A 206,994-nucleotide genomic window follows, 5' to 3' on the forward strand; every position below is an offset into this window, starting at 1 on the left:
CTCACAGCAGATAAACAGTAATGAGTATTTTGGACCAAACCACTACAATACTGCACCTAGGTTGATGTCCCACTAAATTTAATCTTCAATTAAATGAAAAATGTAACTTTCTTTAAATGTATTTTAGTATGGGAAATGATATGTATGTGTTTTTGTAGCCTGACATACAAAAGGCTATGTTCTAAAATTTTAATTTAAATGTAGCAGAGAAAGAGGTGTTGGACAGCAATATCAATGCCGTTGAGATGTTACAATTTTTATTTATTGTAACATGTATTATCATCACAATTTTTCTTAAAAAGAAAAAGAATTCTTGGACAGAATTCATATTTAGATGGATCAGGTTTCATATAAACACAAAATAATAGGATCATCCTTCCCCTCCACCCCACCTTATAATTCACAGGATAATAGAGAGCATTGGGAAAGGGTGAAGTAGTTCACACACACGACAGTTGGCTAGATGTATCCAAATTTGTAGCATCGTGGCAGAGATGACCCTCAAACAGAGATTTTTGAGGAAAGGAGCACACAGACGATAACATGGTTGTGCATTCCTGAGTTTTTAACAAGCAGATAGTACCTATCATCCTGGGTAGGGTGGATGTGAGAGCTTGCGAGATGATATAGTGAGGATAAACTGTAAATGGACTTCAAAATGAAGACAGTGTATCCTGGTGCTGTAAAGAAGGAGGGAACAAAGAAAGGGTTTTAGGAGAGGAAGATTTAGAACTTGCCATCTCCCATAGTGATGATGAATTATTAAGGTAGTCCGTGGCAAGGGTAAGGAAACAGATGTTGCAGCAATAAATGTGTGGCATAACAAAAATTTGGATGAGTTTTAGGTGTGCATATAAATGCAAAAAGCCTTCTACTAGAAATGTTAGAAAAAAGTCTTGTTAGGGATTTCAGCATAATTTGGCTACGAAAAAAAGATGGAGGTGGAAAGTGCAGATAAGTGGCAGGCTAGATATGATTTGTCATGGTGACTGCAAAGAAGACATAACTGAAAGTGCTGTTTTAAGCACATCATTCTTGGGGTCATGTCCCTGAAGAACAAATCTGAGCCAAATTTTCTGAGGCTTTCCTTTCAATAAAAACAGTCAGATCTGCAGTGAAGAGATGAATATTCAAAATAATAACTAAATCATCATAGGGTCACATTGTCATAAATGCTGGAGGTGGGTCTTGAAAGAACACCAGATGACATGAAGTGGTAATGGGTAGATGCACAGAGGGAAAATAACAAAAAAAAAGACAAATCATGGAAACTTAAGGATGACTAGGTTTCAGTGATGGATTATTATTTTTCAACTTCAGTTCAAAACCAGTAACAGTCAAAGGTAAAAGCTTGTGTTTAAGGGGAGAAACCTAGTTTATGAAGGTTCTGGAATGAAACTGGAGAAGAGGTAAATGTAATGAGCTTGGAGATGGGAATGAGGAGCAGAGCAGTCTGTAGCTGGTGAGAAAAGGGGATCAGAAAAAGAATGTTTTTGGTGGGAGCGTGAGAACTGAAGGAGGAGTGAACAACAGTTTGCTCAGGATGGAAGAACTGAGGCAAATGGAGGAGTTGGGAAAGAGAAATTCTTAAGATGTGACATGGAAGAAGGAAAGGAGTTATAGAAAGGGAAGTGGTGGAAAGCAGATGTCTTCATGTAGAAGACATTGGTGAGATCCCAATGTGGAGAGTAAAGGAGATGCGGGAGCAGAGTAAAAGGGAGGATGATTCAGGGTAGCTAAAATCCTACTTGAGATGGCAGATGTTCCCCAACTGGGGAATGGAGACTTACTTAACTAGGAAACAGGAAGAAATACAGATGGATAAAAAAAGCTTGCAGTGGGGAAAAGGGGTGAAGTAAAGGAGGTAGAAAATTAACAGCAATCCTTGGGATAAAAAGAGAAAGGAGAGAAGAAATGTGGGAAAAAGAGAAGGGGGACAAATACTGAGAATTACTGATCTTCTGGAAATTGTGGAAAGATTGATTGACAAGGTTTGAAGGAAAAGATGACCTCAAATATGAGGGTGCAAGGTATATGATCATTGTTTAAAAGGGAGGAACACAGCATCAGAGATTCAAGAATATGGCTGATGAAAATCAGTGCAAGGTTGTAAGCCTTGGTATAGGCTGAACTGAAGGAGGAATGAACACAGAAGGGAGACATGGGACTCTTCACCCAAGGGCTCAGGTGAATTAGTAAAGACTTACATGGGATACAGTGAAAATAAAATAATGCCTTGAGCTGAAATCAAAGTACGAGATGGACAGAAGACTGAAAGAAAATGATAGAGGAAAGTGAGAGGGGTCATACTTAACGCTGCTAACAATGGAGAAAGAATAAAAGGTATGTAGCCAGGAAGGAGCATGGACAGGGAAAGAGCAGAAGTCCAATGTGACTGCCACGAAATGTATCTGGGGGTTAGAAATGAATGGAAAAGAGAAAATTCCGAAAGAAAGGGATGATAAAAAAAAAGGATCCAGGACTTGGTGAGGGTGAAAGGAATGACATATGAAAAAGTCATGGAAGACAGGGGGTTTTTACAGAGACAAAGGGAGTGGGAGGAAAGAAGGGTGTAGGTGTGAAATTTGAAGCTGAGAAACAAGACAGGTAGAAGCAGTAAGAAAGGAAGATGTAGCATAAAGACAAAATTTTCAAACTTGGATGGTAAAAATAGTGGTCCTAAATTCTGTTTAGCCATCATAGTAGGAAGTGACTTTAAAGCAGAGTCCCTCAAAATATTTTTCTTTCTTCTTTCCAGACATCATCTGCAAATAGTTACTCAGATGTGTGGGCTTTTCTCTGGAGAGAGCAGCAGGAAATGAACTATGGATTCCTACTCTCTCATCTTCAGTGTGTTCATTGGGTGGTGCTGGAAAGGCTGATAGAAACTATATTTAATAAAGGATCAGGTGATTCATTTAGCTGCGAGAAGAAATAGATGTTAATAGTGCCATTCCTTAACAAGTTTAGATCTTTCTGCTTCACCACATTTGGCAGGCCTGTTTGGATGATGCCTGTACTAATGCCTCATACAGACTTCAGCCTGAATGCAACCTCAATGCTGAGACCAGATTTATTTCAGCAGCCTGCACTGGAGGGCTCTGCTACTTGATAATAGTGTTGGTTTCTGTCTCAGGGACTTTCCTGTTTCTGCAGCTGCTTCTGCTTTGTTTGGAAGTGGATACCCTTTTTTTTTTTTTTTCTGGATATGGGCCTTGCTGTGCTTCTGTCACCTGGAGTTTGGGTTTCTGCAGAGAACAGTCCATAACACCATGCCCAGAGATCAAAGGGAGCTTCCCCACGTGAGCACAGAACACCCGCTGGCTGAGTGAGTTCCTCCTAGTGTTCCCAGCAGGCAGCTTTGGCTCCTGTGAAATTCAAAGTGTGTGTTTTTACATGCAAAGCATTGGGACAGGATCCATCTTGCTCGAATACTCTGCTCAGTCCTTGCAGTAACTCAGCAGCTGGGGCTCTTTGGGTGGGGGGGTTCTGCTCTCAGCTGTCCTGGGGAAAGGTCTGCTGGTCTCGTGTCTTGCAATGCTCACCATGGTGCTCTCCACCAGCATTAGTATTTCAGTCATAATGCCTACAAAAAAGCCTGTTTCCAAGAGAAGCATTCTTCTTCCTTTTTTTGAGAAGGGATTTGGTTGTTAGGCCTGGGGAGCTGCAGCAGACTGTGGTTCTGATTTGTTTTCTAGGAATGACTAAGAGAGGAGGAGTTTGTACGCTCTGACTAAATTCTGATGACTGCTAGCAACTGCATTTCTTTAACTGTACATGAGCTTGCTGAAAGTATGTTTTTAGTCTTGCAAAACCCTCCTCAGTTTCTGATGTCGCTTCTCACATACACTATGTTATTTTCCATTTTTAGCTTCAATCCTTCTGTGTTTGACATACAGGATTTTCCAGGAATATTTTCAAATGGGTTTTTTCAACTTAGTAAACCTATTACTTTCATATATTTTCATTGTTGGCTAATGTCTGAAGATTTTTTTGTTTTGAGTAAAACCCCTTGACCCTGGTTAAAACAAATGTTTTAGTATGTAAGCATCTTAAAAGTGAAATACATTAAAACAGAAAAATTAAGAAACAATATGGTAGAGATTTTGCTTTCAAGTTATAGCAAAGAATGCAGAGAAAAAAGTTCAAATCTTGACAAGAAAAATGGATATGTGGGATTAAGGACTTGGTTGGAAGCTGCATCACAAAAAAGGTGGTGATTTGAATCCTCAGAGCCAAAATGAATGAATCACACAGTAGCTGGTTGTGGTTCAGAATGATGGTTGTCCCAGATTAGCTTCCCTGATGTGATTTCAACAGTATCCAACCACGACAGCGAATAGTTTCTTGTATTTGGTCCCCAACAAGGAAAAAAGTATAGGAAAAAAATCTGAATGTGCAGCCTGATACTCACTGCTGAAAATCTGAAAACATAAGACTTCAGTTCTCCATTATGGACCACTCCCTGGTGAAACTAATATCCTTTTCTCCAAAACTGTGTTGGAACTAGTTATCCTGTACTGCAGTGACATCTACTGAAGGAAAGCAAAAAGTCTTTGGGAAAGCACTGTTTGCAGCTCTAAAACATAATACAAACATCAGAGATTTAATATATTTTTGAATACTGAGAGGTTTAATATTTTTCCCTTTGTCTATTTCAGAGCTATTATTATCTGTTTGTTATTAAGCACCCATCACCACTATGTTTCCAGACTTTAAACACATACCTAACTAATGTATTCTGTGACCTGTTCTGTATGCAAATATTTAATTCCTGAAAGAGTGTTGTTTAGTTCTAGTTCGTTCTCCATTTGAGAATGGAAGTGAAGGGATATTTTTCTCACTGAAGGAGGGGAGAGATTAGAATTTAGGTGGCTCACAAGCATAAATATTTTTCAGACAGAGCTGGCTGCAACCTCTGTGCCACAGCAGGTGGAAAGGACAAGAGAATCGCTTCTGCTACTAAGGTGAACTGCTTGTATTTTTTATTGCATTTAAGTAGAGCATATTAGAATATGCGCTTTCTTTATGCTCTCCTCTTGCCAGCAGGCACTGTTTTATACTGGAAATGAACAGACTAATGACTTGCAATATATACAGCTGCTTGTAGGGGAGATCTGCCTTATTTGCTGGCAAAGCTTTGTGATCTGTAGCTGCCTCATCCAGATACTTCCATCTCTTTCTTCCAGGGAACTGGATTATAGGATCTAATTTTTTTGCCATTGGCAACAGTGTATACAGGTCTCTGGATGAGGAGGAAAATGGGATTCATGCCTGCACTTCCATCCTTCAGAAGCAGACAACATCTTGTCCTTTTCGTTGCAAGGTCCTCCTTGAAGGGATACCTCCAAGCAGAAGAAATCCCATCATTGTATGCATGTGCCAAACTATCAATGAACTAGAAAAAATGAAAGCATAATGTAGCTGCAAAATATTATTAATTGAAATTAGTATTGTTTAAAAAAGACCTGAAAATACCAGTGGGAAGGGTTTATGGTTCTGCTCCTTTCTGCATTTTTTTCCTGGTCTTCCATCATGCTACACCTACAGCCTATAATTAAAACAGCTTACTGCTATTTGCATTTTCATGAAAGGAGCCTCTTCTACCTTATCACTCTTAAATCTCCTATTTGATATCGAGTGAAATTTAATTTCTTTGCAGATCATTTGACTCTTAATGGCTTTTTATCCTAAATCTATTTCCGCTTCTATCTGAGCATGTGTGTCTCCCTCCTCATCCCTCTGTCTCTCTTCCTCATTATTTGTTCACCTTTAAACCATTCCAAAGCTATTGGAAAGACAGATTGCAAAGACAGAAGCCTGAATTTTGCTATTATGCTCTACAACTCTGGCATGAGTTCCTACACATTCCTACCAGAAGTATTTCTGGAACTGAAAACCCGGCAAGGGAAAAAATGAGCTCTAGGCTGTTTATTAGTTAAATAGTTCTGTATGGCACTATTTGCACATGGGAGTCATATTTATGGATTTAGCTGAACAGTCAAAGAATAGTGCTTGGCACAATATTCTTGGAAGTGCTTAACTTAAGGACATACATAAAATTAAAATACAGTTTATATGCTCAGTTCTAGGTACTTTGTGTAAGGCATCCCTTAGAGAAGTAATAGCTAGCAGCAAAGCATGTCTAGCAAGTGGAATTTTCTGTTGATTCTCTCGTTCCCTTCCCTATCTTTCCTTTTCCTGACAGAAACAGATGGAATTTTATTTTGTCACAATTACTATGAACTGAGACTAACAGCTCCTAAATTGGCAGTGAGGGGGTGGAAAGGTGTGGAAAGCAATAAAAACATGCAAACCCTCTGTAACAGTCTGAACAGTGAAATGTGGAAATAAACCTTGTCAATCAATAAACTATAACTGCCCTGTGGCTTGTGGATTACACCCAATATATGTAATGATCCCTCAGTTCTTCATATAATTTGTGTATATTAAATAATAACAAAATTGTGTTGATTAGACCTTCCAAACATCTATGGAGAGGAGGAGGACTGACATTTTTTTTACCTACTGATAAAGTCTACAAAGGATTTTTTTCAGCTTTGAAGTTGTTGTTTAAGCATGGAAGCCTTTGACTTTCTGAGAACATTTCCTTTAGGTTCTTCTTTGCCCCATTTAGTCTCTTTTTTGCTCAGTTTCCTGTTTTCCAAAATTTGGTGTTTTCTTTTTACGAACATTATCTTATTTTTTTAAATTGTAGTATTTAATCACAAGAGCGGGAACAATGGTAATAACCTCAGTTTAAAACCTACTCCAGTTATCACATGGACATCTTCTGAGAAAGCAGCCACTTGACTTTCTTGTAGGCAAGTTCTGGAGTCGGTCTAGATATGCCTCAGGTACTGGCTACAATATGATTGTCTGACATGTGCCCCAGCAGTCACACAAGGACTTTCTGCGCTATGGCTATGTTTAATTTTGAGAAAGAAGACTTTCTAAATTGAACAGGTTAAATCACTTAACCTCTAAGCAAGCTATATGGAAAGATGAGGAAATTAACATTCAGAGAACTAGAAGCTGCTGAGACGCCGTTTTCTAAGCACTGACTGAGGTGCGCAGGAGGAGCTGATGCAACGCTCAGTTCAAAGGTGAGGATCTCGTGGTAGAAAATGCACATCACCTGAGCTGCAGTGAGGGTTCCCCTTCAGCACAAACAACGTGAGGATATCTTTTCAGGCAAAGAGAAGTAAAGGAAGAAATTCTCTATGAGGAAAAGAAAACAGCTGCAGGTGAGGTTTATTTCAAGCTCAGTTTTGTCTTTGCTAGAGAACCAAGATCATGCTGGTCCTGAGTACTGGCTGGCTGTGGGCTGCTCTAAGATCAGTGAATTCATTTGGATATGATGGCCTTTGCCATACTGATATTGCTGATAGTGACCTGTTAAAGAACTGGAGGTCACTGCATTCTTGGTAGTGTTTTTATTGATCATAACCCTTTCCAGAATTGATTATCAATGCCAAGTGATGAGGATTGCTGCCCCTTGTCTGACATATGTGTATCCCTTCTTTGCTTCCACACATGCACGATTGAGGCTATCTAACACTTAGCTTAGGCTGCTGTGTAAAACAATAGCCCAGAGGCTGTCAGTGATTCCTTCATACCACTGAGGAAGCTGAAATACAGAGGTTGCTCATGGTTACACACCTTCAGCTTAAGCAGAGCTTCCATGAAGATGACTGTGATGCATGGGATGAAAGATGCTCAGTATACTAAAATTATTCAGCTACATATTTTCTGCCAAGTAGACCCTGAAAGTTCTGGGAGAAATGCCAAAGCAATGCTGGTAGATGAATGCTTCTGAGCCACCATGTCCTTGACTGCAGGAAGACAGAAATGTTCGATCAGGATTTTTTTTAATGTTACCCTCTCTTTGTTTCGCTTTTCTTCATATGGAGTCGTGTTAAATACGGCTAAAAATTGTATACTCATTTGATGATGCCCTTCTCAGGGAAAACCATAAGTTAGATATAGCTTTTAGCTATGCAGTTTCCATAGATTCCACTTTATTTATTTTATAGTTACCTCCTACCAGTATCACATGCATTTTCCTGGGTTTGCATTGTTTTGCTGATTCACTGCATACAACACATTGAAAATTGTTAGTAATCTTGCAAACACAATCAGCCTGATTCACATTCCTTGTATTTTGTGCTCATTTCATGGAAGGTCCAACTTCACTCTCCCTCAATGTATACAGCTGGGAAAGATTTGACTTAAGCCAGATCTAAAGCCTCATTCTTGAGCGTTTGTTTAACAGGATTCTGCACTACATGTTGTCTTGTATTTTGGACTTTTTTACCTGTGCCTAAAGGCACTGGCTATTGACATTTCTGCCATAGTGGCTCATTCATACAGAACTTGCCTCTGAAATATGGCTTGTTTGGTTCACTCAACTACTTTTCTTTATCTAAAAAAATAAAATATTACTGCCACAGCTACATTATGGTTGTTTTAATTACATTCTTTGTTCCTGCTAATTTTCGTGAGGTTGAAGGGTTTCTAGATAACGATGTATGTTTAAGCCCTTTTCAGCACCTTAAGTCCCTAGTATTATTTTAACAATAAAATTATTACTACAGTTACAGGGCTTTCTTTTCTGTTTAGCACAATCAATATGGAGAAATTTTCATTTTATGTCTGATATTTTTTCTCACATTGTAACAGGAAGATATCCTTCTATTTTACTTCAATCATACACTGATAGATGTTTCCGATGCTCTCTTTCATGCCTTACTTTTAGAGATTGTGATTATGCCTTCAATGGAACATTCATTTCACATTACCTTCTTGTACGCTGGAGGGATTTTGTAGTGATGTAGAAAAATGGTCTAGAAGCCTTTAAAGAAAGATTGTGCAGAATTATTTTATTTTAGTTCATTTTTGAAGCATTTTCTAATTTTAGACTCCTGTGAGAACTAAAGTAGCCAAATCCAGTATATACTAAAATAATAAGCATTTTTATTCTGTAATATATTACTATGCGAACAGAGGGAAGAGAGGAGCTGAGCATGTGAGTGTTCAGGAGGTGCTGGATACATAAGAGTCAGTCGGCCTCTGGTAATAAACGTCCCATATAATCTGCACAATGCTGGATTTAAAGGCATGGTTAAGAATTCTGGATTACAAAGGATATTAACAGCTCTGAACAGGTACATCTTTGTCCAGGGTTTGCAGATTTATTTGATTATGCTGCATATGATCCCATGTTCAGAGCAACAGGGATGTGCAAAGAGCCTCTGTAAACCAGAAAAGACATAAATAAATGCTCCTGTAATCAATGACCGGCGTAATTAGCTTTCTTCCTAGCGGAAATAGCAAACAAAGTTCCAAGTTACATTGAAGTGTCTCAATAACTATAATAAAAATATAAATATGTACAAAAATCTACTGTGGCACATAAACTTCAAAGGCAGCTAAAGATTAAAAAAAAAAAAGCAAAACCACATATAAAGGTTATCTTTCTTTATGGGCTTAGACTGAAGGTAGGCTGAAGACGGTGTCATCAGGACCTGTAACATTATGCATGCCAGGGCTAATATTATGTGGAAGTTGTTCAGAGCAATGTAATTCAGATTCAGTGTTATTTCAGGCAATGTTAATAACACAGTCCCGACTCACAAGAGAGAGAAAATTAATTTGGTTTGGATCCCATTATTGTCCCTGAGAATATATCTTAGTTGAAATATATTTTTTGATCAAATTCAGTATCTGATTTTCAGTATCTGATCCTACTTTACAGTCAGATTTACAGATTTGCAGTCCTCATTTACCTCCTATTTTTAGCAAAACTAGGGCTTTGGAGGGGCTAAGCTAAAGCTTGGGGGCTTTCCAAAGGTGCAAAACAAAAACAAGAGTTCCTTTCGTTTATGTTCAGTCTGCTGCTTTTTCCATCTGCTGAAGCATATACCATCTCATAAGAGCTTGTGGCCCAATCTTTGGGTCTGGTGTTTACCTTCCTGTTTCCTGCATAACTACTTCGCATTTTTGGAGTAAGGCAGTTTTATGTCCTACTGCTATATTCTTTAGATCATTGTTTCCTAAAGTTACTGAAGCACTAAAAATGCCTAAAAGGACAGATTTCATTAAAGGGAAGTACATGGGTTTAATTGCAACTAAAAGAAGAGAAACTGACACTTCTTTTGTCATCTCTATGCAGTAGTCATTTCTCCAAATGCCTTGGGCATCCTGGAATGTCAGTTTATTAAACTTGACTCAACAAAGAATTCTGGGGCACTATTTGCAAAGGATGTTTTATTAGTGAGTTAGCATCAAGAATCATAAAATATAAAGGTTCCCAACTTTGTGTATTAAAATAAACTGAATTTACAGTCTCTTCAGTACTGAAAATTTCCTATCTTCAAAAGGAGTTTCCTATTACCAAGACTGGAGAGTGATACATGGATGGGGATAGTGAAATGGCATTTCTGTTTTCTCATCCCATGATCTCAGAAGCACTATTTGGGTGTTACAGCTCTCTCCTTGACCTTCAACATCCCTCCTTCAAGTATCTACACGGATCAGAAAAGTCAACCAGACAAGTCACAGCCATTTGCTATTCCATGGCAAGCACTTTTGAGCTGGAAGCATTACATATCCCAAAGTATTCATGGCTCAGGCCAACAAGAAAAATTGGTCGTAGTCCCCATGGTTTCTAGGGCTTAATGTCCTGGCACACTTCCAGCATGTGTGGGATTTTAAAAATGTGTTTAAGGAACAGCTTTCAGCCAAAGGTTATGAATTAAGAGGGTTCTGTAACTTCTCTTCTGCCCTGGTGTGTCTGAACAGAGCATCACCACAGCCAGCTGGCCATAGCCAAGAGAGGCAGATGGCATGAATATAGCAACACTGCCATGAGCTGCAGTGATGAACACAGGTCAGGGGCATAGAAGGCCCTATTCTGCACATGGAACCAGGCCACCTTGTAAATTAAAAACAAACAAAAAAGTGGGGATTTTCTAATCTTCACATTATTTAGGTGATCATATGCATTCACTAATTATCATGTGGCTGGTGGCAGGTGACTGGGATAAAGCAGAGAGTTTTTAAAGTAACAGTATTTTAAAATAATAATCTGTCTTTTAAATAATAAAAAATAATCTTTATGTTAAATAATAATCTTTTAAATATCAAAAATAACTAAGTTTTTAATCGTTGCTAAGTATTTGTAAGTAGGACATCAGTAACTTGCTATTTGTTTACAACAGTAGTTGATAAAAAGATAACTTTTAGCTCAACTAAGAGAAGACAAAAATATCCCTCAAAACAATCCTTAAATAAAGTCTATCCATACAATGGTATGACATTAGCTAAGTAATTCGTGTCCTGCCAGTGTATTACCTCAACCCGTTCTTCACTTGTCACAGGTAGTAAAAAAGGTCTTTGTCTTGTCCAAACAAAAAGACATTTGAGCATTTCTAAGTAAAACTTTGAGAGAAAAAATATTTGCTTAAGACAAACAACTGCTTCATGACAGACCTATTTCGGGTGAAAAGAATGTAAAAATCTAAGAAATGTGTCTCTGGCGTATAAATAAATGCCCTGTAATTGTCTTTGCTAAAAGTGGAGGTAATGGTGTTGAAACAATAGACTCCATTGAAAAAATGAAATCCTGTAAAGTGATAAATGTGTAAGGTCAGCTGAACTATTTGAAGGTAAATCACTTTTCTTTCCTTAGCTACTGACATCTTTAATCTGAGAAAGAAGACGTCCAGAAATTAACTCTGTGTGTTCCACAGAGGTAGGAAAAGACATATAGCAGGTATAGAATCACACCTGCCACTTCACTTAGCAGGAGCCCCTCCATTACCCTGCCTCTTCCCTGGATTAGACAATTCATAGCACAAAAATCTCCAAACTGTGTTCAGACATGCTCAATTCCTGCTAAGACTGTTTCACATAGATTGCTGGCAAGACTGATGAGGCCAATGCATTTCTGGCCAGCTTGTGGCCAAGGGGCTAATGCTTCACATTCCTTCTAAGAGGTTGGGGGGTCCTTTAAACAGGTAAGGGGCAAAACTCCACTTATATACACAAAGAATTGCCATATCAGTGGGCCCAGATCATACTTGGAGGTTCCATCTGGAGAGGACAGGGCTGAGCAGGATGTAGTTACAGTTTAGGTATGCTTTGACTACTCATACAGCTCATACAGATTTGCTGTAACAGGCAACAGTGGCCAGCAGCCTCCAATGGGCTGCACACACCAGGTAACATCACCAGCAGTGGAGCACAGATTTAGCACTGCAAAACCAGTATTGCATCTTATGTCAATTTACATGATGTACTCACGCCGTACTTTCTCCATTTCTCAGTTTCCATTGTACCTTCCAGCCATTCCTAATTCTGATCTCTCCTGGCTCTCTCCAATTTTATATGTACTTTACCTATATAAAATACTACATGTGTTATACTGTGTATATATTTTTGATACCTACATATTTATACAGCACTGCTGCTCTCCCAGGCACCAGCAGTATCCTGCTGTAAAGAATTCTCCTCTCAAGCACTTAAGTCAGCAGTGGAGCTCAAGGATCCTTATTGTATGTGTAGAAACAATGCACTTGTGATGGGAACATCAACCTCTGCACCAACAACTGGGTACAAGCATAGAGGGCTGAGTTTGAGAGGGCTTTGACTCTGTTCTCATATCCTCCTTCCTTTGAAGGCATGAGAATTTTTCCATTACAGCTTATTTTGTGAAGTTATTTTGGGAATAACTTCACAAGCAAATGAACAACAAGAAATATATAAACATTGAAAGAATAAAGAAAAAGCTGTTAATGCCAAGTGTGTAAGAACTTCCATCCCTGGCACAAAAAAAGAACTACTAGAAAGAAAAAACATTATGTTCTGATAATTGAGATATTTGATATCTCAGTTCCAATGCAACTCATTTTCTTTACATCTCTGGTGTTTCCATTAGAAATATGATTCTCCTTCCCTGCCTCCTGCTCAGCTGGTATTTTGGTCATGACAGTTTTTCATCTTAAGGAACAAAGGAATTTTTGTATTTTATAGGAGCAGAGATTTATGAAGTCCCATGACTTTCCTCTGAAAATTACAACATAAATGATTGTATAAAAAGTACAAGCAATTGTTACAGGCAAAAAAAGAATTTTCTTTCTTACCCTCAGCATCTGTCAGCTACAAAAGAAAAACCTGAAGGGATGCTTTCTATTTAAAATTATCTCTATTATTAGCATCATAAGACAGTCAGGACTACTTTAACCTTTACCCTTTGTGATATCCTGCTAGCTGTTGGTAACAGCAACATTATATTGTAAGGAGTTTCTCAGATTTTTCTATTTTAGCTCATCACATTTTCTGATATTAAAGTTCATTTTACATTCTTACGTTTGTCTGTGAGTTTACATTATTTGTATTTTTCTTTTTTAAAAAATATTTATTTCCTGCCCCTCACTCATCTCTTCATTAAACAGCCCCATGTAGATGGTGTCTCCTTGCATAAAAGTCTCAAGAGAATTTCTAATTTGTTTCATCATCTGTTTTTGAAATAATTTTGTTCGCATTTTTTTGAGATTAAGACAACAAAATAAAACACAATAGAAAATATACCTCTGATTTAAATGATGCTTGTATATCATCAGAGGTATTTTCAGTGTTGCTTATAGACACCTTTCTTGATAAAGATCCTTTTATGCAGACTCTTCCCAAGTGTAGCAGGATTTGCCTTAGGGACCATGAGCATCTTTGACCCTTTGTTGCGGTTCAGGCAAAGAAAGTATTCCTAACAAGTTCCTGAGAAGTATCTCTTTGTCTGCCTAAGACTGAGTGTGTATTATTTTAGCAGTTCTATGATTTATTTTAAAACTCTCTGAACGTACCGTTTAACCTGAGGACTTGTCCTTCACTTCATCCTGCTGTTTCAACAACTCTCCCTCTGATTCCTCAATCTTCAATCTGGAGGTGGAACAGAAATGGTGTATAGGGCTATTCTGGCATTTTCTTACTGTTTGTGTACCCTCCTTCACACCTAAACTTTTCTCATATCCTCATATTTTTAACAAAGAACATTTATGCAATTTTTTTTTAAAAGTACCACATGCAAAAATGTTGTTATAATTGAAAGCTAACAAATAGTTGAAATGCTTCATTTTTTTACCCAAAGACTGAAAGCCAAAGGTAGGGTGGTATTTCTATGGGAAAGGGAAAGTACATTATTTTCGTATCTTTGTAAAAAAAATACTTCAACTGCCATAGCATAATTTCTTAGACTAAAAACCTATGTATTTGTTCTAAGTATTTAATAGTAACACAGAGAAAATAAAATTCCATTACCTCTATTTACTGCTGATTTGGGGTTGTCTATTATTAGGATAGGGATGGGTGACAGGAGATGACCACTCTTTCCTCGCAGAAAGGGAAAGACAGAGGAGTCAGCAGCTGCTGCTTGTGCTTGTGGCCCTTGTCCTACCCCTTTCCCTGACCACCTGCCCTCTCTCTCTCCCTTCATGCTCTCCAGCAGCAAGGGTCCCCCTGGGGTCTTCTGCACTTGGTGGAAAGCTGAGAAAAGCTGTGCCTGGCAGAGACCTCTGCACACTACCAAGGCCCATGTTGCTCTGAAAGTGGGTGTTGAGGGGCAGAAGCACCTATTCTTAACAAAACCAAATAAACTAAACCAGAAATAAATCAATAAATAAATGACTGAGAAGCTGAATAAACAAAACAGCAATTTAAGTACCCTATTTAAACCAAGGTATTCTGTTCACAAGGAATAGTGCTTTAAGGAAAGCAGGAGTCTCTGGCATTTGTAAGCTTGCAAGCTGAGAGCTGCAAGCAAACTGCCTCTGTCATCATTTGAAAACATAATGCTGACAGATCTCTGACTTGGCAATAGCACTAAACAGGATTAACCACTCTGGCATCTCAGGTTTCATTGCACTGAAATGGAAATAAGTGCTGTTCACACAAAGAATGGCATTTGTCATATTATTCATGCCTGTGGTGGCCTCTCAGGGTGTACATGGTTGGTCACATCAAGCCAAACAATGCATGACTTAAAACTAAACTTTCAAGAGTGCTTTAATGCTGTTATTATCGGTTAATTCTTCTTTCGGTTTTAAGGTACTAATCGAAAGAGATAGCAACTGGCTCAAACATCCTGATACTCCTGGCTTCAGAGAAAGCACCTTTTTGGTTTTATTCTCATGCAGCATATTTAACTGCAGCACAGTTAGCCCTTCACCCACCCATGGCACTCCATATCACCTCCATTTCTCCCAGGCCACACTCAGCACAGGGTGTAGCCCAAGCAGGATTTACACAGCCATCACTCAGAGATCTGGTTCATTTGAAGGTGGATTTGAGAACCCGTTGCCAACCAGGGCAGTTCCTTTCTGTGGCTTCACCAGGTCACTGCTGCCACCCTGCCCCAAAGGCAGTCCAGGTGGTGGCCAGCCTGTGCTAAATCCAGCTGATGGCCCACTTCCTCCCCCCACTTGCCAGCCAGACACTTCCTTGCTACCTTGCTTGCTCCGGGTCTCCTTCTGCCTGCCCCACCACCAGCAGAGCCAAGGGGCCACAGGAAGCTGCCAGCATGTGCTGGCAGGGAACTATAGCTCATGTCAAATCCCATGGCAGAAGTGCTTGGTTCAGTTGCATCACAGAAACCGGACTGGATTTGGAATTTGTGAGACCATGGGGTCCAAGGCTACATCTGAGAGAAAATCAGCCCTTACGTGTATCTGTATGACTGTGCCAGATTGCCTAAAAATATTGGGAGACAACAATGCATTTGTTTAAATTGTTCATTTTCTTAAAGCTTTCCCACAGCCAGAAGAGCTGGAGTTTTTTTCAGCTGGGACTGAGTTGGGCAGTGATGCCCCCAGACAGCCAGATAAGCCCCAGCAGCAGGGAGATGGCAGACTTCGCACCAACTGCTAAATTCAAGCGTAGGGATTATTAGCACTTCATCTTGTTTGCTCTCTCTCTTAGTGATGAGGGTGCTCTATTTTAATTGAATTTCCTTTCCACTTTCAAAGAGCATCCAAAGGAGAAACGTAAGCACATTAAAGGAGACTTTGCTTTTGTTTGCCAAAATATGAACCTGGAGCCAGAATAGTTCCTCTCTGGTAATTATAAAAGCTCAAACATTTATTATTCTCCTGTTGGATGACACTTGTAGTACACCTTGGAGAAATTAAGTCTTACCTAGACATGCAGAGAAACCAACAGCATTAAGAGAAAATGGGTAAGTTATGCCACCTTCTATCCTGTTTTGTGGAGTGTGTCAACTAAATGAGAATAAGTAATCATCAATTTTAACTATTGCAAAATGAATTGGAATTTGGGTCAAGTGCATTGCTAAAATATTTGTTGACACATCAGGATTGGTGACAGGATGTTTATTAGAGCTTTTGCATTTGGATCTCTAATACAAATCACTGATCTGGATAATTATGACCCAGAAGTAACAGTTTTGTTTCCTGGTGCCGTTGCTTTATTTCAAATCCCATGCTTAAATCCATTTCATAAAATGTTTTCTCCATTTTATTCCATTCTTTTAGCCTAGCTGGAAAGATTCCTACTACATTTACACAAGTAGTTTGGATTCACTGGAATTGTCTCCAGCAGAGGGATGATTTTTCTGCCATTCCTGGATTAAAAAAAAAAAACAACTCAAAACAAGGTTGATATTTTAACTCTCAAAATGAGATAGAGCTAAAAGTTCTGAAAACATTTGATTCACATGATTTCAACTCAAACATAATGCAATTTATGTGAAAGCAAAGAAGATAAGAAAGAATCAAAATGAGGTATTTAGAAATACTGAAACAAATAATTTCCATATAAAAACCAGCTTTACTTGGTCAGTTTATGAACATGTTCAGGATTTTGATATTTCAGCTATAGAAAAAACTACTGCTTAAAATTTTATCATTTTTGGTATTACAAATGTTTAAAATTACATGATTTTGTCCTCAGGATTTTGGGAGTAAACATTTCTTTTCTTCTTGTTGTTTGTCATTGTGCAGGAAGCACTCACTTAAAATAATACAAAAAAAAAAATCTGTTTTCTCTTGGTGGGGCAATTTTAATCACTATTCATCCAATGGCAAAAGACTAGCCATAGCTTAAGTCTGTCTTACATGAAACTGGTTTCTCACTGCTTTTCCTTTAAAAATCAATTTTTAACTAAAGCGGCCACATATTTTAACAGGTTATGCGGTGAAAATTCTGCTCCCACTTATTTCTGTGAGTTTGCTGTACCTCAGAGAAGTTATTTTCAGGTTTGCATCTATGCAAATGAAAGTAACATAACTCCTTTTCTTTCAGGGCTACCAGTTCCTACATGCATGTCTAAACACTTTATGTATATACTGTAATATTATAGCATTAAATGAAACTGCTTTAGAATGCCTGAATGTTTTTACTTACTCTAGTCACTCTAGTGAGTGTTCTTTACACTTGTCATTTGAAATTATTCCTGCTCTTAATCTACACAGTTTAAAAATTTTGAAGGAGGTGATGGCATTTTCTATAAGCCAGCAGGAAAGGAAAAGAAACATTAAAGAGGATGTTATTAAAAGCATATGTCATTGTCACACTTCAGGCCCTGAAGGACTTCTAAGGTTGTTCTGGAAAAGGCAAACTTCATTCTTAAGAAAGAACAAAATGTTAACTTGCTGTCAGATAAAAATCTACAGTATCTGTTGAATTCACATAACTGAATGCTAAAGGCAGACCTCTTTATGTCTAAATTACAGCTTTCTTCAGGTAGTGAAACTGCGCATCCTCTCATATATCTGTGATATACTTAGTCACATAAGTGACAGCTTGAAAGGAGGAGGACTCAGAAAATATAAAAGCAGTTTAAAATTCTTATGAAAACAATTTATTTTTGGAAGAGAGTGGCATGCATTTTGCAGAAATAATAAAATCCTTTCCTTGAGGAAGCTGCTATTTTCCAACGGCCTTAAAGAAAGCTTACATTCATTGAATCATGTTCTTGGCAGGGACCATGGAAGGTGGCGGAGTCCACTCTCTGCCTGAAGGTCACTCTACCTGTGCTAGCTCTGACTGGTGGTGAGAGCTCTTCTTGTAGTCTGAGGTGGGAGACTGCCCAAACACCCAGCCAATCTTCTTCCTATCCTTATAAGTTTTGTTTTCTAATCTTCTTGCTTTGTTTTAAACCTTGATCCATCCACTATGGAACTGGAGAGAAAATTCATCCTTTTATCTTTACAGCACTTTCATATACCTGATATACATTAATATCAGTACTGCATAGATACATATGTTTCTCCTTCTTCTGCTTTCTCCCTTCAACCTAAATTCCCTGTTGTGAGGGATTTTAAAAAATTTTCTTCTAAGTCCTGTTTCATAGATACCTGATCATTCAGATTGTTCTTTTCTGCTGTCTCCATGGGCTACTTATTTACTGAAGCCAAACAGACCATGGCTACTAAGTTTTCCTAAGACCATGCAAATCAGGCTGTTTCACAATGAGTCCTTCCTTCTTTTTCCATATTGTTTTATGTGGTTTAATTTTCTCATTGCAGCTCTGTGACATTATCCCCTTTGTATAAATTGGGATTCACCTAACAACAGAACAACTTTTTTTTTTATTTTTGTCACATAATTTCAGCTTTTTTCCCTGCAGAACACCCAGTAGTCCCCCCTTTCCTGTTTGTATAGCTGATCACATCTGCCGCCGCCCAGTAGCAGGCACTTATCCCTGTTGAATAGAACCCTCCTTTTCCAAACCAAATCACTAGTGTGCGAAAAACCTTCTAAATCCAACATCTGTCTTCTGGCATGCTAAAGCCTCCCAGTTTGGTATAATCTCCAGTTATGTAAATATGTTTTCTGAACCATCGCTGAGTTCATTAACATCCTTCTGACAACGAGCTGCTTGTATCAGCTCCCTAAATAACTTCTTCTACAATGTTTTCCTTGTTTGCTGAAAGAATATCGTATGAAGCCATGTCAAAAATCTTACTAAAGTGACATCCCACATGACCTTCAATGTTTCTCCTCTGCTGATGATTCCTCTTACTTTGTTGCAGGAGAGATTAGATTAGACATCTTTTGTTCTTGACAAAGCTGTGTTGGCTGTTACTTGTTGTGTTACAACTGCTTAAAGATAGCTTGTTTACTTGCTCCAGTATCTTCTCTGTGTACTGAGGTCAAACAGATTGGTATATAATATCCTCTTTCCTTCTTTCCTTTTCAACAATACAGTTTGTCCCCCCTTTAATATTCCTTCACTGTAAATTATCAGTGATAACCATTGGAGTTTTCATCATCCAGTCCTTTAAATTCAGTTGATGGAAAAGCAGCAAATTGTGTTTGAATAATTTTTCACTTGGTCCTTTGATTGTCAAATCTGAAATCTGTCTGTTTTCCCAATTATCAATAATGCCTCAGATATATATAAATATGTATAAAACTAAAAATTAGATAAAAATATTAAAAAGCTTGACTTTCTCAGTGTTGTCTATTAAAAACTTACCTGTTCTGCTTGATACTGGCATAATCATGTGCTTGATTCTTTCCAATGTCTGGTAATGTACTTAAAATTATTTCGTCTTATCCCAAATATCCCTTGCTAGCTGTGTCTCATTTTCTGCTGCCTTTTCTGACTTTATCCCTGCATGATCAGGCTACACTTCCGTAGCTCCTCCAAGTAACCTGACCCAACTTCTCTTTTCTGGATACTTCATTCCTATCTGAGGCTCAGAAGGAGCTTGTGACAGCCAGGCTGATCTTTTACTCTGCCCATTGTATTTTCTGCATGGATAGTTCATTTACTTATACTTTTAGTGTTATTTCTTTGGGGAAGTGACAGTTCTTAAACGTTTTTTTTTGTCTGCATCAACCTAACAGAGCATCATGTTGACCACTTGTAGGAGTTCATGGGAGTCTACCTCCATAAAATGTATTTTTTTGTGTGTTTTGATGCTGTTGCTTCTTTCTAAAATCACTGAATCTTCCTGCAAAAAACTACGAAGCCATATATTTATGTATGTATACATATATTTGTATATGTATACATCCATACTTAACATATACATGCAGACGCACGTGTCTATCTCTCTCTTTGTGAAGAACACTGAGAACTTAAAAACATGCCTGGTTTTTCTGACCCAAATATTTCAGTTCAATACCTACAAAAGAAAATGAAAGGTGATGGGCAAGTCACCAGAAAACAAGCTCATTATTCTACTGGAAAATAGAAGCAGTCAGGATTTCTTCGTCCTTTTCTAATAATCCTGTAAAGAAATTTTTTGCTTTACATCAGCTATAGCTTGTAGGTGGAAGACATATGTGAAGGCATTATAGATCCATTTGACTCCTGGACTAGAAGAGTGTTAATAGTTTTCTTCTATTCCTCTCTTTTTACTGGTGATGTATTTTGTAGACATTTATTCTTATGACTATTGTTTATTCTGCTTCATCACATCAGGGGTCTAAGAAGCAGGATTATTGTTGGCTGGGCTTCCTGATTTCAGCCTTCTGGGAAAATTATGAGCAGGTATAGGACTGCACCAGTTCATGTTTGATGGCTCTGCAACAACAGCTGCAGAAACCAACGATACGGTGTCCCACTGGCTCCCAGGGAACAGATTCCTCAGATGTTGTATCTAGCACTGGCTTGGGTTTAAAGAATAGCTTTAAAATATGTTTTCATTTCCTCTGTGTCTCACAGGGACTTATTCTGTGACACTCGGCACATTTTTGTATCCATCATTACAATGAACATAATTTCTCATTTTCCTGCAAAAGTTCAATATTACAGGAAGGGGAAAATATTTCAAATTAAAAGCAGCATTCATCTGCATTGGTGATGAGCATAACACACTTCACTATAAAGGCTTTCTGTACATGTTTCAGTATTTCTTTCTCTTGTGTATTTTAATCACTTGGATTAGCATATTTTTACTTGTTTCTTTCATGTTGTCTAAATATTAAATATTTATAAATATGTCAAGGACCCATTTTCCTTGTTTCTAAAGGGCCATTTACTGCTTATGAGAGTGCTTAAAATAAATTGTTAGTAGTAACTTGCGGTATATGCAGGATACTAAAGTGGGCTGCTTTCATACAGAAGAGTGTGAGGGGGGTTGGGTATAAATTTGGGGTTTCTTTTCTGTGGTTTGGTTTTGGTTTTTTTCTTAATTAAAAAACCTCATAGAATCTCACTCTCATGGGTCTCATGACCTTGGCATAATTTTGAATTTAAAATTTCATTTCCAAGTGATGTTAGGTAGTGAAGATGAAACCTGGGCACAAACTCCTCCGAATGCTGGTAGCGTTTAAGGTATGATTTTTTACCATTTATGCTCATGCCTACACGCCTCTTGGGGTATGAATTAAAACACCCAAAGCTTACAAAATGGGAATGCACGCTCCCAAAAAGCCAAGGAAGAGCTTTTCCTATTCTACAGCACTTACAAGCGTGGGTGTCTGTAAAATAATTGTGTGATATTTCCCAAGTGGATATGCACCGATTATAACGTGCGTTATACCCGTTATAAGTGGTTATTTATAATTCTACACGTATACCGTGATCACTGGTGCACGTACAATGCAGGGCACTATTCACCACGTGTACACTGGTGGTGCCGGTACCACCGCGCTGCGGCTGCAGCGCACGGCACCGGCTGCCTCAGGTTTCCCCTCAGAATCCCCTGCCATCCATCCCCCACGCCTTTTCCAGGCGTTCACTGCTCACACCGAAGTCTCCTACACAAACACCTGCCAAGGGCTCATTTCCCCCCCCTCACAAGGCGGTCCCGGTCCCCGGGTGCAGCAGTTCCCCCCAACCCCGACCCTCCCGGCCGTCGGCGTCCCGCAAGTCCCGCTCCCTCCCGCCGCAGGTCCGGGTGCAGCGCGAGGATACTGACAGCGCAGGGATGCCGGCGGGGCGCGGGGATGTCGGGCGTGCGGGGATGGCGGAGGGCTGCGGGGATGGCGGCCGTGATAGGATGGAGGCAAGGCGTGGAGATGGCGGGGGTTGCGGGGATGCCGGCCGTGAGGGGATGCCGGTGGCGCGGGGATGCCGGCGGGTCGCGCAGCCCCGAGCGGTACCGCCCCAGCCGCGGCGGGCGGAAGGGGGACGGCGGGGGGGGGGGGAGGCCCCGCGCCCCCGGTGCCGCTGCCGGGCATGCGCGGTGCCCCCGGAACATGGCGGTGGCGTGAGGCGAGCGATGGCAGGAGCGGCTTGACAGGCGCCGCGGACCCGCGTCCCGCCCGCCCGGTGAGTGGCGGCGGCGGCGCTTCCCGCTCCCCGCGGTGGCGGGCAGGGGGAGGGAGATGCGGAGAGAGAAAGGGCGGGGAGGCGGGGGTCGCGCCCCCTCCCGGGGCTCGCACCGCAACCTCCGTCCGCCGTGGCCGCGCCGGGCGCCCCGGTCCCGGGTTCCCCTCCTCGGCAACACCACTGCGCTGCGGGCGGCACCGGGGCTGGCCGGGGCTGCCCCATGCTCCAGCGGTGCGTCCCGGTCTCTTGGCACTGGCCGCTCCCCTCCCCTGCAGGCTGAGCTCCCAGCGCGGCGGGTCCTGCCGACCCCGCCCGCGGGTACCCGCGGGTGGCCGAGTACGAGCGCAGCTGCGAGGGTGAGAGGAGCGGGCGGCTCTGTCTCCCGGCGCTAACAAAGTGCCTCTCTCTGTCCGGGAGTGGCCGCGACTCCCGGATAGCAGGAGCTCCGGGAAGCAAGGGCGGCTCGGGAGGTCCCTGAGCCGCCGGTGCCTCCGGGACGAGCGGCGGGGCCGGCAGCGTTTGACAGGAGCGCGGGCAGGACACGCCTCCCCTCGCTGGGGCGGCCCTGCTGCCTCCCCCGCGGCGGCGGCGGCGGTGGTTCCGCGCCCTCCCGGCCGGGGCTGCGCCTAATCGTCCTGCCCAGCGACCGCCGAGGCTGGCGAGGGGCTGGGGGAACGGGCGTCGAGCAGAAAAGCCGGATGCGCGTTAAAAATCATTTAATTCGGAGCGCTCGCTTGTGTTGGGTAAGGAGGCTGGGGGTGCCGCTTGAAGACAGCGCGGTGTCGGACGTGGCCTGTTGTGCGGCACATGTCGAGTTGCGATGCACTACGACACCGATCCCGTTTTCTTTACAGTTAAACTGCGTATGTGGCATGTACTGATTGCCGACTTAACGGGAATATCTTGCACGGGGAGTCATAATTTTGGCTGGTCCAAAGAAAGTAGTTCAAGTATGGAAAGTTCTGTTACAGCATTCTGCATCGTTGTTGTCTTTAGCTACCAGGCTGACCTACAAAACACATTGCAGTGCTGTAGTATGTATCAATATTCAAGTTAAATTTTATGTTCAGTTATTCTTTAGGAGTGAAGGCAGGCTTTAAGTGTTAATACAATTTAAAGTTGATGTATTTCCCTACAGTTATTTTCTGTTTCTCACTGATGAGTTAGACTATAAGAGATAGCAAAAAATAATTCTAAGACCTAAAAAGTTTAATGGAAATGGGAAATACTGATATTTTAGTGAGATCTGGTCATGTAAACTTTGCTTGTGACTCACACATATCCTAACTAATGTAGACAAGGTGACTAAAACTTAAAAAGCATAGACTGACTGTAGATATGAAAGTCAGTTTTCAGAGCATGCTGTGTCTGACTTGTAAACAGCTCTTCAAATTTGACTGGTTATGAATTTTTTATAATTCAGGTGATTTTTAAATCATTCGTACTGCATCTTCCTATTTGGAAGAGGCAGAGCAAAGTAGTTGGTGGGGCAGTCGCTCAGGGTTGGTAACAACTGCAGCACTGGTTCAGATGGAGCAGTATTTCAGGAAGGCGTTTGCTGTGTTACACTTGGGTTCTGGGCTGTCACGTTAATCTTACGGAATAAATAGGGGAGGGAATGCGTTGCACTGTACCAGCTCTCCCTGGGCCACCATCAAATGTTGCTCAGGCCACAGCAACCCACAGCCCACGCGAGTGGTCGCACTTACAGCATGTCCAGAGAAATTCCTTGTACAGCCAGGCTGTGTGTTTGGGAGCAGGGGGAGCTGATTTTCTCCCTTAGGGTACCATAAAATGTAAGTACTATTTAAGGATGATATTACTTGAATTGATGTAAAGAAAAAGCGCATTGGAGACACCTCTGTTAGTACTTTATTTATGGGAAGTTGCACAGTAATGCAAGCGGGAGGCTGCAGGAAACAGTGTATGGTGAAACTGAGGTTGAGACCGGGAAGTGTTTGTATGGCTTTTAACTTTAACATGGTCTAGTCTTGAATATGAAAGTAGAGTTTACTAATTCTGCTTGAAACACGGTTGATGGAGTTGATGCTTTAGTTTTCTATTTGGTGTAAATAGGTAACAATATTAGTGTGATATCTTTCAGGTTGCTTGGTATTTTATATTTTTGTAGTAATGTTCAGATTCAGCAAAAACAAATGTTGGCTTTTCATGCTGTGCTATAGCTGCAAGTATAAACTACTTCCACAGCAATTAGAAGCCACGTAGATATGAGAACATAACATAACTAGATTGTTCTTAACATTCACACATATGTAAGTATTGATCTTGATGCAGGAATTTTAGGAAACAAGCAATGGCAGTACTTTAAGATATTTTTCTTTTGACTTTGTGTGTTTCTACATTGAATGTACAGATGCTTTTTTTTCCTCCTTTGCTGTGACTGCTGTTGCTGTGTCCAGATAGTGTGCTCTCGTAAGGCAGAGGCATTGTTTTCTGGAATAACTGCTTGAGTTCAAAAGAGGCATTTCGTTAGTGTGAAATCTGTAGTACTGAGAAAGTATTAATTCCATTACCTGTCTAAAATTTGTGTGTATAAAATGCAGATTTACTTGAGAGAATGTGAAAAAACTTGAAGCAAACATAGGTAGCTGCTTCTGCCTGTTGTACATAGGTGTCTTTTGTTGTTTTCTTGATATTCCAGTGGAATCGTGAGCTGTGAGCGAGTCCTGTTTATTCCCTTTACTGAGTGAATGTACAGGGACAAATGAAGTCCTCACCAATTATCCGCTGCTACTAAATAGTGTCACTAACAGGAAACTACATTTGTCATTAACCGTTCAGGACACTGCAGCTGGCTTTCTTATTTATCTGGATACATCTACCTCAAACAAGGCTGAGTGAAATACATAGTTATTCTTTTCGTGTTTTAAGGAATTCTTTAGAAATACTAGTCTATACTAGATAGTCTACTGTGATATTTTCTAAGTGTAAAAATAGAACAAATTGCAGGTAGGGACCAGGACACTGTTTCAAGGAGTCTAGACAAGGGAGGTTGTTAAGCAACTTTGTGACCTCCACATCTGCAGGGCATTTAAAGTTCTGTTCATTCCCATTTGAAAGAAATAGCCTTAGGCATGCAGCCTTTGTGCCGATTGCTTCTTTCAGAGATTAAAATCTTAAATGTAAAGGACTATACCATTTGTATTCTTTAAAGTGTAAGACATGCAACTGTAAGTTGCCCAGAATGAGATTTTTCTAGCATGTGGGAAGAGCCAGAAAAGCCCATATAAAATTGTCAAGGCATAATAGAGCAGTGGGTAAAGAAGAAGCAATGAAAATGTTAAATTTAAAGTTCCAGAATATTTGTTAATATTGTAATACAATTTGATGAATAATTCTTTATTACTGTGATTTATGTTTATGGTATATGAGGGTGCTTTTCCTAGAAAATTTGTACAGCTTCTTTGGAGACTTCTTTTAAGGTCCAAGTGTTCTATAATTCAGTTTTGGGAAGCTTTTGGATTAGTTATTTGCAGATAAGTTTATTTTTGCATTGAAACGATGACTGGTAATAGTGTGTGTGAGCAACTTTCCTTATGATGACTAAGTGGAGAGGCAGTTAATTTGTTTGAGGTAAAGTCACTAAAAAGTGGGGCAGTTAAGTCCTTAAGTGAACTGTAGGGTTTTTTAAGAGTATGTTTCCGTGTAAATACTATTTTTGTACCTTCATGCACCTGCTGGCTGACTTGACGTGTGAGGGCTGAGGGTGTGCACCCAGCTCCTGCCGCAGTGCTGGCCACGGAGCAGCAGCAATGCTGCCTTGCTCCTGGGGGCAGCAGGGGATGATTTGGTGAGTCACCTGCTCAGTCCAGCTGTGTTTCTGTAAACTCATCACATTGCCTAAAACTCATATTCTGTATCTGTGATCTCTTCAAGTAGATTACCATCTTTTGGGATGGGAAGGGTGGCTTCAGGTACCTGAGCCAACAGTGAGCAGGCTCCCCTTTTATCTGCGGCAGATCTATACACAAAGAGTAACTGGTGCATAAATGGTGATGATGACTGTCAGAGGTACTTTTATTTCGTCCTTGTTAGTCTTTCCACTTGGTCAACAAGGGTGTAGATCTGGAGGATAGTCAGGAGCTGCCTCATAACCATTCAGAAAGCAGCAGCTGTCTCTATCAGCCAACTTACCACTTTTACTTATTTGGGCTTGCTCTGATAGTTTCTTTTGTATACAATGGACATTGGGCACAGGTACACACAACTAAACCGTTTGTAGTAGAGGGGATGTAATGTGTTAATACTCTTAGCACTGTGTGTATGCAGGGATATGCTGTGTGCGTGCCCTTACCAACTCTCCTCCCAAGATCCCTGTCAGAAAAACTAACAGCTTTACTTTCTATGTCTTTTGGATAGGACCAAAAATTCATTATTTTCTTATCTTGGGTCTAAATGAAGTATAGATTTCTTCTTTGTGATGTTCCATGTCTCTTCTATTTCAGCAATGTTGTTTCAAGACTGTTTCATAGTTCTGGACTCTAACTAAGGCTCTTGCTTTATGGGTAGCAGTTGATCAGTTTGGATCCAAGTTGGTGCAATACCAATGGGGTGCTTATTGTGATTCTTGCAAGCACTCTCTTCCTGCTTTTCTGAATTACTAGCAGAGCCTAATATCAAAGTCTCTCTGAAATACTACACCTTTAACAGAATTTTGGTGCCTTCTCATGTGTTTTAACAGGGTGATAGCCTTTCTACTTCACAGGTAAGACACTGTCTAGATATCTTATGTACAAGCTAATCCTGAAGTACATTTTCTTTTTTGGCTTTGTAAAAGTAATGCTGTATCCAGTTTATGCTTGAGCAGTGTTTTGGACTGATTACTCTTTTTTTTTTTTAACCCTTAAGTGGTTTATATTCTTCCTATTTGTATGTTGTCATCTAAACCCAAGTAAGACATTCTATTGAAAGGTAGATGCACTGTTCAGATAATTTGATTCTAGGCCTTAAACTTCACAAATCAGGTGAAATTCTATTTAAGATACCAAGGGGATTCTGTAATTTTCATTTCCATCAATTTTAGTAAAAGGGATGAATTTCTTTGATGGAAATCTAAGTCAGTTGTCTTCAGGTAATACGAGACTCATTTTACTGTGGGGCAAAGATGAGGTTGAGCTTTTCATCCTCTCTACCATACCTTAGTTCAGGGAGCAGCTGAAGTTTATAAAACCTATGAGAGTAGCACCATTTTAATGAGGTGCATACCTAAAATGAAGTGTGTACCATTATTTATGTACTGTGTGGAATCTATCAGAGATTAATGCAGGCAGGTTCAGTGGGAAGGAGTGCAGTTCTTGGGGCACTTCTAAAAGCCCACTTAAAAAGGACAGTTTGTAAAACTGAGTCTTGTGCATGGAGGAATGTGAAAGGGTATCAGAGCTGCTAAATTTGGTGGAACTCTTTATTGTCATTAGTGTGTGTCAGGGGCTCAAAGATTAAAAGGGCTGCCGCATGTTTGATGGCACTTCCCCTACCAAATCTCTTGTATGTGTACCCTGCACTGGAGGGCTGTAAAGAGGCAGACAGTGGTTTTCTGGAAAGGTCAGATGATACGAACTGTTTTCAATCTCAAAATAAGCAGTGTTGTAGTTAGGTTGAAAACTTTGAATATGTATGTATTTATTTTTCAGCTTGTTGTAGGAAAACACTACCTAGTCTGAATATTCCCTAATGCTCAATGGTGTAAGCACTGGGTGGATGAGAGAGGGGGGATTGCCTTCAGAAAGGCGATCTCCAGAAACAGCAGAAAGGGAGATACTCTGCCTCTGTCCTGGGCTGAAGCCACATCCAACTAATGAAAGGTGTGCAGTCATGCTGAAGAAGAGGTGGAGGAGATTGCCCTGTTACTGCTTGCTTCCCCTGTGGGTTGTTTTTTTTTAATATAATTGGAAAGTTTTCATAGAAGGAAGTGGGAAGAGAAATACAGATTTGCTGCAAATGTTCATGATGCTTTAAGTCTTTCGTCTTCTTCCATTTTTGAAGAGTGAAGCAAATAGTACAGCGGAGTATTTGCAGCTGTCTAGTCCTTTGAGCATTTAGGAGTTGTTATGTCTTTTATGACCTGTTAGTGCTTTGTTAGCTGCAGAAATGTCTAGCAGCACTGAATGGTCCTTTGGAATGGCACTTGGTGTGATTCTTGGGGTTGTCCTGTCCAGGGAGCCTTGTCCTGTCCTTGATGATCCTTGTGGGTCCCTTCCCACTCACAATATTCTGTGATTCAATGATAATGTTTGTCCAAATAGATCAAAAAATATTTTTGGTGGCATCTGCACGAAGATTCCTTGTGTAAGGGGACTTTTGGTGGAAACAGCACAGGTATCAGCACCAGCAACAGGTGAGTCTAGTGCATGTGCCTAGAAACTGCAAGGAGCTCCCTGGGGTTTTCTTCCCACAGAAACATTGTCTCAACAGGCGAGCTATCAGGAGATTGCTTAAGGGTTGTTTAGTTCTGGTTGGTTTGGTTTTGTTCTCTGACTGGACACCAGTACGTGGGATCAGTGTAGTTACTCCTTTATGTAAGACAGGCTACACCATGGAGTGTTGCAGCAGCAGAAAAATGTGTTGAGGCAAATTGTGTCTTTGTTAATATACAGTAGCAGGGAGTCCCAGTCAGCAATATGTTGTTTGGATTCTCAAGTGGGACAGAGAAACAGATATATTACATGCTGGAAGAGGATGGTAGCAGAAGTACGTTGCTGTTGGCATTGAGTACAAGGGAGGGGAGACAAGCATGTTGTTCTGAAACAAGGTAACTTCATCTGGGTTGCTGACTGCAGTCGGATCCTGTGCAGAAACGTCCCAAGGCTGTTCTCCACGCCTGCAATGAAAAAATAAATTGTGCATGCTATTTGACTTCTGCAGATTTCTTCATCAGAGTAAAAGTGCGTATGTTTCTGTGGATACTCTGTTGTGAATAAAAAATCTGGACCTTGGGGATGAATTTGCTGACTATGCACTGTGTGGATAGAGCTCTGTTGGATCATATCTGAACCAAGCTTTCACAGTCCTTTTCCAGTTTGAAGGCAGTGTAAGAAGGGAGGAAGGCAGAGTTGCCTAAAGGGTTAAAAATCCCCTTTCTGCCATTGGGCCTCTGTTTGTCTTTTCCCCCCTTGTTACCTTAGGCATACACACTCTTTCTGACTGCTGCTGGTGGTGTTGCTTCTTGTCTTCAGAAAACAAGTGCAGAAAAGCTGTATAGGGTTCTTTAGCATCTGGGCATCTCTTGCTATATTTGCAGCAGCAATTTCTTTTCTTCCTTACCTTCTGTGTTTACGCTGTGCTAAAAGTATGCTCAGTGCCTTGCAGAACAAATAGTTGGAGACCTCTCTTCTGTGTCAAGGGAGCCTGAGCTAGACAGAGGAGATGTATCTGAGTGTAGAGAGAATTTCCTGCAGGTATATAGCTCTTAGTGCTAATCATGCAAAAAAAAAAGATTTTCTTTTTTTTTTGCATCACTTAATTAGTTTACTGTAGGAAAAAAAATTGGGTTAGGTATTTGGACAAAGCCAGGTTGAATAACGATGATGAATGTTTTCAGGAAGAGTACTCCTTGCTTGAAGGGGGAAGTGGAAAACAGCACAGAGGTTTCAGTGTGCTGAATTCACCAAAATGTTTAAACAAATTGTCAAAGTCTTATGCTACTGTAAATATGTACTAGTAAACTACTAAAACTGGCAGTTTTGCTTAAGGTAGAAACATAAGACATATTTTTTTATTTATTTTAATATAACATTAAAATACCCTTTCATGTGGGAAGATTGGCATTTTAAGAATATTTAAAGCTGTTAATGGCCAGTCAGCTGCTTTGCTGAACTGCTGACTTCACACATACCATTTCCTTTTTCAGGTTTTTACAACCCCACATCTTTTGACTTTTAAAGCGGGATGGGGAGGGAGGGAAGGAGGAGAAAAGCTTTTTCATTTTTTGTTGGTAGCCATAGAGCAGCTCTAAACTGCAGTTTCAAAAATTACTGTCAATTTAGTAAATGTTAAATCTACATGACAAATTCTGCTGTGCGTTAATACAAGCTATGCTGTTTAATTTGGAGACCTTACTTCTCTAATGTTCTCATTTATAAGTATTATTTCTTGTTTCAGGATTTTTTGGGGCAAATCTTTGGTCTAAACCTTGGTAGTGTTTCTTTTTAAAATATACAATGCCTTACTCTGTACTGAATAACACACTTAATAGGGTTTGAGAGTTTAGAGAGAGTTTTGCAGTCTTGAAATGTATGAGTAACTGTAATTACAGTTGCTCATATTCTAAAGCAGGTCGTAAACTTACCTGGAGGGAGAGCAGAACATTTACAGGCAATATTTTACTGCTGACAGCTTAAAACTTTGTTTATGCTAATCACTTCATAAATAGTGAGCAGTACACCGCGGGTGACTTTCCGAGCATTTTTGATAGTGCAGAAAATTTCTGCTTGATGTTAAAGAAAATGACATTACAAAAATATATTTGTAAAGCACTAAGTACCCACTTGCTTTCTTTAACAACTTAAGAAATACTTGAGCTTAGTTGTTGTAATGATGTATATGGGTAGTTAATATTTGCTGGTTTGAAAGACTGTAAATTTGACAAAAGTCTGTCTGTCCTAGCTCTGCTTGTAGAGACTAGAGGAGGTGTTCAGATATATCAGTTTATTACAAGTTCAGTTGTATGAAAATGTGGAAGTTCGATTTCCTTTTCTTGAAAGAATTTAACTTTTTTGGGGTTTTTTTATACAAAGAATATGAACTAAAAGGGATTCCAACTCAGATCATATTTCTTGTCAGAATGCCAACTGATACATATTTGTGTGCATAAATGAAAGAAGACCTGATTTTTAATGTTTTGGTTTAAAGTCATATGTGTAATTCTAAATAATACTGAGTTTATAAATACAAAGCTTTTGTTACATTTTCTAAAGTTCTGATACATTCATGTAATTTTTCTTCCTTTAGCCTTTGAGATCTTACTTTTCCATAATGATGCCACAGTATGCACTAAGAGATAAACTGATTATCTCTATTACAGAAATAAGGAAGTATGCTGTTGTGTCTTCAAGTATAGATGAGTCTATATGCTGGGTAGTTTGCTAGAAAGTATTTTTAAGTATTGCAAATTTCATTTAATAAAATATTGTATTTTATTAAAAAACTCCTCTTATGTTCTTACCCTCTTTGTTTGCCTCTTTTCAGCCCCTTAAAGAGTTTTAAAAATGGTATGAAGTAGGGTTTTTATTTAAGAGACAACAGATGAATAGATGATTAGGTTTAAGGAAAAGGTATTCCAGATTCATGAAGGATAGCTTTGAAGTGATGCAGTTAAGTCACACTTGTTTGGGAAGCAACTAGTGCCTGTAGGTACATGTTCCCCGTGTGTGGAATTTGGAATGGGAGCTATGGCTGCTGGACTGTGTGTCCATGGAGGAGGCTGCACAGGTCCTTTCCTTGAATGGTTCTGCAGCACTGGCAGTGACAAACAGCAAGGAAGAGGAGAGGAGCGATGGGAGCATGGCCAGCAGTTGTGCCTGATGTCTCATGTGTTTCTAAATGTAATAGCGCATGAATGCTGGTGGTGAAAGCAAACTAAGACTTGTACAAATGAAAGAATTGGCAGGGGGAAATATTTCTTAGCTTACACTGTACCTCTTTTCTGTCTATAACTGGTTTTGCTGTTCAAACTATGCGTAATTCTTTTTCCCCATTGCATATGGAATTTTAATCTTGAAGGATTTGTAGAAGAAAAAAGGGACAAATAAAACTTCTTGTTCATATTAAACCTGAAAATGTCTGCCTTTATTTCAAACTAAAACGGAGAACTTAATTGATGCTTCAAAGTGGATGTTTTGTTAGATTCCTCCTCTGTGTAGTATATCTGTGTAAAAGAATAGCCTCAGTCCTTATCCAGCAGAGATTGCCCGTTGATGACTGTCCCACCCATGAGGTTGCCAATGGTGAGGTGTGAGTTACTGCATTTGTACCCCTGGTAGGGTCAAAAAAGCTAATGGGCTTTAAAATTGCTGTCTCTTGTCCTGCCTTAGATGCAGAATCATTGACAGAAAAACCTTAGTCTTTTTTGTGCAGACTGAACCCACCATTTCCTTTTTGCTTAGGCTTCTTTTAAATGTTACATTTGTCTCCATAATTCTGTTGTGTGTTTTTATGAGCAGGCATGCTGTCAAGATAAACTTGCACTGGGAAGCCCTAGGTATGCATAAATTTTTTTTTCAGGACATTTGGCTTACTTGAGTGCCTGGCTAACAGTGAAAAGGATAATGGAGATGCATGGCAGGCAAAACAGAGAGCAATTTTGACATTTTCTGTAGAATACCACCTTCTTTGAAATAAAGCAATGCATGCCCCTTCAGTAATTCTTTCAAAATAAAAAGAGCAAAGTTAGGCAGGAAAAATGTTTTCCATCCTGTTTTCTGACACCAGTATTATGTACTAGCAATGCAGTGAGGGTGAAGACTTAGGCTTGTCTACTAATATAATGGTTTCTGACAAAGGACTTGTACAGTGGAAGGTGGCTAGTAGAAGTGATTTGGGGATTAACAATAAAAACTTCAGTAAGGAATTAAAGGCACATAAATGGTTTCCATCTGATTTTTGGAAAGAAACTCATGTTTTTGAAAAAGGGACATTAATCAGAGAAAGACAAAAACTCAGTTTACAGAATGAATTGAGATGTAAGTGATATAAATAATACACTTCATGAGTGTGGATATCCTTTGAATGCTCTTTGGATTGAAGACATTTTGATGATTAATCCAATATTATCCTAGGTTTGAGGATTTTTTTCCCCCCCTTTTTCCTTAATTTAGTTTCTCACTGGATTCTGTACTGACAGTACAGAATGGTTTCTCAATGGTTTCTCACTGGATTCTGTACTGACAGTCTCTTAAATATTTGGGTCATCTTCTGTCTGTGACGGCAACCTGTGCGCTTACCTCAGTCTTTGTAACTTTGGTTTTCATTCTGCTGTTTTGTGCACTCTAACGCCATTGCACTTCAGCCTTGCCATTGCATTTCTTTGTTTGCTCATATATTCCTGACCTTGTTTTGTTTCATTTTTCCCTTCATTTTTAGAAGCTGCTCAATTAATTTCTTAACCCCATCTTTCTCACTCAGCTTGTTTGCCAAGGCACATGTACAAGAATGTGTTGAGTTCTGTCCTTGCTACATAATTTTGCCAGAATGTCCCCTGGAGGTGTTTTCCCTATATTTGCTGGTGGTTTTCTTCTCTTCTGTGACGGATGTTCTGTGGGTTGAGCCAAGCTGGTGATGGTGAGTGCGATGTAAGGGGCTGTTTTGGTTAGCAAAGGACATAACTGCATTACTTAAAGCTTGCCCCTAAGTATGTGAGGTGAGGGAGGGTAGTTCCTAGGTCTGCTCCTGCAGAAGAAGTTAAAACTTTGTTTCAGGTTGACCCTGCCCTGATTTGGAGGTAACCGGTTTTAATTTTACTGCGGTTCAGCAACATGTAGTGGTTGTTAGATAGAGGCTCAGAAGTTCTTGGATTTTTCTGTGACAAACAGTACAATCTATGAGCTAATTTAATAGCGGCTTTAAATTGAATGCTTAGGTGCAACTGAGTTTTAAGTAGCACCTCTTCGAAACAGTGATATATTGTGTTCCTGCGGTTGGGTTTGCCTCATTTCAAACAGCTCTTTCAGAACTTTCAGTTGTCTTATATTTTTAACAGGCTGGTGGGCATGCTGTAAAACAGCCTATCTGGTACAACACAAGCTAATGAAAAGCTGGAATCCTTTTTATGTTCTCACAGATGCTCCGGTTGTGCTAAACTTGATGACTATCACTGCAGGGTTGGAATCTTTATTACTGCACCAAGTGCAATCTGGTACTTGGAACAAAAAGATAAAAACCATTCGCTGTTCTAAAGTAATCTGTAAAAACAGTTACTTTGACTCTGCATCACCTTCTATGATTTATTACTTGCACTGGAAAAGCTTTGAATTTTTGGGGGAGTCTAAGAAAGTATAAAGTATTTCAAATTTATTTGATGGCTTAAAAGGATTTCTATTCTTAATCTTGATGATCACTTATGCTATGCATGCTGTTGTGTAGCAAAACCTGCTTATTTTATGGTAGTATTCAGTTTCATTTATGACTCCTTTCTCAGTCTGGAGTTTTTGTAGTAGCTGTCCAGCGTGTTCACAGACAACACACACATGAAATGAATTCATCGGTCACTGGCATTTAAAAAAAACCAAAAACATTTAATTAGCTTTAGCCGTGGTCTTGCACAGTATAAAATTTTCCTCATCCAGTCCATCATCATAGTGTGCAGGTTTCTTGAAGTTTCAGTGAAGTATCACAGTTTCAGGAAGATACTCAGCTGTATGATAATTCTCTTTTTATATGTAATATATATGTGTATTTTTTTTTTTTTTTTAGCATGTGAGTAGAAGAGTCAAGAAATTCCAAGTAGATAACCTGCTTTTCAACCATTACTGCTTTTATGTCACAGTGGAAGATGTAGCTTCTGAAAATGTTGCCTTTGACAAAATTAATCGTGGAAAAAGTATGCACATACTTAAATTTAAAAAATCCGTCAAGCTTTTGATGATGTCAGCTTTAAACCTCTTGGAAGTTCCTTGAAAGGAAATTATCCAAGAACATAATTCAGAAATTTGAATGTATTTACTCATTATACTTGGAAAGTTAATAGAGAAGGATAATAAACTTGCTGGCTTTGTTGCTTCAAGGCTAAATGCTTGAAATGAGTTTGATTTGAACGCAGTCAAAGTTCAAAATAATAGATGCTGGAATAGAAAATCACAGTAACACACATGAAAAAGAAAGTTTGTTTTTGCTGTTTTACACTAGTTTAACCAGTCTGTCCCTTCCAGTTTCTAAACCCTATGAGAATGTGGCTCATTGCTTTTATCTGCACTTAGCATTTCCCTAACAGTTCTCTGTGTGCAGTTACAAGTCTGTTACAAATCAGAGGGCAGGGATATCACTGAGCACTTGGGCCTTGTGCAGATTTTTTACATTAGTGTTTTGTTCCCTCTTCAGTTGTAGTTGTGCAAGATAATGTGTTTTACTCAAAGATATTCAAGTTGATGATTGTTTAACTCTGTGCAAGTGAGGCAGGGTGAGTACGTTGTGTATAAAGGTTTCCATTTTTCAGTAATGTTTCTTGGGGGGAAAAGGAATAAAGCACATTTTTTATCTTTCTTTATATTAGAAATCTGCAGAAAAAGCAAATCATTAGACCATTAACTGTTTAAAACAACAAAATGAAAGTTTGCATTTGGTACCCTTGCTACTTTTATATAACTGTTGTTTGCACACTACTCTCCTACAGATAGTTTGTTAAACATTTGTAATTTTAAACCAGCAAGATAATTATACACCAATACAAAAAAAAAATCATCCTTTCCAAAAAAAGAAAACCCAAACGCCAGCAACAACCTCCCCCCTAACTTGTTGTATTACTGCTCCACAGGAAACTGTTGTGCTGAAAGGAAGAATTAACTGGTCTTTCAACTTCAGCCTTTTTATTGTGAGAGGGGAGATCACAGAAGTGTTACCATGGGGAGAACAGCAGCTAAAGGTAAGGCCTGGTAGCTTTAATCCAAGAGGAAAGAAAGTGGGGAACCTGCTAAATTCTCTTTTTGAAGCTGATGGGATACAACTTGACAATTGCTATACTGTCAGATTAAGGAGGGACAGTTTGTGATATTTACTGAATACAGGTTAGTTTGAACTTCACATTGTTTTAGAATACATATGCTGAATTTGGCTGCCTTGAGTTGTACAAGTTCAGTGAAAAGAATTCTGTCCTGTGACAGCCTTGAAACCATTACTGTACTCTGAAATTGAGGAATGTGTCTAGATGTGCTGTTAAATGAAATGTAGGGCTTTATTCTGGAACTGCCTATAATTTAGCAGGATAATAACTAAGTAGGACAAAGAATCAAATTTTATCACAGTGAACGGTATTAGCAACTGTCTCTTGAAGATAAAATGAACATTTTAAAAGAAATTCATCCACAAGTACACTGTGTACCACAAAAGTATGATTTCTGCTCTGTCACGTCTGCAGATGTTAATTGTGAGTTGAGAGCTAAAACAGAGAGTGAGACTTCAGAAGAAACAAGAGCGTTTGGGCTGGTGAAACAAAAAAATATGAAGAGCAAAAGATCCACTGTCTGAAACCACGTTGCTGCTGCTTTGAAAGCTTCCAGATTGGTAGTCCTCCCCCATGAAAGGCTGATAGCACTTTTGTACTTTCCTTGAGCTTTCCATCTTCAGCCCAAGCTGCTTTATGTGCTTCTGTGTTCCCTTGGTAAATAATTGTCTTTTGCTAGAATAGATTTTCTGTAATGGCAGGAGTCATCCGTTTAATTGTTGCACCAAGAGTTTATGGAGGAAGTCTGTCCCCTTCTCTTGTAGGTTTTCTGCATGGCTGTTGTCTAAATATAGTCAAAGAGTCTCCCTGTTCCAAGCAGATAAGATAATCCCACTAAGGAAGCACAAAAAGAAGGGAAAGGAGAAATTTCATATTTGTTCTGTCTGGATAGCCTCAGCTGTATGCACTGAGGCTTGGTGAATGGTAGCTAAAAGGTGCTTACAACCCTGTGTAGTAGGGAGTGAGAAGTAGGCCCCTTCCTGAGCAATGGTAAGTCTGGGGCTTGTCTTAGTAAACTTCGTTTGAGGGTGAGTAACTGTGTGGCTTGGGAAGAGCAAAAGTTTTTGTCACTCAAAGGTATTTCACATGCATCAGGAAAAGACAAGGGGTTTGTTTGAGAAAAGTGGTGTCCTGCTATGTTTTGAACACCCAGAAGAGTTGAAGACTTCAGGGTGGTTAAGGCATAGCTGCAGAAGTCTCGAAAGCATGACTGTGAACTTCATTTTCCGCACATTGGACAATAAGCAAATAACAAGTCTTAGAAGACAGCACATATTTGCCTTCCCTTGTAGCACACCATTCCGGGATAAAAACTATTACTGTTAAAAAAGGTGGTGCTTGCCATCACTTAAACAAAATAATCATCTAGTTTGCTGGAAGGTTGACTCTTCTAGAAAGAAGTTGCAGAGTTTTAAAGCATCTCAGGCAAGAAACTGGAGTTCAGTATGGAAGCTTGTAAGAGGAAATACAAATTGGTCACGGGATTGTCTTTGCCCAGAGCTTTACCACTACCTTCTCTAACTATTTTTTTTTACTTGGTATTCATGAGTCAGTCAGGATAGCTTTGTCTTTTTTTTTTTTCTTTGTCTCTAATTTCTTAAGTGATAGATGTGGTTGCTCTTGCCTGTCTTCTGTTGAGTAATCTTATCAGCAGAATTCTGTGGTTACAGATAGGGTGGGAGTAATGTAAACACACGGAGTTTTGAATCAGTAAGTGGAAGAACTATGTTAAATAATCTTACTCTGATCTTGGCTTGTATCTAAAGCTTTAGCTTATGAAGTGCACTCTAGAAAAGAAGTAGTTGGTGAACAGTAGAATATGTTGCTTTTAAAATTTTAGTATATGCTGTACTCTAATCTTGCTACTGAGAAGAAAGAAATCTTTCATGGGTTATTTAGCCTGTACATGATATAGGCTAAATATGTATTGATACATAGCAAATATATAACTGCTGTGTACTTATATGTATTACTTTATTTTCAAAACTTTTTTTGAAATTGGTGTTTTCTTTGTTCTTTTAGAGAGCTGAGTAGCATTTGATTAAGTCCATTTGATTAAACAGCATTTCATTCTAACTCTTGTTTTGGCAAATGATCTAAAACATACTGTGTTTTACATTGAAAATAAACTGAAATTTGTCCCTTTAAAATTGGACAGAGGAAGATAGATGATGAATTAAGATGACCTTTTTTTTTTTTGTTATGATGAGCTTCAAGACTCTAGAACTAATAACTCTCTTCTGTCTCCAACATATAAATAGAGTTCTTATTTTCAAGTCAATTTTTCAGGTTTCAAGGAATTAGCCATTGAATGTGGTTAGGAGCTGAATGTGGAAGGGGACGAAAAGAAAACGCTCTTTGTACCTGTACAATTATTTACAGGTACATCTTATGTCTTTCATTACCTCATTTTTTGAGGTTTGACCTCAAAACTTGACCAAGGTATGAGCAGAGAGAGTCATTTTGTCCAGCCCAGTGATTTGAATAATAGCCTTCTGTCTTAATTTTTTTCAGTGATTTTTGAAAACTAAATTTATTAAAATTTAGACTATCAAAATTTCAAATGCAGATTGGCATGCATTAAAAAGCCTCATGTGTTTATTAAATAGGTTAATATTTATAAAATTTGATTTTAATAAAATCTTATTTTCTTAAATTTTTTATCCACCCTAACTGCCAACATTGGAAAAAGCACACCTGAACAAGGCTAGGAAGTACAGACTGTGAAGTAGTGACTGTGAAATACAGACTGGGGGAAGGTTTGCTGGGGTAGTAGTAGATACAGGGTGTCTCGTGTAGAGACAGGTTGGTACTTCTTCTTTTTGGTAGCTTTGCATCTGCTGAGACAAACCCTTCAGCTTTGTAATGGTATCCCCAACTTCCCACTGAAGAAGGCTGGAATATATAAAAGTAAGGGGATCCTTTGAAAGCAATCTTGGTTTTATTCAGACTTATTTTTGGATGCTTCTGCATGTGCTGGGTGAGATTTATTGGTGCATTTTAAAGAGCAGACTTCTGGCCATCAAAAACAGGTGATAGTGACAGTGCTTTGTGTTCACTGTGAATGAAAATGCCTCCACCTCAAATGAAGTAGTTGTTTAAAATGCTATTAAGAAATCCACTTCTCATTAATATAATCATCTTTTCCTGTAGTTTTCTAATTTCTGATAAGAAAAATATGTTGCCAAGAGTGTTATGTTTTAAGTTCCATATTTGCTGTGATATTTTTGAAATAGGCACTAAAGCTGGCTGGTACAGGGAATAAATAATTCATGTAGTGATTGTCAGCAAGTACACATGTGGTGTCCAGGCTGCAGTTTTTCACATTCTTTCACCTGTTCTTGATGTCTCTCATCATGAAAGGCTGTCATCTTGTTTTTAATCTAGCGCTGTTGGGTAGATATTCTTTCGTGACTCTGTCCTTTCAAGCTTTGAGTCTTTTTAGAAAGCAGTTATTAGTTCTCTTCTTTCAACAGAGTTCCACATAAGAGACTTACTGATTTCCTTTTTGGAAATAGTCATATTGGGAAGTTACTTGTTCTGAAAGCTGACAGCCTGATATCTGTGATAGATAGTATCATGACTGTTTTTGGAAAAACCTGACTGAGCTTATAGAACATGGCAAAAAGTTCTGCTGTTGATTGCTACCCCCCAGTAGAAAATTAGCTGGATTCAGCTAAATCCTAAAGAGGCTGGATGAAATATATTTTGACCTGTAGGATGAAGAAGGTGGATTTTAGCCTTGCATCTTGGCAGTGTTACTGAACTAGTCTTAACACTACCTCTTCTGAGATTCCCACAGGTAGTTGTAGGGTGTCCACTTGTGTAGGTTAAAGCCCTGCTGCTGAGGAGGTGCTGGGGTTAGAGCTCTGTGGGCACTGTCCCAAATAATGTCAGCAGTTCCATCTGAAGTTGACCTTCATAAGCCTTTTTTTTCAGGAACCTATATAATAGAAAATGTTCCAAAGCAAACTTTTTCCAAAAAAAAGAACAGGTAAGTCAAGAAAGAAGATAAAGTCAAGGAGTAAAGATCGCATCTTGTTTCCTTTTCAAAGGGCTTGCAGTTCTGCCCATGTCTGCTTTAGGAGAGAAAGATGGTATTTTTGCAGTGTATTTTGGGCAGTTACGTAGCTGTGTGGTGATTTCTAGGACTGTGGAGTCTGGGTTATTCCTGGAAGGTGTCTTGGTCCTGAGTACACTAATAGGCTTTAATGACCCTCACTCACCTGGGGCCTCCACCTGCCCTGCCCAGGACCCCATGTCAGCCCCTGCCCCAGTGATGCCGCAGCAGGGTCAGTCTCCAGATCACCACAGCCTGGGCCCCGTGTCCCATCCCAGCCCCAGCCTGTCTCCTGGGATGGTGCCCAGTGCTGGGGCTGCCCCCAGTGCCATCCTCATGGTAGCTCCTGGACAGAGTGATGGGGTGGCTCTGGTTGGTGAGGCCATGGCTGGCCATCCCTGAGGGCACCATGCCATTGCTGTGCTCTGGCCAAAGGAGCATCACATCCTGTCAAGCACAGGCCATGTGGATGGCTTATCCTGTCCTCACTGAGTGGTAGGGGAGGATTTTGGGACTGATGACAGAAGATTGTCATGACTCAGCTCTTGCCTTACATGGCAATTCCTTGATAATGAAAGATGTGAGATGGAAGTGCTGAACACCACATGTTGCTTGTCAGTACTCTGTTTCAAGAAATGCTTTACTTACAGAGAACAGAAGAGAAACACTGTTAGGGCTTAGTCGTTGCTGCAGAACAACTCATTTTATTTGAAGTGTTTCTGTCACCAAATGCTTCACATTCTAGGTCAGGAGTGTTTTTATTTCAAGAGCAAGCCAATCAGTAGCCAAAGACTTAAAAATGAGTGAATACAGCTACTATGATCGGCTACTAATAATCAGCTACTAACACAATCTTGCAGTAAAAGTGAGCCTTCCCTTCACCTGTACAAGTTCAGGCTAACTGGGATAACCCAAGCCTAGGCACAAGCCTAACTAGAGGAGCAGCCCCATTCCCAGTACTAAGACATTTTCAGACCAAGACAGTTAATCTCCTATGCAGATCTTGGTAAAAACAAAAAAGCTTTTTAAATTTAAAAATGTACTTGCATTTTTGTAGTCAGGTCAGTGTCATATTTGAATTGCACTTGAGCCCATGAGTGTCAAAAGTAGGTCACCAAACAACAATTTTAAAAGGAATGAGTGGAACTGTCTCTCTGTCTTCTCCATTATAGCTGCCCAGTTCTCCTGTGTCTCTCATACATGCTGAAATCCATCAAAAATGAAATATGGCAGGCCCCTTTCTGAGTGTGTGCCACGATTAATGATAGGGAAGGTAGATTCTCCTGAATCATTCTTCTAAATAACTGATGTGTGCACTGAGATAGCTGCTTTGAGTATTTGAGAATTTTGTATTGAAAATACTGAGTATTCAAGAATCTAAATATAGAATGAAATCTTTAACTCAGAAATACAGTTTTAGGGTGGGTTTGGTTTTTTCCTTGTTTCTCAGTTCACAGTGATCTAGACCAGATGTATAAAGATATCCAGTGATCTTTAGGATCTCAAATGGTGTGTAGGTTGAGTAAAACTGTTAAAAAATAGGGCAGGATTGCTGTCTGTAGAGCTGATACTATGTATTTTGAAACTGGATTTATTCTGATAATTGATATAAAGGAGTCAAAATCTCTGCTTTTTCATGCTGTACTTTTCAATATATTTTGGAGGCAAAATAGTCCGGTGATTAAATTTAGAGTATAGATACCTTTTTGATTATGCACTGAAATGAATAAAAGAAAGTCAGCAAGATATTCTGTATTGTTTGAAAGCATTCTGTGTTATGCTGGACATTGATAGAATGTGAATATTACATTTATTATGTAATGGAATCTTGTCTTTTAGATTCAAAGAATATTAGAAAAGAGAAAGATGGAAAGAATCAGCAGGCAAACAACCCGTCTTTAAAAAGTGGTAGGTATTGCAGCTGCCAGGTTATTAGTTAAGGTACTCTAAAAGAAAAAGTGTGTGTATGGATTTTACTGTTTTCTGAGCGTTTTTTGTCTTGTTGGAATCTCTTGGGTTATTACTGGTGGGTAGTTAAAAACACACCTTTGCTTTTGTCTAACTTAGGAAAGTATGTTTTGGTATAGAAAGTGATGGTAGTAACTGCTTGAGTTGAACCTGCTAGTTTTACTAGCCGAGATAAGTACTCTTTGTATGTATAACCAAAGATGCTGTGTAAAGATTATTATTTTTAGACCATTACTGATGTCTGTTCTTCTCATCATGTATTTCTCAGTTTCATGCCTTTTCTGCTGCAATTATCTTCTATTTCCTTAATGTGTTTCCTCGTGAAGAGAAGGATTTTCAGTTTAATAGTCTTGAGTTTTTAGGATTGCTAGCTGGATTAAATTGCATGTGATTCTAATTTTACTTTAAATAATTGATTTGAGAACCGAATTTGTGTTTTTCAGTAAACTGAGGAAAGTGCACACTTACCAGAAATTATCCACATTCTTAGCTAATTTAGCCTCTACTATCCTCTGCAGGTGCCATAAGGCAGTGTATACATGAGATTGCTGTCAGGATAGCTTCTGTGGGCTGCAGTGAGACAACAGCAACATCCTTAGATACCCTTTGCATGTTCATATTATTTGCTTGAATTTGGGATAGTAAGAAATGTCATGGGCAGTATTGATTAAAGTACAAAATCTCATCAGGAGTTCTTGAGAAAATGACACTGAATTATTTAAATTCTCACTCTGCTCACTTTTCTGTGCCTTCTGACTCCTGATAAATGGTCTGGTTCTTCTTAGGTACCAGAGGAGACAAGTAGCATAGTCACTGATCAAACATGCTGGGGTACTGACAGAGTAGCTGGGTAGTTGAGGTAATGACTTTGCATAAAAGATACAATACCAGCCATATTACAGCCTTCTGCTATTCTATTTACCAGAGCTAATTTTTTCATTTATTTGGATTCTGGCAATCACAGAATGGGTAAGGTTGGAAGGAACCACTGGAGGTCATTTTAGTCCAAGCTCCTGTTCAAGCAGGATCCCCTAGAGCATGTAACTCAGGATTGTGTCCTGAAAACTTATGAATATCTCCACAGAAGGAGACTCCACAGCCTCTGTGGGCAACCTGTCATCTTTGATATTTGTCCCTGTTACTTTGAGCCAGAAAAGGAAGTGTACTTGTCTCTTTTTCCATCTTCTGTGGTGTAAAAGGAGCTCCAGTCAAACTGGACTCAGCGTGTCTGTTTTAAATAATGTTGTCTGACATGACAGGCGGAGTGCTATAAGACATCCCCCCCACCAGCAAAGTGCTTTTCATGTGTGGATAAGATAACCATATTTCATGAGTCACTGGAAAATGTCCCTGCCTCCTCCTGCAGTTGAGAGCAAGGTGTTGAAAAAGCTTTGTGGAGAAGCAGTGCTAAGCATGCAAGCCTTATTCTGTCGTCTGTGTTCTTCCACTTGGTCTGTGCTGTTAACCTAGTGTCTGGGCACTGAACTTCCTAATGAAATCTCAAACGGAGAGGAGTTGTTTGCAAGATCTCTGGTTTTCTACAGATGAGATAATTTTTATCCTGTGTTGTTGCTTGTTGGTGGCAGAGGAGCAGAAAGAGCCTCTTGATGCTAGATGAAGAAAGATGCCATACAGTGTTTTGGGCTAGCAACTAGGAAGTTTGCAGAGTTTCCAGGGGAATGTGTGATAGGAAAAGTTGGAGAGGAGATACAGAGGTGTGAGAAGAATGGGTTAAAAAAATAGATTAAAGTGAGTAGAGAAAGACGTGAGGAGAAGAAAATTTCTAATTGAAGGATCTCAGCATATAGAAAGAGGTACAAGGTATAAAGCGGAGTATGAAATACCTTACACTTAAATGACTGTATCTGCAAGAGTGTGTGAACAAAAATTAAAAGGAAGTCTCATATTTGAAGGAGAGAGATTGTGGGATGAAGACTAGAAATGATCCATCTCCATGTCCAAAGTCTCAGATGGGTGCCAAGGGAACCTAGGGGTGATCTGAGAAGACAAGACGTGCTCCATCTGCCCAAACAGTGTTTAGGCTACAGTGATACTGTATTATATTAAGTCAGATAAACCAGGACCTTAAATTCTACCAATCTGCAAGTGACCATTCATATTTTAAATCTTCAGTTAAAACTTTGTAAAACTTTTGACTTGCACTTAACTGGAGAATTATGTATGGTAAAAGAAGATGGGGAGCACTTCAACAAACTCGGCATTCACTTATTAATGGCAGAAGATGTGGTGCCTCCAGGGGTGCTGAGGTAGGGGACTGATGTCACTATGAGGCTTCTTGCTCCTTTTGGAGAACTTAGAGTGATTGAGGAGGCTTCACAATGACTGGAAAAGGTCAAATAGTGTGCACTGTCAAGAAGGACAAGACAGGAGCACCCGGGGAATTACAGGCTGGCTTGCCTGATCTAAGTCTTCAGGAAGACTATGGAGAAAATCTTTCTAGAAATCATTTCCAAGCAAATAAAGGACAAAGATGAGGTTAGGAACAGTGGAGGTGGATTTGCCAAGTGTGAACCGTGCATGACTGATTGCCTTTTGTCGTAAGTTCTTCTGTAAACAGAGGAGAGCAGTGGATTTTGTTCATGTCTGCTTTAGCAAGGCTTTCTGTACTGTTTCTGTAGGGTCCTTTCAGCCACACTGGTGAGGTATGGTTTGGATAGGTGGATGAAAAACCAACTGGCTTGTCAGGCAGTGCAAGGTCCACCTGGCAGATGGTAGCTAGTGGCATTTCTTAGAGGTCAGTACTAGGGCTGATGCTGTTTTATGCCTTATTGTCAGGTGAGGACAATTGGACAGAACACGCTGCCAAACCAGTTTGTGGGCAGCATCTACTGGGGAGGAGTAGCCAGTAGGTTGGAAGTCAGGACTGCCCTTCAGGTGGACTTGCCAGTGCTGGGGGAATGGAATGGCAGGACACTGGTGAGACTCAGTGGCGAATGGAGAGCCCCTCCCGCCCCCGGGCAGACCGGAGCCCTGCAGCAGCCCAAGCGGGACGCTGGCCGCCTGGAAAGGAATTCGGCAGGAAAGGCCCTGGAGCCCGGCAGGCAGCAGCTGAGTGTGGACCAGCAGCGTGCTCTTGTGGCGGAAGACGTCAACTGCATGGGGATCCTGTGGGCAGGACTGCGGGCAGCAGGCCGGAGGGGAGGGGTTCACTGCTTTGGGGAATTCGGGAGGCTGCATCTGGAGAACTGTGTTTAGCTTTGAGCTGCACAGTACAAGGAAGGCACTGCTATACTGGAGCAGGCTGGCTGGAAGTCCAGCAAGGAAATGAAGGAGCCGAAATGCAAGATGTAAGCAGAAAAACTGGTACTGAAACCAGAAGAAATGTTTCCTTTTCAGCCAGAAGAAGAGAAAGCTTATGGGAGATGGTCATGATGTCTTCAGTTACCTGACAGGCAGATGAAAAGGGGACGGAGCTCCTCTCAGAGCTGCAGTGAAAGGAGAAGTGACAAATACTGGCTGGAGCATAAGAAATTCCTCCTTGATGGGAAAATCTTCACATTGAGTCTGATGGAACCCTGGAGGAGCAGGAGGCTGAACTAGATACCTCCTGGGGTCCCTTTTTGCTTGAGTTACTTTGGGATTGGCAGGTTTGACAAGAAGTGATAGGGTATTGATACAGCATTGCAGAGAGCATCAAGGGTCATTGACCCATGGGTCAGGGCCAGTAATGCAAGCAACTGTGACATAAACTCTGTCCTTCCATTTTTAAATTAGTCAGGCTTTTTTGCAATTGCTGCTTATTTTGAATCACTGTTTAAGAGCTTCATTCCTATGCTGGTTAAAAACTAATATTTTTTTCATTTACAAAAGACTCTAGTTACCTTCTGGTGTGGGTTTTGCGTTGTTCCCTCCCATTTCCAGTATATGCTGATTTGTTCTTCAGCATAAAATTTTCTTTTTCTGTCTAGTTTTCACTTTCCTGGTGGGTTATAAAGTTGTGCTTGTTGCATAATGGTCTTTTCTTAAGCTGTTTAATTCAGCCTGCAGAGTGTGAAGAGAAATGCACATTAAATTATTTAGTGTGAGCTAATTTTCTTCAGGATTTCTTGTTGTCAGAAGCTGAATATTTTCAGCGTCTTTAGAATTAGAAATATGTATAATACAGTTGCTTCTTTACCTGTGCACACTGAGAATACAGAGAAGCTTTCGTGTAGATACTTTTTCAAAGTGATTATCTTTCTAGAGATGCATCTTACATGTTGCACACATACATGTGTCTCCTCTTTCTGTGACTGCAGTAATTAAATGATAATTAGCACCATCTCTGAGAGCTTGGCTCTAATTTAATACAGTGTATCTTCACAGGTGGAGAGCTTCTAATTTAAACTCCAGGACATTTCAGCTTGATGCAAGAGCTTTTGATAGCTAGGATTTAAAACAAAGAGCTAGGCAATGTTGTTTTCATCTTGGCTTTTATCTGCTGCTGGCTGCTTGTGTTACCTTATGTGTCTTTCTAGTAAATGTTCTCTTGAAAAAAAAACCAACCAACTGTTTCTTTCCCTGTGTATTTTTGGTCATCCCACCAAATTTACTGTCCTGTTATTATAATTGAAATAATTTGGGAAATTACTGTGTTACTATATAATTTTTTTGGAGGAGATGAATGAGGGTTTCTCCTGGTAAATGCAATGTCACTGAAGTATCTATATTTGTACAGTCCTTAACACAATGAGGCTGTGATGCATGACTACAGCTTTTACATCATGGTAGATCTGAGACAGCTGGGACACAACTAATGTTTTAGTTTGACTAGTTTTAGTTTTGTTGAATTAGGTACTTTACTAAGGTAAACTCTGATTTAAAAAAAATTTTTTTTTTTTTTTTTTGTAAATCAGAAGGCAACTGAAGTGGCAACTTTATTGTTAGACTCTAAGAAGAATTTTTATGAGACAAAATCTTGCTATCAGTTCATAATATTTAATTTTTGAGCCCTCCTCGGCCTGTTAATGAAAAGAGCTACAAATCTGGAGGCCGCTTTCTGGAGAAAGCTCTGAAGAGCCATTTCTGCCTTCCTGAAATACAAATATCTAATATATGCTTAAGTTACTGTGTCCTGCCTTTTGTAAGTAATACAGAATCAGTGTTACTATATAAATGTGTGAATAAAATTTTCATTTCAAAATGGGCAGAATTCCAAAACGTTGTGTAGAAGTGTCTTTGTTACCAGCCTACACATACTCCAGACCACCAAATTAACAGCTTTTAAGATTTTACTGACTTGTTACTAGTTTCTCACATAGCTAACAAGCACATGGCTTCTGCAGTGCCAAGGACAAATGACTTGCACACTTTTGAGTCTGTTTCAACAAAACCCAGGATCTCAGTAGCCCAAGGGGATGGTTCCCTTTTGCTTGAGGCACTTGATATTGTCAGCTGAATGCTGTGCTACTGCAGGCGGTCTCTGGGTTTGAGACACCACACATCCTTCAGAGAAGCTGTGTGCGAGTGCTGGAAAATGCTGCCATTTTCTGATTGTTTCTTTGCTTCTCCTCTCTCCTGAAAACCGCAGAGATGTGTTTTAAGTGTCTGTATCCAGTGGTGTTTTTGGAAGAATTACTGGCACACCCGGAGCGAGCTCTCCATCATCCCCAAGGATTTTGCTGTAGGCCGTGTGAGTGGCTGTTGCTGAGCCGCTGGGTGGCATCACTGCATCATTTTGGGTTCATCAGTGCTTTATTCTTCAGGAACATCAGAAAGATGCCAGCTGCCCAAACAAAAAAATAAGCAAAAGAGCTCACTTAGATAATTTAGTAACAAAAATATCAGCTGTTCCATTGTAGTTTTTCTTTCACACTTTTTATTAAAATAATTAAAATGCTTGCTTATATCTTTGATGTTGGTACTTCATATTTTTCCATTCATGCAAAACTGGTAACACTAATTAAATCAAATGCAGAATCCACTTGCCCATACACATAAACAGTGCCACTATTAACACTGGAAAAAATACTATGATTTTGTTACTTAGCGTTGCCATAATATTTACCTATATATGCCATATTGACATGATATTCTACAAAAAGAAACCTATTTGTGACTTCAGATAAAAAGAGACAAAGATGCAGTTGGAAGGCTATGCTAATCATTTTGCTTTCTAGTGGCCTGAGGATAGTATTCATAACATATATTTCAACAGAATCCATGTGTCTGTGTTTTTCAATGTATATCATCTCAGTACTCATAAGGTTATCATATCAACCCTGCTGTTAGGGGAACTAAGATTTAGCAAGGCTAATGTGATTTATATAAGGATGCTTGGGAGATCTTATGCAGAGAATTGAATCTAGATATTCTGACTTGGATCATTTTGCATAGGGACCACAAAAAAAAAATTGAAGGAAGGTTTATATTTTTTTTGCCTATTATGTGTTCACCCCTGCAAATTAACAGTACTCTTGAAGCTCCTTCGAGATCTGTATGTGTTTCAAAGGCAGAGTTTCCATTTGAGAATAACTCTGTTCTTGAAAAAAATGTACTCTACAAGATAGTTTTCCTTTCTTTCCTCAACTCCTCATTTAAGTTCCCTTTTAAAAAATGGTGTATATGGTCTTTTTTTTTCCTTGTGTCTTCCAGAACAGTTTAATTGGGATGATTATCTGAAAGAGACTGAATCAGTAGCTGCCCCTCTGCATTGTTTCAGACAGGTATGACAGTTATTATTTTGCAAGTGTGTGTGTATGTATGCCTGTTACAGGGTGATCCTAGAAAAGCTTCCACGTTTAGACTGCTTGCAGACTTCCCATTTGACTTCTTTTGATCTGTAGTTATCAGTAGCTTACAGTTTTGGCAGTTGCTAGCTACGGAAGTTTTTTCATTCTTGGTTTCTGCCTCAAGCCAAATTTTGAGGGTTTCATTAAAGTTGTATCTTTGAACTCCATTTGCCTCTAAAAAAAAAAAAAAGACTAGTTAATGAAAACAGATAGCCTTGTCAGAGTTCAAAAATGTTTTCTACTTTTTTCAATAATCTTAGTGGTACCATGGTTTTAGTGAGAATTAAAAATTTGGCTGATTGTCAGAGGAGTCATTCCTCTGCCCCATTTTTGAAAGATTTCTTTCAGTTCTGTCTAGCTGTGAGATGTTTCTGTAGTAGAGTTTAGTGACCGCTTTTTTCCTGGATCTCTAATATGTTTAATTTTATCTCTTTCTGAACAGAGTGCTTTCTACTTAGGAGTAAAAGAAACTAAAGTTAAAAAAAATCAAGGGGAATATATGGGAAAACAGAGGAAATACTGGATTTATAATGGAGGTGTTTAATGTATTATTTTATATTACACTGTACCTTACAAGTTTGATCCCCCTCACCTGATGGTCTGGTATGTATTTGCAGATGAGGTTTAAATCTACCATCTTGTGTGAGCTAATGACCTCCAGTTATTCAGCCCTCTGGAGACTGAGTCGATCTCTTTAGGCATCTTTCTCTCTGTTTTCCCAAGCTGAGGTATCTCTTGTCTCCGTAAAGTTAAATAGGATTCATTTTGGTCTGTATGCCCTCACTGTGTTAGGAAGATAGTTGCTAAGGAATTGGATTGTTCAGGTTCATAGAAGTGTAATAGGTGTGACAAGCAGTGCATGTCTAGTCTAGTGGCTTGGGCATGTTCAGAAATTGTTTTCTAGGGCCTGTTGGTGGTCTGATTGTACTGTAAATGATACTGGCCTCCAGTGGGGGCCAAATAAGAAGCAGCACAAATTGAATAGTCTGAGAAGGAGAGGAACCATCACTCAGTGAGTCTGAAGCAGTTGCAGGAATGGAGAATAAGGAGAGAGCAACACAGATGGTAGCATTTCCTCATGCTAGATCTTGAATCTCAGCTTGCTCTTTGCAGATGAGGATAAAGGGCAAAGAGCCCCTCACATACTGCTTTCAATGAGAGGTGGCTAAAACCACTGGTGTCCATAGCTCTGAGTGGAGCTCCAGAAATTAATTTCACAGTATGTGTTTTTCACAAGGCAGACACCTCAAACTCCTCCTGGGTAGCGACAGAGAGTGGTAGGATGTCCCTGGATCATTCTGAGGTTAATGCCAGGCAGCAGCATATTCCTGGCTCTTTCTGGGTAAATGCCATACTCACAGACCATAAGCCACCATGAGCAGAGTATATGCTCCCAAGGAATGTAACTACTGCAGAAAGCTGCTCAAAAGCCTTTCCATGTGCCTTTCTTGTATCTTCCTCTTCCCTAGAAATGCTCAAGTCTGAACTGAGCAACCAGATAATGCCTTGAAGGGAGATGCTTAGGTGACATGCATTGACTGAGATAAATCCAAGTGACCTGAATTGCTTAAGGAGTGTGTGAGTTGGAAAGAAGAACTTTAATTTATGTGCATAGTAAATTCAAAACAAATTACATATGCAGATTTTCAGTTTTTCGAAGAGTCGACCTTTAAGTAGAAAGTGATATGCAATGATGATTAGTGTAGAGCTAGATCCTCTCACTACATAATGTTTGCAAATTTTAGAACCTAAAGTGCTTCTGCTTTTTGTAGGACTCATTTGACTTTTATTGGGTTACACATGAATTGTACGTGTCACTATTACTCTGTATAATGCAAAGAAATACGCTGCGCTGGCCAGCCAGAAAATAAAGAGTAGAGAGAAACTTAATTTGACAATTATACCCAGAACTGGTGACCTGTGGGAATTTTAAAAGTTTAAATTTTGTAGTAATTAAAAATTACTTGGGGAACAATAAATTAAAGCCTCTACCGTAAATTAAGACACAGACACAGACAGCTAATGGAAATTTATTAAAGGATTTGTCTTAATTTAGAAGGTATTTTATCTGTTGCTTTAAGTTGTTTTCAATAACTACTTAAAATTTCAATGCCCTAAAACTTTCTTCCAAGCAGTTGAAAATTTAAAATGTAAAAGCTCCGTCCCTTGTAGTTTGAGCAGAACTTAAAGCAAGGCTATTACTGAGCAAGGTTTTATTATTTTATTTAAGGAGGAGTTACCTTTTTAGTAGAATTCCTTGAGTTGTTGGTATTTAAACAAGCTCACCTTTTCCACAAACAAAGAAACAAACTCCTCAATTTCTCAATTTCAGTTGCTTTCCCTGGTTGTAGAAAATAACAGCCTGAGAAGCAATATCCTGAAATTGAATTGCCCTTTAAATTTAATATGCTCAGGCTCCCCTTTCAGCCAGCCTTCTGTCTGAGTGCAGCATTGGCAGATGCTCACTGAGTTTTGCTCGTCTCCTTGGCTTTTGGGCTCAGGCTCCTCCAGGGCTCCTGCTGTTGATCTAGGGTGTGTTGTAAATAGTGCACCTGCAAAATATAGCAAGTAGAGCAAGATGTATTTTAGACATATAAATGTGGTGGAGAAAAAATACCACTAACACTTGTTGCAGGAGCAGATTTCTTCAGTCTTTTCCTGTGTCCGCAGACAGGTAGGTGCACCTCGTCTGCCTGCTCTGGGATCCCCACTTGACCTGGTCAGGCAGGCACAAGGGGACATAGGAGTCCTGTGAGTGTGAATGTGCATGGTTTTGGGTATTCTAACCTGCCTCCTGTATTAGAAGTCAGACTGTTTTAGTCTGGATGGGGTAGCTACTGGGTTTAAATGTCATGGGGAAGGCTGCTTACAGTTCTGGGTGTCTGTATTCAAAAACAACTTTGTACTGAAGAGTTGCAGAAGAGAGTTTCCAGGGTGATAGGAGTCATCATCTCCTAAGAAAAATTTCACTGCTTAACTTATGTACATTGTTGAAAGAGTACTGAGAAAGGGTCAGCTGTAGGTTTTGGTTTTATTTGCCAAAGTGCAAAAATAAATTAAATGATACTGTTGGCCAAAAATTCCATTAATAAAATTTAGGCTGGAAACGAGGAGACAACTAAAGAGAATAGTGAGAGACATTCCATTTCAGTTAGTGTTAATACAAAGTTTTGAACATCATTAGTGAAGTCATTGCCTGCAATACCACAGAAGGCAAATAATCAGACTGCAATCCAGTCAATCTCTGTCTGTAGTGTGTTGATACATGAGTAAAAAATACTCTTTTGTTCATCTTTAGCATGTGACAAAAAGTTCTGCTCAAAGACCAAATTGCATTTGTCACATTTCATTTCCTTGTGCTAATTAAATGAAATTGACATTTCATTGTGTTTGTGATTATATTCAGTTCTCTATGAATAAGCACAAGCTACAGTTTTGTCTTAGCATAGAAGTTTTATATTACTTCAATACTGTTTTCTTTCTTTAAAATGTTAACACTAACTCCTTTTCTCTCTTCTTTCTTTGTAGTGTAAGCTCTTTTTTTGATGCAGAAACTCTTACTTGAGCTTTTGTAGAGCCTAGGGCAGTAGGGTCCAAATTTTGTTTAAATTTCCAAAACATTATTACAATGAGGATAGCTATTTCTTTTGAATTGAAAGCTAATAAACCTTGTGGTTGGGATTTTTCTTTTTTTTTTGGATGTGTGTGTTGGTTTGTGTTTTGGTTTTGGTTTTTTTGAGTTGAATGTCATGTTTCCTAATATCCTTGTATTCCATTCACTTCACTGCTCCCCATCTTTATGTTCGTATCTTCATAAAAATTACCTTGTTATCTTCTTAGCATCCTCATATTTTTAGAAATCAGTCAAGCTTACGCAGTTGGTAGGTTGTCCATCTGCCTTTTCTGACTTGCTGCTAAACACTCCAAGTTTAAAAGCTTCTTTGTATTTATCATTTTTATGATATGTTTAGGTGGAATAAAGCTGTATATTGAACTGTCTGGTAAATTTAGCAATATTAACAACAATAAGAAAAAGTCCTTTACCTTTTATTGTAGTCTAGAGTTCCACCTACGAATGATTTCAAAGTTGGTATGAAACTGGAAGCCCACGATCCTCGCAATGTTACCTCAGTTTGTATAGCTACAGTAATTGGAATCACTGGTGCCAGGCTAAGGTTGCGGCTGGATGGAAGTGACAATAAAAATGATTTCTGGAGGCTTGTGGATTCCTCGGACATACAGCCCATCGGGACCTGTGAAAAGAAAGGGGGCATGCTCCAGCCTCCACTTGGTAAGTAACAAAGCTTCTGAATAAGTGTGGGGGGGGGGTATCACTTTCAGGAAGTCAAATTTACCTTTTTGTCTTGGCAACTTCAGTGGTATTAACATTTCGCCAAACCATTGTTTAGTTGAAAAAGAGGTAAGTAAACTAGTTGTGGCTAAGCGAATTGTGGCTTTTCCTTATTTTTTCATTCTTCTGACGAAAGAGTGAGCAGGTTTTTTTGTTGTTTTTTTTTAATAGGCCCTTAATATTAAATGTGCCCATTCTGTAAGTGTTCCCTCACATACAGCCTGCCTTAAGAGTGTGTATACAGTGTTTTGTTGCATGATGCCATGCATGCTTCCGCTGGGAGCCCTTGGAAAGAGCTGGGGAAAGCCAGCTTGCCCCTTTACTCATCAGTGCATCCGAGCAGCTTACAAGAGGGCACTGGCTGCTACAGGCCTGGGAAGCCTCGGCAGGGCTGCTGGAGGCATGCCCCTGCAGGGCAGTCAGGATGTTTCCTTGGGCACTGAGCAAATTGGTTGTGTTCTGGGACAGGCAGCATAAGGTGGGTTAGTGCAGAGTTGCAGCATTCTGCTCTGAATTTTTACTCTGAGGTAGTAAAAAGCAGCACTCCAGAGCTCTAGCAAACTGCAGGCTTAGACTGCGTGACATTCTCATTGCCTCAAATCAGCATACATTCAGGAATGTCAGATCAGTTTGTCATGGTTGGTTTGTGAGCACAACGAATGCTCGTGAACAAGGTATAGCTTTCTTATGCTTAGAAATAGCATGCAGAATTTCTTTTGCCTTCCATGAGCAATATGAGTGACAACATTATGCCTCCCCAAACTGAGAAATAGTGCTTGGGTTTAGTCTTATTGAGGAAGTTTAATAAATAGGGAATTCTACAAAGCAATTCCTTGTTACCTCGTGAATGGTCAGAGGTGACTCTGACTAAACTGCTAGAGGTAGTAAAATGTGACATCGCCTTTCTTTGCTGTGATTCACCTGTATATTTAGATCTACATTCTTGTAGATCTTACATTCTTGAAAGCTATTTGTCAATAGCTTAAACTTCTACACATGAAAATATTTAAAGATTTCACAATGATTTGCACATAGTTTTGCTTTTAAAAAAGAGGAAAAATAATGACCAAAATTTATGTGAACACTCTTTCCCCTGTTATCTTGTGATCTTCTGTAATTTTTATAAGATGTGAGAAATAATGTTCTCAGTATAAAAAATTACCTGTGTACAGAAGTTGGTTGCTGCAGCTTTTCCATCTTATGGTTATGAACCTATTCTGGTTTGGTTTTATTGGTAATTCTCGGAGAATTCTCATTGGAGGTTTAGTGAGGATAGATATGCTTTCCTCTTAGTAGCCTCTCAAAAAACTTGTCATCCTGCTTTGGAATCAACTTTCAGTTTTTTTGTTTGAAAGGTGAAAAGTATCATTTCACTACAGTATGAGTCTTGATTTGCTTGTAGGGAGACAGACACAGGAACAGTTGACATAACCATTAAAACACTTCACATAGGTTATACGAGTAGATTTTTGTGCTGTTGTGCTCCTTCAGAAACACAAGAAAAGCAATGCAACTGGGGTGCCAGTCTAGAAAAATGTTGCTTACTTTAGATACAGTTTGAGCCCAGAAGGGCTTTTCTTCCCGTCTCTCCTTTGGATATATAGAGGTTTTGAATGAAAACACTGGGAATTCCTGACATCATGGAAAAAGTTTATTTATTTTTTCTTTCTTTCCAAGAAGTTTCTCAGTTTAACCTCTCTGAAGTTCTTGATATAACCTTGTATAATGAATGAAGTCATACCAGTATAAAAAATGGAAGAGTATACCAGCTCCTTCAGCTGCACACATGTACAGTGTTAAAAATACGGCTTCAGGAGCAAAACAGTTTTTAAAATGTGTCTCCAAACGAGAGTGATGAATAAAACAGCTCCGGGTATGTGTGATGGGGGCATTTGATTCGTTAAGAGGAGAAACTTTCCATGACCATCAGCAGAAAGGTTGATGCCTTCTCCTCAGATACTGTTTCTTATTCTTATTTGGTCAGGCTGCCTGCACTGCAGCACCTAAGAAGCAGCTATTTCTGTGCACCCGGGCATATAAGTTTACCTGCCCTCTGAACAATTGCTGGTTATTCAGAAGAGAATGTGAGTGCCACTCTTTTGGCCCTCCTGCCCTAGATTTTTCTAGAGATAGGCTAAATTCCAGCAATCAAACATTCTGGCATACCTAGATAAATTTTTGAAAAAGCCTTTTTGGCAGTTTTACAGCATCCTGTTCCTGGGCAAAGCTGGGAGATAATTGGGTGTATAATTACCTCCTGTTAGACATTTAACCAACAGCTTTTTTATTCCTTAGTAGTAAGGAACCTTCTGGATACTAATGTTCCACTTCTATCATAATAACTAGCTTAAAATAGTCCCTCCTACCTGATTTTTGCATGGGCTTAATTATGCATATTACATAAGGGTTTTGAGAAAGTGATTATTGCAGCAAAGTGTACCTGTTCCAGCCTCTGTTTTCCATAGGTGAGCTTTTTGTTGTTGAGAGCTTAATGTTCTGGGCAAATTACGTTGCAGATAGCATTTTCTCTGGTTTTACCAGGACAACTAAAGGCCAAATGAAGTTAATTGAAACTGTTGTTTAGTTGTCATTCCTCTGTCTTGCTTGTGTATCTTTTCTGGGCTATCTAGTTGGGAATATCATGTTTCAATAACGTGTTCAGGTTTTATAAAGACTCTGGTATGAAACTGGGCCTGACAATCAGCTCAGTGATCCCCAAATTATGACACCATTTATCAAATAGGAGCTTTGCATTCATTTAGGTGTTGCATAGGTAGTTCTGGCTTGAAAACTGTTTATTCAGCTGAAGATAGCTTAAAGCTATGAGCAAAAGAACCACTACAGCATATAATCAAATTTTAGATGAGTAAATTATTTAACTGATGAAGAATTGCAGCTATGTTTCACCTTTCTAGTTAGAGATTTTTAAGAGAATTGTTAAAGGTCAGTTATGAGGGAACTCATGAGCTCTTGGCAGATTATGGTACTATCTGCTTTGTGGAAAAAATTCCGATTTGCTGTATTATGTCTGTTTCTCTGCAGAACTGTTCCAGACATCTAACTGCTAAAGAAGCAGGAAAAAATGTCCACTATGTCTGTTATCTTACTCATTACTTTAAAACATTCATTTGGAAAGCAAAGAAAGCAAAAGAATTTTTTGTTCATTTTGTTTTATCTTTTAACTGGAAAGTGGTTGATTGTGAGGGAAGATTATCTGAAATAATGTTTTCAGCCAAACCTTCTGTTCTGTTGGAATAAGGTGGTTCATCTAAACAAATTTGATTGTTGTTTTTGATTTTTATTCACTTGTTAATGAAAAATAGAAAGACCTTGTGGTTTATGTTTTTCAATATGATACATGATTTATTAAATTTTTCTTTTTGTTCACTCTTAGGTATTCTTTGTTATTATGGCTATTTATGTATGTATTTTAATGAGGGAGGGAGAAAAAACAATTGCTGGTTTTTGTCAGTGGTTTGGTGAAAAAATAACAAGATTCTCAAAAATAAAAAAGTATCTTCTCAATAAATGAGCTAGAACCTGAAAAGAAAGCTAGGTGCTTGTGCCAGGGAAGTTCCACTGGACCAGGGAGTGTGTGGGACAACCTAATAGTCTTCTGTACTAGAACTTGCATGTCATTAAATCCTAGAAATTTATCTGTAATACTTGATGTTATGATGAGTGATTTTGCAGGCAAGTCACTCAGAATGGAAATGAAGCACAGCTTTCTGCACCTACAGTGACCATGTTAGTTTCTTCTTAGCTACTTCTATTCTGACCAGGTCTGAAATAAAGGGAATGAGACATTAGTGAAACAGACTGTGTCCTTTTCCTCCTATTGTATTTTACAAACTGAAAGTAGAGCCATTTGTTTGGTTTTTTTGTTTGTCCTCAGGGTTCCAGATGAATGCATCCTCTTGGCCAATGTTTCTCTTAAGAACTCTAAATGGAGCTGAAATGGCACCTGCAGCATTCTTTAAGAAGGTAAGAAGAAAAGCATTTCTAGTGAGCAACTTCCTATCAATTGGTCCATGGTGACATTTTTTAATGTGAACGCCAAGATATTACCCTGTTGTCTGCAGCACAGACAGGGAAGGCAAGACTATTACTTAAAATGACTTTCAACTGGATTGACAATCTATGGAACAAGACAAAAAGGAATCTGCTTCTAGTCTGTAGAGACGGCCATTTCTTTTCCTGAGCTGAGTCTTCAAAGTATGGTGTGTTATTTAGGAAAATTGTGTTTGCTCATTTTTTGTCTCATGGATTTTAGATAAAATACATACCACATTTCTTAACAGCACTGTACTCATGTGAATGTGCACAGGAGTAAAAAAAATTAATGGGGAGTGAGAGCCATTGGAATACAGTAGTTCTTGGAAGGGTTTTGTTAAACATTTTCATTGGGCACACACTTGTCATTTAAAATATAGTGAGAAAGTAGTTGAAAATAGCAGAAAAAGCCATTCTGTTTTTTAAACATGACTCTTGAGTAAGTTACTGTGAAATATGGAAAATTATATAAAAATAACAGTAGTATTAAAATGACTTGTTGGTTCAATTTTTTGTTGAGGTGATAAAACTCTGCTATCATATTGAGTGTCTTCTTTTTGGGTACTGAGAGTGATACTGACAAGTATGTCAGCAAATCAAACAGTTGGGTTCAGGCCTGCAATCACGTCACTTGGTGTTAACTTCATATAATTACAATTTTTTTTAGATAAGATAGTATAAATTTTCTGAGGCATGATGAGCCATGCTTATCTGTGCTAGCCTGCAGCACATCTGAGATGGGCTTGGATAATAAGGTTCTTAAGGCTGAGGTGGTAATTTGTGTTCTGTCAGATCACAGCTCCTGCTGTGGAGGTACGCTTATGCCAGTCACATTCACTTGATTTTTGTTTTTCTTTTGTCCACTTGGAATTGGTCTAAGGCCAACTGAGTTAACAGAGGCCTATAAATAATGTCCAATGCTATTGAATTTTTCATGGATTAATTGAGAGGTAAAGCTTTTACCAGACAGTTATCAGTCCCCAGGAATATCCATGCTCTGCAAACCTCTTCTTTATTAGCATGTAATAATTTCATTTTAGTGTCTTGGCTGTCTTGCTGCCCAGACATAATGTATTGGTTGCAACCTACTGCTTATGTAAATACTTTTATCAGGGTATTTCTGTCATGGAGAATTTTGCTAATTATCCCAGCTATGTTTGGGGGAATAGAGTGAAGATTTTTGTAGTGCAGAGGAGCAAACGCAAATTTGAAATACAAGTAAGTTTCCTTGAATGTGTTCTATAACTTTTTGAGAGTAGTGACTATAAGTAGTAAGAATGTTGAGGAAAAATAAAGGGCTGTTACTTTGTTTTGGTTTAGTTTTTTCTTTTTTAACAGGTCATAGAAATACAAATATTCTACCACGCTTATTTTTGTAGGAACCACCAAAACCTGTGCCAAACTGCTTTAAAGTTGGAATGAAACTTGAAGCTATAGATAGAAAGAACCCATACCTGATTTGCCCAGCAACCATTGGAGATGTTAAGGGAGATGAAGTTTTTGTTACATTTGATGGCTGGAGTGGAGCATTTGACTATTGGTGCAGGTGTGATTCTCGAGATATTTTCCCAGTCGGATGGTGTAGCTTGACAGGAGATACATTACAACCACCAGGGAACAATGGTAAGATGACTAATAATATTGCTTAATTATTTTTCTCCTCAATTACAGCAGAATTTTAAAATCCAGCTGGCTATATGCAGATAAGACTGAAGATTTGATTTGTGAGTAGCAGACGAGGATGAAATATTGTTGAATTTTATTTATGTAGCTTAAAGCTAATAGAAATCACTGGGAAACAATTTTTGCCTGTTCATAGTATCTCCAGGAATGTGTTTTATTTAATGCTGTTAGGAGGACTTCTGATGATCTCTAATTTTTGTGTGCTTGTAAAAATCTTGGAACTAGATTTGCTGTTTGTGTTATTGATAGATACATGCTCCTGTTTAGTGATACTAATATATTGGCTGCTGCAGCACTTCATGTTTAACTGCTAAGTAAAGTAGTCTTTGCTTCTGTGATGATTGTAGGTCTAAACTATGTATTTAGTGTTTCTTCTGTCATACTCACAAAATTCTGTCTTGCATGTGTGTATTCTGAATGCTTTGTCTTCCTCTTGCCTTTAGGGATGTTTGTTGATCAGATGATAGTGTCTCTTTAACTAATGGCCGCTGTGCTTTATAATGAACTACTATCTACCTTAGAAAGAAGGGAAATAGCATGAAGGGGGGTATCCCTCAGTGTAATCCCTTTGCTACTCTGGGGTCTGCTTGTCAGGATTCTGTAGTGTAAGGCTTTTCTGTCAAACTGTTTGAGCTTTTCTATTCTCATCCCATAAAAATTTGTCAGGAAGAGAGATTTTGAAGAAGAGGAGTCATATTTTAATTAATTTCTTTATTAACCAGAATAATTTTTTCTCAGTGAGAATTTTCACAGCTGGTGTTAGGTGAGTAAGGAACAAGGTGACTGGTGTCACAGAACTCTCAGTGGAAGTATGAAAGGAGCAGAAGCAAGAAGGCAAGAAATCAGTAATGTTTCCTGCCCTTTCCATCCCCATTGTTTTTCTCTGTCTTTTGGCAGCAGATCAAGAGCTGTATGGAAAATCTAACTGGAATTAGTTAAGGGTATCTCTTCATCCTTGCTCTCACCTGCCTGTCTGAAGTTACTGCCAGGGGTCATAGTACCTGGAATCGAATTCAGTCCATTTTGGCAGATTTCAGCAAAGGAGTAACTACATGTGTAGCTGTACTGTCCAAAATGATCTGCTGGTACAAACCTGCAGTGAGAGGGAAGGGCAAAGTCATGTGAGGAAAATGTACCTTCGATCAGAAGTCATCTAATAGGTGCCACGCTGACCTTAGTCTTAATGTTTCTGTGCTCCCAATCTCTAAAGTGTCTTTCTCAGCTTCTTCAGAAGGTTGACCTTGTCTTGAGAGGTCATGAATGAGATGTGTTATTACAGTTAAGTTAATTATTTCTTTACTGTGGGGGTGACTGTGCACTGGAACAGATTGCCCAGAGAAGTTGTGGAGTCTCCCCTACTGGAGATATTCCAAAATCATCTGGACACAATCTTGTACTCTGGGATGACCCTGCTTGAGCAGGAGGTTGGACCAGATGACCCACTGGTGGTCCCTTGCAACCTGACCCATTCTGTGATACACAAGAGGGGCTGTGTAAATAAGTGGCATAGAATTTTTTAAATGTATTTTTGTGACAGTTTAGATTGCTGAGTCCAATTTCATCTTCTGGAAGGAATATTATTAAATTGTTTAGTCTACTCCAATTTCACTGCTGGAAAGCCAGCAATATTTTGAGGTAATACATCCAGAATTTTTCTTGCCTGATTAGTGCTTGATACAGCTCAAAGTTGCTTGACAGTAAGTAAAGCTGGTTATGCAATCCAGTTCTTCAGGTAATAAACAAAATTCAGACTTGAAACCCCTATGCAGGTAGGATACTGCTGCTTTGTAATGAGAAACAAAAACACTTTAGGCATTAATAAAACCTGAAGCAAGGTTCTTACAGACTTGTAGTCAAAACTGAGAATTTTGGACATGTAGTAGAAACTGAGTGCAGAGAGGTGCAGGCTGGAGTGTTTTTTATTTTTGATTCTAAAAGTGGGCCAAAAGTTAACTGCAGTTTTATTGAAATTGTGTGTTCATTTTTCCCCATTCTGGGCATAAATAATTTGTTATTTCTAGTTTGCTTTGTGTTGTTATTTTTTATGTACTGTTTTTATGTGTTATACACACTTACTGAATTTACATAGCTGGATGAAATATTTTTTGCTCTCAGGTTAGGTTTTTTCCTGTTATTTGATCACTATTGAGCCATTAAAAAACTGCAGTGACAATCCTTTATTAAGATGTAAATAATAGCTTCAAGAAGAGTATAATCAAGTTGTTTCAATTCAGAAATATGATAATGTTGTCAGGATTCTTCATTACATCACACTAACATTGACTACTCCTGTTAAGGGAGAAGATATGACAATTACTACATTGCAGGGATCTGCTTGGAGTACTGAAGTGTTATTCTGGTCTGGACTTTTTTCCTGCTGGTTACTTCAGTTTTTCTGCCTTGAATTTCTGCAACAGAAAGTGAAAATAATTGACTGAGAGTGGCTTGAATCCCAGAGTGAATATGAAAAGTATTCTTGATTTTTGTAACTACCTTTCCTGAAATCATTTAAATGTGTTAAATCACTACTTAGAGGACTGGAAAAAAAAGCCTCAGATTTTAGTAAACATGCAAAGTCAATATCCTGCAATCTAAGTACAAAAGCGATAAAGGATGGTTTAAATTTCATTCACATCTAGGACAACAATTTCCTGCCATGAGATGTGTTTTGGGGTCTAATTTAGCCTTTTGAAAGAGAGATGACATGCAGTAGGAGAGACAGTATGAAAATTAGGGAAGATTTTATTTCAACTGTCTACTTTCTTAGCCTTTTAGGATGCCCAGAGAGATTGTAGGACCTCTGCTATGGGAGGTGTTTAAGAACAGTTTAAGTACAGGCTTCTAGGATGTGGGGAAGTTTTTTCAGACCAGATTACGTGTTATATTTACTCTTTATAACTGTATCTTCTGTACCTCTCATTGGTATTAGACCGCTCATGAACTAAGATAGAAGATAATACAGAGAAGTTAGGTGAAAAGTTGTTTTGGACCAACTGTTGATAGCCTTCAGGCCCTAATCTTTGTGTTTATGTTTTGTCTTTGGTTCTTATCAGAAGATGTGACTTCAGTGGACTTGGCTGGATGTCAGGACATGTGCACAGTGGTATGAAATGTACCATTCAATATTTATACTATCAGAAACTGTGCTAATATTGTAGTTTGTGTCATTAGAAATATCTCCTATAGTAGTAATTGGTTATGTATGGTTTGACTTCAGTGCTTGATGTTGGCTTGTCCTGCTGCCTCAAGGCTAATATTTTAAGAATGCATAGATTGTTTTCTCTGTGTCTCTTGGTCATTTAGATGCTTTTAGAGATGAGTTGTTATCCATAAACAGTGTTGTGAAAAGTACCTAATGAAAGAGGTTGACATGGTAATGTCTATGCTGGACCACTCTGAAGGACCATCTGCTCTTGAAGGCTCTCTACGGCCCTGGCTGAAAGCAGATGTCTGAAGAAGAGTATAAGACGCAGGAGACAGGTTTGCAGAAGTATTCCTAGTATCTGTCCATCTCCAGCCCAGCACCTTCCAAGCCCAGAATAATGCTTTTGTGCTGAGTACCTTCTCAGGTACTCAGCATAAAAGGGGAGGAACTTGATCTAACCTGTTCTATTATATATTGGAGCCATCTGAACTTTTAGCACCTGCAACATCCTTTTTAGCACCTACTACACAAGGTGTTCTCTACTTGAGTGTATTTTTGGTAGAAAAGAAGATATTCCTTTTCCTTGCTGATAGTTTCATTTGTTGTCCTTGGTTTCTTGTACTGAAACAGCTTCTTGTACTTCCAGTACTTTTACAGGAAGAGTTTGGTTTTGTTGTTCAGGGGTCAGTTTTATTCCTGTGGTCATCCTTGTTCTTCTGTACTGTTTCCTTTTCACTTAGGGCATTTTTGAGCCACTGGATCCAGAAGTGCACAATATATTGAAAGTTAGTGACGTAGTGGTGCCTGCTATTATGTCTTCTGTTCCTTCCATGATTTTTCATTAACTGGCATTTGGGATTTTTGGACTTCTACTAATCTTAGGTGCTTCCTTGGAGTGAGTATGAATGCAAAAAAAATCAGTCTTGTTGCTTTAGTGTTACCTTCTGCATTTGCTCATTCTGAAATTCGGTCATCTCTTGGGTCCACGTAACTTCTGCTTTTGATATACATTAAGAAGGCTTTTAAAGTTTTATATCTTCTGCATGTTTTTTATTCACTCTTTTTCTAGGCCAAATGTGTTGTACTTTCCTATTTAACCACAACAGACTGTAATTTTTACTTTACTCAGTTGAATAATAGAAAGCTGTTACTATGCCCAAGAATATTCTTGATATTCTTGTATTGCTCTATAGCTCGTTTTATCTGAGGGTTATGATTGAAGTAGGCAGCAGGTGACTGGAGATAGAACAATTTCTATTTGCTGTTTCTGTATAAATTCATTTTACTGTTTAATTATTACATCTAAATTGCAGTTACTTAGGCAACCCACCTTTTTATTTATAATAGAAGTAAAACCTTTTCCATAAAAGAGAGAAAACAAAAGAATGACTGGGGACAAGCCATGTGGGAAATGATAAGTAGTTTCACCTGCAAAGATTGATTTCAGTATTAAGTAGTAGCTATCATTTAGATGTGAACAGGATCTGGAGAAAGAGGGATCAGTTTCTATATATCCATGATTCCCACAGTTTTATGAAGCTGGATTTTTGAAGGATAAAGGTGATGCAAAGAACTCGAAAAGGTGGAACTGCTCTCTGTGCTCTAAAAATTTGGGAGGCCAAGGGGAAATGGTTAAGTAATTAAAAAAAACCAAACCCAAAAACATAATACACTGTAGCTTTTATCCTTAGTCATATTCCTTTTTTTCCTCTCATCTGTCTCCCCCTCTTCCCTATGTCCCCTCATTGCTTTTCTCCTGATTTAGTGCATTTATTGTCAGTGAGGGCAATCTTCTTTCATTACGCTAATCAGCGTGTTGATGTTAAAGGTCTCCTTCTAAAACTGTCTGCAGCAATAAGAGTAGTACAGGCTCAAGCAGAGATTTAAAAGTATCTTATTTGTCTATTTTATGATTTCTAAGTTTTATTTAATTTTCAGTCATGTTCTCAATATTTACTTTGTGCAGATTTTACCAAGCTATATACTGGAGATGTTCTTCTCTGTTGCTGATGAAATTCTGTGAAAATAGCTCTGTTTTCAGCTGAGTTGTACACAAATGTGCAACATCAGTACAAACCTAAGTACTGCTCTGTTTGCAGATGAAACAAAAGAAGTGTTGAAACTTTAGACAGCGCTACAGTTAGATCTGTGAAGACTCTGTGTCATTTAGAGTAGCCAAAAGAAAATCAGATAAGCATGGTAATTAAGTTTCATTAAAGAAAAAAAAAAGTTAAGTGCTACAATTTCATACTCCTGGAGGTTTTATTTTTCTGTCAGTGCAGCCAGCTTCTCGTCACAAGCAGATCACAGTAGTTAAATCAGGCACATACAGTAAGCAGATTTATGCTGTCTTCAGAATTGTACATGAAAAACTCCTCAGTGCTGCAGGCTAAAATCTGATTTGCCACATTCTCTCAAATGTTAAGCTTTTTTTATTTGGCATTAATGTTTCTTGACATCTCGCAGCAAGGCTTGGATAGTGCTGCTACAGGGCAGTAATCACTTAAGAAAAAATAAAGGTTTTGCCTTTCCCAAAGATGTGACCTTATTTTAAGTGTGGATTCCTCATCATCTTACCATGTTTATTTATAAGGTAATTGTAATTTTCTTGTAAATTGGAAGTACTCCAACACATGTATTTTTGATGGTTACATGGAAATTTTTTTTATTTGCTCTTATTCAGGTCTTATGGACACTGCAGTTATTTCAGTATACTCTAAACAGAAAGTTGTACTACTGTGCAGACCTCCTACCTGCAGCTTGAGTAGTAGAAGACCCTGCTCCTGTGGGGACTAAGCAGTAAAGAGTTACTAGCTTACTTGTGCCAAGCCACAGCAAGTGGTTGTGGTCCCTACTAGTGGATGGGATTGAGTGGATATTTTCCAAATCTGTGTTAATAGGGATAAGCTCTGTCCAGAGTATCAGTGCTGTCATTCGGATGCTGAGACAAAACAAATTGTGGCCTTGTGCTATCCATACTGTGTATGTCTTTTTTTCTTCCCTGGAAGCTTGTTGTATTCTGTTGTCTCATTTTGGGCCCACCTTTCATCCTGCTTATGCTGTTGAGGAAAAATAATGGCAAAACCAGGGCAGAAGCAGTAACGATGGGGTGAAAAGTCAGGTTGTTATATTTGTACCAGTGTGTAGGGTTGGGCTTTGCCAGACTTATTGACAGATTCATCATCAGCACATCTAAGATCACTTTAGGTAATTTAAGTTTATGCTGTTTTGATAGTTTGAGTTATTTACTTGCTTTCCTCCTTGTCTTCTTTCCTTCCAGATTATCAACAAAATACAGGGGTTTTTTTGCTGGAGTTTGTCTGGTTTGGGTTTTTTCCTGATGTGGTTGCAGTGGCAACACTTTTGGAAGGGTGAGACTAGAAGCTGGCTTTTCACAGTTCTTGGTTTCTGGGGACTAACTGAAAGATCTTCCAGAAGACTTTCTTTTGTGTTGCTTGTACCCCCCAAGTCCTGCATAACCCCCGCCCCAGCTTAGGTATTAAAAGTTGGGGTTTTTGGAAGTGATGTGTGTTAATTTGGTTAGCAATGGGTTTTGATGGATCTTAAATGGTATTTTCAGTGGTTGGTTCTGTAGAGGCTGGCTTGCCTACCTCTTGAAAATGTGGGAGACTGGGAGTGGGGGTGAAGGACTGAGGGATTGAAGGTGCTACAGTGCTGCCTGGGGAAGTCACTGGGAGATAAATGGTTTTTATTTCCTCCATTTTTGTCTTACATTGCTTGGAAGCCTCCATTTCGCCTTGCAGTCCTGTGTAAGGCAGGCTAAGAATTTTTTACAGAAGACAGAGACTTTTAATTTCTTTTATTATATTGGTAACAGAAACTGAAATCTAGAAAACTGCAAGCTGCAGTGTCATGTCTTGCCAGTATGGATGCTGAAGTTTCCAAGTGTGGTGTTGCTTTTTAGATAGCAAAATAACGACTTATAACTGATTTTGTATCATAGCAGCATATCAGTTAGTATCTCACAGCTACCTCATAACCAGAAGTGACCCAAACACAGATAGGAAGAGGTGAAATGTATTACAGACAGTTATGCTTTTGTATGGCTCTGTTGTTCAATTGAGACATAAGAACATAAATTTTTATAATCCTTGGCAGTAAGCTGTTTTGAAAAATTGCTAATCTTTCCCTCTTCCTTTGCCAGTTGTCAAAACTATCATGATAATAGCTTACTGTATTAAAGAAGGTTAATTTTATAGTTAAAACTCCAGGCTAGAACTCAGGAGATAGGTTTCCATTACTTCTCCTATGGAATGCTCACATGGCTTTAGGGTAAGTTGCTAAATCTCTTAGCCTCATTTTTTTAATCTGTGCATGAGAGAAGGACCAAATTTTTATACTCTCAGAAAAACATTGGGTTTATATATTGGGGGGGTGTAGGAACAATAATACAGTACAAATAGAATTTCTGTCTTGAAAGAAAATCTGGTTTTAAAAGTGAACTACTTTTTTTACTGGTCTAATTGGCACCTTCACCTCAGGTAGCAATGCTTTGTTCACAGAACATATGGCAAGGTGAGCCCCTACCTTGCTTTGTGTAATTTCCCTTCAGCTGTTTTCAGTCTTGTCTTGTAATTGCTGTTCTGTGACACTAACTGAATGGGAGATTTATAATGTTTAAATATTACAAATCTGAACCTTTTTTCCCCCCTGCTTTCCATAAAAACATGGAGTGAAACTGTCACTGCTGATTATTTGAGGGAATTTTACTAATTAGAATTGCATGAGAATTCAGGCTTTTGAGCTGTCATCTGTTCCATCCCCTTCCCAAGTACTGGAGGTTTCAGTAGCTTCAGATTTCACAGTTGTCTTAAAGATCTTACTTATTCTGGCAAGAGATCTTGGAGATAACATTCTGGGGTCAAATTTTGCAGTTCTGTATGTGTCTGGGTAGTATTTCTGCTTCTGCAAGCAGAATTTGGCCCTCATGTAAAGCGTAACCTTTTGGGTCCTTTCCATGCAAATGAGCTCAGTTGCCTGCAGTAGGTCTGCTTGTTTCAGCGAGGGACTGAGTTGTGGCTATGCATGGTTGTGAATTCCAAAATACAGAATTTGGGGTTTCTCTTACATGAAATGCAAAGTTTGCAGGTGTTGGGATTCTCACAGAACCGTCTGGGGGGGGAAGAAAGAATGTTTTGAAAGAGAAGTATTTGAAAGTACGAAAGCTGTTTATGAGTTGCATGAAGAGCTAGATACCTATAGCCCACACAAACCTGGCAGTATAACTAGAGCTCTGTGAACTTTGAAAGCGCTGCTTAGGTGCTAACATTTCTATGGTAAAGTATGTCTGTGTAGTGTGACCTCTGTTCTTCAGTTACTGAGGGTGCCTGTACAGGTTTTGGCTCTAAATACGGTATTTGGGAAGGAAAGCCGTGCAATGCATCCCCCTCCTGAAACTGGAGTGGTGGATATTTGTGTAGATGAGCAACATGACACAAATGCTTGATTTTGTTTGTGCAAATGAGAGGGCCTTTGTGATGCAAAGCAGCATCCTGAAAAGGCAAATGTGCTTTTTTGGTTGTAAATATCCCAGCTAAATACTGCAGTAATTGCAAGCAGAGCTTGGCATTTTTCCTCTCTATTCTCTTCATCGTTATATTTTAACAAGTTCTCATGAGACTATTAAAATGTCTTAGTTTTTGGAACATGTGGCCTAGTGGGGATAACTCTGTCTACAGATGCAGTGGGTTGGCAGCTTGATTTTGCATGTCTTTTCATTTCCCCCCAGATCCTGTGACCCAGTGTAACCTTTGGTCTCCCTCTGAAGGCCGGGGTGAGGGAAGTATGAGCAGGTGACTGATGATCACTGTCAATACAGCCTGCAGACAATATGGGAATTACTTTAGCAGTCTCCCACTCCCTTGTGCTCCCCCCATCCTCTCTTAAATCAACAAATGCAAATAGCAGCTTCCTCATTTGCTGCTATCTCCGGAGGCTGCTCAGGCTGCATGGGCTTTGTTGCCATCCTTCCTATTGAAAAAAGCAGCTTCAGCCCTAGGCAGAAGGAAAAATACCGAGTGGGACCTGATTCCCCCCGCCCCCTTAATGGTTAATGCTGCTCATATTTGGTTCTCTGGCGTATACAGGTAGGAAGATGCTGAGATAAGGTAGTGCTTGATGGTGTGGTTCAAGAGGGCAGCCTGAAGTGGCTGGAGCTGTTTGCATTGTTACTCTTTGTCCTGGAAGGGGATAGGGATTGCCTAGTGTCCAAAACTCATACCTGTGTTCCTAGAACCTGTTGATGTGAAAGTAGTGTGTATTTAGCAATAGCTGTGTCTTTACTGTGCAAGAATAGAAATGCATTTGCTAGATTTCAGCATAGGCAGAAGCACAAAGAATTTGTTAAACAACATTTTTTTACAAGGTTATGATTGTTTTGTTCAGTGCATAGTTGGGTGGCACAGATAAATAAATATAGCTGCATTTTATATTGTTGTAAGTATAATACAGGGCACAATATCTAGTATTGTATTGGGCAGCATACAGTTGATACTGTTTTGCTTTCCAGATATACAGCTTAACATGAGTTACTGTTCAGCAATTCAGGGACATGAGAGTAATGCTGTGCCAGCATTTGGTTAAAATTCTGCTCATCTTATTTTAAACTGTCATTGCATATGAAAATATGTTTTGGCACACATAAATAAAAGGAAAGTGATCACTATGTACATCCAGAAGGTGGTCCTTCTCAGATACCTAGGGATATCATGTCTGCATTTGATGTATTAGGATTGCAACCAGTCATAATGAAGATATTTCTTCTGAACTGCCATTTAGGAATATTAGATTAGTAACTGAATCAGGCAAATAGCAATGTATGTAAATGCTCCTACAGCTTTAGAAATGAGTGTCAGTAGTACTTGTATTTTATAAGAGGTCTGTGTACAGTGTGTATTTCATCTTACAGTGACATTTTCTATTGCAAATACTTAATAACAGTTAACTCCTGAATAAAGATACAGAGTTAAAGGAACAGTTGTAAAGCAAGGTGCTGGACTGTTAAGTTGAATATGATTCACAGAGCTAGGCATTGAAACTGTTACTCAATCTTTGAATATGTTATTTTCTCAGTTTCTCATTTTAAAAGTATCTTTGTGTTTTATTTTTTGTTTTACTTGTTTACCAGAAAGCTTCAACATACTAATATTTCAGGGAAGAAATATTCAAAATTCACAAAAATCTAGAATTAACAGCCCCCCATTTCATGCTCCTTTTCATGCAGCATGAATTAGTGCTTTGAATCAGGCACTGGTGACCGACACAGTCAAAGCCTGCTTGAACTCTAACTTGCAATACTTCTAAGTTATATCACATTAAGTTCATGGTATTTAAGGTTGGGGTGAATCACATGAGTTTCACAATCAGCAAGATGCAAAAGGCTGTGATAGGGGCAGTGTGACACTAGAAAGCTGTCTAATTTTAGTGTAAAGGTTTCAAATTATTTCAAATATGTTGTGTTTCTTTCCCGTACCTCTCAACAAAGGTGGTTTGATGTAAAAAAATTTCCTTTTTTTTACCTGTCCTGCAGCTTATGCATCTGTCTGCCTGCCAGTGGTCTGGGCCAACAGAATGGAGTATTTGTTTGCCTTTGGGAATTAGTATTTGCTTTTTGTTGGCCACAGGTGCTGCTGTAGCATGGTGCAGTACATCTTTTCATTGGGGATATGTCCTTATGTTCTGTTTGGCATCCTTTTGGTGTTCTAATCTGTCCATTGGAAGGGAATTGTTAAAATTAAACCATCATTATTTCAGAGAAGGGCAAGTTGGGTGGAAAAGACCTGTGCACTAGGAAGTTTAATTTAATGAAATCTGGTTACATCTTAGAGCCTCACACCAGATTATAATACAGTCACATCATATGCATATTGGAACATATCCAAGTGGATATCTGTTGGGATCCTATATTGGATTGGAATGGGAGATTAACCCATCTCATGGGAGAAAATCACTTCAGTGTTAAGAATGAATAAAAATGATACTTCATGTTTGATTTTTGGAATACCTTCTTCGAAATGGCACCAGGTAGAAAAATCTGGGTATGGTTATGTGACCTTAACTTTCTAAACCAGCATCTCAGACAAATACTCATTAATGACATTTTGCCTTTCATCAGTTTCTCCTTGTCACTGGGATGATTTTCTTTGCTTCTCTGAGTTGTTTTATAGCTCCCTAGAAGTAAGTTTGCATGTCTTGAAATTGTGGAAACTGCTCTTAGAGGAAAAGAGATGTATTATAGGCTGTATAATTTGTGTAGTATTTTTGAAGGCCTTCTTGATGAATGGCAGTTTATAAATATTGTAATTAAATTATGGGAAGCATTTATAAGGTGAGTGGATTAATTCTTGGGTTTTTTCCCCAATTTTTATTTGAATGTTTTTATCTTAGGAAAGTCCCTCTAAAAGAATGGGTACAAAGAGTTCTCTCTTTGGCTTCAATGAAGTTCTATAGTTTCATGCCAATCACTTAAGTTCAAAGTAAAAAATATATTCATTTTACAATGTAAATTGTGCAGTACACTTTTATTTTTTTAAGCCTTTGTTAGAAAAGTTGCTTTCCATTGTTCATTTTGAGGTTTTCCCTCCCTTCCCTTTTGTTTTTGTTTTTCCTCAGTTTCCATTACAAAGAGCAGTGCAAAAATCCAATCTTCCCCTTCCAAAGTGACCCGGCGTTCAATGCAGTCTCCACAGAAATCTGCTCCAGTACCGGCGCAGCGGGGCAGGAAACCAGGTCGGGGCAAACCCCCTGGACAGTCTGCAGTTCCCAAGAAGGGCAGGTCTCCTAAAAATATTCCCCTGACAAAAAGCACCTCTCATACTGAAAATCTTAAAACAAGGAAAAAAAGTTTAAAACCTGGAAAAAAGGTTAGTCCTTATCTACTACTTTACTTTGTATTGCAAAATTTTGTAGTGAGATTTTTTTATTATTATTATTACTTAATTTTCTCTCTTCAGCCTTCAGGGCTTTACTGTTTTCAGCAACTGATTGCAAGAAAAAATTTAGAATAGCTCTTCTGGAATATTTTAGTGTAAGATCCTGTGGATTATTTTATTCCCAAACAAGATTACTGTTTTATTTATGGGTGAGTAATTGGTGTTGAAAAATGCTATTCTGAAACAGAGAGCCAGGGAAGCCTTTAAGCTTCTTAGTTTGGGTTAGTTTGTTACTGAACCATATACATAGCTTGTGGTTTTTTGGGTTTTTTTTCAGGTTTAGAAACAAAGAATTAAAAACAGTGAGGGCTTTATTGCTAATTTAGGCATCTTAAGCATACAGCTGGATTTGCCAAATGAATCTCATGGATACCTCCTAATATGGAGGTGCTACTAGCATGAAGCAGGAAGCTTCTTTTTCTCTAGGTGTGGGCCTAATTCTGCCCTGGTCTGAAAGGCATGATCCTTTCTGCCTTTGTCTCCGCCAAGCTGAATCAGACCTGGAGTGTTGGCAGCTGCCTCCAGCTTCAGCTCTGGTGGAACTGTTCAGTCAGGTACACATTGGCACTGCTGTCCCCCCTTCCCGCTGCCACTGACACCAACATTGGTGGATGAACAGTCTCAGAGTGAGCCAGTTCAGGGAGCTTAACTGGTAGACAACTGGCACGGCAACCATCCCTCTTACTTCCTTCTTTGTGTGCTCCACCCCAAAAAAGCACAAATGCTACAGCTGCTGCAAGGAAGAATAGGATCACAGCAGGGCAGACTTAGGGCAGTTTGGATTGCCATGGAAGTACAGTCTATTTTCTGAGGCTCGCTCATGCACAGCAGGCTGTTCAGGAGGAGTAGCAATCCTGCAGTGTCTTTCCTCAGGCAATTTGTGTCTGTCCTTGTGCCCTTCCTCCTTTGCATTAGCCCTAGTGAGGAGGTGGGCGGCAGTGCTTTTTTCTGGCGTTTTTTGGGTTTTTTTTTTTTTGTGTTCATTCCCCTTTCTTCTCCACAAGAATCAAAAAGTAGAAGGTTGGGGGCTTTTCTCCTCCAGTCTGTATGAGTGTGGGCTGTGGGATCTGTTGCTAGTGATGCATGGGAAGAGGTGGAGTAATGGCAAGGTGGGAATTGTCCCTTCAGTGATCATGCTGATCAGTGTAAAGTGCTCGTGAAATAACATTATTAGAGCATAGCCAGAAGCTCTAGTATGAAACTGGAAGCAGCACTTCGTGGAAATGATGATCACAAGATAAATTATTTTGGGGACCATAAATTGAAAGCTGAGCACTCTTCTCTGCTGCCTGCCTCTTCCAGTCAGACATCCAAACTGGTAGGCCACAGATGGAATTGGTCTTCAGTTTTGTTTCTCTCTTACTTGGTGTATAAAAATGCACAGCAACACAGATTAAAGAGGAGAAAGGTGCTCCTATCCAGGGTTAGCTGGTGGGTGGGGTGTTCCTCATAACTCTGGAGGGGGCTTTAAAGGACAGCATTGAACACAGGACTGTCATATCTTAAGGTCTTACTCAGGTGTGGCAGGATGTGCACTTGCATGTAAGAATTTTGCCCTCTATCTCTCATTAAAAAGAAATTGAGAAGTTTTATCTATATTTTGAAACAGTAGTTGGAGGCACCTTGCCATTAAAAGAGGCTTCTGGGCCCTGGGTGTCTGAAAGTGTCTGCTTGGAGCACTACATTTGACACCTGGTTTGTGTGAGGTGCTTGGGGGGACTTTCTGGGGAATGGGTGTTACTGCTGACCTTCCCTGTCCTGAGGCAGCAAATCTGAGGTACCTCTGTGCACTCCTGATTTCCTTTGTGAGACCAGGCAACAGAGAGTTAGTTTTTGCAAAATCTAGGTTGATAGATCTAATTTGGAATTTTTACTTCATTAACTTTAGCATTAAAAACTTGAAAAATTAGCTCCTTTTGAGAATTCACAGAAGGCTGTTGTTGCTTTGGTAAGTGGTTAAATTGCGAAGATGTTATACATATGTGCAAACTTTTCTTTGGACTATTACACCTGCTAGCATAAGGGTAAAGAGAGGAAATGGGGCTTTGTGGGAGTTCTGCACAGACAGGGTGTGTCTGACATGAAGTACAGCTGTACAGCCTGTACACCTCGCAGTACATATACAAATATGCAAGTGGTGGGTGCCTAGAGGCTTGAAAGTGCTGGTTTTTTTCCACCCACCCCAAAGACTGATCAAAAAAAACCCACCCCTCCAAATTTTGCACTAAATAATTGTGCTTCAAGTGTGGTGGCTATGTGATGTATTTAGGGACACTGGTCTATGCCTGTTTCTCTACAGAGTTGTTTGAATTTCTTTGCCCCTTCAGGTTTGTTATGCTGCAATGTTTATCATTGTGTAGATATTAACTTTTATTATACAGCTAGAAATGTTGAGCTGTTGCATAATTTTTCTCCTTTATTTAAAATTTTTTCTAAGCTCTGTAAGTATGAGATGCATGTTGGATTTTGTTTTTCGTTTGTTTCTCACAGCTTGCACTGTATGTTTTTACTCTTTCGTAATAAAGAAGAAACCTCTGTACGTCTCTTTCAGTATATTTTAAAAGTACACTTTACATAACAGTGGAAAGAATTCCTTTCAGCATTTCTTGAGGAAACCCCTTGGTCTGAGTGTGGGTACCAGCCCTAAATTCAACCCCACAAAAAGTTTTTAAGCGTGAGGGTGAAGCTGGTGAAGTTGTCCTGGTGGTACAAGCTGTGAGCCCTGCTCTCTGCAGGCAGACACCCAGATGGCAGGGGCCAGCCAGCCACAGCCAGACCTGCTGGACAATCTAAGTACATTCCTTACACTGTGCCCAGCCCTGCTGGAAATGTGGCCTGTCTCGTGAAACAACATGGCTCTGAGCTTGCAGCTGGCTGCCAGTCACTGTGGGGTTGCAAATGAGAGCCTCAGCTGAGCCAGCATAACGTGCTATATTCCCTTCTGAGGGAGAAGGTAGGAAGCAGCCGGCTAGTCTCACCATGTGTGTGCATTGGTGTGGAAAATGGATGGTTCCTCTTAGTTTAGTGTTTGTATTTTGTTTTCATGCCTACATTTTTCCCCATTTCCTCATATTTTCCCTTAACCACCCATTTATGTCAGTGTTGTGAGAGAAAATTGCCCTCCCCACCGCAAGAATCCCGGCTACAGGGGGCCTTCAGGAATGTTGGACTTCAGATCAAAAGCTCAATCTTCCCAAGTGCATTTTTGTTCTCTATATTAAGGATGGAGACCTTTCTGTCACCCAGTGTTAAGATAAATGAGCAATTCCTGACAAGTAATACATCACTGCTTGGTTCTGTGTCTAACCTGTGCCACCTCATCTCATTCACAATGCAGTGCCAAGCCTTGGCAGTCTATTCCTTATGTTCATGGTGATCCCACACAGTGCCATATTGTCAAGTACTTTCTCCAGCCATATGTATATTCTTCAAACTGTAAGTGGCACAGAATTTTTCTTTAAAGTGCCCTGGATTTCAGAAGAAAGTTAATTTTTTCTTTCTAGGTGTTGTGAAGAAGTCAAGCACTGCTTCTTTTAGGAAGGTATATATTCAGATTCCTTTCTACATGGTTTTCAATACATTACTTGGAAAATAGGCTGCTTCTAAAAGTGTAAAGGATAAATACTGCTAAATGGAAGAGGGCTTAGCCTTCCTTAGCAAGTTGGCTGAATTTTTATTTCACTATATGTCAGTTTTAACAGTAAATCCTTACCACATGACCACAAGTCTTTGCTGCATTCAGCAGTGTCCAGACCTTGGGTAATCTCTTATATTCCTAATTTTTGCTAGGTAAAAGAGTCAGAATGTAATCTGTTCTCATGCAAAGAACAAGTGGTGAAGGGAAAAGTGATGAACTCCAATTTATTATTTCTTTTATTTTGGTGTATTTTCATAGTATGTCAAAACACATCACTGATCTCTGGTGACCAGTGACAGGACCCAAGGGAATGGCCTGAAGTTGTGTCAGAGAAGGTTTAGGTTGGGTATCAGGAAAAGATTCTTCACCCAGAGGTGAAGCACTGGAACAGGCTCGCCAGGGAAGTGATCACAGCATCAAGTCTGACAGAGCTTGAGAAGTGTTTGGACAATGCTCTCAGCCACATGGTGTGGCTCTTAGGGATGTCTGGTGCAGGGCCAGGAGCTGGACTCCATGATCCTTGTGCATCCCTTCCAGCTCAGCATATTCTGTGATTCTGTGAAATGTCTTCCATGTCCACATCTCTTTTCTAAACCCCAGTCCAAACCAAATTACAACAAAATTCTCTTTTCCTCAGGTGGAGAAGGTAATGCACGTGGACCAATTTCTAAATCGCTGTGGTCTGAACTCTGGTTATCTGTCATATGATAAGCTGCAAATAAGTTTGCTTTGGGAAAACAAAAGGTTTTGGCAACCAGCATGACTGGATTGTAACTACAGGCTTGTTTGATACCTTGCATGAAGCACCTGAAAATTCCCGGGAGTGGTTACTTGGGAATTTCAACTCCTTTGAAACAGGCTGAGGGAAAATACAGGTGCACTGTAATGCTGACACCTAGATGTGACTTAGGTTTTTTATGGCTATCCATACACAGCCCAACTAACTTATTTGAGTTGTGATAAACCTAGATGGAAGGGCATGAACAGGAAAATAATCCAAAACACCTCTTCCTAAGATTTTTAGAAGAGTCATGAATTAGTATATAAAGCTCTTTCTTTTCCCACTTTTTAGGTAAAGGTGGGTTCTTTTGTAAGTCATTTGTCTTCCACTGCATTACTAAAGTAGCTGTAACTGCAAACTGACAGTTTCTGGTCTTCCTTTCCTGAACTTTCCCTTCTCTGCTGTGTGTGGTGCTTTTCTAGTAAGGAACCACACACATTTGTTAAGGTGGTAACTGATAGCAGAAAGGTTGTGCAGACTCCTATAAAAACATTAAACATTTGACTCTGTTTTTATTTCTCTTAACAGAAAAAAGTCTTGCCAGAGCAACTGGCTCCTACATCTCCTTCTCCTCAGTCGTCTCCTGAGGGGGACAATGGCACTATGCAGATACTTAAAGATGGAACCAGTTTGTCTGGTGCAACTACAGCAGTTATATCCACAGGTAAAAGACAAAGCAAAAAAAGTGTGTGAAATGGCTTCCATGTCAAGCAGTTTCATTTTATGGAGAATGTGCTGCAAACTTATTACTGTAAATCATTATTCAAATGCCTTATTTTTTAAAGATATTTGTAGGAGCCAGAGTTACTTTTCAGAACTAGTATTTTGATGCCCGCATTATAGCAATAAGTTCTGGGGCACAGGGACTTTTGATAGATCTGCTAGACCTGGCAGTTTGTTCCTGTGTGAAGAAGGAAACTGTACAGTTCTTTTATGTCTGTCCCAGTCCTTAATGTATGAAATGGGAATAGATGTAGCTAAAAGCCCATGTAATATTCTGATATCATGCAAGCTGTACTGTAATATAAAAAAATGGAGATTTTATCTTTATATAGCCTTATATGAAAAACAACTCTTAAAACCCAGTAAAGGCAATCAGAGGGGATATATTCCTCTTTCCTCACATTTGCTTTTTTTTTTCCCCCTAAATATAATGAAATGTGTCTTGAAAATGGTTGGCAGAAAAGAAATAAGCTAGTAAATGAACTAACCCATTGAGGAACGCGTAACCCTGTAGTGAAACAATCGTATATTGTCAGCTGAAATCTCAGAACTTTCTGAAAGCTCCATAAATTACAGTAATTTTGCTCGGGGTGCTTTTTTACATTTAAAACCTGTTTTTACAACAGAAGTTGTCAGGCTCTTCCCATGCCCAGTTTCAGTCATGGACAAGGGGAAAACATGTACCTTTTTCCTTGGAAATTAAATGTTTTGCAAGGCAGTTGTTGTTGAGCCCAGACAGAAAATGCCATACTATTATTGTTGATTTGTAGCTTTGATCATTTGTACAAATAAGTTTCCTTCAATTTGCAGACATCAGAGAGTAAACAGATATGCACAGACATTACATCATTAAAATCTTGTAGAAATACTTCATATTTAAAGGTTCAGGGTTTTTATCTAAACCCAAATAAAACTACAGGTCAGAAAATATGTCAGTCTTTTGTGTAATAGAATGTTTAGATTGCTTAATCACCACAGAGGCACATTTTTTCATTAAGCTGTAATAATGTCTTGGGTGCATTCTTGGTCATGTGGCAGCCAGGATGAACAAGAAAAAAAAAATCATCAATTACACGTTTCCCGTGGTTTTCTGCCTTGGCATTTGTTATGGAAGACACTTTCACATTGTCTCTTTAAAAAGTAGTTACCAAAGTCCTATATGATTCTTTTGTGCTAAACTTTAAACCACCTTACGGTGTTTGTAAAGAAGTGTTTATTTAGCAGACAAGACCACATTGCAGTGTGGAAATCCTGTGTGAGGGGTTCGGGTCTTCTGAAGCCACAGGCCTACAGTAGCTGCTCTGTGTGTCATGATCTGTGTGATGAATATGTTAGTGCCATATGGGTGCTTCAGAATGAGCATCAGTGGCAGGTATATAACATAGGGTTCTCTTTGTTGCAGCTTCTCAAATAGGAAAAAGTTTAGGCAGTAACTTGGTAAGGCCAGCTTTGTAGAATTGTGACTTAGTAGTTTAGAGTACCTGACAGTAATTTGTACTTTGTTGGAACTAGTGTATGAGCAGAGATTAGTCAAAACACAAGCACAGATCATGTCAGCTTTGTTACATTAGTGAGGTAGAAGAGGGCTTCAGAAAGCAGAAAAAAAGTGAGTTTAGGATTCAGGCAGGAGAACCTTGGCAGAAGAGCACTTTCTGCATGCTCTGAAAGTATGTGTGCATGCTCAGCTTCTTGAGTTGACCAGTGTATCTTTTCTGCAGGATTAAAACTAAAATGGCAGTTTTGCAGTTCTAACTTGGAAACATGTCTTGGTTCCTTGGCAGTAAATATGGCTTGTACCTTTTCAGTGTGTGTTTATGTGAACAAACATGGAAATTCTGGGCCTCACCTGGATAAGAAGAAGGTTCAGCAGCTTCCAGACCATTTTGGACCAGGTCCTGTCAATGTGGTGCTTCAGCAGGCTGTACAGGCTTGTGTGGATTGTGCCTATCAAGCCAAAACAGTCTTTGGATTTCTGAAATCTGGCCATCATGGAGGGGAAATGATAACTGGTATGTGAAGATGCTCTGTTTCTTTTGTTTCTTTACTTGGTGGACTTGAGGTAGAGCAGAAGAACTGAAGTAGCTGCGATGAATTTGTATCACTTTCGTAGCTGTGTAAATGCAGGTGTGAACATTGATGATATATGATTTATCTTACTCTGAGTCCAGAGTGATTTGAACAATTCTTTAAATTAAAATTTAGCAATAGTAGTGTTTAAAACAAATGCACAATGCAGTTAGTTTCTTACACTAAGTAGAGCTTGTACACCTCATTTAGCAGCTGTAGCCAAACATTTGTCAAATAAACTCACTACAAGTGAAATATTCAAGTCATTCGCATAATCTTATCCATGCATGGTGTTTTTGTTCTTAAAGCATTAACCAAGTGGGTGACAAGTCTCAAACTAATCTGTTTAGCTTCCAGGCAAGTGATTCCACATGTTGATGTTGCTGCTGCTTCCCTTACCCCATTCCCCAGAACTGCAGCAGTATCTTAGTTCACTGCTCTTCCACCTATGTCACCTACTATGGAATGGATTTATTTCTACTAGACATTGGTGGCAGGTCTGTAGATAAATTATCTCTGTGTCTCAATCTGAATAGCTGCTGCTTGACATTTTTTTCCTTCTAGGCTAGGAAATACTCTATATGTAACAGTGAGCACATCAATTCGTAATTCCATCAGTGGCAGTAAAAGACTTGGCATTACTTTAATCTCTTTACATTAACACCAGATGTGAAAGATGATTACTGGAATAGAGGTTCAATTAAGTATGCATAAAGATGTTGCTAACTGCATTTAAAAAGCAACACCCCAACCTGGGTATGGCAGAACTACAGTAAGCCTTGCTTAGGCATCCCCCTGAGTTTGTGCACAAAATGGATGCTGCTTCTCTGCTGTGTAATGGCATCGTATATATGTGGTTTTGAAACTGGTACTGCTTTATTTTTACAATATATATGAACATTTGGTATATTATTAATGCCTTGCTTGTATTTCAGGTAAGTCAGTTTTCTAGAGCAAAATTCACTGAGATGTTCATTGCCAGTATTCTGTTTGTGACTGTTTATCATGAAGGGCTAAATCACAGGCCAGTGGCATCTCTGGGCTGTGACTGAGTAATTGAAAATAATAACTTCAAACAGGAGAGAGAAATTTAAGATTCCTTATGTAGCTGTGGCTTGTTTGTGTTCAAAAATTCTGTGCAATAAAGGAATTACTGTTCTGCACCTGGCTGCACCCCAAGGCCTGTATTCTGGAGTTGAGGAACCTGGCGATGTGGGCTGCTCCAGAAGCAGTGTCCTGGTCCTGCTGATAGTGAGCCACGAGGTCCCAGTGGGTTTCTAGTGTTCTTGAGCTCTTGCTTCTCCTTGGCTTGTCAAACAGGTAGCTGAAAAGTGGCTGAGCAAACACTCCCTGTCATTTTATCAAAAATTTGTATGTGATAAATCTTGTGAAGCATAAAATATGACTTAGATTAATGTAGCACATTACATCTAGCTGTGCACGTGAATAGTAAGGAAAAAGAGGGAAGCAACAAGAGAATAAAATAAGGAATTACAGAATTAAATTTTCTTGTAGCCTTCTTGTTTTAAAGTGGGTTTGGGAGGTGGCTTGTTCAGGTTTTGTTTGGATTTTTTTTAGACTGTCAAGAAAAAAAAATGTTGTGGCAGAGAATAGGCAAAGAAATCCAAGTCTTTTGTGAACTGATGCTTTTACAGAAAGTATTATACCTGCCATAGGAGGAAACTGTGTGCTGATGAAGACATGGATAAAATAATTTCACTAGAATACATGGAATATTTAGTGGGTTCTTTTGGTTCAGCTGCCAAAGAAAATAATTGTTTTGAATAAAATTAAATTTAGGATTTTTCCATCTTTTCTTTCTCAAACAAAGGCACAAACCATTTTATTTTTGCTTAATGGATAAGGTTTCAATTCAGTAAAATATAACTGAAAGGAAATTAAAGGCCTGATTAGCAAGCTCACTAGTGGTGGTGGTGCCAGCCCCTTTTTTCTCCTTGTAGCACAGAGACTGTGGTGTTTGGTGGGATGAAATAGATTGAGGCTCAGATAAATTTTCTCAAGCAGAGAATTAAAATCAGACTCTTGGGTGAGTTTTGTCACTATCAGAAAAATACATTTCTCTCATAGTTTAGTTCTCAGTCTTTCTCCCAGTTTGAACCTGGTATGTAAAACATACTTAAAGAATGGAAAGTGAAGAAATGAGTATGACTCTTCATCCTGAGGGCTGGGGTTGCACATGCAAGCTCCAGTCCCTGTTCATATATCGTTAAAGGTTGATGTTATGGCACCTTGGAGGTACTACTTTTTTTTTTTTCCCCTAGCATTTATCTGGGAAGATGCTTATGCTGTTCCCAAGCAGAGTAGACAGCTGAGCCTATGGATTGGCTGGAGTTTGTATGGTTGCTCTCAGGTGTTAACACAGGGGAGCTGTGTTTGCACTGAATCTTTATTTGTGGATTTTTCTCATGGAATGTTTTGCTGGGGCAGTCACAACACCTCAGCTGTTTCTTGCTTTATCCTCCTGACAATTCTTAAATAACATTGTTCTTTTCAATGGCTTTTCTAAATGAGAAATTAAGGGGTATAGAGTAAGTCATTTCCTCAAAGGCCATATAGGAAGATCCATAAGGCTATTATAAAGCATTTTAAATTTCTGCTGTAGCTGACTACTACCTTGCAGTAAATTTGTCAGGAGGTCAGGCTATGCTAGGTCTCACAGCCCATTTGCTCTCCAGAACTGGTTGAGTTCCAAGCAAAAATTTGCCTTTGGAGACCCCTTCCCCAAACAGGATGTAGAGGACCTTGTGTCTGAGCCACATGTGGGACTGTTAATCATTAGCATTTCATTTGGACATTGGAGCCTGGAAAAAACCTAATAGACCATGGAAGCACTTTGGTCCTTAAACACTTTGGACTCTTAAACTTCAAGCCCTTGCACTGGTCAGTCTGTCTTGAAAGCAGATGGGAGAGGCAGCACACTGTTGTTGATGCTGGCTGGTTAACTCACATTAACTCTAATCAGAAACTTCCTTACATCAACAGTGTAAGTAATTGACACTTCAGATTTCCTAAGGAAGCCTAAAATATGCTCAACTTAGGCATTTTCTTTGGTTTTGTGTATATTATCTGTCTCTTTTGTAACACAATATGGAAATATTCCTTAATTCAGATCTGTGAATAAAGGCTTTCTTGTCATTTCTGGCTGGTTTTTTTTTTTTTTTTTTAGCATCTGCTACCAACAAAATGTGATCCTTTAAAGCTCTGCTTATCATTTGAAAACTTATGTTAACAACATAAGTTAACAGAAAGCTGCATGACAGGCTGAAAACCAAAAAGACAAATTGATGCATAAACCTCGTGTTCATGCCACTTCTTTTCAGCCCTAAGCTTAAGTTACAAGTTTGTTCCTGCTTTGTTCTAAAGTCTTTCTAATCACAAGTAACTAAAAGTTTCAGCTGATGTAATGGTAATTATTTATCCAGGTATCTGTAGTATTGAATCTTTTCCAAACCTTACTAATTTTCACAAAAAAGAAAAATATCCTCAGCTGCCACACTGTTTGAGAGGCAAGGAAAGAGGTCAACAAGGAAAAGACATAGGCACATGTCCAGGCTCTTTGTAATCACTCAGTTTAAAAGACAACAGATCCATTTGTGGCTGCTGTGGTATCTCTGCCACCTAACTCCTGTTGAAATAAATGGGAGCTTGACCATTGTAGTGTTGACAGCAGGATAGATTTCTCTAGTGATAAAATAGCAAATGGCAAAACAGTTTCTGAGTCAGAATTTCAATGGTAATGGATGCCAGCACCTTACCACAAGTACTCTCCATTCAGTTAGAAACTGAGAAAAAAAATCCCTAAAATTGTTTGTTTTGTTTCTTCAGGTTTGGTTTTTTTTTTTTTTTTTTAAATAACTGTTTGGGCTTTTTGTTGATGGGGGGGGGCGTTTGTTTGGTTTTTTTTAGCAAGTATTGTAAAGGGTCTTTTTTGTTCTATCTCCTGCAAATAGGTGGTGGAGAGTTTGCTGCTTTATAAGCAATGGAAATTCCACATAAAGTTTTGGTGGTGAGGGAGTAGTTTTAAGTTTTGTTATACTGGTGTGAATCCAAAATTATTTTATTAAAACAAGTTCCTATAGAGCAAATTTAAACTGACATGGATCCAATGGAAGGTAAAGTCAGTCTTTTGGATATAAAGTTTTTAAACTATCAGAATGATTATTTACTCATCTCATGTCTTATATGGTTTAAATCAAGTCTGGATGTCTTCTCCTGTAAGTTAATGATGGTATTTTACTATACTTCATGATAGTATGCTTGGGTGTGTTTGACATACTCTTCTTATTCACAGCTTCCTTTGATGGGGAAAAGCATGCCATCAATCTTCCTTCTGTAAACAGTGCATCGTTTGTCCTACGCTTCTTGGAGAAAGTCTGCCACAGTCTGCAGTGTGATAATCTCTTCAGTAGCCAGCCTTTCAGCCCTTACATGGGATGTGCACATAGTCCTATGGAATACGATAGGAATAAGCCAGGTACTGTTAATCACTTGTTATTTTCAAGTGCTGATATTTTTGAGAAATGTGGCGGCTTTATGAAATGCAACTTTTTAGTCTGTCTTTCTGTGATGTGAATTGCTTGAAATTAATACACTTCAGTTCTTAGTGAATTGGTTCCAGTGTGGAAGTGCTTTGACAGTAATGGATAGGTCATACCACATGTGCAGAAATAATTTTGTTCAGTAAACTTCTCCCTGTAGGCAAGCCAGAAAATATATGTACTTTACCACTGTGATACCACTAAAAAGACAAGTTCAAAACTTCACATTTCATCTGTTAAATTTATGCTCAGCTCATAAATTAAACTTACCAAAAGATGCTTGCTGTCTGTGAGAAAGGACTTGCCCTGAAAGGGAATTCAGTCTAACCCATCCAACACAAGTAAAAGGTCTTTTCTTTCTCTTTTCACCTCATTTAGGGGTGGCCTGAAAAGTTTTGCATTCTACTATGTACAGTCCAGTTATCTAGTAGAAAGACTTGGGAAATTGGCTGGTTGTGAAATTTTTTATGAGTCCAATACTTTTGCTGCACCAGGAACATAGAGCGAAGGGGAGATGAAATTACTTGCCCAAGATCTTCCGACAGGTTGTTCGTAGGACCTGGTGTTACAAGTCCCAGGTCACGAGTCACCAGGAGTGACAGCTGAGATAGCCTTGTTGTCAAGACAATTCCAGGAGTTTTATACTGGGAATGAAGCTTCCTCACAACTGTTTGATAGCTGAGTCTGTTCTGGGTGCTGCTGTAGAAAATTTTTTTTTCCTCTTTCCAATGGAGAAATTTTGTTTATAATTCTAGCTATCATATGAAAGTTCTTAGTTTTAGCTATTCAGGAAAGTAGACAGGGTCAAGGTAATTCAACTTTGAAATTTTGTGTTGAAGTGACTGAGTCTGTGTGACACAAGAAATGGGACTCTAACCTGGTGAATGGCTGATGTCTGTCTTTGCTTCTGTCTCTGGACTTTGCCCATGAGCAGCTTTATGCTAGAATAATAGGCAGTGACTTCTCCTCTTCACAGCCAAAGAAGAAATACCTGAAAACAGGAGTGCTAAACGATACTCTCAGGACTCTCCATCATACACTGCTCCTCTTTCCCCTAAGCTTCCCAGAAACGATGCTCATCCATCTGAAGGTAATTACGTTATGTCAGAATTATATATGAGGATTATTTATGGTTTTAGTATTTCCAGTCAAAAAGGACTGAGTACAACATATATGTCTGGTTTGTCTCTAGCCTTTGACAGGTCAGGGTGGAAGTCTGTTAATTATTGATCACTGGCACAGATTTTGCACTTAAGGAAGATCTACTGCAAGTTCCAGCAGTGCTTCTCCTAAACCTGCAGCCTTTTCTGTGAAGGGGCTCAGGCACACAGGTGACAGATGAAGCCTCCTGCTTCGTGTAGGGCTACTGAGCCGAAAACCAATTGCCTTGAAATGGGTTAGGAGATAAATTGGAAGCGACTCTTAACTCTAGGCTGGGTTCATCAAGTGAGTAAGGGTGCAGCTTGATGATACAATTCAGCTGAGTTTATGGCTAGCTGCCAGTGGAAGTTGTGCATTCCTTGCCTCCTTGTCCCTGCAGTGAGTCCTAGCCCACCCCCTGCTCCCTTTCCATGGCTGGTTGGTGAGCTGAAGCAGTGAGCAAAAGCACAGAAAACATTCTGGTAAAGAGTCTTGGTTTACTTCTCTGGAGTGACTCTCTGTGGACTCGGATGAGCACAGGGAAGAGTTGAATGGAAGGTGGCTGTGGCCAGAGGAGCAGTGTGGACTCCCTGTGGCAGCTCGCTCTTAGGTTGCTGTATTTCACAGATAAATAACACTTTTTCCTGTGCTGCAGCTCAGCTGCAGTAACTGAGCACATCTAGTCTTTGTTTGCCTCAGATGTGAAGTAAAGCATCTAGGTTTAAATGTCAGTGAGAGAGACACAGCAAAATGGTTGAGTATTTTCTACTTAACTGGTTAAGACATGCTAAGTTGATGATATCAGTATCAGATGACTTATCCCATCTGATACATACTTTCTCTTGCAGCAAGGTGTTTGTACATAATTTCCAATGGCTTTTGTGAAGTATGATGGAGATAAGTTATTTTTTGCTTCTTTTTTCTTTCTTCTTTTTTGTGATCTTGAAATGATTTTATATCTATTACCATGAGTGGGGACAGGATATCTCCTCTGTGCATATTAAAAAGCTGTAAGACTACAGTTAAAGCGGAAAAGGATGTAAAATTAAAATGTTCCAAATGATAGCTTATTTAAAATTATGCATCTTATTATTTTGTGTATATATAACATATTCAAATCTTTATATTTCCTGTGGCTGTTATTATACACAGTTATTCATTGATTATTGACTTCTGTGTCTTCCCAAAAGAAGCACTGGCTTAATTCCAGAGATATATTGTACACCTAAGTCAGATTTCTGGTACTAACTTAATAAGTGTGGAGCACTTAATAACGCTCAGATGAAGTTGTTTCATTTGGAGCAAAACAAATGTTTAAGTAGATCTGCATTATCTTGCTTGTAAGAAATCCTACTCAAGTAAACATGAGTGCACATGCTGGTTTTTATTCCTTGTTTGCTACTGGATCTTTTACAGATGGACTCTGTGTACCCTTTAAAATACACTTTAAGATTTCCATGTAAAATGCAGTTACATGAATAATAAATAATTAAAATAAGTGTTTTTCCATGGTTTCAGAGGTTTGAATTTGTACTCTGTGCATTTTAAGAGGCAAAGTGTTCTCTAGTGTTGTGTGTTTCCCATTAGGGCAATGTCCTCTGCTGAAAATCTGGAGGCAGTTTTGTAGCGGTCAGTTTTGGGTTGGTTAACAAGAAAGATCTGCCCCCAAAAAGTTCTGCTTCCATTGAGACACAGTTGTCTTAAAATAGTTGTTTTGAAATATCATTTGAAGGCAAAATGGAGTAGTTGTGGGAAATGGTCTTTCAAACAGCTTGTTTTCCTTCTGATCTGCTCAGGAATATGCTTTGCAGATTCTGCTGCCTTTCTTGCTCACTAACAGTTTCTTCTTAAAGTTATGAAAGATAAAGGAGGAGGGAGTGGGAAATAACTCAGACTCCCTTCCCCTGGAAACAGAGTGTTCCTACTACTGTGTCCAATTACATCATTTTGTTATTGTATGAGACAGAACAACTGGCTTCTAATTCCCAGAAGAGCCTCAAGAAAACAAAACATCCAGTTCCTGCTAAGGCCTTGAGAGCCTAAACAGTCTGCTGTCATCCCTACATTTGAAACTTAAGGCCTCTTACTGGCCTTTCATTAATCTCCCCAGAGGTCAGGCATTCTGCAGTAGAATCTCCCATCTCTTTGCATACCTCTGTTATTCACAACTGCTCAGAATGCTGAGGTAGGCGAACTATGTCACTCCATGGATTGCAATGCTCCATTTTCTGGATGCCAATTTTGCTGCATTTTGTTTGTAGAGAAGCTGGATGGGTGGAATGGAAGGTGGACTGGATACTATAGCTGCTGAACAGAAAGCCTATCCTAAAACATGATGGGAAATATGCCAGCTTTTCCACCTTGTGTATATGAGTTTAGTTTACAGTAAGATAAATTCAAATGCTGATATCATGGGGGAAAAAAGTAGAGTTGATCTTTCCCAAACCTAGTGTTTACTGTAGGGTATATAACGTTTGTGATTCAGGTCTGACAAACTACCAAGTTTTGCAGTGGTTATTTTGAAAGTTATTTATATGAAAGAGAAGGACTTGTATCCATAAAAGCTTCTTTATTCTATGATTATCAAATTTAGTAAAAGATGTTACATCACCTTGCAGATAAGGAGTCCAGGAAGGCTGGACATTCTTCAAGAAGGAAATCTTAAATGTACCAGGAGCAGGCTGTCACATGCTGAAAGACAAGCTTGCAGGGAAGAAGACTGTCCTGGCTGAACAGAGAGGTTTGGTTGGAACTCAGGAAGAAAAAGGACCTTTTGAAGAAGGGGCAGGAAAATCAGAAGTAATACAAGGATGCCATTAGGTTATTCAAGGCAAAAACTAGAAGGGTTCGAGCTCAAATAGAACTTAACCTGGCTACTGCCATGAAAGACAAGAAAATTTTTGTTCCATTTTTCTCAGCAATCAGGGGAGGGCTAAGGAGAATCTCAAGCCTTTATTGGATGTGGGACGAAACAAAATGACAAAGTTTGAGGAAGGCTGTTCGAAGTACTTCATGTACTTCATTCCTCCTTTTCCTCCGTCTTTAGTCCTAAGATCAGTTGTTCTCCATGTACCTAGCCTCCTGAACTGGAAGGTAGGGATGGGAAGCAGATTTAAGGCCCCACAGTCAAAGGGAAAATGGTCAGCACTTAAGACATGCACAAGTCTCTGGGACCATATAGGATCTACCCTGGAGTACTGAGGGAGCTGGTGGAAGTGCTCACCTCCTTTCACCTTATTGCTCTCTACAGTTATGTGAAAGGAGGTTACTGGGAGGTGGGGATTCATATCTTCTCCCAAGTGATAGGACAAGAGGAAATGGCCTCAAGTTGCACATGGAAAAGTTTAAATTGGGTATTAGGAAAAATTTCTTCACTGAAAAGCTTGTCAAGCATTGGAACAGGCTGCCCAGGGTTGAGTCACCAGCCCTGGGGGTATGTAGATGTGGCTTAGTGGTGAACATGGTGGTGCTGGGTTAACAATGATCTTCATCGTCTTTTCCAGCTGAAATGATTCTGTGGTTCCATTCTGTGATTCTGTGGTCTTGCCTTACTGAATTCACTAAGTAGGGAGCTGGCTCTCTGAGTGCCTTTAATTCCCTTTCAGGATTATGCTGTTTGAAGGTCAAAATACGTGTAATAGTTGTTCACTGTGCTACACTTCAAACAGGATTCAGAAAGAGAACCTAAGACCTCATGAAGCAAGTTGAAAGTATGCTTGAGAAGCTCACTGGGTTTTTTAGGAAAATTCTCTTCCTTTGGTTTTAATTGGGCCTTTGCCCAAAAAATTCTTGAAAGTTTTCATATAAGAAGGGTAGTAAAAAGCTTATTTCAGGAACTTGTTTTGCAGAACATACCAGTTCTTATTCCAAAGAATATGCTGCATCACTAGCATATGTTTTATAACTTCACTAGAGTAATTTTCAAGATGGTAGTGTGGGGCTTACACTTCTGTGAACCTGTTAGCTATATTTTTCCAGCTCTTAACTCTCCTGCCAAAGCAGCATTTGTTTCATACAGATTTGTACATCATGCTTCCAACTTCTTTCTCATGCTAGATACTGGCCTGATGCAAATGGAGGGGAGTATCTATGATTGCTAGAGAATGAAGTGGTGTTCCTGTTGATTTGGGGGTTTTTTTTCCCCTCACATGGCATGCTTCTCCCAAACAGTCCTGAATTGGGTTGAACAGGAGTGGAATTTTCAGTAATCGAGCAAACCTGGCTCCTGTCTCATGGCACAGGGAAAGGGACACGCTGGACTCCACTCACGTGGCTTAGAATCAGCATTGACAGACTTTAAAAGTTCACAAGTCTTCTGAGTGGATGTTGTTTGTCTTTTGTAGAGTATAAATTAGCTGAAAAGGTGTAAGAACTAGAATATTGTTATACTCCCTCCCTGAGACTTCATATATTTATTTTTTTTACTCGCTCCATGGGTTCAGTAATTTACCTGTATCTTTAACTTTCCAGAGTCTGCACTTAGAGACCCTGAAACCCTGCCCTAGGCAAAGAATTGTGTGTAGATACAGCAGGGTGGTCAAAACGTGTTACATTAGTGTGCCATGTCAGGCACTCACAGCCTTCTGTGGCTTTGCCTGCAACCTCTTCCTTTTTTAATGTACCTCTGTCTGAACCTGTTGGGGTCCATAGATGATAATTGTCCACTTGTTTTGTTTATGAAGTTAGTGACTCCCTCTGCTGTTTAGAACATATTCAACAATTGTTAGTTAATATGAGTTTTTTATTTGTATTAAAAATATCTTGCAAAATAAATGTTACATAATATTAATGGTTAGCTTTTTAATTATATGTGTAAAAAACAATGAAAGTGCTTGACTAAAATTATTTGATGTATCAATATTTACAGCAGACAATATTATTTTTAAAAAAATTTCCTCCGTCATTTCTGTGCTCATAGCATTCAGTAAGTACAACTGAAATGATTTATGGAAGAATGTCTCAAACTTGACATATTAAATCTTTTGCTAAAAAAATAATGTTTTAAAATACGATAAGAGCCCAATGATTAGTTGAGGAAAAGGGACAAACATTCAGTCTCAGTGGTTGCCTCACAGGAGATTTGTTAACAGGATTACAATCTGTCAGTACTTTCAAGAGAATGCAGCATGGCCTTAAATAACAAAGGTCTAATGTCCATCACTTTGAACACATTGATGCTTGCTTTTTGTGTAGCAGAAACATTGCCTATAGAGGAAAACAGCACTTCCAAAGAACACCGATTTTCTGAGGACTCTATGGATTCTGCACTTAATTCTGTAAATCCGTCAAACCCAACCTGTCGTAATTCCACGGAGTACTGTACTTCAGGAAATGCTGCATATTACAGAAATTCCCACCAGCCAGCAACTGCTACCTCAAATTCAGCCCCAGTCCTGCGCAGGCTGTCCCTGAGCTCTGCTGGGAGCAGTGGTTACTATGAAGTCAGCAGGAATCGGATACAGAGGCGGATTGAAGGTATGCTGTTTTACAAAACCTTCCAGAAGATGTAACTGCTCGTATTAACACACAAAGTTATGAATAAAGAAGTTCCTTGCCGTTGGAAAGCTTGCATATGGAATGAAATGTGCTGTTGCCAAGCATATCAGGCTTGCTAATGTAACTGCAAATACAGAACTTAAGCCTGTTACTACTAATAGTGTAGTGTAAGCCAGGGAGGGTCTTTCCTGCTGCAGCTTCCTCTTGCTGTTGTGATGGACCCTGCAGCAAGCCAGACCAGACAGGGATAGATATATACATCTCACTTCCTGAGCATCTTATCAAATATTGCCATGTTGCTGAAATACAGGGATAGGGTTTCCTACTGTCTCTCCCTCTGTCTGCACAGCTTCACTTTGCCTCATTCCCACTTAATAGCATCTTGGGACTCAGGAGCCAAGTACAAGTCAAACTAATTCCTCTAGGTATGTCACAATGCTAATGTTTATGCTGCTGTAAGTATTGCAGTTATAGAAGGCATTTAAAGACAAAAGGAACAGTTCAGTATTATTAGAAGAAAAATAAACCATCTTTTAATACATTGCAAACAATGCATAATAAATGCCATAAACTAATATTGTCTTATGTGAAATGAAATGTGTTATCCCTGCACAAACTAGTGATACTTCTTCCTTTCACAATATTTTTATATTAAAAGCTGCAAGTTCCACAACTGGACCGGATTTGAATTCACTAAAAAGGGAACCTTCAAGAATATTGAATAAGGATCCTTCCACTTGGTCAATAGAGGAAGTAGTGCGTTTCGTGAAAGAAGCTGATCCACGGGCACTGGCTCCACATGCAGAACTCTTTAGGAGACATGTATGATGCATCTCCATTCTATTCTAGTAGATTGTGTCATGTTAATCTCTTAAAATACAACTTTCATGTCTATCAGTCTATTTGCAGCTGGGAGTAGGCTCTCCTCATATATTAGGGAGAGGCTGAAAATTACTTTTCCACCTGAAACCCCCTCCTGCAGTGTATTTTTTCTTTCAGTCTTGCTAGACTAAAGTAAATAGCCACCTCTTTACAGTGTATATGAAATAATGCCAGCCTGGAAGTGCCCAAGTTCTCATGGCCAACATCCTTAGTACCCCTGTCATCCCTGGTGACTCTAGAGAGGATGGCATTCTCATGTACAGTGCAGGGCATTTAGTCCCCCTGTTTTGGAGACTTAATGTCCTGAGGCACAGATGATGTTATCCATCGTTAGCTAGACACTTGGTCATTGATACTAAAATTCAGAGAAGCAGCTGAAATATTTAATTAATCTGTTTGGGAAAACAGTGTGTAGGGTTTCATAGGTCTGACTAGATGTTATCTTTGGAGACAGAAACTGTACCAGTTTGTGCTAGGTTTGATCTCCTCTACTCCTCCTTGCTGTGCTTTTCTATGGTAGGTTGCTCAGTAAAGAGCTGCTTTCTTATTTCACTGCATATATGGCCCTCCAAAAAGAGGCTTTCTCTTTAGTAGTATTTCTCCCGTGTTCTGCACCAGCTCCTCCTAACAGTTTAATCTCTGAGTAAACTGGATTAGAAGGAAAACTCAAAATAACTTTCAATGGAGATTCCTGTCTTCTATTTTATTCTTAGTTGTATAACAGCAGTAGATGTCACTTGTTTTGTCAGATTTTTGCTTAAAAAAATAAGGAAGACTGTTTCTCTTTATAATGCTTTATGGAACTAATTGCCTGTCTATGGTACGTAGTGGTACTAAGAGCTTAGGGCTGTCATATTTCAGCAGCTTCTCAGTCAGACAGTTGAAATCTGACAAAGTTGTCCTTGGTCTTGATCCTGACAATCTCTCTGGTTCAACATGGAAACAGATCTGTCTAATTTACCATATTTAGATGGTATCCAGCCCCTTTCTCCGTGTGACCGTTTGCACACGCATGCCAAAATCCTCCCACGGCTGTTTTCAAGGTTCAGTGCAAGGCCTCAGTGCTTGGATCATTTAATCTCTAACTGCACAGACCTTCCTTTGCAGCTTCTGGGTTTTTTTTCCCTTGACCCATTTAGGTTTTTCCTGGTTGGTTCTAATTCTGAGGGCTGGTTTGGTCAGTTTCTTTTATTTACTGTCATTTTCTTTCTCTAACATCTCAAATACTTAATCAAAAATTAAAAATACCAAAACAAATTAAATTTCAGTGGTCATCTGTAAATACAAAGTTACAGTTACTGTTTTATATATAGTAGATATGTTTTTACTACAGTATAAACAACTGTAATGTACTTTCCAGTTTTACCATGCAGCTTGTTAAAAGTAGTTGCCTGTTGTGTTTATACTCTTCCTTCTGCAGGAAATTGATGGGAAGGCACTACTCTTACTGAGGAGTGATATGATAATGAAATATATGGGACTGAAGCTGGGGCCTGCCCTGAAGTTGTGCTACCACATTGAACGACTTAAACAAGGAAAGTTCTAGCCAGTGGGGATACCACAAACACGTGTGCTCGGATCACACCAAGCTCTCAGGTTCACAGCCATCGCCTTGATTTGAAACTTTTGCTGATATAAACCTTTATTTTTTGAAAGTGCTCTTGAAATGTAAAAGAGACATTCAGGATGAAGGGGAGGGTAGGGATTTGTGTTACATTCTTGTATTTTTGCAAATTGTTTCACAGAAAGTTGGCGGTGAGGGACAATTGATCATACTGGGTGTGGGCAGGTGTGGTAACAACACTCTCCGAATCCTGAAAAGTGTGTTCTTTGTTACAGGCTTCAGCCAACGTGTTCATATCCAGAACCAAAACAGCTGAATCCCAAAGGGACATAATAAATTGAACCAGCATCAGGTGTTAATAATTTTTACAGGGATGGCTGTAAACTTTTATATTGCAAGAAAATCTTAAAATAGAATCATCTCTGTAATGAATACTCTGGTCTTTCAGAAGAGAGGAAGGGTTATGGAAGAGAGGGCTTAATACAAATATAAGCTTTTATAAAGTGTGATTATCAGTCCTTTGGGAAGTTATGAGGACAAATGTACCGTATATTGTCAATTTAGGCAGGCAGTAAATATTTCTGTTTCATGGAAGGTCATATTGGCTGTATAAACAGCCATTTCTGAGACAGACTGATTTCACTGGAACAATGCATCCACATATTAAGCATTCCATCTTTTTGCTAAGTTTGGCATAGATGTGTGTGTTCATGCTTTTTACATGTACACGTGTATGTGTCAGGGAAATACATACTATATAAATATAAAAATATACATACACATTGTACATATATATTCAGTTTTTTAATGTGTACTTTGCACTGTGCCAGAGAGAACTGTACAATTTCTTGTTGGTTTTTTTTACCAGTAAATGTAGTTGTGTTATTACTTTCATTAGCACCTGTTTAATTTGTTCTTGGAATCAGAAGGTGACAAACAATCAAAAGGTGTCTTTATTCATACAGGCGAGACCCTGTACTATGCAATATTCCTGGTTATTCATCCCTTAACTCTGAGCCATATATTCTGATATATTTTTGGAAAGACACGTTTGGTTCCAATGTTTTGGGTTTATATTTCCTGTGAGGAAGTGCTACTATGTAACTGATAAACCTTTTTTTGGGTAAAATTGGTGCTGTTTGTATAAGCTGCAAGAATGAGTGGTGATAATAAAACAGTTTGTTGTCACTGCCAGTTGTAAAATACATCAGGGACAAGAAAATACACTTTCTTTTTAGGAAACCGAATGTACTGTATGTAATAGTCAAGTGATAAAAACTGTTTGTTAGGGAAGGTGTAGTCCTAAAATGGTAGGATTTATTGTATTTCTTAATGCCTTTTTATATGAAAACATATAGTATAAATGTATTTTTTACAAATTACTTTTTTGAAAATGCCTTTCTTTACCCATAGACTGATACTCATCAGATTTCAGCAGAGATGCTGCTAGAAAACAGTGAATTTTGTGACTCACAAGTCCAAGTATTATGTTATTTTAAGTGACTGTAATGCAATTTCAATTCAGCAAGTCATTTGGGCCCTGAAAATTGTTTTTGTTATTACATCATTAGGCATTTGACACTAAAGTTTATCTGTATCGATTTGTTTTGCATATCTTTTTGTGGTGCATGTATGCTTAGATGAATAATACAGGCATGCTCTTTATAGTAAGAAAAGGTCAGAGCAGTGATTGAAGAAACAGAATATTTTCTCTTTTTGTTAGAAAAATACTGACTTAACTTTCATATGGTTACACCAAAAATTATATATTAAGGAAAACATCATGCCCCACATGTTGAGTATATTGTTTGTACATATATATAATTGTATACTACTTCTTCTATGCTTTATTATGCTGAATTTGGGTTCTTCAGCATAAAATGATCTCATACAATTTAAGTGGAAGTAATTGACTGAAAACAGTTTTCATTTTTTACATTGCCCTTGGCATAAGAAAAACAAAGATGTTTAAATTTTCTGTTTGGCCTTTATGGAATGACATTTTTGTACATGGCACTATTATGGGTATAAATATTTGTTCAAGGCTTTCTGTGCACCCATGTGCACAAAGATAACTGTGATGTTGCTGTACCAGAAATTCGCCGTGTGCTGTAGCGTGAGATTCAAGCACTCCGAGTGTTACAGCAGAATATATTTTTTATTCTTTATTTTCAGTGGGACGTTCTTATCTAGCAAGAAAAATAAAACAGTTTGTTCATTGTTGTAACTGTCCGTTCTGTTTGACGCCGTGTGGATGTGTGAGCGCTCTCTGCGTAGGCAAGGGTGGCTGTCTTACCTGGCATTTGGCAGTTCTTGACAGTTCATGGAAACATCTGATGTAAGGAGGTTTTAATGAAAAGGGTAAGATCATTCCAACATTGTTCATCTGAAGCAATTAGTGTTTGAACTTGGATTGTTCTGTGCTTTCAAAATAAAAACTTGTTTAGTTATTCAACTATTTCATTTTATATATCTCATTTTGCAACTTACAGCTTACAGAATTCTCATATAACCACTGAGGGGAAGAGACTGATAAAAACTGTTTGTGCTGTGTTCAGATAAAGACACAACATATTTTTTCAAAGCAGTTAATGGCAATTAAGTTTGAACTTCGTACACCTCAAGCTTTCTTAATTCTGTGATACAGAAGTCTCTTGTTCCAGTGGCTGTTTGCAGCAATCAACCTGTGCCTGAGAAGGAACTTGGATTGTGTTAATGGTAACCTCACAACTGTCACAGGCAGATAACGAAAATTGGAAGCCGGCAGTGACAATAGTCCAGAGGCATTTTGCATCTGATCTCTCTCAGAACATACTTAGTATTTTTTTGGTGTTTATTTGATATAGATGACAATATGATTTAGTCTCTTTGTTTCTCCAAGTTGCTTTTCTGTCAACATGTATTCATCTGTTTATCTGGTTCTGTAACTTTTGGTCATCTTGGAAGACAGTGCCATAACTCCTCAGTGCATCATAGGACTATTGGAAATTAAATACTGCTGCCTGGGAGGACTAGCAGCTCTAACAATTATTTTTGCAGAACACCTATGCAGTAGTGGAATTGAAGAAGTCTGGAGGAGGGTAGACTCTGGCAGTATACGTATTGTAGGACTTTTTCACACATATGTAGGAATGACGGTGAAAGACAGCAAATTATGTTATAAATGTTGGCTTGAAGGATGGAGCATCTTCCCCTTTTTGTTGCTTTGGATAAAGACACACTATTTTTTATTTCAGGTGGTAGACACAGGTGCAAATATGTTGATCTGATTACTCGTATTTGTAGAAACTCTTCTTCCTCTGCAGTCAGGGATATAATTTGCAAAAAGCAATGTTAGCCTTCTCTGTAGCTCTGACAGTTTTGTGTGAGTCTGTGAATGTGGTTATGTAAGCTCTGAACATGATACAAAAATCCTAAATTTGAGTATCTCAAGTATTTCTGTAGGGGAAAAGTGAAACCCTGGGTGGGGATGACTAAAATCTTGAACTTTTAACCTGATCAGATAAAAGTTTTATAAGTGTTTCTTTGTGCTTTTCTTTCCTGTAATTGAAGTTGAAATTCAGAGAATTGAAATACGGATACACTGAGGCAAACTTGTATTCAGTACTTCAGCCTTCTCCATGTTCTATGTAATGAGGTACCCCGTCTCATTCAGCAGTGGGCCCAAGTTTTCCCCAGTCTTCCTTTTGTCACCTATAGAGTGTTGTCTATTTTAATGCAGGATCATGGAGAGAAAAACATCTTAAAAGGGGATGATAGCAGTATTTTTTTCTTTGATTGGCTAGCTAGTTACATAATAGAGTAAAATGAATGAAGAAGTGTGAACCTCTTCTAAGTAATGAGCATCTTCATCCTTCTGTCACTCTTTCTGCCAAGTTGAAGCTGTGTAGAGTTACACTGGCTTGGCTTGAAGAGGAAAAAGGAAAAAAGAGAGACCTCGTTGAGATCAGTTTCAAAGGTCATATATTCCTCCTCTCTATTTTTGTTACATGTAAAACTGTGGGAGTGAGTAAAAAGTGCTCATTTGGAAGTGCCTAAGAGTGATGCAGGGAGGCAGAAGCTGATTTCATTCTCATTTTAGTGGTGAAATAATTGCTGCTTTTTTTTCGAGCCTTGATTATAATCTTTTGCTCTGTAAAGCTTACTAACTAGCCCATAATCCTGGGATTGTGTCCCCCAACTGTCAGTATTCCTGTTGTTTCAAAGGTCATGCAGAGCGATTTTGAGACTTGTTAAAATCTGAACAGTCTGTTGTAAACTCACTGTGTTGTGAGTCCGCAACTGTATCTATCTATAACATTTTATGTATCTTTTTTTTAGTGTGAAAGCTGCAGAGATAGGTTGGGTGGTTATTTAATAGCAAAGTATTTTGCTACTTTGTTCTCTGATGGTTTGTTCTAAATAAATCCTCATTATTGTGGCTGTGGTAATGACTGGAGTCCTGTGTGTACTTAAAATATGCCATTACAGTGATCCAGTGGGCTTTTAAATTCCTTCCGTACATAATCATCCATCCCTGTCCTAGCAGATAATTTTGATTAGCTGTAATTTGTCCCATTTGAATCAGAATTAGCTTCCATCAGCTCCAGAATCTCACAGTCCTGCTGTACACACTGAGGAGTCCTACACAAGCTGCTTCTCCTTATGGCTTTGTGGACCACTGCTAGTTTTATTTCAGCTTTCATTATCTGCAGGGGAACTGTTTAGCGCTGATAGCAAAGGCTACACATCTCTACTTCTTTTCTTTTTAAAATACACAAAGCCATTTTCATCCACAGTGATTCACTTTTTAGCATCCAAAATCAAAGCCCTTTCAAACAGATGCCAGCACAAGGGGAAGGGGGGATTGCATCCCATGTTGTCTGAACAGACAAGTGTGAACAGATGTACAGCTTGAAGCCTGCAGAAACCCTCTCTGCCAATGGTTCCTTTCCAGTTGTGACAGCTGGAAGAAAACGAATATGCCACAAAACCACCACAACAATTGCTATTACCCTGCGTTGGCTGTCCCAGCTCTGACGTCCAGAACTGGAAAGACAAAGACTCATCTACTCATCTACCCTTCCAGGTGGACACTGAGGCAATTGGCAAGGAAGTGGGAAAAAACAAAATGAATGGTGGCACACCTTAGAAAGTCTGGTGTTCAAATGCAAGAGGTCATGACTTGACTAAATTTTTCCCTTTCTCATATTTAGTTTTATTCAGTAGTTACGGAGACACTATCTTCCCAAGCAATTGCGCTAATGCTGTCTAGATTTCCAAGAGTGAGGTTTTCAAACAGGTGTGAACTCTTCCTCAACTGCCAACTCTCCAGACTACTGCTGTAGAACAGGTTTCCTCTTATTGAAGACCCTTTTGAAGGAAGGATCTTTCCACGGGTTTCCTACTCCTGCATGTTATGAAAAGTAAGGGAAGTACTCTGCAGCTTGCTTGCTTTATCTCTGATGTATGTACCAGCTATTGCTACTGATTTCAGCTCTTGCCTGGGCATGTATGTGGTACTGTTATGAACAGATGCCTCTCATCTGCACAGTGTTACTCAAGGTGTGATCTACAAAGTGCTTTTCTTCTTTTTGTTTTTTTTAATCCCTGTGCTTTTATGAGCAAAATAGTGGGGAGGGAGAAATTAATAAATAAATGCTCAGTTTTACTCTACCCTTGGTTTATGCTTGTACTTCAGGGATGAGGTAGTAGATAGGTAATTTTATTATATTGGAACGTAATTGTTTATTAGGTTCAATGGATAATGTGTATGGGGGGAAATTTTGTTGGTTAGTTGGTTTTAGTTTGGGGTTTTTTTCTTGGTTTGTGGTGGGGTTTTTTTGTTTGTCTTGGGTTTTTTTTTAACTGACTACTATCACCTGTTCATTTATTTTCAAGAGGCCAGCTCAGCAAAAGGGTGCATATTACTTTCATACCTCTTTGCATTCGCCATAATACAGTAATTGTAATTGCCTGGGTGGTGTTCAGCTACAGGAAATGAACAGGTTGGGGAAAGTTGAAATGTTTTGAAAGAAAACAGAAATGCAAGGCTGGGATGAGTGATAGGGTTTACATGCAATAAACATGGGAAGGAAAATACATGAAGTAATGGAAAATTAGGAAGGAGAAAACCAGGTGGATATATCAAGATAAACTGTTTCAGATTCACAGATGACTTGTGTCTTTGACTGTTCGTGTTGTGCTGGGATTTTTAAGGGGAAAGTTAGAAATAAACATTTTGAACCATGTCAGGGATGGGAAGTCTTTTATCTTGACATGATTTTATCTGAAGACAAGGGCTGAATCCTTGTAATTCCCAACCCAGTTTTTGGGACATGCACTCTCTGTCCTTAAGTTGTTTCTTAGCTGCTTCTAACAACTCACTCTTGGTATGATTTCTTTTAAAGTCAGAGCAGCTGAGGAGCCAAAACCTGGGAATACAGGCTTGGGCTTGGCTTCATGTGACTTCATCTCTTGATATCATAATTTTCTAGACTCTCAGTCCATGGGAGTTGAGGGTATGAGTGATCTGACCAGATACCAATATCTGCTTTACAGAGACTTCTTGACTATTGATTTTATTAGCCAGTTTTACCATGGGAGTCTCAATACCCATTTCAACTTTAGCACATGCGGTAATTCCCCACTTAAAGTGCTCTTTGTTGCAAATAAGCTGGAACAACCCTCTCACTTGAGTCCTTCATTGGAAGACCTAGTTGCCATTGAGAAGCAAAGGTTCAGGTGCACATTACAGGAACCAAGCAATGTTGGCCAGGTCCCATGCTCTACCACACAAGAGGTCTGACTTTAAAGTCCAGTTGTTCAGAATATCTAGCCAAAAGTGTATCCATAAAGAATATGTGTGCTTTCATAGATCTTTGTTGTTGCACAGAATACTGTGGCAAAAAGCAGACAACAAGCACTTAAATATTCTGTTGGTTTTTTTTTTAACCCCACTCCGACAAATATGGGTGGTTCTAGGTGAGTGTGGCATATGCATCATCAGGCTTTGAGTGTGGGGGCTTTGTGCCATCATGGCTGAGCTGTGGAGGGTCTCTGAAGGGCAGGTACATATTGTCTTATGCTGGATTGTGCTTTGTGGACCAAGCTTCCAAAGTACTTATTTTGAAACATTTGTTAAAAAAAAAATCCACTTGTTACCTTTGTAACTTTGAATGCAGGTAGGTTGGGTTTGGTTTTTTTTCCTCAAGAAGCAAGAAATTACTTGTGTATCAGAAACCTCAAAAATTAATAACTTTCCCATGCTTATTGATGGTACTTTTAGGGGTTTTCTTTGGGTACGTAAGCTGCACAAAGAAGGACCTCCTTGTTTTGTTTTTGGTCTGTGAGATGCCAGTCTAGGACAAAACATTGCCTATCTTTGTTCCTAAGCAAAGAAAGATGGGAACTCCGTTGATGAAGATGTGGTGGGAAGGATGATATTGAAACAATGCAAAAAATGTGACCGTTTTGAAACAGCTGTGGGCTAAGGAACATTAGTAATCCCAGGAGCAAGGGGGGAGAGACAGGCTGATGCAGGGATACAATGTGTCTGTTACCAGCGCTCCACTGGAAACACACTTCCAAACAGAGAAAAATTATGTTCTACTTGGAAAAAAGTAGAAATAGTCCTTCCTTCCAGATATTTGATTAGATTGTACCATGCTGTTTGCTCTTTTAATTTTCATGTCAGTTTGGAAGAATCCTAATAATTTCAGTACTGGGATATTATGGTATTATTCTAACAGAGCTTGGGGTATATGGGCACAAAGCAATGCTAAATATTTTAACGATTAGTAATATTTCTACTCAAACATGAAGAAATGTTTCAGATGGTTCAACAACAGAACAGATTTTCCTAACAGGATTGCAATTACCATGATTTTAACAACTGTGGAAAATATATTTTCTGCACTAAAATGAGATTTGCTTGTGTGTGTAGTACTGCCCCAGAGTACTCTGAACTGAAAACTTCAGCATCAAGGGTATGTAGTATAGTCTAAGAGAAATGCAACTTTAAGTAAGAGGAGGAGGAAGTGTTGGGAAAAAAGTGAAAGGTGAGTCAAAAAAGAAAATTGCACAAATTAACATCATTAATGTCACTGTGTCAGGCTGTCTGCCTTTGGGAAGGCAGGAACAGACCCCAGAGGAAAACAAGGTCCTTGACTGAGCCCTTCAACATGTTTTTATAAACTTGAGCACAAAAAGAAACGAAAACATCTGGCACCAGGATATTATGCAATGTTGTTTTATGCTGTTTTCATTGTCTAATATTCTTCATGAGAACTGTTAACGAGTCACTTACTGTTGTCAGATCATGATCCCAAGTTGCCTTTGTGCAAGTGAAGGGGCACAGACTTCTCTGATTTGCTCCCTTCCATGCTCAGTGGCCACTTCTGTGCCAAATGGTTTCCCCTGAAACCTTTCATGTGCAAGTGTGTGAAGCTGATCCTTGAGCCCCTATGGGTCAAACCTCTGCAGGGATGGGCAAGGTGGTGTAATCATCCCAGTGCTCTGGGAGGCCTGAGCAGAGAATGGGTAGAAGTTGTTAAAAAAGTGATCGCTGATTGTGAGACATCATGGCAGATCAATTTTATAGCAGACAGGAGCGTGGGTGGTAGGAGAGCATAGGTCACACACGTTACCTCAGGCCTGGGAAAGGCAAAACCAGCTAGCTACCTTTGCTCTTCTGCTCCCCTTCACCTTCCTGCTGGGATGGTTTTGCTGCCTCTTTTCCGTGTCCCCTGCTGTCAGGGCAGGGGCAGGAGCAGGAGCAGGAGCAGGAGCAGGAGCAGGAGCAGGAGCAGGAGCAGGAGCAGGAAGGTTGCCCTGCCATGCGTGCTTTGCATGTGTGGTTTGATGTATGGTCTCCCCCAGGCCTCACTTCTCGGCTGCCTTTAGCCCAAGAAAGCATTACTCTCCCTGAGCTCAGTGCTTGCCTTTCTCCTCGCTCTCACCGAGTGGCCCAAGCCTTGTCGTTGAGCTGACACCTTTCTTTTCTCTGTCTGTCATCGGCTCATGACCAAGGGCTGTCGCTTTGCTTCTCCCTTTCATTCTCTGTCTGGCTGCTTGCTAACTTCAATAAAGGTGCAATGCTAACAGGCCTGGGGATCTTGTCTCAGCTTCCATTGCCTGCTTTCTTGTCCCTATTCTACACCTTTTCCTTGCACTTACAGTCATCTGTGCCTTACCCGACTGCTTGGTGTTCTCCCAACCTAGAAACTGCCCAGTCCAGGTAAGTTCCCTGTCTGAGAAGCTGCTCATTCTTCTTTTGGATTAATTAATTCTGCTGACAACTAAGTCCAGAAGCCTTAGCTGTGCACCCCTGGTCCTGGAGCTGTGCCTTAGGCAGCACAGGGGAAGGGCTGTCCTGTGTAGGAAAGCTGGTACATCTGAGCACTCCTGCCCCCGAGGCTGCCCTGTCCCATGGCCTACATCTGAGATGTGCAGCCCTTCTACCTGCCTTGGATTCAGTTTCTGGATTCCTGCAAAGCCCCTGCCTGACAGGGGGAAGAGAGCAAAGGGAAAGGTAACACACCCCCACAACCCTCTACCCTCTCACTCACCCCCTAATAAGAGTCCCTGCCCGAAGTCCAAGTCACACGAAGCCTGGAGCCAACAAGGGGTGCCCCTGAGGGCACGGCTTCTCTCTCCCTCTCCTCTCTCTCTCCCCCTTGTATATACCCATCATCGTAAAATGTCTTCCTCCTACCATTACAGCTTAATGACTTTCCCTTCAACTTCACTAGAGGTATTAATGTCTCCATTAACAGCCACCAGAAATGGAAGCTCCATATATCATGAGTGCAGCTCCACGTCCTTCTTCTCGTACACAAGTTTCAGAAGCAGTTAAAATGTAGCCCTGTGGAAAATTAATGGCCCAATATACAAAAACTGCAATTGCTGCTAAAGGCGAGGAGGAGGAGGAGGAGGTGAAAGTGCTCAGTCTTGGTGTAATTAAGTAGTTTGTTCCATGGCTTCTTCTCCCCCATGCTGATGGGATGTAGGACTTGTGCTTCACACACGACGGATGGTGGGAGGCAAACGGTCCCTACTTAGCATCATTTGCCCAACAGAGTTCAGCAGCAGGAGAGGTGCTGGTGTGTGGCTCCTCTTCCCATGGCACAGCCTTGAAGGCTGGGATTGCATGAAATGGCAGCAGGGTAAGGGAGTGGGAGCTGCCCTAAGCCTTCTGGGAAGATGCTGCTGAGAATATCCCCCCTGTCCCTGCAGATTAAGCAAGGGAAAAGCCAGGCAGCGGCGTGGGTGAGCCCAGTCTGCTCTGCTTATCCATTCCTATGGGAGTGGCTCCAGCCTGTGTCGCAGGCTCTGGGCATGTTGGTGGCAACCAGCAGTGCCAGGGAGCTTGCTCATTCTGGCCCTGCAAAGCTGGGGAGGCTGTCCTGGAGTGGCAGAGAGGGATGCTAGGATAATTGGAGCCTGCTCTGGTTTTCCTCAGCCCTGCTTCAGAGGGAAGAGGTTGCAGTTACTCCTCTAAGGGACTGGGGCAAGATGCAGCCTCATGTCTGCTGGTCTGGTCTACTGTTACAACCAGTACCAGTTGGCTTTAAACTCAATTTGTTGTCCCCAGGCATTGGGTGTTTTGACAGTGCTTGTATGGGTTTATAATGTCATAAAGCTGATTTAGCCTAATTTGTTGTCAGGGTTTCTGGAGCCTGTGGTCTAAATTCAGTTAAACCAGACTGCTGTGTGCAGAGTGGGCTGGGAGGTACCCTCAGCATTGATGCTTCCAGTAAAGGCCTATGAAGGAGAGGAGGGAAAAGCTGAGCACCTGCAGCCAGTGCCACCAACAGGTGCTGCTCTGCCTGTCCCAGGTATCCTGTGGTCAGCAGGAGGGCAGCAGTGGATGGATGCCCTCTCTGCCTGATGAGGATGCTGTGGGGAATGACTCACACAAGGATGGCAAGGACTGGGGCAATTGGTGCAGCAGATGCAACCACCAGTGTGGAACACTTTAAAAAAAAAAAAATTAGACTTCTTTTGAACTTGCTTCTGTCAGCTGCAAAATAAAAATGACAGCAGCCAATGCTATGATTGCCTTGTTTTACTCTGGTATAGCCCCAGGAAAAATTCACATTTTCAGAAGGTTTTTTGACACTCTAGAATGGGCAGGCTGAAATAGATGGGACAGTGACAACTGGGGTGGCCATCCCAAGGGACGTTGAAATCTTTAGCCTCTGCACTACAATAACCACATGACATATTTCATTAGCAGTTTCTTGGAAGGAGAAAAACAAAGTAGCTGAGTATTTTCAATTAAGAAAAAAGATATTTTTTAAAAATGCAGTCAGATGACTAAACATTAACGAATCCATCAGCACTATGCTTTTCAGAATGTTGTCAGTCCTGCCACCTCAGGGAAAAATAAAAGGCTTTTAAAAAACTTAAAAAGCAAGAGTTTGACAGAAGTGGTGCTATGCTTATATGGAAGTCTTCCATTTTTGTCTTAAGCTAGAAGGCAGTGATCCTTCAGCCAAGGAAAAGAGAAACAACATGCCCTTCCTAACCTCCTAGTGCAAATTCATTTTCCAAATAGTGAATTGGTGTCTGCTGCTATCAAAAATTGCAAAAGATTTTGGCATGACACTGGTGCCTATGGGTGCGAGTAGACTTGAGACACTGAAGCTGCTCCTTTGAGGAACTTCTCATTGTATGAACAACTGCAAAAACCTTCCCAAAGATGTCCAAGAGGAGTCTTGGGAGTAAGTTGGCTGCAGCTAGGCAAAGGAAGGCACAGTTAGTGTGTGATGGTATCCAGCTAATGCCTTTTTTACTTAGCCAGTCCTGGAGCACTGCCAGGAACATTAATTTGAAATTGTAACAGAAGTTTTCTACAGGTATAGCCACAAAAAAGGCAGTGGCCACCACGAATTGTCCTCCTGCTCTCACATTTGTCCTTCTGTCAGGATCTGTTTTAACCAGTGAGCTGTGTGAACTTCGAAGCTGACAGACAATAATGCACCTGCAGCTCATTTCCATAGACAAGTGCAAAACCATAACCTAGCAGAACTTTTATTTTAATTGTATGCTCACATTTTTCCATTTATGTGGGTGGCTTTGTACACTGCCGAGTGATAAAGTTACACAGCTCTGCTTTTACGTGCATTGATTTCAGCCATCAAAGAAACTTAGAAAACTAACAATAAACAACTTTTCCATATAGCTGTAGTCAGGCTGGAAAAATATGTGATTCCTCCTCCCCTCCTGCCCCCTGGCAACTGAATTCCCCTGACTTTTAGGCTTTTCTCTTTTAAATGACTGATAACATTACTTAAGATGCTTTCCTGTGGGTCTCTCGCAGTGAACCTGTCCTGGGTGTGCACAGGCTGTACCGCTCGCTCTCACTCCTCCAGTAGCTCATTTGGGTGCATCGTTAGCTGCTGTTGTGATGTGCTCTTGACACTGCTGCAGGACAAGATAATTTTTCTTAGCCTGCTATTAACATTTTACGTTCATCGTAAGTCAGGTCCAGCGCTTTACAGTTTACAGATTTTTTGCATGACCTTCTCTGTAGACTGAAAGTGATTCGGAAATGAGAAAAGAATGCTGCAACCAATTAGCACGTACAAACATTTATTTTGAAATTTCCATTCTGACTGTTATGAAGAGTTACATCATCAAAGCACTTTATGGCAGTGAAAATAGCTCTTACCCCTCTGACTCATCCATTACTCCATTAAAGCTGCAAAATGTGCAATCTGCTTGAAAAATAGGTTGCTTTTTATTCAGTTTCCCATGAAAAGTCAAAATTTGATAACAAAAAAAAAAACAACCGAAAACAAGAGAAAAAAACCAAACCAACCCAGTTTATAGGGACTCTACATCTGATCCTCTCCCTCTTCCCCCAAAAATAACTTACAAAGATAGTTTAAAGTTTTAAATGAGTTTAAAACCAAGTGCATCTTTTTTATTATTTTTTCTTCTTCTTCTCATAATAATCTTAAAATTCTAAAAACCCATAATTTACTTTCTTGGAAAAAAGGCAGCCAGCCGTTGCTTCTTGATTGGAAGAATATGTATCTCCGGCGAGTTAATTTTCTTTAGCTTTACGCTCCTGTTTTTGACGGGTTTCCTGAGGGCCTCGGCGCTGTCCCGAGGCTCGGGCGGGCTCTTCACATCGTAGCACTGCAGCACCGAGTCCTGGGGCAGGTCCCTTTTGAAGGAAAAGTTTTTGGTGGAGACCCCCGACAGGCCCTTGATCTTGCCGCAGAAGATGGTGGGCACGGCATCCTTGACGGAAACGATGACTTTGGCTGTCTGCGAGGTGCTGACGATCTCGATGTTGTTGCCGGCCTTAGGCTCGCAGCCCGCCCTGCCCGCCTGTTCCACCAGCCACTTCTGCGGCTGCCGCAGCAGCTCAGCCGCGCCGCCGCCCGCGGCCCTGCCCTCCGCCTTGCCCACCGCCTCCTGGGGCTTGCAGGGGGCGAAGGGGCCGGCTGGCCCGGGGAGCTTGTCCGGCGCGGGGTGGGCACCGATCTCGGCGGTGGTGGCGGGGCCAGGGCCGGCCGCCTCCCCGTGCAGCCCCCCCGGCTTGCGACAGGAGGCGAGGGACAGGTCCAGGGCCCCGTCCTCGGGCGGCGGCGGCGGCAGCGGCAGCGCGGCCTCGCTGGCCCGAAGCGCGGGCGGCCCTCTCATGGAGAGGTCCAACGCCTCGTTCTCACCACCCATCTTGATGACAGTGTGACGGCTGAGCTGGGGAAACTCCCGCGGGTGGAGGAGTTCGAAGGGCTTCGTCTCCTCCTTCTCCAGGGGTGTCTGGGTGCCCTTGCAGGAGTGGGGGGTGAAGAGCGGCGGCTTGGGTGGGTCAGGGGCCGCCTTGGCCTCGGCGCCGTGGGGCACAGGGATGGGGACAGGGATGGGGATAGGGATGGGGACGGGTAAGGGCACGATGACGGGGTAGGGCACCAGCAGCGTAGCAGGGGGCACCAGCGGGGACAGGGGCGAGCTGAAGGCCTGGGGTGGGAGGGTGGTGTAGTCGGGGGGCGGCTGACAGGGGGCTGAGCCCAGGGCGCCCTGTGAGGGAAACAGGTCCTGAAGGACGGCGGCGAATCCCGGTGTCTGAAAGACCGGGGGCAGGACGGGCTCCTGCGCTTGGCTGGAGGGCTTGGGGTCCAGGAGCTGGGGCTGCCCAACAGGGGTCGTGGTGCCGGGGAAGAGGCCGGCGTGCAAGGGGCTGGTGGGGCAGGCAGCCCCCGGAGGCAGCACCAGGGGCGAGTTCAGGTGCTGGAAGACGTGCTGCTCCAGGAGGACGGGGAGCGGGACAGGGCCCTGGGTGGTCATCACGTAGGGAGTGGCGGCATTGGTGGCTGGCATCTGCGGGGCAGCGCTGCCGGCGACCTGCAGGTGGATGGGCAGGACCACGGGGTTGTCCCCCAGGCAGATGGGCTGCAGCACGGTGGCCGCCACCTTCAGGGCCACCCCGCTCTGCGACTCGGCCGGTGGCGTCAGGATGGAGGGCGCAGGGACTGTCACCAGTGGGGAAAGGGCTTTCTTCATCAGGTCGGCCGAGTTGATGTTCCAGGCCTCTGCTGTGATCAGCTGGGCCACCCCATTTTCCAGCTTGTTGTTTGCCATCGCCGAGGGTGAGTTGGTGACGTCCATAGGCAGGTTTGGGGCATCCTTGTACAGCTCCTCCATGTTGCAGGGCTTCTTGGGCTCTGCCAGCACCACCTCTACATTGCTGTCAGTGGGACCCACGGCGGCTCCACACTGCCAGGAGCATCAACACCGACATAATTTGGCCTGGAAGCCAGAAATATATTTTAGGCACCACATAAATCTCCTCCCTAAAATAATATTTGCAATTGCCTTTATAAAAGACCCCCGTCACCAAAGAAAAGCCGTTAAACATTTCCACACTTCAAGCTAATGGCTCCATAATACAGAGTACTATATATACAGATATGCTGGATATACATACAGCCCTGAGTGTTGTGCGAAGCATTTTGAGGAACTTATATTTTGCCATAAACACAGATAATTTAAATGGCCTTAAGCACTGCCTGCAGCCAAAAAACCTCTCAGTACACAGCCTGAAACAAGGACTCAGGATGCCCATCCCACATTTTTAAACAAAGCTTCACATAATGACAATGCATGTCAGAGCTGAGTGACAGCATGTTGTTTTAACTCAACAGAAGCCCCGAAACAAACATTTCTCAAAATATTGCAGCCAAGAAATATTCAACCATGGGTGAAGGGTGCTTGATTCCCCTTCAGTGCTTGTCCCTTTTTCATCCCAAAAACTGCTGTGAGCAGGATCAGAAAGGAGCATGGTCAGGCAACAGCAAAGCAAAACCAATCCAAACCCCAGCATTCACCCTGCCACAGGGCTGGATAGAGACAGTAATGTGAACCAGGCACCTGATTCATTAAAGACTTGACAAAAAAAAACAAACAAACAAAAAAAAACAATCCAACAAAACAACTTAAAATTTATTTTGACAGCCCGTCTCTTTATATCAACCAAGCAAATGGCAATTAAAAAAAGGGCAGGGATGGTTTCATGATCGTGGTGAAATATGCAGCCTGTTTCCCTTAAATATCAACACTTCCCTCCCCCTGCAGAAAAAAACCCCCAAAACCCCAGAAAATTAATGGCACTATGCATCCATTTATTTAGAAGGATAAGTAATTTCTCCCCTGTGAGCTGCTGCCAGCAGACTTTGGCTGATGCCTGGCTGCTTCACCTGGTGCTGCCCGTGCCTCTCCCGAAGTGTGCAGAGAATCCTACCATAGTAATAATCACCATGGAAACTTGTCCAGTTTCAACTCTGTTACCATGGGAAAGCACCGGCGCACCCCAAATGTACATTTTTCACCTGCACAGGTCTGAATCATACTCCCTATGAGCAAATGATGTGCCATCACCACTGCCCAGCTGCCCAGGCCCATGGGAGCAAGGCACTTCCCCCATGTCCCGCAGGCTCACTGGGATGACAGGAGATGACAGGGAGGGCAGCACCACTCTGAAACTGAAATTGTCTGGGTGAAGGGTCCCAGCTTGGGGATATGTCTGTGTCTAAGAGCATGTAAAGAACTCCTTACAGAAATGATTTGCTGGCAGAGATGTTTATAAGACCAACAAACCTGCAAAGAGGTCAAGGAAAAGGGGAAAAACCAAAACCTCACAAAGAGAGGCTAAAAAATGTCCAAGGTGAGGAAATGGGAAATCTCTTAAATCTCTCCTGAGACCTGTAAATCCCTGGATTTGGCAGTGAGATGCTATGGCGAGCACAGGACTACCTACAGAAATGCCAGGAGTTGATAGCAGAGGCTGGTTGGATGAAATGCTAACAATTTATCAGGCGCGTTTGAGTTCTTAAAAAGGATTTTTAAAAGTAAACACGAGTCATTTGTTTTCCCCTCCTGCTGCTGGCTCAAGGAGAATAATTCCAGATAATTCCCATCTCATTAAATGTTCTGCAGAAAAGATTCACAAATATAGGGTTGGGTTTGGTTTTTTTGTTTGTTTGTTTCCTTTGTTCCTGCCTTGCCTGAGATAGATTACAGGAAGGCAGAGATGCCCAAGCACTGAAAACAGGAGCAAAAATCAAATTCCTTATTCAGAAAGTGACAAGTATCAGTAAGAAAACCATTGGGCCAGTGTTGTTTTGAAAAAAAGAAGAGTAATTGTTTCTAAAAATAAAGACTATGAGGAGACAGCTCAGCAGATTAAGCTGAAAGAAACAGATATCGTCATTTCTGTTAAGGAATTAAAAGCCATTTTCTACTGTTCTTATATAATCTCTCCCTCCCTGTTTTCCAAATGACCCATTTTAAACCCTTGGTATCTGTAGTGCACACCAGCATCTTTGCTCCTCCAGCTGCTGCAGCACAGCTGAGTGTTCTGCCCATGACACTGCCTCTTCCCCATGTTTCTGTTTGCTTGAGAAGTGTGAGATTGTGGTGTTTCCATAGAGAATTAAAGATTTGGTGGGGACAGGAAATGACCCCCTGTTCCCCTGGCAAACCCATTTAATGTTGAGAAACAGAAAAATTAAGATGAAAATTATGCTGTGTAAGAGACGTGAGGGATTAGCATGGTGTAGGGACCCATGGAGAGAGAGACAGATCACCACTGAAGATGAAAGTATAAAACATAATAAAATCCCCCCACTGCTGCTTTAAAAGGCGACAGGGCTGGAGGCAGAGGAAATAGCGAGATGAGGGGAAGAAGAGCTCATCTATCACCATCAGACACCTTGGAGAAATGCCTGTAGGCTTGGCTGGTTTTTTTTAAAGCATAGTCAAATATTGTTTTCCACACTGAATCCTACATGTGCCTGGGATCTGTAAATATACCTTGCTGGGCTCGAGGTCACTACCTCTGGGAGGGCCCCACCATGTGAGAGGAAGGAGACAAGAAAGGGGAGGTGCAGCCCTTTACCCAGGTTTACGGTTTTGGGGTGGGTTTTTTCCCCCCTCACCTTTCCTATGGGGAAGGACCTTTCTGTAATTCCAGTACACCTGCTTCTTGAGCATGTCATCACCACAGAAAAAAAATATAACATATATATAAAAATATATATATCTATAAAAATACTTAAAATTATTTCCTGATCCTGCCCGCAGCCTGCAGCTTGGCAGTAGCTGGCTGCCAGGTACAGTGGAGTCCAGCACAACTTGATCCTGCTTCCTGTAAAGCTATTTTCAGTTTCATTTGGGAGGGAATCCCAAGGCTGCTAAACACGTGTTAGACTCATCACCTATTATCAAGGTCAGTAAGCAGGCAGAGTGAAAAGGATCCAAGTCCCCAAGCCTCAGATGAGGAAACTTTGAAGATCTGAGATCAAGAGACAGACTGAAGTTGTCCAAAGGTGTTTTGTAGTTCCTGGACTCCTTTTTTATATACTGTGTACATAGCAGACAGTACAAAACCCTAAATCCACATGGAAGTGACTGAAACGAAAGTGAATTTTCAATATTGGTATAAACAGTGATAGCTATATTATACTTCTCCTGTAATAAAAATCAACCTGAAGCATGTGCTGGGGTTTGGGAGTTTTTTGGGGTCTTTTAAAATTGCTGCTTCAGTACACATAAATTATTCAGTTACCCAGTTTTTAAAGTAAGTTTTGTGCATCTAATATACATAAAAGAAGGTAATATAATCTAGAGGAAGTGCCTTAACTTTTTTCTGCCTACAATACATCGGTCCTGAAGAATCAATTTCACTTTCCCTACTTACCTATTTTATATTTAATTTGCCGTTTGTTTTAACTGAAAAGAAGCTTGAAACACTGAAACAAGCCCTACTGTAAATAACCCGAGCTTTCCCATCTGGGTGCTGATAAGAGCTAAGTTCATGGCACTATGCAATGATGTGTGTGACTGTACAGGAAATGGTATCTTAGCTATACACAAATGCCTTGAAAGGGTAGTGATAACTCCAGCTTATTTTTTTAATCTCCTGCTGATGGCTGTGCAACAGATTTTTCTCAGGGCTGCTGTGTGCCTTCCTGTGCGGCCGCAGCACAGCTCTCCCTGTGCTCTGCCTGCTTGTCTGTACCATGGCTTGTACCTTGTGTCTACACAGAACTCAAATTATACTGCGCACACTATGGGAAAGGATTAGATGCCCCCTTTGTGGGATGCCTGGCTCAGCATCTCCTAGAAAAACAGGGCTTCCCTTGAGTGTAAACAGAGTAACAAACAGAAAATTAAAAATCTTGACTTAATGGAGCTGCTTGGGGACACAATTATGGTTGGATGTGGACTTCAGTGTTTTCCCAAAACTCGCTGCTTGATGTCACTGATCCAACCAACTACAAATCATCTTCCATGCTACAAATTTTGGTCGCTATAGCTTCAGCCATACACAAAGGCTTTACCGTATTATTATTGGTGTTTTGTTACTAGAATAGAAAAAATGTATTTGAATAAAGTGACCTTTCATATACCAAATACATGGAACTATTACTACACAAATAACATACAGGTGGGCTCTCCCATACGTGCAAGCCACAGAGGATTTCAGCATGTTTGCCTGTCACATTTCCCACTGATTTACCTATTCATTCAGGCACCTGGGACTGACAATCCTAGCTACCCCACGTATGCTTTTAGTATATAATCCTCAAGCACCAAGGGGCAAAGCAGTTATCAACTCACAGCTAGTGGTGAGATTGCCTTCTCCCATGTTGCACCATTTCTGGTACTGTTTTTGATACCCCACACACGTCAGTTGGGTGCAGAGACACCACGGGCCAGTGGGGCCTGTCACCCTTCTGCTTGGAAACGGGCCGATGGTGAACCCCTCCAAGGTGTGGGGCAGGCAGAGCAGAGGAGACCCACAGGATATTTCTTAAGGCAAGCTGGCCTTCACCCTCTTGCTGGCTCACAGCTGAACCCTAAATGCAGTCTCACTGCCTCTGGAAAAGGGGCTCAATGACCCCTGCTTGGTCATCACAAAAAGGGAATCACTGGGCATGCACTTCTCTGTCTCGTCAAGGGGCACCAGGGAAACATCCCTGCCTTCTTCTGCCTCATTCCCTTGACTCAAACACCCAACACCACCCTGTAAAGATTTAGGAGGTGCCATTCAAAATCGATTGAAGGCAAAGAGAGAAAGGCATTGGAAAGGTGGGCAGGATTCACTCCAGCACAAGGGTACTGCTGCCAGTATGAAAGTTACACCCACAGCCTTTGCTGCCCATCCCTCTACACGTCTCCTGTTCACCATGCACCTACACACTGCCTCATGGTACTTCTTACTCTATGGAAGCTACACCGTGGAGGATGAGCTGACTACTGCCAAGGAGCAGTTAAAATAAGCATCGCATCAGACAACTTCAAAAGATGCTAGAGAAATTAGGCTCCAATGCAAATCATGCAACAGGTTTATTTTCCACTGTTGCATTGTGGATCCTTTTGAGAGGCAAAGCTATTTGTGTCAAGGCTCCCATCCAAGCTATTAAGCCCTGGGGAAATGAGAGAGCAAGGAAATCATTACAGCAGTGCAAAATGGCATGTTATAGATGGGACATGGACAATATGTATACACTGCTTCAGCACACAGCATGACGTTCTCAAATGAAGCAGTCTGACTAACTGATCGTACTTCGGTCTTTTAAATAGTTCAGTTGAATAAATGCCATGGCCGTCTGCCTTTGCACAGGCTAATCACCTGCAAAGAGCACATTAGAGTCATATATTTGCTAACTATATTGCTGTTGTCAACAATTTGTAGTTAGCAATCCATTCCAGGGAGGAGAGAACTCCATTTTTTCTCATTTAAAAACAAATCACAACAATTGAAAAAAAAAATTTTGTCATGGGCCTGAAACCAGTGCCTTCACTCCCAAGGGCGATATATGCAAGACAGACAATAAATGCTGTGGAAGGAATAGAAAATTTGCCTGACAAATTTCAACCTGCAGTGAATTTTTATACCCAGTTTGAAAGCCTCACAGACCGCCTACATTTGCAGTGGAAACTGTGATATGCCCTAAGTGTAAGGGAGATGGCACTTGCTGCTGTACTCCGGGATGCCTTTTCCCTCTCCTTCTACTCCATTCACAAATTATTTCACTAACTGGTTGTAACACTTAACTGATGGGCTCTGCTTCCAAAATGACCACTGCTCACACCCATATACACTATTACATGTAAGTCAGCACTACAAAAACAGGGCTACCTTGAAATTGTTTGAGATTGATCTTGCTATTCCCAAATCTTCAATATCTCTCATATCTGCAGCATATGCCTGTTCCTGGGGTCTCTGAACTGTCATGCTCGGAGGAACCTTTCACCAAGTTTCTGAAAATAAAACCTTTACGGTGGTAGGTTGTTTTTATCCTTGGTATTGTATACAAATGTCTGAAGGGCATCAACTTGCTTAGCTTCCAGTGAGCTGAACACACACTCTGAGGTAGAGACAGTGCATGGAAATCTGATGTATTAAACCTGACACGTGGAAGACAAATATAAATTTGCCAGCCATAATTACTGCTGAGTCACGTGTTCAATGATGTCCCTTCAACCCAGCTGGGGCTTCTGGCTTGGTTCAGCTTTTGTGCTCTCAGTTTCTGTTCAAACTGGGAAGACAACTTACTGTTTTTAAGACTGTAGAAGTACCTGTTTAAATCAGCTTTCCCCCATAGAACTGGCAGTGTGCAGATGTCTCCTTCAAAGCATGAGGCAGTCCTTGGGATGGGGACGTCAGCAGCTGCAGCACTGTGTTGAGACAGATGTGTCAGTGCCCAGCCCTGAGCACCTACCATGGGAAGGTGCTGCCTGAATAGCCCTGGGGGAGTAACTTCTCACCAGCACCTTCTCAAAACCAAAACTTCCTCCAGGAGACATACTCTAGCCCATCATCTTTGTGGCTCGTGGTCATTTCGGTGTCCACCAGGACACCAGGGTCCTTTCTTGCTGAGCTGCTTTCCAGGTGGGTGGCCCCTGGCATATACTGATGCTTTTCCCCAGGTGCAGGGCTTTGCACTTCTCTTTGGCAAACTTCCAAGGCTCCTGTCAGCTTATTTCTCCTGCCTGTTGATGTCCCTCTGGAAGGCAGCACGACCCTCTGATGTATCAGCCACTTCTGCCAGTTTTGTGCAACCTGCAAACTTCTGCAGGTACACTGTGCCCATCATCCAGATCATTAACGAAGAGGCTGAGCAGGGCTGGACCCAGTACCTTCGGAGTACAGCTCTAGTCACCCCAACCCAACTGGACTTCGTGTTGCTGGGCCTGTTCTGCCAGTGTCCAATCCACTGTCTGTTCATCCAGCCCCTGCATCAGCTGTGTGTCTGTGAGGATCTTATGGGACACAGTGACAAAGGCCTTGCTCAGTATCACCTGCTCTACTCTCATCTACCAGCCTTTCTTCTCATACAGTACGTCAGCTTCCCACAGGGAAGGCAAACTGACAGTGGACTATGAGTCTAAGAAACTCTAAATTAAAATTATATGGGGGAAACTTACTCTAGGGATCTGTCTTGCATCAGAGCTCCTGAGATTTACTATACCTTAACCTCCATGGCTTTCACGCATGCTGTGCACCCATGTATTTACTTTTGTAGTAAGATCATAGGAAGAAGGCAGATTAATGCTAGCATTCTTAGGCTCAAAAAGTGAAGTGCATGATTTTCCTATGGGAAAAAATATTTTAAAGAATTTTTCTTGTCATTAAATATCCCATTTAACTGATTATTTAGTATCATTTTCAATCAAAACATTATATTCGCCAGCAAAGCAAAGAAAAATGAGCGGGTTTGAGTACACAGGACTAAACAAAACAAACAAGAGAGCCCTTACTTTACAGTAAATTTTAAAACCCAGGCATTTTGTTTTCCCAGCAATCAATACACCAATGATAACAAGAGGAAAAGGATACCAATTAAACATAATTGCCAGCCCTGCTTCCCCCAAAACCTGAAACAAAAAGCACTCAGTGTCAACCTAATAAAATATTTCTTCCTTTCCCAGTCAAGTGCTTTATTAAACAGCCCATAAAGCATCTCAGTTCCTAAAAAGGATTTCCAAGTTTGATATCAATGAAATTACTTCAAAGCCTCATTAGTTCCCCAGTGGAGGTTTGTTCACTGCTCTGAGACACTTGGCTCCCTGTTTTGTCCTGACTCTCTCCACTGATCCCAGGCACAGATATTTTTACCACATTCACTTGATCATCTCCAGCATCTGATGAGAATCAATGTGGCAAAGGCTGCCATCCATTGCCCATCTCTTCTGGCTGATGTGAATCTGTCTTGCTCATGGTAAGAGGGACAGGGACCCTGCCACGGATTAGTTACCAGGTCTCAGCCAACAGATCAGTGAGGTAAAGTTAAAAATCAGTTCTTAAACTGCTATGCCACTTTTGCAGGCAAAATATCTGACTTTTCCCTGTTATACAACACACTTTTGACTCCTTTCTCTGTCTCCCAACTAGCCACAAAAGTGAATCACACCAGACTACCTCCTCAAGGGGTAAATCAGCTTCACTAGCTCAAACCCTGTAAACAACCTGAGGTGCCACCAGTACCACATGCGCCCTGAGAGAGCCTGCCCTTCAGACTCACTGCAAACCCTTTCCCATCTACTCCTTACAGCACACCAGCTCCAGTTAAAACCCACTTTTTCTTAGCGCAGACAGGGCCAGAATAGGGCTAACCTCAGCTTTATTATAAAGACATGGGATTAGAATAGCAAATTCCAACACTTCTGTAACTCATCTTAAATCAACTGAAAGGCACATTTTCACATAGCCTCTCATCGTCCTTATATAGCCTGGCTTAAATAAATAAATAATGAGAAGGAAACCAAAACCAAGTGAAAAACGGAACCTTTCAGCTCACAGATCCTTTCTGGTGACATAAAAACGCTCTTGCCTAAGAACATGGGTAAGGACATGCAGGTGATTAACCACACATGTGTGCTACCCAGCTTGCCGCCATGGGCTGAAAGGGATAAACCCTTTCTGCTGCCCATAGCTATGATGGCTCTTATGACACAGATATTGTCCCAAATTACAAGATCTAGGGATGAAGAGCTGGCAATCAATAACAGACTCATCAGCTTATCTTCTCTTGTGGGACAGGGTCTCACTTGGGAACACAAGACAGACACGAAGGTGCAGGAGTATTGGAGTACTGCCTGGGGAGCCAAAAGATAGAGGAATCTTCCCTCCCTCTGTGCAAACTATGGCTATTTAATACTCTGTCCTTCCCCACTAGCATGAGTAACCAAATGCTCCATCAGCTTGCCACTTCAAAATCAAGTTTATGCTCATAGTTTCAGATTTATTAGACTGACCCTCCTTCTCTCCCTCCCCATCACTTTTACAAACCAAGCCCAACATTTCATCAGCTACACAATGGCACTAATCCTCAGCAAAAAGTATGCACACAGCAGATTTCAAGCACCATGCACCACCCTATCTCATAATGTGTGGATGGAAAAAACTTCCAAGAAAAAAGCCTCTTATTTTCATCCTTGCAAAATTTTTAACCACTGCAAGAATTTTGTTTAAAAGAGACAGAAAAATGTAAGATACCTGTGATGTGATAAAAAATGCAGCATTTTTTCTTTGAATCTCACATCATTTTACAAATGCTTTCATCACAGCATCTCTACCAAGTGTTTCCTGGTTTGACTTTGAGGTGAAGAGAATTGACCTCTTCTCTCCACCATGCCGTGATGCATGAGATGTCAGATGAATTCTGACTGAATTCAAAATAACACCAGCATGAGTTGCAGCATGATGGTGCTGATGGATGTAACAAGAAAACCTCACAACCTCTCAACAACGACCAATTTTGCCCTCCTAGAAGCCCCTAGACTGAACTGTGAAATATGCCTCTGACAGATGGATCTGACCACAAGTAGTATGCAAATAACAGAAAATACTGAAAATATGTCATGTTGCATCTCAGTGCCACTGAGGGCACCACTGTTCAGTCAACCAGTCCAGGTTATCACAGAATCATAAAATACACTGAGCTGGAAAGGACCCATCAGGATCATCAAGTCCAGCTCCTAGCCCTGCAAAGGGCACCCTAAGAGCCACACCATGTGCCTGAGAGCACTGTCCAGATGCTTCTTGAACTCTGTCTGGGTTGGTGCTGTGACCACTTCCCTGGGGAGCCTGTTCCAGTGCCCAACCACCCTCTGGGTGAAGAACTTTTTCCTGATATCCAACCTAAACCTCCCCTGACTCAGCTTCATGCCATTCCCTTGGGTCCTGACACTGGTCACAAGAGTGAAGAGATCAGTGCCTGCCCCTCCACTTCCCCTCATCAGGATGCTGAAGACCACAATGAGGTCTCCCCTCAGTCTCCTCCAGGCTGAACAAACCAAGTGACCTCAGCTGCTTCTCATATGGCTTCCCCTCCCGACCCTTCACCATCTCTGTTGCCCTCCTTTGAACACTCTCTAACAGTTTAATGTCTTTTTTATATTGTGGTGCCCAAAAGTGCCCCCAGCACTCAAGGTGAGGCTGCCCCAGTGCAGAGCAGAGCAGGACAATCCCCTCCCTGGCCGGGCTGGTGATGCTGTGCCTGTTGTTCCCCAGGACACAGCTGACCCTCCTGGCTGCCAGGGCACTGCTGACTCATGTTCAACTTGCCATTGACCAGGACCCCCAGGTCCCTTTGCATAGCTGCTCTCCAGCCTCTCGTTGCCCAGTCTATGCACAGAGCCAGGGTTGCCCTGTTCCAGGTGCAGAATCCAGCACTTGCCCTTGTTAAACTCCATACGGTTGGTGATTGCCCGTCTCTCGAATTTATTGAGGTCTCTCTCTCTCTCTGCAATTACAGATTGCAAGAAACTGCATTACCTGTAATGCCTATAAATGTCCCACATGCACATGCATACAAGCAAGCACTTCTGTCATGCCTTTTGCCTCATCCACTTGACTGTGAGGTCTAATGGGCAGCACTAATTTTGGTACATGATTAGCACAAAGCACAGACCTCAGCCTGGATTCCAGTTACCACTGCAATCACTCATGAGGATGAGTGGGTATACATCTACACATACCCTTACTGAGGTGGCACAGGGCTGCCTTCCCTTTCAGAATAGCTGCTGGCCACTCCTTGTGGGTACATTCCTCCAGTGTACCTTCTCCTCCCTCTTCATCTTCCTCCATCTTCATCCAGCAGCATGTTTCTCTGCTGCTGGAGCACTTCTAGCACTTACTCAGCCTAAGTGTGAATGTTATGCCTGAATTTTACTAATTTGATGCTCTATGAACAAAGATCTTCTAGACAGTTCAAAGCAGTCTTCTCAGCTGCTTTGGTATCTGAGCTCTGACTGACACACTGCTCCCAATGCACAGAGGTGAGACTATTCTAAACTATGCCAAGACTACACAAAAAAGTAATAATGCTCTTTGTCTTCAGGGGTCCAGACTCAGACTACTCAGAGGAAAAGGGCTGTATTTCACAAAGTGCAGGTAGGGCAACCAGTGCTGTAAAAAGAGCGCTGCTATTGCAGGCAAAAGTAAATAGCATTTTCCTGATTCTGTGGACAAGTCAACATGAACATATTTCGCAGATGCTTATTACAAGAAGAAACAAGGTCAGTTCTGCCCATACTTTTCCATCAAACATTTGGAGAGAACATATATCATGATGAGTGCACTATACCAAATTTTGTTATTATCACCTCCCCTATCGTAATGATGGCTGCGTGGTTTCAGAAGAGAAGCACACTGCTGTAGGATATAGAGGCCCTGACATATTTACTGCAGCATTTTTCACCAGTAATTTCCGCTGCAATGTGTGCTATTACATGTTCAGAAAAACTTAGGGAAACTGCAGGGTGCTGAACGACAATTACATCTTTCCCAGACAAGACTACTACGTTAATGCATCGGTGTCATCCATCACCATAGATCGTAAGTCCTCTGGGGAACGTCACCAGCCCACTCCAATAAATCTGACTGGGAGATTTTGTATTTGGCTGTTCAGCTCAGCCTCAGGAAGCAGTCTAGCAACACAGTTCACAGCACGACTGTAGCTCAGCTCTCCTGGAGAGGTGATGATGCTCTATGGCAATGAAGCTCTGGATGTAAGAGGTCCTGCACTCCAGCATGTAAGGGCACACAGGGCTGCAGCCTGGCACTAATTCCTCACACAGTTCTTCAAAGAACTGAATTTTGGTACATGGATTATAGGCGATGAAGGAAGAAAGTTGACTGTGTAGCTTCATTCCCTTACCACCAACAACAAGGATAAGGAAATAAAAAATAAAGAAGAACAAAACCAACAGTGAAAAAACCCCAAACAAACCTGCCAGCAGGTTCAGACTGGTGCAGTTCTGAAGTAAATTTATTTTTGCTGTCAATCTTTTTGATTCTTGAGGCCACATCAGCAGACAGAACAGACCGCCATGAAAATGTAAGGTGATGCTCTAATAGGGAAGAACATACTTCTCACAGGCTCTCCCTTTAGTTAAGCCAAACAAATAACCCACAAATAAAAACCTCCATGGCTGTACCATGTCCTAGCTTATCCTTGTAATAACAGGAGGACAGGGCCTGAGGCTGTTTCCCCTTGTCTCCTGCACTAATGCAAATACTAAGAGCAGGCTGGAGGGAAGGTCAGCCCCATAGAAGCCCTTTTGAGAGGCAGCTCTGAGCAAGGGGGTCTGAGCACACTTTTGTCTCGTTTTGTGTATATTCTGTTTCAGGCAGTGATATATTTTCCTGATACATTTTTCATGTAGCTGGAGCTAAGAATTTTCTTGTACTATATGGAGTGGGGAATGCCATAGCATTGCTCTTCCCAATGGCTTAACCATTCTGAGTCCTCTCTTCCCTTAGGCACCAGCTTTTCCCACTGACCCCACCCCACACTGGACCAATGCCACGGGAGATGTGCGTGGTCCTTCTCCCTCAGCCTGGGTATACAATGAGATGGCACCAACATCAATGCCTATTCCCACTAGGAAAGGGCCACCACCAGACATACCCCTCGAACACAGAGACAGCCTTGGGGTGCCACCTGTGCCTGTCCAACCTCCCCATCCCCATCTGCCAGCTCTTAAGCAACTCATACCCAGGGTGACTGACCCCCTCCCACTGTCTCAGTGTGAGTGCACTGGATATGACCAGGGGAACAGGGATGGACACTGAGGGCTTGAACTACTGCAGCTCCTGCAGCTCCAAGTACCTGACAGAAGCACACAGAGCCTGGGAGATTAGCAAACAAGGAGGAAGTAATTTTAATTATATAGTAATTTTACGGAATAAAAACTGCCTATAGCCTGTGTAAGTTGTGAGAAATGGCACATGCTCCTCTTGCCTCAGGCAAATGCTTATGTTGGTAGCAAGCTTGGCTACAAAAATGACACCCTTCCTTGCAGACAGAAACAGCAAGAACACCCAAGAAGCACAAAACATTCAGTATTTTCTTGGTGGGGTATTAAAGAAAACAACTATGTTCATTGAAGAGCTTGCTGTTGGCAAAGGAGGTGGGCAGATGCCACCTGCAAAAGCTCTCCCTCATCCTTTCCAGTGGGATAGTTAGCATCTAGTCTCTGCACTTGCCCCATGCTCAAGGGGCGAAGCCACTACTGACCAGAAGGGCTGCTGCACCTTTCAGGTCCTCTGCATGGAAAATGTGGCTCTGTCCCACACTGCCCCAAGAAACTCTATGGCTCCATCTGGGCTGTCCTGTCCAGGCACCCCACATGCAGGGATGGGTGGTCTGTGAGGTACCAAGGCAGTGTGTGCCAGGCCACTGGGCTCCCAGGGGCTGCTGCTGGCCTGTCTTTGCCCAGGATGGTGGCTGAGGGAAACCAGAGGCGTCTGCAATATGAGATGCACAGCAGGAAAAAGCCGCACCACTACAGGGGTTGCAAAAGAAGCCCTGAGAACTAAGGCGGCAACCAAGAAAAACCGCTGTTTTTACTGCCTGTCAATGGATGTGCTCATGTGCCAAACTGTCGGTGAAGCTGGGTAAACATCTGGGCAGCACAAACCAAACCAGAGGAGACAGCTGTCCCCCAGCGAGCACAAACCCTATATGACCTCAACTGAATCATCCCCGAAAAGGTGGCATGGTCCATAGTTCAAGAAGCCGAGCAGACAGCTGCTGGCCATGGCTGCACTGGAGATGGTGGCCACCAGGGCAGGTAGAGTGACGGTAAACTGTGTCAAGATGTGCTCCACAACAAGAAGGCACCAGAGCTGCCCTGAACTCAGCATCCACAATTTTTCCCATGGGGAGGGCAGGTCAGGCTGCAACAACCAACTTGCATTTCCATGGCTGGCTCATGCAACTGAAAGGGCCATCTTCACAGGGAGCATTTTCCAGGAAATACTTTGTGCAGGTTAACTCCAGTAATCTCAAGGGATGGCAGCCCTTGGATGGACCTCACTGGTGAGGTCAGTGCCAGCACCCACAGCTTCACATGGAATGTAGCCATGGTGAATGCGTCCCAGTGCACACCCATCTTGCCACCCCCAGGCGTCCTCCATGTCCAGTGGAAAGGCTCCCGCAGAATGCTGCAAAAGCATGAAGAATCAATAAAATCCATTGACTTTTTGTCTGACATTAGCAATTTTACAGCTTAATGCTAAGCAGAGTAAGCAAGGGAGCATACTGCTATCAAAAATAAATAAAGGGGGGAGGTGTGGGTCTTTGAAGATCCGAAATCACCCAGTACAATCAATGCCCAGTAAACCCTGCCCAGTCCTAACAATGATTAAGGACGATTCAGCCCCTGCTCTGGGTGAAGGTTTCTCCAGGACCCAGCTGCCAGCACATGTTTGGGTTTAGCTGTCTAAACAGGCACTGAGGGATTAAGTCCCTGTGTGTCTTCAGCACTAATTAAAGGTTGTTTATTATCCAATTGTTCCCGATAGCGTATATTTCTTCCTTGTGTAAACACAGCCGACGCCAATGTCTAAAAAAACCCACAAAACCAAAAGTGGTGGAAAGGTCTGCATTTCACCAAGTTATGGGGTGTGAGGGACACCCCACAGGCTGACCCGCTGGCGCCCGGCTCTCCCTATCCAGCAGCCACAGGAACGGGTGCTTGCCACCACGTGGAGCTGAGTCTGAACACTCCTGAGTTCCATCAACTCCTTCCATGCTGTTCATGACTTGGGCAGCAGTTACCAGGAGAAGTTCTGGTCACATCTGCTCACAGAGAAGCAGTGTTTACGTACGATCAGATCTGAACAAGGTAGCTGGAGCACACTCCAACAGCAGCGTGAAGTTGGTATTGAAGCATCCTGGGCAGCGTTTGGCACACTGACACACAAAATGTGCATCTGGAACAGAGAGATGTATCCCCTTATTTCATCAAACAATTTTTGCGACCCTAGAAAGGGCTGACCCATATAGCATTAAACAAAGCCCTTTGGCAACATCTGCATCCTTGATACAGCCCGTGAAGGACCACTGTCTTCTCCAGACCTTGGCTTTACATGGCTGGTGGGTACCAGGTGGGTTTGGCTGGGACTAGAGCCCAGACTTTACACCAAAAAGCCACTGAAGCTGCAAATTCAGGCACTAAGGAAAACAGAAATGCAACCTTATCCTGGTTGTCTATATGGTCCTGACTGTGTGGCTGTGTTATGATACATTCTTAAACACAGTTATCCCCTCTTTTTTCAAAAGGCCTTGTCATGATGCAAAAGGTCATCCACAAAAAGAAAAAGCAATTTTTTTCATAGGCCTTTTTGTGAGTTTTAAGCTTCTGACTCCAAACTAAGCAACACTTATTTCACACAGATTTGTGTATGTAATATGAAAAATTTAAATTGGTCTATGAATCTGCTCTTAAAGATATACTACTACTTGCTACCCTTGTAAATGTATAGAACTATTTTAGTCTTTCTCTTGCTGCATCTTACAAAGACAACATACTGTAGTTTCAGTAGTTGCATTTTTAAATGTGTTTATCTGGGTCACTGCTACTTAGAGCATAAGAAGATTTAATGAAGCCAGTTTAGAATCAGTCTAGTGCAAAGGAAAAAATTCTTTAATTAAAACCAAAAGAATTATATTGTTTGGAGGGTAAAGATCTCAACATTATCACATTAAAGTCTTTGGACTGATTCAAGAAGAAAATAGACCCATAGGCAATTTCATTCAAAAGGTGCTTAGGCTTTTGGGGGTTTTTGGACTCATCACAAATTATTTCATGTAATTGGCAATTTCAGGTAGAGAAAAGAGAACCCAGAGCATTACAACATTAGGATTTTAATTGTATGATGTAAAATCAAGAATAAGAACGTGATTCCTGATTGTGGCAGTCCGTCTGGCCCACTTGGAGCACTGCTGGCGTGCGTGCCAGCTTGCCCTGACAGGCGACACTTCTTTCTGTGCAGTGGCCGTCACAGAAGACAGGAGAGAAGACAACCTGTTTTGATGGCATTGCTCCCAGATCCTTTTACTAAGGCAAATAATCTGCACAGAGAGAAAGCAGGGAAGGACGTTCAGAGACCAGAAGTAGCACCAGGCTCTGTGCATTTCCAGTGGTCCTAGCTTTTCCACTGTCTTGGAAAATACCCTAAGGAAGATGTTGGTGAGGAAAGACAAAGCTGCCACTCGCGTGGGAAATGATGTGGGAGGCTGAATGGCCTGAATGGCTGAGCATGTCTGTGTGATGCAAGACAACATCCCTCAGCATCACACTGCTCATCAGTGACAGGGAAGTGACTCAGGAGACACGAGCACTTCAAAGGTTCATGGAATACTGGTTTATTTTAGCTGAAGCCTGTCTGCCACGGAACAGGGAGGACTGCAAGCAGAAAGCATCCGCTCTGCATCCTGCAGCTGCTGCTGGAGTGGTTCGTCCCGCAGGAACAAAAGCCTTCCTCCTCTTTTCCCTTTCTTCTGGTCAAGGGAGGAGGGCAGGCTGGGAGATAACCATCACTGCTGCTACTGAACCACAGCCAGAGGACGTCTGACACTGCACCGGAGTGGAATGGGAAGTTCAGCACCTGCCCCAACCTGCCCCACGGTCTCCATGACAAAAAGCCAAACAACTGCCTGCCCATCTATCAGTAGGGTACTGGTGTGACAGAAACATTAGGTTACAGCAGCTGCATCACTCTGATCCCCAGTTAATTATTCCCCATATCCAAACAGCAGCAACACGGGGAGGAAGGGAACAAGCATGTAGTCGGCAGTTTGATCCTGTTATTGATCGGATGCTAATGGAGGGAAATAACTAAGTATAAAATATTTCTCGTGTCAGAAGCAGGTAGGAAGGGTGATGGATTTTCTTCAGATTATTGAAGGCAAGAAAAGGAAAGACAAATTCTCAAAACCCCAAAGTTTTTACTTAGTTTTTTTCAAACACGGCCAATTTTTACCAGTTTTTTGGGGGTTCCTTTTTGTTTGTTTCCTTTATTTTTCAGTTCCTTCAATCTATTCATTGACAGCACACCAGCTATTCACTGGATATGGTGATCTACAGCTTCAGTTTTTGGGGTTCCCATGCGACTGCAAGAGGACAGTTTCTGGCACTTCAAGTCCTGCTGCAGGAGAAGTCATCGCAGTCAGCAGGGCCAGCTATAGATCAAGACCCCAAAAGAGTAGAAAGCTCAATACCTAACCCCCTAGTAAGAGAGGATTTATTTTATCATGATGTTTTTTAGAGATTTATCACTTCCTTTACCTTCCTCCATACGCACAGTGAAGAAAATCTGTTTTAAACATGTGACAGGCATGATTTCCATTAGAGAGTAAATTTGGGGGATAAATGAAGAAAAACGGGAGCTATTATTAACCCAGAGAATCATTGTGCTGGTAAGTGAGCACTAGCATCTGAACATAAGTGTTTTTCAGCCTATTTACCAGATCAGGTTGCCACACCATTCTTCAGATGATCTCAGATTACTGGAACCCCTTTCCTTAAAAATAGAGCTATAGGAAGAATTAAATGTTGTCTTTGGGTATGTGCAAGGAGGCATAACCATTTTCTCCACAAGTACCTTGGAAGTCTGCTGCTGGTCCTTATTGAAAAACAAATTTGGCCCTAACATCAGGTCCTGCATGTTGTGAAGCCCTACATTCACCTTGCTGGGATTTTGGTGCAACAGCTTCAGAGAGCTGTACTGGATCAACCCCAGAGATGCAGATACCTTTGCAAGCAGGTCAGACACCTGCGGAGACCAGAGCATGCCCCAAAAACCTGAAGCAAGGAGCAAAAAGAGAGGGAAAAATGCAGAGTTCTGACATCTGTATCACAGAACTGTGAGGACCTCTGAGTTGTCTCCAGATCAAAGGACCACTTGATAGCAGTCACCAAACGCCTTCTAGCAGAACACCACCACTCATCTCAAACTTCACACATCCTCCCAGGAAAGGCCACTATACTGACATGTTTCATGATTTATTCCTAGGATTAGCTGCAATGGAAGGAAGTGGTAGCACATGGAAATGTGGCATCAGCAGAGTTTGGGGAATCCAATTCTGGGAGTGCACATTGTACTGCTGTGAAAAATGGAGATGGTGCACAGTACAAGACACAGAGTTCTGGGCATTAAAAAACCAACCAAACAGAAAACCCAAACGAACACCCCCCCCCTCCTGCCCCCCCAAATAAAAATATGTAGGGAAGACAAAGAGGTGAATGGAGGAAGAAAACCTAGAGCTGCTGGCCCAAGGGAAAAGATGAATGAAGCTGCAGAGAACACAAGAAGTAGAGGTGGTGGAAAACTGAATTTGTTAGGGAAGATAGAGAAAGCAGGGACAAATAAAGAGTTGCTGTTCAGTGCCCTTAGCTTCCAGAAATTAAGACTCCTTGAGAGATGTCTACTGTGTTTCTAAAACAGTTGCCAAAGATGGATGAAAAATTCTTCTGACCACAATGGAAGAAGTGATCTATTTTTGTAACTGAAAGCTGGAAAAGAATAGGCTTGTCTTGATCGTACCACAGAAAACCAGGTCATGTTAACAGGTGTACTTGGGCAAACCATGCTCTTTTACAGACCTCCATGGGCTCTCCATGATTCAGCTGTGAAGGTCTGATTTGGACTGAATGCTCAAACGAAGTGACTGGCCAGCAGTGGAGTCCCAGGGCATCTCCACAGTGTGATCTGCAAAACTGTTCTCAGCTAAAATTGCAGGAGCTGCATTTGTGTGGAATGAAAATATATTGAGAACAATGTTTAAGGCTCTTGAAGAAAAATATTTTACCTTCTGCCTGTAGTCAATCCCATACACAAATCCCCCTGCAGTTTGCCTTCTAGAAGGAAAGAATATTACACTGAAGCCATTCCTAAGCAATAGCACTTCTTGTGATGACCAAAAATGAACTTTAAATTTATGTTGTCTCTTACTTAGCCATTAAGAAATTTCTTATCATTGCCTTGAAGCCACTAATTCCTGTGGTCTGCTTGGACCCACTTTGTGCTTCAAATTCTCAAATCAGCACAATAGTGAAGATTATTAGAAAATGTGTGTTATGCTGCAGCCAGTAAACACCATAAAGAGCATCCCGAGATTTACGACACAAGGTTGTTGATTTGACAGACAGCCTTCAACCTGAGAAATAAAGTAACTATGGAAATAGAGTCTGAAAAACAAACAAAATATATTCCCAAGTTAAAGCATAAAAGAACATGAAAGAGCCAAAGAAGAGTCAATACAGATTTTCAATTTCATTATTTTGATTTAATAAAATTCTTTGGATAGTGTTGCTTGCTCAGTACAAGCATAAAAATTGTAATGGCAAATACTGTACTGTGATTTATGGATTGAAAAGTTGTCTGATTTCATTATGCTGGTAAATATAACACTGCAAAAACCTTCTCTTGGAAAGCTATTTCTAAATTGCTACATCAATATTAAGATAATCAGAACTGATATTTACTTTTTACAGGAACAGCACATGTCTATATGTCCACATGGGCACATACACACACACAGACTTCCATTTTTAACCTTTCTCCATTCTTTGGATCATAGGAATACATGCTACAGGAACTGCTGATTTATTCTGAACCAACCCATGAAGTTACAAGGGGCCCAGCCCAGGACGTTTTTCCTGATTGTACCCTTTTCTCCCACTGAAAGTAATTCAAACAGAAGTACCCAGCAGAAGTTCAGTTCAATCATTTGTTATCCCAGACTTATGAAGGCGCAACTTCACCTTCAGTTTACAATGACAGAATTGACGGATAAATCACTGAAGCCCTAAGATACACAGTCCAACACTTATGTTAACTGTTTATATTTTTCAGCTGGAGTAGTGCATGGTAAATAATTTTAAACTAAACTTTGCCTTTTACTCATGGTTTTGCAACAGAAGTACAAAGCAGTACGTTAAGGTGGATTTCAGGTGCCAGAGAGCACACACAATTATCAACAATATCTACGGGACAGGAGGCTGACAGGGAAGCAAAGGATGTGAGACAGCACCAGTGAAGGAGAGGCAGAAGTGAGGAGGCAACGTGGCCAGAGAGGCACAACCATGTCCCTCCACAAAGTGGAGGAGCCTGGTGTCCCTGCTGATTCCTGCCTTTAACGCCTTGTGCCACACATGTGACCTGGCTGTCCCCAGAGCGATGCCTCTGCAGCACATTCTCCACAGCTCATGGCTCACACGGCCCACGGCTCACACGGCCCACGGCTCACACAGCCCACAGCTCACACAGCCCACAGCTCATGGCTCACACAGCCCACAGCTCACACAGCCCACGGCTCACACAGCCCACAGCTCACACAGCCCACAGCTCACATGGCCCACAGCTCACACAACCCACGGCTCACACAGCCCACGGCTCACACAACCCACAGCTCACACAACCCACGGCTCACACAACCCACGACTCACACAACCCACGGCTCACACGGCCCACGGCTCACACGGCCCACAGCTCATGGCTCACACAGCCCACAGCTCACACAACCCACAGCTCACACAACCCACGGCTCACACAACCCACGGCTCACACGGCCCACGGCTCACACAGCCCACAGCTCACACAACCCACAGCTCACACGGCCCACGGCTCACACAACCCACAGCTCATGGCTCACACAGCCCACGGCTCACACGGCCCACAGCTCACACAACCCACGGCTCACACAGCCCACAGCTCACACAGCCCATGGCTCACACAACCCACAGCTCACACAACCCACGGCTCACACAGCCCACGGCTCACACAGCCCACAGCTCACACAACCCACAGCTCATGGCTCACACGGCCCACAGCTCACACAGCCCACGGCTCACACAACCCACAGCTCACACGGCCCACGGCTCACACAGCCCACGGCTCACACAGCCCACAGCTCACACAACCCACAGCTCACACGGCCCACGGCTCACACAACCCACAGCTCATGGCTCACACAGCCCACAGCTCACACAACCCACGGCTCACACAACCCATGGCTCACACGGCCCACAGCTCACACAACCCACAGCTCATGGCTCACACGGCCCACAGCTCACACAACCCACGGCTCACATGGCCCACGGCTCACACAACCCATGGCTCACACAACCCACGGCTCACATGGCCCACGGCTCACATGGCCCACTGCCCCAGCTCTCAGAGCAGCAACTCTTCAGAGGGGGCACCTGAAAAGGGGCTCTAGAGGGAGAGGGTAATGGGGAAAGCAACTGAAGCACCAAGGACATGGATCTGTCCTCTGCAGCAACTGGAAGAGTGAGGGCACATCCAGCCCTCATAAATAAACCAGGCCACATCCCCATTTCTGCTCGCCATTGCAGGAGCCCACAGGGTGATCCTTCGCCTTGTCCCCCTCGATCACTGTCACCAGGAACAACAACTGGCACTTATCAGCAGAGACATCTCTGCAAAGGAGTGACTTCAGGACACAGTGTCCTTCCCCGGTCCCTTGAACCCTTGAGACAATTTACAATGCTGTCACTTGTACATATTCCCTCCTCATCTGCACAGTTCTTGTCTCTAAATTTAACATTTTGCTTTCTAAATAAAAGTCCTTAAGAGTTCTCACAAGACTTTGATGATAAGCCCTTTTATTGATATTCCAGTTCACTTTTCAAAATATTTGCAGATTATAGGATAAAGGGTGTTTGCTTTTATCCCCTCTTCAGGAGATAACGGTTGGGTAACTTACGATATCCAGATGAAAATTTATTGGTTAGCACTGGGGAAAGCGGATCCTTCCCAAAATTAGCCTTTGACCCAGTTAGTCTTTCATAAACAAGCAATGATTTAAAAAATCCTCAGCAGATAAGATGTTTGCAGCCCCAGCATCGACTTGCATAAATGTTAGAAGGTGTAAGCATAACAAAGCTACATCAGCCATATTTCACAGCACCAAGACTGAGGATGAAAAACTGTGGAAAACTTCCCTAATGAAATGTCAAAGCCAACTAGCCTCACCACAGCTAATCCTCAAATCTTGATGACAGTGAGGATTACCCAGCCTGCTAAACTGACAAGCGCCCAAGGAAGCTCATCTCCCAGGGATTACACCTCCATTTTGGTTTGCCTGCTTCTGAGTTATGTGGAAGAGCCCTGGAGGAAGCAAGTTTCAGCTCATCTATTTCCTTCTGAGGGTTTTCAGTACACTACCCAGTCTTAACGCATCAAGCAACAACATATACACACACACACACAAGAGTCCCAAATACTGACATTACTGTGCAATAGGCCAGTCACCCGCAGATGCCAGGCAGAAAGCTGCTGACAGATGCTGCAGCATAAACCTTCTAAGAACCTTCATGTTTGGTGACAAAATCCTCTGTTCCCCGTTCACGCTGCCCTGATGCTAGTATCTAAATAACGTCCAATATGAGAGATTTATTTTTTTCTCACACTGGCTATCTATAGAAAATCCTTTTTTGTAAGTCTCTGTTGTGCAGCTTCTGAATGTCAGGCCCAGCAAATCAAAACATTTTATTGTAATTTCATATTGTTTACTTTTGCAAGGCAGGATCTTGGCAGAGACGAGTGTTTCCTCCAGGGACACGGAGGATGGGGCTGGGAGGGAGGGGAGGACGGAGGGATGGAAGGAAGCATTTTAATGCAGACTTCCTCATTGTCTGCTTTAATAGGGACCTGGCTGAAATACAAAGGAAGAGGTAAATAAGAAGACCATGGCTACAAATTTAGAGATGCCAGAGAATGGGTGTGAGGGTGCTCCAGGACCAGCCTACGCAGGCAGTGACAACAGATCAGGGAAGCAGCATGGCACCAGGGAAGTATCGCCAGCCCCAGCCCACCCACCACTGCCCCTCAGCAGGCTTGGGAGGATCCTGGGGTCCCCATGGCAGGCACAGTCCAAAGGGCTGTGGCCAAGAAGGAGCAGGGAAGAACAGCTTTGCCCAGGCTGCTTCCACTGTGCTCCCACACACCCCTGCAAAGCCAGTGTGACCCCCCTATCCACAGATACTCCTGGCTCCTTGCCCACACCCTCCTCCACCCTCCACAGCCCCAAACTGTGGGCAGGTTTCCCTTCAAGAAAGATGGCACCACCCAAGTGCATATTTCTCCATGAGGACCCTCCCACTATTCCATGATGGAAAAGAGGAGGAGGTTCCTTGCACCCATCTGCCCAGGGACATTGGAAAGCACCAGTGATTCCACCACAGACATCTGTCTTTCACTGGGTGTTTTCAGGGAGATTTGACGCACAACATTCAAAGGTTTGGGTAAGCAATATTTAAGTTGATGAGAGCTGATTTAAGTGCTTTAGGTTCGGGGAACAAGGCATTTGTAACATGTCACATTCACACTGCCCACATATATGTGAGTCTGCTGCTGAAGTGATGGTCTTCCAAGAAACCTGCAGGAGACATGGACAGTGCCAGGGCAGCAGTATAGCTGAAAGCAGTTTTATTGACTTTTTTCTGTCCCCAGCTGTCCAACTGAGAGACCTAGACCTTCTCATCTTCTTTAATCCTGGATTCTTGGGGCTGCTCTGCATGAGACAAAGTCTCAGGACACATGGAAGGAGCATGATGCCTTGAAGTCATGACTCACCCTGTCTCCAGGACCACCCGCGGTCGCAGGCAGACGGGCAGACACAGGCGACAGCTCCCTGCTCCCACTGGGTGCCTGGCAAACCTCAGCAGAGTTGAACTGCCAGCTCTCTGCTCGGCATAACAAACCTCCCTGTCCTTCGGCATCGCCTCTCTCTCCTTCTGAAGCTTTGTTTTGGTAGAAAGTGGTTCACAAAGACCTTTACACAAACTCACCCAACGACAACTGCTTTATTACGTAAAATGATTCACTGGTGTTTAAAAATCCCACAAACAGGAGCCCTCACCGACTTTATGACCGACTTCCCACGAAGGCACTGAGGCCAGCAATGGCTAATGCTCCGTCTGGCATCGACTCCCTGTGAATATCTCTCAGCAATAACAACTGATAGCAGAGCTCGGAGCCTACACATCATCCTCCTGTTTGTACATAAATTCCCTTTAAAAGGATTTCAGCATCCTCACACTGCTTCTTCCCAAGCGTTCAGGCTCTTAAAGCCAAGTCAGCCAGACAGAATGGTGCCACGCAACTACAAACAATGCGGGACAATTTTTTATTACAATACACGGCACAATTCTTTGTAAAAGCACTGCCAGTAATATGCAGTGTGCAAAAATACACATTCATCATAAAGAGGTTAGATCCTAATTCCTGCAGCTTAATTTCTTCTTAAGGGCACCAGCCCATTTTTCAATTAAGGCAGGATAATATTATTAATCATAAAAAATTGCTGATGTGTAAAATTGTTTCCTTTCTGGCTAGCATTGGCTGAGAGACATCGGACGTGCTGCCTCTGAATTAGTCTGACTTCGTGGCAGTACGGAAGCTGTATCATCCTTTTTGGTGAAGATTCACGCTGCTCCCAGCCTCAGCTATGGGGAAAGGTGCATCCCTCAGGGAATATGCAGACCTACGTCTCTACTGCATCAGGTGCAGGCTGGTAGCAAGGAGCCTATGGATATAGATTCTCATGGAAGATACAACACTGCCCACCGTGAGGCAAAACAGCTGGCATGAATGGGCAGCTCCATGCCAAGAGGGTGCTCTAATAGTCTCTGTTGCCTGAGCATTTCCAGGTCACCGTGTTTCAACACCCCCTGAAGAGAAAGAGGTTTCTGCCCCCTCCCTTAATTTTCTGTGCAGAATTTGGTATTATGGGACTCTTTGGTGAGGTCATCAGTGCTTTCTCTTTCATGTTTTTCCCCCTTTCCTCTGCTGCTGAATGGGTTTGCCTAATTCTGACCAAAATAACTGCACACGTTGCCTTCAGATGGGGCAACCAAAAGCAGAATGGAGGGAAGAGAATTTAAGGAACAACCCAAACCCTATAAAATAGTAAGCTGTGAATAACAAAACCTCTCCTTGCCATGTAGTCAGCAAGGGAGACTCCTGGATTCTGACTTGGCAGGATCCAAGAAGATGCCGCAGAGGTGTGGGCATGCCAGCAGACTGCAGAAGGACAGCAGCTCTCTGCAAAGGCACGCCCTGGTACCTGGCCCCTCACCCTGCCAAACTGGGGGCCTCTCAGGTCAGTCCTGGTGTGAGTGCCCCACTCCACTCAGGTCAGAATGTTTCAGGTGGACAGGAGGGGACCGGCATGTGCCCTGGTCTTGCTCCTGTAGCAGCCAGCCATGACCTCCAGGAGCCCTTCACGGGACACAGACAGAAGCACCCAAGTGAGGAGCAGGGCTGTTCCAGGCCCCTCTGCACTGGAAATGAACCTCTGGCAGGTTTGCTGAGGGTGATGGAGCTGGAAGGAGACAGCCTGGTTCCTGGCTCCACAAGTGCCTGACGTGTACTTCGGTGGCACAGATCCAGATGAAACGCCTTCTTTCCAGCCATGTGTCCAACCCTTTTTCCATCTAAGGGCAGTTTCCCTTCCACACATCACAAAGTCATATATCCCCTGACTTCTGTTGAGACTTTGCACCCTCCTGCTCACAGGACCTCCCAGGAGCAGCTCATGGCAGTAATCTCCTTGGCAGCTCAACTCTTTGCCCATTGCCTGGAGAACTTTCAGCATCACTCCCAACTTGCGTGCCCCTGCCATTCATCTCTTTCCTCCCCAGTCTTGTTTCTCCCCTGTTCTGGGAACTGCACGCTCCGTATTTTTTTCTCTGTAGTGACCAACCTTCTCCCAGCAGCAGAATTCCCCTCCTGTTTTCCCACACGATCAACTCCTTAACACTATTCCAGTTATCTGTAGCCTTATGTCATTAGTTTTCTGACATCACCAAATACTTTCTTATCTGTGGCTGGTATTATTTATATACATATATATATAAAAGGCCATCTTCCACCATCTTATCGACTGCTGACTGAAAATAAATCATGTAAGGAGAACAGCCCAGACTTTGGGACCACCTTGGGGAACACCCCACTCCACAGTTGTTGTCTCTTGGCAAATACTAGCAAGAAGAGCACATTCACTCTGAAGTCTGAGGAGGCAAATCACATAAACAGAAATGGTGAGTTTCAGCCAAAAAACTCCTTTCTGACAAGAGTCACTGCTATTCATATGACTAGGCTCATTAAGATCAGTGAGAACTGGAAAAAAACTGCAGGATGGAGTCTGCGTGTGTGTGTCTCCTGACTGAGATGTTTAGCTGCATTTTTCCTTGTGAAAAAGAAAACTAACCCTGCACCATGAAAGCAATAAACATAGTGGGATTACTGGTCAGTAACTCAAAGGATACTACTTCCAGCAGCCCTAGAGTTAGTAAGTACTCAGTGACAGTAATTTTTAAAAACAACTGAACTACCAGAGAGAGATTTCCATGCTATCTCTCCCCATACATACATAAAAATACCAGTTTGTACAAATCCAAAGTATGTGAGGTTAAAGCTAATGGGCTGGCTTTGTTGAGCATCTCAAAAATCAAATTAACTGCAATCAAATTCATGGCACAACTCAGGGTTCATTTCATTACTATCAGAAAATTCAATCTCTGAAATCTTACAATATTAAGCTAAAGCAATGATCTTTCTGTTAAAGTTCTCTCTTTTTTCATTTCAAGGTGAAAAAAAGCTGGCACGCCTGGGGAAGGTGAGGGTGATGATTCCCAACAGATACTACTGAAAGCTTGGCAAACATCTAATCAATTACTCTTACATAAAGGAAAGGAAAAAAACCCCAAACATCCTTTCAAACACACACTCAAAGACATTTTGCATTATAAATTCTACCTCTTGCCTCTATTTCTACATCATGCCTTTTCTTGCAAAGATTGAGTATATACACAAATGCATATATAGGCACATACACACATGCATAGGTAGGCATATATATATATTTAAATTCAAAATACAAATCCATTAGGGAGGTACTTAAATCTGCTCATCGCTGCAGTAACTAATCATATCTGTGTGCTGTACTGTAGGTGGGAAAGTCAGAAGTTCATTGCATTAAATTCAGGCATTTTCCTTTTTTTAATGAAGCTGCCTTTTTGGTTTATTTCACAATAAGCACTCTTTAACCTTACTGCAAGACCTATCTGTAGAATACTCACTGCAATTTCAGACTCCTTTTTTATCCCTCCTCTTCAAGGTTTCCAACTAGGTTTCTCTGCAGGAGTCAAGTGCAGTTTTAATAAGGCAGATGAGGCAGGGCTTCTCAACTGCTTTTGATAGAGGTGAGGTGGCCAGCTCTTTATTGACTTTTTGCAGTACTGCAGCTACAGACCGTACAGACAATTTTGTTTTATGAGCATGTAGCAGGCAGGAAATGGGCCTGGAAATTTCCAGCCAGCAGTGTTTGTTGCACTGCTTGAAAAGCTGCGCAATGTGCATATAAAGGAAACTAAGGAGAGCCTTTTTCGTTGTTGTTGTTGTTGCTAAACCATCAGGCTGCAGTTGCTACACATACCTAGGAAAGCCTGCTCAGGAGCCATTTTAAGAATTAATACGTCTCAGGAAAAGGAAAGAAAACAACACTGGTTATTTTGTGCATATTAGAGAGTGCTGCATATCAAAGATCCTTTTATAAACACTTGGAAAAATCACATGGGAGGTAACAAGCCACTGAATTATTTTACTGTCCTTTTCTTGTGCAGGCAGCCACAGCACATCCACACTGTATAGTGCACAGCTGCACTGACATACACACATCCTCACAAGGGGATGTGGAAAAAAGGACGCAATCACGGGCTGGTATCATGTACTATTAAGGTTTTATTGATACCAGCATGGAGCAACTGCATCACTAATTAATGGATGCACACAAGCTACACACATCCTTCCAATCAAGTGGCAATAAACCCAGGTAGCTTTCTTCACCCTTATACATATATTACTTGAGCTGTTTACCTCGCTCCTTGTTTTTCTGGACTGCACATTGCCCTCTTCCCCCACCATCCCACATCTACACCAGCAAACACATCCTTGAATTCTGCTCTGACACTGGGGAGATGAACATCCATGGCCCTGTTCATGAGCTTCCCACACGGTGCCACTCTGGTTGTAACAGCAGACCTGGTTTGTAACAGCAGACAGGGTCCAAACTAGGCAGACAGGAGGTTTGGAACCCTCCCGCAGAGATGTCTCCACATATGCTGACACAAAAATAACCATTAAAATCAGGTTTGACATCTCTCTGTGCCTCTTTTACTCCCTGCCCAAGAAGGACAACATCCTCTTGCCCCAGGGGAGCACAGTGATGGTGAGTGGATCAAAGACAGCAAGAAGGTTTGGACACTTTGGTGATGGCAGCCTTAAAAAAGCTACAACAGACTTTATTCCCTACAAGAATGTACCCACACAGGGCTGCACACCCCAGCTTGCGCTCGGCTGCAGCAGCAGCAGCTGCAGACCCACCCCATCAAGGACCGGCTGAGGGAACCAGGTCCCACCTCCTGCCGAAGCACTGCACCTGAGCATCCAGCACTGCTGCATGGTACTCAGCATGATTTCACATCTTTCAGCTAATTGCAAAGCTCTTGGGGATTCTGGAAATAAAGCTATACACACGCAGGCGTTCAAAAACCTTACAGCTACAATGTTCCTATCAGAGGATATACCCTTACTGCCTGCAAGACTTAACTATATGCTTAAATTCTACTGACTTCAGGGGGACATAAGGATTTGTTTAACTTTCATTATACCAGCCATTTGTTTTACAGTTACCTGGATAGTATGTCTTGCCTTTTCATGTACAGCACTGAGCTCCTTGCACAGTAGGGTATTACTTCGTACACATAAATGGAAGAGCAGGTACAAATTGAGGCAGAGGCTGCATTTTTATCTAGCCACCTGCAAAACACGGACAATGACGGGCAGATGATATTGCTGCACATTGCAATGCTATCTGAGTGATAATAAATTTTCACCTGTGACATAAGCATCAGTGGACAGCTACAACATAGTCCTTAAAGAAGAGTAAGGAAAAGACAATACCCTTAGCACAGAACATTTCCATACTGTGTTCCGCATTTTATTTTTAAAAATGCAGCTACAGGGAACTGACATCCTGTGAAATAACAGATGTTAGACTCTCACCACACATACATAGCTATAATTCAGGTGACCTTGCTGAATTAGAAAGCTAAACACAAGATAAATGTCCACTTTGTCTCCTCAATGCCTGTCTTGAGCAGGGAAGGGTTGTGCTGGTGTTGTGTGTGCTTCCTCCCAGTTCCCCATCTGCAGTTCCCTAAAGTGTGTTCTTACAGCACTTCAGCTTGTTTTTCCAAATCAGATGCTGCTGACATCGTGAATCTTATGAATTTTCTTTGCTTACAGGGATTAGACACTGCTTCACTTTAACCCCCCAAGTTGGCAGAAGCTGGAGACTGGCCTGGACCTGCTGCTCTGAGTTTGTGCTCAGGGTCTACCCCCAGTAGGCAAGAGATGTTCAGGGCTTCTGGAGAGTCATATGCAATACATTGATTTAATCAAAATTACATGCCAGTCTCACTCTTTAAAGCAAAACTCAAACAGTCAAAGAATTAACGATTTCTTTAATTCTTAAGATCTTAAGATATTTTTTTTAATTCTTAAGATCTTAAGATCTGTATGTGTTCAAAATACTTTAAGAGAAAAAACAGACTGGCATTGTCTTTCGGTCTTTTGCTGGTGGCAAAGCAGATTATTCCTATCATGTTCTGCAGGGGTGCTGTCAAACGCTGTTTCAGGCTATGGGCCAAAACCTACCCCCAGCCCATGTGCTCAGTTCCCACTGGCATCAATGATATCTCCACCATGGACTGACAGTAGTAAATGGGCAGAGATGTGCTGGCTGCTCAAATGGCACGATCTATGTGCTGAATAATTCATTTTAGACTGTTGTACAGATGTCAAAATGTTATTGCTGATTTCTAGCCAGCAGAATGGGCGTTTCTTCTCCTGATATGAGTGTGTCGCTGCCTGTAATGCCAGAAAAGATTTGGGGGATGTCTCAGCAAAGCCCATACATGGCATGCCTGTGAACATACAATTAAAACGATCATTTTAGGCCACCTTTCAGTCTCCTTATTAGGATTCTCCTGTGGATGCACTCACCCATTGCCTTGAAAGAAGTTTCAGAAAAGCAGCTCAAAACATAGCATGGTTACATAGGTTTGAGTGTAGTCTCCAACAATCACTTCAGCCCTTTGGATTTTTGCTAAAGTCCCATGGAAAAAGTCTAAGTACAAACAACTTAAGAGTCACAGATGAGTTTGGATAACAAAATAAATCCAAACAAACAAAAAAAAACCCCTTCCCCCCCGTAAATGGGAATAAATAGATACGTCCTACAGAGTTTGTCAGCCTGGCTGTGGAGAGAACTCTATGGTACAAGTCAAAGATCCTCCTCCCCTCCAAAATCAAGGAAGAGAAAAGGAGTTTTTCTATGTTTCTCCTTTCACTAAGCCAGGAACAGCCAATACGGTCTGCTCTGAGATTGTCCAGGTGCTGGCTTCCCCAGCCAGGCAACCAGGTGGGCTCCAGCTGCTGATGGACAGCAGCCACCTCCAGAGTGGGGTGGAAGTCCTGTGTGCAGGTAGGCTGGGGTGGCTGGGGGTGATGGGACAAGTGGAAGAAAAATGGGAAAGATCCAAGAAAGTCACAGGTTTTGAACTGAGATCAGAGACCAGGGATCTCTGACACAAACCAAACAAGCAAATGCACCCCATGCCAGCCCAGGAGTGTCAGATGTGTCAGCTAAAAAAGTGTGATTTTCCATGCTCGTAGATGGGCTTTTTCTTGTCTGCAGGTCTGTGTGGAAACAGACCTAGGCTTAATGAGGTCTAATTTGTTTTAAATCCATAGGTTTCTTTTTAATAATTAACAATCCCCATCACTCAGCAAAGTCATTCCTTACCCCTGACTACTTGCTATTAGGAATGAAATTTACTGTGAAATACTGTTAAAAGGTGGAAAGCAAGTGACATAATTCAAGTTTTAATTAAAAAAAATATATATCACACAAAGCCGGAGCCATCAAAGGAATCATAACCGAATAAGCCAAAAAAACCCCCACCCCAACCCAGTGCCTACTCTTCCCAATTACCCACTTTACTCTTTTCATGCTATTTTAATTCTTCTAATTGACTTCTCTTACTGGATGCCCTATGCTTAGACCATACCTCAGTTTTTCACTCTGTGATTCCAGGAACTAGAGAACGTGTCGGCATCATTACCATGAGCATTACACACCCTCACACACAAGGGTCCAGGAACTACAATTAACACATTAAGAAATAATAACTGCCAAGGGAGCAACGGAAGATAAACAGCATGGAGCTGATGTAGCAAGAATTCTACTTGGGAAAGGGCTGTCTCTTGGGTAATGGGCAAGGGAGAGGAACTGAAGCACTGTGCAGAGCTGCCCATTTACCAGAGAAAACCCCAAAACCAGTTGAGCTGTCCACACATTAATTGCTTGAAATTTAATTTCACTTAAAGTATTGCTGGCTTTAAACTAGATCTCGAAGGAATCTGAAGGCTCCTGTTCTCAATGAAATAACAATCATGTCTAAACTGGTGGATGTTTCTTCGTATTTGAAAGCCTGCCCTGAATTGCTGTGGGTTTGTCATTATCTTGTTCTCCTTTTTCAGTAGAAACAAGAAATACTTATTTCTTTTACACACACATTAAGATATATTTATTAAAAAATAATAAAAATACCTTTCTCCTCCTTGTTGATATCTATTTTTATGATTGCCTGGGATTTTTTTTCGTTTGGCTAGTTTGTTTGGGGTTTTTTAAAAAATATATTTAAATAATTGATTTATTTTCCCAATTTTCCTAAGGACTTTTAAGGAAAAAAAATTTAGATTCCAGAGTCTTTTATTTAAAGCTTCCAGTCTGAGAATGTTTTGTGTGAGTAGTCCTGCAGAAGCTGCATAACAAAAACCTGGAAGAGCATGCCAACCATTTGGATACCTATCTGTCCTCACCAGTATAACCAACAGAAATCATGGAGCATGCTGCTCCTTTGGGCATCAGTCTTGCTTTAGCAGACCAGCCAAAGGCCTTAATACTTTTCACTGAGATTAGAAGCCGAAGGAACACGATGGCACAGGCAAGGTTCATGAAATGCTTTGTCTCGTGTCTCTCCCACCTTGGGGGCTGCACAGTCACAGAAAACCCAACAAAAATATTGCCATTAAAATAAAGCCTTTCCTACATTCACTCAAATTCCTGTGCAGGAAAAAGGAGGCAGAAGAGGCACAGACACAGAGGGCAGGATTAGCAGCCTTGCTCAAACCCACCTTTTGGGAGAGAAGGGCACGTCCCTCCCAGTGGGGGCTGCCTGTGACCCATGTGGTGCTCAGGCACCGGGTTTCTGAGACAGCGTGATCCCCCCCGCTGCCCCCACGCATGGCTCATCAGTCAACTCAGACATTTCAGCAAATCACATGGCACTTTGTAAAAACATAATTGTTTTTATTTTCCAATTTTCCATGTTTTGTGTAGAGTGCTGCTGTGTTCAAGCGAAGTGAATAAAAGCATAAACAGCAAGCACCATCTGGAGAACATTCTTCCAGCATGCTGAGAAATAGCAGCCGCCTGTGCGCTACCTGCTATAAATAAATGTCATTAAAAAATGTCCAAAAAATTGTTTGTTCCTGTTTGATGGAACTGTAGCCAGTTAAAATTTTCCTTAATCCTGTCTTTAGGTACCCACCACCTTCACAGAAAAAAAAAAAAAAAAGAGATGTAGATATTTGTCTCTCTTTCCTATGTTAATATGGATATTACTAACAGAGTAGCAACCCTACACGTTATTCTAATAACAGCAACAGAGGCTGCAACTTAAGCGTAACACGTTAACAAAGCACTGAAAATCCAAATGCTTTTTAAATTGTACCAGGTTCACAATAGGGAGATATCTCTCAGCCTGCTAGCAAGAGAACAGGCAAAATTATTCATTCTCCAAACTGATAGTGTATCAGTTTGGAGGGGAAAAAAAAATACCAGAAAGTCCATAATTTATTTTCAGTCTACACAAAGCCACATCTCCCTCTCTGCTGACAAAATACAGACCAAGCTGGCTGTGGGGTTGTGATGAGGCTCTGCGAAGGGTCAGAGTTTGCTGTGTTTGTTTAATCACTGCAATTAGAGCTATGCAAATAATGAAATTGTTTGCTATAGTGGCAAGGCTGGGAGAAAAAAATTAAAAATAAATATTTGGGTTGAGTGATTTAAAAACAATTTTGGTAAAATGAAAAAATAAAACTGTCTAGCTTGTTCTACTCAGATTCAACTTAGAATCCATTCAGTTTGAAATGAAAAATACATTTTCACACTGGAACAAAGCACATGAGCAATTGTCATTTTTTCCTTCTTTTGTTTTGTTTGTCAGACAAACATTTTCAGCACCCAGGAAGGGATGCTTAGGTGAGCTTGGTGCTTCTTGGGGAGGGAGGAGAACTGACCATCCCTTATCCCAGCCTCAGACATATATTGTGCTGTTGTGCTGGGGCTGAGTGCTGCATCTTTCTCCCTTGAGGAAGCTGCTGCGAGCCCTTCTCTTCCCCCATGCTCTGCTCTGGGCAGCCCCCTGCCTGGGGAGCCCAAGGGTGGCAGGTAGATGTGGCTGTGGAACAGCAGCACTGCCTTTTCTTGATTACACATGGCTCAGCCACAGCTGGCACTGGGTGGCTCTTCCCAGAGTGACACAGCCCTCATGGCCCACATGAGGTTGGGGTGCGCTTTGGGGTACAGCATGGGGCTGAGTGTCTGGAGACAGACACAGGACGCGGTCTGAAGCCTCCCTGATGAGCCACTAGCCATCAGCAGGAAGGATTTGACAAAATTTTGATGGTTTTCTCCCTTGTTTTAAACCCCTGTTGTACTAGGAGATGTCACGGAGTGAGAGGAGTGAATCTGTCTTGTTCAACAGCATCCACAAAAACAGGCTGGGTCCCTTGCCTGAGAGAGTGGCTGACATTCCTGACGCACAGGGCACATCACCAGCATAGCCACCCATCATCACTTAAGGGCAAGAGTGGAAATTAAATGATGGACATAAATCAGATTCGGCCCTTCCCTTGAACTATACTGCTTTGTCCAAACCCAAAGTGTTTGTACATTGGTGTGGTCACAGAGCAGCTCTGCTAAAGCCTTGCTTTTGGCTGGGACTGGCCACCACTCCCACTGGAAGCAAAGGCATAATTCCCACCATATTTTATTCTCTGCTTTCATTGGGACTCAATGTGCAAGGAACTGCATGAATAGGGATAAGGGTCCAGTCCCTTCCCTGATGAAATCATCATCTCAAACATAGCAAGGGGCAGGAAATGATAACGTGGTTACAGTTCTCATTAGCCATGTTTTCCTAATATTTATATTTTAGCTACTTTTATTTACAGAGTCCACTCACACTAGTTAAATTATATACTTTGGAAAAGAACACAAAGGCTGTATGGAAGTGAGTACACTGGACTACTGATTTTGTTAGGATAATAATGATGATTATCATGATTAATCAGCCTTGATGAATAAGATTTTGCCAGACCAGGTGTGGAGGGAAGGCAGGTGGTGGGAACATGGCTGTCTGTCCATGCATGAACACATGCATGCATGAGTATGGGGGGGGAGGGCTGCTCTTTGTTTTGTTTTTGCCTTTGGTCAAATTCAAACAATGTGCAGTAACAAGAAGTAAATGTCATTTTCCTCCCATCCATCTTAATTTGGCATCCATTTTAAAGCTTACCTTTGACCTTTTAAAATTTAATACACTTAAGCAGATATAAAAACACAAAGCTCCTGAAAAAATTAATCACAGCCATATCACGATGCTAGTCTAAAAATGTAACATCAGTTGTTTTCCTCTTTAGAGAAACATTTGTCCAATGCAGCAGCAGTAACTATGCTACAATTACCTATTATTTCCTTTTCAAACAAATAACCACATTAAATGCTATAGCAAAACCCTTTCAGCATAACCAGCACAACCTACTACGAATCTGTTTTGTTGAGTAACTGCCTAAAATGACAGAAAGGGTCCTGAAAAGGACCTTGAGAAGTCTCCTAACCCATCCCTCTGCCCCAGGCAGGGCCAGCTATATCTAAACCATTCTTGACAGGAAACCTTATTTAGATTTCCTTAACGTAGCAGCCTTAAATAGAACTGGTAAAAATTGCACAAATCCAAAAATATATATATGTGTGTGAAAAAAAATTATATATGTGCATTATGTATACAAATAAGAAAATACAAAGAGACAACCCTGATCTAAATGGTAAGTATCCCTCTGCTGACCACTTCATACCCTCTAACCAAAGAGTTCAAAACAGGAAACTAATAAAAACACCTCCTTTTTAAAAATAAAAGGCTGCTCAATTGAGAACCCCACCTCCTTGGAAATGCAGGGGCACCTCTTCTCAAGAAAATCAGAATCATCAGGTCCCAAAATATTTGGGTCTTTATGCTTCGGGGCAAAGAGCTCCTCAGTTTCCCCAAAAACCAAATACAAAGTAAGAGAGTTGACCAGCCTTTGCAGTCACCAAAGTGAATCTAAGATGTCTGTAGCCTGTTTGTGATCAAGGGCACCCACCTTGTCTCCCAACAACCATTTCTGGTGGGAGGCTGTGCTAGGTCCCTCCCGGACAGTCACTGCACAGCTCCGGGGTTACATGCTATGAACATGGGCATCCACGGTACACTGCCTTATGCTGCTTCCACTTTCCTGTCTATAGCATTCATGGCATCCAGTGCTACCCCCATCAATTTAATACCCCCCTTCAGGATAGAGAAAGCTGTGGTGACAGCCAAAATGCATCCTAAAAGAGAAGTGATGATTTCATAGCTAAACACAGCTGTTACCCGAGCATCCGAAAAAAATCAGTTAGGAACTTAAACATCAAATCCAAACCAAAGGCAGATGCATGCCCTTGGTGAGCCGGAAAGTAAATTCCTTGCATCTGTTTTCTTCCACCTACCAACATTACTTTGGTTGTAGCACAACTGGAGTCTGGTCAAGCAGTTTTCTGCAAAATGAACACAAGCTTAGGCACAAGGGTGTGGGGAGATGTGAGATACTGAGCTTGGCACCACCAGGCCCATGAGAGAACGACACCCTTTCATGTATCCTGCACACACAATGCAACAGAGTTCCAGTGCAGAGCCAAGCTTCTTCTGTCACAGAAGCCTTGTGAAGCCACCCTAACCATACATGGCTTCTCCAGATGTGAAAAGGCAGGAGGTAACTCCATCCATCCGCCAGGGACCAGAGATGTATTAAAAGCATGTCACACTAGAACAGAAAGGCTCTTCTGTGTACTCCTTCTTCCAGGATCTGCTTATATGTTCCTACTTCCTTCTGACCTCCCCTCAGCATCCCACAGCCTGCAGAGCAAGCTTTGGCTATGTCCAAAGTCCTCTTCCCCCACCCTTCTGCAGGGCAAACCTCCTGGCTGAGAGCTGCCTCTGATCTCCAGTCCCATCACCAAGGCTGGAGATGAAGGCATCTATTATTCAGACAGTGATGCCTGACTTCTTGGTTAAGAAAATCCTGATTAAAAAACAATGTGTTGCCCTTCCTGTTTGCTTTGCAGTGGCCTTGTGCAGATCCAGCTCTACAGCAAGTGATCCATCATCAACAACCAGAAAGATGTGTATCATGCAAAATACACAAAAATACTTCACATTTCACTTTATTTTCTGTGTCTTCCATTCTCACTGCCCATCTATTTCAATGCTCCTCACTATCTTTTTTTTAACCTAAATATTACAGATATATATGGAACACCTAATAGTTTTCTTTTAACCAAGGACCATTTTGTGCAGTATTGTCACATAAGCTTCAAAGACAATCAAATTTAAAAGAAAATAAACACAATGAAGACACATTTCTCACTTTGTCACGCCTGACCTTTTGTTTCTTGATTTTTTTGCTTACATGAAACAGAATGTACATGTGCTGTTGTCACACCCTTTGTGATCAGTTTATTCATCTTATTCTGATAATCACAGACTAGAACTTCAGTAACACTCCTCTAGTTAATCAGTTTATTCACTAGGCACAGATGAATAACTGATGAGCTACAAAAAGTTGCTATTGTCTGAGTCAGTCACCAAGTAACTAACTTGGCCATTCAGGCAGGGAGAAGTTTTCCTCTCTGAAAGGTGACAAGTAGCTATGTAATGACTGCTATTATTTTCTCAATAAATTCAGAGAAAATAGGACATTGCAGCTAGAAAAACACAGAAAGAGAAATTAGCAGCTACTGTCATTAAGGATTCAGAGACTAAAAAAGAACAGTTGGTGCAATGCAGCTGGAGAGGCTTTTCGGAGTAAAGTGATTATTCTCTGGCCATTAACAAATTATTTTTTCCTGGAATGAAAGACCTGCACTCTTCCAAATAACCTGGCTTTGTTATGAGGAGCACACTGACTGCCAGGGCACAAGAGAACCATTGCCCTCTTGGCCCTCCTGGTGGCCACTACACTTCCACCTCTTTGTTTCCATGCCACAGGGAAAGTGCAGAATAATTAAAAGGTTGAAGCACATGCAGACATTGGAAGAGAGACTGGTTTTCAAAATTAGCCTGACCAAATGAATTTGGAGCTGCACCCAGAATGTTCAAGGACCTGCCCGCAGCAGCCACACTGAAGGTTAGTGAGTGAGGCGTCACAGCAAACTTCCCTTACCTCTCTTGAAAATCAGAGCTCATCCCCAACCATCGAAAGATAACATGATGATAAGACATTTATGCACACATTCAGTCAGGCCTGGGGCTTGTTCTGATATCTCTGTGCCTGCCATGGGGGAGGTGGGGGGACTCCAAACCCACACCCAGCTTGTTCTCCAAGTCAATGGCAGTTGCCTTCCTTCTGCTACAGCGGCTGCTCTCTGATCACTCTAAAGGGGGTGGGAGCAATGCAGGGACCTGGAAGCTACTAAGCTGAAGGACACCTTTTTTCTGAAGAGGGTGAAGGAAACAGGAGACCTCCCCCAGGCTCTTTGTTTAATTCTTGAGAACATTTAGCTGTCTGATGTCTTAAATAAGCATTTCCGAACAACTACATGCGCAAATTGACATCAGTGATGAGTGGTGTCCCTCAGAGGTCCATACTGGGACTGGTATCCTTTAGTATCTTCATCAATGATACAAACAGTGGGATCAAGGGCACCCTTCACTCTTTGAGACCCCACCTGGAATACTGCATCCAGCTCTGGGGTCTTCAACACAGGAAAGACACGGACTTGTTGAAGCAGGTCGAGAGGAGGGCCATGAAGATGATCAGAGGGTTGGAGCACTTCTCCTGCGAGGACAGGCTGAGAGAGCTGGGGCTGCTCATCCTGGAGAAGAGAAGGCTCCAGGAAAACCTTACAGCATCTTCCAATACCTAATGAGGACCAACAGGACACACAGGGACAGACTACAGGGACAGATGTTTGAGCAGGGCCATAGCAATAGGACAAGGGGTAATGGTTTTAAACTAGGGTCAATTTAAATTGGACATAAAGAAGAATTTTTTTTACTGGGAGCATGGGGAGACACTGCAACAGGTTGCCCAGAGAGGTGGCAAATGTCCCATCCCTGGAAACATTCCAGGTCAGGTTGGACAGGGCTCTGAGCAACCTGATCTAGTTGAAGATGCCCCTGCTTACTGCAGGGGGGTTGGACTAGATGACCTGTAAGGTCCCATCTAACCCAACTATTCTATGATTCTATTAACTAGGAAATATAAAAGGATGCTGGAAACAGGTCCTGCTCAGAGGGATCCAGTCGCTCACAGACAAAGCCAGCAACTGAGTCTGGAGCTGCAGCTGCCACAAGGGTCCCCAGGACACCCAGCCATCCACAGAACTGGCAAAATCTTACAGATGTGACCCTGTAAACTCACCTCACCCATGTTACAGCACTGCTCTGTACACTAAAGGACAGCATGGACTGATCTGGGTGGGGGTGGGAAAAAAGGAAAGCCAGAACTACTAACAAGCAACATTAAATCACCCAGCTCCTCCACAGAGTGGCCTGTTTACAGAGTAGCTCAGTGCCCTGGGAGGGATGGGCAGTATTGCAAACCCAGGAAAGGAAATTCCCTTGGAGAACTGAGACAGGCTAACAAAGATCCCCACAGCCTAGGATACAGCCAACTCCTTTTTGAAATCTAGAGCCTGCTGGGAGGATTTAGGCCTACAGCTTTGAACATAAGATACGGAAAACTTTTTCATCCTGAAAACAGTCTGTGAAACTCAAGCAAAGCTGAGAAGTGTTTCACTGTATTGTTATTCTGTAGATGCTGTTTCTGGAGGCAGGACCCAGCACAGCCTGATCTCAAAGCCATCCGTGGCTAGCACCACACATCACCAACCATCTCCTTCCTCTCAAAATAAAATAAAATAAAAGCAAGTACCCCCATAAATCATTCATCCATCCCAGCTTCATAACAAGAGTATTTGTCATCTCCCATTTTACATCCCTTTCTCTGGCTGCTTATTCTACAAAGCCACCATTTCAGCAGCCTGTGCATACAGACCAGCAAGCACACAGCACCACAACAGCTCCCACATCCCTATCCTCCTGCCTGCAGAGAGGATGGCCACCTCTCTTCCACAAACCCTCACCTACACTGCCATAGATTTTTCAGGGTATTTTTTAAAATATTTTTTTTTATCAGTAGCTCTGGGGCACCCATCAGAGGAACTCAGCTACTGTAATAATCATGTGATTTATGTAAAAGTAATTGGGGTTAAACTATCTGCCACATCAAACTCTTCACATTTGGCCCCATCTTTAGGACCTAGAAACATCTGAAATAAATAAAGCCATGTGTCATTTAACAGGGTCTGGGCTTAATTAGGATCATTCTGGATTTTATGGGAGAAGCCTTGTCCTGCCAGCTTTACATAGCTAGTCTATCACTTGCAAGGTTATCTGCTTTTTTTCTTCCTTTAGTACCTACATCAAAATATTTTTCCACACAGCTTTTCTTTTTCTTTTTTTTTTTTCATCCTCCAACCAGCTGGATGACAACCACTCCTTATCTTTGGCTGTCTTCCATGCTAAAATAAGAATGCCGTTGTTACACTGAGGGAGCTGCACCCTTCCACCTCCGTTCCCTCCCGACCAGCATGCAGCTGCCTCGGCAGGAATGCCTGAGGTTCTGGTCATTTTTCTGTGATGTTGTTGCAATTTACCCTTTAGCTACAATTTGTATTTCTAAATCACACCAGGCCTCTCGTGCTACGGGTATTGTAGCCTCAAGTGACAGTCTCTGTCCTGAAGAGCTGGTGATCCTCAGCCCATCTCCACTACCACTGCTTCCCTGGCTTGATGTAGGCTTGCCAACACGAGGGCGAGCACGCAGCCAAGCACAGCTCGAATGATGTCGGGCGATTTGATTAGCAGCAGAGAATGACTGGATTAGAAGAGGGGTAGGATTAGAGATTGATGAGTTGCTGTGAGGCTGCTACATCTGTATGATTGGCTCCAGCAGCAGTATTTGAATGTCAAACTGTATCCCCTTGGAGCACAGAGGTACCACCTACATTGGGCTTCAGACTGCACAAGGCAGCTGTGGGAAAGCAAGGGGTTTGAGTTGGGGTCTAAACTGACAACCCTGTACAGATGAGACCTTGGCAGGGCAGGCAGAGATGAGGAGAGAGAGAAACATGAAATTATTTGCCCACAGCTACACTGGCAGTTTGTGTCAGAGGCAGAAACAGGAGCCAGATTTTTAAAAAAAAAATTAGTTCCTCATGCAGGAGATGGGCCAGACGCCTTTGTTACATCTAAATGCATTTTTTCCCCTGTAATTCATACTGCTGCAGGCTCTGCACAGTGAACTCAAACATCCTGAAGTTGTGGGGTGCTCAGTGTGACCTGCTCATTGCACATGCCATGCCCGCTACACGACCAGCTCCATCCTCCAGCCCATGCCTACAATGCAATCAGCGCACGTTGCAAAAGCTTATCACTTGTTTTTTTTTGGTAGGAAGTGATCAGGACCCTGCAAAACCCATCACTGAGGTGACTTCCAGTCTGCCAGATAGCTCTGGCTACTGGATAGCCTCCAGAATTTAATGTATACACAGGAACTCAGCATCACTCTCCAGTCAACTCAGTTATCCCCTCTTCAAATTTGTCTTCAATCATCTCTGAAGGTGAAAGAGACTTCAGCTTCTCCCTACTGGAGATCCTCACAGAAATACTATAAAGTTCATCAGAGATGCCAAGGACAAAATAGTGAGGATGCATTAATTGATCAGGCTGCTCTAGCAGAGTGGTGCAGGAAATCACACCGGCTATCAGTAGCCCCCTCTGCTAGTTACTGTAGTTACATGTGTTTAACTGGGGCCACTCACAAAGTCATGAAATGGAAGAAAAAGCTTTTCCAAATTTACATATTAAAAAAACAGAGGTGTGCTGATTTCTGTCCTATGGAGTGTTTCAGGCATAACATTAGTAATCAGTAGCGTATTTGCAAGGAATTCTTTACTTTGAATGCTAAGCCGATTTGTTAATGATAAATGACATGGAAGGTTACTCAGAAAAAAGAAGAACATTTCCTCATCAAGTTTAAATGGAAAATACCTGAAGAATTAATGGGCAACCAGATACTCTTCCCTCTTTAACAATACATCCCCATTAGACAATATATATACTTTGAACCCCGCATTTAAATAATTTTTAAAAAAATACTTCTGATGGAGAACGGCACGCAAGAAAACTACCATCAACAACGGTAAATAAACCAAAGCCGAACCAATCTCTCAAAAAAGAGGTGTGTGTGGGGTGAAATGAGAGAATGAGAATAACTGCCCTGCAACTCCCGCCCAGGGCGCTTGCACCCTGCCGCATCTACCCGGAGGGATGCAGAACTTCTGGAACGCGACACTTCACCCTGGCACCCACCGCCACGTACGCCCGGAGCGCTGCGACGCCGGCGCAGATGACCCACACCCCGCGACAGCCTCGTCCAGAAAAAGCCATTAAGGGAGACGCAGGTGACAGTCCATCCGCCTGGCAGACTTCGCCAGGAAGCCGGGCGACAGCGGGAGGAATTTCTGCCCCAACTTCGAAAGGGTAAATTCTCCTCCCGCTTCTCGCCTGTGCCCGGCTACGCGAGGGATCCCAAACCATCCCATTACCGCCCATCTTGAAATCCATCCTACATTTTTTTAATCTCCTTCCCCCAGAGCACGGACCGGGCGCTAAACGCCGCCGTGCCCCTGCCGTGTGTGTTTTGTCGCCCGTGGGGCAGGAGCCAGGAGCCGCGGGGGGCGATGCCTAGCCGCGGCACGCGCCGCTCCTCCCCGCGCACCCACGGCCGTGATTTTGGAGAAGTTGCGCAGGCAGGAGGAGGAGGAGGAGGAGGAGGAGGAGGAGGAGGAGGAGGAGGAGGAAGGGCGGGGGTGGGGTGGGTGGCTCTGCCCGTGCGGTCACGGTCTCTCCTCGTCCTTCTCCCCGCCGCGGTCCTTCCGCGCCCCCCCACCGCCGCAGCTCCACTGCCGGGACAACCCGCACAAAGCCGCCGCCGCCACCACCGGGATCTCGCTGCGCCCGCTCGGCGCCACCAGAAACAATAGTCACGGGCCGAAGCGGGGACCGCGGGGCCGCCGCCCTCCCCACGGTACCGCAGCGCCCGGCCGCTGGTGGGAAGAAGGCTGAGGGGGGGTGAGATTCCCGCAAAACGCCGCCGCCCCGGCCAACCTGTCACCGCTCCGCCCGCCCTGGGCTGTCGGTGCGCAGCCGCTCCGCGGCACCTACCTCCGGTGGAGGGTGCGGCAGCCCCTAGCTGGGCTCCATGGGGCCGCAGCCGCCGCCCGCTCTGTCAAGCGCGGCCGCCGCCGCCGGGGACGCGCCGCCCTGCCCTGCCCGGTACCGCGTCCCGCTCCCCCCGCGCCGGGCGGGCCGGGGCGGGCCGGGGCGGGGCGAGCTCCGGGGGCGGGGCCCGCCCAACCTGCACCACGCCCGCCAGCGCCGCCCCCCGCGCCCGACAGGGATGCGTGCGATAGGGAGCACCGGGCGTCCCGCGGAGCCACGCCAGGAGCAGCCCGGACGCCCGGGAGGATGCTGCAGCAGACAGCGTCATCCTTCTCCATAAATCTAGTGAAATTTTTGCTCCCTGCTTGCTTGAAGTTTTGACCTTGTCTCCTCTGCGTCTATCTCGGATTCTGGCTTCCTGTTTTTCTTTATTCCCCCTCCAGCTCTTTCCCCTTTTTAATTACTCCCCCTTCCCCCCCCCCCCCGTCCGCCCCCCGTCCGCTCCCCGTCTTTTCCATCCTCGGTTTCCCTTGTCCCCCTTTTCCCATCAGACTGAATGTCCCAAGCCCCTTGACCTCAGACTCTGGGCTTTAAAACGGTTTTGTTAAGGGCAAAAGAGTTTTTTGTAGGTCTCATATCGCTATTAAGTGTCGCCAGCAGCTTATTGGAAGGTGTGGTGCATTAAACTAAATCCATGGCTAGTATTACATAATATGCCCTCAAATGTACATAAAAGATGATTGTAATTCCATCTGGATTTCTGTTGATATTAGCAAACCACTCAAGATTTCCTCTTGCGGTTTAATAGGATTTTCAAAACCTTTGACTGGTGCTGGATCAAACAGATTGTGATTTAAGAAAGAGTAAAGCACACACACTCACGACATCGTAGGAATTAGTGAAAGAAGAAAAAAAAACTTAGTAGGTCATCTGTCTAATCCATCTTCCAAAAGAGAGTAGGAATGTCCCCCATACAGTAATTTATGGGCATTTGTCTAGTTTTCTTTCAAATGCTTCAAATACGTGGCTTCCTCATTTGCCCATAGGAATTTAGGTCAAGCTGCCTGAGCGGGAATTTTGTGGCATCTTGGGATTTAAAATCCACTACTGTTATTCCAAGGTGGTTTGTTTTTGTTTTATTTTTTTCCCAGAGAGCACAACTGTACAGTTGCAGTTGGTCATTTATTTCTTGCCCATCATCGTGGAAGGATTTTGGCTGTTACTTTCCCCAGGTTGAGAGCCCAGGGACATGCACAGCTGAGAAAATGTCAACTTCATGCTCAGTGTAGCCAAAAGAGTGACTCAAATGTCAGGACTTGCTAGGAGAGCAATGAAGAGGAAAAGATTTTACACTGGAAAATGCGTGCTGGACCTGTGCTCTGAAAACTGCTGGAATTCTGGTCTCACCTTTTCAAAAAGGACATAGCAGAGCTGGAAAAGATTCGGAGGAGGCTAGTAATGATCCATGGCTTGAAAGGATTTTCTAGTTAGGTACACGCACATGGTCAAGAGGCACCAGAGGGGAGATGTGACAGAGGTTCCTCAAATCTCAAGCAGCATGGAGAGGGTGAGCAGGGACTGGTGACCCTGGCTTCCAGCACAAAAGGGAGAGGCCATTAAAAGAAGGTAACAGACCACCTGACTGTACAGAGGTGATTCTTTGAGCAAACACAGCTGTGGAGCCCTTTGCCAGCTGACAGCAGGCAGTTGATGTCATTTTGGGGGGAGAATGACTGAATTAACCAGAGAGAAATCCACAGAGAGCAAACAAATCACAGCTTGCTCAGAAAGGTCCCTTCATGACAAATGGCTCATGGCTGGGCTTGCTCTTTTTTTGCCCTTTCCCCTCGGTGTACATTGATAGTCACTGGTCACCTGCCAGCAGTGAATACACCTCTCAGATTTAATGTCACACCTGTGTTAATTTTGTGCTGCTCACAGCTTTCCTAATGCCCTTGCTGCATAGATTTGAGTACTAAAAGGGATGAGTGGCTTTCAGTGGGAGAATGTCACTGCTCTACCAACATGCAGCATATCATGGAAGTTGGAATCATCAAAACCCACTGGAAAAACCATCATTATGCATTGAGTCATTGAAGAGAGAGAGCACTGGTTGCAAAGAAGATTCTGTCACTCTTCTAAAATGTGACAGAAATAATCAAATCTAGATGTGGCCTGGGGACAATGACCTTAATTTAAAATCAATCAAAAATCCCTCTCTCAATGGCAGCTGATTGCCCCGTTTGCTTTCAGACTGATACCCTCCCAGGCCTGCCATTGTCAGTGCTGTTACACAAGTGGGTAAGCATTGTGTTGTCTCCTTGTCTTCCCTCCTCCTCCATGTCTTTGAAGCTGCGATAGCATGGTCTCAAACATTTCTCCGTGTTTCTGGCAGAGGAATTTCTTCTGTGCATTAATTTCTAAATCTGTACGTGTATGCCGCAGTATGGCTGCTTCATCCATAGAGCTTCTCCAGAATCTGCCAGTTCAATATTGTATCTTGGTACAAAAACTAGCTCTGGTGAGATGGGTTGCCACATAGGAGGCTAACTACAGCAAGAATGAAAATGAAGGAGCCCAAACTATGTATGTGAATGACCTTGGTCAAGTGACTCATGGTCATAATCTTTTATGGGACTGACCCATAGACTGTTTGCATGCTGTTAGTGCAGGAAAATCTGTTCAGGTAGATTAGGATAGTCACCATTTGCCTGTGATATTGCTCCACCTCCACCTGAAACTCAGCATGAATTCAGGTATGTGGGGCTCCTCAGCTCCCATACAAACTATCTTCTAATGTTGGGTGTCTAAGGTAACTGTAGAGAGGATCTGCATGAACCTGGTGTATTGTCTGTGCTGATAAACGTGGCATCTTTCCTTTTACCAAGCATGTGAAGCAGTCGGCAGTGTCATTCATCTCACCCTATCACTTGATCACATAGAAACTCTTTGATCCTGGGATAGTACTATACAGCAGCAAAATTAATACTGCCAGGTGTGATTGCTAACAGCAATCCAGGATGTGTTGCAAGCTTTAAATTCTGCATAAGCAGCCACACTACAAATGCTGGGTGGGGAGAACTGACAGATGAGGGCACACACACTGTCTGTTGGGAGCATTCAGAGCCCAGCAAGAGCGCTCATTGCACCTAAAATGGGGGTTCTGAGCAGATGCAAGATTCATAGTGACAGAAGTAATTTTCAGGTTTTCCTCTAATAATATATAGGCAGTAGTAAGCCTGTGGCAAGTCCAAATTGAGTACTGAGCAGCTTTTAAATTGTTTAAGGCATTATCTATTATAAGGAAGTTTATAAAGCTCCATCTCCATTATTTGAGTTTTCACAAGGTCATAATCCACTTGACCCTCGTGGTTTATTTCATCACTATTGTCCCTCAGAGGAATTATAACCTTTACCATTACCACTCGCTAAATATATCACGAGGTTTTAGTGATATTATCGTAAATCACCAAGCTCAGCTTTGTTGCCTGTAAATGTGACCGTAGTATGTACTGGTTTTTGATGTAGTGATTGGCAGCCTGATCTAGTTGTATTTCTTTAATTATTTCATAATGGGAGGAACCCATGCTAGCAGATATGAATGTGTATTTGATTTCCTTTAACATTTAAAAAGTGCCTTTTTCTGAGCTCATCTGAACTTCAAGTGCGGGCTTTTTAGGCAAAGTTTCTGCAATCAAACATGGAAAATACAAACTCAAGGTTACTGAAATCAAGCACAGTGACTTCAAGAACAGCATTCTCACAATTTTTTCTCTTTTTAATTAAATGTATGAGCGTTCATGAGAAATCATATGTAATTTGATCATCCTGAAAGCATTTAGTGAGAAGAACAAAGATATCACAGGTAGGTGAGGTTCATTACTACATGGGTTTTTAAAAGGATAAGCTATAGGGAAGCTAGTGATAACCAAGAATTTTGGATAACAGTAATGCATGTAACTATGTTGCTTTTTACATTTCAATCTGTTTTCTAGCAGAAAGTTGGTCCCATGTCAGCCTCCCAAAAGTCTCAAAGAGAATTTTCCATAGCAAAGATGTGCTACTGAAGCCAATCTTCAGTTGCACTTAAAGCAAGGATCAGCTAGGATCAGAGGTCAGCCTCAAAATCATTTTGACAAGACATACCTTGTTAAGCAGTAATTGGGATCTAGTCTATCTGCTTCTGGCTCCAAGAAGGATTCACCAGTACTATAAATCAGGTTTACTTGCTGGGACTGCTGGGATCCAAAACTTCTTTGCAGCAGCACCTGCAGAAGTTGTTTATCTGTCTGACAGGATATTGTGGTGCAGGTCTGGGCATATAATACCACTTCTGGTGATGTATGGCAAAACACCTTGAACCAAAAATCTCTCATGTGATGAAACTGTGGAAATCTATCTTTGTGGAGGAGGAGGAGGAGTTATCTGTTTTTATTCTACAGACCCTTGCACTGTGGCAAATGGAAGAATAGGGGTGCACTTCAGCATCCCCCCCATCCACCAACTCACAGGCTTGTATATCTACAGTGTATTAATTTACATCTGAGTTAGTCACTCTTCAACCTTTATGGTCAGCTAGGAGGAATTAGCACTTTTAGGATGCAATTCATTTGACCTTTCTTAGACATCTACTTTAGGAAGAGATAAATCACTTCCCCAGGTGTCAGTGTTTCTCTGTTGACCACAAAAGGACCAGAGAGTAGTTCAGAGGCAGGTGTCTATATTGCAGGCTGTCTGCAGGCAAGTAGGCAAATCCCAAACAGATTTTTCTACAAATCTCCTCTTACAGTGGCTGTTGAATTGTTTTACAATGATTTTTATTTCTATATCATGAGTATATAAAATATTTTTTTCCTTCTTTTACACATTTTTATTTTTGAGAAGAATTACGTTAGCAGAGCCTGCAGGTTGTGTTGGCGTTGATTATGTTGGTGCTCTGTTCAGAATTGTTTTCAGCTAGCTACTGAGAAATTGGCAATTTTTGCACTATTTCACCTTGTGCGTTTCACCAAATATTTGTCTGATTTAATGTAAAGGTGGAAAAAGGGCACATTTTACACCAAGGAAATGAATACAGCATTAGAAATATCTCTCATTGCTGTATGTGACTAGAAAGCAAAGATGAATACACACACTATTTTTTATTTGATCACAGGGCAAGATTTTAAATGCTATTAGTAATGAAAGATCCATGGCAGTAAGACTCACTGTACTGCAAATAAGCCCACTGAGCCTGTGTACAGTACATCTCAGAAAAGGCCCAAGGCTTAGATGTCTATCTCCATGTTCTTGTATTCCCAACAAGCAGTGAATAATGCATTAGTTTTGCTTCAAGCATCCTATTTTGAATATGCTTTAGCCAGAATTATTAGCTTTCATGTAGTGTATATTGTTAACAGAGGTCATGCTCTGCGCCCATCTAGTGCTGTCTCCAGAAGTGCCCTGGCACAGCACACAGAAAGGTTTTACTAGAAATTCTCATTGTCAGTTCTCACCATGAGGTCCCCTGAGATGTCCAAATTACAAGTACTCCAGATCCAGCTGGAGTCACTGAGAATGACCGTGCAAACACCACCTGTCTTTGGCTCGGCCTCAAAATATTTATAAAGCAGGAGGAGGGAAAGTTTTATATTGAAGTGACCTGGGAGGGTTCCTGATTTCTGTGCTCATACTGCTCTGTGGAGATCAGCCCTTAGACCATCTGCCTCTTTGCCCAGGCCCTCCAGTGTGTGTGCTGGGCTGTGTTGAGAACATCTGAAACTGTGTAAAAACAAGTAAATCCCTGGGGCTGCCCCTCCCTTGGCCAAGGTGAGGAGAGCCTGAAGAGAGCCTTTTTTAAACCCTTAGGTCTTGATGAGGGCCACCAGTTACCCAGTACTGACAGTGACGCTACTCATCTGCTGAAACTTGTGTGAGAAAGGGGTTGAACAGCCGAGTCCTGGGGTGAGGCCACGATCTTGGTTGTTGAAGCTGTACCATTCTCCCCTTCAGCAGCTGTGGTGGTCTAAAAAGAGAATTAGCTTTTAGAGTTATAAAGAGAGCATGATTTAAGATAAATGGTATCATTTGCAAAGGAGTAGGCGTTTACACACACAGATGTGTACGCACACAACACACACACACACGCACACCTCCCCCAGTTAAGTTTCCACAGCTACCCTTAGTGCAATGCAGCCAGCTGTTAAATCCAAAATAGCAACGAGTGCACATCATACGCCCTCTGTATTACCATTTGAAAGGGACAGTTCCTTGGGAGGATGGGAATTTGACAGGATATGAATATGTCTGAGACTCTATTAGGCACTAATTCGGCAGGACTGGCTGAATGAGATGAAGAAGCAACGAGGAGAGAATCTCTTCAAATTTGAGCTGATTGGTAATTTTGATGAAAGCCCTTTAGTCTCATTCAGTGACTGTTAATTACCTCTGGAAATTAACATTTATTTTTCTCTTCAGGAAATGTTGTTCGCCTGCCAATATAGAAAGATTAATTAAATTCTTCCATGGATGAAGGTGAAAGTAGGGTCCTCGTGGTCAGCACACATTTTGGCTGTAGATGCAGGGATATCATGACAAATTCCCTTTTGAAAAGAGCAGTCCTACTCTTTCCTCTTGTGTTTTCACAGGAAAGGAAGGCATCCTTGTCCTTATGGGGTAATGTTGGCCTGTATGTGCTTTCACCAGGAAAGTCTGGATGTGGGAGAGCTGTGAAAAAAGGGAGGGAAATGACTAGGGTTAAACAGCCTGGAAGTAAATTAGGGGAAGCCTCTTGCACCACTCAAGGAGAAATAATTCATAAGCTTGGACAAAGGTATCTCGGCTTCAATTGAAGGGAAACCCTCAGCTTAGACCCATCTACACAAAGTATCACAAAAGTTAATTGATTCAAAAAAGTGGTAACTTGAACCTCACATCCATAAGCTATGCCAGCTTCTGCTACCAGCTCTCATTTATTTGATCTTGGCGCAGCCTCAAAAGCTGCTTTTGTCAGCACTAATGACAGTCCTTCCACTTCTCAAGAGTTTATTTCCAATATCCACTATTATTCCATTCACTCCTGCTGTGCAGAATTTTAAAAAAAGGAAAGAAAGAGTGAGGCAATATCCCAGGGAAGCTCCTGTGCAGAGTTGGTACAGGCTTTTGATTGAGTTCTTGATTTAAAGCTGTCAAACAAATATCTGGGCATAGTTGTTAAAAATCAGAAAACATCATGAAAGGAAAGGAATGCTCTGTTCCTTGATCTATTTTTTTTTCTGATGGGAAGACCTTGCATTAAGTTTTAATGATAGATTAAATAGATGGAAAGTCACTTGGAAGCCCAGTGGGCAGAGAGATTTCAGGCTGCCCCTGTCAGGATTGCAGGGAGGAAATGAGGCAGCTGAGAAGAAGCTCAGCATCAGGAAGAAGGCAGACAGGTCCAACAGACAGGCTTTCCAGAAAGCAGCCTCGCTGAGAGCAAACAAGCAGCTGCAGTCAATCGAAGCCAGCAGGGCAGCCAACTCCAGAGCTTGCTCCTGGTTTGTAGTGCAAGCCAAGCCACCCCATGGGGAGCTGCTCGTGTGTTCCCGCCCTCCATACAGCACTGCGACAGCAAGCTGGCATCACCAAGTGATCTTGCTAGGAGTGTGACAGCTTGATTGGGGGCAGGATGTTAGTCTACATGCCAGTCTTCCCACCTGCAAAAGCTGCCCACCCCGCCCCTCCATCCATGTGCAAGGTTTCTCTGGGTGATGAACTGCAGACCTCAGAAAGGGGGTGTCCAGGAAAATCAAGAATTTTGGGTCTGATCCTGGTCTCAGGGGGGAGACACATTTACCAGGATCAGCAACAGGCCAATGCAGCAATGAAAAATGCAACCTTCGCTTACCTGACTTGATTTGATGAGAAGGGATCCTGCTTGACAGAGGCATGGAATACCATCCTGTAGGCTTATCCAGCAGCAACATTGAGGGATTGAAGGGTTACACTTTTAAGTCTCTGTTGTGGATGAAAGACAAGTCTATTTTGGCTCTTGACTGTTCCCTGTACAAAGTGAAGAGGAAATAATGCTTGACCCAGTGGCAAGTGTCACACTGGTTATAGATTTTACCTCTAGTCTACTTTACAGTGTGTTTTGAGATCAGTATATGAAAGTACAGCAAGAACCAGTATTTGTAACATTTTGCATGGGCTCTAATATTAGAGGTTGCTGCCAAGCAATGGTGGTATCTTTTGGATGTGATAAATATGGAGATTAGTAACTTAGATTCTGTTCAACTGAATCCATGCTGGGGAAAAGCATTGCCAATTATGAAGACAGGCAGCAAGAAGCAAGTAAAAGTGATTTAAACAGAGAAGATGGGATGGAAAAGTGTAAGAATGTCACATAGAACACGTCTGTTCAGTGGCCAGTCTGGAAAAAACAAAGAAAAAGGAGAGATTCTTCTATGCAGTCTAGCCAACCTAGATCCCTTTTTATAGCGTTTAAATAATGTCACACGTGGAATAAATATATAATTTCCAAAGAAAAACATGGAAAGTCTCAGTTATGTTCTTATGAATGCTTTTTATTTCTTTCCCAGCTAAATCTGTTTACCAAGCTGGACTCAATTCTCCAAGTCGCTTCTTCAAAACTACATTTTTTGACAAATTTGTTGTTTGCCAAAAACATTCTCCCAGCTTTAATAAAAAAACCCCAAACCAAACAACTAAAATTCAATGGATTGGAAAGAATCCAGTAGGCTTTGGTTCAGGCCTTGTAAAGCAGCAAGTAAACATTTTCTGCATGCTTTAGTAGAGTATATGACTCCTCAGTCCTCCACAGTCTTTGTGTAGAAGAAGGGAGCTCAGCACAAGGAGGAATAACTAGTTAGATTTGTTTCATCTTCAGTTAAGAAGGCAAGCTAGATGTCCTTCAGCCTCTGGCACTCACATTAAGCTGCCGTGTCTGTAGTCACAAAATGTTTTTCCTCTTCTATGGCACACAAATCCAAGTGTCCCAAAGGACATTAAAAGGTAAGTAAATAACTTCACGAACAAAAGAAATGAATGCTCATAAGTGAAATAGAGAAAACGGATGCTACCTGGAATAATTCTGTCCTATTTGAACTTGCTTTTAGCTTGTCAGCCTTCAACTAATCATATCATAGCAAACAGAAACACAGAGGTGCTATGATAACAGCTCTCATAGCCAAGGTGGTTTTCAGGCTGATGAAGCTAAAAAGCGGTGTTTGACGTCTAATGGCAAGCGAGAGAGAAAACATCTATTAGACATTTTAGATGAGCACTGTCTCCAGTTCCTAAAAAATATTGGCTTGAATGCCATCTTCTGAGACAGAAAGAAAGATACAGTGATGCACACACATACATATGATGGAAAGAAGGATATATACATGTGTTTATGTGTAAGCCAATAATAGGACTGAACAAATGGTTCAGAACTGAGGCAGACATGCACGTGTGCTCCTTGCTGCACTTTTCTTCCTCCTGTCCAGATGTGTTCACGATATTATTTGCCCGCTACTTTTGCAATATTACTTGTTCATCTTAAAACAGCCACCACACTCTTCCTACAAAACTCAGGGAGTGTTGGACTGTTGGGATTTTGTGATAGCTCCTACAAGAGCAGTCAGTGCATGAGTAATATTGAGAGCCTGGCAGCCCATGTCACCGTGATTCCACAAGACATTATTTTATGATGCAAACACATCCTGACCTCCAGAGCACTCAATTTATCAAAAGTGTAATGTATGCAGAAACAATCCCAATAAGGAAGGGGGTAAATAAATTTGTTATGATTTTAATTATATGCATTTTAAATGTCACTTTTGCTGAGCAATTAGGGTCTGAAGAGAGTGACCTTTGCACAGTGCTCAAATTGTCCTGAGGCACACTACTCCGTGCATTTATTACTGCCTTGTGTGATGAAGTGTAGGTGGAACGATGCAAGTCCATCATTTGTGGGAGGGACCTTTCTGACTGAAACACACAATAAAAGCAAGGTGGTGCAAACTTTTTGCCACAGAAATGCTGTGTGAGAGACAAGGGATATTATTTATTGAAATGCACTCCACATGAGTGCCCTTCAATACACGCATGCAGAAATGTGGGCTGGGGGGTCTCTGTCTGAAGAGCAGACAACAAAGGGGACCAAATCACCTGCCCAAAGTGTGGTGTTCCACCCTTCTTCCTGCTTCCCAGGTGAGCATGGGCCATGCTGTCTATCTGGGCATAGGAACAACATCTTCTCCTTATTCATCCCTGCTTCTGAGTTCTGCTACAAACCCAACAGAGGTTTCAGAGGGTGTAGCACACCATCTATTCTCAGGTGTATCCACCCTCTGAATCATGTTTAAGATATTTTTTCTACTTAAACGAAGAAGAGCTGTTTTAGCTATAAACATTTAGGCCCACTGCTCTTTCATTACCACCAGCAGTTTCAAAGGCAGTGTTTTAGGCAGAGGAGTGATCCCAAGGTAAGGCAGTCCCTCTGGGGTAGCTGCCACTGCAAAAGGGAAGCAAAGCCATAGACAACTGCTTCCACCTCCTTTGCATCTGCTGGTGGTGTGGTCAGTTCACATATGGGAACTACCTACACCCTAGGTCTAAGGCTATAAAGTATTAGCTTTACAGCTGAGGCTTTTTAGTATGTGACAAAATGCAAGTGCAAGTAGGAAATATTAAAATACAGGACTCTGCTTTGGCAAGCAAGAACATTACAATAATGTAGTAATGGGCAAGGTCTACCTTCCAACTGTGCCTTTGTGAGCACTGCCATTAAGTGCTGGACATTGTGCGGCATCTGTTAGTTCAAAAACAGTGTGATGCATCACCAGAATAAGCAGTAGCTTATACAGAGCCATTTTTCTCTCTCTTCAGTATTTAGTATTGGTAACAAGTTGGTATTTCTCTGGTGGAGACTGCCAGAGTTGCCTACTGATCTGATAGGAGTGGGGAAGGGTGGCAATAGGACCGATGGTTCTGCTTTATCAAGGAAGTCCCTCTGCAAACTAGAAGGCCAACCCTAGCAAGGGATATTCAGAAAACCTCCATATCTAATCAATTCTTGGTTTTATTGCTAGCAAGGCTGTCAAGCATTGGGCAGATGGCTAATATTTTCTTTCACTATCAGGCTCTCTGTTGGATTCAGACCAATGATGTAAATATAAACAGCCCTGGCTCTTGGTCACTAAAGCCTCCTGCCATCAGCCCTCCCAGAGAGACATTATTTAAATAAACCAGGGAAGTAAGTATCCCTGAGTAAAACAAACCACTTAGCCACACAAACTGGAGAACTGATCTCTTTACCGAGTACTCCATTTTGCTGTCACTAACTCACATTCAAGGGGATTCAGTTCCATGTTTACTGCATACCTGGTGCTCAGTGGCTTTGCAGGGCAGGAGAGGTGTTGGAGTATTTAAGAGAGTGTGTATTTTAGGCCATCTGGCATGTTTGAGCCACATATGGAGCTCCTGCCACATTGAACAGTTGGAGCCCAAACCTGGTGGTCTGTCCAAGTCTAGCTGTATTGCCATGATGTGAGTCCATCTCTGGGGCTGATTCCAGTGACACCAGGGAAAATTCAAATAATTCATTAACAGATGAATAATGCTTTGTGCCACTTCTTCCCAGTGTGCCCATATGTGTGATTTGCTGCCATCAGCTCTGCAGTGTCCTTCCATTCCCAGGCTCTGATGCATTCAGCATGCTATCACAGAGCACTGAAGCTTGGCACAGCCCGTGTAAGGATACCTGTATGGAGGTGCCTATCACTGCTTCCCCATGAGGGAGAGTCACTTGAGGGACACTGTCATTCATGTCCTCCTTACCTGTCCTGCCCACGTGGTGTTAGGAAGAGAGGGACTGGTCTTACCACCAGCCCAAACCCATCATGGAGAAGAACTCACAACTACACACCAGCTGAGCACCTAGTTCCCGAGGGACACCAGCCCCTGCCATTATCCCACTCTGGACACAAGGTATTTCCAGTGCAGCAGGTATCCTCCTGCCTCATAATATGTTCCTCCACATCCTTGTGACTGATCTTTCCCGAGCAGCATCAGCATCAGCATCAAGCTTGATCCGTTTGGGTTTGACCTTCTTATGGCAGTGAAAATGCCACTGGGGTCCACGGGACATGGGGAGACCCTGTCAGGAACCCTGATGTGTATTTTTTTCCAGTCATAGAGTAGAAAGGGGAGTATAACAGAGCAGATGATGAATGCTTCAAGTCTCAAAATGGGTACTTCCTAGGCTTAACTGTTTAAAAACCTAGCTTCTGGAAAATCTGTTCCAGAGCGGAGAAACCTCATCTTCATTCCACGCTGGAAGGGAGACTTTAAGTCAGATAATTATGTAGCATTAGTAGGCAAAATAGCTCCTCTAATCTGCAGCAGAATGATCCATCTCTGGAACACGTAAGCACCTGTCTTGTATATCACTGGAGAGATATTTAGTTCTTTCAACAACAGTTTTGCTTGCTTGTTTACAAGTTCACATGTCTCAGATCCTTCCTTTTGGACTTTTTGGTTGGTTTGCTATATCAAATGGAAGTGCATAGGAATGGAACAGTGTTGCCATTGTTCTGCCTCTTACTACATCTTGAAGCCAGTGTGCACCTATTGTGGAGCAGTGGCTTCAGACAGGGAGGGAAAAAGCTTCTACAGATTTCTGGATCATGCATTAAAAATTATTCTGAAATATTATCATGGATTAATTTAATGCTGCTGTAGACAAACTGTATTTCAATGATCTCTAAAAAGATAAAGGAATAGTTCATAGGGCATAAATGAGCATGGAGACTGCTAAGAAAGAAAGTATGCAAATTATACAGAGAGATATTCAATACTCTCACTTAAAATATTGACTATGGAAAAGGAGTCTAGTCGGGGGAAGTTCTCATGCAATCATGCAAGGATATCCATGTCTCACATTCATAGTGTTCCACGGAATATCTGGAATTCAGCCTATGCTGCCTTTCAGAGGTAAAATAAATAGAGGCAAAATAAATGGAGTGAATACAATTAAACAAGGTTAACTTGCGTCTAGACTTCTGAGAGCCTAGTATTTGCTTCATTTTTAGTCAGAAATTTTAAAAAGCATCGGGGTTTTTTTTAAAAAAAAAGCCAGACAGAATCTTTCTTCCCCCCTCTGGTGATTTTTCTCTACCACTTGTGCTTTCTCTGTGCTGCTGGAGTAGCTGGGAGACAATTGGAGGTTATTTTTAGACTGACTCACTCTGTAAAGCTGACATTTGTAGGTTAGGCGTACCAGTTGCTGACTGCTTCTTCCTCTGCCTCTTCCTTAAATATTCCTGTTCTAAACAGTTGGACATCCTCCTCCTCCTTCCCCAGTCTTTCCCCATAAGTATAAAGTACTAAACCCACGTTCTGTCTGTCAACATTTTCTGTCGAGCTGAGCTAAATGCATCATTTAGGAGGCACAGTCAGCTCATGTCCTCTCATGCAGCTGGAAAAACACAACATGATGCAGTGCTTCTGCACCTCAGATCTGCTCCTAATGGAGCACAGCCCGCTGAGCATCCCTCTAAAGCACAGAGGAGGACCAGGACATGGGCCATGCCTCAAGGCTGGATTCACATACTGGGGGTCCCCATAAGGCCCACATCAACACATCTTCTCTGCTTCCCATCCTCCCAAGAGGAATTTGGCTACCCACATCCTGTCCCCAGAGAAGGAGATGTCCAGGTGCACAGTGCAATGTAGTCTGCATTTCTAGGGCTTGCTTTTTGATATCCTTGTCCACTGAAGTTGGAGAAAATGAGCTATGTTTAGAAGTAAAATTGCTGGTGTGTTTTGCCTCTGAGGAATTATCCAAACGTGGGTGTGCAGGCAGCAGCCTGGGAGCTGGGGTGCTAATCCCTGGGATGGATTGTCACCAATTCAAGAAGCTGGAGATTCCCTGGTGTGTAAGAGACTCCATATTGCAGTTATTCACTGCTCTTAAGCCACAGCATTTAGCAGCATGGCTAATTTAAATCACTGAGCTTTCAACTCTGAACTCTTTCAATCTGCTGGAGTTTATGGAAACACAAAGACTTTCTAAGCCCAAGGGGGAAAGATGGTTGGTAAAACTGGAATTCAACAGCAGATTAGATTATGAAACTGCCATTAACCTACTCTATATTATAATCTCAAATCCTTCTAATATATTTGCCATGCAGCAGTACAAACATTGTTTTCCATTTAAATTAAGGCTGAACAGAAATCCTTTTTCCAGTGAACCTCTTTCTTTTCCTGATGCTTTCTTTTTTAATGAATATCTTCATGCAAATGGCAGTTTAAATAAATCCAGGCATGTAATCTTTCAGGACAAAATCAATTATTTTTTTCAGTAGAGACCACATGTGGGCTTCATGCCAGGTAAAATGTAGTGTGCAGTCTAGTGAAATCCAGCCTTGGCCATCTTGTGAAGTCAGAGCTCTCCTGTTCTGCTCAGTGCAATCCTCCTACAGGGGTTTATGACCACAGGGTTCACCATGGACAATGCTCATGCTGAGTTACCAGGACCATACCACTCTTTTCTGCCCTGATAATGCATATTCCCACCATGGTCCATTCAGGAGAACCCTGAAATCTGCTGCCAAAGAGCTGGTTGGGGGCAGACAAAATGCATTGCTGCTGGATCCACACCTCCTTCCATGTAACCCAAATGCATGAGGTGCTTTATCAGGGATAAGTGCTATTCCCATAAAGAGGGAAGTAGGAGCATGACCCAAACTAGGGTGGCTGGAGGAAGGGCTGCTGGGAGACCAGAACAGTTCAGGCAAGGACATTGTTGAGGTTTATGTAGTCCTTGGAGGGAGGCATGGCTGAGTGGGGTGACCACACAGAGGAACAGACAACCTAAAGCAAAACAAAAACACCCCACCCGGTTCTTCTTAGCTCTGTACCTTCTTCTGAAATGAGGTCAAACAAAAATGTTATTAGACTCTCTCTGTGTTAATGAGATTTCAAAAGCCCCTGCAATGTAGTGCTCTTGGTTGACACAGGAAAGCACGCTCTGAGGGAAGCAGTTCATTGCCCAGGTCAGTCAGAGTGTCTTGGTTCATGCCTGTAGAAGTTGTTGTAGCTCTGCCATTTTGGAAATATTCTGTCTCAGGAAGCAACACTGTGCTGAAGCCTGGGAACTTCTCCTGCTCTGGTGAGCACAGAAGGGGAAACCTGAGCCCAGTGGTGGGAGTAGTGCTGTCTCTGTTCATTTCTCCAGCAGTAAGCAGGATTGTGCCTGTATTTAATAAATGTACACCTGTTCTTTTATTTCCCAGAAGCGTTCCCCTTGGTGCTAGGGACCCCACTAGAGCACAAACCTCTCCCTACAGTAGCAAAATAAGATCATGAAGGTCATGTTGGTAGGGTCCCTCTCACACATCACTACCACTGGTTGCCCAGAAACAAACCTCCTGAAAATTCAGATGCTAAAAGCAGCTAAATGAAAATCAAAAGCAGGAATTAAGAAGGAAGGAAATGTGTTAACTAGTTAATTAACTGATTGATGTTACTTTGTTGGTTCTTACCCTGCAGATGGCACTGGTTCAGTGAAATGTGCTTTCAAGAGAAATGATGCTAATTAAGTACATGACAGAGTGACCCAGGTAATAATTAGCTAGGGATGAAGTGACCATTTGTTAGAAATTTTTTTGTCAGACCTGCAGATAATTTGTATTTTTTTTGTCTGCCCAAATCTTCGGCTACCTAGAAAGATCCTCACTAAATGTAACATCCAGATCCCCCCTGGCTTAAAAAGCAGCAGAAATCTGAGATACAACCAACATTCATTTTCTATTATGCAAATACAACTTCACAGTATGACACATCTGTAAAGCTTCATTTGGTTCCCCCCTGGCACAGTAAGCATCTGCAGCTTTAATGTCTTTGATATACTGTTTTTGATTAGATTAAAGATGATATTTATAGTAATTTCAGTAATGTCATTAGCTGTCACTAGAGTATCCTCCAACATTTTGTTTCCTCCATATGTTTTGCAGAAGGGATAATGAAATTTGACTGTCCTGCAGCTTGTGTATAATAGCCTTGTTGGGAGCAGGGTTCCATGGGACCAGCACTTTCTTCATGTGAGAACGGTGGTGATCTGGTGGGCTCTGTAAACTGTGCATGACCATCTTGCCCTCTGCCTCCACTGTGTCCTTCCTTCCCCATCCCTCCAGAGACAAGTTCCTCTTTCCTGTCGGTTGGCTGAAAATGCCTTACTTGTCTGTGGGGTCAGGTCAGGAGGGACAGATGGAAGGATGGGTGGGAGGGTAAGACATGAAGAGTGACTACAGATCACCATTATACTTAGCAGAGAGGAAAATGCTGGGGAATATGACGACAAGCAATAAATACCTTCAGTTTAAGAGTTTAAACAAAGGTGGGGAGTTATTTATAGAAGGACAACGAATGTTGGCCAAAGGTCAGGGAAAGGAAAACAGTTCAGACTTTTTTTTGGTGTGCGGAAAGTAACCGGTATGTAGCACAGTTGCCAGGACCAGAGGAGCTGAGGCATATGTTTGTGGCCATGCAAGATGAGAAAGACCATGGGTTGGGGTTATGTGGTGACAGTCCTGAGAGTGGGAGAGAGAAGCTGGACATGCAACCAAGAGATTTTGTCTGCTATTTCTGATCCTGAGCCTCATTCTGCAGAGCACAGATGCAGCTCTCCAAAGGCACTCCCACTTGGGTCTGTGTAGTTATTTGTGGGAACAAACATTCCAATTTTGGGACTGTTCTAGCTTCACTTTCCTAAAGTCCAAAATATACTATGTTACTTGAAAGAGTAACGTACTGGCATTTACGGTGGGCAGTGGGCACACTGGAGTTAAACTGTTATTGCAGAATTCAGCATATACACATTAGCTCCCCAAGAGGTGGTGAGTGAAAGTATATGTGCAAGTGACTTTGTTTAAGTAAAAGAAGATTGCTTGACTTTGAATTAATCTTTAAGATTAATGGTGCTAGAAAAAAAAATAAAAGGAAGAAACTCCAGAAATATATCCCCAAAGCACTTAGAGGTACAAAAAAAGAGATAATTTGGAGAATTGCACTTAAAGGTGCATTCCCATGTTGTGCATACTGGAGATCTGACCCACTGTAACACAACCGTAAGCGGAGTGGGTCCAGCCCCAGTGGGGAGGGCTGCGGAGAAAGTGAGGGAGAGAGGTCTCGTTAGCCTCTGGAGCGTCCCTGTGCTGGGTCGTGGGAGCAGCAGGGGTACACACAGCCCAGTAGCCTTCCCTGGTGGGCTAGAGATGATGGAGATGTCAGACTGACAGCAGGTGCAGTGGATCTGAGCATGGTGCACTGAACCTTCCCAGGGCAGTGTCACCTTGATCAGTTTAGCACCAAAAGAGGAGACATTTTAATTCAGAACTTGCTGTGCCCACAATCTAAGGCAAGTTTTTTCCCTAACATGAACAGATGAAGTCACTGCTAGTTTAAATGGTCATGGCAAGAGCACATCATGAGGCAATACCAACCACAGTGGTGGATCTGACCCTCATATTCAGCCAGTGTGCTGCTCTGAGCTAAGAGCAGTACTCTGGTCACAATAACCTTGGTTTGGTCCCTTTTACCCAAGGAAGAGAAGCTTGCCAGGTGGCTGCAACACAGGTTCTTCAAGCCAATTGTCTTTCTCTGGCTTCATACTAGCTTAAGCTGAGAGCAAATGATTGTCTCATAGGTCTAATCACAGCTAGTAAGTCCTTTCAAGCAGCAGTTCCCTTGGGAACAGCATATATTTTGCAATCAAACTGTATTTCACCACTAGATGTTTATACAAAGGTAAATAGGGCAACCAGCTTTTTTTTTTTTTTTTTTTTTTTGCAAATGCATTTTGCATTTATGACATGTAATGAAAACGTAATTTGAAAATGCAAAATTGAACTCTCACTTGGAAACTGCCAAATGCAGTTGTTTACGTTTCTGAAAAATAATCCTTCCTTACAATTCTGGTTCAAAAGATATGTGAATCATGCTTATATATTTTCATGTGTAGTCATAGACATGAAATATATTCATATCAGTATATTTGAAGATACATTCGTATTTTGCATATAGCCATTACATTAACATTGTGAATATTTTCATTTATCACCCAAGTCAATTTGTAGGAAATATAGTAATCCATCCATTTATCTAAGATATGCAGGTACATCTGTAGTTCTGTCTCCTTTGTTGCTAGCTTCCCCTTGCACTAATCCTTTAAAACCTCCCAGGCCCTTTCTACTCCTTCTTTTATTAATTTTTATCATTGAAACACCATCCCAGTTTCATTCAGGTCTGGTTTGCCCTGATTCAGAAGTTCATTTCACTGGCTCCCACACCTCTGCACTGAGCAAGCACCTTCCTTCAGTGGGCTCAGCCTGGGCAATGTGGGGCTTTCAGCCCAACACACCTCAGAAAATGTGTCCACCTCTGATCAGCCCATGGCTACCTCACATTCTCCTGCACTCTCACCACACAGGGATAGCATGAGCTCTTCACACTGAACATCAGGGGTTTGAAAGGAGAAATGTTGATTGTTTTCAGATCCTTCAGTTCTCCATCCTGATTAACGTCTCATATGGAAGAAGTTTATGTAAAGCTGATGTTCACAGGCCCTGCATTATGCAATATCATTCCCTGCTAAACAATTCTTGTCAACACCTATAGTCTGTTTCTTTGTTGGACTTTTGGTGAAAATTGTTGAAACTCATGTTTTAATGTTCCCTCTCCTATTATTTATAATATAGTGAGTTACAAGCGACAACTAACCAAAACAGTTCTTGGTAGATATTTAATTTTCTGTATATTTTGAGCATGAAGTTTTCTCTTTTTAAAGAAGAGGATGCTTAGCCTAACGATCCCAAAATGTAATTAAAACATAAAATAAGAAAAATTTATAGCTGCCCTCCAGATGTTCTAAAGATTTCCTGTAGGGTACAAAGATGTGATCTGTTTCTGAAGTCCTCACAGCTTTCTGCAATGTTCACCGTTTCAAGCTGCCAGGATTATCGTCTGCCAAAGACAGACATTTTTGGGAAGAATAAGGAGATGATCCCTTTAACCTCATCTGTCACAGCCAACAGAGGTTATGAGCCAGTGTCCCAGCTATACAAGATGTTCCCAGTTGCAGAAGCTTTGTCTGCTATCAGCCACCCTCATCTTCTCACCCCTCATTATGCTCCTCATTAGCTTGTGTCATGGGCTGATTTATGACTGCCCCTTCAGAAAGGATACCCCACATGCCCCCATCCTGTTGGGTAGCCTGTGGTGCATGAGGAATACCCAGGCTGAACTCCCTGGAAGAGCACTGCCACCCCTACATCAACTCTTGTCTCTGCTTGAGATTGGACTGCGCCTCCTTCAGAGCCCTTTGAGCAGCAAGGCAGCGCTGGCTGCTGCCCCCAGCCTTCTCAGCAGACTCACCAGAGTGCCACAGTTTCAGGGTTACCCTTTATTCCCCCTCAACAGGGTAAACCCAAACCTTTTAGGCAGAATCTGTTGCTTTTGCAAAGTCTGATGCTTCCACACCAGCCTGCTCCCTGCAGAATCATAGAATCAATGGTATGGCTTGGACCTTAAAGATAATCTAGATTCAAACTCCCTGCTGTAGACAGGGACATCTTCCCCTAGACCAGGTTTCTCAGAGCCCCATCCAAGCTGCCCTTGAACACTTCCAGGGATGGGGCATCCACAGATTCTCCAAGCACCCTGTGCCAGTGCCTCACTGCTCCCAAAGAGCAGTAGAGGACTTTTACAGCCTGTGAACCCTAACAAGAAAACCTGCCATGGACAGTCTCAATCCCATCTTATGCACACTCCCATTGTCTCTACCAGAGCTGCTCAGGAACCAGGATTTTGCCATTCTGGAATTTGCAGTGCAGGGGGAGGGAGCAGTCCTGAGCCCCAGCAGGGAGAACTGCATCCTGCAGTGTCCCACAAAATCCAGCACCCCTCCAAAATAAATTGCAGAGCTGCCAAGACATCATGTTTTGGTGTGTTTAATTTCCTTTTTGTTTTCACTCATACACCGAAGGATATTTGTGTATGAAAACACCAAAAAAATACCAAAATTACCTGAGCTGAAATTGAGCAGAGATGGAAGATTACAATATTTTCTCTGCCAACATTGGTAACAACACTGCCCCACAAAATATTTAGCTTAAACTACATTTTGCCAGAGAACTATCTGGTCTAAAGAGCATTTTGCACATTTTTCCCCAGCTGTTAGTTTAGTTTTGATTTTTTATCTGAGTCCTGAAGAGCATGTATATGTTTGGGATTATAGTAATTTTGGGATGAGCTCCTCATCTGCATGACGCAGCTGGCAAATGAGCAACTCAATTTGCACCTCGTGGTCTACACACGATGCCGCTGTCAAGCCTGTCAGGATGTTCTCAGTGCCGACTGAGCCCCCCTTCCCCCCACCTCCAAGCCCATTTGAGAACATTGCCTCCAAATCCCCCGCCCTGCAAAAGCTCCGGGGACCTGCAGGCTTCCCCGGTAATCTCCGGATCATCCAAAATCACATTTGGGGGGAGGAGAGAGGGGGCTGTGCTGCAGGAAGCCGCTTGTGCCTGCACAGGCTTTGGCTCATTCTGGAGTTAACCTCTCTGCTTGGGCATCCTCATCTGCAAACTGAGGAATAACAACACACTTCAGAGGGGCGGTGGGGTAAGGATTAACTGCGATGCCACTTTGAAGCGCTATATACATGCCAAATGTTATAATCATCCTAAATGCGAGACTGGGATAATCCATGCATTTTGGCAGCCCTGGAATCCTATTTTACTTCATCTGTTTTAATTAATAAATTTAATTTCGCATTATTAGGGAAAACAAGGATAAAAAATAGAGCCTGCATATGCTTTATTACAAATTATTGTTATCAGCTCTCCCGCAGGACTCCAGTCAGCACTAAATATGAACAATGGTTAAATTACAGGGGTCAGAGAATGAGCACAATCAAAATGCAAACACTTTTCTTCTATGTGTGATGGGCAGGGTAAAAAAAAGAAGAGGAATCCTTGGAACCTCCTTGGAGCCACTAGGACTGCAGAGAAGCATACCAAGTAAACTGTAAAACTGATTACTGGGCTCAAAAAGGCTAACATGCAATTTGTGTTCTTTTTATGTAGATTAAATGCATTCACTGCAGCTCATAGAGCTTAGATACTCAGCAGGGATTCAGAGGGCTGGGTATCAGTCAACCACAGCCAGCCACTAAACCACAGGGCAAAATCTGCTATTGTACATTAGAATAGTCACTTAATCTATCTTAATGGGTGAAAACCCCATGGGACAAATGTATATTAAAATCAGAAAGTTAGTTGTAATGTTTGAGGAAAGTGTTCTTTGTTTTTTTTTTTTGGTTTTTTTTTTTTTTTTGAAATAACACTGTAAAACATTATTAATGAGTCTGAAATCTTCTTGAACATCTTTATATTTAGCTTTTGAAGATGCAACTGCCCAGCAGCCCAGGTCTGTGGACTGGGATGAAAACCAAAGGCATGAGACACTTGCCATAGGGCTGTGCCTGGAATAAACCAGAGAGGAATCAAACAGGATTTCCTTTGGGTAGCTGCTGTCTGATGGGTTTCTCTTGAGAATATAAAACATGCCAAACGTGAAAATCTGGGGACACGGCTACCAGAATATTGGTGCTGGTAACAATGGTAGAGCTACCTTTCTGAAAATAACTCCAAAAAAGGTAATTTATTAATTTTTTTTTATTTGGCAGGGGCTACTGAAAGGCCATTTTATTTGGAATGAAAGGCCATTCCACATCTGCAGCAGAGCAGAGAAAGCCCAACTTTCTGTCTGCCTTCTTTCAAGGACTCTGGGCTACTGGAAACTGAGAAGAAATAACACAAGATTATCCTCTGCTTGGAAAGATTCCTATTTATTTTGCTTGTGTGTGGGTTCTCCCTGGCCCCTTCTAGCTTAGATTTCCCCTACATAAGGGTTTCTATATCCTATTTAGAGTTAATTGGGCCTGCCTGCCATCATGGCTCAGAAATAATTACTTTGCCATAATTAGTCTTAAATCAGGATTGTTACACCTGTGCTGAGGATGGCTGATCAAAACACTGGCATTGCCGCATGTGGACCCTGAAATGGTGCAAGGACGCTAAGTACCATGTAAAACACACAGGGGTACAGATTGGGGAGGAGATGCTTTGACAGTCATCCATCAACATTATTTTGGAAAATACTTGGTGAAAAACCCTCCTAAAGCCTACAATGCCCATTTCACCTCAACTGGACATAGGATGAGGTCTTCACCAGCTGTCTCAGCTGCCTGTTTACCAGCTCCACATGGATGCTGCTGCAGGACAGCCATTTTTGGGCAGAAACTGCTGTATGGTAAACCTGTGCTCCAGAAGCACAACTGTGAGTTGATTGGTCTATGAACTAGAAGTGATGCTGTGGGATCTGGGAGACACACTGGGAACTAATGTCATATCCTGACTCATTCTGTTAATCAGACATTTTCAGTAGTCTCCTAAAAAGGTATTCCTGTTGGCTGGAATGAGGACCCCGGTCAATGTGCAGTGCTTAACCATGCAGGAAAACTGGATGATCTTGAAAGCCAGAGTGATAGAAAGCAAATGACCTTCAATAGTACTGAACTCACTCTCAGGGACTGGACAAGCACTGCTGACATACACTGAAGGCTACAGGTATGGCAGACAAGCCTGGGGGGGTCCATCAGGCACAGAAGGACTGTGAGTCAGTGCTATGAAGTGTTAATGCTCTCCCAAGAGCAGGGAGGAGAGGTGTTTCCAGCAGAGCTGTGGAAATAGCAGTGCTGCTGTCCCATGTGTAGGTGAGGCACAGGCCAGGTGAAGATGCATAGTTATGATTACACCTTCCTATGGGGAATATTTTTTTATCTCTGGGCTAGCTTCTGCATGATTTCTCCTATGAAATCTGTATGTCTCAGACAGCAGCACACAGCACAAAAATCTGTTCTTTTCACTCAGCTGCCCTGCACACTCACACTCTTCACGGCATCTCTAGGTGTGATACAGGGACTAGGGACTGAAGCACCTCAGGCCACTTACACTGCTTGGGTAAGGACATCTTCCTGCAGATTTCAAACTTTTCCTGTGTGGATCAGGTACCTGGCACCGATAAGCTGATGCACAGACCAGTCTGCTGGGGCACGTAGGGTGCCAGCCACGATGGACCAAGAGCAAGGGCAGATGCCAGCTCAGGAGAAGTGAGGACATACATAGTCCTACTGCAAGGAGGGAGTCTGGCTTCTGGCAGCAAAGGCACATGCTGCCTGCAGTGCTGGCACCTAACCAGGCAGGATGGTGGGAGGAAATGGGATCTGGCCTGCTGTGTTGGGAGGCGTGGAGGACTGAGTCCCCTTCATGCTCTGCAGCCAAGCAAGCACTGCACTCCTGCCACTTCACTGTGACTTGCATGGCAGATCAGGACAAATTTCTCTCTGGATGATTTATCCCTCTCACCTCAGCAAGTGTATTTCATAAGGTAAAGAATTTTTCAGTGCCTCAGCAATCTCCCTTGCAAGCCTTACCAAAAGCAGGATGCCCAGGGTGCCTCCTGGGTCCTGCTGGTTGGCCTTGTCATCACTCACTGTGCCTCTGCACATTTGGTTGTCCTCCAGGACATACAGACATGGCTGACATTGTCAGTCACTGGGAGGATTTTTCTGGCCTCCAAGAGAGGGTTAGTTTGACATGCTCTTTTCTCCTGGCTTAATTCTGTGTTTTCTTTAGGCAAAATATGAATGCAGAGCTGCCATACTCCTTGTTCTCTGTGACACTCTGTTGCCTACATGTCATGTGAAAAGCAGGTTTCTGTTTTGATAATTACAGGTTGCCTATAGACTGCATGGCAGGGACTACATGTTTCTTTCACTCAGACTACCCTGTTTTCAGTATAACCTCCCAATCTTTTTCACCTGTTGGCCTTAACCTTCCACAAGCAATGAGCAGACCACTAGGAGTTTTGAAGTCTGATTTCCTCCTTGCTGCCATAAGGTCATCACATTGCACACACCACATATCGACTGCATCTGTTTTGCCATTTAATTTTGTTCAATAGCTATATCACACATGGAGGTAAAGTAGGAACATCTGCTTCAGTACAAGAGTTTCAAGACCAGTCAAAGTCATTGTTATAATTTCACCTTAGAAACTTGTAAAGTCTGCATCCTCCATTCTACTGGGAAATAGGCATTAGTGTAGTCTATGTTTAACAACCCACTGCTTAACCCATTGCTGCACACCAATGTGTCATGAAAAATATACTGGGGTTCTCAGACTACAATGACTTTTCTACCCATGATGTTGAAGAAGGGAAAGATCTGGAACTTGTAAAAGATTAGCTGATTTTCAAAAACTCAGCCATTTTTCAGGAGGTACTGAGTTTTTAAGTCCATTTTTTGAAAAAATAATAAAACTGGCCTTTCTATTACACCATTCAAGTATTAAATATGTTTTAAGTGAGGGATTTTCTTCTGCATATTAAATTTATCTTCCAGACATCACTCCTCTTGGTACTGTAACTAGAAGATGAAATGATAAAAGACACTAAATTACACAGTCTGAGATATTCTGGCTAATGTCTCTATTTTAAAAGCCAATATACACAGTGGTATTTACAACTCTTGCCTGGAGAATGGCTTATCATCATTTTATTTTATTAAAGATGTTTGAAGTATATCTCACCCTTCTCCAAGGACACAGAAGTCCCCAGCACTATGGAAATTACATGGCTCCAGTTCTCTTTGATCCATAACGGGGAAGAAAACTCCAAATGCCCATCACAGTGCTAGCCAATTGTCATGACTTCAGGTCACAGTCATCATCATGCTGTCACAGAATTATAGAACTGTAGAATCATTTAGCTTGGAAAATACCTTTAAGATGATCAAGTCCAACCTTTAACCCAGCACTGCCAAGTCCACCACTACAGCACGTCTCTAGGCACCACATCTACACACCTTTTAAATATCTCCAGGGATGGTGACTCAACCATTTGCATGGGCAGCTTGTTCCAATGCTTGACAACCCTTTAACTAAAGAAAATTTTCCTACTTTCCAATCTACACCTCTGCTGGTACACCTTGAGGCCATTTCTTCTCATCCTATCAGTTGTTATCTGAGAGAAGAGGCTGCTCCCCACAGCTGGCTACAACCTCCTTTCAGGCATCTGTAGAGAGTTAGAAGGTTCACACTGAACCTCTTTTTCTCCAGGCCAAACAACCCCATCTTCCTCAGCTGCTCCTCATCAAACTTGTGCTCCAGACCCTTCCCCAGCTCTGTTGCCCTTCTCTGGTCACACTCCAGCACTTCAATGTCCTTCCTGAACAGAGGGGCCCAGAGCTGGACACAGGATTTGAGTTGTGGCCTCACCAGTGCCCAGTACAGGGGGACAATGTGGTCCTACTGGCCACACTGTTCCTGATACAGACCAGGATGCCATTGGCCTTCTTGGCCACCTGGGCACACGCTGGCTCATGTTCAGCTGGTTCCAGTCCTTTTCCACTGGGTAGTTTTCCAGCTACTCTGCCCTCAGCCTGTAGCACTGCATGGCGTTTTCATGGCCCAAGTGCAGCACCCAGCACTTGGCTTTGTTGAATATCATACCATTGGCCTCAACCCACTGGTCCAGCTTGTCCAGATCCTATCCAATATACACATACAGGCCATGAGCAGCCAGTTTCTCTAGGAGAATTCTGTGGAAAACAGTGTCAAAGGTTCATCAGCTTCTCTGTTGAAAGTCTCTCCATGCCTTGACTGTGATAGTCAAACACCCTTTTGAACTATATTTAGGTGCAACATAGAAATAATTGACAACAGCTTATGTGCATCATTGCTTGTAAGGGATGATGTCAGCTCCAATAGGTTCATGCAACACATGATTTGTCTTATAGCTCATTGCTGGTTCTTGGGATTAACAGTTGTACACACTTCAATGATGTGATATTTATCTATATTACTACAAATTCGTTGCTACCTGATTTTTCATGTTCATTGTTAAATGACACATCCTGGCCTCTGAGGCATTCTGATCCTGACAGCAATGAGGTTTAATGCAGGTGTGTGCTGTTTTTGGCTAGGGTAGAGTTAATTTCCTTCACAGTGGGTGGTATGGGGCTGTGTTTTGGATTTGTGCTGAACACAGGGTTGATGGTATGGAGATGTTTTTGTTACTGCTGAGAAGGCTTACACAGAGCCAAAGCTTTTTGTGCCTTTCTTACTGCCACACTGGTGAGGAAGTTGGGGGTACACGGGAGATTGGGAGGAGACACTGCCAGGACAGGTGACCCCAACTGACCAAAGGGATATTCCAGACCATTGATGTCATGCTCAATACATAAAGTGGGGGGAAGAAGGACGAAGAGGGGGACATTTGCAGTGATGGCATTTGTCTTCCCAAGTCACTGTTATAAATGGTAGACCCCTGCCCTCCTGGAGATGGCTGAACACCTGCCTGCCCATGGGAAGTAGTGAATTAATTCCTTGTTTTTCTTTGCTTGTTGGCCTGGCTTTTGCTTTCCTGGTTAAACTGTCTTTACCCCAACCCACGAGTTGTCCTGCTTTTACCCTTCCATTCTCTCCCTGATCCTGCTGGTGGGGCTGTGAGCGATGGCTGCATGGGGCTTGGCTGCTGGCTGGGGTTAAACCACAGCAAGGAGGTAAAAGAGTTCTTTGTAAGAGAAAAAAAAATTGAAACAGTTTGACTTCACACAAGTAAATTACCTGGGTTGTGCTACATTAATGTAAAGAAAATGTGTATATACCAGGTAATGGTGATGCTACATCAGTCAAATGTATTAGAGAAAAATGAGCATTGTGGGCTTGGAAACTTAAAAGTATTGTGACAGCTTCTGTATCCTTTTGCTGGTAAAGGATACAAAAGGACTTGTCACAAATCCAGTTATCCATGCCCACAAAAAAACATAAAACCCCCCTGAAATGAGCCACAATTGTGTTTTCAAAAACAAAGGTCTCTCATACTTAAAGTCTTTTCTGGGAGCTATTCCAGATCTAAATGGAGTGTCACGAGGAAACAGGAAAGCTTTTTTTCCCAGCGCCACGGCCCTTTCATTTCTCTCCCTGAAAGATTAAATTTGAACATTACACAGTCGGATTCTCTGCTTTCCCATCTTGTGCCATGCTTGTGGTGAAAGGCTGCTACGTCCAAATAGCAGTTCTTTGCTCCCTGTTTGCATTTCTCTGCATGGCTGCAGGATAAAAGCCTAAGGGTCATGGTGATGCTATGTTTAAAGGAACTCGTAACTGGTCCAGCACTACATCTTGCTCATCTTGCCACCTGGCCATGTGGTGTTCTGGGGAAATTCTTTTGTACATGAAGGAAAATAACCCCTTTAACAGGTGAGTGGGTTGGATTTTTTAGGTAATGGTGACCTTTCTGGTTTACTTTTCTAAGTAGTGGCTATTAAGAGGAATGCTAAAGTAAATCCTGAGAGATGGGATAAAAGTCAGAGGGCAGGGGAAGCTGTTGGGGCTGGAATACAGATTCATTTAGCACATTGCTCTGCAATTTATCACTGAGGTCTCACCTCCATATATGTGGTGTGTGCTGGACATTTAGGGACAGGGATGAAGCACAGTGGGGAAAATGGCTTCCCTCTTCCTTGTACAGACAGTTTTATAAACTAGGATTTATTTATTAGCACACAGTTGCTGTCAAGACACCTAAAAGTATTTTGACCCATAGATTTTCACTGCTATAGGGGTGGGCAGCTGGAGTTATGCCTTCCTCAGAATGACATCTGAAAGGCTGGTGGCAGCCTGCTTGGACTCAGTTCACTGTCCAAATCTTGGCTTTTCCATGAAGCACCTAGCGTTTTCCAAGTAACAACAAAAGCACTAAGTGGCATTTGTGAGCAATGTTAACAGCAACAGAACTTTGAAAAAAGATGTATATTTATTTAACTGCTTGATTGCTGCGAGCTTGCCTGCAGAAAGTGGAGGGACATAACATGCTGCCAGGTCACTTGCTCTGGTTCCACAACAGGAGTGGCAGAGGAATACATTGTGCAAATTCCCAGTGGGCTCAGGGCCTTGTAGGTGGGTTTTGCAAAGGAGGGCCCCCTTGCCATGAGATCTGCACATTTCCAGCATGCAAGGGGTGGGCAAAATCTGCTTATAGCTGGATTGGGAAAATGGGGAGCAATGAAAGGAAGAGGGTTTGCAGAAAACCATAAATCAGAAGTCACAGCTTGTATTTGCCTAACCAGCCCCAGATGGGAGAGATTTGTAGGTGTGGTGGCTAAGGAAAGTTTTCAAGAGAAAGTCAAAGAAAAGACAACGATGGGCTTTGCAAAACCTGAAGGATTTTCCTACGCATGGGGGGATGTGTGCAAGTGACTGACAGGGAAACGCATTCCAGGAGAAAAATGCAGATCAAGGACAGAACGAAGGAGCTTCAAAAGCTAAAGGACATTGAAGACCAATGTCTGTGCTTTGATATGATGAATGGCCACAGAGTCTGCTCTGAGCTGCACATGGCTGTAGCATTGAGGAGTGATAGCTGGCTTGCAGGTGGTCACTGGGCAGTACCACCACCACCTTCCCTCCTTCTTTCTTAAATCCCTGCTCTTAATAGAAAACAAGCAAACAAACAAACAGACAAACAAAAGTTTCCTGTTATCTCATCTTTAAAGATGTGTTAAGATGCTGGCTCAGAATCAGAGGCTTTTATAAAACAAAATTTTGTCGCTCTGAACTCCATTTAAATTCCATTTCAACTGGTAATGCTATCAATTCTTTCACTTAACATTCAGAAGGAACTGCCTTTAGAACAAGTTCCATTTTCTGGATTACAGAATGTGCTTAAATCTGTCTGTGGCTATATTTATTACAGTTCCTTTTTTTCAACTTGCTTGAACTCTGAAAGGGGAAGGTCAGCTGATACAACCTCATAAAATCCCAGTGCAAATGTAGGGTCTTTCAGGAAATTTCATAAGTTTAGGATTTCTGGCATTTCAGAAAGAAAAATTGATTGTCTTTTCCCATTTGCCTGGAACAGGTGGATGAAGATACCTCTGAAGCAACAATTTATTGTGTCTTTAGGGATTCAGTGAAGCGTTTATGAATATAGCCTAAAGTCTCTTGACATTGGCTGCTTCATATGTTATATATTTTACACAGGAACTCAGAGAGCAAACTTGGCTTTCTGTATGAAGTCATAAACACTAGAAAGCCCTGTGCACAGTGAAATGGGCTACCAGGTGGTGCATCCAAGGAGGCTTTAAGCTCTTCTTTAAGCCCTCCCTGACCCACAGTGCTCCGGTCTGTTCCATCTGTGGGATATGCACTGGCACCTGGCCCTTCTGTGGGATGCTCCACTCTGCTCCACAATGGATATATGTAAGTGAAAGAGGAGGTGGGGACAGGCTGGGCACACCTGCATGACCCGAGAAGGATGGGGCAGCAGCATTCACAGGAGGCTGGAGGCCTATCCCCAGTTCCATTCTGAAGACACGTTAAATCATCGGTCAAATGGAGGCTACGAATTGATATCTGCAGCTGACAAGGCTCAGGAAGAAATTCCTTTAATTGTGCTAGGAAGAGCATGATTAAAGGAGGTGAGAGGGGTAGGTGTGTAGGGTGAGGGACAGCAGGGGACTCATTTCTGTCATGTCCAGGAGCAATCCCACCACGACACAGTAGTCTGTCTATCAGTCTTGCTTCTGTGAGGCTTTAATTAAATGAAGAAAGTTAAGTAACTACAGTATAAAAGTTTCCAGATTTTAGGGAAGGTGATTCTGGCACCTTGAGGCAATAAAGTGCTGGGTATCTCCTGCAGTGCAAATCAATGTGACACACAGTGCAGAATCAAGCCCATTGTGTGTGCTAAGGTCAACCTTTAGCACACATATGTTGAACAAGACTCTGGTCTCTTCCTCCTGTCTGTGGTGTTCACTTTTGACCATAATGTGGACACAGAAGTGAAAATACACATAAGCATTTCTTACTAATGAAACAGTTTAAGTTATTCATACTACAGAGGAGCCTTGGAAATTTGGCTCTTAGAGGTTCCAGGGTACTTCAGAACATGCATCCTAAAATTCCCCTGCTTTTAATGCTAATGATTCCATTTCAAAACAAAATTACTTCGATCAGAGCACAGCCAGGTTCCAGAAGACAGCACTGAAAGCACAGTAATAAATGTCAGGCTGGTTCAGCAATGTGTGTGTGCTCCCGCTGAACTGGTGCAAACAAACAGGAAGAATATGAAGCAAGGGCTGAACTGGCCCACTGGAAGTGTTGGAAGAGTCCATCACGAAACCGATATCGATGTCTGAACTTCATCAGAGAGATCTCGCCTTGTCTCTACACAGCATATACAGGTCTGAAATCCTAGCCTGTGGTTAGTCATAATCTGTAACTGTTTAAAATCTGTAGTCCTAAGTAGCTTGCACCCAAGAGTAACATTAAAAAAAAGCAGAGAAGTCCTCTGAACTAAATCTTTAAGCCTTGGGAAAATCCTGCAAAAATGGGAGTAGGAGAAGGGAATAAAAAGCAAATAAGAAGATGAGCAAGAGGGCCTTAAAAGAAAATTTTGGGCCAATATTTCAGAAAGCCAAGGGAATGATGCAGGAGACACTGAACTGGTTATCTTGGCATTGATCCCAGGCATAGTTCAGGGAAAGGCTGATTGGGGATGCAATCCATAAAAAGAAATGAAAAGATGAGTGTATTAGTAATGCCAATCAACATCACTTTATGGAAAACAGGTTTTGTCACATATATTTGATAGCATGTTTTTAGTAGAATCACAAGTCTGTAGGTCACAAAAGATGGTATTGCCATAAAGTACCTACATTTTTGTGGCTGGGGGAAAAAGAGCACTAAGCAAACCAATGTAGCTCCTATTCAAAGAATGAGTAATGTGAACAGAGAAATTGAAAAAACTTGGAAGTAAAGAAGGGTAGTCCCTTATAGTGTGGTTTTAATGGAGTCCAATGGGTGCCTATTCTTGATCTAATGCTATTTAATATAGGTTTCATAACCTGGCCAAAAGATCTGCTTCTCTGTTGATGAAGGCTGATGTAAACCACGTGCACTTTCTTGCAGACATGGGTACAGTTATGAATTTAGAAACAAATGCAGCAGATCAGGAGTGTAAGATGGGGGGTTGTATTCTGGAAATTTGTGACCCAAAAGCAGAGCTGGATGTCATTTGAGATAAATTACAGAATATGTTTCTTCCAGTATAATGATTTAGCCACAGCAACAAACAAGTTTCAAGAGCACCTGAACAAGTAGAAATAGAGAAATGGTATCATCCCTGCATACAATGAAATGATCTTTCTGCAAGAGCATTACCATTACACCGCATCCACTAACTGGTGTGCAGACCTCAGCAGGGATCAGGAGGACTTGGAAAGTTCCAGGAAAGACCCATGTGCTCTCCCAGTACAGGTTGCAGCAGCATCAGCTGGTTAGTGTACACAGAAGCTTAAGATAAAAGCCTTTATGTCCTCTTTAAGAAGGTATTTGTGTTGGCAGAGAACTTCTTAAGATGACAGAAAAGCACAAGATGCTCTGGTGCTTCATCTGTATTAGAGAACTGGATGGGCCTGAAAACAGTCGGAGGAAAGCAAGGAGGGTAAATGTTTTCCTCTCTGCAGGCAGCTTAGGATGAATCTGCAAGTGGCTGTGTAAACTTCAAGTAACCAAGATAGGCATTTCCTATTACGTAGCCAGAAGGTTCAGAGACAATTAAAAGAGGTGTGTTCTGCCCCTCCACCCTCCCACCCACACATATATATTCAAAGTAAAAACCACTCTGTAAAATAGTGTTTGAGAGCAATGGCCACTTTTCCATGACTCTGGGGATGTAAACTCTACAGCCTTGAAAGAAATTAACCACAAAGTGAGGTGCTTTTTCAACACAAAATATTTTTACTCAGTTTGTAATGTGCTGATGAAATACTGATATACCTAGGTACCTACAACATGAAGAAATGTACTCCAAAATTTCTCATGACACAGCCCAGCAAAACATTGCTAGAGTGGCCTTAATGGGATCCATACCAGAAGGGCTCATTCATTCCATCAGTGGTTTGCAGAGCTGCTTCTCAAATGACTAGTTAGTTGCCTTTTACAAAATAAAAAATCTCAGTTCTACAAGTTATTGTCTTGTACAAAGAATGGGCAAGAAATACACTGCAGAAAATAACAGCAAACAGACGTCGTGCTACGTGAGACACACAGCTCATTTTAAACACTTTGGTCTTAAAGTGCATCGGTTGTTTCTAATGATTATTTTAGTGCACAAAGGATGAAGCCACAGAACACTGCTTTCTCTAGAAACAAAAAAATCCCCTAAAACCCTTGCTGAGAGACTCCTTCCTTGGCAGCCATGGCCATGGGGAGGGACACACCAGACCCACTATAGTGAAACAACCAAGGTACCAACCCTAGCAAAGGCAGCAGCAGCCTCTGAGCCCTGCAAAGGGTTGGTGCCCCAAGCACACACCAATGGGTTACACTAAGCACCCAGGATTTCCCTCCACTGTTAATAAAATAGGGAAATGGCAATTGCTCTGGGACAATTTCTGTGTGATTCATAAGATACAGAAACATATGACTTTGGAGCAGGCAGAGAGGAGAACAGACATGGTTGCAACCAAAAAACATCTCCACATCAAACTGGAGCAAACAGCTTCTGTATTTTAAAAACAAAATTGGTTTTTTTCTGCATATGCATTGTGTCAGATGACTATATAGGTGTAAACAAGCCTGAACTGTCTTATTGTCCATAAATAAATACTCAGTAAGTTCAAAGCAGGGCTGGATTCATAAAGTAACACTCTCCTAATCTGTATTCGGGTCTCAAGCGTATTATCTGTAATTTACAACCAATTTAAATGGCATTAACAGTCTTCCCCTTATGGGAATTTAAATTTGCATCCTACCATTGAATTAAACACTGATTGCATATTTTCTATAGGGGACGTAATGCTCTTTGAAGCTTGTTTTGAATAATAAAGCATCTATTCATGCACATGGTGCAATGTGTTTCTTTGTCCTGAATGTAATTGAAGTAAAATGTGAGTTAAAGGGATTTTTGCTCTAGCCACAGGTTTGTTGATTACCATCTATTTTCATCTATTCAAGGTTTTAAAAAGGAAAAGAAAAATACAGTAATCTCTTCCTGCATTTGGAACCTCATTTACCACTCAGAGCTTTCCTGAGAGCATCTGAGATGAACAATCAGAAGGTCAAGTTTCAGTCCATCTTTGAAGGAGAAGAGGAGAAAGGAACAACACAGTGCCTTACCCTTCTGAAAAGAAAAATAGAAAGAAAAAATAAATAAGTACCATAAAAAAAATGCAGAGGGAATCAGACAACACCACATCTAACCTCTAGGAGAAAGATCTTGCCTACCTGTCAGGTAGCTGTTCTCTCTGCTGTCAATCACTGAGAGCCAGGAAAACCACAGCAATGATGACTTCAACACTGAGGAAGCAAATAGGGTGAAATAACACTGGTGACCTTTTTTGTTTGATTTGTAAGGGAGGAATAACTGAAATAAATAATAAACGTGACTTACTTCTTCCTGGACGGGAAAAACAAGCACAAAGGCATCCTGAAGAAAAGGATTCTAGCTGACGGACACGTGTTTTCCCCGCAGCATGGCTGGGTCCTCCAGCCACAGCCACCCTGACAGGGAGAGGCAGTCTGGGAGGACTTTCAGAGGAGTGGGTGACGTGATGCCAGGCGTGGGTGACCATCTGCAGCAGGAGTGGTGGAACTGTCCCCCAGCATGGCCATCCCTGTGACCTTCTCTTGTCCTGTGCAGCTCACCAGGCTGGAAAGCTCTGCTTGCTGATGATGCTCAGTACACTCAGCAAACCATCTGGAGAAACTGAGTTCTCCACTAGTTCTCCTGTGCCAGGGTACAGCTGCAAATGAGTTAGGGAAAAAGCCTCTCTTGAAATCTGGTGGATTTTAAGAGATTTTTTCCCCCTCTTTTCCCCTAAAGGTGATCTTCATCTTCAGATGCAGGCAGGCCTGAGTCTAATAAAGCTGTTTTGGTGTTAATAGCTCTGATATTCATGGTCCTGGCATTTATTCAGAAATGACAGAGAAGACAAAATACAGTTGATATATTTGGCAATTATGCAGCGATATAAGTAATTGTTTAGAGTGATTTTTTTAAAATTCTTTTTTACCATTGTCTGGTTTCTATATTCTTAAAAAGCAGGGGCCACTTCTGCTGAAAGCCTCATTTTCCTTCAATTCTCAGAAAAGCCTTAGAAAAACCAGAAACTACTGGAAACCAGAACTTCATGATGATTTGTGCCTTTCCCCTTCTTAAAACATGGTTTTATGAGTCCTTGAGGAACAAACACTGCTTAAAAACTGCCGACTGTGTTTTAGGATGAGGCAGGGAGGATTGCGGACCATGGCCTTGATCCCATTAGGAAGAAATGTCACACAGCAACGGTAACTGTATCTCTGGACTTAGCCAGTTGCTCAAGATTTCTTTACAGGCTATCTTAAATTGCTGCAGTTAATATTGTATTGGTGCTATAAAAGCAAGCACCGCCAATGCCCCTGTTGCACATGTAGCAAACATCAAAGTCCCCTATAGCCACGCCGCCTTCAGATAGCGAGAAGGCCTCTACAGATAGCGAGAAGGCCTCGAGACAGTGAGGGACACAAATACTCTTTTTTCTTTCGCTTTCTGAAACAGTTTCATCATGTCATTTGCACACAAGAGACCACAAATTGTCCCTGGGCACCTTGGGGGTAATTGCCATGTTGTTCAATTTGCCTCAAATGAACGTCTCAGGAATGATAAACGCTCTTTTATTATCAGCTCACTACCGTGGGTACGTAATACAGGTGGGATATCCTGGACCTTGACCCTCTGCCAGAAAGTCATCCTCTCCCTTTATATTTGCAGAGGCAAGGAATCTCAGGGGCAAAGGAGGTTTATTAGCAGGCATATACGCATCTGTGGGCTGCAGCCCCACAGGCACATTGTGTTAATGCTGTGCCCTCACTGCTACCTGCTACCATAGCACGACACAGAGAGCCGGAGCAAGAAATGATGCCAATGGGAAGGTCTCGTGGCTGGGAAGCCTACACAGTTCAGAAGAAAACACTGGAAATTCCTAACACAAAATAAAGCTTAAAGTGAATTCGAGCTTCATGACTTCTGACCCTGGCTCTGGGACAGTATGGGCAATGCTGGCTGCTCCTGTAAAGCTATCCATGCCCCTGACTCCGGAGGCTAACTGCAGCCCGCTGCCCTCCCAGAGCTGTGTGCAGGCTGGCACAGCCACCCAGCCCCAAACCCCCTGCTAAAACTCCCCCTCCTCCTGCCCACAAGGGAAACTGGGATCCGTCCTTTCCTCAGAATGGGGCAAATTCATGATTTTTTCAGAGCCCAAGCTCACACAGTGTTCAGAAGGGATGAAGTGAATTCACTGTATTCCTTCATTAAGGGCCAAGCTCTGGTTTGCTTCCCTCTCCAAATGTGCTGCCCCAGTCCCATGGAAGGGAGGTGTGGGTGCCTGGAACCTGGGGGAGCTGAGCAGTCCCACTGACCTTCACCATTTCTCCTTGGTTTTTTTCTAGGAATAAACAAAGGCTCAGGCCCAATTTCCTTCACACACATGATAAGTCCAAGTCCAAATTGGGAATGCTGGAGTAGGTGTTGTCCATCCACCAGCAGTCAAGGACAGTGTGCAGTAACTCCACTAGAGATCCACATTTTAAAACAGCTTAACCTCAGCAATCTTAACAGAGCTGGCTGAGGAGCCTGTGCCTTACTTCATGTTTGGTACACTTTGCCATACTGCGAAAATGTCAGTGTAGAGTGGCATGCTGGGGAAAGAAAACAGACAAGTCCTCGGGTGCAGAAGTTGCTGCTGGAGCTTTTCAGAGAGCCACACACAGCCGCTCCCCAGCATCTTCGTTAGTGATGTGGAAATAAATGTGAAATCACTGCTGATAAAACACCCAGAGAAAGGCAGGAGGGTAAATAAAGCAGAAAGGCTGGCTGAATCACACAGCCTGCTGCACCCGGACAAGCAAAATGTGTTTTACTGCGGGCTAATTGGAAGTAAAAGCATGGTCCTGAGAGTGATACATGGGGATGAGGGAGAATGACAGGAAATGAGTCAACCTTGAAAAAATGCTGGAGGACATTGTGGAGCTGATAAAAATTTGGTAGACTTTTTCTAAATCATTGAGAATTTCTAAAACTGTGAATGAAACTGCACAGGATTGATAGTTATGGGCATCTTCTAATTAAGATGGGATGCCTTGCAGTACTCCCAACCAGGATATCTGGTCTGCCATAAAGGGATAACTTGGTGACATTTTTATGGGAGGTTGGCTTCAGCAGATCTGATGAGCTGTTGGCTTTAGGCTTTATTCATGTATGAAATTGCCACACTGCTTTATAATCTGTTATAAATAAATAAAAAAGAGAGGGGTATGAGCTTCCATAGCAAACCCTCTGCCTGCTTTCCAGGCCTCCATAGCACAAATTTGTTTTTGAAGAAAAAAATAGCAGGACAAAGGTGACAAAGTAGACTCAAACATCACCATTACCATAGCAACAGTGGCATTAGTCTGACACAGCAGCAGAAACCAAAATACACCCTTGCACAGAATGCCATGCAAGTCAGGACATTGCTAGCCCTGTATGGCACACAAGATAAACAACCAAAATATAAATGACTGTAGATTGCTCAGTAAAATGGTTAATTGCTATTTAAAAAATACACTTTCTGCAAATAAATAGTATCTTAATAATCTCTAAAATTTATTTCCCTTGACACAAACAGCAGAAGAAAAAAAATTGCAAGTTGTGTATATACCAAATATGGAGCAGCATCTTTGCCTGGAAGCTGAAACTACTAAGGCAGCAACATTGCAGGGGCTCCCTGACTGCCTTTTGGCTCAGCTCCTGCCAGCAGGGCATTCAGCGATGTGACCAACATCTGTCACACATGGTTTTCTCTCTCTCTCACCTGCTCTTTGGGGAAGGACTAGGTGTGCAGGGGAGTATTTTGCATTTTTTCTTTTTCTTTTAATGCACTCTCCAGGCTGCATTGAAATGGGGGAAGTTCAGGCCAAAGAAATACACTAGATGCATGAAGAAAACAAGGATTTCTTAGTCCTCTGCGGGATTTTGTACTGCAGCCTCAGACATAAAAGGACTGAGCCTCAGACATAAAAGGACCCAGATGAGTTTGGAAGAGACAGCTTGCTCAGTGCAGAGCAAGCACTTGCAGAGACCATCGTGTTGGGAAACTGTCCTTATCATGGTGCTTTGTGGGTGGATTGAGATGACACATGACAGCAGTGCCTCCCAGACGTATGGCCAGCGTGGCAAAGGGCACTCAGTGGAGGATGGCCAAGCCCCAGTGTCTCCACTCCCCTGCAGCACCAACTCTGCTTGGGGAGATCGGGGAGCAGCACCACTGCTGCTGTTCCCACGGTGATGTTTTAGGTACACCAGACCAAGGCTCTAGACATAACTCTGGAGACTCTGCTTAGTCTTTGGCATACCAGGACAGAGGGCAGAGGAGAGTATCTGACATGTTTGCAGCAGGCTGTTTTCTGAGGAAATGCTAGGCTGCAGCCCTCCATCCAGAGAGCATCCTGCAACCCATTGCCACATCCAGCTGGGAGCTGCATGTACAGGGTGGGCACTTCAGCAAAAAAAACCCCAACCCAATGTGAACCAGTGAGAAATAAAATTGCTTTGCCCCACCTCTTCTGAAGGCAGACACTCAGGGTTGCTGACAGAGCCCTGAGGATGCGGTGCCCTGGTCCCAGTAGGCAAACCAAGGGCACTGCTGTCACTCAAGAGCTGGCAGGGCAACCAGGAGCAGCTCCTGTCAGCCTGCAAGGCCACTTGGCCTCCTGCCTGCATTTTCCCTGCCTGCATTCTCTCCCTGCCTGACTGCCCCTGAGCCCAGGAGCCCCCACACTGCTGCAATCCAACATTTTCTTGTAGCAGCAGCTGAGCACACACAGGCTGGGTTCTGCAGGCAGTGTGGCTGGGCACTCCCAGGGGACGCAGGGAGTGGGACGTACTGCAGAGAGAGATGGATCCCATCTCCCTGGACTGTCAGATGAGCCCAGAGGTGGAGCAGGTAGCCAGTTGAAAAGCATCAGTCCCACCAATAAAACAAAGAAAATGTGGCAGTAAAGGTAGGTTTTTTCCATTTCAAATCGTAAAATTGTCAGCCATCTCTAGGTGCTATTAATCACACATTGCACTCCTGAGATGTGTTCAGACATGGTGGAGTAACAGTGACTTGCTCCACAGGGTAGCCAGCCACCAAGATCCCTGAGGACAGAGGGCTCTCCTAATTACCTTAAAGGGATGAATAACACTGCTGGTTCCAAGACAGAAAGTCAGACCCCCAAAGCTGGGCAACTCCATCACCTTAACTATGATAATACAAACAGTACTGGGATAAATCCAGGCAGGAAAAGGAGGTGCTATCAGGTTTACATGGCTGTTATACATCCTCTTTTACAGGAGCCTCTTTTCCTACGTGAGGCATGCGTGCATTTAAACTGGTTACAAAGCAACAAATGCTCTTTCTTTTTATTTAAGTTTGGCTTCAGACCTAGAGATCATTGCACTTCATGTGTGTGGTGGAGATAGGTCAAATGGGATTCAGACCTCACAGACAGGAATTTATGCTGCCAGAAAGAGATGCTGAGAACAAGTTTGGTAGTGTTTGATGGAGGCAACACACACAACCTTTGCAAAAGTAAATAAATTTATAACATCTAAGTCCAAAAGATGTTTTTCTGAGATAGTTATAACTGCCATACACATATAGAACTTTTTTTTGTAGAATTGTTAGCCTGACATTATTTTTATTGTAATGAGATTGCAGAATATCACTTTCATTTGCAGTTAGATCCCAACATTGGTCAGATGTTCTTAGAAGCCACCAGAAAAATGAAGAAAAGCAGGCCATGAAAGTTGACTTGTAATATTGGCAGTAAGCTCCTGTTGGTCACCAAACCTAATATCTTCTACACTTAAAAAAATTTCCATTATCAATTAATTCAATGAAATTACCTTTTTTTTTTTTTTTTAATAGTAGATAAACCAGAGGCATTTTCCCTCAGGGGATATAAATTCTTTTAAATACTCAGGCCTGCTCAGGAGCTTATTGCAGAGTGCTGCCTGCTCAGGAAGACAAATACTATGTCCTTTTCAAAGTTACATGAAGATAATTTCAGTTTTTGATCAGGGAATTAGGAATCAGCTCATCATAGATGTTTAAGCTGCTTCCATCTTTTTCAAGAAACATCTGTTTCTCAAGCAGATTACCACAGCTGATGGAAATGCTCTTTTATTTTAATAATCTAGAATAAAAAGGGAACATGAGCTGCTGGGGAAGGGACGACGGTTGGTCTTCCCCTCATCTGCATGAAGCACAGAAATGCCTGGCAGGGCTGGACATGAAAAGACAGCCAGCCTTTCCCAGAGGAGCAAGACCTGCTCCACAGGGATGCAGCTGCAGCACAAGCTAACCTGTCAGCCAGCAGTGGACAAAGCCACTAGGAAGTGGAAAGACTTTCAAATGGAGAGTTATTTAAATCCCTTACAATTACCCATTTTCTCCTTTTCTGTCTCTGTCATGTCAAACATTTCCCACTTTTGAATTGCCCTTTAATAGCTGCAGAGAGCATCAGGTTGGTGCTGTAGGTTGGTGGATGGGGAAGAAGCCAGGAGACAGCCTCCCTGAAGAAGCAGATGATTTCCACCAGCAGCTGGTTAACACTGAGCAGCACCGCCTTGGGTCCCACAGTCTGAGGTCACTGATGTTCCTGCTGGCAATACAACCATAAATGTAGGACCTTCTGTGCTTCCTTTCCAACTGTCAGGCCAGAAAAGTGACCAGAAAACCAAGGCTGATTTGTTTTCCTGTTTTGTGGCTGGGAGGGTTGGCCAGTCTAACACAGCTGATGCCATCCTGGCAGTTTGCTTGCACCCGCCAGGCTGTGGGCGTGGAGCTGTGTGCAGGGAGGGGCTGGATAAGAAATGATACATTTTGGTATTTCTGCAGCTGTTTCCACGTGAGCCTGGGAAAACGAGAGCTTACACTGCGGTGCTCCTGTCAGGGTGGTGATGGGGAGAGGTGGCAGGACTGCCTCCCAGCCCTGTGCTCTGGGGTAGCTTCAAGGTCTTCAGAGCATCCCTGGGTAAAGGAAAGATGCTATTTTCCTCTTCAAGATTTGTGAAACCCTTTCCCCAGACCGAACCCGCGACAATCTCAAATCTAAACCAAACCAGTACCTTGCTTGAAAACTGGGAGCACAAAGAAAGCCTTGTCCACTGCTCTCCACCTTCTGATACGGGATTTCAAAATCACCTCTGATACGAGAGTTTAGATTAGGATGCAGAAGTCCACATAAAAGGCTTTCTACTGGTGTTGCATTGTACTCTCTACCCTAGGAATAGTTTATTCGGTGCCAAAATCAGCTTTTTTACTGATAAAGAGAATAAAGGGTATTTCTTGAGCTCTGGACAGCAAAGTGCAGGGGTTTGACACACTGGATATACAGCAATGGAGTAGTACCCAGCCTGCCCTGAAAATAGACAGGTAGAGAATTTTATAAGTATTCCTGGTTCCTCACTCCTCTGCCAGAAATGATAAAAAGGCAGATATATAATTTATCTTTTATATACCTCTTCTATAAACCTTTCCTTGGGGTTTCCCTTACTTTGATATTTTTTGAATATTTTCACATTAATGTGCTCAGAATGTGGGGGAAATTTGACACAGAGTTTATTTTCCAATTCTTTTTTCCCTCTGTGGTTTTTCACAGCTTTTAAAATGTATAATACATTGAAAAGGTACACAGCCTTGTAGAAAGGTGGCTGGCAAAGAAGAGGCAAAAGGACATTCCCTCTTACCTACAAGCTACCACTGTGGGGTGAAACAACTTTCCACTCTGTACACTCCTTAAAAGAGAGACAGGAGAGCATTATCTCCTGTTTTTCCTCCACACTCCTCCTTGGGGAAGGTCTTTTTCATGGTATGTCATAAAGAAGCCATTGGGGTTCAGCCACCCAGCCAAGCAGGTGTGCTCACAAGGCTCCAGGCATCTTTAGGTGTATGGTAACATCCCCAGCTTGGGTATGTAGAGCCAGGGACTGAACTGATGCTGAGAGACGAGTGGCACCTGGCTGCTCACTGCCCTTACTGTCTTGAAATGGGAGCAAGCGGCCTTCCTCCTGTCTGCATCCCACTTATACCAACTGTTTAATTTCTCATGAGGCCATGGGATAAGAACTTGGTCTGGCACAGACCTCCAGAAGTGCCTACCCCAAAGTCAGCCTAGCTCTGGGATCACACCAGACTGCCCAAGACTTGGTTTGCAAAACCTTCATGGGTGGAGCCAGTGCAACCTTGTGGGGCAACCTGCTCCACTGCCTGACTTCTCACACCAGCTTGACTCTCGTTTCAACCTCTGCTCTCCTGCCATGCCCCACCACAGAGACCCTGGCTCCACCCTGATGACCCCCCTGTAAGCACTGGGCAGCTTTTGGGTCCCCCAAAACTGTCTCCTCTCCAGACTGTGTGAGTCCAACTCTTACCAGTTTTCACTTAAAACAATTCAGGGATGCAAAATACCACCAAAAATAAATCCAACCTCTACAAAACCCCAATGGTTAACCTCTGGCACCTCCATCAGTGTTTTCCTAAACTACCACGGTTACAGGTATAGTTCAGTTATAGTTAAACAAGTAATTTTCAGCCTTCCTTGACCTGAAAACCTATGCTTCATCTTTGGATCTGTATCCCCAACTTTCCCAGTGAGCTAAGAACCACTGGCCTTCGAGGCTGTGTAGTGAAAGGAGCACACTCCTGACTCTATTTCTTGCCAGACCCCACGGAGTAAGAACAACAGAGGAGATTATACAGTGCAGCACCAGAACAATTTTACATATTTCATTGAGCAGAAATGTCACAAAACTCAATTTTAGCCTGAGAATTACCAAGGCAGCCTTAAAGTGTTGGCTTTTTGAACACATGAAATGACAATCAATCAGTTCTCAATCCAGCCGTTGCAATCTGACAGAGATGAGGAGGATAACACATGTAAGGAGGATGGAGTAAAGAAAATATACTGGAAATAATTTTTAATTAAAAAATTAACTGACAACAACAGACATCATGTCAAGTGAACCTTTTGAAATGTATGCAAATAGATGAAAGAAGGAAAATGAGACATAGCTCTGGTAAGTGAATGAAGGGAAGTCTTTAAATGGCTTAATAATAGGAACATGTTGAGAAGCAGTGAGGTTAATACAGAAATGACATAAAGCAGTAGGGGGTCTTGGACTAGATTTATTGTGCATACTAATTGGAGGACACTGAATACCAGATAATAGCTGAAGGATGGGGCTTCTGCTCTGTCAACATCCTCTTGTTCACAAAGGATGATCCAGCAGAATTTAATAGCTTCACAATATCGCTGACACTGACACTTTTAATAGGTAACAAAACGCTTTATTTCAGCACTGTGCAAGGGGAAACCACAAGAAAGTGAGAGTGGAAGGGGATGACACTGGAGGCCTTGCTGGCAGCTGCCAGATCTGAAAGCAGCACAATCCCCCAGCCTCTTCCAGCCTGAAAAAGAGCCCAAGTGTTTATCTGAGGTGATACTAAAGCAAGCTTTAAAATAACAACACCAACAATTGAAAGCACAAAAGTCTTGTAATTCTTTTAATCCTTATAACCTTTCAATGACTGAGCGAGCCCAAGAAATAGCTCATTAAACCTCAAAGTTAATTGGAGCAGGAAAAGCAAGCAGCTCTTACTGGTCCTTACTGGCCAAGCTGAGGTAAGTGCAGAGATTATGCAGACAGCAAATAGATTTGCTTTTTCTGTGGTAGGGCTGTATTAACAATTCACACAAAAAATCACATAGCATTCAGTGATGTAGGAGAAGTCATGGCGTGCAAATGTAAGCCTCAGCTTTGCAGTACTCAGGCTCTGAGTTACAAGGCAGACTTCTGAATAAGGAAACCATCTGCCAGGAAAGGTTCTTTCATGAATATTTTTTTCCCCTGTAGCTGTTAACATGCCAACACAAGAATACAGTTTAGAGGTCAAGTGGCAGTCTCTGGATAAGAGCTTGATAGTCTTAGGAAATCTCATACCTTAAAACCAAAATGTGGTGGCTGAGGCAATGCTTGCACACTTGAGGCCAGGCACTGGCAATGTGAGACACAGGATGTGTGGAGGAGTGGCTCCTCCTTTGGTGCCACTGAGGATTCTCACTGGCTCTGCTGGGCTGGCTGCTCTGCCACAGGATCAAAGGAAAGCAGTACCCATGGACACTTGTTGGGATGTCCTGCTGCATCTCCAATGGCTCCAGGTATCTGCAGAAGACAACAGACCACTACTGACCTTAGAAACTTGTGCAGAAACAGCCACATTTTACCAGCTGAATACACCACTGGGCTCCACAGTGGTATTCACTGGATGTACACTGAGTGCCATGAGACTTTAACCTCCAGGATCACTCCAAGCCATCCATACAGTGAGCAGCTTCTGGGTTTCTCTGTCAGAAACCCAATCTCATCTTCCCCTGTGCTCCTTGGCAACTTTGTCACCCTGGCACTGAATAAATGAAATAGATATTTTTCCTGCCGCAGCTACCAATTCAGCATCAAAGAACAACGTATCCTGTTTGCTGTGAGGTGTTTATTTTTTTCTTATGCAATGCAGGGAGGAGTGAGGGCATGTGTGTCTTTTGGCCTGACCTCAACAGAGCTCAGGGGTGTGCAGGGTGAAATGTCATGTAAGTCACCATAAATGAAGAGAAGGCACCAGCCAGCACCTGTCTGAAAGAGACCAAAACACTTGCATCTCTGACCATTTGCCTAAGAGAGAAAATAATTTTTAAGTGATTTTTCCAGACAGTGGCACACAGTGGGTCAGAGGGAAGAAGGCAACTTGTGTGGCTCAGCATCTGGCCCTTTTTTCATCCTACCTCCTCCTCTGTGCAGCATTGCCCTCAAATGTCTTACCCATTGATTTTCAGGCATGCCTTGCTCAATGGGTGCACAGTGTTTTACTTCTGGAGGATTGGCAAACGGGATGTGCCCAAGGCAGCAAAGAGGAACTTTAATACAAAGTACATGTAGTGGCAAAGGTTGTGTCAGTATCATGTAAAACACACTTGGCAAGGTAGCTTGCTATGCAACTAGAAGCTGTCCAGCTAAAGATGATCAGACACTTATCTGCCAAGGCACATTACCAGGGTAAACTGAGCATGTAATCCAAGGAGATGACTCCACACAGTACTGGTTTAACTGGCTCCATTTGTGTGAAAGTGCTGGAGTCAGATAGTAAAAGAACTGTTTCCTCTCAGCTGGAATATAATTCCCTTGACATTCAGAGTGTATCACCAAAATGGGTTTTCCTCTCAGGTTTCTGACTGAACACTGACTTTGCTTAGGTAACCACAGCTGTGCCCAGACCTGTAAGCACAAGTGGGGAGAACATGATGAGCTGGGAACAAATTTTTTTCAGGACAGGGAAAAACCAAAACAAATGCTAGAAGAGCAGACCAAATTAAAGCCAAATCCTCAGCTGTACCCTGAAGCCTGAGGCTGGTTCAGCTGGCAGCATCCCTGGGGTGTGAAGTACCAGGGTACTTGAAGCAGGGGAGCACTGGGTACACTCTGCCTGTGAGACAGGTTTTGTTCTTCAGGTCTGAGCTCTCTGACCTCACCAGGATTTTCAGTTTGATGTAATTTTCAGGGTGCAGTAGCTGACAACCTCCAGGAAGCTGGACTGGATGGTTCAATAATTACTTACAGTCTTATACTCCACATGACTGGAAAACATCCCACAAAATCCTTATCACAGTCTTGTCGTGAGCGGTACATTTATTACTTATTATGGAAATGGCAGTGCTGATAAAACTCCCTAGCTTTGGTCCCTGAAGCTGTCTTCTATCTGTGGCAAGATCTTATTTGCATTTTCTGTAGCTGGGATCCCTCCCAAGGGCTAAGTCCTGGGAGCCAAGAGCAATACAGAGAAGAAACTGGGGCCACAGCTTGGTTTTTCTTCCGCAGTCTGAGATGCTGACACACACTGCTTTTGCAAAGTGCCTGATCTTCTCATGTCTCGGTCAGCCCAGCTGCCAAACACTGTAATAGCAGGATCTCACTGAGAGCCATATGTTGCTGCTGGGTTGTTTTGGGGAAAATTAAATTAAAACAATCCACAACAGTTGTTTTAATGCCATTTCTTGTTTGCTTGAAGCCTTGGTCCCAAATGAGCTTTGCACAATGGGAAGGTAAAGCCTGTAGTTTCCAGTAACTTAAGGGGCATGCTCGACACTCAGGAGCTGCTGCTGATGGGCAGCACAGAGACTCCCAGCCCTGGGAGAGCTCTTGAGAGGGAAACTAAAATAAGGCAGAAAAATAGCAGCTTTACTTGCTTTAAATTCAGCTAAAAGAAAAAATTGCATTGCATTACATTGTCTTTCTCCAGGAAAACATCTTCAAGCCAGTGGTTAACTTCATTCCACAGATTTTTTTGCTTCCTCCCTCCCACTCCCAGTATTTCTCTGCATGTGTGGTTATCAAAATAGGGGTACATTCAATCCACATTCAATGCTCATAAACCCAAATGTGCAGGTTATCACTGCTGTAGGACATAGAGAGCTGTCAGATTAGGGATTGAATTGAAAGCACAGACCAGAATTCCCATGGAGGAACTGGTTTCTCTTGATGATGAGAAAGTGGGCAGAGCTCTGGGGTGTTTGTCAAACTGAGCAATGGTGTGGGTGAGACACCCAAAGTGCTCTGCACTGCTGACTCCAGCATCCTTGACCTCCCAATCCTGCACTTGGCACAGGCAAGGGGGACTGGCATGTTCCGTCCTTTGCTGAGAGTTAAGGCTTGAGAACAACTAGTGTAACAGAATGTGTTCAAGGCAAATGGAGAAAAAATGTATTTATTTGTTTTATGGAGACAGTGAGAACCAGGCTTTTATATTCTGATAACATCAGGGAGTTCTGAGAGAACAAAGCTCTTTCCAGGCTGGTGAGAGACCTCCACTTTTAAAACAACCCCAGTATGATAATGGTCCCTTACACATGGGATTTCCCTCCCATGATTTTACATTGAATAATCAAGAGAGAGAATGGAAAGAACCCTACAGCTCAGGCAGAAGTACCTGATATATATCCAGAGCCGTGCTTTCTAACGCTCTTTATGTACATCGGTTGTTTGCTTGCAGCCATTAGTGTAAGATCTCGTTTGCATGACACTGTTTATCTCCTCCCTTTTATTAGCACAGAAGCTGGGTTCCAAGGTGAAAGCAGTCTCCTCTCTCGTTATTCCTGCAAGGCCCAATGATAATAATGATGGATGGGGTGGTGGATGCTCAGGGCTTCAGCGGTGATGGTGTGGGTTCCCTGGGAAGCAGAGCAGAGCAGAGCTGGTGGCGTCCCAGACAACACAGGTTCTACCCCAGAGGCCATCTAAATCTGCTGGGTTGGTGTGCTTGTTTGCACTCCTCTGGGTCTGCCCCGGGGTGTCAGCATGGGAAGGGGCACTCAGACTCCCTGGTTCAATGAGGGACCATGGCCACGTCTCAGGGATGCTGTGGGGGGCTTGCCTGGCTCCTCATTTCCTTCCTGCCAGCCTGCAGGCTGGGAGTGTTGAGGCTCCCAAGCAGACTCCTATACTTCCCTCTCAGAGTGCTCCCAGGTGAAGAGATCTGCTTTGGGCGATGTTTGGTTAGCATCTGGGAAGGTTAGAAAAGTCATTCTTTTACTTTTTATTTCCTCCCCACAAGATTTCATGTCCACTAGAGGCTCAAGGCCAGGGAGGAAACACCTCTGCATGTCTGGTTCATAGGGCCTTCGTCTCAGAGCTGTTTTCTCAACAGTGCCCCATCAAGGGCAGCCTTTGTCTGGGCTGGGATAAAGGCACTTCCCTAATTAAGTTAGCTTAACCACCACTTGGGAAATAAAATGTTCGCTAAACTCATCCACAGCCAGGCAGTGATGAGGATCGCAGCTATTCTGTGGGAATGGAGCACGCATCAATTATCCCCAGAATTTTAAAGCTGCAAAACCCAATAGTTTCCTTGGCAAAATCTGCCAGGCATGACATGACTGCTACTCGCGCTCCGCACATTTCCTAATGCAAAGGACTGGACAACCTCAAATACCATTTCCAAGAATAGCAAGGGCAAATGAACTGCAAATTACTAAATTCCTTTTATTGCTGGGAGCTACAAAGTAATTTAAATTAGTTTCAGTCTGAAGTGAACTGTGGGGTAAGATGGGAAAATAAAATAAGTGGTGACATTTTAGAAACACCTTTTATGATCATTTAAAGAAAATATTTCATCTCACACCAGGGTATTTAATAGTCTTAGGAAAGATAAGTTTGTAAAAGATCATGGCTTTCTGTACATGCATACATGCAGCACATTTGTACATGCACATGTATGATTTGACCTATAATGGAAACTGAATATTTTTCATCCACTTAGCAACTAGCCTTTGCAGGGAAGGGGATAACAACTGACCCCAAGAGAACATATGTTTTTACTGAAAACTGCCATTAACATTAGGCTTGATTACATAACGCTCTTTTCCTCTTTCCCACATCCTCTGATGTAGGTGGGTTTACTGAGTGCATAGGTAAAATAACAATCTTGTACATTCTTCGAACAGTTTCCTGCTCCAGGAACTACTTTTGGCTCCCCACTGTGGTTTTGATTAACATCCTACCTGTGACTTCTGCAGATCTATGCTGGTTTGCTTCTGCAGGCAAAGGAGAGAGGGGAATAAGCTCCAGCACCTGGCACTGCATCATTGCAGCTGTAGTGGAGAAGTCATAAAATGCCCTGCCTTTTAATGAAATAGGATACAGGGAATAGACGCTTTCTCACTCTTGCAGCATCACTGTGAAAATAATGGCCGTGCTGAGTGGTGTTGGCTGCACAAGCTCTGCATGTCACAGCTAGAGCAGACACAAAAAGATAACAATAAGGATAGTAGTAGGAATAATAATAATAATAATAATAATAATAATAACAAATAAAAACAGAAAATGGTTGGAAATCTTTCATGCTGTCATGCTTTCTTTCAATGAATGGAGATTAAATCTTCAGCCATCCGAAAAGCAAAGGATGGGATTTGTCCTCCTTACAAATAATGGATCAGTGACTGCAAACGCTGGATGCAATATGTAGCTGCAGAAAGCTTTCAGTCAAGTGGAGATAACTTCTTCATGGTACAAAGCACTTTCTGTGACCTCAATGTCCTAAATGTAAAGCAATACAGTGCCAAGTGTCATAGAGATCAGTGTTGCAGGGTGAATGGTTGAAGGGAGAGAGGGTGTAATTTCAAAGGGGAATGTCTGGGGTGATGGAGGTGGCATGGACCAGTCCATGGTTTGTTGGCAGGTTTTGTGTGCATGTGTGTGTTCATTAATTTTGTCTTCCCTGGAGCTTGAAACCACGAAATTTCTGTCCTGCTTCTCCCAGTGTAACTCATATGCTTCCCCTGTTTGGTATCTGGGCTGCAGGCAGGTAAAGATGGAGATGGGTGGGAGGAAGTGGACCAGTGCCTCCAGGAACTCCTTCTGGGAGGGGAACTGGCACAATATCCCAGTCTGGAAGCAAATTTGAAACAAATAGAGGTGATATCAGGAAAAAACTGTTAGCACCTAGGTAAGTACAGGATGACCTCCATGGCTGTCTGGAAGGAGATGGTGGGGGTGTGAAGCAGCTTCTCCCAGGCTGTCTCTTCTGAGAGGTTAGACAGAGCTCTGGATTGAGACATTAGGGGATATCCTAGTGGAGAGGGTCACAACTTTGGCCTCTCACAGGCCTAGGGCTGCTGAGCATCAGGAGGAGCTATAAACAGGGAGCTTCCTTCCAGCTAGTCCTTAGCTAGTCCAAAGAAAGCCCAAAAGCTTTCTGAGTTAAGACCAAACAAATGAAGACAGGACAGGGCAATATGCTCCAGAGGCATAGGGGGCCTTGGCTCATGATATTATTGCAAGGTATTATTACACTGTATTTCTACTAAGTAATAATATTAGTAATACATACAGGATCAGAGCCTCAACTTTTTCCCAGGCAAATGTCTAAAGTGAGAAGTTCATAAGGAAGCACAGATAAAGAGATGAAAGAGCTATGGAACAAATGAATGAGTAGACTGGGAGAAAGGTATGAGGAACATGGAAGCCCAGGTGAAGAGGAAGAATCACTGGGATTAATTTTAAGAAAAGGAGTCAAACTTTATCTTAGATGGAAAGGAAAATAGGGATATTTGGATAAGAGTACAATTTTTCAAGCATACATGAGTTTTGTGAACTAACTGCTTTAGAGCTGGTATGAGAGGGATAAAAAAACAGTATAAAAGACCATTTTTCCTTCTCTTTGAGTGGGCCTGGTGCACATGAAAAGCAGAGAATCACAGAATTATTTAGGTTGAAAAAGACCTCTAAGATCATCGAGTCCAACCATTAACCCAACACTGCCAAGTCCAGCACTAAAATCTCACCTGAGCTACCTGCACCACAGAGGGTGATGTTAACCCATTGGAGTTACTGTCAGTTTTCATGTCCAAGATGCAGCAGACAAATGCTGCAATAAGAGATAAGCAAGAAAAACTGAAGAGAAACATTGGGATGTCCTCAGGGCATAGTACATGTCCTAAACCTGCCCTAATCTCCACCTAGACCCCAGAGTCATCATTCCCAGTGCTTGCAGGCAATACTCTGCTTGTGGGTTTGCAAAGCAGCTTTATTCGGCTCATTTAAGGCTGGCAAGGAGATAGGAAGGGGAGAAAAACATTGTGTATATTTTATCTCAAAAATATTACTGATAGATAAGGTAGACCTTTTGATTTCTTAGCAGAGGAGTAGAAAAACTAATTTATGTTTTTCTGCCAGCCTTACCCAGAAATACAGAGGTTTGAATTCACCTAGAACTGACTGCCTAGACAATCTCACTTCTAAAGGACGCAAATTGCACCTCAGTAAAGCTAGGGCTGAGCTCAATAACCTATGAAAAACTGGGCTGATAGGAGGGAGCAATTTCACAGAGTAGCCAGCTTTCACTAACTGCAAGCTGAATTTGTGGCAATGACAGCAGAACTGGAAAATGTCATATTACAGCTTCAATGTCCAGATCCGCTTCTCTGCTGCATGTTATAATACTTGAACTTATGCTCTTGTTCTTTTTTAAAAACCTGGGAATATGAGTTTGTTTTACTAGTGTCTGTGCATGATACCCTTAGTTTAAATTCCAGTACCAAAAGCCAATCAAGAGATATAGTGCAATGATAGTGTATTTAGTGTTGAAGAATAGTATTCTATGAAGGGGAAATCCAGATGTACATCAGAAGAGGATGCAATTAGAGAGAGTTACTTCCAAATGGAACAGACCCTTTGGAGTTGAGAAGAGTGGGTGGCTGGCAATGAATAATTTGTCTGCTGGACCAAGTCTCCTGTTAACTACCTGTGGATAGTGAAAGAGCGGGCTGCAGGTCCTCCAGATATACATGATTATCTGAATGACATTGCAAATCTTAAATTCAGAGGCTCAATTGATTCCAAACACTGTTCTACAGGTGTTCAATATTTGAAAGCTGCAAGGTGGTCATCATTACCCAGAAACTGTAGGATGCCATTTCTGATCTCCTGATTCCTCCCACACTGATATTTCAGCAGGAATTATCATACCTGTAAGATTAATTTTTCCCTAGTCCTAGGGAAAAATGTCCTAGGCACATTTTTGAAACTCAATTGCCATAAATGTCCATGCAAAAAAAAAAAAAAAAAAAAGTGCTGTATAAATATGGAACAGGGCAAACACAAGAGAAACCATGATTTATATGGCTCTGTTTGAAGCAGTCAGGGTGTTGTTCCTAGGAATTCTTTACGCAGTATGTACAACATTTCACATTAAAACATTTTGATTATGTTTTTGTACTATTACCTGTTTTACTGCTGTGTAGTTATGCAGAGGACAGACAATTTTGAAAGTCAAGACAGCAAGGGAAAATCGAACAGCTTGGAAAGAGTTAATGCTCTCAAATAATGTTAATTTACTGCTATTGTGCTTGATAGAAGTGCTTCTTGCTTGCTTTCTGAAACCATCGCAGCACACTCATACCTGTTTGGGTTATTGCACCTGCAGGCCAGGTAGAGGCAGGTATTTGTGTGCAGCTCAGTGACATGATCAGAGGTTCAGGCTGATTTGGGAGGCTGAGCCTTCTGCCAACCAACCTTTTTGATGAAATCTTATTCTTCCTATTCATTATTTTATTTTCATGCCCACTCTGTCCCACAGAGGACTCAGATCAGTGCAGGGGAACCTGCATGCCAGTCCCTGGGGCAGTGAGAGGTGGGGGGAGGGAATGCTTGGCCAGGTGGGCTGGGCTGGGGTGCCCAACCTGGGGACAAAGCTGTGGTCTGGTTGGCTGCTTCAGGTGCCTTGGTGGGGTTAGTTTGTATTAAATAAAACCAAGAGGTAGCAGTAAAAGGGCAGGCTCAAAAGGTTGCAGATAGAGGTCTGACTTTGAGTCAGTGCTGCCCTGCTGAGCTCCAGTGCTCTGCTTCTGAATTTGAATGTCATGATAAGATAAAAGCAAAAGCAGTTTTGTATTAGGCTGAGCAAACAAAAAGAGAACAGGACTTTTCCATTTAAAATCCCAGCCAATGCGAAGTGTCTAATTTCCCCTACCCTTTTCAGGCTGCAGCACAAACCAAGCTATCTCAGCACGGTTGTTGACACCTACTGAAATAAAAATGCATGAAGTAATCTTTGTGAAGGTCACAGTGACCTTAGTGCTTAGCACAAAATTCTCACTTAAGCTGGGGTTTCTGGCACATCCTTGTCTGTAGCTAGGGAACCAGGCATTTTGCTCGATAGAGACATGATCTTCCATTGGCTTTGCTCATTCCCAGCCCGACTTGGCTGTGCCAGAAGTACAGTTGGGCTGAAAAATGGCTGCTGATCAGACAAAGCGAATTCGAGGACGGGGCTCAACGCAAACGCTGAGAAACTGCTGCATCACTTCTGAACAAGTTGAACCAACTTGTGCTTTCCTCTTTGCCAAATTAAATAAGGATCACTTGCAAAGAAATGAATGAAGTGCATTTTTGCTTGAGTGAAAACAGTGGGGTAGCAAATAAATGGTGATTTCTAAAAGAGTCTGGAGATTTTGAATCACAGCAAGACTCCTGGAACCTGAACTCTGCAGGTCATTTCAAAAACTTCATTGTAATGTGTTTCTCTAACTGTGGTAGAAGTGGGAACAGCTACAAAATTTGACATCTCAAAACTTGGCTTAAGCATAGATTTTCCTTTAAAAATAAAGATTCATTTTGAATGAAGTGTAATAACTCTAATATTAGCATTACCAGTACACTTAGGACTACTCTGAAATATAAAGTATTAGTGATGAAGATTGAAGTGGGTCTCTCCACTGAAGTTTTTCCACTCTTCTGAATATCATGCTGCCATTAATATCCAATGCTACCAAAAACGTCCCCAACTTACTTTGCAGCACTGCAAAAAGACAGTGGTTTAGAGCAAAAGGGAAGGGGGCCTGTGCTCACAGGGCCTGTGCATCTTATGAAACTGCCCTTTGCTGCCTCCCAGCCACATCCCTGCCCTCAGCTACCTGGGCACAGAGTTCAGGGAAGAAGCCTGAAGGATGGCAAAAGATATGCACAGCTTTTCCTGCAACCCAAACAACAGGACCTGAAAGGCAAAGGAAGGCTTATATATTGGGTTTTAACCCTTTCAAAATAGATGAGGTGTTACAAAAAATGTGTGCAACACATTCTTCAAACTAGTGTTGGATATTTTTAGCTTATTTAAAAAAAATACTATTGGAAAAAAATCTCCATCTCTCTTCATATATGCTTTAAATAATGAGCTCTGAGTCATGTCTGCAGCTCTTCACCTTAGAAGGGAAGCATTTAACAAAGTCACATAAAAATGTAGGATATTGTGAGGTTTTACTGATTGTGATAAAATCCCATTGGAGTGACAAGCCAATACGATGTCACAAGAGAGTTGTACCGTTAAACACAGCCAAACAACCCCAAAGCAAAAGAAAAACAGGCTCGCAAAACAGAGCATGGCACAAATGAACACAAAAAACAAATGTAGTAATGAAAGCCACACATGAAAGATCAAGAAAAGGGTCTCTTTCCCAGGTGCAGCATAGAAAGGAGGGGACAGAAATGCTGTGCTGCAGCACCAAGCCAAGAGCCACCCCAGGGAGGGCACAGCATCTACCAGGGCCCTGGGTCAAGGCAGGAGGGCCCCATCTGGCCAAAATATTGATTCTGATAATCAAAATGTTATTTTCCAAGTCATCACAGTGTCAGTGCAGAGAGATAGATCTGCAGGTGGGAATAACACCTGACAGCACATTGGGATCATCTTCATCAGGTCAAAACAAGTACCTTCTCAGGCCAGGCAAAGTTTCCCTGCTGAGCTTGATGACATCTAGTTAAGACATGAACATCCAGGAAAAAGAACGCCATACTGACTGATAATGAGGAATGGCTGAGAAACAAAACCCCAGATATTTTCAGAATGCATAACCTGGTGTTGAAGTGCTCAAAAAACCTGACTTTTTTCCTTTGTGTGAATTACCTTATCAAACTGATGGTTAATGCAATTAATTGACCAAAGCCTTAGCTTCTGGTGAATGTAGAGCCATGCCATTGAGGTGAACAAAACTAGTAAGATGACGTTGTTTTCACAAAAAAAGGAGACTTTCCACAATTACAGCCAAAACCTATATTGGAAGGGAACTGAGGCATCTTGTCAGCAATACTGCTTTTTTTGGTTTAAAAAAAAGAAGCCTTACCAGCTACAATAATTAACATGCAATGAAGCTTGAATGGGTACCAAAGGATCTACAGTAGCACAGTGAATAGTCAGAAAACTCAGACAAGAACTTAGTGTTCCTGCCTCGTCATGCTTCTTTCCTCCACATAGGTGGACAGACTGAAATGGGCTGTGTGACCTCCTTCTGTCAGAAACCATTATTCATGTTATGCCACAAATGCTCCTGGCTAGCTCAGCTGCCAGATCTTACATTAGAAAAAAAAGTCATCGAGTCCTTTTCATCTCTCAGGACTGGCCACTGCCATGGGCCTTGCCAAGGCTGAGATAAAACCCATGCTCAGTGATGGACCAGCAGGGCCAGCCCTGGGGTGCTGCTGGGGATTGCAGTGAGAATTGCAAAAGGAATCACTTTGAGAAGTGCACTGGGAATTGCAATGGGAATCAGTGAGAAGTGCACTGGGAGTTGCAAAGTGAATTGTAATGGGCATCCCAGTGGAGACTGAACTGGGAAATCTACTGGGAATTGCATTGGAAATCACACTAAGAATTGCAAAGGGAATTGCAATGGGAATTCCAGTGGGAGTTGCCCACTTGCAGCAAAGGAGCCCATAAAATCTGTTAGCGTGGCTCTGAGCCTTTCCCTCCTCAGGGAAGGGGGCAGTGTATGACTTACTGCAGCACCTTTGGCCCTGAGATGGTGAAACTGGAGGGCAGCTGGCACCACAACGAGCCCAATTGTCGCCAGGGCTGGCAAGGCAGCAGGGTGGCTTTGGCCAGAACCAAGGAAACTCTCTGAGCAGAGACCCTGCAGATGCTGGAGGGCTGCCCTGTGGCCAGGCCACCCTGGGGAGGTGGGGGCCCCCTCTGCATGGGGGCTGGCAGCTCTCCTCAGAACCATGTTCATGGCCAGCCCTGCATGCCTGGCCCCACATTAGCTACTGCCTGATCATCTGCATAAGCAATCAAAAATAATTTAAAATTCAGGCTGGATACAGTTAAACCTCCCACTGAGCACTGTATGTGTGGGTAGTGGGGTCAGGGCAGCCTTTTAGAAGGTGGTCGGGCTGGTTGTGCTACCTCTTGGTGAACGTACATAGTCTGAGCAGGAGTTAAAAGCAGACTTTGCTCATGAGTGAGGATGTTTATGGTCTGCTATGGCATCTTGTGAAATGAAATAGAGGCCTATGTGCTGGAAAGAGATAACTTTTGGTGCTGCAGCCATCTAGGACAGCAGAGGACTCCCATCTTGAGAGGCTAACTCGTTCCCAGTGTTCCCAGTAAGGACATGTTTATCTTGTTTTCATCTGGGCTCTGAGTCAGGAAGGTAATAAAAAAATAACTCTTCTGAGTGTTCTTGCACTTTGTGTGTGTTTTTACAGGAATTTGCAGACACCTGAAAAGGATATTTGCAAAATGACCTGTGATCCTTAACCTGCAGTACACACAATAAATCTGCCACCCTAAGCACTGCCAGCCTTTTTGAATGAAAGGCTGCATTATAACAACACATGTGTATGGCTACAGGGCTGTATATCTTATTGGACCTCATACTCCAATCAACATTTAAAAATAAAAGGAAAGCAATATAAAACTATCTACGCATAAATTCTCTTGCAATGATTTGGCTCTCCCTTCTCCCTTGCCCCTTTCAGTCCTGACTGATGGCTTTATTATACAAAGGACAGTAATAAACATCCTAGCTAAGCCAATGAACTTCTCACACACGTAAATACCTCCTTGGAGGATACCAGGTATGACCAACAGAAGAGTAATGACTTTTTTTCTCCATTTATTCCATGTTAATGAAATAACTGGTCATCAAACTGTAGGCTTGGATGTGATAGATTTCGTTTGTATCTGGACAGCAAAACAGATTTAAATGGGAGAAGAAACCAGTTAGCATCTTTAAAAGGAAAGATGTTGACAAGCACTGTGGGCTCAGGGTAGCACTACAGGAATAACTTTTGATTAACTTTTTGATTCAGCCTTTTGGTTCATCAGATGATCTGAAGAAGAACCTAAATATAGGGTCAGATCAACCTAAAATAATTTTTACTTGTTTTCCCTCACCAAAGTAAAAAGAAGAAAAGATAATTTTCGATTTCAGTAAAACAACCTAAAATATAACATGCTGATTTTTGTTCATATCACAAAAGCTGAGGGAGTAAAAGCTGGATTCACCAAACTTCCTGCAAAATTTCCTTGTGCCCGGTTCAGCTCAGGGAGCAGTCAATACTTACTGGAAACCCAGCCTTACATCCACTGTCTGCCTGAGAGGATTCCACCCATCCCCTAGGACTGCAGTCCAACCACTGGGATCCGTGTGCTCCAGGATGAGCTCAGCCTTTTCTGCTAAAGCCTTTTTTCATTAGTGACATAAATATTCATTAATCCAGAAAACAAAGCACTTCCTAACTCATTGGTTAGGCCCCTCTAAGAAGGAGAAGACCTTAGTAGGCTGTCCATGCAGCAAGTTCTCCATTAATAATAATAATCTAGTGGCTGATGTGACTTTCACTACCTTAATTAATTTCTTCCAATTTTTCAACAAAATGAGCAATACAGTGTGCCTGTGTTCCCCTTGGCTGAGTTGAGGTCCCTTCCATATCTCTTACTTCTTAAATCTGGCTAAATATCTGATGAGATAACATATACTCACACAGCTATGACCATACTTCTCTCACATGTATGCAGAGATGCACTGGACGCCCTGAAATCGAGTGCTGTAAAACTACAGTGAAGAACAAAGAGAAGCCCCCAACATCTGATTTTGTTTGACCTCCCTGGGTTGTTATGCTGATAGTTTTTATTTGAGCATAATTCTGACATAATATTTTAACTCTAAAAACTAATAAACCAGTGAATATTGTGAATCGCCTATGGAATTTTTTGAAACATTGAAACCATTTTCCTTGGAGACCACTGATGATTTCGTTTTGACTTTCCAAATATTTTGCATATTCTAATATTTAAAATAATCGCCTTGTAGGGGGAGGCTTTAGGACAGCAAGAGAACTGACAACTGACCACAAATAATTGTAGTTTTTCCAAATGTCTCAACATTTCCCTCTCAAAAAAATCGGTGGCAATAGTCAATGTTTCCTATGAAACAGTCTGCTTCAGACAAATTCTGCACGTTGTGCCAAGAAACCATGCAACCAAATTTTTCAGCCAGCTGTCAAGGTCAGGCAGACTGTTTCCCAGAAAAGTATGTGAAGGAAGAAATAAAAAGGAACCAATCATACAAGCAAATGCTGCCCATATTGAGCTGTACCTGCAGAAGGTTTGGCCATAGGACTGAAGAGACATCCTCATGCCCTGTTTGGGATTCTGGTGCAGCAAAGGGCTTACTGGCCCACCAGTTCAAGGGGTTAATGAAATTTTTGCTTTCATATGGGGGTGAAAGCTGACACGTGCCTTGCAGGGCTGTCTTGGGGTGACTTTATGATGTGTATCCCATATCGCTGCCCTATGCCCAGAAATTAATTCTTGTGCCTTTCTATGCCTCTAAACTGAGGCTGAGAGGGGGAAGGAAAAACTGAGCAAAACTTTTTCAAAGCAGTTTGCAGCTTGTTCAAGGTCACACAGAGATAGCGACTTTTTTTTCCCAGCTGCGGCAGGGGAGGGAGGAAGCACCCGGCTTGCTGCTCCCAGGTCAGTTTCTGGCCAGTTGTTCAGTTTCTTTTTCTCCGGAGAGAGACTCAGAGTTGAACTTTTTTTCCTTCCCTGGAATTTCGGATTGTCTCCCTTTTCTACTGGACTGCTTCAATATCAGAACACATCGGGAGGACTTTCCATAGAGCACAGAGGGCCTGGCCCTGGGCCAAGCCCCAGCTCCGAGGAGACCAAAGGGAGGACTCTAACACTTTCCCAGGTTTTTTTCTC

At 42.1% G+C, this 206,994-nt stretch overlaps 2 protein-coding genes across 9 annotated transcripts; one reads left to right on the plus strand and one right to left on the minus strand.

The window, feature by feature from the left end:
• The first annotated feature begins 22,165 nt into the window (after positions 1-22,165).
• SCML2 (Scm polycomb group protein like 2) lies at positions 22,166-94,158 on the plus strand. Of its 7 annotated transcripts, none has more exons than XM_042037071.1 (14): positions 35,724-35,831; positions 41,809-41,877; positions 48,532-48,602; positions 52,725-52,959; positions 56,915-57,003; positions 58,452-58,695; positions 70,532-70,782; positions 75,798-75,933; positions 77,798-78,001; positions 82,372-82,554; positions 83,595-83,708; positions 88,952-89,233; positions 89,913-90,076; positions 91,557-94,158. In XM_042037071.1, the coding sequence occupies exons 1-14, from the start codon at positions 35,810-35,812 to the stop codon at positions 91,680-91,682; spliced, it is 2,190 nt and encodes a 729-aa protein (XP_041893005.1). In that variant the 5' UTR covers positions 35,724-35,809; the 3' UTR covers positions 91,683-94,158. The 7 variants fall into 7 exon arrangements, with proteins under 7 accessions (XP_041893063.1, XP_041893026.1, XP_041893005.1 ...); XM_042037081.1 differs by having other exon boundaries at positions 88,955-89,233; XM_042037112.1 differs by lacking the exon at positions 48,532-48,602 and adding an exon at positions 36,324-36,566 and having other exon boundaries at positions 35,746-35,831.
• Positions 94,159-104,259: 10,101 nt separating this feature from the next.
• RAI2 (retinoic acid induced 2) lies at positions 104,260-149,365 on the minus strand. 2 transcript variants are annotated; one of them, XM_042037153.1, is made up of 3 exons: positions 149,247-149,365; positions 135,220-135,345; positions 104,260-106,445 (listed from the first exon to the last, which is right to left on the minus strand). In XM_042037153.1, the coding sequence occupies exon 3, from the start codon at positions 106,338-106,340 to the stop codon at positions 104,667-104,669; it is 1,674 nt and encodes a 557-aa protein (XP_041893087.1). In that variant the 5' UTR covers positions 106,341-106,445; positions 135,220-135,345; positions 149,247-149,365; the 3' UTR covers positions 104,260-104,666. The 2 variants fall into 2 exon arrangements, with proteins under 2 accessions (XP_041893087.1, XP_041893078.1); XM_042037144.1 differs by lacking the exon at positions 135,220-135,345.
• Between the last annotated feature and the right edge of the window lie 57,629 nt (positions 149,366-206,994).

This window comes from Corvus kubaryi, unplaced genomic scaffold (genome assembly GCF_017639235.1).
Source record: "Corvus kubaryi isolate FWS band 111438036 unplaced genomic scaffold, C.kubaryi_AGA036_p1.0 133, whole genome shotgun sequence".
NCBI lineage: Eukaryota > Metazoa > Chordata > Aves > Passeriformes > Corvidae > Corvus > Corvus kubaryi.

Excerpts from the sequence above, each read along its gene's own strand:
- RAI2 (XM_042037144.1), bottom strand. The coding sequence starts at position 106,340 with ATGGAGGAGCTGTACAAGGATGCCCCAAACCTGCCTATGGACGTCACC.
- SCML2 (XM_042037071.1), top strand. The coding sequence starts at position 35,810 with ATGGGGAGAACAGCAGCTAAAG. Across the intron at positions 57,004-58,451 it reads CTGCAGCATTCTTTAAGAAG|GAACCACCAAAACCTGTGCC; the intron begins GTAAGAAGAAAA and ends TTATTTTTGTAG. Across the intron at positions 90,077-91,556 it reads CAGAACTCTTTAGGAGACAT|GAAATTGATGGGAAGGCACT; the intron begins GTATGATGCATC and ends TTCCTTCTGCAG.